The sequence below is a fragment of the Ylistrum balloti genome, unplaced genomic scaffold, assembly GCF_031769215.1.
Source record: "Ylistrum balloti isolate Yb309-2 unplaced genomic scaffold, AGI_CSIRO_Ybal_v1 Utg369868, whole genome shotgun sequence".
Lineage (NCBI taxonomy): Eukaryota > Metazoa > Mollusca > Bivalvia > Pectinida > Pectinidae > Ylistrum > Ylistrum balloti.
In genome coordinates, this window is record NW_026782012.1 from 749,583 (window position 1) to 1,033,901 (window position 284,319).

General features: G+C 35.0%; 5 protein-coding genes across 7 annotated transcripts; 2 read left to right on the plus strand and 3 right to left on the minus strand.

The window, feature by feature from the left end:
• The first annotated feature begins 1,072 nt into the window (after nt 1–1,072).
• LOC132545959 (death-associated protein kinase 3-like) lies at nt 1,073–1,889 on the plus strand. Its single transcript, XM_060209640.1, has 2 exons — nt 1,073–1,356; nt 1,622–1,889. Exons 1-2 carry the CDS (start codon nt 1,073–1,075, stop codon nt 1,887–1,889), a joined length of 552 nt encoding a protein of 183 aa, XP_060065623.1.
• Nucleotides 1,890–4,457: 2,568 nt separating this feature from the next.
• On the minus strand, nt 4,458–6,101 carry LOC132545960 (long-chain-fatty-acid--CoA ligase FadD13-like). Its single transcript, XM_060209642.1, has one exon. The coding sequence runs from the start codon at nt 6,099–6,101 to the stop codon at nt 4,458–4,460; it is 1,644 nt and encodes a 547-aa protein (XP_060065625.1).
• A 16,306-nt stretch (nt 6,102–22,407) lies between these two features.
• LOC132545961 (low-density lipoprotein receptor-related protein 1-like) lies at nt 22,408–193,980 on the minus strand. Its single transcript, XM_060209643.1, has 81 exons — nt 193,884–193,980; nt 118,419–118,526; nt 118,104–118,142; nt 109,559–109,699; nt 108,785–109,024; nt 108,277–108,431; nt 107,961–108,060; nt 107,033–107,195; nt 105,154–105,382; nt 104,374–104,569; nt 103,855–103,986; nt 103,504–103,575; nt 102,983–103,117; nt 102,024–102,130; nt 101,592–101,727; nt 100,743–100,868; nt 99,920–100,060; nt 98,419–98,535; nt 97,798–97,920; nt 96,169–96,357; nt 88,408–88,612; nt 86,976–87,146; nt 86,337–86,484; nt 85,904–86,126; nt 85,081–85,308; nt 83,791–83,983; nt 83,490–83,602; nt 82,493–82,795; nt 81,722–81,835; nt 81,401–81,535; nt 80,493–80,627; nt 80,062–80,194; nt 77,438–77,716; nt 76,184–76,305; nt 75,471–75,593; nt 74,343–74,573; nt 73,875–74,070; nt 73,432–73,636; nt 72,918–73,110; nt 71,972–72,091; nt 71,202–71,330; nt 69,525–69,749; nt 69,240–69,395; nt 68,825–68,941; nt 64,749–64,868; nt 64,368–64,499; nt 63,979–64,098; nt 62,723–62,968; nt 62,306–62,428; nt 61,521–61,649; nt 60,532–60,734; nt 59,222–59,804; nt 58,440–58,614; nt 57,858–57,961; nt 55,991–56,116; nt 55,634–55,753; nt 54,778–55,026; nt 54,160–54,276; nt 53,373–53,378; nt 53,098–53,217; nt 52,517–52,624; nt 51,972–52,088; nt 50,008–50,121; nt 49,520–49,657; nt 48,603–48,728; nt 47,449–47,592; nt 41,996–42,084; nt 40,719–40,940; nt 40,178–40,359; nt 39,786–40,003; nt 39,346–39,549; nt 38,758–38,977; nt 37,915–38,016; nt 32,578–32,753; nt 31,808–31,957; nt 31,208–31,319; nt 30,301–30,426; nt 29,457–29,621; nt 29,087–29,213; nt 28,674–28,676; nt 22,408–22,839 (listed from the first exon to the last, which is right to left on the minus strand). The coding sequence occupies exons 1-81, from the start codon at nt 193,978–193,980 to the stop codon at nt 22,675–22,677; spliced, it is 12,624 nt and encodes a 4,207-aa protein (XP_060065626.1). The 3' UTR covers nt 22,408–22,674.
• A 7,712-nt stretch (nt 193,981–201,692) lies between these two features.
• On the minus strand, nt 201,693–242,381 carry LOC132545962 (thioredoxin domain-containing protein 3 homolog). The gene is made up of 30 exons (XM_060209644.1): nt 242,273–242,381; nt 238,239–238,342; nt 235,385–235,456; nt 235,007–235,123; nt 234,613–234,688; nt 231,960–231,980; nt 230,697–230,762; nt 229,177–229,256; nt 228,924–229,016; nt 228,424–228,578; nt 227,848–227,922; nt 227,361–227,470; nt 226,357–226,501; nt 225,772–225,879; nt 224,560–224,708; nt 223,828–223,972; nt 223,440–223,547; nt 222,945–223,078; nt 216,844–216,867; nt 216,429–216,494; nt 213,948–214,019; nt 212,604–212,675; nt 208,229–208,276; nt 207,364–207,432; nt 205,587–205,679; nt 203,406–203,435; nt 203,002–203,127; nt 202,486–202,572; nt 202,206–202,244; nt 201,693–201,776 (listed from the first exon to the last, which is right to left on the minus strand). Exons 1-30 carry the CDS (start codon nt 242,361–242,363, stop codon nt 201,766–201,768), a joined length of 2,586 nt encoding a protein of 861 aa, XP_060065627.1. The 5' UTR covers nt 242,364–242,381; the 3' UTR covers nt 201,693–201,765.
• Nucleotides 242,382–244,705: 2,324 nt separating this feature from the next.
• Nucleotides 244,706–283,623, plus strand: LOC132545935 (vacuolar protein sorting-associated protein 8 homolog). 3 transcript variants are annotated; one of them, XM_060209613.1, is made up of 44 exons: nt 247,563–247,631; nt 249,275–249,340; nt 250,253–250,392; nt 251,888–251,978; nt 252,709–252,741; nt 253,403–253,457; nt 254,042–254,166; nt 254,705–254,791; nt 254,921–254,988; nt 255,735–255,785; nt 256,423–256,525; nt 256,883–256,939; nt 257,424–257,546; nt 260,198–260,278; nt 260,661–260,744; nt 260,958–261,044; nt 261,571–261,681; nt 261,951–262,088; nt 262,671–262,763; nt 263,389–263,435; nt 263,850–264,072; nt 265,476–265,617; nt 266,084–266,126; nt 266,948–267,020; nt 269,597–269,642; nt 270,093–270,166; nt 270,512–270,546; nt 270,974–271,040; nt 271,417–271,509; nt 272,127–272,266; nt 273,043–273,127; nt 273,680–273,778; nt 274,486–274,625; nt 275,652–275,808; nt 276,035–276,124; nt 276,231–276,291; nt 276,513–276,610; nt 276,884–276,965; nt 277,397–277,479; nt 278,316–278,396; nt 279,789–279,955; nt 280,706–280,898; nt 282,016–282,084; nt 282,292–283,623. In XM_060209613.1, exons 1-44 carry the CDS (start codon nt 247,563–247,565, stop codon nt 282,418–282,420), a joined length of 4,179 nt encoding a protein of 1,392 aa, XP_060065596.1. In that variant the 3' UTR covers nt 282,421–283,623. The 3 variants fall into 3 exon arrangements, with proteins under 3 accessions (XP_060065598.1, XP_060065596.1, XP_060065597.1); XM_060209614.1 differs by lacking the exon at nt 249,275–249,340 and having other exon boundaries at nt 247,569–247,631; XM_060209615.1 differs by lacking the exons at nt 247,563–247,631; nt 249,275–249,340; nt 250,253–250,392; nt 251,888–251,978 and adding an exon at nt 244,706–244,709.
• The last annotated feature ends 696 nt before the right edge of the window (nt 283,624–284,319 follow it).

The following is a 284,319-nucleotide window of genomic DNA, read 5'->3' on the forward strand; positions in this document are numbered from 1 at the left end:
AAAAATATAAGTTATAACAAAGTCAACATCTTGATCAGTACAGTATTAAAAATATATCATTCATAAATCATGAGCACCAAATGTACATTGCCTACGAAACGCAAAATTTTTATCTTCAAAAACTTGAAAAAGTGTCATGGCGGTGGGTGTGAAAATCCTGAAAAAAAGTGTCATATCGGCGGGTGTGCGCGTAGGACGAACAGTCCAATTTTGTGACGTCTAATGAGGTAAAGTGATGTTATATATTAAGACGATCTCGCCACAACGACAAGGATTAAAGCAAAATTGATGTTCTCTTTGTAAGTTTTGTTTGTTTATCAGTGCTGTTAGTTGATAATTCAAACCCAAGCCCCCAGACTAGCTTCTTATCATGGCGCCAACTCGCACGTACAGTGTTCTGTACGCTTACGTCATGTCGAGAATTCCGTAAAATATATTGTTCAAAATCTATCAATAGTTCAACCACACTGTGCTTCGTTTTTGAAATATATAGTAATCGTATTGTTATTAATAAAAATAAACTAATTTTGGATGCTTTTAAAATAGCGATTTGAAAAATCGCGGCATTATTTACGCAGAAAATTGCCGCTAGAGGGCTCTAACTCTTTCCGATATTTCAGCCAATGAGAAAGTCAGGATCGGTAAATTTTGTCTGAAAGGCCGTCGCAATAGGCTATGCGTACTGAGTACGTTTAGCCTAAAAACGGGTGATGTAAAATACACATTCCTTATGAAATTACGACTCTCGTTATTGTTTAAGAAGGGAGATAACGCTTACACATCGGCAACAGATATCTGCGTTACGGACAAATATACTTACTTGTATTACAAGTTCATTGAAATTAACAGAAAAAACCCCTTTGCGCCTCACTTGGATTTCCAAGTGTCTGAAATGGGTTCATTTTACGGAGTATGTATCTGAAGCGAGTATTTGATATGAAAACCCGTCACTGTGAACGTGACCGCGGCCGGGACATAGAACTTTTTTTGGTTAGTGGGAAGATACGGCGGCATTAAAATACAACACCGTGGATACGCGAGAACCGCAGAAGTAATTGCTGAAGCAAGGATAATGGCATTTTTATCGGAAACCAGATTTACACCAAAGTTCTATGGGTTATTGCCAGACCCAACAGATCCCAGAAATCTACTTATTGCCATGGAAATGATTGGATCAGGCATGACTTTGAGAAAAAAGATTGAGGAGAACACACCAACTGAGAGACAGAAGCTATCGATATCATTGCGCCTCAGTATAGGACTTCACACCATTCATGACAAGAACGTTCTGTTGAACGACCAAAAAGACGACAATGTTATTGTTTATTCGTTAAATGGAACAGTGTTCCAGGCAAAGTTAGTATTCAATATTTATAACAGTTCGTTTTAGTCAAAAGAAGTTCACATACTAGCTATCATTGTCTATGTAATACAGAATGATGGTAGAATTTGTTATCAATATTACTAACAACAGACTGAATCATTAAGATATGTACGTGCTACTTATTAAGCAAAGCATCATTTGATTGCAATGCTGCAGATTTAGAGTCCAGTGAGTCACTTTGACAATCCATAGTAATTTCATATACAAATTATTTCGTTCTTATGCTTTATATTACAGATTTATTGACTTCGGGCACGCATCATGTGGATTTGAGAAGCGGTATGGTGGCAATGCCACAACGAACGCCAGATGCACTCACTTAGCTCCTGAAGTCAGAGCAGGAGAACCAACCAAGGCTTCCTCTGATGTTTACAGTCTTGGATTTGTAATGGCTCTGTTTCGGATCGACAAACTAGCTAACATTGTGAGTCAATGCATGGGTCATGAACCTGGTCAGCGACCCTGCTTACCTATTGTCGTGAGGAATCTGATGGATTTGATGTAAATTACTTAAATCCGATCTATTACAACAATGTACATTCTAAATACCGGCTACCTACTTCGATCTGTTTAAACAGGAAGTCATCAAACCACAGAAAATTTCTTTCATTGTGCCAAATATTTTGATTGTTCATTCCAAATGATTGTATTTTAACATACGTTATTCGTTATCGTGTTTATACAACTAGAGGCTGTTCTATTTTTACTTCTGTTTATTTTACATACCAAAGCATTAACATATATATCTATGCAGTTACGGACATTAACAGATGTTAATAGAACTTGGTATGCAACCATAGATCTTTCATGAGTTCGAAAATAGGACCGATTCTGTAGTACTTCACAAAGTTATGGCCGTTTGCAGTTTTATTTCCATGGACCTTGTGAACATGACAACTTGAGTAAATATGATAAGATTTGGACAAAAATCTTGGTATGCAGCCTTATATCAAATAAAAGCTAAAATGAGTTGAACAATGGGATGATTTGATGTAGCTGATACAGAGTTATCGTCCTTTGTAATTTAAGTTCGTTTTAGATTAGACAGGTGGCAGCTTAGGCCTGTTGTAATTGTCAATGAGTAAATATCAGAAGACAGAAATAAATAAACAAATAAATAAATAATCGATAATAAAATGAAATAATAAAAGAAGATGGATCAAAGGATATTTTTTTCAGACGAAACCAATCCTTATCTCATGCACATATCTGTTATAAGAAAAGATTGATCAATAACTGACAATAATTGCTGTATTATACTCTATCTATCTGTACAGTTGAATTAAAAGATGCTATTCAAAAATGCATCTTTTGTACAATATTTGTATTGTACTAATTTTGTTTAAAATCGTATTTTCTTTAGAGGTATATTTAAATAGATTTTTAAAATTATCTAATCTCTAAAAATCCATTGTAAATATCGATCAATATAGTCAAAACACTTAAAAAAAACTCATTTTGACTGTGCTGCATATCAATAACTTGGTATTTTCCTCGAGACCCACTCTTACGTACACGCTTTTCAAGAAATTGCGTTAACAAAATATTAGTGACAAAATCCAAGATGCCCACCAATTTGTTTTTTCAGATCAGTCCCAAAATGGGACACTGCTGGGGACCTAGGGAACTTGCTTATGAAATTTGAAAATGATGTATAGAGTGCTTTTCAAGACATAGCGATAACAAGTTTTTTTTTTTTTAAATTACGGCAGGAAGACGGACGGACGGTTGGACAGACGACAGAAGCAGGACGAAGGCTGATTTGATGACGGTGGGCTGATCAAACAGTCACTCCTCAAAAGAACAGGCATAACGAGATGTTTCGGAAAACTCAGCGTTTTCTGCTTTATCCACGACACCCTCCATATCAGTCTTTGTCAATCCAAGTAAGAAATGTCACTTTCCCATATAAGAGCACGGTAAACAACAACAGAACCAACAGGGATATAAACAAACATCCAACACGCACGACTTTCTATCACATGATTAAAAAGAATAAAGAAAAACGTGCACATATCGCATATTTCTACATTGTTGTTACCGAATATCATCTATAAAACGTATTTCCTAGTTTGGACAAAACGGTAGATAACTCTGCAAAATCGTCCATCAGTGACCACATTATCCGTTATATGACCTAGTGCGAGGGGTTTAGAGGAAGTAAAATCTTGAACAACGACGACGACAACAACAACAACAACAACAACAACAACAACAACAACAAAATCATTCATGATGTAGACAATGATAAAGAAGTGACGAGTAATATATTTTCTATCTAATCTTTATTAAATGTAACAATACACTGTCTCTAGTGTAGTTCCGTCTAACAATATTCTGCATATAAGATAAATACGGGTAAGAAACCCCGATCTATTTTAAGGAATATGCGTAAAATCACTAAGAATGTCATTTGAAAGTTGTTGAAACGTTTCGACATCACGGCATCATTACAGACATGAAATAATCTCAATTATAAAAGGTGTAAAAAAAAAAAAAAAAGAAAAGTGAAATTTCAGTGACTTGACACTTAATTACATATCAGATCCAATGAAAGAGATTGTACAAGTGACATGCTCGTTGAAAGCGTCTTTCAATACAAATTTAGAAGTAGATGAAGTAGAACGAATTAATGAACTACTGTAAGCTGAAGCTATTTCGTCGCTCTAGGAGTCATCAGTTATACTAAGGGCCTTGATTTCGAAACCTAACACGCGACCAAGGAAACATAGCTCCGTAGTTAAATAAGTTCCTGATTTCTATACGTGATTATTTTAGAAAAAACATGAAGTATACGTGTATATTTAAAGTGTGGCATTTAGGTTTCGGCAAATCTCGGGGACTAAAATTTCACCAGCTGTGTCTACTACACGCAGTCTTGAAATTTGTCCAAATTATCTAAACAGTCGGAAATGTTTGGTTGTTTTACTGATGTGTTTACCTTGACGTAGAATTTTTAGTTTTGTTTGCACATCAGTGTCATCTTTGTGTTTTGGTACACCATGTTTCATTCAAGCGTATATTTAACATTGTTAAACTGAATATTAAATATATTTTGAAATACCTGTCAAGATTAAATGAGATTAAGTCTTTCTACTGCTCTTCTTTTTAAAACGATCTTGTCTGTCTTTCCATTTTTAAGTCTCGGAAAAGAGTTAAACCTGAGAAAGTACGAAGGTGTTTTTCCTAATACATGATTTCCGAGGATGACGCGACATTTCTTGTCCAGATCAACATTTGTTGTGTTTACACCATCCTTTAGTATGTAACAGGCGCAAACTTCCTCAAAGAGCCGAGTGTCCGGTACGCCAATAACAACAACCTCTCTTATCTCGGGCAGTGTGGACATCGCTGATTCCACTACGCTGGACAAAACCTTTAAACCCCCTCGCTTAATGACATCGTTTGATTTTCCTTTCAGAAATAACTTGCCTTCCGCGGAGATAATTCCAACATCACCAGTTCGAAACCAGCCCCCGTCAGCAAAAGCTTCTGAGTTCAACTCTGGATCACTTCGGTAGGACTTGAAAATCGACTGAGATCTTATAAGGATGTTTCCCAAATATCCACGATGTAGTGTTTCATCTGTGTCACCGATGACTTTGACCTCGTAACCCGGAAGTAGAGGCCCGACATACCCTTCATCCATTTTCGGAGTAATTTCAATCAACGACGGCGCTCCCATTTCTGTAGAACCGTAGCCCATGAACATTTTCTCTGTACATTTACCGCATATTTCTGTGAGATGACTGCTGATGTGTTGTCCACCCGTAAAAATGGCCTCCAGTTTATATTCTCGTTTGAGAATGGCATCAATGTTTTCCAGAATGTCCAGCAACGCGTAAGGTAGAAGAAAGGCATTTGCACATTGTTCGTCTTTGATGATGTCCCAAATAGTCAGTATGTTCTCCTTCTGCATGCTCATGGCGGTGTCAACAAATACCCGACTGACACCAGTAAGGATATTGAGAAAGACAGAGCCCGCAATCCAAGAGAATGGTCGGTCGTTGTAGCTAGTAGTAACTGGACGGTCATTTGTTATTCTTAAAAGGTAGAGATAGGGAGCATTGACTAATGACAAATGAGTCATTTCGACCATTTTAGGAACTCCGGTTGAACCGGAAGTGACTGATATGAAAGCGCTACTCTCTGGTTGTATTCTCGGAAGTGAGACCATTTCCTCCTCGTCAGCTGAAAGATTGACATCAGCCAATGATGGGAGAGCAGATAGTGTTGATTTTCTTAGTAAAAGAACAGTTGGTTTATCATTCGGAGATTCGTTACTGCCGAAGAACGCTTCCATATCCGACATGTATTTTTCGTCCGAGTCGGGGTCAAGCAACAGAGCGTTGCTTTTTGTTGACTTCAACACTTTTAAAGTTTCAGCGAACGACTCATCTGTTTTGTACAAATTGACAGCAACAGCTCCTGTCAGGATGATAGCGACTTCACCAATAACCCACTCCACAGAGTTCGGACCAATGATGGCCACAGTATCTCCTGGTCGAATGCCTTTAGTTATAAGGTATTTAGCTATGTAGCTAGACCTGTTCCACAGTTCGTCATATGTCAACGTCCTCCGACCACCCCCTACAAACCGCTGAATGATTATTTCTCTTTCAGGATTCTCCTCTCTCCTCTCCCGCAGCATGTCAGCAATTGACTTATACTGGTTTTGAGCAGGATTTGGACAAGACAGATAGCTAAGGTCCGTCATCGTAAGAACTTGGTCACTGTTGGTGTCTCTCTGTAAAATAGTCATTACAAGCACAATTCAGAAAATAAAAATGTAAACGACAGGCCCAGGGGATGTGTGTGTGTGTGTGTGTGTGTGTGTGTGTGTGTGTGTGTGTGTTGTGAGGATGTGTGTGGGTGTGTAAGGGTGTGTGGTGGTGATGTGTGGTGTGAGGATGTCTGTGGGTGTGTGGGGTGTGTGGGGGTGTGAGAATATGTGTGTGGGGGGGGTGGGGGGTGGTGTGAGGATGTGTGTGGGTGTGTGTGTGTGTGTTGTTAGGGGGCCATAACGGTTACAACTCACAAACAGAAATAATCGAAATGAATAAGTCGTGAAGAGAAGAGACATGCTATGTGTATAGTGAGAGTAAAATTTTACTGAACTTTGAATTAATGACAAAATAAATGACTTGATAAAGTATTTCAAACTTTATCCTCTCAAAAGGGAGGGGAAGAGTTGTAAGACGCTTGGGCAAGAAATTTACAACTCTGGACAAGCCCATGTAAACCTTTCCATGCACGGGGAGTATTTAATAAATACCGTTATCGACATTTATAATTAAGATACAATATGGGATGTGTTACTGGATAATGTGACTGTTATCGCTCTATCAATTTTGGAATCAAATTTACAGTATTCTTGAAAACCTTCCGGACTTCTTTTACTTACCTTATCTCTGTCTAGCTGACGTTTTCTGTCCGTCTGTCACTTATGAGGATCGTCTAACGAGTGAGAGGGCTATTTCAGTCTTTGACCTCTATTAGAGAAAACCCTGATACTGCATATAATATTTGTTAAGCTACATTAATTTACAACATCACTAGATACTAAGTTTAAAGCCACATTCTCAGTGGCATTAACATATGCGCCCTCTTCATTATATTTAAATTTCAAATGATAAGGCCAAGTATGGCCCTGCATATTGTATATAGGAAACATGTTTTGAAACATTTGGTTCGGGATAAAGTGTTAGAGACAATTAGACGATCAATTAAGCATTCATTTTTTAAACTATTTACAAATACCACGAGAAGAACGTTGACATGACCTGATATTTTCGTGGGTCTTCCAAATTCATGATTTTTCAAAAAGTAGCTTTTAATTTGACATTTTATGTGATAGATAAATATTGCTCTATAATTCTGTATGTAACAGTAACATTTTTAAAAATGTATTTATGGTCGTATGACTTCGTGAAATTCGAGTGTCTCTAAATTAAAAGAAAATGAATTCCCCACGAACATTAAAGATTTTACAGTACAAATCATACCCCTGTACTGTATGGCTAAAAGCAAAATGTATTTTCTCTTTTGCGGTTTGTTCCCCTTTATATTACGATATGTTTTGGTGATGACTACTGGGCGGTTCGTGAGCATCTGGAACTGTGCATCAATTTCAAACCGCTGTCAGTCTTCGTGAATTGGTATGAAAAGTCGTTATCTATACTAACAGACAAAACAGTGTGCCCTTAGAATCTCTTTAACCGACACAGAACTTTTGTTTTGGCTTAATTTACTGAAATCTAATGGTCAAGTCTGATGTGTTGCTAAGAAATCGTTTGTGATGGACCTTGTCGAATGCTTTTGCAAAATAGAATAAGATAACTTAATTTGGTGTTTGCGTAGTAGAAATTAATTGAGTTTCACCGACCAAATTCCCATGAAGATTTTGTAAGGATAAATTTGTTTGTTGTTTCTGGTATTATTTATAAAAGGTATATTTGTCTTTTGATATGTTTCTCTATTGTATGTTGTTGTGGTTTTAAACAGATCTTCGTTTTATGAGTCCCATTACACATTGTTAATTTTTTCCTGGACAAAAAGTACCCATGCTTAAGAAATCAAACTTCAAACACATGGTAGAGATACGGACCTACTTCGTTTATATTGGATGAAGTATATCATTTTACATGAATATTTGTTAACAATACTGTATTGCCGGAGCGGGTAACTGCTCAACTAAATCAGCATCCAAACTTGTCGCTGTCGTCCATAGTATCGGTAAAAAAAAACCTTCATATGTGGAATTCATAGCATGCGAAGTAAACCACGAAGTTTATGATTTGTTTTGAACTACCATTCACGAATAAATGTCTATTTTATCGATACACTCGTAAATCCTATTCGATTTTATTCTCTTGTTGTATCCACTCCCCTTCCCAATTCAAGAAAAGCAATCGTCGAAAAAAGTAAAGTATGTCTCATCTGACGCCAAGATGAAATGTGAGGTTGGAATCACTAGATTGACAGCGTATATTATTATGTTGAAATGAAGCTTATTGCAGAACCTTTAAGGTAGGCCGCGTACAAGGTATTCACAAATTTAACTTAATAATTCGTCTTTTACTTTTTCAGGAGTCTCTGTGTAAATTATTCTTTTGTTCATAGTTTGCCCTAGTTTTATGAAATTATGATTGTGATGCCATGTTGGTATTTTCTTGATGTGTTTTATAAGTGATTTTTTATAAACAGAAAAAGGTAAGTTCGGGTAACCGCGATTTCGAATTTCAGTTTCTCATTTTGATCGAACAATTACTTATCAATATTCATTACATTTAATATATGCGCAATACAATAATATGTTATTCAGTTGAAAGTACATAGTAGTAACATTTCTACGTTTTAAAAGGACAGCATAAATACGTCACAAGCCAATATATGATTACTAACTAACCGATTGTATAAAGATTATGGTTATCCATAATTTAACTTCATTAATGGATACTCATAATTCCTTTATTTTTATTTCCCAGTTAACATCGATAATGTGACACGTGACATTGTCAGCAATAAATTGTTTTGGGGGTCGTGCGGTGAGTTCATGCCATTTGATAAATAAACCACAAATACGTATTCAGTAACAGGGATTTTACATTGATAAGTCTACAAATATGAATAAGACGGAAACGCTACAATGCAGCAAGTACGTTGAAAGAGATATCTGTCTTCCTATCTGTTGATGGCGGGCTTGAAAATAAAGTAGCAAAACTTTGGTCGCCTTCGCTTATGCGGTTGATACGATTAGATCGGCAAGATTGTGAAAGAAGACACTAATTGCAAAATCTGGACCAGGACTGGATTTCAGAATACATCAACATGACTACCTGTAGAAACTGACGGATTTGTCATGAATGTCATTACTTTTCAGAATTTCTGTATATAAAGAGCACAATCACTCCTATAAATTATATGACATGGCATTGGATTGAAGTGTATTGCTATCGGTTTGCTGTTTTATCTTTGTCATGAAATTCCCAAACTGATGAATAACAGTTCCAGCATGTGGTGCCTGCAGGTGCTTGTATTCCTCAGTGGTTATCTGGACCTTTTCAGTTTGTTTAAGTGAAAGCTGCCTTAGGCAGCTGGCTATATCTTAAAGACGGATCCCCACCATACACAGTGCCGAAAAACGAAGCTCTAAGAGCTTTGATAAAGGGATTGCATGATTCTCGAGGAAAATTTACTGCGCTATTCTTTTTAGAGCTGAAGTTCTGTAGCGCCTATACTGGGTTTTGAGTTTCCTTTCGTCGGCATTTTGCGATTTTAAGATCTTTTTAGTTTTCTGCTGTTTTCATAAAAGAAGCGGAACTGTTGTATAAAGAAATCCCAGTGATGTGATGATTGAGGACGAACGTTTGTCCATTGCATCAAGCGACTGCTTTCTCACAAATCCAGGTTCATATTGTAGCCAATGCGCACCTGCTACATTTATTTCAGGTGTCAGTTGAAGACAAGTTGTAAGGCCTTAGTCCAAGGCAATTATCACATCAACGTAAGGAGTTATATCGCATTTTATTAGCTCACCAGACAAAAGGGCCAAGTGAGCTGTAGGGTTATTGCGCCTTCCGTCGTCCATCGTCCATCTTCCGCATTCTTGTCAACTTTTCAACAACACGCTACTTGTCATGAACGAATGAGAGGAATTTTACCAAATGTGGTCAGAAGCATTCTTATGGAAATTGGAACATGTTTTGTATAAATAGTTATTCAAAATTCTAAGAACGGTACGAAAGTGGTCTGCATCAACTGTTGTGGGGAAGCAGAGAGTGTGGCGGAGCTGGGGAACAGAACTGGGAACACATGTGTCGGAAGGCAAGGTGTTCGCTGTTCATACTGCCAGCAGTGAGAAAGATCAAACACTCAGGAGCGACGGCAGATGGTTCAGAAGGAGGAGAGTAGAAGAGGAGAGACGGGAGCAGAAATCTGTTGAACTGAGTGCAGGGTGCATGGACCAGATGGAACCTCCCAGAGAGAAAGCTTACATGGGCGGAATTGTGGAGGATGGAATCCTTTAGGATCTCATTTATGATAAGATCAGTATATGACACACTTCCATCGCCCGTCAATCTGCACTAGTTGGGAACACGGAGGACCCGAACTGCAGACTATGTTACCAGAGTGGGTCAATGTCCCACATTCTGTCTGGATGCAAGAAAGCACTTCAACAAGGAAGCGTGACAATGTACTGAGTGTATTGGCTGATACCCTGGAGACGGAAAGACGGAAGAAGAGGACAAATAGACCAGCAGCACAATCTGCTATTCGGTTTGTTAGGCAGGGCGAGGTAGAGAAAGAAGGACGAGAAGCAACTCTTCTATCTTGGACAGGGCTCAGTCATGGGAGAAAAAGGTGAACTTGGACAGGAAACTTGTCTTCCTGTATGTCGTGGACACATTTTGACATGAAGAGCAGACCGTATGTCAATATATATGTAGACGAACCCATTTAGTGAATTAAGGGTAGGTTAGGATGTCTGTTTGATGACTGAAAAAAAAATCAAAAATAATTCATAAATGAACCATGCAGTTCGATATTCCTATAATGAAATTATGATAGTCCATCGTAACTATAATACAGACTGGTGTTATAAGTTTTCTCCAATGTTTGTCTGTGTTAATCTAAGTGTATACACGCGAACCCTATTACTAAATGTGAAGGTGGACAAATCGGTTCAAATGTGTGTGTGTGTATGCGTGTTTTTTTTTTTTGACGGGTATGCACGAGTCGCTTTTTGTACAATTCTACAGAAGAAATGACCAATGAAACGCTGTGTTTATAATCGTTAAATTTGACTTGATGCTCTTGTTTGTAAATGATTTTGTTATGAGGTTATGTTGTGTATTGATTGTTGTCGATATCAAGCGCGACATGTTATTTACCGTAGTATTACGGACCACTGGGTGTGTAACCTCTATATACGCTACAACAGATACCTTTATAACCATGACTGCACGAGTCTCCAAGTCTAAGTCTGATAAAATCACTCATCCATGTCTGACCTCGTTATACCTGTGCGATCACGTCCATACGGCTCCACTAGCGCTAAGGGGACGTAACCCATGGTATCCCGTAGAAATGAATGTAATTGCAAATGTACCCTATAACTTCAAAATCTCACTATATTTCAGCTTTTTCGTGAAAACATTGCTACCACATTTGTTATTTTAAACATAAATACCTCTCGACAAGTTAGTTTGATTAGTTGTGTTGAATTGTAAGTGAAACTGTGTACCTTGTATGCAAATGAATGTTTACTCACACAGCCGACTTTATGGGCCGGATATAAGAAATTCACAAAAGGGTGGATGGTGGGCGTTTCTCTACACCTAAAGGAAGTCTTCAAACGTGAACAGAGCCAAGTAAACTACGCCTTCAGCAGTGTCGCCCTTTCTCTCATCAGTGATAAAAAAGGGATTAAACCTTAGAAGTCCAAGAAAGCGACTAAGAAAAATTCCACATTGGACCACTGTCCCTTGTGTTAAACTTCCATCATTTTAGCGTTTTAGAGACAAACAGGGTTCAATATTCTTTCTTTAAGTAAACACTAACATTTCAAACTCTTCAATTAACAGGCCTAGAATCAGTAACGTAACGATAGTATATACTTTGTAAATAACATCCCTGTATCAATAATCCGTATATAAGGTGATAACGAATCATTCTGTATGTAGATATTATAAAAATGTTATTTCATTGTCAAATTTGGTTTCTGTATACTACAGCCTTTCCGTATTTTCCGGTGGACCGCCTCTCTATCTGGGAGTAATAATGATATCGCCCAATATACGCTCTACCCGTCGCATGCATTTTCAGCATGGTTGGGATCCCAGTTTACAGCCCAGTAATTCATTCAGTAATCTCGTTTGTTTCACCAGCCAGTTTGTAGAATATAACTAGTTGTACACGTCACGTCAATCATATTCTAGATATTTAATAATGCTACCTTATCGAGTATTCTGTAATATGATTAAATGGATCAGTCGCTGCAGGCGGCAAAATATGTTGAACAACAAAAAACAACAAATTTACTTGTTTGAATTAAATGACCCTACCCGAAACAGACATTTCATCAAACTGAAGCCACTTTTCTGAAATTGTTTTGATTATCATCAATTGTTTTAGTGAAGATTATGCTCTTGGAAAACATTAAGGCCAACTTCATGGGCCTGCCGTCTCATACGTGTCAGTTTGATAGTTCCTTATAGATCGAGGTAGTTTCAATCACAACATACCCAAGCGTCACCTGTTAAGTTTAGCCAACTAGTTTCGCCTCTGTAAGCGAGGCTTCATCAGGGCCAATTACAGACTTCACATAAACTGCAAATTACATGATGGCAGACAGCATACCATCGCATCATGCGATGTCCTTTAGATGCTTTGCAAAGGAACTTTGATAAAAACATACTTTCAAGCGCTTTGGTGAATCTGTATATATAAGTCAAGAAGACACTTTTCATTTTCATGACAAAAGAGGTTTTTTTCAAGCTGATTGTCAGCCAAGAACTGATAACAGCCTGCACTCTTAACATTCTCTCTTTCTGAAGATGTTTTTGGGTCATAAATCATACTTTTAAAGTTCAAATATCACGCGATGTTCATTAGATGCTTTGCAAAAGCACTTTCAAAAAAAAAAGAAACTTTTCAGTGCTTTGATGAATCTGTATATATAAGCCAAGAAGACACTTTGCATTTTCATGACAAAAGAGTTTGTTTTTCCAGTTTATTGTCATTAAAGAACTGACAACAAACTGCACTTAAAATTTTGTCTTTCTGAAGATTTTATTTCTGTCATAAATCATGTTATTAATGTTCGTACAAAATTGAAACCTAAATCTCCATGGGAATGTGGTCGTATATCGGCTCCTGAGACACCTCAGAAAAAGCCCCGAGGTGTGGTTGCACACAACCCACCAAAAACTTGCATTTCATTCAATGAAGTTTGGTATCACTTTATATCAAGTAGCTCTGGACAGATCTTTCTCGCATTTTTTTCTCTTTGGCCCAAGTTCGATTTTGGGACTGATAAAACAAATGGCTGACAGGCGGATATCTTGGATTTTTACAAAGAAAGAACTGGATAGATATCTTGAAAACGTCATAAGTAGGTTCCTTATGGTTTCTAGTGGCGGCCCTTTTATTTTGAGACTGATGAGAAAAACAATAAGACTGACAAGTAACCATCTTGGATGTAGCTGTTAAAAATTATAATCGCTATTTCTTCACAGGAATAGCCTAAATTTCATATGATTAAGAGCAAAGCCGAAGAAAAGTAGAGAAAAGAAGGGAAAGACCCATCTTTAAAGAACAAATAAAGATCAAACAATGGTGGGTGCCAACATCCCCTTGGGATATGTTGTTCTTTAGATATGATTGGATTTTGCCCAAATTTGGTCTAAAGAACGATTGCCATTAAGAAATCATTTTTGTATAAATGCTTGATCTCAGTCCCCTGGGGTTGGAGAAGCAAGGCCCAATATTGGAAACAGAAAAAAATTATTTTAAATTCTTCTTCTGTTGAAATGATTCACTTTGTCATTTTCAGATTTTATGAATTTCATCAAAAATTTGACAGAAAAACCGAAGAATGAACCACTAGTATGTGTAGCTTTGGCAGAACTTTTGGTTGGAAAGTTGTCACTGAGAAAAAGCTATAAAAAAGGCCATATATCAACAAATAAGAAGGCAGTTGGGGAATGTCAGTGTGGCTGTGATAAAAGTATCAAGTACAGATTTGGGGACACCAGCATCAGTATGTATTTATCTTGTAGAAAACAACGATTTTGAAGCATAAATTCATATTATAGTTGGTTAAACCTTACCAACAAAACAAAAGTTCTTGCTCAGAGTATTTTCACATCACCTGGCCCGATTTAACCAAATGACCTAAGGGCCACGGGTGCTGATGGGTGTTTTGGTTATTGAGAAATCATGGAAAGATTTCAATACATTTAACCAGTGGACCCAGAAAGGGGTCAAGGTCAGTCATTTAAACAAACATGACAGGCCTTCATCCTTGCATACTTGAAGTAACTTCTGGGTCGAGATTTTTAGTATAATGCTTGATCTAGACCCACTCTCAATGTCACAAGGGTCAAACGTTTCTTTTCTGGATGACAAGGCCCCATATAAGAAATAAAAGTAAAGGCTTCAACTCATGCTTATTCTCCTTGTATTTTGTAAATTTAAATCTGGATATTAAATATTCCACATCTTTTGAAGAAAAATGTTTGAAGTCACATCTGTAATATATAATTGAGTGCTGTACAGAAGCCCATCTGCCCTATCTATGTGTCTCTTTTTTCATAGTGTTCTATCTCAAGTTGAAATTTCAGTCCAGTTTTATCTCTGTAATTCAACACTAAAGGGCACAATCCTTATAAATAAATATTGGAGTGAAATAACTGATTGGGGCTTTGTGCCTAGTGTATTGCTTTATAAATACTCAGTATACATATTTTAAAACAGGTCAAGAAACAGTATGGCATAACGACCTTGACATTATTGTAGGAGCAGGTGAAGATCAGATACCAGTGCTGATAGCAGATAAAGAAGAACTCAAGTCTGTTAGTTATCCTCATATCAAACATCAAATGATTGCACAGTCAGTGATTTTTTCATTTTTGCAAAGGAGAATATTTCCTGGATCAAGACCATTTTTAATTCTTCCCAAAGGGATATCACCAGAGGAAGTGATCTTGGTCTTAAATAAAAACTTCTCTGTAAAGAGTAAACATCTTCATGTCATCCTCAAAAGAGGGAAGATGGACAGCTGACAACAGAAGATCTGCATTTTTGCACCATATTATTATTCAATAAAATAACATACTCATATTACAGACAACACAAACTACTCTATAGTCATAAAATGGCTTTATTTGTGTCAAATGACATAATCATGAACATTTTCTTGTGAAAATATTAGATTTACCAAAATCTTACAAAGCATGGAAGTGTGTGGAACTTTGGTTTGGTTACGATGGATGATAATGAAGAGGATGAATTAAATGATGGTGATTTATTTTGATCATTTTTCACACAATATGCATGTGGAACCACAAAAATGTGTGATGTGGACAAAGCAACATATCATGAAAAAACATACAATATATTGAATGGAAACAAGAAATCAAGTGATCTGATTTCAGCAGTAACTGACAGTAAAAGACAATTTGACCATAAATAAGGTATCAAAAAAATTAATTCATGCTTGAAGTTTGTGACCTTTAAAAGTCAAACCAATATAATATTTAAAATATAACTGAAATAAAATATGTGTATTTAGAATCGTTCCATTGAACTCTTGATATGTACAATAGTCATCCCATATATATCTAAACATATACCGGATTAACAGGAATTAAAAACAACTTGTTTAACAATAAACATCTGTTTTGATTTTAATATTGAAATAGTAAATGGAAGATTTTCTGGTGGATAAGATAATTAGTATGTTCTACCTGATGGGTAAAGTCCTCTGATCACCATTATCGAAAAATTCATTATTTTATACTAATTGAAATAATATTGTTTCCATAACAACAGTGGTGTCAATGTTGCTATATGTAATGGTAACCATGGCAACATGGTAGTTGTAATAACAAACAGTGTCACTGTTGTTATGGTAACAATATAAGTGACATTACTATGATCATTATATTGACATTTTTATAACAAGAGTGACGTCACTTCAACACAATGTCAACCTAGTTTCCACAGTGTTATTACTGTTACATAACATTTGGATATTCACATAGTTTTACATCGTAATATCTTTCCGTGAACAACATTACAAGGCCAAATGTGATAATACTGTATTATGTTATCACAAGAAACAAATTTACATCTGTGTTTTTTGTGTGAATAACAATCTACACACTACAACAATATGTATTGTCACATGAAATATCGTTGTACAAAATTTGTTTGATCTTTCTATTTTGGCAATTTACATACTATGTAAGTAGGTATGTATTTTCATAAATTTAACTAAATTGTCAAATGCTGGAAGCAGATGTGTAGAAAATGTTTAGCTGTTTTTTCTTTTTTTTGCCAAATATGACTATAAAACTCATTTTCTAGTGGAGGATCACTGAATTGCCTCTGAAAAAAAACTCATGCCATAATGTCCAGGTGATCAAACATCATTTCAAAAGTCACCGAAGATTACCTTCTACCTAATGCTATTTTGATACGATGGAAGAAGACTTAAATAATAAATTATAGACCAAAATGCAGTTTTATACACAACACTGAACCAAATGTTAAAACTATTTCTGCAAAATAATACTTGTGTTGGGAGTTTTAAAATATTCCTGTTTATGTGTTTCCAGAACAAATACTTGGTCTGATTCCTTGTACACCTGACCTGTAAAGCCAGCCAATTACTGATGTATGAATCTGGCCTATTCTGAAAAAATCCCATCATTATTTAAAAGAAAATTTCACAACAGCGACAATAAATTAAAAAAGGACATCCACCGTTCAAAGAAAAGAAAAGAAAAGACGGTGAAACTATGTTATACTGTCCTCACTTGTACAGACAAATTTTGGCATCGAAAATGATGATAATACGCTCAGGGAGACATACATGATTTTCTCTGTTTGTAGAGATGGAATCCGGTGCTAGCAATTGAAGTTATAAAAAAAGTGCATAGCATTATATTGATGGTTTTACTATCAACTGACAAATGTGGGGTATTATTTCAAAGTTTTAAGGTCAACTGACAAATCAGTGGGCATTATATCAAAGTTTTACTGCAAACTGACAAACGAGGGGCGTTATATATAAGTTTACTGTCTATAAAAATCAGATAAAAACATATGATTATTTCACATGAAATGCAAGTGATGGCATATAAAATTAGACCTTATCAGGGATTTATACATCATAATATACATGCTCATATACTAGAATACATGTTAATATAGAATCATAATTATCTTAAAATAACCTCATACATGGCCATACTTTGTAATGTCAATTTCTCTTTCATTTACACCTGTACATTTACACTAGTATATTTATACCTGAACAAAACATTGCGCTTTTACACCTGTATAAATATACCTGTACACTTTTACCTGTTCATTTACACCTGTACATTTACACTAGTATAATTTCACTTCTATATATACATCTCTCATCTAAAACAAACTATATTTCTTTATTTGACTGAAATAATGACCCCTTCCTTCCTATTTAAATATTTGAAAATTTTGAATTTGATACACAAGGTAAACCATTTTCATATATATATGTAATAATATCTTTTTCCCTCCTACTTCTATAATCTTGCTTAATTTTTTTTCTACCATTATGAAATTACAATAAATTTACATATTTTTAAAAGATTAATTTCAATTTTATGCTGTTATGAATAGAGAATCCTAGACAAAATAGTATTTAATCATTGTCAAACACAATCAATCAAATTATTTTTTTGAAATTCTTTTAAGTCAATTATATAAAGCAGATCAACCAAAGCACCTTGTTCCTTTATAACATACGAGTACATAGGAATTCACGACTAAAATGCATTCACACATTAGAATAACAATTCTTTATCACTAATCATTGTAGGTATCACATTCAAATACAAAACATCTTTTTACAGTTTGATTGGCAAAAATATTGTGACCCCCCCCCCCTCCCTTCCACATCTCCTCCAGTTAATTAAGGTTCTGGTAACAGGTTCCAGAGCCCTAACATATCAATTCATAGGCAGATTGCGACACATATCTCACATCAACATTTCCTAAACTATCCTTCTATTAAGCAATTTATATATGTGAAATGATTTCTATAAACTCAATTTGAAAAAATTAAACAAGCACTGATATTTTCCACTTGTCCTAAATTTTGGTTTTACCCAGTTATTTGTAAATTTCATATACACTGACCTTATTCCCCCATGGCAATACAAGCACAAGTAACACATTAACATAAAATCTTATAATGAACTTTTTACAATATTGAGATTCAATGTTTTTTAATTTTTTGTGAAATTCTGAGATTTTTCCAGTACTTAAACAAACATTTCACATAAAATTTTATTTCAATTTTAGTGTATAAAAAACAACTATAAATTCACTACCTCCTGTTGAATCAATTCACAAAATGCTGTTCAACTGATATTACAATATATATCATTCCTATTAGACAATTATATCAAGGATTCCCCTGTTCTATTATTTGAAACAGGATTTTATGTATCAAGGATTTCCCTGTTCTATTGTTAGAAATAGTGACAACTATATCAAGGATTCCTCTGTTCTATTATTTGAAACAGGATTTTTATGTACAAGGATTTCCCTGTTCTATTGTTAGAAACAGTGACTTATCAAGAATTCCAATATTCTATTTTTAGGAAGTTGACTTTGGATGACCTTGATATTAGGAATTTATTTCACACCTATTGCACATATATATTTAGGATTAAAAAGTATATCACCAAGTGAAATTTATCACACAACTCAATCAATAACTTTGTAAGTAAAACTTGAACCGAAATCATATGTGAAAAAGAATTTGTTAAAAAAATCTAAAGGCGTTCTGGTGTTAAAAGTTTGGAAATAAAAAAGCTATAAATTACTGTTTTTGATGTCCTGATTTTCTTTAATACTTGCACGTATAACTGCATTAATTCTCTCAAAATATCGAGCTATTTCTTTTCAATATTTCAGTATGAATACAAAGAAAATATTAACATGTCCGAAGAATCTTAACTGAAACTCAAAACTGAAGAAACTAGGGTAAAATATGATCAGAAGAAAGATTTTCATGAAGAATTTAAAAATAGTAATACATTGAAACCCAATGAATGTCACATCTGTTAATGTCACTTTCTGGTTAATATCATGTTTTTTTGAAACACCAATTTTTTCCCTATATTTTCTATCTAATCCAACATCTGATAATGTCACTTATTTTCATGTGGTCAACAGTTAATATCAACTCATTTTACCACCTATAAAAAAAAACACAGGTCAATCACAGGTAAGTGAGGTTAGGGAGAATAAGACCAGGGGAACCTCGTTAACCCTACTGAAATATTTATATTGATTGAGTTGTGAGACTGATTTATACATTAATGGTGTACTTTAAAATAGAATAAAAACATATTTCCTTTGCTTTTCAAACAATACATAAAATTACAATGGAATGCCAGCGTTATAAATTGATTATCGTATCATCACAACCTCTTGAATGTATATGTTTATCACAAAGATATGCCGCAATATCTGAACATTTCACACGTATATTTGTCACTTCTCAACACTGTAAGGATAAGTCTCCTGACAGCCACACCTTTTCATACTTCACCAAGCTAATACAAGTACATGTAAAGCCTGACTATTGACAAGCTTTTCAACATTTCAGACTTCAATGAAAACTTCTTGCAGTCTAGCAACTCTTGATCCAGTCTAGCATTTACAGATAGCTGAACTACATTCTTATTTTGATAACAAGCTTTCATTAAGTCCAATTATAATCCAAACTTTAAAGCAAGCTTCAATTCAGTCCAGTCTTTCAAGCAAGCTTCATTTCGGTCCAGCCTTTACAGTGAGAACTTTTTCCACATTATTAAGCTTTTCGCTATAGTCCAGCTTATAAAGCAAGCCTCAATGCAGTCTTAAAGTTACATTGCTACTAGTGTTTCTGTACCTTTTTAAACATATTCAGGCAAACTTTCCTAATATACAGTGTTTGCAGTCTAGAGTTCATCATACAAAGCAAATCTCACTTCTCTGTGGAAAATCTGGCAGTTATAACAGCTACAACCACTACTAAGTCATGTGTGGGAAATGATCGACAGTTTCAGCAATTCCTGGAAATGATTGGCTATTACAACATGCCATCATAAAGTTTGGATTTTACAGCAAGCCTCAATAAAACCTTACCTTTACAAAAAGTCTTGGTAAAGTTTGGATTTTACAGCAAGCCTCATCATAGTCCTGAATGCTGACATTGAGCCTCAAGATAAAGCCAGCCTTATATGTATTCTGAACAAACAAACTATTATCCATCCTAATTAATCCTGTTGTACATTGTAAATAAGATTATCATATAAAGTATTACTGTTATCAACCACGGAAATGTCACCAGAACATGCTAAATTTACTCAATCTCAGCACTTCAACGACAAAATTGTGACAGATTACAAACCAATTTCTTTATATATATAATGGCATACTGTGGAAAATTAAACTGAAAGAAAGTCTTTATAATAAACTAATAGAGACTAAGAAGATTTTTTTCTATTAGAAAAAACATCAGTGTCAATGCTGAAAATTTCACTTCTTCACTCTCACTTGTCTACTATAAATTGCCTTGTGACCTTGTTCAACAGGCAATGATGAATACATAGACATTGGATCAAGATGGCTGGTTCTCCAACAATTTCTATAATTTGTTTACATTCAGAAAATTGCTACAATAAATTCCTGGAATGATTATGAATTGATCAGGTACTAAAACAGATATTAATTCATCACTGAAACCTACAGGGAATCACAGGGCAGTATGGAAAGGAAAATAATTTCTATGTTACAGCACAGGCATACAAAGGGACATCACTCTAACATCTAGAGAGATAAAAATGAAAAAACGGAAATAAGCTTAAGATGAGAAGAACCAAACATTTTTATCATAAAGAATGAAAATCACGCAGAATAATTACATTGCATAATTTTACTTTTAAGGAATGCCCACTTTTTCAATGGTCAGGTAAATAGCTTATCCTTAGATTCATCAACACACCTGTACTCAGTATGATAATCAAAGGTAAATCTTACACAATATCCTGATCTGACATCACCATAAACAGCACTTAGATCTCTACTCAACTTATAAAACAAGGAACAATCTTTTAAAAAACCAAATTAAAAAAATATTATGTATTTCAATCAAGACTTATCCATAAATCCTGTTATCAGACAACAATCACTGAACTGTTAAATATTTTTATTTTCGAGGGGAGGCTATTTTTTGCTGTGATATTTTGAATGATGAAAAAAAATCACCAAAAAATAGAGAATTTTAACATTAATACAAGCATTTGTAGTTGGTTTCTTGACTTCCATTGGAAGTCCCTTTTTCATCAAGTTTTTCTATTAAAACGAAAATGAAACCATGGGATTAAAACCAAACCTTTACGATATTTTCTAAATTTTTTTTTAAAACAAAGAAAAACTGAATTAATGTAAATAAATCTATGGTGAGAGTATGTGAGTATCAGGTGTGTACTTACATTTTAGAAATGAGAATTAAAGGAAGTAAGATAAAAACCAATAGTAGATAGAAGTCAGTGGAGAGATTTTTGTAAACATGTACGTAATTCCACGACACAATGGATTTAACATAAAAACACCATTAAAGAGATAAATGAAAACCTGTACACAACCGCCGATCTATCACATCACAATTAGCGACTTTTCAATTATCTTTTACAAATGGATGTATTACAGCTACAATACATCATACAATTGAAATAACACAATAAGAATATTCTGATATAATAATGATAGCGAAACACATTTAAAAACATTTGGAATAAAAGTGCAGTATGGATTCTTAAATTAAGTGGTTTGGGCTACAAAAATATGTAATCTTTCTGAAGCAACGTGATATAAGGCAGATTATATAGCAGGCTTATCAGCCTGTCTTTGTCTCCTGTAAGACAGCCACTGACCACACAATTGTCTGAAGGGCATCATACAAAAACAAAACGATTTTCTTGGTGTTCAGGTATAAACAACTGCTTTGCTGAAGGCAAAATTATTTAAACTACTCCTCCACAAAGAATGTTAAATCGTCCTTGTTTGTATATGAGGAATCAGTTGTGTCTTTATCCTGTAGACCAGGATGTTGCAGTTTTACAAATTTATACTGCAAACTTTTCACAAGTAGAAAAACCATCCTCTCTGTTATACATTACTGTTATAGCAACTGTTTCACACACTTAAGTACTCACAGAAAACACATTCATCTTCTCAGAATAATTGTCACATTACACATAATAAAACATCTAGAGGACTTTTCTCTTTGAGTTCTTTCCCTTTCAGGGAACTCTTCTCCATAAAGTTCGGTAAGGCCACATAGGCATACATCCATCACCCTGAAGAACACTTGGGTTTGTTCAGCAGACCTTGGTATCTGCTTGGGGTTGAATGGCATATACGTAGCAGTGAACCACATCACAGGAATGTACGTGACATCTTTAAAGCCATCACGAAGGAATGTTAACGTATGTTACACAACAGATGAAATCACATCATTATGCAAATGATATCTTTCCATTTGTTTTGTCTTTTTTCCCATAGAAATGAATATCTCCATTTTCATCATAAGGTTCATTGTTGTCTACATCCCGTGGAAGTAACACTTGTGTGCTGTCACTGGTATACAGGCGATTGTACATCGGGTTTGCAAAGTTTGTCGACTGTGGAAAAAAAGAAAGTACCTTTAGCTAACTTCATGAATAACAAAACTTGTTATAAAGGTCTTTCGATATTTGAATAAATACATTTTCTTATTCACTAAAACAAATGTCATGTACTGTAAAAATATTTCATAGGGGCTCGATTGTTGAAAAAAAAGAAATTTATGGACTTTTGATTCGTGAATAAAAATAGCCACACAAAGCTTATTAAAAATGATTTTAACAGTTTGTGGACATTCAAACAAATTTGTGAATGAAGAATTCCCAGGAAATCAAAGAAAATAAATCCCACACCTCATCACTATGATTTTACTGTATTCTATTTTGCCAAATTAAGCAGAACTGTTTAGATTTTTAAAATTCATCAATTTTATAATTTTGAAAAATTAGAAAAGTCTCAACATATATATATATATATATATATATAAAAAAAAAATTTCTTAGAAAGTTTCATATATTTGCTGTAATTCTTGATCTCTGCAAGTCAATCCAAGTCAATCCAGCAGACTATGAAAATAAAAACTTTAACACAGTTTCATATCTGTTGAAATTACAAAAAAAAAATCTTAGAATTTTATAAACTTTCAAGTTATTTTCTTGAATTTATAAACTTTCAAGTTATTTTCTTATCATGGCTATTTTCATATTCATAATAAAAGTTTTTAGTCTTTCAAAGTTTTCACCCGTTCAAGAATATTTTCTTCAGTGATACTGACTTTGAACTCTTTGGATTTTTTTTGACATTAAAATGTGTTGTTGCTGCTTAATTATAACCACTGTTTCCCTTTTTTTCCCCTGTAAATTTTAATTTTTATGAAAACCCTATTTGTTACAGTTCTTTTGTACTTCTGATACAGAATCCTTTTCATGTTTGAGCCATGCCGACTTGAAACACGTACATTATTATAATTTTTTTTAAATTCTTGAAGACTGTGTTGCCCTTATAAACATTAAGATGAATCAGCAGAAATTCTAAGACAAGATCAGCGTTTTTGAAGACAATATATAACCGCGCATTAAGACCAAGGGGCCATGATATTATTACAGACCTATATGTGTTTCATGTTCCATCTTAGCTAGAAGGCAAGGTTACAGCAATGGTACCCAGTTACTCTATGGAAGTGCATTGAAACAATAAACTTGTCCATCTCTAACTCATAATTATATACAGCTATTTTTATCATCAACTGTGTTACACCAGAAACAAGTATCAATGAATGTCATACACAGCTCTTCCGGTAAGTATATAGGAAGGTATATATTAATTAAAATATTTACAAATTTTACATGTATAAGCAGATTCTGGAAATCATTTACTTCAAAATAAACGTTATTCCATAGATTTGATATGTGATAAATAAAATCATAATATTGAAAAATTTCTTGTGTGAAGACGGAATTTAATCATTTTTTTTATTTCATAATACCGTAAATTTGCGGGTATAGTGCGAAGGTACTTTTTTGGGGTCACATTCAAAAAAAAAAAAGGGTGGGTGGGTGGTTTTCTACAGAAAGATACTGCGATGAAACAGTTGTGGTTTGATCCATTGATAATTAGAAAACCACAATCATTGTGACCCTAACATATTTAATTAGTAAGTATAATAAGTAAATTTTTGACTTAACATGGAAAGCTGTAAACATAGATACTATAGTATTACTATGGAAATTATACAGACATTCTTCACAACAATGTGTGACTGAAAGGCTACGATAGTACTATGCAAATGGTATGGTAATGCTACGGATAAATAGCAAATGTGCACAGATGAAACAGTTGTGGTTTGACAGGAATTGATAATTAGTAAAACACAAGGTAGAACATTTGTGACCCTAACATATTTAATTAGTAAGTATGATCAGTAAATTTTTGACTTAACATGGAAAGCTCTAAACATAGATACTATAGTAGTAGTATGGAAATTATACAGACATTCTTCACAACAATGTGTGACTGAAAGGCTACGATAGTACTATGTAAATGGCATGGTAATGCTACGGATAAATAGCAAATGTGCACAGCTATGTAACTTTGTCTCAATTTTATGGGGTTGGGCTTAACAGAAACAGGAATATACAATAAGATAGTAGTAAAACACATAGGTAGAACATTTGTGGGATCCTCATAGGTAGAACAGTTGTGGGATCCTCAAAGGTAGAACAGTTGTGGGATCCTCATAGGTAGAACAGTTGTAGGATCCTCATAGGTAGAACATTTGTTGGATCCTCATGGGTAGAACAGTTGTAGGATCCTACAATAGGTGTGGCCAATGTAAGTACCTACCCGAGTGGGTAGAACAGTTGTGGGATCCTACAATAGGTGTAGCCAATGTAAGTACCTACCCGAGTGGGTAGAACAGTTGTGGGATCCTACAATAGGTGTGGCCAATGTAAGTACCTACCCGAGTGGGTAGAACAGTTGTGGGATCCTACAATAGGTGTGGCCTATGTAAGTACCTACCCTAGTGGGTAGAACAGTTGTGGGATCCTACAATAGGTGTGGCCTATATAAGTACCTACCTGAGTGGGTAGAACAGTTGTGGGATCCTACAATAGGTGTGGCCAATGTAAGTACCTACCCGAGTGGGTAGAACAGTTGTGGGATCCTACAATAGGTGTGGCCTATATAAGTACCTACCCGAGTGGGTAGAACAGTTGTGGGATCCTACAATAGGTGTGGCCAATAAGTACCTACCCAAGTGGGTAGAACAGTTGTGGGATCCTACAATAGGTGTGGCCTATATAGGCGTCGCCTACCCGAGTGGGTAGAACAGTTGTGGGATCCTACAATAGGTGTGGCCAATGTAAGTACCTACCCGAGTGGGTAGAACAGTTGTGGGATCCTACAATAGGTGTGGCCAATGTAAGTACCTACCCGAGTGGGTAGAACAGTTGTGGGATCCTACAATAGGTGTGGCCAATGTAAGTACCTACCCGAGTGGGTAGAACAGTTGTGGGATCCTACAATAGGTGTGGCCAATGTAAGTACCTACCCAAGTGGGTAGAACAGTTGTGGGATCCTACAATAGGTGTGGCCAATGTAAGTACCTACCCGAGTAGGTAGAACAGTTGTGGGATCCTACAATAGGTGTGGCCAATGTAAGTACCTACCCAAGTGGGTAGAACAGTTGTAGGATCCTACAATAGGTGTGGCCAATGTAAGTACCTACCCAAGTGGGTAGAACAGTTGTGGGATCCTACAATAGGTGTGGCCTATATAAGTACCTACCCAAGTGGGTAGAACAGTTGTGGGATCCTACAATAGGTGTGGCCTATATAAGTACCTACCCAAGTGGGTAGAACAGTTGTGGGATCCTACAATATGTGTGGCCAATGTAAGTACCTACCCAAGTGGGTAGAACAGTTGTGGGATCCTACAATAGGTGTGGCCAATATAAGTACCTACCCAAGTGGGTAGAACAGTTGTAGGATCCTACAATAGGTGTGGCCAATGTAAGTACCTACCCAAGTGGGTAGAACAGAACAGCCTATTGTGGGATCCTACAATAGGTGTGGCCAATGTAAGTACCTACCCGAGTGGGTAGAACAGTTGTGGGATCCTACAATAGGTGTGGCCAATGTAAGTACCTACCCGAGTGGGTAGAACAGTTGTGGGATCCTACAATAGGTGTGGCCAATGTAAGTACCTACCCGAGTGGGTAGAACAGTTGTGGGATCCTACAATAGGTGTGGCCAATGTAAGTACCTACCCAAGTGGGTAGAACAGTTGTGGGATCCTACAATAGGTGTGGCCAATATAAGTACCTACCCAAGTGGGTAGAACAGTTGTAGGATCCTACAATAGGTGTGGCCAATGTAAGTACCTACCCAAGTGGGTAGAACAGTTGTAGGATCCTACAATAGGTGTGGTCAATGTAAGTACCTACCCAAGTGGGTAGAACAGTTGTGGGATCCTACAATAGGTGTGGCCTATATAAGTACCTACCCGAGTGGGTAGAACAGTTGTGGGATCCTACAATAGGTGTGGCCTATATAAGTACCTACCCAAGTGGGTAGAACAGTTGTGGGATCCTACAATAGGTGTGGCCAATGTAAGTACCTACCCTAGTGGGTAGAACAGTTGTGGGATCCTACAATAGGTGTGGCCTATATAAGTACCTACCCAAGTGGGTAGAACAGTTGTGGGATCCTACAATAGGTGTGGCCTATATAAGTACCTACCCAAGTGGGTAGAACAGTTGTGGGATCCTACAATAGGTGTGGCCTATATAAGTACCTACCCAAGTGGGTAGAACAGTTGTGGGATCCTACAATAGGTGTGGCCTATATAAGTACCTACCCAAGTGGGTAGAACAGTTGTGGGATCCTACAATAGGTGTGGCCTATATAAGTACCTACCCAAGTGGGTAGAACAGTTGTGGGATCCTACAATAGGTGTGGCCTATATAAGTACCTACCCAAGTGGGTAGAACAGTTGTGGGATCCTACAATAGGTGTGGCCTATATAAGTACCTACCCAAGTGGGTAGAACAGTTGTGGGATCCTACAATAGGTGTGGCCTATATAAGTACCTACCCAAGTGGGTAGAACAGTTGTGGGATCCTACAATAGGTGTGGCCTATATAAGTACCTACCCAAGTGGGTAGAACAGTTGTAGGATCCTACAATAGGTGTGGCCAATGTAAGTACCTACCCGAGTGGGTAGAACAGTTGTGGGATCCTACAATAGGTGTGGCCTATATAAGTACCTACCCAAGTGGGTGAAATATCAATGTGCAATAACTGTTGTAGATATCCCTATATTTAAACCTAAACAAATGTGTATAACCTGCACTTGTATGTAGTTTCATGTACCTCCATATTCTATAAGCCTTTATGTGTCTGATGGATCAAAGACTTCTATGGAATTTTGTCTGTTTATCATTAAGTAATAAATATATGACAGTAGTTACTAAGTGCACAGTTGAATCTGCAGTCAACATCAAAAGACAGTTTTAGAAAACTATTTTGCAAAAATCATATATAAAATAAAACAAAAAATAACATTTAAACATAATACAAATAAGCATGGCTAAAGAAAAAAAACATTACGATGAATTTGTTTGGTCTTACTCTGATTTGTACAACACATGTAACCATGACAACAGTTATATATATATATATATATATCACAAATGTAACTATAACAACAGCTACACAACACCCATGCTTACCTTTTCCCCTTCCTTTGGTTTCTATTAAGACACATTAAATACAGCAAAATATGTTTAAACTTCTAAATATTTTGTTGGGATTAAAAAAAAAAAAAAATTCTAAAGAAATTTTTCTTTTCAATGACCTTATAATAAATGTATGTCTGATGTTGACTTTCTATACACTTTTGAACTAAATTTATTTAGAATGGAATAATTTGAATCAAAAACTAGCAGGAAACCACTAAAATAATTTCCACATTATCAGTTATTTTCAAGGGGATGATATTTTCACTATTCTACAGTACCTTAATATGACCACAAAAATTTAATTTATGAGATGATGAGACCTGTATATGAGATGTTCTTGTACATCCACAGTGCAAAATTTCCCCTTGTGAAAACATAATTTGACCGTCCATTAGAAATTTACAGAACTTTTGATCCATAAAAGTTATCAGCTATACAATATTTTCTTTTCAGGAGAGTTTTCCCAGACAACACTTCTTATTTTATCATTTCTCGAGAATAAACAAAAGTAGAGTTGGTGGAAGTATATCTAGGTATTTTAACAATTTTGATGTTTTGTTTTGTTTTTCCCAAATAAAAGTGGCAAGCAACAAAAATACTGAGCTAATTTGATTTTAGTTTAAAATAAAATGCATTCTGATCACAAAAGACATGCTAAAATGTCAAAACAGACACATACTAGAAGCAAATTTTGTGTTGCATGATCAAATCAATTGGAATAAAATAAACCAACATTTTGAATATATGCTACTCATTCCCAGACAAAATAAACAAGAATTAAGTGCCTATCATGAAAATAGGTGACAAGATATACCTGGTTGGAAATCTAAAAAAAAAAAAAAAGTTTTTGACTTGATGCCTGACAGCATTTTTAATTGAAGATAACAGACAATTATTCTCATAAACGTTCCTCGATATTTTTCTGTCCAAACTTCTTAAGGTTTTTTCTCTATACAGTCAGACTATTCCTACAACAAAGATCTAAACCCAAAGCTGAAAAATTCAACAAATACAAAGCTAGACAGCAACTCAATAGTAAATAATCTACAGGAATTGCCACTTACATCATCTCCTTCTTCATCATACACCTGCATAGGTGCCATGTCACCTTCCTGAGCCTGCGCCAGGTAGATAGGATTCGCTACCTCTAAGTTAGAATTGCTCACCATCCGTTGATGCTTAAACTGATCTCTGTCAAAGGTACACATGATAGACATCAGTTGTGAATCAACTGGTTGTAATCAGAGCTATTTTTTTTATTAAATTACCTGATTATATAAATGTGCCTGATTTTACTTTTGTGAAAATATCATCAAGAAAGTCATATTATTCAATGACTTGCGGCCATGTTCTTTTGCAGCTTCACAGTTAAATAACACATTTCATCTAATTAATACAGAGGAAGGTATAGTTAACAGATATAAATAATGTTACCTCTTCTTGCGTGCAACAAGAATAATAACAATGATGATGATGATGAGGATGAGGACAGCAGCGATGATTGGGATGATAGTAGATAGCAGGACACTGTCTTCGTGTTGCTGGTGTTGTTTCTCTGCACTTTTCTCACAACGATCGCCATGGAAACCTGGACTACATCTGTAACCATGGCAACAACGATAACAGGTCAAGCTACATGATGTAAGTACAGATGTACTAAATAACATTTTATTTTCATTTAGAATTTAATACCCAATTTTCCTAATCACTTTAATTTTCACTACCTGGTACATAACTTCGAGAACAAGGAGCCACAAAGCATGGCATTATTCCTCACACTTTGTTTCCATGGTAAAAGAGAACCTGTCCAAAATGAAATCTCACCAAATATAAGAGACAGCTCTAAACCACCAGTCTGATATGTATAAAAATGTTTGTAGAGGTTGGTTAAACAGTTATGGAGGTGCATGCCCAGATAAGCTAGTAAAAAAGCAATTTTAAATTTCTGACTAGTATATATTTCCATGGTAACAGAGAAATAGCAATGATAAATCATCAGAAACAACCAAAAACACACAACTTACACGCTAGCTTGATACCAGTGCAATTTTTTTATAGATATAAGTTAAATGGTTTTCAAGCCATAGCATGGAAAATCTCCAGGAACAGACACCTGAACAGTGCCCAATTTATATCCCCTGCAGACCCGTTAACTAGGAAACAATTTACGACCGAGAGAAATTCTCATTAATCACTTTCTGTGACACATGTACAGTATTTAGGTACAGAATTACACCTCAGAACTAGTAACATGCTGATTTACAGATAGAATACTTACAAACAGCTGTTACAGGACGCAACATGGTGGTTGTCAAGTTTACAGTCCTGACATTGGCCACCGTTGGAGCAGTCAGTATCACAGATACTCTCATCACAAAGGTTGCCTTTCCACAGATCCCCACATCTGTCAAAGTCAAATATCATACTCATATTAGCTTAGTAACACAAAGTTATCAGCCTTCATTTAGTAACACAGAATTATCAGCCTCGATTTAGTAACACAGAATTATCAGCCTTCATTTAGTAACACAGAATTATCAGCCTTCATTTAGTAACACAGAATTATCAGCCTCGATTTAGTAACACAGAATTATCAGCCTTCATTTAGTAACACAGAATTATCAGCCTCGATTTAGTAAGACAGAATTATCAGCCTCGATTTAGTAACACAGAATTATCAGCCTCGATTTAGTAACACAGAATTATCAGCCTTCATTTAGTAACACAGAATTATCAGCCTCGATTTAGTAACACAGAATTATCAGCCTTCATTTAGTAACACAGAATTATTATCCTAGATCTAGTAACACAGAATTATTATCCTAGATCTAGTAACACAGAATTATTATCCTAGATCTAGTAACACAGAATTATTATCCTAGATCTAGTAACAGAGAATTATTATCCTAGATCTAGTAACACAGAAGTATTATCCTTGATCTAGTAACACAGAATTATTATCCTAGATCTAGTAACAGAGAATTATTATCCTAGATCTAGTAACACAGAAGTATTATCCTAGATCTAGTAACACAGAATTATTATCCTAGATCTAGTAACACAGAAGTATTATCCTAGATCTAGTAACACAGAAGTATTATCCTAGATCTAGTAACACAGAATTATAACAGTTCTAGTGACTTATTACAGTTATGCAGAAGGCAATTTAAATCAGCTGGACTTACACGCAGATAGCCACGCCATTTTGACAAGATCCCTGTCCTTCCTTACACTGACAAGTCTCACACGTGTCCCCTCCGTACACCCCTGTACAGTTACAGGTAGGCTTTCCCTGATCTGATCAAACACAATGCATACAATGTTAAAATTATATGATCTGTTAAAAAATATGTACAATGTCAAAATTACATGGTCTGTTGAACACAATGCATACAATGTTAAAATTACATGGTCTGTTTAACACAATAGGTTCAATGTCAGAATTACATGGTCTGTTGAACACAATATGTACAATGCCAAAATTACATGGTCTGTTGAACACAATGCATACAATGTTAAAATTACATGGTCTGTTGAACACAACATGTACAATGTCAAAATTACATGGTCTGTTGAACACAATATGTACAATGTCAAAATTACATGGTCTGTTGAACACAATAAGTTCAATGTCAAAATCACAACATTTGATCAAACACAGCAATGCAATTTTAATTTTTATCAACAATTAAGAAAGATATTGTCTTAGATGCTGAGTGATGTAGGGTACATGTCTAAATAAAATTCATGTTTAAGCGAGAAAAACAGACTCTATGATGACTTACCGAGGTAGCAGACACCGTCATTTTGACAATAACCAGAACACGAGTGAGCAGGTTGTTCACAGCGCTGCCCACTCCAGTCAGGAAGACAGGTACAAATGTACTTCACAGAGTTCTTATCATCCACAGCATTTGTATTAGGTTCACATGTGCCTGTGGGTAAAATTGTACGATATAGTACAGTGTTCGTATGAACCAAATTGTTATACATAAACTTTATTTATTTTACAACAATTGCGAAACAAGTTATGTCAACTTATACTAATCACTCTTGTTGGCCTGGATGTAAGCGTGCGAGGGGTCCTATTGTGGGAGGAAATCGGAGTACCCGGGGAAAACTCACGTGGTCGGGCATGTGACCCCTTACCTTTTCACATCCGTTCCGGGAATCGAACCCCGGTCGGCTAGGTGAAAGGCGAGTGCGTTACCACTGCGTCCCCTGACCATCCTTTTGATTGTTTGAGGGGCTCATCAGATATTTTGTACACTACTTGATTTGCTACTGACAGAATGACAAACACTAAGTAATTACCCTGAACAACCTCAACAAAGAGGAGTTATTATTAAAGTAGCTGATAAAGATCAGCAAGTATCATGGCAGTGAAGAACTGAGAGCATGTATAGGTCATCCTAGAAAACATGATGTCCTTCAGACGGCAGACAGAACAATTAACATTAACACATACAAGTACATCCACATACATACACAGAAGTCCTAACTGGTGTGAAGTTATTAGTTTATCAAACACACATGGATGACTTTTCTCCCCTACCTCCATTCTGGCAGTAATCAGCACAGGAGTTGGCTACAGTTTCACACATGTTTCCACTAAATCCCTGACTACATAAACACGACACTTGACCGTCCACAATCTGGCATGTTCCACCATTCTGACAGCTGTCTTCTGTACAGCTTTCACATCTAGGACCTTTGAAGCCATGGCGACACCTGCACACCAAACAAAACAATAACTAAAACAGCAGTCCATAAGTAAGATTTAACAAATTACTTTCCAAGTTATTCTGATGTATTGTTTATCTATGTATTGTTTCAATGTGTCTAGTAATATGCAACACAATTGGTAATAGATATCAAATTGGAACATAGTTACAAGACAAAATTGGTGACAGATATCGAATCGGGACATAGTTACAAGACTTTACTGGTGACAGATATCGAATCGGGACATAGTTACAAGACAAAATTGGTGACAGATATCGAATCGGGACATAGTTACAAGACTAAATTGGCACTAGATATCAAATTGGGACATAGTTACAAGACTAAATTGGCACTAGATATCAAATTGGGACATAGTTACAAGACTAAATTGGTGACAGATATCAAATTGGAACATAGTTATAGGACAAAATTGGTGATAGATATCAAATTGTAACATAATTACAAGACAGAATTGGTAATAGCTATCAAATTGGGACATAGTAACAAGACAAAATTGGTAATAGATATCAAATCGGGACATAGTTACAAGACTAAATTGGCACTAGATATCAAATTGGGACATAGTTACAAGACTAAATTGGCACTAGATATCAAATTGGGACATAGTTACAAGACTAAATTGGCACTAGATATCAAATTGGGACATAGTTACAAGACTAAATTGGCACTAGATATCAAATTGGGACATAGTTACAAGACTAAATTGGCACTAGATATCAAATTGGGACATAGTTACAAGACTAAATTGGCACTAGATATCAAATTGGGACATAGTTACAAGACTAAATTGGCACTAGATATCAAATTGGGACATAGTTACAAGACTAAATTGGCACTAGATATCAAATTGGGACATAGTTACAAGACTAAATTGGCACTAGATATCAAATTGGGACATAGTTACAAGACTAAATTGGCACTAGATATCAAATTGGGACATAGTTACAAGACTAAATTGGCACTAGATATCAAATTGGGACATAGTTACAATACAAATTGGCAAGATATCAAATTGGGAATGTGCTTAAATTGTGTGACAGATATCAAATTGACATAGATACAAGACAAAATTGACACCTTGATATCAAATTGGGACATAGTTAATTAACACTAGATATCTGCAATATCAGTAAATTGGTGACAGATATCAAACTGTGTGACATATTTACAAGAATATATTGAAACAGATATCAAATTTGAAATTTGTATAAAATAATTATTTATTGCACTAGATATCATTTGGGACATTTTTTTTTTTTTTTTTAGTTAAAAAAAGCTCAAATAAAACAGGACAAATAGAGACATAATACAAGACAAAAACACATATAATCAAAATATTGTTATCATGTACAAGAGTTAAATTGGCACTAGATATCAAATTGGAACAAAAATATTAGTATGCAAAGAACGTAAATTTTGACTGATATCAAATTGGTGTCAAAATTAAAACATCAAAGTTTACTTGGAAAGAATAACACTAGATATCTGTTTGGGACAAAATTACAAGCTGATATTTGATCAGATATCAAATTGGGAAAAATTTACATAGATAAATTGGTGAAGATATCAAATTGTAACATAATTACAACAAAATTGAACAGATATCAAATTCACAAGACATAGTTACAAGACAAAAATGGCACTAGATATCAAACTTGGGACATAGTTAATATTATTTAAATGTAAGTAGATATCTTTTTTTCCTACCTTAAAAGATAAATTTTTAAGCAATAAAATTTGTTAAAATTGAAAAATACAGAAATATGTTGTTATTTTCTCTGGTTGTTTGTTTTGAATGCACAAACAAATCATAAAACAGAAATCAAAGTGTGGTTTTAAACCAGACTAAATTGGAAACTAGATATCAAATTGGAAATTAAAAAATTTGAAGATATCAAATTGACATATCAAAGCAATACCAGGGAAGATAGCAAACATGGGAATGTGCTTATAATGTGTGGGAGAAAAGGATGACAGAGATAGGAACTTAAATTCTACACCTTGTTACAGATCTGTAATTAACATATACTGCAATATCAGTAATTCTCGTGGTGGATTTATTTTGTATCATTAACTGTGTGCTATTTACCAAAGAATATATTAAACACCCAAGCATATGTGAAATTTGTATAAAATAATTATTTATTGATATCTATTCACAAATTTATTTTCTATTTTTTTTTTTTTTTTAGTAAAAAAAGCTCAAATAAAACAGGACAAATAGAGCAGAATACCAAGACAACAAACACATATAAACAAAATATTGTTATCTGTAGCAAGAGTTCAGGTAGACGAGTGGAACAAAAATATTAGTATGCAAAGAACGTATTTTGCAACTGATGATGAGACTTGGTGTCAAAATTAAAACATCAAAGTTTACTTGGAAAGAATAACCGGATCTCTGTTTCAGGGAAAAATTATCTAGCTGATATTTGATCAGCTTAAGGTAATTACCGGAGAAAAATTTACATAGGGATTATTTGAATATTTCATGGAATCTGCTAGACTTCAACAATCATAACTTAACAGAATCACAGTAATGTTTCACAAGCTATGTACAGCAAAAATAACTATGTATCTCTGGAAACTCTCTGGACTTAATATTATTTAAATGTAAGTAGATTCTTTTTTTCCTACCTTAAAACATAGAATTTTTAAGCAATAAAATTTGTTAAAATTGAAAAATACAGATATATGTTGTTATTTTCTCTGGTTGTTTGTTTTGAATGCACAAACAAATCATAAAACAGAAATTAAGTGTGGTTTTAAACCAGACTAAGTTTGAAATTCGAGTCATTTACAAAAAAAAAAATGTTGGAAATTAAAAAATTTGAATTATAACTCCCAGGACATATCAAAGCAAGCCACGGAATGGTATGAGACAATGTGAAGTGTCACAACATGCTAGAGGCAAACAAATATGTAAGAATTTGTTCTGCATCACAAAATCTTACATTAAATGACCTCAGCAAGCTGATCAGGTATAGAAACAACTAAATGCATATGATCTTAAAATGGATGTCTGCAACTTTGTATTTTCAAACCTTATTTAGAATAAATATGTACAATTTAGGAAATTGTTGGCACCTGTCAGCTTTGCTTCATAAGGACAATATCTGATATATTTCGTTTATGTATTTATAAATTGACACAACTCGACTTGTTTTAAAAATATACCATATATACATCTACATTATGTTTATGTAAGACAGTCATGTTACAAAATGTCTATGTTAGACATTACATTTATGTAAAATAATTTGATATTATGTTTATGTGAGAAGATAATTAGACATTATGTTTATGTGAGAAGATAATTAGACATTATGTTTATGTGAGAAGATGATTTGACATAACGTTAATGTGAACAGATTTATAGATAATAAAATCATTTTGACAAACCCTCAGATTATCAGGAATAAAAAGCTTCATATCATTCTTCATTCATAACATTTCAAGCAAATTTGCTGCTGCAGAAGTTGTTTTTAAATTTTGAAATTTATGGAAAGTGTTTCAGGGATAAATCTTAAAACATGGACTTCCAAAGTCCCATCCAAAATACATACAAGCATTTTGGATTTCCATTTTGCATGGAGCATTGGCCATTATTTTCACAATAACCATTACAAACAGCAGTGGCACAGCGAGGGCCGGTGAATCCTCCGGTACAGCTGAAATGATAAGAATGCTTGCACATGATGGTGACGATGTAAGCAATCACACCTAAATACAGATTCTCGTGGATTTGATTTTTAAATAAGTTTCTTAACCATGGTTAGCCAAAAATCACTGAAAGTTCTTAAATTTTAAAAAGTGAGATCAAAATAGTCTGTAAAATTAGAAATTTAATAAACATTTTTTTCAAATAAGGTTTGAAAAACTGCTTATTAAATTCCATATTTAAATGCTATAACAATATTTTCTCAATTTCATTTTGCAATTTGTAACCTGTATTTAGCGAAGACAGTTACTGAAAGCAAAGCAAATGGAGGGAGCTTACAACAATGCTACTGATTTAAACAATGGAGTTACGACAGTTAAAATGAAACCATGCAGACAATTCAAGTATGCAACATTAAAGTACCTAGTTAAAGAATTTAAGTTAATGAATTATTGATTATGAAAACTGATGCTTAATGAGTACTGATGTTAACAGGTCAAGGACATGTATGTTCAAAAGTAGAGCACCTTAATACAGTGCATTGTTATCAACAGAAAATTCAAACTTTTTAAGCAAGCTGTGTTCTAGGTGTATAACAATATGTTCTTGTCTGTGACCTTGACTTCTGTGAGGCAAATCATAATTAGTTGCTGTTTCCAGTCTAAACAGTTATTCTTGAAAGTGTTAGGATGGTAAAATATTTCATTAGTTTTGCCCAACTACAAAGTCAAGAACTTGTGACCATGAAGTGCATGTGATTTCTGTAAGGTATTTATGACACCAGTTAAAGAACTGGCCAAATAGTACACTTGTGACCAAGATGAAGCTACTTATGACCTTAGTATGTACCAAGCTACTTATGACCTTAGTATGTACCAAGCTACTTATGACCTTAGTATGTACTTATGACCAAGGAGAAGAAAAGGAATCTGTGATCATGTGAGTACATTTAATCTTTGTGAAAAGTTTGTGACCTTGAATCCTTTTGACCTTGGAGAATCAATGGTGACCTTGGTGAGATATTTGTAATCATAGTGAAGTTGCTTGTGATTTTGGTGATGACCTGGTGACCTAAATTAAGTTACAAATGAACATATAATCTTGTATTTATTGACATTTGTAAAGCATATGTGACCTTGGTAAAGTGCAAGTGACCTTGAGGAAATATTTGTGACCTTGGGGTGTTATTTGTGACCTTCATAAAGTCCTAATGTCATTGTAGAAGTAGTTATGACCTTAATAAAGTACTAGGACATCAGAAAAATATTGCAGGTATGACTTTGGTGTGGTACTTGTGATATTGATAAGGTATCTGTGACTTTGGTGTGGTGCTTGTGACCTTGGGAAAGTATTTGTGACCTTGTTGAAATACTTGCTACTTTACACTGGTGAGGCATTCGTGATAATAGGAGGGTATTTGTGACCTTGATGGAGGTGATATTGTGTGATTTTGATGAGGTATATGTAATTTTGAAAATGACTTACTTGCAGGAAAGTGTGGGAGTTGTGGCTATACATTGACCACCATTCTGACAGTAGTTACTGCCACACTTGTCACAGCGTTCTCCTGCTACTCCAGAAGGGCAGCTACATGTAAATAAATACTCGTTAACAGGTAGCACAGATTATATTCAGGTACATATTTGTATTTACAGGTACTTGACAAATTACATGTACACAGTATCTTTAAATTTATAAATTACAGCATATTTGATCATTTTTCTTCAATACAGATGATGATAACCCTAAGAAGCTAGCTCAACAAGAATTCTTTTTATTGCAGGTAGACTAAGCATATTATAAGAAGACGATGAAAAGTACGACAGGAGTCAAGTCGTATTAATGAAACATTCCATGATTCACCTATCAACTGTTCACTTTGTGTTTTCAAAGTCAGCATCAGGACAGAAAACATTGTTCAACAGTTCAAAGTAAGATTTTTTGTTTTTTTTTAGAAGATGTAACTGAAGCGCCATTGGACTTAAAATATATAAAACTATAACTGTTCACACCTGTATGTACCAGCACTTTCTGTTATGTACCTGCACCTTAATTTTCTGATAATTACCTGCACTTTGATTTACTCTTACATACCTGCACTTTGATTTACTCTTACATACCTGCACTTTGATTTACTATTACATACCTGCACTTTGATTTACTCTTACATACCTGCACTTTGATTTACTCTTACATACCTGCACTTTGATTTACTCTTACGTACCTGCACTTTGATTTACTATTACATACCTGCACTTTGATTTACTCTTACATACCTGCACTTTGATTTACTCTTACATACCTGCACTTTGATTTACTATTACATACCTGCACTTTGATTTTCCATTCGGCTGTAAATGGCAACTACCACCATTTTTACAATATCCCTCCTCACAAGATTTCTTAAAACTACACTTCTCGTCCTCAAACACGGCATCATTGGAACATAAGCACTTGTATTTGGGTGTTTTCTGTTGTGGCATGTTAATACAAAATGCTGCAGGACAAGGCCCATCATGGGTACTGTTAGACTGGCAGTAATTTATAACTGAAATCAACAATGAAACTCTCACTGATTATATCCATCACATAAATATTACATATCTATCATTTAATTAAAGTTCATAGCTTTAATCACTATAGTGGTGCATACTGAAGCTTCCAGGAGGTCTTCAGGTGGAAGGAAACCCGGGTACACAAGGAAATACCCACACAGTTGTGAAGGTGACCCGTACCTTTAAATGTCCGATCACGGAATCAAGGATTACACACATGGAAGGCTAATGTATTACCAATGTATCATCTGACAACCTCTATACGTAACCACGATTCATAAATCCATATAATTTTACTCCTTCAATTACTTATTACGAGATTTTATGCCTGAATAGCATGACAATGAAACTAGTTACTTACTGGAGTTCTTCTGTTTGATTGGCTGGAGGATGATGATGTCACCGATAAATGTCACATTACTCAGTAGAACGGTGCTGTTCATAAATTTTGTACCAAATTTATGGATACGAATGATTTCGTGTGACCGATACAATGTAACATACAGGTAATCTTCAAATACATCCAGCATGTAGGGAGGGTCCTCGATCGCTGTAACAAATAGATCTTAATTATTGTCAGATTCTACAAAACACTTCATCTTTAAAATTGTCAAGCTCCACACAACAAAGATTTCTAAATTACGCTCAAGATCATGTTGTGAGGAAAGAAAACACTCACAATTTATGATCATAACATGGAGATTACAACAATTCATACCCAATATAAACACAGATGAAAATCCTTCTAACACTGCTAGAAATATCTTTTTTCTGTTACAGAATTATTTCTTTCATTACCACTGAATTGCTTGACAACTTGTCGGTCTTCGCCATGGAGACCAATGGTTTCTATGGTATGTTTCTTTGTGTCTGTCCAGTAGAGTCGATGGTTAGCGTGGTCAATGGCCAGGCCGTTCGGCCAAATTATGTCATCTTTAACCAGGTCTTTCCGTCCACTACCATCTAGATTTGATGTTTCAATCTTTGGTGGAAATCCTCTGTCTGCCCAAAACAATTTCCTGCAATAGATTGTAGACTGGTTAAAATCTAACTGACTGACCTAAAAACCTTTTTGTAACATACTTTTGACTTATCTAAGGATATTGATGACCAAACCAAAGTTGTACTGGGTTGATCTGTTTTAATTGAGTTCTGACTAGTTGATGTATTAATATGTTTGGGATATCATTTACCCTGCCTCCGGAGCCACAGCGATAGAGTAAGGCTGATCCAGTCCAGAGTTTACCACAGTGATCTTACGTGCCCCATCATAATCTGTCATTTCCACAGTGCGAGTTCCTGCATCAGTCCAGTAGATTCGTTTTCCCACCCAGTCAACAGCAATACCCTGAGGGTCAGCCACCAGATTCACAAACTAAAAATAAAGGTTATTACAGGGATGAAAATTAAGGACAAGAGTGCTAAAACTGAATAGGTGAACTAGAAACTTTGCACAATGCTAAATTTTAAGAATAGGCAAACATTAGTCAAGAAATAGGTTGAAGTCAGTTTTGCTTTATAGCAGATTCACACGATTTAATGGTTGAAAAAATCATGGTCTCTTGTGACTAAAAATGATTAATACGTAGAAACCCGAACCCCAAGATGAGCATGAAAAAATCAATTGCCAACCAACTGATAAACAGCTGATATGTTGATATTATAGATATAAGCTTGGATCCTTTGTGAAGTTAATCAACATACAATAGCAACAGATCTTATTTAACAGTATACCTGGACTGGTGTTTGGGCCTTCAGATCTATGCTGCGGCGTACACGACCGTTTGTCGGCTTGGTCTTCTTGTTTGGGGTGCTGATTCTAGCCCAGTTAGCATTGATAGCCATTTTCTTGAGTGTTTTATCATGGCTAATGATGAAAGCTGTCCATTGTGTAGAAGATTGCAGTGATGGTTGGGTCATATCCACGTCAATTGACATAATTTTGTCCTTTTCACTCTAATATTTAAAAAATTGAAGGCTAAAGGTCATAGACATAGATCAGATCATAGTTATAAAGATATAATGTTTGTCCTTTTCATTCTAATATTCAAAAGATTGAAGGCTAAAAGTCATATATATAGATCAGATCATAGTTATAAAGATATAATGTTTGTCCTTTTCATTCTAATATTCAAAAGATTGAAGGCTAAAGGTCATATATATAGATCAGATAAAGGTTGAAGGTCAAAGCTATAATGTTTGTCCTTTTCATTCTAATATTCAAAAGATTGAAGGCTAAAAGTCATATATATAGATCAGATCATAGTTATAAAGATATAATGTTTGTCCTTTTCATTCTAATATTCAAAAGATTGAAGGCTAAAAGTCATATATATAGATCAGATCATAGTTATAAAGATATAATGTTTGTCCTTTTCATTCTAATATTCAAAAGATTGAAGGCTAAAAGTCATATATATAGATCAGATCATAGTTATAAAGATATAATGTTTGTCCTTTTCATTCTAATATTCAAAAGATTGAAGGCTAAAGGTCATATATATAGATCAGATGAAGTTTGAAGGTCAATGATGTAATGTTTAACTTCAGAGGTTCAAAACTTAAGTGTAGATGTCAGCTCCAAGCTATCCCTGATATTTTAGGGATTGCAATGAATGGTATTCTCTGCACAATAAACAGTAATCACATCATCTTCAATTTTTAAGGTGGCTTCATGTACCGCAAATGTATCGTAAAAATGTCTATTGGAATGTTAAATAACACATATTATTCCAGCCATTTTCAACATAATGTTGACTGTAATTACTTTATGCTTATGTATCGTATTGATAGCTATGGATTACCTCCCTTTAATTAAAATGAAGGGTTCACACAGGCATCATGATGACAACATATGTTTACACATTTCCTACTTTAGATAAATAAAAACCATTTTGGTGTGACTCAGTAGAATGGTTGTCCTCTCAGTTTGGCTTCTTTTGTTTTTTAAACACTTTGACATAGAAGTACTCCTAGATTTAACATAATTACCGCCCCTTTCATATACTTACCGACAAAAGAGATTGCTGTTGTCCACCATATCCAATGTCAGACTGGATCAGCTGTGTCTCATGGGCAATCAGTAACTGGGGCTTGGGACCTAATACAGAGATGATACAATCAGTAACTGGGGCTTGGGACCTAATACAGAGATGATACAATCAGTAACTGGGGCTTGGGACCTGATATAGGGATGATACAATCAGTAACTGGGGCTTGGGACCTGATACAGAGATGATATAATCAGTAACTGGGGCTGGGGACCTAATACAGAGATGATACAATCAGTAACTGGGGCTTGGGACCTGATATAGGGATGATACAATCAGTAACTGGGGCTTGGGACCTGATACAGAGATAATACAATCAGTAACTGGGGCTTGGGACCTAATACAGAGATGATACAATCAGTTACTGGGGCTGGGGACCTAATACAGAGATAATACAATCAGTAACTGGGGCTTGGGACCTGATACAGAGATGATACAATCAGTAACTGGGGTTTATGACCTGATACAGAGATGATACAATCAGTAACTGGGGCTTGGGACCTGATACAGAGATGATACAATCAGTAACTGGGGCTTGGGACCTGATACAGAGATAATACAATCAGTAACTGGGGCTGGGGACCTGATACAGAGATAATACAATCAGTAACTGGGGCTGGGGACCTGATACAGGGCTGGGGACCTGATACAGAGATGATACAATCAGTAACTGGGGCTTGGGACCTAATACAGAGATGATACAATCAGTAACTGGGGCTGGGGACCTGATACAGAGATGATACAATCAGTAACTGGGGCTTGGGACCTAATACAGAGATGATACAATCAGTAACTGGGGCTTTGGACCTGACATACAGAGATGATACAATCAGTAACTGGGGCTTGGGACCTGACATACAGAGATGATACAATCAGTAACTGGGGCTTGGGACCTGATACAGAGATGATATAATCAGTAACTGGGGCTTGGGACCTGATATAGGGATGATACAATCAGTAACTGGGGCTTGGGACCTGATAGAGAGATGATACAATCAGTAACTGGGGTTTATGACCTGATACAGAGATGATACAATCAGTAACTGGGGTTTGGGACCTAATACAGAGATGATACAATCAGTAACTGGGGCTTTGGACCTGATACAGAGATGATACAATCAGTAACTGGGGCTGGGGACCTGATACAGGGATGATACAATCAGTAACTGGGGCTGGGGACCTGATACAGAGATGATACAATCAGTAACTGGGGTTTATGACCTGATACAGAGATGATACAATCAGTAACTGGGGCTGGGGACCTGATACAGAGATGATACAATCAGTAACTGGGGCTGAGGACCTGATACAGAGATGATACAATCAGTAACTGGGGTTTATGACCTGATACAGAGATGATACAATCAGTAACTGGGGCTTGGGACCTGATACAGAGATAATACAATCAGTAACTGGGGCTGGGGACCTGATACAGAGATGATACAATCAGTAACTGGGGCTGGGGACCTAATACAGAGATAATACAATCAGTAACTGGGGCTGGGGACCTGATACAGAGATGATATAATCAGTAACTGGGGCTTGGGACCTGATACAGAGATAATACAATCAGTAACTGGGGCTTGGGACCTAATACAGAGATGATACAATCAGTAACTGGGGCTGGGGACCTGATACAGAGATGATACAATCAGTAACTGGGGCTTGGGACCTAATACAGAGATGATACAATCAGTAACTGGGGCTTGGGACCTGATACAGAGATGATACAATCAGTAACTGGGGTTTATGACCTGATACAGAGATGATACAATCAGTAACTGGGGTTTATGACCTGATACAGAGATGATACAATCAGTAACTGGGGCTTGGGACCTGATACAGAGATGATACAATCAGTAACTGGGGCTGGGGACCTGATACAGGGATGATACAATCAGTAACTGGGGCTGGGGACCTGATACAGAGATGATACAATCAGTAACTGGGGTTTATGACCTGATACAGAGATAATACAATCAGTAACTGGGGCTTGGGACCTGATACAGAGATGATACAATCAGTAACTGGGACTTGGGACCTGATATAGGGATGATACAATCAGTAACTGGGGCTGGGGACCTGATACAGAGATGATACAATCAGTAACTGGGGCTGGGGACCTGATACAGAGATGATACAATCAGTAACTGGGGTTTATGACCTGATACAGAGATGATACAAACAGTAACTGGGGCTGAGGACCTGATACAGAGATGATACAATCAGTAACTGGGGTTTATGACCTGATACAGAGATGATACAATCAGTAACTGGGGCTGAGGACCTGATACAGAGATGATACAATCAGTAACTGGGGCTGGGGACCTGATACAGAGATGATACAATCAGTAACTGGGGTTTATGACCTGATACAGAGATGATACAATCAGTAACTGGGGTTTATGACCTGATACAGAGATGATACAATCAGTAACTGGGGCTTGGGACCTGATACAGAGATAATACAATCAGTAACTGGGGCTGGGGACCTGATACAGAGATGATATAATCAGTAACTGGGGCTTGGGACCTGATACAGAGATAATACAATCAGTAACTGGGGCTTGGGACCTAATACAGAGATGATACAATCAGTAACTGGGGCTTGGGACCTGATACAGAGATAATACAATCAGTAACTGGGGCTGGGGACCTAATACAGAGATGATACAATCAGTAACTGGGGCTGGGGACCTGATACAGAGATGATACAATCAGTAACTGGGGCTTGGGACCTGATACAGAGATGATACAATCAGTAACTGGGGCTGGGGACCTGATACAGAGATGATACAATCAGTAACTGGGGTTTATGACCTGATACAGAGATGATATAATCAGTAACTGGGGCTTGGGTCCTGATACAGAGATGATACAATCAGTAACTGGGGCTTGGGACCTGATACAGAGATGATACAATCAGTAACTGGGGTTTATGACCTGATACAGAGATGATACAATCAGTAACTGGGGCTGGGGACCTGATACAGAGATGATACAATCAGTAACTGGGGTTTATGACCTGATACAGAGATGATACAATCAGTAACTGGGACTTGGGACCTGATATAGGGATGATACAATCAGTAACTGGGGCTTGGGACCTGATACAGAGATGATATTATCAGTAACTGGGGCTGGGGACCTGATACAGAGATTATACAATCAGTAACTGGGGTTTATGACCTGATACAGAGATGATACAATCAGTAACTGGGACTTGGGACCTGATATAGGGATGATACAATCAGTAACTGGGGCTTGGGACCTGATACAGAGATGATATAATCAGTAACTGGGGCTTGGGACCTGATACAGAGATGATATAATCAGTAACTGGGGCTTGGGACCTGATACAGAGATGATACAATCAGTAACTGGGGCTTGGGACCTGATACAGAGATGATACAATCAGTAACTGGGACTTGGGACCTGATATAGGGATGATACAATCAGTAACTGGGGCTTGGGACCTGATACAGAGATGATATAATCAGTAACTGGGGCTTGGGACCTGATACAGAGATGATATAATCAGTAACTGGGGCTTGGGACCTGATACAGAGATGATATAATCAGTAACTGGGGCTTGGGACCTGATACAGAGATGATACAATCAGTAACTGGGGTTTATGACCTGATACAGAGATGATACAATCAGTAACTGGGACTTGGGACCTGATATAGGGATGATACAATCAGTAACTTGGGCTTGGGACCTGATACAGAGATGATATAATCAGTAACTGGGGCTTGGGACCTGATACAGAGATGATATAATCAGTAACTGGGGCTTGGGACCTGATACAGAGATGATACAATCAGTAACTGGGGCTGGGGACCTGATACAGAGATGATACAATCAGTAACTGGGGCTGGGGACCTGATACAGAGATGATACAATCAGTAACTGGGGTTTATGACCTGATACAGAGATGATACAATCAGTAACTGGGACTTGGGACCTGATATAGGGATGATACAATCAGTAACTGGGGCTTGGGACCTGATACAGAGATGATATAATCAGTAACTGGGGCTGGGGACCTGATACAGAGATGATACAATCAGTAACTGGGGTTTATGACCTGATACAGAGATGATATAATCAGTAACTGGGGCTTATGACCTGATACAGAGATGATACAATCAGTAACTGGGGCTTGGGTCCTGATACAGAGATGATACAATCAGTAACTGGGGCTGGGGACCTGATACAGAGATGATACAATCAGTAACTGGGGTTTATGACCTGATACAGAGATGATACAATCAGTAACTGGGACTTGGGACCTGATATAGGGATGATACAATCAGTAACTGGGGCTTGGGACCTGATACAGAGATGATATAATCAGTAACTGGGGCTTGGGACCTGATACAGAGATGATATAATCAGTAACTGGGGCTTGGGACCTGATATAGGGATGATACAATCAGTAACTGGGACTTGGGACCTGATACAGAGATGATACAATCAGTAACTGGGACTTGGGACCTGATATAGGGATGATACAGATAACAGGACTGTTATCATCTTAATCACACTCCTTTCATTTGTCACTGTGCAAAACCATCCATTGATTTTTAAACTAGATGGCTAGATGGCTGAATCAGTAAAACATCAGACATATAATATTTTCAAGGTTTGAATTCTAAAACTGTATGATTGTTTTAAATATTGTTAATTGATTTGTGTTGAATTCTTTAAAAATGATTTTCATGGTTTTTTTCACTTCAGTCTTGGATTGGATTAAATCTTTAAAAAAACTTACCCAGAAACTAATAAAAACAGAAAAAACCAGAATTTGTGTCATGACTTGCATGTAAATTAAATCCTTTCTTCAGTGTTGCCAACTCATCTGTTTTTGTCAGGTGATCAGCTTCAAATTGATCATATCATCACCAGCTAAGAATCACCTGATATTTCTTTAATTCTAATTAATATTTAAAAAATTCCAAATCAATTTTTGGATTTAATAATGACCAAACCTAACAAAGAAAACCATCTAAATACATAAATCTATAAAACAATAACGCAGAGTTGATCGTTTTACCTAATGACCTTTTGATGTTTTCCAATTTATCCTATATTTGGAGAGCTATAAACATACTGATAACTGATGACAAGAGGCTTGGCAACACTATTTTTAAATGTTTGTTAAACACAAAAATTTTAACTATCAAAAAGAACTCTTTTTTTTTAAATGTTTGTTAAACACAAAAATTTAAACTATCAAAAAGAACTCTTTTTTTAAATGTTTGTTAAACACAAAAATTATAACTATCAAAAAGAACTTTTGAAGTATCAGTATATCCTTTACATGCGAGGGACAAAGGGAAATAACTCTCCTTGTGAGAATCAGGAACAAAAAAAAATATCCTGCAAGTGACAAACCGATTTGACTTACCTTGAGCACGGCACGAGGGACGATGTGATATATTGTCTGTCCACATGGTATATCCATCATCACAGGAACAGTTAGTTGTCGGATTGTTAAGGTCACGTTCACACCGCTGAGAACAGGTACCCCAAAGCTTACACAGATCCACAACTGTAATAGGACAAAATGGAGCTGACTTAAGGATACAGGATGACTTAATAGAAAATTACCTCCATTCTAAGACTTCAAAGAGTGCTTGAATTTTAAAATTTCATTTAACATGTAATGAACAAGAACATTTTATTTAACTTGTACTTGACTTGAAGATTGTATTTAACATTATACTTGACTTGAACATTTTATTTAACTTGTACTTGACTTGAACATTCTATTTAACTTGTACTTAACTTGAACATTCTATCTAACATATACTTGACTTGAACATTTTATTTAACTTGTACTTAACTTGAACATTTTATTTAACATATCCTTGACTTGAACATTTTATCTAACTTGTACTTGACTTGAACATTTTATCTAACTTGTACTTAACTAGAACATTTTATCTAACTTGTACTTGACTTGAACATTCTATTTAACATATCCTTGACTTGAACATTCTATTTAACATATCCTTGACTTGAAGATTCTATTTAACATATACTTGACTTGAACATTCTATTTAACATATACTTGACTTGAACATTCTATTTAACATATACTTGACTTGAACATTCTATTTAACATATACTTGACTTGAACATTCTATTTAACATATACTTGACTTGAACATTTTATCTAACTTGTACTTGACTTGAACATTCTATCTAACATATACTTAGCTAGAACATTCTATCTAACATATCCTTGACTTGAACATTTTATCTAACTTGTACTTGACTTGAACATTTTATCTATCTTGTACTTGACTTGAAGATTCTATTTAACATATACTTGACTTGAAGATTCTATTTAACATATACTTGACTTGAACATTCTATTTAACATATACTTGACTTGAACATTTTATCTAACTTGTACTTGACTTGAACATTTTATTGAACATGTACCTACAATATAATCATCATCAGGAACATGCTATCAGGTTTTTGCTATGAACAGTCAATATTGATATCACAAACATCTGTTTCTTTAATCATAATGGAGACAGTGATACAAACCTTTGCAAGAGAATCCGTCGTCGTTGAGTTTGTATCCCCGCTTACAAGTACACTTGTATCCTACCCCGGTGATATTTTGACAGGTCTGTTGGCAGATGTTACTTCCACATGTTGGCTGGATGTTCTCTGTAAAAAAGAGTTTAACTGGTGAGGTAATTCTCATATCAGAGCATCCTGTTAATGCAATGTGCTAATAAAAATAAAATGTGTATTACCCTGTGTATCCTCTCTATGTAACAGATGATGTACAGTCTTATCTATCAATTATTTTCCTCTTCAACCATTTTCATTACAATTTTGCCTGTTTCATGCAACTGTGTCTTTCTTATTAATGTAGCATTATATCATACAGCTGGTTATTATCATGGGGGGTGGGGGGGGGATGACATTTTTCACTATTATGCAGACATTAACATGATCACGAAAATTCTGTTCATAAAACGACAAGACTTATAAGATGTATGCCTTAAGCAAGCATTTTTCCTCTTTAATATCCCATTAATTTTCTTTTCTCTTAATGTAAAGGTCATTTCAGTTTGCTTTATGTAATGTGCATTCTTCTTAATATGCCTCTTAATGGCATTAACAAATTTAATATGATTATAATGCCAAGTATCTTCACTCATAATGTAATTAGAAATTCATAATTTAGTCTGCTTAATATCATGTGTCTTTCCCCTTAATGTAAGATATCATTTACAGTTTCATCCACTTAATGTCATACAATTTCCTCTTAATATAACATGTCATTAATAATTCAATCTATTTAATGTCATGTGTTTTTCCTTTTAATATCATGTCATTACAATTAATTTTTTCACTAGAGCAGGGAAAAGTTCCAATATCTCTTTCTGATGTCTGAATCCTTGGCAGTATTTACAACACTGGGCAGTTCTGACTTGAGGTGGTCAACATACCTGGCCTACAGAAGTCTGAATCCTCATCAGTATGGTCAAGGCAGTTATACTGACCATCACAAACTTGGTGAATTGGGATACACTTGTCATTCTTTGCACACCTGAAAGTCCTCCCATGACAAAGAGTGTCATAGTAACCTGAAACCAATCACAGGGGGTCTTATATGAATTCCTTTGTAACCATGGCAATCAATCACAAATCATTAAATTAACTCTACTGTAACCAATCACAGGCAGTGTTACATAATCTCCTCTGTTGCAGTGGCAACCAATCATAGATAGTGTTACAAAATCTCGTCTGTCCCAGTACTGACTAATCACAGATAGTGTTACAAAATATCCTCTGTAACATTGGCACACATCATAGGTATGTGCACCATTCAGGGTAGAGAGTCTTTAACAAAAACTTTTAAAGTATTTTTTTTTCTTTATCAATAAATGTTAAAGCAAATCTTTCCAAAATCAAAGATGTGATTTAGTTTACTTACACTTTTCTTCATCAGTATAGTCTCCACATTGGTCAATTCCATCACAGCGTTTGGACACAGACAGACAAATATGATTTTTACATCGGAACCGGCCCAAGGGACACTGGTGGTTTACTGGAAGTTTGAACAACAAAAGTGTAAAAATATCAACGAAACAGTTTACGAACTTTAGAGTAAATATAGAAATATTATTTTTTGTAACAGTTAATGAAAACTAATTACTGAAATGCTCTTTTCATTTTAAATATTTGATTATAATAAAATATACAACTTCATATAAAAACATGTTCATCTATACAATATATCAATATTCATTTAACAATTGTAAATATTCATATTCATAATACTTAAAAATATTTTAGAAATATTTGAACTCAGAAACTATAGGTTTCTTTCTGTAAGCAAAAAACTTCCCCAGAGGCAATATGAATCTATATTAGTGTGTGTGTATTTATCACAGCTGGTACTATCTTAGTGCATGTGTACCTACCACAGCTAGTACTATCTTAGTGCATGTGTACCTACCACAGCTGGTACTACCTTAGTGCATGTGTACCTACCACAACTGGTACTATCTTAGTGCATGTGTACCAACCACAGCTGGTACTACCTTAGTGCATGTGTACCTACCACAGCTGGTACTACCTTAGTGCATGTGTACCTACCACAGCTAGTTCTATCTTAGTGCATGTGTACCTACCACAGCTGGTACTATCTTACTGCATGTGTACCTACCACAACTAGTTCTATCTTAGTGTGTGTGTACTTATCACAGCTGGTACTATCTTAGTGCATGTGTACCTACCACAGCTAGTTCTATCTTAGTGCATGTGTACCTACCACAGCTGGTACTACCTTAGTGCATGTGTACCTACCACAGCTAGTTCTATCTTAGTGTGTGTCTACCTACCACAGCTGGTACTATCTTAGTGTGTGTCTACCCACCACAGCTAGTACTATCATAGTGCATGTGTACCTACCACAGCTAGTACTATCATAGTGCATGTGTACCTACCACAGCTGGTATTATCTTAGTGTGTGTGTACCTACCACAGCTGGTACTATCTTAGTGTGTGTCTACCCACCACAGCTAGTACTATCATAGTGCATGTGTACCTACCACAGCTGGTACTATCATAGTGCATGTGTACCTACCACAGCTAGTTCTATCTTAGTGTGTGTGTACCTACCTCAGCTGGTACTATCTTAGTGTGTGTGTACCTACCACAGCTGGTACTATCTTAGTGTGTGTCTACCCACCACAGCTAGTACTATCATAGTGCATGTGTACCTACCACAGCTGGTACTATCATAGTGCATGTGTACCTACCACAGCTAGTTCTATCTTAGTGTGTGTCTACCTACCACAGCTGGTACTCTCTTAGTGCATGTGTACCTACCACAGCTAGTACTATCATAGTGCATGTGTACCTACCACAGCTAGTACTATCATAGTGCATGTGTCTACCTACCACAGCTAGTACTATTTTAGTGTGTGTGTCTACCTACCACAGCTAGTACTATTTTAGTGCATGTGTACCTACCACAGCTAGTACTATCTTAGTGCATGTGTACCTACCACAGCTAGTACTATCATAGTGCATGTGTACCTACCACAGCTGGTACTATCTTAGTGTGTGTCTACCCACCACAGCTAGTACTATTTTAGTGCATGTGTACCTACCACAGCTAGTACTATCTTAGTGCATGTGTACCTACCACAGCTGGTACTATCTTAGTGTGTGTCTACCTACCACAGCTAGTACTATTTTAGTGCATGTGTACCTACCACAGCTAGTACTATCTTAGTGCATGTGTACCTACCACAGCTAGTACTATCATAGTGCATGTGTACCTACCACAGCTGGTACTATCTTAGTGCATGTGTACCTACCACAGCTGGTACTATCTTAGTGTGTGTGTACCTACCACAGCTGGTACTATCTTAGTGCATGTGTACCTACCACACATTTCAGTCTCCTCATCAGAGTTATCACCACAATCATTATCACCGTCGCATCGCCAAAGGTCAGGTATACATTCTTTGTTTTTACACAAAAATTTATTGTCTTGACAAGAACCTATGGAAATAAACGAAAGCAAGAAGATAGAATTGTGTGGCTTTATCATCCAATAGGGATTAAAGTGGCCTCGAAGTATGGAGAAATCAATTATCATAAGGTTATTTCCTTAAGTATTTTCATACTACAACGTAATGAGATGAACTCCAGTCAAATTTCAATGTTTCCAAGTTCAAGGCAATAGGAAAAAACTACATCGAGACTTCATAATCACTCATGATGGGTTATATTGATGTTTTCATATTCATGACTTGATGACACGAAATTTCTACCTTAACAAACACAACAAATACCGAAACATAAGTTTGAATGAAAAGAGACATTTGTTTTATTTTAACACAAGACATTTTCATTCGTGAAAAAAAAACAACTTAAAATAATAAATCAACGAGAAATTAAAAAGACACGAAAGAATGACGTACCACTACAGTTTCTTTCGTCAGAGCCATCAGGGCAATCAATATCCTCATCGCACATCCACTTTCGGGGAACACAGATCCCAGCACATTTAAACTCCTCGCTGTCACAATCCACACCTGTGGTATTTACAACATGTTTTTATTGATATGTAGTTAATAATAAAGACAGAAACAAGATCAAGTGTTAGCAAATAAGTGGATTACTGAACTTTTAAAGTTTTAAAGTTTAAACTTATTTAGTAACACTTAATCTTGTTGCAATTGACCTTTCCCTGCTTATGTAATACATATATCTGATGATTGCCCTGCATACCTGAAGGTATCCACATTCAGGAGGAGTGCCATGCTGAAGAACAAACCTACCTGAAGACTAACGTTCGCTCTTTATCTTCATATAATAGTTAATAATTTATAAATAAAATTGAGGAATCTTATTTTTTTTATTTGTTTTTATTGAGTTCAACTTGTGAAATTAAAAAGTAACAGGGTAGAAACAATTTACTGCTCATCCAACACAAGATGTTCAAACATCTCTTCATGTTACTTACTAGTTAAAAACACCTGTATGATTACTCTTCATTTTTACGTACCCTCACAACCATCTTCATCACTTCCATCCTCACAATTCACCTCTCCGTTACATTTCCAGCTCTTTGGGATACACTTGTTGTTGTTGCATGTGAACTCCTGTTCTGAACACTGCCGATGAGCTGGGTCAACAAAGGTCAAAGTCAACAGAGGTCAAGGTCAACAAAGGTCAAAGTCAAAAAAAGATATTCATTTTGTTATCTTACATTCAAGTGCCTCTGTACAATTGTTAGGATGATTTTAAAAGATGTTATTTACTTTTGTGTATTTGAAATACAATTTTCTAGAACTGAAATGAAAATATTTCTGTTTGGTCATTGAATTTAGAAATAGGCTTCAGTGAAATGCTCAATATACCGTAGGTATATAATATTTTTGTTTGCTAAGTCTACCAGTCCGTAAACTGACCGGGTCATTTTCAGACAAGATCTTGTATCAGATTGTGGCTGCCTGACAGCAAGCCGTCCATTATCTTGGTACCAATTATAAACAAGAGTGCTGTGGACACAATATACACTGCCACAAAATATAAAGATCAAGAAAAACCGTTAAATCGCCACTTCCAGCACATCCACCCATTGTAGTAGTGACATTGAGCAAGTTTCGTGAAAATCTGATCATTAGTTTAGGAGGAGTTACATTCAGAAGGCTTCACTATGAGCAAGCTACAGATACAATGTTGAAAATGGCATAAATCTTACAAAAATCAAAGAAGCAAAAAATCGCCCCTTCACGCGCATCTACCCATTGTAGTAGTGACATTGAGCAAGTTCGTGAAAATCTGATGATTAGTTTAGGAGGAGTTGCGTTCACAAGAAATGGACAGACAGACGGAGAAGATGACGCCAATATACGACCGCCTCCGGCAGCGTACAAAAAGACGCCTAAATCCTGCGATAAGTCCAGAGGGTCTCATATTACTTCCAACCCAAGTCAGAGGATGGGCTTATCACAGGACAATGAAATAGCATTGGCTTAAGATTTTAAACGAGCAGGCTTAAATCCAGAAATGCGTTTGGTTGTTGGTGGATAAATAAAAAGATGAAAACTCTGCTGATACTTACCACAACCATTTTCATCTGAACCATCTCGACAATCATTGTCGAAATCACATTTCCAACGGGACGGAATACAATGTTTATTATCACATTGGAAGTAGGTGGGCTCACAGGTGGTCTGGGCTACAAAAACAATTAAAACATAAAACTTATAAAACTTATTCATAAAGGTCACACAATTTGGAATCATTTTCCACATACGTAATACTTTTCTGTATATACCCCAATTCTGTGATATTGTCATATATCATAAAGTTTGATTGCAGTCTCTATGACGTAGCATTTTAATCCTTTGTGTTAACATACCCATTTAAGATTTTTAACATTTGTCTTTTACTGTTTGGTTTGTTTAATGTTATTTCCTTTTGGATCGCTGTGTGTTTTACTGTTTGATGGCCCTAATGACCTTTTATGTGTTGACAAGCCGTTAAGAACGTAATAATAATAATAATAACTGATTGTAATCCCTACAGAAATGAAGTCACTGCAGTGATAGCAATAATCCATTTGGATTGGAAGTAACAGGACTGAACAGACGAGGGTAACACTATGCCCCTCCCATAAAATGGTTGGGTAAAAAAACACATCTATTACATCTACCGAGTGTAATCAATGTAAACCTACTGCATTTAGCATTGTCTTCATCAGAACGGTCCTCAGGTCCACAGTCCACATCACCATCACACTGCCAGTCTGACGGGATACAGCGCCCTGTGTCACACTTGATGTATCCTTCCATGCAGGTCATGTTTCGGCAGTCAGCGGGTTCATCCGAGCCATCGCCACAGTCATTGTCTGTGTCACACCTCCACACGTATGGTACACAACGTTTGTTTGCACACTGAAACTGGTTAGCCTCGCAAGAACTGTACGCTGTAAGGGAGATAACTCTCCATTAAATTTAGTTCTAGCAATCATTATAGCATGAAACAAGAAATTCCTTAGGGATATTGGTGCCCACAATTAAATTATCTTAATTGATTCTATGCCAGACTGATCTTTTCTCTACTTTTCCCTTCTCTCCTCTTTTCTTTTAAATCATTTAAAAACAATAGAATCCTACAAAGAAAATAAAAGATCTTTTCAAACAAGAACTTTCTGAGAAATAACAAAAACAATCTTCAACTGTCAAAATAATAGATTGTCACCAATCAGCCATTTTGTTCTTCTAACTAATCAAATGGGCACAACTTGGGACCATCCAGAAACCACACAGCAAGTTTGGAAGATATCCCTCAAGTACTTTTTCAATAAATAGCAATAACAATCATCAATTGTCAAAATCTAATTTCACTGATCAGTCTTAAAATTAAACAATTAGGGACAGAGTTTAAACTTTTCTTAAATTAGCAACTCAAATTATATTACGTGTTAGAAAACACACAAAAGAAATGGTTTATTAAATTACTCTTTCTCACGGAATATCAATATATGCACAATGAACATCAAAAAATTTAATCAACAGAATTAGAAAACTTACTACAGTTATGTTCATCAAGCTTAGACGGGCAATCCTCCACTAGATTACAAAATTTCTTCTGCTCAATGCAAATATCGTCATTTGGACACTTCCTATACCCAGCCAGGCAATGGAATTCATCTGTACAAAAAACAAGGACTTCATTTTAAAAATGGCTTCAATTTTTCTCCCTAAAGTTGAAATTAATTTTTTTATTCATTATTTTACATTGTAACAGATTTAGCGGTATTTAATTTTGATATCAGATTTTCACTTTTCTCACTCTGTACTTCAAGATCAAAATTTTGTCAAGATCTCATTCTGAAAAATGTGCCAATGATTTAATAGATATTGTACTGTCACCTGTAACATACTCACCACAGGCTTGTTCATCAGATCCATCTGAGCATTGTGGCTTGCCGTCACAAATTTCAATAGGTGGGATACAGTCCGATGATGAGTTTTTACACCGAAACAGGCCAAGATGACTACACTGGTAGGGTGCTGTCAATAAAATATTAGATTAATTTATAACACAAAGAAAATCTGAATTATTGTATCTATATCCTGCTATAATTCAGTGAGTAGGTTGAGAGTGAGAGGCACAAAAACATTCTGTGGGTGTGCTTCTGTTGTCACATTCAAATTCCAATATGTGTAATGATTAAATCGGACATTCACAATGAATGTTACACTAACGACATACAGGAAGTGCAATTAGCATAATCATATTGTTGTGTTGCATGATTTCCACTAAAATAATATTACCACTAAAATAAGACCACTATTAAAATAAGATTACTGCTAAAATAAGATAACCACTAAAATCAATTTCCAACAAAATAAGATTGCCACTAAAATTTGATTACCACTAAAATAAGCTCACCACTAAAACAAGATTATCACGAAAATTTGATTACTACTAAAATATGGTTAACACAAAAATAAGATCACAAACAAAATAAGGTCACCACTAAAATAAGGTTACGTCCAAAATGTGTACTTGTACAGCAAATTCCTGACTAGAAAAACTACGAAAAAAATCCTAATAATAAATAACAATAGAAAAAGAAAAATAGAAAATGATAACGATAGATTAAAAATATGAACAATTTACACCGAGACCCTTAAATAAGTACGAAGATTTTCAGAAAGGTAAGTAACTCTTTGCATTATCGATGACACCAGGTAAATAAATCTTGGTCAATATCATGTTCTCAGCTGGAAAAAAGATTTATACTAAAGTAAAACGAACGAAATCACATATTTTTGGCATTTTTGCAAAAACTGAATAAATATGGGTGGGCTTATTAACCGACATACACCTATTGCCGTATCAATATGATATAATAAACAAGCTTCAACTTTGCAAGGTTTCAGGTTGTGGAGAAGATTTTGTCTGTGTTGGTGATTTGCATTTTTCTTGCTTATTGATAGGAGACTGGTGTGTATTACACAATAAACATCTAATTTTATCCTTTCAGTTGTGATTGGTATCTACATATTTCAGTTAACTGAAATATTTTATTTATTACAGAACTCATCTGTTGTGTCATGTTATATAGCCATGTCATAAATAACATAAAATATTGTTTATTTATTTTTAGTTTATTGTTGTTTTACGTCCTATAAACAGCCAGGGTAACTTAACCACATGCCAGATTTGGGTGTTGAAGGAAAGCTGGAAGTCCTGGAGGAAAACCACTGACCCGTGGCCAGTACCTCGTGACCTATCCCATCTAGGCCTCAAACCCGTGACCAAGAGGTAGAAGGCAGGCCTCAAACCCCTGACCCAGAGGTAGAAGGCAGGCCTCAAACCCCTGACCCAGAGGTAGAAGGCAGGTCTCAAACCCGTGACCCAGTGGTACAAGGCAGGCCTCAATACTGTGACCCAGAGATAGAAGGCAAGATGGTGAGACACTTTAACCACTCGGCTTCTGCATACTCTTCTGTAAGACTTATGTGCAATAAAGCTTTTGCGATGACATCACATGATTATATTGGTAGTGAAAAAAGTACCATCTGGATCAAGATAAGTCGGTCTTTTAGGGAAATTATTTAGTTTTCACGTACATTCAGAAATATGGGGTTGTATTGATTAATACAGATGAAGAATCTTACACCCATTCCAAAGTCATATATTAAACTTATCGAATAAGACGGACTATGGAAGAAATTAGAAAGACAGCTTCTGGTGTGTGAGATGTTATTTTTACAAGACTATCACAATACACTTTATACATACGACAAGAGCTAGGTTCATCTGAGCCATCATCACAATCCCATTGACCATCACATTTCCACCAAAACGGAATACACTTGGAGCTGGATTCACACAGAAACTGGGCACTGAAATCATAAACAGAATTTTAGTAAAATGTGACAATTATTATGCATAGTTCAAAGAAAATCTGTCACATGAGGAAAGAGTTTGTCTGTTGAGTTTATAGCTTCGTAAACTGCCAAAGTCATTTAAAAATGGAATCCTTTTATAGTAGCTGGAGACTTAACCTCACTGAACAACATACAGGAAGACCATCGCGCGCCATAAAGAGCAATCAGGGTTAGTGTCTCGCTCAAGAACACAAAGGTGACAACACAGACAAGTCCACTTCTCAGCTCCTTGTGGGTAAGGGACATCAAAGGCTACACATCTAAGATTTTCAACTGTGGCTTTATATATTATCATGGCCCCTAAAGAAGGTCAGTCTGTACCATATCTATATGTGGTATGCAGTGTACCAGGATTTTATCTATTTCCCCAAACTTTATAAAATTTGTGATCCATACCATAGTTAGACATGAAAAGTCTCTGTTACATGAATACCTGGTACAGTTAGCTTTACAGGTGAGTCCATCAGGTAGGAGCTCATGATTCTCCGGACAGGCACAGACGCGTTCCACAATTCGAGATTGGAAAATAGCTGCAGCCTTATCAGTCAGAGGACGGAGTAAACAGAGATGGCTGCAGCCTCCATTGTTTTCACATGGGTTAAAGTTTACTGTAAAATATAACAATGATACTATAAATTCTGAAGATATTGTATATTTTGTAGGTTGATAAAAACAATAAAAGATTAGAAACGATGATATTGATGGAGAAAGTAAGGACTGAAATCATTATCTTTCATTTTGCATATTGATTTAATAAAGCCGCAAATATTGGAACTATTTACAAAACAAATTTTACATTAAGATTTGATGGTAAAGCTGTTTAAGATGCTTAATGTCCAAATGTACCTGTATGAGAGTAGAAGGGAAATCCCCTTCCAACACACAGTATGATAATATATTTTCAGTATTTTCAGATGACCAATTTTTCCTTGTAAACTTTTGACATGGCATGAAGACTCAACTTTACATAAATTCAGTCACTTATTTCATCATTATAAACATCTTATAAATCTTTATGCACGGAAATACATTGTGTCACTCAACAGTAATGCGTTAAATTCAATGTAGTCAGTGACTCAGTTTGAGTGTTATCCTGCAGTCTGAAATGTTTAGCCTTGCTAATACTCATAAACCATGCACATAGTGTTAACTAGACTTCAGTGTATGACTGGAGTAAGACAAATGTATGTGTTTGTATCTTTTTTCTTCACTTACTTTCTACTTGTCTCATCTTATGGTACACTTGAATATCCATTAAGCGATGAACCACTGTGGCAACAGTGGTACGATTTTTCCCGGAGAATTTCTCTGCTCTTTCGATCGAGCCCTTTTCCCAATCGGTCCAGTAAATGTAATTCATAAATGTGGTGAGAGCAAAAGTGTGAGGAAGGTCACGGTGTAAGATCATATGTCTTGCTGTGCCGTCTAAATTTGCCATGGCGATATAGTCCAGGCTAGCATCAGCCCAGAAAATCTTTTCTGTTATGTAATCAATTGTCAATGCATTTGGCCAGGCGAGGTCCTGTGTGATGATTTTTTGTGTAACAGAGCCATCGAGATACGACCGTGAAATGTGTGGCTTCTCTCCCCAGTCTGTGTAGAACATGAAACCTTTGGCAGGAAACACCTCTAGTGCACGAGGCTCTTCAAGACCCTCGTTAATCAATACTTTGCGGTATTTTCCATCAAGTTTTGAAACCTCAATTGTGTCGGTAGTTTTGTCACACCAGTAGAGATTCCCACCAATCCAGTCGACAGCAAGACCATCTGGATTTCTTACAGTGGTATTGTGTAGTACCTACAAAATTCAAATTGTCATAGGTTACCTCCCCTTTAAAAGTTGCTTTAATAGCACCTATTACAAAGAAATACTAGCACTCATCTCTGATATCAGGGAAATCATACAGCTGTATGAAGTATAGTGATTACATATTAGAGGAGTATATATTTTGAGTTACCTCCCATTTCTGGGCAATATTAGTTGAGTTACTGTCCATTTCAGGGCAGAGCTATTTGAATAACCTTCCATTACAGTGTAGAGGTATTAAGAGTTATCTCCCCAACAGGATATTACTAGTAGAGTGACCTCCTGTTTCAGGGTATTACTAATAGAGTTTCCTCCCATTATAGGGTAGTACTCTCTGAATTACCTCCCATTACAGAATAGTACTAGTAGAGTTACCTCCCATTACAGCTCAGTACTAGTAGAGAAACCTCCCATTTTCAGGTAGTACTAGTAGAGTGACCTCTTATTTTCAGGTAGTACTAGTTGGGTTACCTCCCATTACAGTGTAGTACTAGTAGAATGACCTCCCATTACAGCGCAGTACTAGTAGAGTGACCTCCCATTACAGAGTAGTACTAGTAGAGTTACCTCCCATTTCAGAGAAGTACTAGTTGAGTTACCTCCCATTATCGGGTAGTACTAGTAGAGTGACCTCCCATTACAGAGAAGTACTAGTAGGGTTATCTCCCATTATGGGGCATTAGAAGTAACACTTTCTGGATGTTGAGTGCCAACTCACCTCTTTGGTACCATTATTCATTTTCATTCTGTTGATGGAGCTGGCCTTGCTGGTGATGTCTGTCCAGTATATCATTTCTTCTTTATGATTGAATCCAATAGCAACAGCATTGTTTAGGTTTTCTGTTATCTTCTCCTCGATGCCGAAGAATGATATCCTTCTCAAGTAATATCGATTGGCCACGATAAGATAAGGTTGCTCATCTGAATTGTACACAGATACATGTTACAGTGTTTCTATCATCCACATTGTCAGTACTGTCAAATTTCGTTATTTTAAATTCGCCAGGAGTGATAGAAATCTTGGAGTTATCTGAGTGTTCAATATAAGAGAGATAAAATGTTCAGTGAAAAGTCTGGCCAGGATAGACGAATACTTCAAATTAAATGGGGTCTTCAAACTGTACGAGTTTGAAATAACAAGCTTCCCATGTATAAATTTGCTAAAATAGTTTAAATCAGAAGTAGGGAGTAAGCACAACATACACTAGCTTCAAAAATAGGTTGTCTAACTAACACCTGACAAGTCACAAACTAATATTATCTATAATACATAATAACACTGAAGATAATTATGTTTTGTTACAGCATTTGAATAGAGCCAAGGGGTCAAACACAAAGTCAAGGAGTGGACTTATTACAGTGTTTTTAATTTTACTGAACAGCAATATATAATTAGGCTTATTATCAGACATGGGCTTATTACCAGACATGGGATGGTATACAAAGATAACTAAAACTTCTTCATCAAATGTTATTATGTTAATTGTCAAGGCAAAGAGTATATATTAGCTTTACTTGTAGATTGTTTTTTTTTTTTTGACACCGACCCGCCATATATATTTATATATGTGACCTTAATCTAGGAATAAGCCCTATATTTCTATAATGCATTTGGTGAACATGTCACTCTGACCTTATTCCTTAACTAGCTGATAGATAAGCTGACCTTTATTGTAACTACATGACACCAATGTGACCTTGACCTACCTCCATATACTTTACAAGAAATTCGGTCTTCAGCCAGACGGTATCCATCTGCGCATGTGCAGTAGTAAGTTCCTATAGTGTTGTGACAGTAGTGAGAACATGGGTACAGCGTCTCGCACTCATTCACATCTGTAAACATAGCGACCATATTACACAAAACAGAATCAAGCTTGTTACCATTATATATAGAAATGCCTTCAAGCATTCCTAACTAATTGGATTAATATTGAGATATTAATCTTAACTGCCTTGTTATGTTAAGAGCTCATAAATGACTGTCTCAGAGGAATGTCAACCACAAGCATTTCTTGAACTACTGCTACTTTGCAGGAAAATATTGCTGTCATAATTAGTAGGATGGAGCAAAATTGCAGAAAACACATATACCGGTATTTTAAAAAAGATAAATTTAAAGAGAGAAATTTATAATCAATATTGTAACTTTAACTTGTAATAATTACAATTTTTTATTTTAAGTGACTGGTATGCCCCCCATCCCCCTGAATAAGTTTAAAAAGTGAATAGGTTTGCACGAAGTTCTATCTTGATACAATTATGGAACGATATCCCTGGAGGTGCCATTGTGCATCGCCGAGTGGTTAAGGTGTTTCCATCACTAGCCCTCCATCTCTTGAGTTGAGGGTTTTGGCCATTTTGGGCAGTTGCCAAGTACTAGTCACAGGTTGGTGATTTTTCTTCAGGGACTCCACCACCAATCAAACCCTGTACATTGTTAAATGACCCTGGCTGTATCAAGACATAAAGCAACAATCAACAAAACTTACCTTCACATGTCCTGCCATCATTTCTGAGTTTGTAGCCTGGTTCACATGAACACTGATAACCGATCTTGCGATCAGTGCAAATCTGACTGCACATGAACTGGAAAGGTTCACACTCGTTGATATCTGTATCACAAATCAAATCAGACATTCAAATTCTGCTAAGCAATTTTAAGTGTAGGCGTGTAGTTTCTTCAAAAGCAACTGCCAAACTTAACACTTTCTACACTGCCTTAAGTCATACAGAAAGTCAATATCATATAAAACTTGTTTACTTGTCTACTCAGTTTTAGTGAATAATCCAGATTCATTTATCAATCTTCTTTTGTTTTGTTAACTTTATCAATGAGATAAATATTTGTGAGAGTTCCTATGTGCAGAACATGTTATTATATATCTGCATAAAATACGATTACTTACAACAATTTTCCGGTTCATCAGATGCATCACCACAGTTGTCCTTGCCATTGCACACGGAGTCCATATGTATACACTTGGAATTTTTACACTTGAATGAATTTTCAGATCCACAAGGTGGCACCTTGGTACAGTTGGCCTCGTCAGAATGATCAGGGCAGTCAGGGAAACCGTTACAAGTGAGATTTTGGGCAATACATGTTCCGTTCTGTTTACATGCAAACTGATCTTGTTTGCAGGCATGAAACACTGCAAAACAGAAATTTACCATAACACCAAAATATCAATTTCATCTGAAATATTTACCATAACACAAAAATATCAATTTTATCTGAAATATTCACCATAACACAAAAAATATCAATTTTATCTGAAATATTCACCATAACACAAAAAATATCAATTTTATCTGAAATATTCACCATAACACAAAAAATATCAATTTTATCAGAAATATTCACCATAACACAAAAAATATCAATTTTATCAGAAATATTCACCATAACACAAAAAATATCAATTTTATCTGAAATATTTACCATAACACAAAAAATATCAATTTTATCTGAAATATTTACCATAACACAAAAATATCAATTTTATCTGAAATATTTACCATAACACAAAAAATATCAATTTTATCTGAAATATTCACCATAACACAAAAAATATCAATTTTATCTGAAATATTCACCATAACACAAAAAATATCAATTTTATCAGAAATATTCACCATAACACAAAAAATATCAATTTTATCAGAAATATTCACCATAACACAAAAAATATCAATTTTATCTGAAATATTTACCATAACACAAAAAATATCAATTTCATCTGAAATATTTACCATAACACAAAAAATATCAATTTTATCTGAAATATTTACCATAACACAAAAAATATCAATTTTATCTGAAATATTCACCATAACACAAAAAATATCAATTTTATCTGAAATATTTACCATAACACAAAAAATATCAATTTTATCTGAAATATTCACCATAATACGAAAATAACAATTTATCAGATTACAGTGGTTGAGTAAAAACACCAATGAATGCTTTCCAAGATCAAAAAATAAATCATATCAAACTTTCTGTAATTTGTTTTTAATACAAAGCAGAAATTTCTAGGATTACAAAAGAAATGTAGCCATCAATTAATATATATCAAATAAACCTTTAATACTAGTAAATTGGACCGGACTTTCTACTGACAATCCTGAAGATGTTGAAACAGACTACTGAACTTACCACAAGATGAAGGTTCATCACTGTTGTCACCACAGTCATCATCACGATCACACACAAAGATGGTTCGTATACAACGTCGATTTTTACACATGAACTCATCCTTCTTACAGTGTGCAGGGGCTTTAAAAGGAACAAAACTTAAATTTAACAACAGGAATAATGGTTATCTAACAAAACGTTTTGTAAACAGCAAGACTGACTTAAATGGCCATCCATAACCGTTCTCATTAGTTTCTTTAATTCTGAATTGTTTATACATATATACATCGCCAAATTTTACAAATATCAATGATGGAATCAAATCTATTTTAAGAAAAAATAAGACACTTTGAATTCTATGTAGGTTACATAGCATGTCTATTTATCATAGTTTTTTGAAGACTTACGACATCCATTTGAGATACGCTCGTCCTCGCCATAAGGACAGTCAATATCCCCATCACATTTCCACTGTTTGGGTATACAACGACCCGTCCCATCACATAGGTACTCTGACTCCTGGCATGTCCTGTTTGTTGTGACTGTGGGTGTGGATGTATCATAACATAAACTAACCTGATCTTAAATACAGTTTTCTATATCATTAACTTCTCCATTTGTTGATGAAGATTTAAAAGATATTTTTTTTTACATTCAATTTCAAATGGCATCAAAACATCAATCTATAATTAGTCATAACCTTCAAGAAAAATTCAGTTTTCCAAGGATTGACAGTTTTCGAAATAATTTTGGATTTCCTCTTCACGTTAACCAGCTTTAGAAATACTTACGGCACTGACTGCCTTCGTCACTGTGATTAGCACAGTCAGGGTGTCCGTCACATTCCCATGATCTTGGTAGGCACATCTTTGATTCGTTACATTGGAACATGTGACTCTCACATGTGTAATCTGCAATACAACACCAATAAATGATTATTATATGTTTACCGCAGATAACGCCATTTTTGCATGTGTCTGAAATTTCCACAAGCTGAAAACAGCCCAGGTGATATCACACCCCCTAGAGAGTGATATCACCCCCTAGAAAGTGATATCACACCCCCTAAAAAGTGATATCACACCCCTCCTAGAAAGTGATATCACACCCCTCTAGAAAGTGATATCACATCCCTCCTAGAAAGCGATATCACGCCACTAGAAAGTGATATCACACCCCTCTAGAAAGTGATATCAAATCCCTCCTAGAAAGCGATATCACACCCCCCTAGAAAGCGATATCACACCCCCCTAGAAAGTGATATCACACCCCCTAGAAAGCGATATCACGCCCCTAGAAAGTGATATCACACCCCTCCTAGAAAGTGATATCACACCCCTCTAGAAAGTGATATCACACCCCTCCTAGAAAGTGATATCACACCCTCTAGAAAATGATATCACATCCCTAGAATGTGATATCACACCCCTCTAGAAAGTGATATCACACCCCCCTAGAAAGTGATATCACACCCCCTAGAAAGTGATATCACACCCCCTAGAAAGTGATATCACACCCTCTAGAAAGTGATATCACATCCCTAGAATGTGATATCACACCCCTCCTAGAAAGTGATATCACACCCCCTAGAAAGTGATATCACACCCCTCCTAGAAAGTGATATCACACCCCTCTAGAAAGTGATATCACACCCTCTAGAAAGTGATATCACATCCCTATAATGTGATATCACACCCCTCTAGAAAGTGATATCACACCCCCCTAGAAAGTGATATCACACCCCCTAGAAAGTGATATCACACCCCCTAGAAAGTGATATCACACCCCCCTAGAAAGTGATATCACATCCCTAGAATGTGATATCACAACCCTCCTAGAGAGTGATATCACACCCCCTAGAAAGTGATATCACACCCCTCCTAGAAAGTGATATCACACCCCCCTAGAAAGTGATATCACACCCCCCTAGAAAGTGATATCACACCCTCTAGAAAGTGATATCACACACCCTAGAATGTGATATCACACAGCCTAGAAAGTGATTTCACACAGCCTAGAAAGTGATATCACACAGCCTAGAAAGTGATATCACACACCCTAGAATGTGATATCACACAGCCTAGAAAGTGATTTCACACAGCCTAGAAAGTGATTTCACACCTCCCTAGAAAGTGATATCACACAGCCTAGAAAGTGATATCACACACCCTAGAATGTGATATCACACAGCCTAGAAAGTGATTTCACACAGCCTAGAAAGTTATATCACACAGCCTAGAAAGTGATATCACACACCCTAGAATGTGATATCACACAGCCTAAAAAGTGATTTCACACAGCCTAGAAAGTGATATCACACAGCCTAGAAAGTGATATCACACACCCTAGAATGTGATATCACACAGCCTAGAAAGTGATATCACACAGCCTAGAAAGTGATATCACACACCCTAGAATGTGATATCACACAGCCTAGAAAGTGATTTCACACAGCCTAGAAAGTGATTTCACACCTCCTAGAAAGTGATATCACACAGCCTAGAAAGTGATATCACACACCCTAGAATGTGATATCACACAGCCTAGAAAGTGATATCACACCCTCTAGAAAGTGATTTCACACAGCCTAGAAAGTGATATCACACACCCTAGAATGTGATATCACACAGCCTAGAAAGTGATATCACACCCTCTAGAAAGTGATATCACACCCTCTAGAAAGTGATTTCACACAGCCTAGAAAGTGATATCACACCCTCTAGAAAGTGATTTCACACAGCCTAGAAAGTGATATCACACCCCCTAGAAAGTGATATCACACCCCTCCTAGAAAGTGATATCACACCCCTCTAGAAAGTGATATCACACCCTCTAGAAAGTGATATCACATCCCTATAATGTGATATCACACCCCTCTAGAAAGTGATATCACACCCCCCTAGAAAGTGATATCACACCCCCTAGAAAGTGATATCACACCCCCTAGAAAGTGATATCACACCCCCCTAGAAAGTGATATCACATCCCTAGAATGTGATATCACAACCCTCCTAGAGAGTGATATCACACCCCCTAGAAAGTGATATCACACCCCTCCTAGAAAGTGATATCACACCCCCCTAGAAAGTGATATCACACCCCCCTAGAAAGTGATATCACACCCTCTAGAAAGTGATATCACACACCCTAGAATGTGATATCACACAGCCTAGAAAGTGATTTCACACAGCCTAGAAAGTGATATCACACAGCCTAGAAAGTGATATCACACACCCTAGAATGTGATATCACACAGCCTAGAAAGTGATTTCACACCTCCCTAGAAAGTGATATCACACAGCCTAGAAAGTGATATCACACACCCTAGAATGTGATATCACACAGCCTTGAAAGTGATTTCACACAGCCTAGAAAGTGATATCACACAGCCTAGAAAGTGATATCACACACCCTAGAATGTGATATCACACAGCCTAAAAAGTGATTTCACACAGCCTAGAAAGTGATATCACACAGCCTAGAAAGTGATATCACACACCCTAGAATGTGATATCACACAGCCTAGAAAGTGATATCACACAGCCTAGAAAGTGATATCACACACCCTAGAATGTGATATCACACAGCCTAGAAAGTGATTTCACACAGCCTAGAAAGTGATTTCACACCTCCTAGAAAGTGATATCACACAGCCTAGAAAGTGATATCACACACCCTAGAATGTGATATCACACAGCCTAGAAAGTGATATCACACCCTCTAGAAAGTGATTTCACACAGCCTAGAAAGTGATATCACACACCCTAGAATGTGATATCACACAGCCTAGAAAGTGATATCACACCCTCTAGAAAGTGATATCACACCCTCTAGAAAGTGATTTCACACAGCCTAGAAAGTGATATCACACCCTCTAGAAAGTGATTTCACACAGCCTAGAAAGTGATATCACACCCTCTAGAAAGTGATTTCACACCCTCTAGAAAGTGATTTCACACAGCCTAGAAAGTGATATCACACACCCTAGAATGTGATATCACACAGCCTAGAAAGTGATATCACACCCTCTAGAAAGTGATTTCACACAGCCTAGAAAGTGATATCACACACCCTAGAATGTGATATCACACAGCCTAGAAAGTGATATCACACCCTCTAGAAAGTGATATCACACCCTCTAGAAAGTGATTTCACACAGCCTAGAAAGTGATATCACACCCTCTAGAAAGTGATTTCACACAGCCTAGAAAGTGATATCACACCCTCTAGAAAGTGATTTCACACCCTCTAGAAAGTGATTTCACACAGCCTAGAAAGTGATTTCACACCCTCTAGAAAGTGATTTCACACAGCCTAGAAAGTGATATCACACCCCCTAGAAAGCGATATTATGCCCCTAGAAAGTGATATCACACCCCCTAGAAAGTGATATCACACCTCCTAGAAAGCGATATCACGCCCCTAGAAAGTGATATCACACCCCCTAGAAAGTGATATCACACCCTCTAGAAAGTGATATCACACCCTCTAGAAAGTGATTTCACACAGCCTAGAAAGTGATATCACACCCCCTGTAAAATAATTAAGAATCTCGCTCAAATTTGTGGATTTGTTTGTTGTCATTTGCAAACCGTGGTGACTAGGACACAAGATGGCGAGGCGATATTAAAAGAACTTGCAACAACTATTGTTGAGTTGGATGAATTGTGTGTTTTTTTTTTATTTCAAAGAAAAAAAACACGATGAAAAGACTATTTCATCACCATTTTGATATCACACCACGGTATCATATCAAAATAGTCATATAATAATCTCTAAATATTCAATGTAGACATCTCTATTTGATATATAACCAGGGAAATAAAGGTTAAAGTTTACAGGGTACAACACTTAATGCATAACTTACTACATTGTTTTTCATCAGAGTTGTCACCACAATCATTGTCATTGTCACATTCCCATTGGTGAGGTATACAGGCTCCTGACGATAAACATCTAAATCCGTCATCATCACAAACACCATCTGTATTTAAATACAACAATATTAGTCTAGTGTAAAAAAGGCCGATCCAGTCCATAAACATTGATATTCTTACTTATTACACACACCATCTGTATTCAATATAACATCAATTGGTCCAGTGAGACTGGCTAAAAAATGTCTACGAGTCATAATGCCGCTATTCCTGTTATGACCCCATATTCTACACTTAGCCTTGAGTTCTGACCAGAAATTCTACATTGAGAATCAGTTCTGACCACAATTCTACATCAAGATACAGACTTGAAATTAATATAAAAAGGCATCAAAACAATCATACCTTTTGTAGAGTTATCACAATGATTTTCATCATTGCCATCCCAGCAGTCTTTGTTTCCATCACATATCCATGACGACAGGATACACTGGGACGTTGTGTTACAAGATACAACATTCTCCTCATATTGGAACATCTCCAAATTGTTACATGTCATGTCTGAAGCAAAAAAATAAAAATAAATATTTTATTTAACATAATTGTGAATGAAGCAATGTCAGAAGGGGAGATAACTTTACAAACAAGCACACTGTTAAAAAACAACATCAGAGGTTACTAAATACTTACTGCAGCCGACTTCATCGTCCCAATCGGGACAGTCCATGTCGCGATCACAGCGATATTGACGACTGATACAGAGCCCACTCTGGCACTGAAACTGATCAGCATCACACTGACAGTTAGCCTCATCAGACAGATCACTACAGTCAACCACGCCATCACAGAATTTCTCTATGTGTATGCACATAAAGTTTGAGCAGGTAAATAGTCCAGGTGCACATGTTTTATTCACTGAAATCAAAACACAATCATTAATATATTGAAATACTGATCATTTCAGAAATATTTTAAAATATCAAAACAAGTTAACTTTTTGTATTGATCAGGTTTACTGCAGTAGTTTTCCTATACATGTAAACACAAAAAATCATTGTAAATTTCCTGAACTTTGTAATATAACTTTCTTGAACTTTGTTATACAACTTTCCAGAACTTTGTAATACAACTTTCCAGAACTTTGTTATACAACTTTCCAGAACTTTGTAATACAACTTTCTTGAACTTTGTAATACAACTTTCCACAACTTTGTTATACAACTTTCTTGAACTTTGTTATACAACTTTCCAGAACTTTGTTATACAACTTTCCAGAACTTTGTAATACAACTTTCTTGAACTTTGTAATACAACTTTCCAGAACTTTGTTATACAACTTTCCAGAACTTTGTAATACAACTTTCTTGAACTTTGTAATACAACTTTCCAGAACTTTGTTATACAACTTTCCAGAACTTTGTAATACAACTTTCCAGAACTTTGTAATACAACTTTCTTGAACTTTGTAATATAACTTTACAGAATTTGTAATACAACTTTCTTGAACTTTGTTATACAACTTTACAGAACTTTGTAATACAACTTTCCAGAACTTTGTAATACAACTTTCTTGAACTTTGTAATACGACTTTCTTGAACTTTGTAATACAACTTTCTTGAACTTTGTAATACAACTTTCTTGAACTTTGTAATACAACTTTCTTGAACTTTGTAATACAACTTTCTTGAACTTTGTAATACAACTTTCTTGAACTTTGTTGAACTTTGTATACAACTTTCTTGAACTTTGTAATACAACTTTCTTGAACTTTGTAATACAACTTTCTTGAACTTTGTAATACAACTTTCTTGCACTTTGTAATACAACTTTCTTGAACTTTGTAATATGACTTTCCTAAACTCTGTAATACAACTTTCTTGAACTTTGTAATACAACTTTCTTGAACTTTGTAATATGACTTTCCTAAACTCTGTAATACAACTTTCTTGAACTTTGTAGTACAAACTACCAACAGAAACAAATGGTTATACTTTTGCTGCTATCAGCCCCTGTTCAGCCTGGATCATTTTGAGGTGCAGTATCCTTGTAGTAGATGGAGGATACCTCACTGAACAACATACAGAAGATTCAATGCATGTCTTTCAGAACAATAATTGGGAAGTGTCTTACCCATGGACACCATCATGTCAGTACAGACCAGTTTATTTATCAGCTTCCTGAGAAACACGAGGGTGTGTCAGAACACACCAGGTATCTCTACTGACTGAACTATGGAAACCCTCAAGGTTTATAGTATAAAGCCTTTCTGAAGGAATTTAATTTGAAAGATAGTACACCACATTGTTTCCAAAGATTCAACCTTAAACCTATGAATCCACCATTCATGTTTTCATCCTTATACTTACAACACACATCAGGAAGCTCATCACTGGAGTCCAAACAGTCGTTAACCATATTACATCTCTTCTCTATAGATATACATGCCTTCTTATCATGACACATAAAGTCAGTCAGTCCGCATGACGTATTGGCTGCTGCAAGGTCAAAGGTTAACATGTTAATATCATTTCAATGCCAAAGATAAATACACTGCAGCAAGGTCAAAAGTTAACATAGTAATATAATTTCAATGAAAAAGATACCATAGCAAGGTCAAAGGTTAACATAGTAATATCATTTCAATGCCGAAGATAAATACATTGCAGCGAAGTCAAAGGTTAAAATAGTAATATCATTTCAATTCCAAAGATACCATAGCAAGGTCAAAGGTTAACATAGTAATATCATTTCAATGCCGAACATAAATACACTGTAGTAAGATCAAAGGTTAACATGTTATTATCATTTGAATATTCAATACTATGGCAAGGTCAAAGGTTGACCAATCAAACAGTGCAGAGTAATTGTAAACTCCTCAACAAGAGTATGAATTCAACACATATCTATGTCCAGTTTGGATCAATTTACTTAAGAATATAGAATACAGGCCTAGTGTGTCTAAATTGTTTGTTTGTTCTCTGAAGCTCAAGCAGACATAATGCTTATTCTCATGTTCTCTTTCACCATAAGCCAAAGGTTTGCTATATGATACATCCTTAAGGAATTCTTTTGAAAGGAGGTAAATTTTGTCACAGTGATATAGCATAAACCCTTAAAGAAGTTATCAATGACTTACGCCCACAGCGCCTTCCGTCTGGTAACAGGAAGAGGTCCTTTCCACAGATACATTGGGCATGTCCATTGATCACTGTACAGTTATTCTCACAGTCATGGTTATAGCAGCGACTCAAGGTACCTAGAATAAAGTCAGCAAACATAACTATAAAAATGTCATCTCATTCATAATAAAGTTTGAAAGGCTGAGGCATGGGTGTACCTAGACAAAATAGTGGAATCAGATTCATACTTAAGTTTGAAATGGAAGGGGCAGATCATAATGAGGCAAGGGTGCAACGAGACCCAGACAAAATAATGGAATCAGATTCATACTTATGTTTGAAATGGAAGGGGCAGATCATAATGAGGTAAGGGTGCACAGAGACTAGGACAAAAGAGTGGAATCAGATTCATACTTATGTTTGAGATAGAAGGGGCAGATCATTATAAGGCAAGAGTGTACAGAGTCCAGAACAAAATAGTAGAATCAGATTCATACTTATGTTTGAGATAGAAGGGGCAGATCATTATAAGGCAAGAGTGTAGAGACCAGGACAAAATAGTAGAATCAGATTTATATTTCATACTTACGTAATGGTAATTAAGAGATGAGGAAAGAAATGATGGTGGGAATATTTGATTGTCTACACTGATAAGATACCTATAGTGTTCTTGGTAAAAAGAGCTAGAAATACCTGACAGCTGGACAACCATGGGAAATCAGAAAGACTACAATGGAGATGGAAATAGCTACAGTCGAGAGTTAATCATAAAGAATACCATAGGGAGGGAATTAGAAAAGCTATTATTGCAGGATATTTCAAAGAGGAGGAAATCGGAAGGGCATTGTAATAGGTAATTAATGAAGTGCATCGAAAAGGTAAGTGACTTTGAAGGGGGTGAAATGTTGACTTTGGAACTACAGAAAGTAATTTCAGATGAAAGGGGATAAATGCTTGAATTACAGTTATTAGCGTCCTCTGCTACTACAGTGATCCCCATTGGCTGACGTTCAAGATTGCGTTTCATCCAGAACACGCCGCTGCCATCAAACTTGTTTGTTCGCATTACAGCACGACGAATCCAATCTGTCCAGTAGATGTGCTGACCATACACAGCCAGACTGAAAGGGTGTTCAGGCATGGCAGAAACTACAACCTAACAAATGAAAGGTTAAAGTTAGCTTAAATACAGAAAACAAGTCATGAATGATACGCAACCTAAGAAAGGTCAAGGTCAGTCAAAACACAGAACAGACTACAACATTATTAAATGATATACAACATCACATAGGTCAAAATCAGCTAAAGTACAGAAAATAATTCAAAAATGACATAGCCACAATTGTTGATCCTGATAATATGCCTGCGCTCAATAATCACAATAATCTAAACACTTTTCAAACCCGGATGAGAGCAAGTTCACAAGGGCTCAAAACAGCTGTACAATTTACAGTCTATCTTCTCTTTATCAACTGACCTTCCTGTTTTTGCCGTCAAAGTCACATCGCTCAATTTTGTCCAGCCTGGCATCTGACCAATACAGCTGTTCTTCGACATGGTCAATGGTTAGCCCATTAGGTGTCCATATCTCTTCCGTGATAATTGACTCTGGTTTGTAACCATTCAGGAATGAACGTTGGATTCTGGGTTGCTCATCATGCCAATTTGTCCAAAACATACGACTGAAACGGAGTTTAAAAAGTGTTCAAGTGATTATGATTCATGATATTAATCCTTTTGACCTCAGAAAAATGTCTCTGATTCATCGTCATAGTATATTATCTTCAACCTACCATAATTAGACATATCTCAATAATCACCTCTATACTCTAAATTATAGTCTGTTTCATGAAAGTCTCAATAACATGAGACCTTATAAATAATACAGTCTGTTTCAAATAAAGATAATACTGTACATACTCTGAGCAGCTGTCAATGGCAATGGCCCGTGGGTGATCAAACACACCGAGCTGTATAATCTTCTCTACAGTTGTGTTGTGATGGGGCTCGTCTTTGTCCGAGATATGTGCACGACTGATAGAAGAGTTAGTATAACTGGTCCAATACAGGTAATTTTCAAACCCGTCATATGCCAGACCCTCCACAGAACCAACGCCTAAAAACATACAAAAAGTACAAGTAATTCTCCGACCCATCATGTGTCAGACCCTCTACAGAACCAACGCCTACAAACATGCAAAAAGTACTGGTAATTCTCAAACCTGTCATACCCAAACCCTCTACAAAACCAACCCCTACAAACTGACAAACAACAGATCAAGTACAGGTAATTCCCCCAAACCATCATGTGTCAGACCCTCTACAAAACCAACGTCTACAAACAAACTAACATTAGGTCCCATACTTGTCACTACAATGCAGACTTACCCTCAACTACAATATAGAAGTCAGTACTATTGAAGTGCACATATTGAATGTCACCACGCTGGATGTCACTAAAGAAAATTCTCTTTGATTTGTAGTCAGTGGCGATACCAATGACATTGCGGAGGTGATCCGAGTTAGTGATCGTCTTCATAGGTAAGTTTGGATTGTTTTCATCCAGACTGATGCTTACGATGTCTGTGACCTTGGAGAAGAGCAGGAACGAGTCATGACCTTGAAAAATAAACAGGTAATTGATCCACATCATTATGTACCTCATCAAAAATTCTATAGACAATCTAAATTATGATGCAATCAAGTTTAAGTGTGTTACTCAATATTTCCTATCTATTTAGTGATTCTGCGTTGTCCTCTTGTGAGTATTATGTACAGCATACATTTACCAGATAAAACACAAATTAGTGCAACCACAGGATTTGCCATAGAGAACTATCCAAAATTGCAATTAGTCAAACATGTTTATGAAAATTCCATAACAGAGAAGAGGAATGTATCTTTTATAAGTAGGTTTCATTTTTAGAGAGGTCCAAGAACAATGAATTATACTACACTAGGGCCAAAACAAGTAGTGTTTATAGACAGGTAGCCTTTTCACAGAGATTCCAGTACTAAAAATTGTATTATATCAGGACCAACAGATATGACCTTTATAGACAGGTGGTCTTTATACAGAGGTTCTAGAACTATAAATTGTATCATACCAGGACCAACAGATATGACCTTTATAGACAGGTGGTCTTTATACAGAGGTTCTAGAACTATAAATTGTATCATACCAGGACCAACAGATATGACCTTTATAGACAGGTGGTCTTTATACAGAGGTTCAAGAACTATAAACTGTATTACACCAGGACCAACACTAATGGCCTTAATAAACAGGTTGCCATTATATAGAGCTTCCTTTAATATGAATTTATTGTGTAGGAAATGATAATACTATTGTTTTTATTCTTTACACTTTTTATAAAAATGTGGCTCTAAAGGCAGGTATATCTATACCTAAATTATCTTTAATATCAGTATTTAATGACTGGCCTTTATGGACAGGTATTTTTTGTAGAGGTGACCTTTAAGACAGGTTTATATGTATATTATAAGTTAGCTTACCTTCACAGCTCTTTCCATCACTGCCCACCTTTCCGTAGGAACAGTTACAGGACACTACATTGTTACCGATATGGAAACAGAATTCCTGGCAGCCTCCATTGTCTACACGACAAGGGTTGTCACCTGTTACAGAGAAATACAGAAAAGGGTTACACTATCAGAAAACAAGTTTTGTTTTAATTCTGATAAAACTGTCACAATGCACTCTTATCAAACATGTCAATTAAGGCTTTAAAGTTAGTATATTGTGTTTGACCAGCAAAATTAAAGGTTTTCACAGAATAGTGCTCAGTCACCTCACAGACAGGGACAGTATCTAACTCTACTCTGGGACTCATCAACCAATCTACTATGAGGTGTCTAGCCAAGCCATCCACTTCTCCACAACCATTTTGTTATTGTCACACTGTTCATTGCCCAAAGCCATCCCTGTCAACCTTTGACCTTTGACTGACACTGGATGTAGCAAGACTTAAAATATTGAACCCTAAATGGACAGACACATGGAGCCCAAATTAACATACCTGCAAAGATGTTTTGCAGGAGAAAATTATGTAAAACCCTGCTCAATAGAAACTGCCCTGTTTTGCTTATGTTGAAATGACTTGATCAAGTTTCGACCTGAATACACAGCCACTCATTAGTGTCAGTCATTTCAGTCTGTCCATTTACAAATTATTTCTGAGCTGTTTGACATTTGTTGCCATGGTTACCTTGCTGCCGCTGGGTGTGGTAAGCCTTGATATCCTGCATGTCAGGCCCGAGGTTTGTTTTTACTTCCTCCACACCAGATCCATCAGTTTTCTTGGCTCGTTTGATCTTTCCAGAGACATCTCTAAACACCAAAGACAGTTTATATTAGTTTCAAGTGTCAATCTCACAATGAATAATTGAGAAAGGACGAGACATAACCTCAAAATGATCCCGGCTTACAGACACTAGCCATTTTGACTATTAAAAAAACCCTCATCATGGTAGACCAATCTCTTTAGCAAGCAGGAACTCGCAATTTGATCAGTAGAAATGTGTCCCTCTAGCTGGTACACCCATCCCTTTCACTGGCAGAAACTTGGCCCTTTGACCAGTAGAACCATGTCCCTCCAGCTGGTAGACCCATCCCTTTAGCTAGCAGAAACTTGCCCCTTTGACCAGTAGAAACATGTCCTTCTAGCTGGTACACCCATCCCTTTAGCTAGCAGAAACTTGCCCCTTTGACCAGTAGAACCATGTCCCTCAAGCTGGTACACCCATCCCTCTAGCTAGCAGAAACTTGGCCCTTTGACCAGTAGAACCATGTCCCTCCAGCTGGTAGACCCATCCCTTTAGCTAGCAGAAACTTGCCCCTTTGACCAGTAGAAACATGTCCTTCTAGCTGGTACACCCATCCCTTTAGCTAGCAGAAACTTGCCCCTTTGACCAGTAGAACCATGTCCCTCAAGCTGGTACACCCATCCCTCTAGCTAGCAGAAACTTGGCCCTTTGACCAGTAGAACCATGTCCCTCAAGCTGGTACACCCATCCCTCTAGCTAGCAGAAACTTGCCTCTTTGACCAGTAGAACCATGTCCCTCAAGCTGGTACACCCATCCCTCTAGCTAGCAGAAACTTGGCCCTTTGACCAGTAGAACCATGTCCCTCAAGCTGGTACATCAATCCCTCCAGCTAGCAGAAACTTGCCTCTTTGACCACTAGAAACATGTCCTTCTAGCTGGTACATCAATCCCTCCAGCTGAAAGAACTCTGCCTTATAATGTTTTGCCCCTTTAGCCAACCTAGATAACCACTTTGGTTAGCAGAAACTTGCCCCTCTCCATAGTAGAAAATTGCCCCTCTAGCTGAGGTAGAGTCTTGCCCATTTTGCTAGTAAACCCATCCGTAGAAACTCACCTCTCTAACTTTGAAACCTATCACACTTACCAGTAGTAACTCTATATGATAGTCTTAATTGTCTATTTGGCAGAAACTCACCCCTCTAGCCAGTAGACATACTCCTCAAACAAAGTTAAAGCCATGCAGCTGTTCATCTGATCAGGACTTATGAGGATCTTCCTGGTGCGGGTAACAATGTCAATGGACTCCAGCTTATTGAGATTGTTATCACACCAATACAAGGTGTTAGTCTCATAATCAATAGCCAAGCCAAAGGGAGCGGTGATGTTAGTGTCCACAAAAATTTCACGTTTTGTTCCATCTAATCGTGCTTGTTCTATCTTGGGTTGAATTCCAGTATCCGACCAAAACAGAAGCCTGCAAAAAATCATGAAATTCACACACAATAACATGAGGTCCAAAGGTCTTGATGGTCATCTGTGCTGATTTTTTTTTCTTTTTTTTTTTTAACTAGTGACAAGCATAAGATAATGAAAGTACAATAAAAGTAAGAAAACTTATTCAATATTAAGCATATAGATTGAAAACTGGAAAGTATTTCAACTTATTTGACCCCTGAGACCTTGTGGGTGAAGGTCATCCATATGAGCCCTTCATCCCAGAATGCTACTGGCCCACTATAATTATTTAGTGGCTCTTGGTTATTGAGAAGCCATCTCAAATTAGAATATATATGATCCCTGTGACCTTTAAAGTGGGTCAAGGGCATTCATTTGAAAAAAAAGGTAGCCCTTCATCCCAGCATATCCTTTATCAAACACTATTACCCTAGGCATCTTGACTGTTGAGAAAAGTCTTTTAATAAATGTTTCATATAATTGATGCCTGTGACCTTGAAAACTGATCAAGGTCATTCATTTGCATAGATGTTGTAGGTCTTTTTTCCAGCATGTTACTTATCAAATATTATTACCCAGGGCCTCTTGAATACTGAGAAAAAGTTGTTTCAAGAGCTTAACATATCTGACCCCAGTGACCTTGAAAGCAAGTCTAGGTCATTCATTTGAACAAACTTGGTAGTCCTTCATACCAACATGCTACAGGCCTAGTATCAGCAACCTAGGCCTTTTGTTTATTGAGAAGAAGTCAAAAATGTAAATTATTTCAGGTGCACGATGAATGGAACTCACAAAAGGCAACTGTATGAGGCCATCTGAGATTTTGTCTCAGAAGACCTAAACAAGTTAACAGTTTGCAGACATCATATGTGTCATAGAATTCAGAAAGAATAAAACTCAGTCTTTAATTAAACTAAAAAAAGCCAGACTTATAGGCAACATCAGAATGAATTTTTAATGTTTTATAAACCATTTAAGGTATAAGACAGATGGATATATTGACCTACATTACAGGCACTATGAGCCTACATATGTATTAAATCTCTTGGGGGCTCTCACTCTGTTTTACCTGCGTGTTATCACTCTGTTAAAACATACGTTCATTTTTGGCACTTAAATCTTGGGGAATTTTACCCCCAATTCATAATAATAGAATATTCCCAATTTGTTTCAGCTTCTCTCATATCGTTGAGGGTCTAGCTGGTGGTGAATATTCTATTTATAATGCTGTTTTTCTAGGGCCACTTGCAGAGTCTAGTAGCTTCTCTGGTATCGTCCAGGGTCTAGTAACTTCTCTGTAGGGACTCTTAATCTAGCTCCGAAACAGCTCAGAGTCTTGTTTTAAGTTATAATTTTCTAGTAGTTAATAGTGATTATGAATAGAGTGAGTAGCCCCTGTTACGCCAAACCGTAGCTTGTCTATTTTCTTTCGTGTAATAAACATTTAACTGTTCTTGTGCGTTCTTGTTGTATATAAAATGATAATTTAATATTGTTATTAAATTATAGTTTATATACAATAAGTTCTCCTTGCTAGCTGACATAGCAATTTTCAATTAAGATTTTCATTATGTATTAGTGTTAGTGATTTTCCTTGCCCTGCAGGCATTATAATTTTGTTTATTTATGTATGCTGATGAGTTCTGGTTGATGCTAATTAATTGACCAATCAGCGTTCTCGGGGAGGATGCCCTGTTAGGGATCTGAAGGCCTCGCAGCATATAGTTTCTGAGTTTTTGGTGGAGGCATTTGTTTGTGAAATTTGTGCATTCCCACCCACCGTCCCCGGCTACACCATTGGTTTTATTTTATACTCATGTATTTTTTGTTTTAGTTTCATGTGCAACAGTTATAAGATAACCATATTTTTATGTATAATGGGCTACTCACTCTTAGTAACTTAAGGATCTTCTGCATTTATCAGTTTCTTATTAATATTTGTTTTTACCTGCGTGTTATCACTCTGTTAAACATGCGTTCATTTTGGCACTTAATTTTTGAGGAATTTTACCCCCAATTCATAATAATAGTATATTCCCAATTTGTTTCAGCTTCTCTCATATCGTTGAGGGTCTAGCTGGTGGTGAATATTCTATTTATAATGCTGTTTTTCTAGGGCCACTTGCAGAGTCTAGTAGCTTCTCTGGTATCGTCCAGGGTCTAGTAACTTCTTTGTAGGGACTCTTAATCTAGCTCCGAAACAGCTCAGAGTCTTGTTTTAAGTTATAATTTTCTAGTAGTTAATAGTGATTATGAATAGAGTGAGTAGCCCCTGTTACGCCAAACTGTAGCTTGTCTATTTTCTTTAGTGTAATAAACATTTAACTGTTCTTGTGCGTTCTTGTTGTATATAAATACTCTTACCCTGCTTCTGGATGAACAACGATGGTCCGAGGGTTGTTCATGTTTCCATGAATAACGACAAAACGATGGTCAACATTGTTCAATCTGACCACTTCAATTACATCAGAGCCAAAATCTGTCCAGTACACATTGTCTACAAAACACAAACATATAGAATTGTGATGATCATTTAATTTACAGTCAGATAAGCATGGCTAAGTACTCTCTTAAGAACAAATCAATAATGATTAGTTGATTAGAAGTGTGAATATCATATAATTCATGTTTGTTTTGCAACAGGTGTTTTTGTCTGAATAGAATGGTCTGTTCTCTCATTCTTACTTAAAATATTTGCTGAAATGTTATTGATACTTTATAAATTATCTGTGAACGTTTAAATGTTTTGCTATCCAAAAATCCTAAATATGAGATCAAGTTATTGAAAATTTTACCTGAAATCCAGTCCACAGCAATTCCTTGAATACCACGAATCTCCTGGTGGACGAGTGTATCTCGGTCTGTGAGATCTCGTTTGACACGAGACACTGAATTTGATTGGGCATCGACCCAGTAGATATGATCTGTGGCTGAAAAAGTTAAAGTTCGTTAAAGCAAATTATACTATTTATGATATAGGCCACATGGTAATAATTGTAGGTCAAAAAGTTCATAATATAGGCCATATGGTAATTATTGTAGGTCAAAAAGTCAATGTTATAGGCCATATGTTAATTATTGTAGGTCAAAAAGTCAATAATATAGGCCATATGGTAATTATTGTAGGTCAAAAAATTAATAATATAGGTCATATGGTAATTATTGTAGGTCAAAAAGTTAATGTATAGATCATTTGTTAGCTAATTTTATAGGTCATATGATAACCAGTGTACCACATGCACACAATTTATCGGAAGAAAATTTCAATTCCATTAAAATGTGTTTATGAAACACTATGCCCCAATTGCAACAAGTGGAACATTAAAACTGTGCTGTGTAAGGCATGTGCTAATTGAATGCACACTTTGTGAAACAATTATGTTTTCAATGTGGTAATGATTTGACAATTTTATTTCAATGTAAAAATTTTAATTTTCAAATGCAGGTCAAAGTTCATGGTCAAACATTTTGTTACCACCGTAAAGGTCTTGTCACACGGAACACACAAGCCTAATATGAGAACTCTACCTCTTACAGTGCAACAGTTAGGACCAAAATTAAAGTTACAACAGAAACAAGCAGCACAACAGCAACATGTCCCCAATCTTTCAATCTGGGGTCATGAAAATACGGATTTTTTTTTCTCAAGCAGGAAAAGATTAAGTACATCTAGGTACAGAAATGTAACATAGTATAGAGTTACCTGCATTGAAGTCAATGGAACTAGCTTTAGATATTTTTGAGATAAGTGGAAGAGCTTTAGTCACGTTGTTGGTGAGGTTGAAGGATATTCCATGTATCTCACTGTTGGATGAGTACATCAGGAAGGAGTCGATACCTGCAGGAAACCAATATCAATGTAATATATCTATAATTATACCTGGACATGACTTTAACATGAGGATACCTACCCAAATGTTTACATCATAAGAATACATCCAACTTTATGAATAATATAATACTGGTATGATATATCATCATCTTGCTTGAACTATCATTATGTAAGATCAGAGAGGACACCTACTTGTACACTCGGTTCCATTTATGAGGTATCCAGCTGTACATTTACAGACATGGCTTGTTTTTCCTGTTGGAAGACACAGCTGTGCACAGGTGTTATTTGAACATCCGTTGAAACCTGGAGCATGAATATGGATCAAACGATTATTCTCCCAATTTATGATTGCTATTTCCTTCATAAACCATCATCTTCCTGTATTACCTCCCATTGTATTAGAATTATCTACCTTTGTGTCCTTGTTACCTCCCTTGATATCAAAATTACCTCCCTTTATGCCATCATTACATGTACTTTCACACTTGTTATCTCATTGTTACCTCTTTTGTGCTATTGTTAATTTGTTAATTGTCCGTGTTATCTCCCTTTGTATTGTTATCTGTCTTTGTATTATGACTACCTCCCTTTGTATCTAATTACCTCATTTTCTATTATTGAAACCTCCCTTTGGATTTTTGTTACAAACTTTGTATCATTGCAACCACTTTTTTTATTCTTGTTACAAACTTTGTGTCATTGTAACCTTCCTTTGTATTCTTGTTACAAACTTTGTATAATTGTTACCTCCCTTTACATCATTATGGTCTACCTTTGCATTCTCTACCAGCCTTTCCATATTAATCTGATGACAGATCTATGAACATCTATCAATAGCTTAAAGAACAAATTTAAAACATATATTACAAGAAATAGTTTTGAATCAGGAATTTTTATTCTTAATCAGATTAAATTGGTAGGATGTTTCAGGTCTTTGGGACAGTGTATTTTTTATCTTACCTTCAGTGCGACTGCTGTTGTCAAACACCTTCAGTGCAGTGACCCCTTGTGTTTTGTCTCGGAGTTCACGATACGTGATTGTTGATGGTGTTCCCTCTGTTATCTTGAAGGTACCAATTTTACCAGACTTTTGGGCGACATAGAAGGTGTTATCTTTGTGGATGGTAAAGGCTTGAAGCTGGTGCAGCTTTGCATTTGTGAGTGAAATATGATTTTTCCCATCAATGTCGGACATATGCACAATAGTGCCTCCAAGTTCTATCCAGTACAAACGTTTCTGTGCACCTGGGTCTACTTGTAAATCTGGAGAAAACACAATAAAGTAATATAGCTGACCAAACTTTACTTAAAAAACTTTTGTTTAAAAAACAATTCTACTATTGGTTTTGATTTTCCACCTTTAAATATCACCCTTCGAGGCAGTGGTCAGTAAACTTTTCTGTAATGACATTAAAGAGTACATACACAGCTAAATTGGCATTGTGCCTATAAATCAATCAGTAGTAAGGGTTTCACTTTATTGCAGAATATCCTGACAGTCAAATTTCACAACATTTTGGAATGTCTTTAAATTCAGTTTTCACAGTATTTAGAAATGCCTTATAAATTCTGGTTTCATCATATTATAAAATGTCTCTGATTTCTCTGAAATCAGGTATGATCTGATATTATCATGGAATGAGAGTCAATTCATGCAGGTTTTTACTTATATATTTGTACAATATATCATTTTAATTTACATTTTGAAATTCTGTAGATGAAAAATCTAAAATTGAATTGTCAGTAAAGTCTGGTTTTACTGATAACAGCTTAATGTCAAATGTCATTGAAGTCTGGTTTTATTGACTAAAGCTTGTTGTCAAATGTCAGTAGTCAGGTTTCACAGTATAAGAATCAGATTATAAGATATAAGATTTCCAGCACCTCCAGTCCTTTAGATTACAAACATCTTAAAGTGACTTCGAAGACTCAGGGATAAAAAAGTTTAGACACTTACTGACAGACATTGAAAGGTTTGCTATCAGCACCCTACTACTGGTTCCATCCATCTTAGCCTGACAGATAATATGAAAACTTGAGCCAATGGCCTGATCAGCCCAGAACAGCAAACTGAAACAAGACAACACGTGTCACAATCAATGGATACAACACACAATAGTAAACACATCCTTGTTTTACACTTCACAAACCAGGAAGAAGGGAAAAATGGAAAAAAATTAAATTAGGTTTCCTTATATGGGTAATATGTATAAAGTATATGTTTTAATTGAAGTGTAGTATCTGACAACAATGCTCACCCTTCCGTAGGAAGTACGGCAAGAGATCTAGGATTTTTGCCGATGACCTCTAATGGAATTTCTACACGGAAAGCTCCACTGAGTTTTGCCACAGAAATGCTGGCCTTCTGATCTGGTCCCCCAGATGGCAGAGATGAGAAATACATGTTCTTAGATAACCAGTCAATAGCAAATCCTTGCGGGCTGGAAATTCCTGTAGGAAGGAAAAAAGTAATTCAATATTCAGAATACTTTATGATCTAGAAAGTGTGATAGCAGGTGTCTGGAGCTAGATGGATCCAGTCAACATTCAGAACAACTTCCATGTTTATTAAGCAACAAGTCCATGTCTGGTAAAAAGGCCACCCATTACCTATTGCTGTTTAGTGACGTAACAAATTTAGTTTCAATATTAAATAACCAGTCCATCCTGGACAGCCAGTCACAAGGTTACAAGCTAGCTCCTTGCCTTATTACAGTCTAAATATTGTATTATGAACTAGCTCGTTGCCTTATTTTATCCTAAATATTGTATCATAAGCTAGCTCCTTGCCTTATTACAGTCTAAATATTGTATTATGAACTAGCTCCTTGCCTTATTACAGTCTAAATATTGTATTATAAGCTAGCTCCTTGCCTTATTTCAGCCTTAATATTGTATTATAATCTAGCTCCTTGCCTAATTTCAGCCTAAATATTGTATCATAAGCTAGCTCCTTGCCTTATTTCAGTCTAAATATTGTACTATAAGCTAGCTCCTTGCCTTATTTCAGTCTAAAAATTGTACAATGAGCTAGCTCCTTGCCTTATTTCAGCCTAAATATTGTACTATAAGCTAGCTCCTTGCCTAATTTCAGTCTAAATATTGACAAGAGGAAACTACATATGAAATTTGAAAATGATCCCAGGTGTACTTCTCAACAAATAGTAATAACAAACAAGTAGTGACAAATTCCAACATGGCCACCTGATCGGCCATTTTGTTTTCCTGATCAGTTTCAAATTGGACAATGCAAAATAAGAGCAAAGGGGAAACCAACAAATGAAATCTTAAAATGATCCATCCAGTACTTCGAGAGAGAGAGAGTGATAACAAAATTGTATCAGGAAAGACAGACGGACGTAAACAACTGACAAACGGTGATTAGATTAGCCCACCATCTGATGATAATGGAATATAAATCTATTTAGTATTTTTAGCTAAACAGTAAAAAAATCCATCTATTTGAACATAGCTTCAAGATTTACTTTGATAGAACAAAACTTCTATTACAGATAGTTAGCAAATAGATATACCATGGATATACATACCAGAATCAATGATAGTCTCGACCCCTGACCCGTTAATATAGGCACTGTTGATGAGGTTGAGAGAACTATCTGCCCAATATAGTCGTTCAGCCTCCAGGTCGTAGTCTATTGCTGTGGGCTTGTCAACATTTGGAATTGTAATTGTGGGAATCACATTATAGTTAGCATCCTGTAAATCAACTCCTCTGATCTCACTGGTCTTAACAAACAGTAGAAATGTGTGGTCATCTGTAAATAGAGACAAGGTCAGTGTGTACCCCTATCAAGGTGAAGGTGACAGAAACAGTATTAAGTTATAACTGAATGCTAGTAGAGGTTGACAAATCAGTTCATTTGCACTATTGATGAAACATTTTAGGCTTGCCTCGAAAGACTTTGTCAGAGTTGCCAGGCAGCAAAATTTGTAGGTCCATCTTTATTTTATAGACTAAAAAATTGTGTCCAACTGGTCAAACCAATAAAAAAAAGGCCCAGGAATTAGGGCACAGGTTTATCAAGTACACAAACAGTGTCAACTAGAACTGTAATCCTGAGGAGAGGATAACTAACATCCCCTGTCCCAATCCCCCACCCCTAGATGCAAAGTCCTTACAGTTACCATGGCAACCAAAATTTCTATGAAAAAAGGTTGGCAGTACAATACATTTGTTTTTTTACAAGTTTCATTGGGATTGCTTCACTGGTATAGAAGGAGTTCCCAGACACAATATTTGCTGATGTCAGATTGAGACATCCAGACAGACAGGTGGTTTAAGTATATCCCCCCCACCACCCACCCACCCCTTTTCTACTTCATTGCAATTACAAAAGGGAGATAACTTACTTTCACATGTGCGATTGTCAGCAGCAAGTTTGTAAAGATGTGGACACATACAGGCTGCAGTTTGATTGTAGCCGATGAGACATAAGTGAGAACAGTTTCCATTGTTCTCACCACAGGGATTCTTTGCCTTAGGCTGTCTCATAGGATGGTACACCTGGAGGTCAAAAGGCTGTGAAACGGTCTTCTGAATCACTGTCACATCTGACCCGTTGAACTTGTTAGCCTGGAACCAAGAACATCAAATGAAATTTACAATTTTTGGCAAAAATGATAACATTTTTTATTGTATGTCTTTATGAATGTATGTAAAGCAATATGGCCGTCTTGAGGAGCAGGATAGCACAATTTTCCATACATGAATTTTCTCATTCCCCAGAGCACACTTTTAGAGGAAACATACTCAGACGAGAGTACAAGAGAAGGGTAAACTCACGCGGAGCAGGGCACTACTACTCCAATCAGTCCAGTAAACATAATTGCCAAACAATGTCAGAGCAAATGGATGTCGCATCTTCTCGTGTCCTTTCAGGATGAGGCGATGGTCAGAGCCATCGTACTTCACGGTATGAATGGAATCAGACCTGCAATAAATAATACAAACCTTATATTTCCATTGTAAAGCGAAAATCTGATATGTGTTAATTCAATGAGCTTTAAAAATTAAGTATTTCACCTGATTTCCAAACATTTCTTATTTCCAAACTTTGACTAATTTCCTAAAAATATCTGTGATTATGAACCGTTGGTTAGCTACAGGATTTCTGTTCAATTTCTAGCCATTGTCTCACTGACAAACATAAGTGTTCTGATGAAGTAGATTATCATCTTGTTGATGTATCTTCATATTTGCAACAGAAAACCTCTGACTTTGCAATAGTCCTTGAATTGTGAACCCTAACCCCTGACCAGACACTTTTGACCCTATAACCCCTTCTATTTATCTGACCCCACTACGAACACTGTACCTGAATGACCTCTGAAATTACTCTTTTGTATATCTACTGCCCTATATAAATCATCTATCTATTTTTATGTTTCATATGACCTTTCACCTCTGACCTCCCCTCCTTACCTGGCATCTATCCAGTACAGCCTATAGAAATCGTAGTCTATGGTCAAACCGTTCGGCCAACCAGCTCCCATGATTCCCTGCATCCTGAAAATGATCTTCCGATCTTGTCCGCTCATAGAACATGTCTCTATCCTTGGGTTGTCCGAGTCCCAATCTGTCCAGAAGAGGGAGCTGCAAGACAAAGACTTGACTCACTAATCTGGTTTACATAGATTGTACTCCTTCACACTCGTCATACACACATCTCTCCTCATCAACTTGATATCAGTCAGAATTCAAAATCTTGCAGTCTTAAAGACTGAGGGGAAAAAAAGGGTATCTGTGATTGAGGAAAATTTAGTTACCGTATTTATCTTTATAAATGCCCTGGGATCTGAAACACTTAAGAGTAAGGGCACTCATATGATAGTCCAAGACTCATTGACGTTTGAGCTCATGCTAACACTTTTGTTAATGACAAGAGTATCAATGAAACTGATTAATGCTCACCAAAAACAACTTTATTGGACACAAACTTTTAACAACAGGCAATAATTCTGTCATTACAGGGTTTCAGGCGCTGAATTTGGTAAATTGTACATCCTCTTAGTATGTATTCATCAAGTTTCAATTTCCTAGTTTAAATGAACGCAAGTTATGCTAAGGGCATAAAACTTTAACAAAGGGCAAAAACTCTATCTGTAGGGGGTTGCAGGCCCTACATTGGGTGCACTGCACATTATCTTTGTATGATTGATGAATACCCCTTGTTTCATAATGCTAGTTAAATGCATGAAAAGTTATGCTTCGGAGACAAAATGTTAACAAAGGGCAATAAGTCTGTAATTAATGGGTAACAGGCCAAACCACTGGTACACTGCACATTATCTTTGTATTATCAATGTATACACCATGTTTCAATATCCGTTGTTTAAATACAAGTGATTTCAAGTTGTGGAAAAATTTTAACAAAGGGCAATAACTCTGAAATTGAGGAGTTGTACAACCTGAATTTGTACAGTGCATATCACTTAATATGACCGATGCACACACCAAGTACCCTGATCCTTGCTTGAGTGTTGGCTAAGTTTATCTATAGACATGAACGGACAGACAGAAAGACAGACCAATGGGCAAAAAATCAAAGTGCAGTGACTATACGCTCCCCCCAACAGTTTTGGGAAGCATAAAAATTGTGTTCATTTTGAGATTGCTTTGAGGACGATGTATTTTGGAATAACAAGTTTGTATATTCTGAACTTCAAACTACACATTCATGAAGATTGATTCTATCATATAGTAAAAGTTCAGAAAAAAACCTGAAATAACGGAGTAATTCATTAGAATACAGTATTTACCTTAGAAATTTGACTTTTTAAAACCAACAAAAAGGCTGTTATTATATCCATTTTACTAAAACACTCGGCAGAACAGAATTGAGTTGACAACTTACCCTTCTCTAGGGTCCAGTGCTATAGCACGTGGACTGACCATTCCTCCAGCTATGAATGTTGTGCGGTAACTACCGTCCAGTTTGGCTACTTCGATCTGGTCCAGATTACTTTCCACCCAGTAGATATTTTTTCCAATCCAATCAATAGCCAAGCCTTCTGTGGTTGCCAGGCCAACATCGATAATTGGCTCAATGTTTGTAAAACCTAAATGTCAAATGCATCATTTTGTACCATCTAATAAACTGAATCAAAATCTTTTCTTAACTGCTATATGATGACCATGAAAATGAATGAATGAGGATAAAAGCTATGTTATAGACTAATGAAAATAAAGTCAACATTTTCTAGTTACAATTAGTCTGTTAATGAAATGTGGCTGAAATCCAACTTAAAACACAATGTACAATTACATTATATATTTCTAAAAAATGAAATCAGATACGCATCACTGATTTCATACATGTAAATCAGATCTAACCAAACAAGCAAGTTACATATTACAGCAAAAGTGACCAGAGTTATCTGCCCTTTAATCAAACCCTATAAAAATAATGGCTTGATTCGAGATGAGAGAAAATATATTTGTCAAAATATGGCTACATTTTTGTTCATCCATTTTTCAGTTAGTGAACAACATGCAAAGCTCTAGTGTTATGTTACAATGTACGACAGCATTGTTTCCCTGGTAACTTCTCAAAAATTCCAAAAATATAAATTGTATTTAAAGGAATCATATCAAAAATCCATCTTTAATTTACAAAACACAAATTTAAATAAATTGTTATGATTTCACTCTGTCACTCATCAGGTAATACTTTTTTTTTGCCTTTAGCCTTAAATAAAATGAAATAATTTTTTTTTTAAATCTTTGAAGATTCTAGCTTGCAATGTATCTATTTGAAGTTCATAGATTTTAACATTGACACTATTAAATAATAACCAGCATACTTTAAATTTTCAAAACATGAACAATTGTATAATTTCAATAATAATTAAAAAAAAAATAGTTCCTTTCCCAAAAAAGAATGACTAAAATAAACAATACAACACAGGACACCTGTAACCATGGTAACTAAGGAGGTTTTTACCAATCACCCTGTACATAAACCTAGAACACATCGCCATGGAAACACAAACTCAACAGGTTTCTCTGTTACACTGGACAGAGTGTTCTCCCTTTTAACAATAACATCAAATTGAGATTATTCGGATACATATATCACTTTAAATATCCACTTTACCCAAATCAATTATCTTGGAAATATTTGAATTTTGAAATTCATAAAAAAATCTTTTCTAAATTGTAAATATTTTGAATGTATTCAGTTTCAAGAAATGAGAAAAATCAAAACATATTTGTTCATTAACAACAACAACAAATGAAAGAAATAGATAAAGCACTTTATCAAAGAACAATACTTTAAATCTGTCTTCATGAGAAAGAACTATGAAGCATAAGCTGATTGCAGCAAAGAATGGAATGAAAACTTTATCCAGCAGAAAAGAACATTAGTTACACTGTAAGTGTTTCCATGTGATAGTCCAACTTTAACAAAATGCATCAAAAACTGAACACTAAGGATAATAAGATTAGTCAACACAGAAGCTATCTGTAGAGGAAGATTTATTGTGAACAGGTCACTAGCATATCACTGACTGTTCAGTTAAAAAAGAACCTATCTGTAGAGGAAGATTTATTGTGAACAGGTCACTAGCATATCACTGACTGTTCAGTTAAAAAAGAACCTCTCTGTAGAGGAAGATTTATGGTGGACAGGTCACTAGCATATCACTGACTGTTCAGTTAAAAAAGAACCTATCTGTAGAGGAAGATTTATTGTGAACAGGTCACTAGCATATCACTGACTGTTCAGTTAAAAAAGAACCTATCTGTAGAGAAAGATTTGTGAACAGGTCACTAGCATATCACTGACTGTTCAGTTAAAAAAGAACCTATCTGTAGAGAAAGATTTATTGTGAACAGGTCACTAGCATATCACTGACTGTTCAGTTAAAAAAGAACCTATCTGTAGAGAAAGATTTATTGTGAACAGGTCACTAGCATATCACTGACTGTTCAGTTAAAAAAGAACCTATCTGTAGAGAAAGATTTATTGTGAACAGGTCACTAGCATATCACTGACTGTTCAGTTAAAAAAGAACCTATCTGTAGAGAAAGATTTATTGTGAACAGGTCACTAGCATATCACTGACTGTTCAGTTAAAAAAGAACCTATCTGTAGAGGAAGATTTATTGTGAACAGGTCACTAGCATATCACTGACTGTTCAGTTAAAAAAGAACCTATCTGTAGAGAAAGATTTGTGAACAGGTCACTAGCATATCACTGACTGTTCAGTTAAAGAATAACCTATCTGTAGAGGAAGATTTATGGTGGACAGGTCACTAGCATATCAAGGACTGTTTAGTCAACATTCAAAAATCAAATGCTAACCACAAAAGATGAGAAACATATCGCATATCCATTTATATTAGAACAGGCTATTCACTAATTTAAACGATATTTACCAAGAGGCCCGTTTTAATTGGTTATAGATCATGTAAAAGTTCTTATTTGTTTTTATTATGTTATATGAATCCTTAATCAATCCAGTAATACTATAATAATTTGTACCCAAATATAGAAACAAAGGACTATCACTTTTTCAGGTTGATAAATCTTTGTATCCACCTAAAAGCAGGTCAATAACTGTACAATATTTTGCCTTTACCACATTATTTTGACTTTGACTGAAGATTCTATTGACATGTCAGTATTTTCTTGTGCTTTTTGAAAAAAAAAAAAAATATTTTTTTAAGCAGATTAATCAGCAATACCATCCCAGGTTCACTAACTGAATTCCTTACAACAAATTTACTACAATACCTCAGTTTGCATGAGGTATAGCATCAATGTATAAGGCTGTACCCATATCAACAAATTCTGTTCTAAAACCAGTCAAACACTAACAATGGTATAGATAGATATCAATCTACCAATGGTGGTAAAGCAATTTCTGATGACAAGATAATCACAAGTTTCTTTAGAAACCTTAAAAGTTAAAATTCAGATTATTATGTGTTGTTGATAATATACAAGACGTTAACACCATACTGTAATCAAATACGACTCAAATTTGAAATTAATCACAGTAATCAAATATTGAAAACGAAAATTAGAAACAAACAGCCGTTAAGAATGTGAAAATATAGGTCTTAAAATTATGATGATTTTTAGTAGTAGGTCAAGACCTTCCCACAAAAATTTGCAACATAAAACAAAAAGCTGAAGCAGTTGTTTACTTCAACGTGATTATGTCTAATAAGGTGAGGTCACATGATTGTATAAATATAGACCTGACATGACATATTGATCATTGAAACATTTTTCAAAATAAAATATCAAGTAAATAATTTGTCTTAATTTAATATAAAGATCGTCAACACTGCTGAACCTTCATTCTGACCAATGAAATTCATTGTCTGCAGCAAGTTATCCAATCAGAACAGATCTATTTTGTCATGTGAGATCAGTGCTTATGAATTCTGGAGAAGCTAAAATGCTTGAATTCAACACAATTTTTTAATGGTCTACAAAGGAAATGGTAAAAATCAACAATAAACAAAAAGAGTGATTTAAATCATCTGTTCCTGAAACAAAATGAAAAATGAAAATCTGCAAAATGACAAATTTAAAGGATTACTTAAGCTGAGGTTAAAGGTCACCTGAACTATGAGGTCATAGGGTCAAAGGTTAACATTCTCACAAACAGACCAAGGAGATGTAAAGCAATAAATACAGCTAAAAGACAAAGGAAAATGTTATACATAGAAGTCTGCATTCTATATATAGTTTATTCCATTCACAAACCCAGTTTTACTTGCATTAAGTACTAATTTCTAATACAGAGAATCTCAGGTTGAGTACTTTTAGTCTCAATAATTCTGTTCCATACACGAACCCAAACATTCTTGATTTGAGTACTTTTTGTCTCTGTCATTCATGGATTTAGTAAGACAATAAGCTACATAGAAGATATCATACATCTGGATACAAATGAGATGTAGACAGATTTTTTTAGTTCAGTAATACAGACAGGCAAGTCAGATGACTTTTAATAATATGTCCATCTTCTCATTCATAAGAAATTTGAATAATAAATAGGTAATGTATTTCTAGACAAAGGAAATGAGTGATATAATTCTTGACATTTTAGTTTATTCAAATGTCCACATTCATAATTCAATATTCCATGCCAATCCTTCATCTCCGTAGTGATCTCCTAAGTCTACAGGTTAAAACAGTTATCTCCCAAAAGGCCAATTGTCTCCAGAAGAGCACATCACTTTCATGATTTTCTTTTGTCCATATCACTTTAACAGACTCAGAATCTATAAATAGTTATTATTTTGAAGATTTTATTGTGAATCAAAAATGAAAGCTAGCTTATACTTTGTAAACAGCAATTGAGCATGATAGTTTCTGCCCCAAAAAGACATTACAGATTGTTTATCCCTGAACAATAGGCCAGACGGTTAGTCAAAGTGAGCCACCTAATAACAAAGACAAAAAATTAAATTATTTACATTACTTATAAAGGTGAGCAGTAACTATGGCAACAGATCTTGCTGTTAGTAAACACAACATATTTACATGACAGGGATTTTATTATTTATGGTCCATCGCCTATGGCAACAGGAAAATATCTAGTCGTTAGTCAACACTGAACTAAACAACATCGTTTTGCAATGTGATGGACGTGTTTTGGTGTCAAATTAGGACAACCAAGATGAGTGCATTCTGTAACATAAGATGGCAGGGAATTCCTTGTCAGACTATGAAGCAGGAGATCAGTGATGGGCATCATGCTTAAAAAAAAGGCAAGCTTAAACTGTGATAGCCTTACTGTCTCCCGGCGTCATGGGAACAACATCCTCGTCTTCCTCAAATGACGTGGCTTCGTAAAGAATTTACAGCAGTTCTTATAGAGGGTCAAACAAGACAATACTTACCTTTTCAAAATTCTCAAATTTTTTTTTACAAAAGTTTAAAATACTTTATCACATATCATGTCATATTAATTACTTATAATAAAGTTTCATTTATAAGATAAACATTTATCTTAAAGTTTACTATTTTTTTTTCATAGCACATCATTAACTAAATCGGATACATTTTTTTTTTTGTAACAGACATGATATATAGAATGTATGCCTAAGAGAATACCTGTGTAACATTTTTTCAGAAAAAAATATAAGATAAAGATTCAAATGGCAAGACCAGTGAATGTATGACATTTCAGCAACTAGCATAGTAACTTCACTGTATGACTTTCATCAAACAAGCTAAAGTGTGTGTACACTAATTTCTCTGGTCATGCTATACAAACTTAAAAAATAATGACTCTGATTTCAGACTATGAAAAAAAAATGAATGAAAAATAAATCAATAAACAATGGAGATAATCCAATCTTTAAAGGAACTTACAATCACAAGTAAAAATATTGATTCTAATTAGTATGATTCTAGTAAAGACTATAATGATCATGTCTTTCATAGCTTCATATCTAAACGATGAAATCAGATTTGATATCATTCTGATCAAAAGCTTGTGCAGTAGAAATGTTTCCAGCTGTTGTGCATGAAGCATGTGCATTGCATTGCTGAAGGATTCCTACATATAACCTATCTTTAACCACTTCCTCACTAGGTAATATATCTATTACATTGAGAATATATTACAAGTTGAAAATAAAACATTAAGATGTGAAATGCCAGACTGAATTTAACGATTTCTGAATCAGTTAATTTTTATACATAATAATTATACTACTGACATGATTTCTTTATTCAAACTTTCTTTCCATTTAAAGAATACTGATATTTTATTATAATAAGTAAAAAAAGCATTCTGGCAGAATATCATATTATAAAGTCATATTGATTAGGTGTAATTAGCTTAAAGGCTGATGATATCTGTGTGATTGATTTTGTGAGCTTAAGCCAAGTGGGGTAGACATTTATCTAGCAAAATCTACATATACAAGATCTATAATTAGATGTGTGTAGCAAGGATATAGCATGAGTGTGTACGACACTGCCTATTCTTTCATATGTAGGGACTTTATAAGACCAGCACTGAGGAAAACGACACAACTAGGACATTCACTCACTTGTAAATGTCATGTAACATCTTAATCATTAATGGATGATTTCATTTCAGATCTATGATATAATTTGTGATTTAGAATGATGAATATTTTGATATGGTATATTTAAGCAATATTTCTTAAAAGCAATGAATGGATGATGGATGGATGATAATATGATAATTCATTAATATTCAACATTTTCAATGTATGAAATCAACATTTCTATTATTTTGTGTATATATATTTCCGGTTACAAATCATAACACTAAAATCTCCACCACTTAGCAATAGACCTTTCTTTTTAAAAGCTTCTCTCTATTGTTTCTTTGGTCTTAAGAGAAACACAAGATGTCTGAATACTACCTAATTGTAATCTGTCGTTGTGTAATTCTGTTATCTATTTCTGCCTAGAATAATTCAATCAATAACAGCTTTTGTCTCGAGTGCAGTTTTACGACTAATTCAACTAATATCAATATTTTTTTTATTAAGCTATTTTATTGGTAACACATTGTCCCTCAATTTTACAGAACAAAGATTTTACTTCAGCACAAAATCAATTTCACTAATTTATTTTAATGATATTGACTAGTTATCAATCACATTTAAATTCTTTCAATTTATTAATGTGAAATTGATTGCTTACCACAATTCTACTGATTCAATTCAATGAAATTGATTGGCTGTTCATTGCACTTATTTTACTGACACTGATTGGCTGTTCATTGCACTTATTTTACTGACACTGATTGGCTGTTCATTGCACTTATTTAACTGACACTGATTGGCTGTTCATTGCACTTATTTAACTGACACTGATTGGCTGTTCATTGCACTTATTTTACTGACACTGATTGGCTGTTCATTGCACTTATTTAACTGACACTGATTGGCTGTTCATTGCACTTATTTAACTGACACTGATTGGCTGTTCATTGTACTTATTTTACTGACACTGATTGGCTGTTCATTGTACTTATTTTACTGACACTGATTGGCTGTTCATTGCACTTATTTTACTGACTTTGATTGGCTGTTCATTGCACTTATTTTACTGACTTTGATTGGCTGTTCATTGCACTTATTTTACTGACTTTGATTGGCTGTTCACTGCACTTATCGTTTTTTTTTTTTTTGTGTGTGTCAGCGAGTTTTTCTTGCAATCTAATACACATGCATTTTTCAATCAATTTTATTCTAAATAAAAGTTTAAAGAGCATGAACTATATATAGTTTATCTAAACTACTAAAGAGTTTGATTGGCTGAAAACTCCACATGACCCTTTGGATATAGTTATCAATTTCTCTCCATTACTTATAACAATGATCTACTTATACTGTTTCCTAACCAAGATCATTACTACCATCATGTGTAATGGATCAACTCAATCAAACCTCCCTAAACATCACATTTCACAAAAAAAAATCATTCAAATAAAAATCAAATTTTTTCAACATCTATTAAAGCACTTCATGCAAGTCTGAAGATCCATTCTACTAAATACCTCTATTGACATGTCTAACTATTCTGATACGCGCAAAAAAAAAATCCTTTAAGGTCAAAGTTCAAGGTGGTGAATTTTAGTATTATGACCGTACCAAACGTACTGTTTCCCAGCATGGTTCCTCGGAAGATTTTGTCATCTACAACGTCCGTCCAGAAGATGTAGTTCCCCTCGTAATAGAAATCAAGGGCAATGGTGTTTTTGAGTCCGGAGACGAGGGAGGCATAAGTATAGTTTGTCAGCTCAACCTGTCGCATCTGGTACTGGTTAGAGAAGATGATGTAGACAGGCTCTCCACCTGTAATGTCATAAGTAAGTCATACATGAAGAAGTAAACTAGGTCATACTGCCGAAAATATAATCATATAAGGTTGAAAAGGTCATACACAAGGATACATACCAGGTCGTTTATGTAAAAGGTCATACATCAGGTCATATCTGGGGTCATATAAAGGTTATACACAAGGACACAGACTAGGTCATTTATGTAAAAGGTCATACATCAGGTCATATCTGGGGTCATATAAAGGTCATACACAAGAATACAGACTAGGTCATTTATGTAAAAGGTTATGAATCAGGTCATATCTGGGGTCATATAAAGGTCATACACAAGAATACAGACTAGGTCATTTATGTAAAAGGTTATGCATCAGGTCATATCTGGGGTCATATAAAGGTCATTCACAAGGATACAGACTAGGTCATTTATGTAAAAGGTCATACATCAGGTCATATCTGGGGTCATATAAAGGTCATACACAAGGATACATACTAGGTCATTTATGTAAAAGGTTATGCATCAGGTCATATCTGGGGTCATATAAAGGTCATACACAAGGAAACAGACTAAGTCATTTATGTAAAAGGTTATACATCAGGTCATATCTGGGGTCATATAAAGGTCATACGCAAGGATACCTACCAGGTCATTTATGTAAAAGGTCATACATCAGGTCATATCTGGGGTCATATAAAGGTCATACACAAGGATACAGACTAGGTCATTTATGTAAAAGGTTATGCATCAGGTCATATCTGGGGTCATATAAAGGTCATACATAAGGATACATACCAGGTCATTTATGTAAAAGGTTATACATCAGGTCATATCTGGGGTCATATAAAGGTCATACACAAGGAAACAGACTAAGTCATTTATGTAAAAGGTTATGCATCAGGTCATATCTGGGGTCATATAAAGGTCATACACAAGGAAACAGACTAAGTCATTTATGTAAAAGGTTATGCATCAGGTCATATCTGGGGTCATATAAAGGTCATACACAAGGAAACAGACTAAGTCATTTATGTAAAAGGTTATACATCAGGTCATATCTGGGGTCATATACAGGTCATACACAAGGACACAGACTAGGTCATTTATGTAAAAGGTTATACATCAGGTCATATCTGGGGTCATATAAAGGTCATACACAAGGACACAAACTAGGTCATTTATGTAAAAGGTTATACATCAGGTCATATCTGGGGTCATATAATGGTCATACACAAGGACACATGATATATACTTGGTCATTTATGTAAAAGGTTATACATCATAATATTTATAGACATAAATACTTCTAATCTACATTCACAATAGAATTATTCAATTATTTTTAAAGTCATCTTCTTCAAGGTCAAGGTCATATGATATAATTTACAAGGTCATAAAGTGTTACCTAGAAGATATAGCTGACTAACCTGTAGAAGGGCCTACATTACTTACCTGTGGGTTTACACGAATAGCCATCCGACTTGATCTGGTAGCCAGGGAGACAGGAACAATTGTGTTTGTTTAGAGGTATTGGAGTACAGACCTGGCTGCAAACACCCCAGACATCACAGCTTTCTGTTAAAGATATCAAATTGAATCAATTTTGTCCTTCAAATCATTTTCGTACAATTCTGTTATCCTGTAATAAGTCTCAGAGACTAAATTCAAAATCAAAGGACGGGCTTATTAGAGAAAATAAGCCAAAGGCGCCTATACACACAACCCCTGATTCAAATTTAGTTAATGGGCTTATTATAGAACAATGATCTAACCAATTTGTTAGTGATTCCTATAAACATCCATAGATTATGGTGGGCTTATTACCAGACAAGGGGTTATTGCTAGATAACAGTATGTATACTTACTATCAATATTCCAAAAGAGAAAAAGATTTAGATAGTGTCTTCCACACTGTATGAAAATAAACAATAATGATCCAAAGGAGAAAAATTAATTGATGATTCCAGTTAATGTTTTGAAAATTCTGGTTCATTAGAGGTCCATTTTAATATGGTGATTGTCTGACTTCACAACAACAGGTTTCCAAGATTTATTCTGTATAGTAATACATACTACAATTCTCCTCGTCTGAACGATCGGCACAGTCATGTACACCGTTACAGATCTTCTCAAATGGCAGACAAGTCTCATTGTTCTTACACATGAACCGTGGAGCACTACAGGTCTCAGCTACAAAAGAGAAATTTAAATAATTCCAAAATATTTTTAAACCATCAGTTAATATTTGATCCAATCAAATTACTCAAATTACACACAGGGACTTGTGTAACTGCAACAATAAACAGCAAGGACTGGGAATATCGTTATAACAGAAATGAACAGCAGGGACTGGGAATATCGTTATAACAGAAATGAACAGCAGGGACTGGGAATATCGTTATAACAGAAATGAACAGCAGGGACTGGGAATATCGTTATAACAGCAGGGACTGGGAATATCGTTATAACAGCAGGGACTGGGAATATCGTTATAACAGCAGGGACTGGGAATATCGTTATAACAGAAATGAACAGCAGGGACTGGGAATATCGTTATAACAGAAATAAACAGTAGGGACTGGGAATATCGTTATAACAGAAATGAACAGCAGGGACTGGGAATATCGTTATAACAGAAATAAACAGCAGGGACTGGGAATATCGTTATAACAGAAATAAACAGCAGGGACTGGGAATATCGTTATAACAGAAATGAACAGCAGGGACTGGGAATATCGTTATAACAGAAATGAACAGCAGGGACTGGGAATATCGTTATAACAGCAGGGACTGGGAATATCGTTATAACAGCAGGGACTGGGAATATCATTATAACAGAAATGAACAGCAGGGGCTGGGAATATCGTTATAACAGAAATGAACAGCAGGGACTGGGAATATCGTTATAACAGAAATAAACAGTAGGGACTGGGAATATCGTTATAACAGAAATGAACAGCAGGGACTGGGAATATCGTTATAACAGAAAAAAACAGCAGGGACTGGGAATATCGTTATAACAGAAATAAACAGCAGGGACTGGGAATATCGTTATAACAGAAATGAACAGCAGGGACTGGGAATATCGTTATAACAGAAATAAACAGCAGGGACTGGGAATATCGTTATAACAGAAATGAACAGTAGGGACTGGGAATATCGTTATAACAGAAATGAACAGCAGGGACTGGGAATATCGTTATAACAGAAATAAACAGTAGGGACTAGAAATTTCCTCGTTGGGGCTTGAACTAGGGACCCATGGGTTTCTAGCTGGACACTCTCCCGCTTAACCAATGGGAAGTGTCCACTAGTAAAGTGACATAGCCCCAGGATCATGAAGTGATTTTATTCCACTAGTTAAAGTGTCTTTACATTTGACTAGTGTCATGAAATGAGATGTCACATGTGACTGGCTATGCAAAAATTTCTGTTCAAGATTTTTGCTCCTGGACTCCTGGACTTGTACACTCAACTTCTACACAGGAAATGATGACAGCAGTAGGATCATTCCTATGTACATCCTGTCTCAGTGCTACAGTAAATACTTGTTGACTACACCAGGCATACTTACTGCAGTTCTTCTCATCAGATTTATCTTCACAGTCGTACTCATTATCACATCTCCAGCTGGACGGGATACAACGCTTCTCGCCACTGGTTACTCCACAATCAAACTGCTGTAAGGAGTGTTTACACTGGTGGTATGTAGCATCTGCAAAACAACCAGGTATACTTGTTTATACTGTATATCAACAAGATCAAACCTTTCTATCATTAATATATAGTAAAATCTGTCTGTAAAGGCAACTCCAGGAAGCAGATAAACAAGACTTTATATGCAGGTAGGTTTATATACAAAGTCAATTTATATCTTCAGTTAATATTTGTTCTTAAACAAGTGACCTTTACAGACAAATGGCTTTATACAGGGGTATAAATTCTATGAATTGTATTGCAATGGGAACAAGAATAGTGTTTATAGTTTTATAGAAGTGGCCTTTATAGACAGGCATTTGTTATATACATGTGGCCTTTATAGACAAGTATTTGTTTTATAGAAGTGGCCTTTATAAACAGGTGTTTGTTTTATATAAATGCCCTTTATAGACAGGTATTTGTTACATAGACATGACTTTTCTAGACAGTTTTTTAATGAAGAGGTGGCCTTCATTGGCAGGTGTTTGTTATGTAGTGGTTGTCTTAATAGAAATATTTAAGATAAAGTGGCCTTTACTGACAGGTTTAATTGTACCTTCTGATTATGATAAACCAGGAAATATCTAAGTTAGGATGTCCTTTTAGGGTGAACTTACTGTGACAAGAAATTTAGTTAATAGGATTTAATAAAGGGAGATAACTGTTAAAATTTTACAGATATATATATAATAACATACTTGGGCCAATGGAACACTCCACAGTCTCGTCTGTCTTATCTAGACAATCACTCTTGCCATCACATCGACCTGTCCCTGGGATACACTGACCGTTCAAACATCGAAACTGACTGGGTTCGCAAGCCACTGCAAATACAAGTCAAAATCACCTTATATCATTCTCGAGCTCCGTTGTTATCAAAAAAAGTGACTTTGAAGATGACCATTTGAATGCTTAATACTACTTGTGTCCAAATAGCGTTTATAGGCATTTTTCTAGGGAAAACTTCGCTAAATCTAGGTATGAAAATTAACTTTCTATTTCAATATGTCATTTAACTGCATAATAAAAATATGATTATCATGTGATATGGCATCCTTCGTAGAACATAGTCAACATATGAAGCTATTTCTTTCCAATGTTTTAGAATGGGAAATGAGAGGAAAATACCATTTCATATTTCAGGGTTAAGGATAGGATATTTCACCCTTGAGGTCACAAAATATGGAAAAACCCTCAGGTTTTACGACATTCTGTGAGTGACCCTTCGTGTAGAATTTTCCTATCCTACAACCCATGAAAGTGTCTTGTAGAACTGCCATGTGTACTAGTGCAAACTAAGACAATCACAGAATACCAGTCCCACAAAATATCAAGTATTGTATAACCCTTATTATAAGTTTACAAGAAATTCAATCAAGCAAAACTATGACATGATTCCTCCGACAGCAAAATTCCTATTGTGCCACTGTCTGGGCCAACACGAGAGATCAAAATAATTTGGAAAGACATATATCACAATTGTTCTAAAACAAATAAATCTTTAAAAATTCCAGTTTATCAATATCTTTGTAGTGAGCTATGCATACCGCAGTGCATCTCGTCTGACCCATCTGGACAATCAGAGACATTATTACACAACAGATTCATATGCAGACAGGAGCCGTTGGAACAGCGGAACTGATCAAACTCACACGCAGCCGGAACAGCATCAATACATCCAAGCTACAACAAATTCAATTTTGTATCAAAACAATTTATCCTGTCAGATTTTAGTAACAATTTTTTTCTTTATAAAAATCTATATTTCTATTATAGGGCTTTAATAATCGACCAATCAGAATGGTGCTTTTTATTTGCTGCAACTTTTAATTCAAAAGCATTATCTTTTGTCCGGTAGAAACTACATTATTTCGTATAGTTACATGTAATATGTCTGCCTTTTTGTCCCCGATCCTATTTCATATTTAGCAGAGTACATCTGGTATAGATGGGTATACATCTATTACAGTTATGCCTACCTCATCAGAGTTATCATCACACTGTGCATAGCCATCACACTGAAACTCTCGTGGCACACACGTCCCATCTTTACAGCGAAACTCCTCCACAGAGCATGTCCTCTGACCTAAACCATAAGTTGATATCTAAATACATAGCTGTCACATTATTTAATGAATATACTTATGTAGTATATTTTGTATATGAATCATCATTGCTTATGTATGACCTAATTACAATCAGGATTAGATAATGAGGTCACATACCCACAAATTACACCATGATCTCAAAATAGGGACCATAGACATAAAGCAAAATGACTTCAAGACAAGACTGATGTAACAGAGGTTATTTCAATGCCTCTACTAGGAATCGAACCCAGGACCCCTGGCTTACTAGTCTGATGCTCAACCAATCCAGCTAAAGAGAAATTCTCTCTAACCAAGTGGTATATTGCAGCTAATATTTTACCAAGGTTACACTGAGATAAAAAAAAAAGCTTTTTCGCGATATAAATCAAAATGATTGTTCATGCGGTAGAATACCAAAGATATCTATCTCAAGTTTGGATGTATTTTATGAATGATTTTTGAAACATCTCACAAATTTTTCATTAAAGCTCACCAGAGGCACCCTTAAATGTTTTAGAATTAACTGTTTCATCAATCATATTATGAAATGGAAATGGAAATTGATTATAATATTCACTACACAAACGATATTGTATATTTCTGAAACATTGCAGTGAGTATGTTTACAATGTCAAACTAGTCTCGCTTGTAACGTAATCTCTATAAAGGAAAACAAAATATGTAAGAGTACACTTACTCATTTAATCTCTGAATGCAATTTTAATATCACCTTTTATCATAAAACCAAGAATGGTCAGAACAAAATTCCTGGTACAAGACCTGAAACATTCTGGTTTTGGTGATCTTACGGTGTTGTACTCATTTCAGAATCCATTTGATGAACTTACCACAAAACTTTTCATCAGCCATGTCCATTTTTGGGTCTTGTGAATGGCTGCAATCATCATCCCCATCACACCACCATGTCTCAGGAACACAGCTCCCTTTTGGACACCTCATGTAGCCGCTCAAGCATGGTGTGGCTGCAACAACATACATTTAAAATCTGTGTAAATCAATTCAATGAAACTTTTACCAAGAAAATCGAAGCATGTCCAATTGACATGAATGCTCCATTAGCAACTAATGAGAATTTTGTTTATCAACTTTGTTTAGAATGATTTATTTATGACTTGTGAAATAAAATTGATACCTAGTGTCTGTAGAACCTATATTGGTAAAGAATATGAAATTTGTCCTTTTTTTTCAATCAAATTCCCATCGGTTGTACATAAGAACCTATGATATGAGTATTGTCAGATAACAGATGTCATCCGTAAGTCATACCCTTTCTAATGCTTTTTAATATTCTTCAGTCTGAAAATTAATTATTCTATAGCATATACTACATATATTTACATATACTTACAAATATTACATTCAACTGGCCAGCTACACATAACGCCATGACAGTCTGGTTCACTCGGACAGGTTGCATTCACTGTATTATAAACATCAATTTGTAATCAAATACATACATTTCCTGATTTTTTGTAGCTATCAAATTTTTGTCAACATGAAAACCAAATCTTTACCCAGAAATCTTACAATCAATGTTCTCATATACACACAGACCACAATATTTTTTGTCACTCAACCATTTTTCTTGGACAATGATTATGTTTGGTCACATGACTATAATTCTCTGACAATGATTGGTTGTTTTTATCACATGACCATATTTCCTGAACAGAGACTGGTTGTTTTATATGAATCTCACCTATACACCTGTTGTTGTCATCCATGTCATAGCCTGCGGCACACAGGCACTTGGCAGTTGGCGTTGTTCCATTCATGAGTACTACACACAGGTGTTCACAGGTATCAGGTGTACACGGTGAGGGTACAGAATCTACAAAGAAACATTATCATGGAGGTTTGATACCATAAATAATATGTTTAACAAATACAACTTTTACATGCATGCAATAACTACAAATTTTGACACAAAGTTGGTGACAACAACCACAAGACTTGACCTTATGCTTATTAATTTGAACCATCATTTCTTTGATGAAAATTTACTAAATAAACATATGCAAAAAGAACATTGATGCAATAAATTTGTTTTCATGAAATTTTTTCTTGTGAATTTTAAATTTTCAAATTTATTTCTGAAAATGAGAAAAAGATTGGAATAATTAAATTTCAATTCCATATCAATTCCCAATTGGAGTTGTGACAGCTGGCTAACAAATGACATCATGTGAACTACTGTCACTGATAACAGGTTGTTTACCTTGCAAGTCTGGTTGGCGTATACGATGATAGACGTGTACTTGGGTTGGGTTATCAAGGTCACGAGTGAGGAGGTGTGCCCCGAGACTGTAGTTGTACCGATGGATGGCCCACAGTGACTCCGGCAATTGACTAGACATGTAGATTGTGTTTTGTAGGATTGAAATTCCCAAACCTTTAATTACATTCCCATAAGTCTGAAAAGTCAGTAAAACATTTTTATTGTTCAAGAGTATCATGTTAATATATGTGACATAATTTTGATTTAGAACACACCTCTTTATCACTGTGAACCCATACCCCAAGTATAAAGTTCCCAGTGACAATTAGTGTAGAGGAACCTGGACAAAAAAAAACAAGAGGATGGACAGAATGGAGGACGGAAACACAATGCAAAACTAAAATCCCACCTGCTGGTTCCCAGTGGGGGACCTATATTAACCATTAGAATTACAGCTATACCACTTTATTACACTACATGTCGTATGACAATGGGAGCTGAAATTGACACTACTGGATGGATGGTAAAATTATTGATAAAGTTCGTCATGCAATTTCAGTGATAAAACAGACACCACGGAAGGAAGGGGAAGAAGGAAGTAAATAAAATGTATTTAAATAACTTATCTTGTACCTTAAAGTTCCTAATTTCTTTGCTGACAGTTATAACATTAATCCAATGAGGAGTGAGAGAACCATTTAAGCTGATCACAGACCATTAACAGACAACATTAAAAAAGGCGGAGTTCCACTCTGATTAAGCAGTCTAGCATTGACCTACCGTGGGACGCAGGCGACTGAACACTATCCACACATTCTGGCCATCATAGTCCATACGCTTGATAACTTTGAGTTTAGTGTCTGTCCAATAGAGGTGTCGGTTAGGAAAGTCAAGGGTCATATCATGGGGGCGCTCCATGTCTGCCTTGCTGCCTTGATGAATCACTAATGCGTCAGAGCCGTCCATCTGAGCGCGGACGATGAATAACTTGGTCAGGATAAACAGGTACCTGTATAAACACATCGCAGTCACATTATACAGAAGTTTGTCTCTATAAAGTTACAGAAAAGACAATATTAGCCAGGTAGAGTTATTCCCCTTTGAACAGAAATTTTTCTAATCTTAATAAATTTTATGGATTGTTCACTGAGTAACAAATCAAAATTCTTCGACAATTCTTCATGAACTCTCATTATTTCCAGCAATTTGGTTTTGCATTTCTGAGCTGTAAAAGAAAACACTTGTCTAACAGAATGGAATTCCTGAAATCTGAGAACCCATTATTCCCTCAGTTACTCTATAGGGTACAATGTTGACTCCAGAAAAAAAATACAACTTTTAGGCTGTAAATTGGTGCTGTCGACATTACTTGAGATTAATGTTCATTTTGATGAATAAGGACTGAAAAAATTTGATATAAAAACAGTTGATGAAATTTTTATATGCCAAGAATTTCTTTTGACATTACAAACAGGCACAATTTTGATGTATACATAGACAAGAATGAATTGTGAGTACAGGAGGATGGATAGAAATCAGGATAATGTTGCAAATAATTTGCTTAAACAATGTGTATGAAACTGCATATTTGTATAAAGGAAGCAACATGCCTGACGAATCTAAATGAATACTCAATATATGATTATGTTACAGACTGATTCAACCAAAAATTCAGCTATACAGTTTTTTCTTTAAGAACGATTCTGACAAACAAGATTTAAAGTAAAAATGTGGGTCTAAGTTAAATAGATTTTGGCAATTTTTGCTTCTGAGATAATATCTGGAAACATAAGTGTTGACAAATGCTGTGATCATTGGAGGGCACTTGTTTTCCTGAAGTGAGACCCTAATTAACATGTACTTAAAATAGATATCTCCATATATCTGGTATATACTTGTCTACTTGTTTGTTTGCTGGGCAATAAAACAGAAATGACTTCAAGGCAGGGTCTCTTTGCTGCAGCTAGTGGCTAACTCACTTACCACCATGCTGAAGTACCCACCCCATATTACCTAGGAATAATTTGAGAAAACAGTTGGCTTAAAGTATCCTGCCCTAGCATCAAACAGCCTTCAATGGTCCAGACCAAAAAAGCATAGAATGGTCCAGATCAAAACAGCAAAGAATGGTCCAGAGAAAAACAGCTTAGAATGGTCTCAACCAAGAAAGCCTTTGATGGTCCAGACCAAATCAGCCTTGAATGATCTGCACCAAAACAATTTAGAATGGTCTGGACCAAAACAGCCAAGAATAATCAGGACCATGTATGGTCCAGACCAAATCAGCCTTGAATGGTCTGCACCAAAACAGTTTAGAATGGTTTGGACCAAATCAGCCTTGAACGGTCAGGACCAAAACAGCCTAGAATGGTCCTTGATCTGAGCTTCCTGAGAAACGACCCCTAATAGAACTACAGACCTAGGACATTAACAGAAGTAGTAACAGTGTAATACTCTACTGACCGTTAGCTACTGCATCCCCATATGTACATACCGTAGAAAACATGTAGAAAATGTGGGTAAAAGGGACATAGAAGAAATATTGTTTTTCTCAATTTTCATATTTTTGCAGTTTTATTGAAAGCTTGATTCAAAAATGATGTATTGATTCAAATAATATATTAAAACATTTCTTCCAAAGTAGACATTTCCACCTTACCCAGCAGTTGGATCCACACGAATACTGTATATCTCCTGGTCTGGGAGCTCGAGCACCATTCGACAGTTACCCATTGTCTGGTTACAGAGTACGATCCGTTCTTTTAGACGATCTGCCACGTACCAGTTCTCAGTAATCCAGTCAAAAGCAATCTGCACCACATCTGAAACAAATACATTTGTTAGTAGTTAACATGTGTGTCCTAGTTATTTACAATCATCACAACAAAAAACATACTGTATAATCTCATATTATTGAGGAGCTCAAATTTTGTTTTTTTTTTCAAAAAAAAAAAAAAAATTGTAGGTAGTTTATTTAGAGAATATATAGTTCTCACAACATGTATGTCAAATAAAAATTCAAGTCAAAATTTGAAAGTTATGATTCAAAATAAAGCGAAAAAAAAATTTCCTTTGAGTTAAGAGTTGCTATGACAACAAAAATGTTGTGCTTATCAACTGGTACACCTTAAGGTAGATAGATGCTTTAATTGCATTCAATGTCTAGTAACACATTAAAAACTAGTGGCCCATAGGGCCTGTATCACTCACCAGGCTAGGCCCAATGGAGCAGAAAGGAAAACATGGAGCAAATAGATATGTTGTAAGTTGTGTGCTTGGATATTTCAAAATCCTTAACCTTTAATTTTGATGAAGCAATTTCAGTCAAGCAAAGCCAGGTGAGCAAAACAGGCCCTATGAACCTCTCCTTACCTTTTTCTTTCCTTTCTTTGTTTTTCTTTGCTCATGTAAATTTTTTATCATTCCAAAAAAAACTGTTGTTTTCTCATTTTCATGTTTTTCATTATTTTGTTTTTTCTATATTTTGAAAATATAGAATGGTTTTTAAATCAATGAGTTGACTAACAATAACAACAGATCTCACAGCTCTTTCTTGGATTCTACTATATCATAAAACATATACTTACTATCAAAGGCTACATCAGACTTTACGGTCCAAGTTTGGGCTGTGTTGGTAAGATTTAGGCACTCCATCACAGAAACCTTCTGATCCAGTCTGTACGACAACTACAACAAAACATTACAACATTTACAGAGCTTTTCTGGGATATCTTATTGTGCAAAAAAGTTATTCTTCATCACACACAGAGTTCTTAAATATCAATAAGTCAATTCAACACAATAAGTTCCTAAAAATTCACAAAGTTCCTTAAACACAAATATTTTTTTAATGTAAAATTTTTAAAAATCATAATCCCGATAGGAATATTATTTGATTATTACCCAGCATGCAAACTGCTTTCTGTGGTTGAAGTCTAAAGTGGAGATGGCTTGACCTGCAGCTACTACTGGAGGTTTGAGGGACGACCCATTCAGGGCCAGTTGCTGGAATCGCATGAAGTCTGCCACTAGAAGTGTTGGCTCAGAATTGGGAGGTACTAGTGATGAAATGAAAAAAAATAGGAAAAACAATTAAGCTAATTAAGGTATGTAAAACTGCTCTTGAGGAACTGTGCTAAATAATCATTATATTGTTGTACTCGTTATGCTGTAAGTCTTGTGCTGAAATATGACAACCCTAATTGCAGTGTCTATTTTCTGTTTATTCAGTAATCACTGTTGATGAGTGAATTAATCATAGTGCTAATTTGCCGAAAAACAAAAATGATAATAAGATTAAGTTAGAGTACGTTTACATTGACCTCTGAGTTACTGCCGATTTGACCTAGGGCCATCTTCTTTTCCTACCTGACTTTGACACAATATACCCTAAAATAGATGCTATCCGTACCATTGGTAGCGATGCAGTCTCTCCCCTCGAGAAGATCGTATCCCTGTGAGCATCCACAGGAAAAAGAACCATCTTTAGAGCGGCACTGTTGATCACAAAACTGCGGGTAGCTACATGGGTCAATGTTTACACATGTCGTGTCTTTAGGTTGTTTACCGTCTGGACAATAGCACTCTGGACCATGTGGGGTGTTCTGGCAGGCAAACGAACAATTCTTGGTATCACAGTCAGCAATAGTATCTGTAAAATAGAAATTGGACAAATTCTGAAAATGAGCATGTCAAAATCTACTAGCCTCTACTAAAGGATTTATTTTTTTCCGATGATTTTTGCCATTTATCAATATTACTGTAAAATTATTAATTTTTGTGGGAGGTTTATTTTCATTGATATATTGGTTAGTCTTAATCCATAAATTCATATAACCTACAAACTATATTTATCTACGATATCACGAAATAGTAATTTTTTGAAAAACCACGAAATTTATGAGATGATACAGTAGTTTAAATCAAACATGATGTATTTTTCAGGGAAATATAGAGTAAAAAGCACTTTTCTTTATATTACTTTCCGGGAATCTTATCTTTATCACTTTGCTCTGTATTGTGACATTTACATAAATGATCATTTTATCATATTTTGTAAAAAAAAAAAAAAAGCATCTTTATGTTGTGATCCTATGAAAATCTACGAAAAAGTACTGAATATAATTATAATTAATTGAAAGAACAGTATGTAACCACGGTAACATTGACATGGTGTTGGCCGTACCTGAACATCCATCCTCGTCCCCATGTGCTTTACAGTCTCGATTTGTATCACAGAATTTGTATATTGGAATACAGACTTCTTCTGTCGGACATCTTTTAAAATTTGGCAGACAGGGCAGCAGACTTTCTGGAGGTATTTCAGCTGTAAACATCAAACATTGAGACTTAATGGTATAAACCTCTAAGTTACCCTGGTAACATAAAATACCATGTAAACACTAAGATACAAAAGGGTTAAATACCCTAGTAACACAGATACCTGTTTAATGTAGAGATAACCCAGAGTCATTGAGACAATGTAGCTCAGACAACCTGGTGACAATTAAATACCCTAGTAACATAGATACCTGTTTAATGTAGAGATAACCCAGGGTCACTGAGACATTGTAGCTCAGACACACTGGTGACAATTAAATAGCCAAGAAACAATATACTTAGACACCTCTGTAACAATCTAGTAACATTTGATACCTCTGTAATACTCAAATACCCTAGTAACATTTGATACCTCTGTAATACTGAGATACCCTAGTAACATTTGATACCTCTGTAATACTCAAATACCCTAGTAACATTTGATACCTCTGTAATACTGAGATACCCTAGTAACATTTGATACCTCTGTAATACTGAAATACCCTAGTAATATTTGATACCTCTGTAATACTCAAATACCCTAGTAACATTTGATACCTCTGTAATACTCGGATACCCTAGTAACATTTGATACCCCTGTAATACTCAAATACCCTAGTAACATTTGATACCTCTGTAATACTCAAAACACTCTAGTAACATTTGATGTCTCTGTAATACTGAGATACCCTAGTAACACCAGATACCCTAGTAACATCTGATACCTCTGTAATACAGAGATACCCTAGTAATACTCAGAAACCCTAGTAACATTTGATAAACTCTGTAATACTCCAATACCTAGTAACATTTTATATCTCTGTAATACTCAGATAACAGTAACAGTGAGAATTTCACCAGAGAAACACATATCTTAAATTAGTTTCTATAAAGTGAAGTCAAATTTAAGTTGGTCAGGAAGCCAACAAATGCTGAACAAGTACAAAGATTTAGTAAAGATGGACAGAATTCTAGCTTTTAATTATAACCTGAGATAAATCTGACTCCTCAAAGTATAGAGAGTCTCATTGATTTTCTAATGTATACAAGGACTCTAAAATAGACCTCATTAAGGCTTCAGTGTTCTTTAGAGGAAGATTTAACCATACATCACATAGAGTTTCAATTAGAGATTTTTACCTTAGTTTTACTGAATAGTTTCACATTGTATGTAAACATTTCAATCTGAATACGCGTGAGGAGATAATGGACCTGTAGGTATGGATAAGAGTTCACTGTACTACAAGAACAATACTTGCAGGTGCACTCTGTGCCATCAGAACGAGAGTCTAGCTCCATGTATTTATGAGATATTACCTAATAGCCAAGATAACACTATATTATTGATATACACAGGAGATAAGGGTTGATAGGAATAACATTTAAGAAGCTGACAGGTGGACAAATTGAAAGTTAGATATAATAGGCAAATTGTTGTGTACATGGAAAGTGTCTGACACAAGATAATCAGGTGCCTGAAATTTAGGGTGTAACATTGATGAAGATTGTGTCTCTAAAAGTAAAAAGATTTGTCAGCTTAACACGAAACAATACCAAAACATAGGTATAAACCAATAATCTCCTTCCCTCATTGTTGTACAATGTATCAAGTATTGTCAGCTTAACTATTTAACTGTTTAACAATAAATTTTCCTATATATATAATATTAAAATATAAACCAACAATATTCCATTTTTCTAAACTAAACAAACTCCTGACATTTGGTAACAAGTACAGTGTTGTTGCCACTGGACTTATTAGAAAGATCAAAATGGAAAGGTACACAAAGTCATTAAAATATGTAGGTACAAAAAGTCATTAATATATGTAGGTACAATAAGTCATTAATATATGTAGGTACAAAAAGTCATTAATACATGTAGGTACAAAAAGTCATTAATATATGTAGGTACAATAAGTCATTAATATATGTAGGTACAATAAGTCATTAATATATGTAGGTACAATAAGTCATTAATATATGTAGGTACAAAAAGTCATTAAAATATGTAGGTACAATAAGTCATTAATATATGTAGGTACAAAAAGTCATTAATATATGTAGGTACAATAAATCATTAATATATGTATCCACCTTTTCTTACCATGTCTGTCTTGGACAGAGTGTCCCACTTATCTTACCATGTCTGTCTTGGACAGAGTGTCCCACTTATCTTACCATGTCTGTCTTGGACAGAGTGTCCCACTTATCTTACTATGCCTGTTCTGTACAGAGTGTTCCACTTATCTTACCATGTCTGTCTTGGACAGAGTGTCCCACTTATCGTACCATGTCTGTCTTGGACATAATGTCCCACTTATCCTACCATGTTTGTCTTGGACAGAGTGTCCCACTTATCTTACTATGCCTGTTCTTGACAGAGTGTCCCACTTATCTTACTATGCCTGTTCTGGACAGAGTGTCCCACTTATCTTACCATGTCTGTCTTGGACAGAGTGTCCCACTTATCTTACCGTGTCAGTCTTGGACAGAGTGTCCCACTTTTCCTACCATGTCTGTCTTGGACAGAGTGTCCCACTTATCGTACCATGTCTGTCTTGGACAGAGTGTCCCACTTTTCCTACCATGTCTGTCTTGGACAGAGTGTCCCACTTATCGTACCATGTCTGTCTTGGACAGAATGTCCCACTTATCCTACCATGTTTGTCTTGGACAGAGTGTCCCACTTATCCTACCATGTCTGTCTTGGACAGAATGTCCCACTTATCCTACCATGTTTGTCTTGGACAGAGTGTCCCACTTTTCCTACCATGTCTGTCTTGGACAGAGTGTCCCACTTATCGTACCATGTCTGTCTTGGACAGAATGTCCCACTTATCCTACCATGTTTGTCTTGGACAGAGTGTCCCACTTATCCTACCATGTCTGTCTTGGACAGAATGTCCCACTTATCTTACCATGTCAGTCTTGGACAGAGTGTCCCACTTATCTTACTATGCCTGTTCTGGACAGAGTGTCCCACTTATCTTACCATGTCTGTCTTGGACAGAGTGTCCCACTTATCTTACCATGTCAGTCTTGGACAGAGTGTCCCACTTATCTTACCGTGTCAGTCTTGGACAGAGTGTCCCACTTTTCCTACCATGTCTGTCTTGGACAGAGTGTCCCACTTATCGTACCATGTCTGTCTTGGACAGAGTGTCCCACTTTTCCTACCATGTTTGTCTTGGACAGAGTGTCCCACTTATCTTACTATGCCTGTTCTGGACAGAGTGTCCCACTTATCTTACCATGTCTGTCTTGGACAGAGTGTCCCACTTATCTTACCATGTCAGTCTTGGACAGAGTGTCCCACTTTTCCTACCATGTCTGTCTTGGACAGAGTGTCCCACTTATCTTACCATGTCAGTCTTGGACAGAGTGTCCCACTTATCTTACCATGTCTGTCTTGGACAGAGTGTCCCACTTATCTTACTATGCCTGTTCTGGACAGAGTGTCCCACTTATCTTACTATGCCTGTTCTGTACAGAGTGTCCCACTTATCTTACTATGCCTGTTCTGGACAGAGTGTCCCACTTATCTTACTATGCCTGTTCTGGACAGAGTGTCCCACTTATCTTACTATGCCTGTTCTGGACAGAGTGTCCCACTTATCTTACTATGCCTGTTCTAGACAGATTGTCCCACTTATCTTACCATGTCAATCTTGGACAGAGCGTCCCAATTATCTTACAATGTCTGTCTTGGACAGAGTGTCCCACTTATCTTACCATGTCAGTCTTGGACAGAGTGTCCCACTTATCTTACTATGCCTGTTCTGGACAGAGTGTCCCACTTATCTTACTATGCCTGTTCTTGACAGAGTGTCCCACTTATCTTACTATGCCTGTCTTGGACAGAGTGTCCCACTTATCTTACCATGTCTGTCTTGGACAGAGTGTCCCACTTATCTTACCATGTCTGTCTTGGACAGAGTGTCCCACTTATCTTACTATGCCTATCCTGGACACCTGATTAGTCACATAGCTTGACACTTATTTACATAATGTATTGTTACTTTTGTGTATTACAGACTGGTGTAGAGGATCTTATATGATCATGTACTGGTAATAAACTTAACTGCATTAAAGGCATCCCATCAACCATATCAGGTTATTTCCACTCAATAGAAATTTAGGGGATTCTATATAAAAATGGATTATATTACAATCATGATAAACAGTTACTAGTTAATTGTTTTGGGTCTGATTAACAAGCTAACATAATTTAAAAGTTTAATTGTTATAATATTTTTTCAAATCAACCTGAAAAAAAAAAAGATGAAAATACCCACAACCATAATGTGTTTTCGTCTTGTGACAGTGATAATGTAAATATCATGTATTATCAGGTGCATGGTGAACCTTTTGTAAAAATGATAAGGAATTTCACAGGAGACAATGACGGACAGACATACAACACTGTGAGGATGTCGTCCTTTAATAGCGGACATTCCAGAAAAACAAGGTGAAGGTCACAAATCCATTTTTTCAAGGTCGTAAATTCATATTTTCAAGTCATAAATTCATTGTGACACAGAAATTAACTAAGCATGTCTAAAGAGTATTCACAATCATGCTAAAGAACTACCCACTGTTCCATGCAAAAAAAATGTCAGGGAAAAATTCAACAGTAATCATATATATGTGGAATATAAAGAAAAGTTACCAGTGAGTAATTAGTTATAAAAATACATCAGATTTTTTCAAAAGAGTACATGTTTTTAAGGTTTTGATTCATATAGTTTTTTATATAAAAAAAGTCCAATTTGACTCATTTCAATTCATTTAAATTTTATCATTGGTAATACTTGTATCCACACAATTATAAAACATCCCAATATATTTGAGAATATTTCATATCGTGTAGTGTTTTTCTGTTGAATCATGCAGATTAAAAGACGCAGAACAAAACAAGCATGCAACTAATTTCTATCCATTACTGCATGCCCCAGGGGGAGAAGCTGTAAGTCCCAGGGGCCAGGGAACCCTTGGCCAAGGAATGTACTTACAAAACCATCCGTTTGTTATGTCATAGTTGTGAGGGTCAAGGTCATTTAGGCGAGGGTGAAATTCATCGTAAGGACCTAGGATTAACACGTACAAGCAAAAGCAAAGCACACAAAGATTAATAAAAAGATGAGACGAGTATGTAAGGAGAATACATCAAGGTTTAAATTATAATATATTGTTAAAGAATATTTCTGTTAGCTGTAAAATAATACTAGGGATACAGATAGGAGAGAAGGCTGCACTTACAATATATTGTTATGAATATTTCTATTAGCTGTTAAATAATACTAGAGATAGAGATAGGAGAATACATCAAGATTCATGTTATAATATATTGTTATATAATATTTCTATTAGTTGGAAATAAGTCAACAGGGTTCATATTTAGGTAGGATATATATAATTATAAAACAGTTATATCTTTTTTAAATAACAGGGAGATATAAATGGAGACATAAAACCATTAGATAATGATATATTATATCTTATAATAAGAAGTTTCACAAGTAAATGAGATAAAAAATGAACTCTAATTCTTCACCGAAGGACAACAGGTCTGTGGGAGAGCTTATTTTAACATCCTCTATTACAACCTTAAGCCTTTATCTGTAAATACAAATTATTACCAAAATTCTTGAAATTTTAGACGGGAGTCCACAAAGCTGATAAAATCAACATAATCAAATAATGTTTTGTTAAAAAAAATTAAAACCTAATCCACACCTTTGATAAGAGCACACTATGCCTCCATGATGGAAGCTATCCTACTTCTGTCTAATGCTTGTATTTGGTGCATGTACATCATAACTGAGATTAGATTGAATTAACTGACAGAATTTGTACATCAATAATTCAGTTATCTCTTGAATCACTCCATATTTTGTATCTCCCTTTAAGTGATTTCATTTTCCAGTTTACAAGGAAGTCTTTCATTCCGAATCTTTTATTCTATTCTACAATAATATGATTTGTGACATATGAAATGCAAATCTTACAGAAAAGCATCTGAATCACTTGACAGAGCCTCTTCCACTAAAACATTCTACAAGTCTAATGACTTTTATTTGATTTCAATATACTCCAAGAAAACCACTTAAACAAATTGCCTGCAGTTCTCAGCTATTTATTTTAGGATGTTTCCTAATTTTTGTCCAATAGAAAACCTGATTTACGGAGTAAAATCTTCAGCATGCTTTAACATATAACAACAAGTTCCCTTACAAGATAAAAAATTGAAAATTATGAATATCAGCATTGAACTACATTTAAATGGCATTCATGGGCATTATGAATGCCAATTTGATAAAGTCAAATTCAAAATGAATCCTTAAAGCATTGAATTTAACCTTATCCTGTTGGCAATCATGTGTCAATGAATGCCAACTGAAAGCATTTCAATGCTAACATTACCTGTCTAAACTGAATCTCTATCCACAATGTATTTGGTATTAAATTAAATTCCGACATTTCTAATCTTAACTGATCATGTTTTGTTAACCAATAATACTCTTTCGAGACCCTGTATAATCAAAACTTTTTCTTATTTTCTATTTAATTTTAACCTTGCTGAATAACAATCCAAACCCTTTCTTATCATATAACCATCCGACCCTTTCCTTACATTTCTATATTCAAACCCTGCCTTATCATATAATGATCCACATCTTTCCTTATATTCCTAATGTCCAAACATTGCATTAATCAGGCAAATGCTGTTAAATCCATAGATTAAATTTTCACATCCTTACTGAAATATTTAAAATAGATAAGATATATTTTCTAAGGGAAAGTATTATAATGTCAACATCTTAATTTTTGATTTTCATATTTTATTTCTTTATTTCATTCCATCCTTGAAAAACATGAAGAAAAATACGACAATAACAGACTTTACAGAATCTAATGACTTCCTTGCCTGTTTACACATCCAGTAAAAATCACTGGGAAGGTTAATAGAATCTATTTGTTTAAGTTTGTGTTTGTATATCAATAAAATCACATCCGCTGGTCTTATGTTGCTGAGGGCAAGCATTCATTGTGACCAATACTTTTGGAAAAATCACCCAAACGAGAGTAACAGAAAAAGGAAAATCCTGCACACACAAGCACTTCATATTCTGATAATGTACGTGCTTTAAGCTTCGTAAAACAATTCTATTAAATCTATGTGAAATCTAACCAACCAAGACTACATATGACTATTCTAAAATTTCCAAGTCCCAAAACAACAAAATATCATAAAAAGAGTCCAAAACCTGTTTTGTGTTTTAAGAACATTTGTAAGAGAGAATGTCAGGTACCAATTTGGTTTTGATTTTAATCATCACCAATTTTATAAAATCCAGCCAAAAATTCATTTTTTTATTCAAAACTAGTTTTTAAACAAATTTAAATTAAGAAAATAAAACCAACTTTACTTAAGTGTTTCACAAAGAAATCTGAAGAAAATTCATTAAAAAAAAGATTAAGATATACAAGAGGCCTAGAGGGCATGTATCGCTCACCTGGATCTTTATGGCCAACAGTACTATATCTGTGCATATGTTCCACGTTTAACACATTTGACCCCTGTGACCTTGAAGATTGGTCAAGGTCATTTCTTTTAGCAAACTTTGTATGACACCATAAGAGGAACATAATAGCCTAAGATAATGATTCTAGGACTTCTGGTATTTGGGGAGAAGTCGTTTAAAGGTTTTATAACATTTGACCTCTGTGATCTTGAATATGGGTCAAGGTCATTTCTTTTCGCAAACTTTGTAGGGATTTATCAAAGGAACCTTCCAGCCATACATAATGATTCTAGGCCTCCCAGTATTTTGGAAGATGTCGCTTAAAGTTTTTAGCACATTTGACCTGTGTGACCTTGAATATCGATCAAGGTCATTTCTTTTTGCAAAATTTGTTTGGCTTCATCAAAGAAACCTTCCAGCCAAATATGATAACTCTACGCCTTTTGGTACTTCAGAAGTTGTTCAAATGAAAAGTTGATGGACACAGGACCGACGGACAACGGACGGACGACGCACTATGGCATAAGTTTGCTTGGCCCTTTGGGCCAGGTGAGCTAAACAAAAAAACACTTCCATCAGTAGTTATACCTATGGTACTGGTCATAAATATTTTATAACTATCTCAGGACTAACCATTGATTACATTGGTAATAAGTTAATCAAATTAGTTAATTATCTAACAAGGAGACCACTTGTGACATCAGGCACTGTCTGATGTACATGTGTGAGGCATGGATAAGTTAAGTGCCTTACATTTCCAAAAAACGCTCTAAAAAACGACAAAGTTATTCAAGAAGATGATAACATGCGTATACATGCAGAGATCAAAAGAAACCCGTCTGATAAGGGTTTGACGTCTACTGATGTAAGTTTCGGTACTTACCCCCAGATGTGGTAAATCTTTTGGTCATTGTGGATTTCTCTGAAACAGATTTAATTGTATATTTATTGTAACGTTTAGTAAGAACTTAAAATAACAATTCAGAATGAGATTTAAGTATGCTATGTTTTGTTTAATTGTTTGTTTGTTGGACAAACTTATGGTCCCATTAACATCCAGGATCATTTTCAGACATACAGAGATATTTACATACCAGAATTGATAGATACCCAGTACACCCTGCTTGCATCAAGCTGTGGCAAATTGTACATTCAAAAATGAATTTGAACACAAAACTGACAAAATGGTACAACATACCACATCGGGCTTCATCCGATCCATCCGAACAATCCTCTGAGCCATCACAACGCCAGTTCCGCTGAATACATTCACCATTCGTACACGCAAATTCATATGTTTTACACCCTGCAATTAAAGAAGGTATCATCGAATGAAGAATGGAATTGTGAAGTTCTTGAGTCACCAAGAACCAGGATTAAGGTATATGGTATCATCTGTTCCAAATTCAGTACTTGACAAGGGAGACAACCATGAATGTTAAAACAGCGAGAAAATTGAAAGGAACAATGTGGAATGAAAACAAGAGATCTCAGAGGGATTATGGCTCCACCATTGTTTGGCCTTTATTTTTCGTTCTTTCAAAAGTTGGATTTTTCTCTTCTTTCCTACTTTTCCTTTGCTATTATTTTAATTTGTTTTAAAATTGAAAATTTGTCTAAGAAAAATTAGTGAAAACTTTTAACTTTAATTATGATTGTCAAATTTAAGATGGCTGTCTGTCAGACTTTTCATCTTTCTGATCAGTCCCTAAATCAAAAGGGCACAATTAATGACCACGAAAAGTCCTACATATAAATTTCAGAAAGGTCCATACAGTGATCCTTAACATTTAGCAATCACAAATTTTACTTGTCAAATTCTAAGATGGCCACCCATCAGCCATTTTGTTTTCCTAATTATTCAAAAACCAGAGGTACATTTGTTCTTTAAAAGTTCCTTTATCCATTTTTTTTCTATTGTTTCCTCCATTCTTGGAAATTATGTATGGAATGATCTAATTTCTAATAGCATCCAGTAATGACAAGAAATATTGATAACAAACTTTCAATGCCAAATTCAAGATGGCCGCATGTAAGCCATTTTCTCCTGATCAGTCAAAAATCAAAAGGGCAGCTCAGGGATTAAGAGGCCAATATGTTACATCTGAGAAAGATCCATCCAGTACTTCTAAAGAAATAGAATAACAGGTTACAGACAAACCCAGGGCCTGACAACCAACTTAGGGAGATTTGAGTAAGATGGCGGGCTTAAAGACTAAACAAATATAGTTCAAACACAATATGAAAGGTATTCAGGAAGAAATTCAATAAGAATTTTATCTTTTCCATCAACAGGATGGATATAAGCCCATTGTCTGTGTAAAATTTGATTGTTAACACTTCAAAATACTGCCGCCAAATAGCAATTAAGCTATAGACACCACCACTACAGTCAGTGAGGGTTAAACTGGATGTAAGGTTCTATACACATCAAACAAATACCCTGCCCTTTTTGATAATCCTCAACACATATGTAATCATATCTATATACCTGCTACATGCAATTTTAAAATCCCTGACATCTGTCATATTAGAATCTACCATTTTGAAATCCTGCTGAGGAACTGTAATCCATACACTTACATATCAAATGTCTTGTTCTATGGTGCAAACATTTTCTTATATTGTTTTAAAAAGTTTGTAATTACATACTTAAAATTGTGGAAAACTGTCAAGACAACGCAAGACTTTTTCAAATTATAATGGCTTGCTTTATCTTTATTCACTTTCCCTTTTCAAACTATTCCACAATGTAAATTTTTCTGTTTTCTTTCTTTACACTTCTTCAGACAAAACCATCCCAACAGGATTAGAAAACAGCACTGTTAAGGAGGTCTTAAGTCTGAGTACTTGTCTGTGATAAAACAAAATGAAACAAGTATCACCATGACTATACTGCCATGTTGTAAATTTATCACCTTATTTACTCCACAAACATCAACATACACACCTTTTAATACTCAGCTACTTTTAAGTTAATCAAAAGTTAAAATCTTATGAATTCGTGTATCCAACGTTTTCTTTATTTTTAAAGCTCCACTGTACATATCATTTGACAAATTTACGAGATTCAGAAATTTTTTTGGGAAACTTCCCTTTGAAGGTATGCAAAGATAAGATTAAAGCGCACAAAGTAGTATCTATTAAGAAACAATTTGTGGAGATATCAAAACAAATAAGAAAAAGATCTGAAGTGTCCCACTAAAAATACAAAGCAATGTTATAGGAAGTTCAGAAGGCAATCATGATAAAAAAAACAAAACATGACCAATTCCATATTCTCAAATGTACAGGTGAAGTCAGTGCAATTGCAGTTAAAGTACAACGTCGCACATACAGCATGCTCTTCGTGACATCATATCACAGGTGGAATGCAGGTGTGTAGTCATATGAGGGCTTGCTGCGTAGTCTGAATAGTGTTTACATGTTTACAGTAAATACCGACCTCTCATCGAAATGTCTAAGAGATTTTCCAACTTCACTTTGGCAAAGATCATAAACAGAGTCAAGTTTACAAAAATTGAGGGTTAATAGCTTTAACATCAGCACCAGTGCAACTTATTGTCTTGTGTATTTCTCAGACATGTTAACTTTACAGTATCAATACAAATTGAATATATTTTCCATTAAAACATTAAAATCAAACTTTCAAAATAATGAAATTTTTCTAATTGAAAGAATTCATTTCATTTCAATAAATTTAACCAAGTCATAACTAGAACCAGTGTAGCTTTTGTGTTTTCACTGTACCCATCCCCTTACATACCAAACCATAACAACAACCAGTGTAACTTTTGTGTTTTCACTGTACCCATCCCCTTACATACCAAACCATAACAACAACCAGTGTAACTTTTGTGTTTTCACTGTACCCATCCCCTTACATACCAAACCATAACAACAACCAGTGTAACTTTTGTGTTTTCACTGTACCCATCCCCTTACATACCAAACCATAACAACAACCAGTGTAACTTTTGTGTTTTCACTGTACCCATCCCCTTACATACCAAATTATAACAACCGGTGGAGCTTTTGTGTTTTCACTGTACCCATCCCCTTACATACCAAACCATAACAACAACCAGTGTAGCTTTTATGTTTTCACTGTACCCATCCTCTTACATACCAAACCATAACAACCAGTGTAGCTTTTGTGTTTTCACTGTACCCATCCCCTTACATACCAAACCATAACAACAACCAGTGTAACTTTTGTGTTTTCACTGTACCCATCCCCTTACATACCAAACCATAACAACAACCAGTGTAACTTTTGTGTTTTCACTGTACCCATCCCCTTACATACCAAACCATAACTACTACCAGTGTAGCTTTTGTGTTTTCACTGTACCCATCCCCTTACATACCAAACCATAACTACTACCAGTGCAGCTTTTGTGTTTTCACTGTACCCATCCCCTTACATACCAAACCATAACAACAACCAGTGTAACTTTTGTGTTTTCACTGTACCCATCCCCTTACATACCAAACCATAACAACAACCAGTGTAACTTTTGTGTTTTCACTGTACCCATCCCCTTACATACCAAACCATAACAACAACCAGTGCAGCTTTTGTGTTTTCACTGTACCCAACCCCTTATAAATTATTCTACAATACATCATAAAATACAAAACTGTTGTATGGCTGAAACAATTAAAAAATGTTCACGTTGTCTTCCAAAGTGTTCACAGAAATAAATGTCTACCTATCCATTCCTAGTAAGACTATTTTTATCAGTAAGTATAAGCTTTTAGTATAAATTGTGGATGTGAGTTATTTATGTATCAACATATTAAAGAATGAGTTCATTACTTTTCTGATCATTGTTACCAGAAACAGTCAATTGAAAAACAGCTAGAAAGGCAATTGATAAAGTATACATGTACACATGTACTATATACAGACAGATATTCCCCCTCCTCTGGTTAATCTTGGAGATAGGAAGTTTGTACTTCACAATAGTCAGAGGGTCTGGTTCCCTCCTATTGTATAACATAGTACAATACAGTACATAAATATATCCTCTTCTGGTTAACCTTGTGATAGGAAGGTCATCTGTAACATGGTACCCTAAAGTAGACAGATATCTCCTTTTCTGGTTAACCTTGAAATAGGAAGGTCGTCTCTACGTCAGCCTAGTTAGAGGGCTTGGTCCCTTCCTATTGTGTAACATGGTACCCTACAGTACATAAATATCTCCTCTTCTGGTTAACCTTGAAATAGGAAGGTCGTCTCTACGTCAACCTAGTTAGAGGGCTTGGTCCCTTCCTATTGTGTAACATGGTACCCTACAGTACATAAATATCTCCTCTTCTGGTTAACCTTGAAATTGGAAGGTCTTCTGTACTTCAAAGTTTTTTTCATTTTCTGATCATGGGAGAAACCAGAAAAACAATGCAGATATATTAATATAACATTCTTGGTGTGGCACTGATGAAAATACAAACTGCTTGACCTTCATCACATAATCAATAATTTCACAATCAATAATATCACATATTCAATAATGACATGTAAGAAAGAAGAATTTCATAATAATTTTGAATTTTAATTTGATAATAAAAACGAACTCTTAATGTTAAGATATAAAGAGTTTCTTTTTTAATTTATTTTTAAGGCAGTTGATAAATGGACTTCCAGTGCCATATAGTGGTAATGTGCACCTGGGTCATTTTACCCTAATTGTTTTGGATGCCATGTGATGGGTCTCCTGTATGTTGTTCAGTAATGTTGTAACTAGCTACTACATGAGGATTCCTCAAAATTTTCTAACCGTTTGTATAATGGACTAAAAACAAAACCTATTCATTTTTCTATCGCATCATGGTTTAACATTTTCACAACTGAAAATAAAAGACAGAAAATAGGAGAAAAATAGAAAACAAGGGATAATATCAAGATCCAAGATCTGAAGTGTCGAAGAGGGAACTTGTCAATATCCACTCTGGTGTCTCTTCAATATCCCCCTTGTAGAATATATCCTCTGAGGTCTCATCAATAACCCCTGATAGATATGATAGAAAAAACATCCCCCCTCCCCCCATTCTACAAAAAAAAAAAAAAGAGAATTGTCGCCTCTTACAACATACATTGCGATACTGTTGGCACATTCTTTCTTTGTTGCCTACATGAATCTCACAGGATTCTGCAATAAATATTTAAGAGGAGACCATTTTTCCGAGCAGAACAAAACATCAACAGTACATGAATATCTATAAGATTGAATAAATCTTAGTAATCTTTTTTAATGTCTTTAGTGTATAAAAAAACACAATCTATTGCTTCATGTATCACCTGAAAACACAATACGCAATGATATAGTCTGGTTCTGGGAAATGTTTGTAAAGCCTCTGACCTGTCAAAGTGTGGGAACAAGCTCTGCTCTGATAACAAACAACCCTGATGAGAGGTTGTAACATAGACAAGACCACAGAAGAGATTGGTGGCTATATAAAGAATGCTGTATCTGATAACTTCATTGAAAAGTTCTGAGATAACCTTTCTGCAGCATTCCCACATCAACAAGTCACAGAAGATAGACCTGTGAGTTTTATAACATGACATACTGCAGCAGAAAAAATGCTGATTAAAAAATCAGGGGAATCCAATGAAGGCGGCATGTTAATTACAGTCATAGAGGTCCAAAGGACGAAAATATCTGTGAAAATATAACAGCAATATATAGGTAAATCAAGTAGCATCTGCAACTCTTTATGACAGAGTTATTGCCCTTTACCCTGATGAACAGAAACTGTGATTTGACAGGGTGATCTCCCATGTCACCTTTTCTGAAAGTTAATCAAACTCTAAACTTTTTAGCAATTTTCTGTACATGTTGTAGTGTTACATTATGTTACATCATTACATTGTATTACATTGTGTTACATTATTTTACAATGTTGCATTATGATACATTATGTTACAGCCTTACATTATGATACATTATGTTACAGCCTTACATTATGATACATTATGTTACAGCCTTACATTATGTTACAGCCTTACATTATGTTACATTATGTTACAGCCTTCCATTATGTTACATTATGTTACAGCCTTACATTATGTTACAGGTCTGTGCTGACATTATCCTAATTGCAGTGGGTGGCATAAAATGTGCCTCCTGCATGTTGTTCAGCGAGGTAGCCACCGGTTACTACAAGGGAGCCATCAATGCACCCAAGAAAAAACAAACATCATAATCTCTCACAAATCAAAGTTGGTGACTGGTATAATCTATATGGAACACAGAATTCATGGCTGATGAATAAGTTATCAAGGAAACAAGAGTAGTTATATAACTATTAAGAAATGGCAATTATCAAAAATTTTTCTATTCATGTTTGGGCAAAAATTTGGAGATTTGCTTCAGAACAGGAGTTGAAAACTTAAACATCTGATCAATGAAGACTACACTAGACTGCACCGAAAGATAGCGACCACTTAGCCTTTCAGCCATAGTAGGTAATGAGAGATTTGTCAGCCTAGAAGGACAATTTCTCTTGTACCTACAATGTACTGTTTCAGACCTCAGACAGTGCCAGTGTCACAGCAATGCTCTGAACTCATTGTTACTAATCAGCAAGAAAACAATACATGACTCATAGTCTTGTTTTTAAAATTGATTTTTTTCCCCCCTCGTTGTCTTGCTAATTTGAAGCACAGACAGATTTCACTTTAAAAATTGATCCCAAAAAATGTTACAAAAAACAATAAGGAAATCCCATGTCGTTATTCCAGTGAGTTATGGAGACAAATTGGTGGATGTCCGCATCTCAAATCCAAACCCTATTTAGAGAAAGAAATTGGTCTTGGGTGTCTCTGTTACAACAAACGCTAGAGTACACATCAAAACAAGAAGGAATTAGTCCCAAAATGTGGATACACTATACCACCAAAATCATGCTTTATTTTATCTAATGAAAATGCTATGATAAAGCAAAAAGGAATATTTCAACGCCCCCCACCTCTCCCCCACAAAAAAATAAGAATTTCCTATCTTTTTTATGTACATCAAAGTTATTACTATATTGAGAATAAGAGGTGGGCTAATTACAAGATAATAACATTCTTATTTTATCTAACAGGTAAAGGAACTTCAATTTATCTAATTTTGTGTTTCAGATTTCTTTACTATTTATAAACTATATGAATTATATTCACTTTCAAACTACTAATTGAATATACTTAAGAACCAGATATGACATAATACTCCAGATATGACATAATTCTCCAGATATGACATAATACTCCAGATATGACATAATTCTCCAGATATCATGTACAGCGATTGACCTGAGTGGACCCGTGAATTGAACCATTAAAATAAACAAAACCTTGTCCAAATAGACAAATATGGTTCAAAGTACTGTCAGTATAAATTGAAATCTTCCATCCATGAACTGTATGTATAGATTCTATCATATCTAGGCATTGAGAAAATCTTTGAAATTTGAGTCGATCTGATCTCTTTCGGTCCATTCATCAGCCAGTGCATAGCATCAAACTGTCATCCTATATTTATCATTTTAACCAAGTTTGAAATGTTCGAAACAGAAAATAAACAAATTATGCTCAAAAATTCAATTTTCTTCTTTAAACTGTAGTGCACTTAACCCTCTCCCCAAGGGACTCTGGGGCCATGAAATTTACAGATTTGATAAAGCACCTTTAAACCTAATTTCCATCCATGATTCTATCATACTTGGACATTGAAAAGAAATTTTTGAAATTTCAATCCATTCGTCTCAGCTGACTTAACATCTAAACACATTGTCATCTCATGCTACTCTTTATGTGCGAAAGTTTACCAAAGATAATCAACTGTTATAAAAATACACCTATCAGCACTGATAATGTAATCAAATCACTAAGACAAACCTGTCTATATCAGCCACTCAAGGGCACAAAGGAAAGTGGCATTTATGTCAAGGTTTGATTACATTGCATCCATACCCAAACCTAGTGGCCTTAGTAGAGAGGTATTTTTATATACAGGTGGCCTTAAGAGGCAGGTATTTTTACATACACATGGTCATAATAGACAGGTATTTTTAAATATACAAATGGTCTTAATAGACAGGTATTTTGATATATACAGGGTCTTAATAGACAAGTAATTTGTTTTATACACACATGGCCTTAATAGACAGGTATTTTGATATACACATGGCCTTAATAAACAGGTTTTTTTACACTTGGCTTTAATAGACAGGTATTTTATATGCACATGGCCTTAATAGGCAGGTATTTTTCTATATAAACATGGCCATTATATACAAGTATTTATATATACTTATGCCCTTAACAGGTTTTTGGTTATATAAGGATGTTTTCTAAGGCAGGTTTAACAGTATGTATCACCAATCTGAAGCTCTTGGTACATGTGTCTAAATTTCATTTGGATTTTTCCTTGAATGATATGCAGTCTGATAGGGATAGGAAATGGAGACAAAGAAGAACCGAGTCCTTACAAAGACTGACAAGGTCAGAACGTCTAGAGTACAGATCAATAAAGCTTTGTTGGGGGAAATGAATGGATGGATTCCTTGACTGTTACTAAGGAAGCATCAGCTATCATGATTAGGTTCATTCTCCTTCCAAAATCAGGAGACATTTCTGATACGGCAGATGTCCTTAAAATATTGTAACAATAACTGATGTAACACACTTAAATCTATACTTAAATTTACCATATATTCTTCCTGGCATTGTGCTGGTAAATATTACATAGTGATATTTATCATTAAGGTTGTAGTAAAAAATAAAATGACTTTTTCATTAATTCATAATTTGTACTGAAAAGCATTTTTTCTTAAATCTCCATCTCACCAGTTCAGAAATGATCACTCTGTATACACCTTTCGTGTCAATTTCACATCTCTGACACATCAGAACATGATCACCAAAACTCTTTGAATGATCCTTTCATACAGGTCAATCCCACAATGCCAATAGACCAGATCACAATCACCTAAACTCTTCGAATGACCCTTTCATACAGGTCAATCCCACAATGCCAATAAACCAGATCACAATCACCTAAACTCTTTGAATGACCCTTTCATACAGGTCAATCCCACAATGCCTATAAACCAGATCACAATCACCTAAACTCTTCGAATGACCCTTTCATACAGGTCAATCCTACAATGCCAATAAACCAGATCACAATCACCTAAACTCTTCGAATATCCTCAACATACAGGGTATTATTAAACTGTCACACTCCCATGTTATATTACCATCCAAACTCTTGTCGTACTCCTATCTATGAGGTGTACTCTTACAATTCTTACAATCTAGCTCGTAATCATTCAAGCTTTTGTAATTCTCCAACCACACTGTTCGACACTCTCACACCCCTAACATTCCATATCATAATCATCCAAACTCTTGTAATGCTCATACCAAATAGTTTATTCTCACACCTCCAACACACCATTTTACATCATCAAAACTCTTGTAATGCTCATACACATAATGTCATAATCATCCAAACTCTTAACTGGTATGTTCATTAAACCACATAGTTCACTCTCACATCAACACACCACATCATAATCACTCTAATGCTTGTATTACTCCTACTGTACAGGTCATTTGTACCTATTTCGTGATACAGAAATTGCCTTTGGGAGCCTTTCTCACAGAAACAAGATCTATATATGTATATATATGTGCTAAATATGATAGAATTTCCTTGGGGCCATTACAAACACTGACAAGACTTTGATGTGGACAGGAAATCAATGACTAAGATTTATAAGACATGAAGTTTGATTATAATTGTCAGAGTTACTGAGGCACAAGAAGTCTGTGTTGACAAGGAAATTAATACCTTTCACACGTTGTATGATATTTTGTGTCACTTAAACAGTATCATCAATACCCATTCATCTATCACCTGGTAACAGACCTTAAAAATCAAGGGGGACAGGGAGTTTCAAAGGTTTGTCAATGAAAAAAAAACATCATAAATTCCATTGTAAATAACAATTTTATCAGTTTAAATGTTCTATGTTTAAACATGATATGACAAAATTAGATCCAAATGGTGATTTTGAATTTTTTTCAATTACTGAACAAAGTCAGGAAATCTCAAGTGATTCTAACAATTTTCACAATTTGAGCAGGTCAATCCAATGGCCAATATCAGGTTGACCTGACAAAGGTGAAAATTGTTTTATTGGTAGCCAGTTAATTACTAAATATTCATCTAGGGTCATTAACAAATATTGTGTAGAGATGGACTCAGTTCTGTAATATGTAACTTTCAAATCTCTATAAATTATAAACTTCCTTTGAAATAAATATCAGATTCTACAGAAATAAGGAATATTGTCTGGAAATCTGAAAACGATAAAAGGACCCAGGTGACTTTTCTGGCGTCTTTACTCTGGATTGGCATCAAATATTCCAAAATGTCTTCCAGGATTTCTAATCAAATTTGGTACATCTTGTGTTGTTGAAAAGATCTGAAAATTGTGTTATCTTTAATTTCAAGGTTTACAGGTATTTTTTTTGTGTATAAGATTGGGACTTAGTTCCTATTCAATATTTATTACAGTGGGAGAATGGTAATTCTTGTCTGTATTTTATGTCTGCGATGGAACTGATTAGCACCGGTAGTCTAGTTTGATAGACAATTTAACTGTTACAGTCATAACCTTCTTAAAGGTTTCTTCCCAGGGGAGTCATCACTAAGTGTACTAGCCTTTAACAGCTTCTGTTCCTGAAACGCAATCTTATGTGACATTAAGAAATATGCCATTAAGAAATAACTAAAGTTTGGAAAGACTTTCTAAGGCTTATAGAAGCATTTTGGAAGCATTTTCTGAAAAAAAAAGATCTTCCAGAAAAAAATTAAAAGATCTCAAGGATAAAATTTCAATTTTCAGATAAAATTCTCAGAAATGAATTTACATTCTATCACAATTTTTTGCATGTAGAAAGATTTACACTGAGATCCTTATGATTAACAAACTCAATACTTCAGCCATAGATATAAACCATGTTGTATATTACTATTAAGTTCGTCGCAAAGACAACAAACCAATCCTTGTATGGAATCCAAATTAATGTCTTTGCTTTCCTGAGCTGTAACAGGATGAAATATGGTAGATTTGGAAAAAAATATTGAAACCTTGTTGTAGTGGTTTTTTCAGCAGCATCCAGAAATTTTTTTACCATTATGTACCATTGATTTTGATATACCTGATCATACCTGTCAATATACCCAGATAGGTACACCAAATGACCATTGTATGCAGCAGATTTTGACCCATAGTGACCATTCAATGGGAGTACTATTTGGTGGCTATAAGTCTTCAGCAGTAAACATGTAGTAATGGCAGTGTCCACTTCATATCATCCAACACTGTCATCACTGTATGTAAATTACCTATTTCAGCTGTTACAAGGAATGGTAAAGTGGTGTTGGGATTCAACAGTAAACATCCAAGGTATGTAGTTTGAGGCTCCATACACTGATGATGGAAACTAGTGGTTTCACAGGAAGCTAAGACACAGGACTGCCTGATGTGACTGTGTCCTAAGACAAGACACATTAACCCGATTGCTGTACATGACAAGTGATAAGCCTTCCATATGTTGTTCAGTGAGGTAGTTACCGGCTACTACAATGAAAACCCTCTTCAAAATGATCCAGGCTGTTGATGGGGAGGATGGATGGATGGATGGATGGATGGATGGATGGATGGATGGATGGAAGGATGGATGGATGGATGGATGGATGGATGGATGGAGGGAGGGAGGGAGGGAGGGAGGGAGGAAGGAAGGAAGGAAGGAAGGAAAGAAGGAAGGAAGGAAGGGATCCTTTACACTGAAATACACCATAACTATTGCAATCAATATCTGACTGCCAATGGGGCGAACCTCAAGCATCCAAATCTGAATTCAAACAAATACATTTCCTTGATTATATTTGTTATGAGACATTTTTGTGTCAGATATCATATCAATTTTGACTGTAGGGGAATATTTTATCCTGGGAAAGCTGTAATAATACCATTATAACTGAGTGTAATAATGGTTCATGTGTACTTGTTATAGATTGTGATTACCATGAGTTACGTAGGCATCCCTACATCAACTGTTAACCCTCAGTCCATCAGATACAACAACATATCATTAGAGCTGAAATTCACAAACGTTGTACCTTGAATTTTCGATACAATCAGATTTTATGAGCAATATGCCTGAAGAATAAAAACAAAATACAGTTTTATTTATAAATCAATTTTCAATTGAACGCTTTGTATAGTGTATTTCATTTCCGTACAGCTCTATAAAAAGATTGGTAAAGATCATCTAAGTGGGATTTCTAGATATTTTCATGATAACAGACCAACAACTACAAACACTTAGAGTGGAAGATGTATTTAATGATCTGCCATTTGTACTGAATGGCCGGAACTGAAGTGATTCCTAAGACAGGACTGGGTGTTTAAGAAAGGTGGCTGCTTAAGAAAGGTGGGGTCCTTAAGACACGAGGCTACAGAATAATGGAGCTGTTTTATATTAATCTAAGCGTTGGAAAACTTCTGTGTTGTTTCTCTCAAAACTTTTTAATCCCATCAAAATAATGATTGAGTATATGTAATGTAAATGTACTTAAGCTAGCACAATCAAATTTTAGGGATTTTTTTTTTTTTTTTTTGTTGGGGTGTAAGTTGACATGAAAAGTGCAGAAAGAGAATAACTGCCAAAATATTTTAAGCTACATTAATGTAAAAAGATTTACTTACAGACATAAAACCGGAACTGTTTGTTTTATATCTTTATACCACATAATCTGTATTAATAAATATTTTAATTTCCAAGCTCTTGAGAACATAAAATTAAATCACTTTAATGACTCCAAACTCTCTGTGGATACATTTCTTACCAAAAAGTTAATAAAACCAATTTAGAAGGAAAATTCAATATAGTATATCCTTTATACTTAGTGTTTTTTGGTTAACAAGAAGACATATTGCTTTTAACACAACGGTTATCATACCAGGTAAGTCATTATTGCTATATACATACAGAGGACCCTAACACCTGTCGATCCGCTGTTTGAGCGTCTAGTTACCTACATCACAATATTCTCTAAACCAGTGTTACATGATCTCTAACCTTACTCTTGACCTTGACAGGAAGACTGACATTCATCATTGTTATCAGGGTATATCTCATGGATGACATGGCATAAAGATCAAACACAAACAGACAAGTTTTCATGAGTCAGAATGTTACAGTCACGAGATCAGATCTCTCACTCAAGGTAAAAATCAGATCTCTTACTTCAGGTAAAGATCAGAACTCTCACTCCAGGTAAAGGTCAGATCTCTCACTCCAAGTAAAAATCAGATCTCTCATTCCAGGTAAAGATCAGAACTCTCACTCCAGGTAAAGGTCAGTTCTCTCACTCCAGATAAAAATCAGATCTTTCACTCCAGGTAAAGGTCAGATCTCTCACTCCAGGTAAAGGTCAGTTCTCTCACTCCAGGTAAATGTCAGATCTCTCACTCCAGGTAAAAATCAGATCTCTCACTCCAGGTAAAGGTCAGATCTCTCACTCCAGGTAAAGGTCAGTTCTCTCACTCCAGGTAAAGGTCAGATCTCTCACTCCAGGTAAAAATCAGATCTCTCACTCCAGGTAAATGTCTGATCTCTCATTCCGGGTAAAGACCAGATCTCTCACTCCAGGTAAAGGTCAGATCTCTCATTCCAGGTAAAGATCAGAACTCTCACTCCAGGTAAAGGTCAGATCGCTCACTCCAGGTAAAGATCAGATCACTCACTCCAGGTAAAGGTCAGAACTCTCACTCCAGGTAAAGATCAGAACTCTCACTCCATGTAAACATCAGATCTCTCACTCCAGGTAAACATCAGATCTCTCACTCCAGGTTAATGTCAGATCGCTCACTCCAGGTAAAGGTCAGATCTCTCACTCCAGGTAAAGATCAGAACTCTCACTCCATGTAAACATCAGATCTCTCACTCCAGGTAAACATCAGATCTCTCACTCCAGGTTAATGTCAGATCGCTCACTCCAGGTAAAGGTCAGATCTCTCACTCCATGTAAACATCAGATCTCTCACTCCAGGTAAAGATCAGATCTCTCACTCCAGGTAAAGGTCAGATCTCTCACTCCAGGTAAAGATCAGATCTCTCACTCCAGGTAAAGGTCAGAACTCTCACTCCAGGTAAACATCAGATCTTCTAATCAACTCTACCACTCCAATTAAATCCAATCAAATCTACCACTCCAATTAAATCCAATCAAATCTACCACTCCAATTAAATCCAATCAAATCTACCACTCCAATTAAATCCAATCAAATCTACCACTCCAATTAAATCCAATCAAATCTACCACTCCAATTAAATCCAATCAAATCTACCACTCCAATTAAATCCAATCAAATCTACCACTCCAATTAAATCCAACCAACTCTACCACTCCAATTAAATCCAACCAACTCTACCACTCCAATTAAATCCAACCAACTCTACCACTACAATCTATCCTGCTACCAAATATATTAATTTTAATTTCTGGTTATAAGGTACAATGAATGTGAAACATACAAAAGTGTTTTAGCAGGTTCTATCTAGGATTCTAGTGCCCTGGAGTAAGGTATTCCTCCATATATCTGGGCGAGGTAACGTCTCCATTCTTGACCAGCATTAACCATTGGGTTTGTGTAATGAGGCAGTATTTGAAACCAACACTTATATATAAACCTGTCTCCTGTTTTTTTCACACTATAGGACTTGATTGACATTTTGGGTATTTACAGGTTGGACAAATTTGTTGTGTCTGATGCAAAGAAACCGGCTGTCACAACTTCATGTGAGTTTATGCGTGTCACTTTATGCAGGCAAATTAGTTCACCACAAATATGTACGGTTACAATTTGGCTGTTTCCCTCCTTTAATCTGATTTCATATCAATATTATGTACAGTAAATATGTATGGTTCAAAACAGGATTATTTCTCATACATTTAGTTTACACAATAACACCTTTCTCTTCAGAAAACTGAGTAATAATACAAATCCACTCTCTGTTTTTATCATGATTTATTTTTAACTTTTCTACTGAAGCAAAAAAAATATTGCTTTTTGCCATCAATTCTGCATATCAAAAATATTCAATTTCTCTGAAACACTGCTAAAAGTTACCACACAGAAAAGCGGAACCTACATTTGAAACTTGAGCAAGATGTTTTGTTCTTCTCATAGAAAAGTGAAAACTATTTTTTATCATCAGATTCCAAGGTAGCCTCCTGTAAACCATTTTGTCTTGTAAACAGTCCCTGATGCCCTGAAAAAGAGCCACTAAGCTCTGGACAAGGTGAAACTGACTATAAGGATTCACCTAGTAAACGTTTCAGTGTAAAGGACCTAATTGGGGTCTGATATGCCTTATCCACAACAGAAAACACACACCTGTGAAGAAACTTGAAGCATCATTGCCGGAGATGGAACCAAATATCACGATGACCTCACAGTGACCACTAAAACAATCAACAGGAAATAAAAAGAGCTGACCTTCACAGACAGATAGCTATAAACCAGTTAACATGAGTGCATCAGGACCTTCAGACAGTACTTCACTATCTGACTGGAGTGGTTTATCTCAATGAGTTTGATACAGGAGGTCAAGTACACATCCAGGTAGTGATTCACCTAATACACCATCAATACAAGGACTCCCTGTTACTGACAAATCTCAGCAAAAATAATAGTTCAAAAAAAACTTAAAGGTCAATCAAAAAAAAAAAAATTTCTTTAATTTTCTGAATGAAATTTAAATTTTTTTTCTAAAATTTAGTATAACAGATAATTTGTTAATTTTTAAGTTTATATATCTACCCTGTTTTGCTTGATCTGAAATACCAAAAGCTGCCACAATTTTCTTCATTGCTTCACATGAGCTGTGATATGTTCAGACACTATAAACAAATCAAAGTGTAACACCATGTCCTGACAGGTCAATTAAACCAGAGTGATCTCTTCTATAAGAGAATATAATTTTACAATTCAATAATATCAAAGGTTTTGTGGTTTTGTGTGTGTATATGTGTGAGCATTTTCAGGCTTTCATGCAATACATTTGAAGACAAATATTACCAAACATTTTTTATGAAATTTTTGGCATATATGTACAATCTTTCTTCCCTTGGTTTATCAGCTAGGTCATTCTGAGGTGAGGTCTCATTATAGTATCTGGTGGCTAAGTCATTAAACACCATATGGGAGGCCCATTGCATGCCATTAAAATAAGTTAAGTGTCATAAACAAGGACAGAATCATGACAACACAAGCTGGATTGTTTCCCTGCTTAATGAGAAACACAAAATGCCATGTAACAAGTAAGTGACCATCCTTCTCTGATCTTCATCTGTGGCTTGAGGTCAACACTCTACGAAGTGGAGGCAACTGTTGGCTGGTCAGTAGAATTTCAAAACCACAGAATCATTTTATATAATTTTCATTCGTCATCTGTTTTGAAATTAATATATCAGTGATTTTTAATTTTTTATTCTTTGTATTTTTCCATTTTTCTTCATAACTTCATAACAGAGATTAATCACAGCTATGATTGATTCACACACACGCACACACGCGCGCACGCACACACACACACACGCACACACACACTGTTTTTACACATTCTTCAATCACACACCCTTTTATTTAACATTTTCATATTTTGATGTGGACATTTCTTTTTGTTTTAACATTTAAATCCTTAACTATCACCAGAAATTATCATTCTAAAGTTCAGTTTTGAGATTATAAGACATGGAAGTTTCCCAGAAACACAAATATGACTCATCTATTTCCTTAGCAACACCAAAGGTCATACTGGTGGTATTTACCTAAAAGTCTGAAGGAAACAAAAACTGACAAAGGATGTCAAAAGTATGAACTCTTTTGAAAAGGAAACAACAAATATACTAGACACATTAAGTGAGTGAGTCACTTCAATAAAACCATGACAGATTCTTTTTTCACTCTCTGTGGAGCTTGCAACTTTCCTGCCTCCGAAACCATGACAATATACATTAGCAGGCAAGAAGATGATGGACGTTTGTGCCAGCTAACCAATATAATAGGCTGACACATTTCTGAAATGGAAACCACAGGAAGGTGACAAGAAAATGCCAATAATCAATTTCAAAAGAATGAGCAGGTTTCCACAACTGGAAGTCAATGCCTTCATGATCACATGAAATACCTTAATTCTGGAAAAAATAACAAGATAGGGATCTTGACTGGCACATTCATGAATGTAGATAAAGTTCTGATCCTCCAAATGTTGATATAGTTGATGGGGACAATCCCTATCCACAGTTTCTCAAACTGATATTTCACATGTTTTGTCACATGTCGCTTCGGTAGTTAAAGGCCAAGATGCATTTTAGATCTCGATAACACAAAACAAACAGTACTAAACAATCACAAGTAAACAATTTCTGGCTTCAAGTTGAGACTTTCTGTCTGATCATTTGGCTGTGTCTTTGTCCTTCACCTTCGACCTTTTTAACACATTGATTGATCTGTACTTTTTAATTTCTTGTTTCCATGTGTGTGTGACAGTCACTTTAAATGTAGAGCCGCTTATTTCAGTGATTGACCTTCACTTTCAATCCTCTTGATTCAGTGATTGACCTTCACTTTCAATCCTCTTGTTTCAGTGATTGACCTTCACTTTCAATCCTTTTGATTCAGTGATTGACCTTCACTTTCAATCCTCTTGATTCAGTGATTGACCTTCCCCTTCAATCCTCTTGATTCAGTGATTGACCTTCACCTTCAACCCTCTTGATTCAGTGATTGACCTTCCCCTTCAATCCTCTTGATTCAGTGATTGACCTTCACCTTCAACCCTCTTGATTCAGTGTTTGACCTTCATCTTCAACCCTCTTGATTCAGTGATTGACCTTCACATTCAATCCTGTTGATTCAACCTTCAACCCTCTTGATTCAGTGATTGACCTTCACCTTCAACCCTCTTGATTCAGTGTTTGACCTTCCCCTTCAATCCTCTTGATTCAGTGTTTGACCTTCACCGTATAATTCTTTTGACTAGGTGAGTGATTATCACCTTTAAGCCTCTTTCTTCAAAGATTGACCTTCATCTTCAAAGATTATCATGAATGACATTCACTTTAAAGTCTCTTATTTCAGTGATGTACTTAATCTTAAAAGCCATCTCCACTCATTAACTGACCTTCATCTTAAAGTCTCTTAACGTCTTCACTGACCTTCATCTTAAAGTCTTTTAACGTCTTAACTGACCTTCATCTTAAAGTATTTGATTTATTAACTGACCTTCATCTTAACGTCTCTTGACATCTTAACTGACCTTCATCTTAAAGTCTCTTGATATCTTAACTGACCTTCATCTTAAAGTCTCTTGACATCTTAACTGACCTTCATCTTAAAGTATCTTGATATCTTAACTGACCTTCATCTTAAAGTATCTTGATATCTTAACTGACCTTCATCTTAAAGTCTCTTGATATCTTAACTGACCTTCATCTTAAAGTATCTTGACATCTCAACTGACCTTCTTCTGAAAGTCTGGATTTATTACGTCTTGTCTTTATAGCCTCTTGCCTCACTTAAGTTATTTATTTTAGTATTTGACCTTGACCTTCAAATCCTTTGCTTTCATGTTTGACCAATACTTTAGATCAACACAAATTTTAAAACACGGTACGGTCATCCTATTTACAACTAGTGTCCTTATCTAGCACCAAATTTAAACCCTAAACATAGAGAATGATTTAGTTTACACACAGTCCAGTCATCAGAGGTAACCACACTGATGACTGGCCACAACAATCTGGTTTATATCAATAGAGCCAGGAGCTACAAAGATAAAAAAAAACACTTCACTTCATACATCATTATTACATCTCCTTATATGTCAATATTTCTGTATACATATATAAAATGTATATCATTACACACATCAATTTTATGTATATAGATAAAAATATATACCCATTTTATGGCATTAAAACGAAAGAGTTTCGAACCTAATCTCTAAATATAGCTGAAGGCAATATAGTAAAGCCAATCAGATGAAATTTAACAAGTAAATGTGGTTACATTTAATTCTTCATAAACAGATCATCACTTCAACGAAAGTCAATGATAGTTTCTACAATAGCTACAAGGCTTAAATTATGTATCATGGACATAGAAATATCCTTTGAAGCCTAGATCTGATCATTTCACCTTGAGCTGTTCCAATAAAATAGGCTTTTTATTCTTTTACTCTGTAAATGGTATGTTTACAGCAGAAAAACTGACTCCAATATCTATATAATTGCTGAATCAAAGAAGGAATTTACTAATAGTCACAAAATGCAGCATTTAAGGATTTATCATCCCTTGAGAAAACTTTCCTTATGACAGCATTGAAGTCTCCCTGAAGGGAAACTTGAATATTAAGTTAGGAAATTTAAAGGTTTAGCAATTTACTGGACAGATACAGAAAGATAAGGATATACCGCAGATTTCGTGATGCAGGCATTTCCTATTGTGTGTTTTGACATTTTTGGTCATTTAGTCTGGAGTCTGTGACAGTGACTGGGTCAGACATTTTCAATTTTGTCAAAATATGTTTGAGGAAGTCTGTGCATGGTACAGACAGACACTTAGATACAAAACACTAAAGATACATATAAATCAATATATGACATAACCGAAATTGTCCACCATCTAAAATTTGGTCAACTTCTAAGAGTATTTATAAAATATTAAAACGAAATAAAAAGGTGACATGAACTGAAAACAAATGACTATTTCCTCTATTTTCCAGTTGTGTAAGTGTATCCAGTGTGTGTGTATATATATAGGTCAGAATGCAGTCAGGCTAGACTGTCCCCCAGCATAAACACAGAGATCCAATTCTGATTAGGGCAATTGTTTCTGTATAAATATTACTCTTATTGTGTTAATCATGACACCTAATGGTTGTCTGTGGTATTTTAAAAAGTACACATAGACATAAACATCATTATCCAACCACAGCTGCCCTAACCCAAGCATTATCATATACATCACCATCCTACCACAGTCATACTAACATTATCATATACATCACCATCCTACCACAGTCATACTAACACTGTCATATACATCACCATCCTACCACAGTCATACTAACACTATCATATACATCACCATCCTACCACAGTCATACTAACCCAAGCATTATCATATACATCACCATCCTACCACAGTCATACTAACATTATCATATACATCACCATCCTACCACAGTCATACTAACACTATCATATACATCACCATCCTACCACAGTCATACTAACATTATCATATACATCACCATCCTACCACAGTCATACTAACACATTATCATGTACATCACCATCCTACCACAGTCATACTAACATTATCATATACATCACCATCCTACCACAGTCATACTAACACTGTCATATACATCACCATCCTACCACAGTCATACTAACCCAAGCATTATCATGTACATCACCATCCTACCACAGTCATACTAACATTATCATATACATCACCATCCTACCACAGTCATACTAACCCAAGCATTACTATGTACATCACCATCCTACCACAGTCATACTAACACTGTCATGTACATCACCATCCTACCACAGTCATACTAACACTATCATGTACATCACCATCCTACCACAGTCATACTAACCCAAGCATCATTATGTACATCACCATCCTACCACAGTCATACTAACACTGTCATGTACATCACCATCCTACCACAGTCATACTAACCCAAGCATTACTATGTACATCACCATCCTACCACAGTCATACTAACCCAAGCATTACTATGTACATCACCATCCTACCACAGTCACACTAACATTATCGTGTGGTAGGTTTAGCATTTAGCCCAACCACAACTATTTTAACAAACTCATCACTCAGTAGGGACATAAATAAACAATTTAAAATGTGTGTGATGGCATTAAAATGGTTACCCCCTCCCCGAACGGCTGTGAACCCCTACTTCCTCCTCGACGTGCCTCCCTCCCATACTCCCTAGTCAACTCTCCTGACACTTCCTGACTCTATATAATCCTTCCCTATTAACAATCACCAGCTGCAGCTGCTATCTCCCACTACATAAAACACTTCTCTTTCATGTTTTGAGAAATTCATACCTTTCCCAAAGTTGACTTTTTTTCTGACAGCTTTTTTTACTTAAGTATATTTTTACTTTGTCATTTCTTGATTTCAAAGGTAACATTCTATTTTTTTTTACGATAATGTTTAAGACGTTTCTTTCCTTGACTCCCTTATCCTTTTAACCTGTCACATCCCTGGACACATAAGCCCAGTATTATCTCCTGATAACAGTTAATGTGAAAATGCCATCACACTTCCAGCATCGGTTACACTTTTGATTTCTACTAGTTTCATGGTCTGTAGACACGCCTTGTGACCAATTCAAAGCTTTGTTCACTTAAGGAGGTATCCTAGTTAGATTTTCTGTACAAATGAGTTTCACAGTAAGAAAACAAATCAGTTACAAATACAAAGTTAATTTTTCATGTTTGTATTAAGCATTTATCCAGTTAAGTTTTAAGAATATTTTTTTTTGTTTATATGCTCTGAAGAGATCTGTGAATTTTGTAAATAAATTATCTGAGGGTTTTCTATACATAATTATAGGGATAGTTTGTTTTCAATTCAAAAATATGAAGGTTTCCTTGCAGTTTCATGATAATGAATGTTATCATATTAGTTATATAAGTAGTAATTACAAGGATACTATGTAAGGCAGTAAATATCCTAAGGCAACATAACTTTAATCCAAATCTGAGTTCAAAGTGAAAGTTAGAAAATATCCTGAGGGGAGATAACTCTTATCCAAATCCCAGTTTGAAAATTAATTTTGTTTTCATTCAATAATTCTGCAAATCTAAAAAATATGAAAGTTTTCTTGTAGTTTCAAAATAATGTATGTTACACGACAAAGCTTAGGGTTCCAATGATAACTTTCCAAAGCATCACATTTTTAAGACAGCAGAATATCGTAATTTTTTGTGTTTTTCTCCTTGAATCCCAAACAAACCAGATGAGATCACCTTCCTGACATATTATCTCGTTTCCATCTAAATCCTTATTGATTTCCTAAACCAAAATTTGTCTTCTCATCCACTTCACACAAGTCCTAGACATTTCATATATATTCTAATATACATGTTCATGATGACAACACTAAAATATGCACTGCAAATTCTTTTCCTAGATAGAGTCGAACGTGTGTCCCGTCCCATGAGGAAATCATTATGTTAAACTCTATTTCCCCAAAAGTAAACTCGTCATTAATGCTTTTATGTCCATATTCTACAGGATTTTATCAAAATATAACGTCATGATTGAAAACTTCAGCTTGACACTGATTAAGCTGACTAAACTTTGACAAGACTCCTTGAAAATAATATCATCTCCCTAAAGTCGTCATGAAATCTCTCACAATTAGCCTTGAAAAATAGCTTTTCTCCTGAACCACTTGGCTCCCATTAATAGATCAATGTCTTTTCTTTGTCAGAAGCCTTACAGAATTAATGAAACTTCTCTCTTCCATTATATAACTGACGGAACAAATATGATGTTCATTGTACAAGACACATTTTAAGAAATCCTACAAATTATTCTGATGATGAACATCAACAGATATGTAAATAGTGTTCAATTTAAGGTCACTTACATAAGTCAAGTATCCTTTCATAAAAAGCTACGACTATGACACATTAAGTTTCCGTACAAATATTGGTTTCCATTTGGTGAAATCTTTAGTAAGATCTTGAGATTGAATTCATATATATTAAGAAAACCCTATACATGTTTCTGTTTTATATGAGATTCATAAAGTGAATTTAAGAGCTTTTAATTTGAGTGAGTCCTTGGCAAGCTACAATGAAAAATTTGTGAAGGGTTTTTATACATCACATATCATATGGAAATAAGATCCTTTTTATTACATGATCAATTATTTTGTTTAATATTGGAGAAAAGGTTCATATCCAAGTCAAAGATAAAGTCATTTAAGCTCTTTATCTACTGTCTCCATGGTGACAATGTAATCTCCAAACATAAGACTTCGTTATTTTTTTTTTATCAAATCCTGACATCACAATAAGTTTTATCATTACATAGACAATTCATACACAAAAATATCTGTGGGTATATATAAACAGCAACTGTGTAATAAAATATGATACAATAGAAATGAAAATTCTGTTTTTGAAAAATAGAGATCTCTAGCTTAGTTTCTCTAACAAAAATCACAGGAATGAGTTAAGGTGGTATGGTACCTTTATCTAATTATGGTATGTAACCCCAACACAAAGCACATGCTGTTTATATATATCATACTAGTTATATAAGTAGTAATTACAAGGATATTTGTAAGGCAGTAAAAAGTGAAAGTTAGAAAATATCCTAAGGGGAGATAACTCTTATCCAAATCCGCATTTGAAAATTAATTTAGAAAACATCTTAAGGGGAGATAACCCTTTTCTAAATCTATGCTAAAAGTATAAGGTAGAAAATATCCTGAGAGGAGATAACTCTCATAAAAATCCCTGTCAAAAAATGCAAAAGGAATATGAGGGGAGATAACCTCCATCCAAATACAGGTATAATGTAAAAGGTATGCTTTAATATCCTGAAGGGATATAATTCCAATGCAAAGTAAAAAAAAAAAAAAAAGAGTAAGTTGCAGTATAAATGAAGTCCTAGACTTAATATATAATTCCAAGCTTAATCATGAATGCATTAACAAATGAATGCCTGCTTTATATAGAAGTACTTTTACTCCCTGTATTCTTGGAATATGTTCAAAATTAGCAACTACTTTATCCTATACATCATTCTTGATATTGGGATATCTATTGAGATTGATAGAACTCTTTCTGATACAAAATTAATTCTCTTTTTTGCATTTTCATTATCAGACTAAATTTTAGAATAAAAGACTGGGGAATTCCAATTTATTTCCAATAAAAAATCCACTGATCAAATTCCTTTCCATTTCGTCTTGATGCTATTTTTTTTTAATAAGGAACAGGGTGTTTAATTCATCAACAGCACTTCACCAAGAGCTGATTTGAAGAATCTGCTGTCTACAAAGGCTGAAGTGATGTATCTAGATACCCAGGGAATTAAAGGGTAAACGCTGTATAACCCATCTAATGGTGCCAGTGTTCTATAGAGTAGCGGTTCGCCCAGATTTTGAAAAAAAAAAACGGTGCTGATATGAAATGACTAATTACTTCATCTTCAATCTTTATTCACAGAAGTTTTTTACACCGTGCAATGTGGTAACTCCATAATGACTATTACTGCCACTAAAATATACAAAATATGTAAAAAAAAAAACCTGGTTTTGACTACTGTTCCTGAGAACACTTGTCATACTAATTTGAGTATAATCAGAAATAACTGTTATCCCATAAATAAGACCACCAGGTAAATGTAAAAACTGTTACAAAATACTTCACCAGGAACGTAACATCAGGTGTCTGAACCCGAAGAATGATTCTACTTTAGGAAAATTAATTTATATCTAAAGTCTCCTATGTATCAACTATTCCCTAAATTCTGAAATATTAGACACAATATATAAAAAAAAAACAAAACACCTTAAGCTTTTTTTCTGAAAGCGTTAAAAGATGGTTTATAATTTCGACAGCATTCGTTTCACCATTAACTCAGACAATAAACAGGAATGACTTCTGAATACCTGTTAGTTGTTGTATTGACCTAATTCTTATGAACCATGTATTATAGTGACCTAATTTTATTGAAAGTGGCACCATTACAATACTGACCTAAATATTAAACATTTTAGTGACCTAACTATTATACTGACCTAATTACTAAAGTGACCAAATAATTAGAGTAACCTAATTAGTAAGCACTACAATGACCTAATTATTATATTGACCTAATCACTAAAATGACCCAATTATTAAAGTAACTAATTAGTAAGCACTACAATGACCTAATTATCATATTGACCTAATTAATACAGTCTATAAAATAAAATTACTCTCAAACCCAAATGTATGCAGGCATTAAGAGAGTAAAACCTACCACCAAACTTGATGTTGAATAAAACGAAATCTGATTCATACAGAGACTTGAAAAGAATTTGTCAGAGACACACATTATTGTCAAATTTCTCAGATCTAGAAAGCAACACAATAGCCATACTATGCCTGACTTGTCTGTTGGGTTCTATAACATAGGTAGTTACAGATGATCGTTTTTGCTATAACAGACATACAAGGATACAGTAAGACACTTGATTAACTTGTTAAATGTGAGTACTTTGACATCTTGTCTACTCTGACTTCTGGATATTCTTGCATCCTGTCAAAGACAACCATCTCATATTCTGATCTACTGTTTTATCTGTCCCATAATATTATGTCCAATACAACCTTCAGTTCCTGGTGTCCTAGGTGATTTGATGTCATTCATGTGCCAAATTTGACAGATATCTGTCTGTCTTACAATTTCCTTCCTCTCCCCTCCCCAACCTCATCTCAACCCATGCATCCCCAGAGGAGACAGGTACTCATCCAGTCCATACAGCAGGGATAATTTGAAGATCTTGAGGATATCAAAGACACTGTGGGTATCTGGTCCATACAACCATAACACCAAGTAGGCACCAACACTTACCTGAAAAGACAAAAATATATGATCTATACATACAGGTTCACAGAAGTGATGGTCACAATTGCCACATTTAAGAATAAGTAAAGAGAAGTCCTTCATATGAATGAACATCCATTAATGAATGAAAAACCACACTCTCTGCCCAGAAAAATACATCATCCCTGACATTTAATCTCTGTCCCTGACAGATACATTGTCCTGACATTTACTCTCTGTCCCTGACAGATACATTGTCCTGACATTTACTCTCTGTCCCTGACAGATACATTGTCCTGACATTTACTCTCTGACAGATACATTGTCCTGACATTTACTCTCTGACAGACACATTGTCCTGACATTTACTCTCTGACAGATACATTGTCCTGACATTTACTCTCTGTCCCTGACAGACACATTGTCCTGACATTTACTCTCTGACAGATACATTGTCCTGACATTTACTCTCTGTCCCTGACAGATACATTGTCCTGACATTTACTCTCCGTCCCTGACAGATACATTGTCCTGACATTTACTCTCTGTCCCTGACAGATACATTGTCCTGACATTTACTCTCAGTCCCTGACAGACACATTGTCCTGACATTTACTCTCTGTCTCTGACAGACACATTGTCCTGACATTTACTCTCTGTCCCTGACAGATACATTGTCCTGACATTTACTCTCTGTCTCTGACAGATACATTGTCCTGACATTTACTCTCTGTCCCTGACAGATACATTGTCCTGACATTTACTCTCTGTCCCTGACAGACACATTTCCCTGACATTTACTCTCTGTCCCTGACAGACACATTGTCCTGACATTTACTCTCTGTCCCTGACAGATACATTGTCCTGACATTTACTCTCTGACAGACACATTGTCCTGACATTTACTCTCTGTCTCTGGCAGATACATTGTCCTGATATTTACTCTCTGTCCCTGACAGATACATTGCCCTGACATTTACTCTCTATCCCTGACAGATACATTGTCCTGACATTTACTCTCTGACAGATACATTGTCCTGACATTTACTCTCTGTCCCTGACAGATACATTGTCCTGACATTTACTCTCTGTCTCTGACAGATACATTGCCCTGACATTTACTCTCTGTCCCTGACAGATACATTGTCCTGACATTTACTCTCTGCCCTGACAGATACATTGCCCTGACATTTACTCTCTGTCCCTGACAGATACATTGTCCTGACATTTACTCTCTGTCCCTGACAGATACATTGTCCTGACATTTACTCTCTGTCCCTGACAGACACATTTCCCTGACATTTACTCTCTGTCCCTGACAGATACATTGTCCTGACATTTACTCTCTGTCCCTGACAGATACATTGTCCTGACATTTACTCTCTGACAGATACATTGTCCTGACATTTACTCTCTGTCCCTGACAGATACATTGTCCTGACATTTACTCTCTGTCCCTGACAGACACATTGTCCTGACATTTACTCTCTGTCTCTGGCAGATACATTGTCCTGATATTTACTCTGTCCCTGACAGATACATTGCCCTGACATTTACTCTCTGTCCCTGACAGACACATTGTCCTGACATTTACTCTCTGTCCCTGACAGATACATTGTCCTGACATTTACTCTCTGTCCCTGACAGACACATTGTCCTGACATTTACTCTCTGACAGATACATTGCCCTGACATTTACTCTCCGTCCCCAGACAGAATTTATTGCTTGTTTGTTTGTTTTTGATATGATTTTAACAACAACCTACCATATGATATACCAGGTTTTGCTGTCATAGTTCTAATTTTATTAGAAACTGAAATCATCAAACTCGCCCAAAACATTGATATGCATTACTGAAGCAAATTCTACGCCAGATCATGTATCAAGAGAAAGGTACCAGGTATAGGAATGGTCCCTCTCCCACACTCTTTACTATGGCAAGCAAATCATATTTAACTTAAACACTAATGCAAGATATGATTAAGTACACAGAATTTAAGTTACAGCAGATATGATATTGACATTATACTTATATTTTACTTATATATTTGTTTATAGTCACATCAAATATATTCTGGAATGTCCAGCTGTCCACTTTGATTGATGGTCATCAATACGTGGTCAATTGTCAATGATGCTTCTGGCTACTTCATCTCACTGAACATCTGGTCAAATTACAGGCAATTAATTATTCTGATAGTTATCAGCAGGCCAGTTACACATCGCCATAGCGATATCAAAGTCAATCAGATGTTTGAATGATGGAACAATGTTGTCTAGATGTTTGCAAGATAAAATTTGATATGATCCCTCTTTCGCGGTATGAAGAAAGGGAAACAGCACTTAAAAGCACCAAGTTTTACAATAGACAAATCAACCTTATCTTAAATATTGTAATTGCCTTTAATTTTCCAAAGTAAATTTAAACTACATAACTATACAAAAAGTTGAGGATTTATGTATGAAATTTTAAAGACAAATATTAGAGCAATGCAAGAACAATATTTTGAATACTAATTTAGAAATCATTTCATTATTATTTATCAGCAGTAGCATAATAACTAAAGAGACCAGTTCCTTTTTCTACTCGTCAACTTGAATAAAAGTTTACCTAACGTACCTCTTCCTTATATCCTTCCCACCCATTCCTAAATGATTGACAGAGCATTTAAATCAATTATGATTATGAGCAATCAGCTTGAGACCCTTGTAACCATGTTGTTGGGGTAGTAATTCTATTGTCCATGGTCATTGTACAATTTGACAACCCACAGAGGGACGCCACTTTAATTTTCCTGCTCTCATGTATTCATACTACACAGATGAAATTTTTCAATGAAGCGTTGTTTGACCCGTATTATGGTGATGAAATGGAACATTGGTTGCCGTGTGATTGTTCAGGATTCGATGGAGCATAAGATTCCCTTATAATGAACCTTCGTCTGTTCCGCTGGCTTTGTCAACATTGGGCTGTAAATTATCTAGTTTTCTCTGTGGTCCAATACCAAAATCTCTAATACCGTTCTATAAAAAAATTAATCTCGCTGTCCATGCTCATCATTGTTACCAACTGCTAAAAGTTAGCTCCAACATGTACGACTAATAAAAGGAGATGTGAATAACGTTCACATAGTCACGAAACATGAATAATACACAAAAATACTGCAACGGATGGACAGCTTCATTACAATTCTTAATCACTATTTCAGATTCTGCAGATTTTGCTGGAAATACTTGTTCTGAATTTTTTTTTCTTTTCTTCTCAGGATTTGTATCAAAGTTTGTTTTGGTTAACTAATGTCTCACTGGTAAATTTAGCAACCAAATAAGAGAAAACAATTAGTGTACTGGTGCATATAAACAAAGATTTGTTTGCAAAAATTGAAATATGAGTTCATGTTTCTGGAGAAAAAATTCAATTAAGCTTGATTTAATTTAAAGAATTTATAATTTTTTCTGGACTTTATTCACAAAACCGAAGTTGTAATGTGAAACTGGGTATAAGGTAATCTGATTAATAAAATTGTTACAAAAGGTCAAAATGTCGTAATATATCTTACAATTCCATAAATAACTCTGACCTATATTCAATCTAATATACACCCTATACAGAAATTAGCCCAACCTTCCAAAGTCACAGGGGTTATATAAACATATGGATAAGGGGACTGTTTATGGCCCCAATTAAAAATGATAAGTGTGAATTAATAATGAAAAGGACATATACACATATAATTATTAGGTTAAATGTGGTAGGGTGTAAATCGCAATGTCATTGACAAAATCAGTCATCGAGATATAAATCAGGTCCTTGTAAAAAGTCTGGTCAACTTGAACAATTTCAAAAATCAACTGATACAGTGTCTTGACATCAAAAAACATCTCTGAATTTGATACTCAATGTTGCTGTAGATAATTGAAGAATATTAATCATTTTGCTGTAGATCTTTATTTTTATTCTTATTTTTGATGTTGTAAGTAGTACACAGTGTAAATTCTGTATTTAAGAGCGACATAGTAACGGATGTGTTTTATAGTTCCTCTTCCTGTTAGGCTGACTTGTTCAGCTGAATCAAAGTCTGTTCAAGGCTTCGTTTTCAGAATGAAATATTGGGATAGAGAGCAGAGGAGGGGGGGGGGGGGGGGGGGGGGGGGGGGGGGGGCTGTTTCAAACAGAATAGAATAATTTAGATTTTAATCAGATTAAATTATATGGTCAGAGAAGAACCTGATACTAATTTTGTCGTGTTTCTGTAGACATAATTCACCTTATAGTGAAATAATAAGTAGTGTGACACTTAATCACAATATTACGACTCTGACATATATATGTCACTACAATCATCAATCTTTCATTATAGAGTCTCACACGGATTTTGAGAACCAGTGGCCGCAATCTATATCATTTATTATAGGGACTCACACGAAAATTTGAGACTTGATGGCCACAACATATATCTCTTGTTATAGGGACTCACACGGATTTTGAGAACCGGTGGCCACAATCTATATCATTATATCTATTGGGACTGATCACATTTTGGAAAACTATTCTGCAATGGCCTGAAAAAATCCTACAAAGACTACACTATATTGTACTGAAATGTTCATTACACACCCATGTTTTTCACACCACCTAGAAAACATTTGAATTTTCAAGCTTAAAGGTAACATATCTAAGCTGTTATATTTTATATAGCTTGTTTTTTTAGAAACCAAGAGCTATGCGGTATTCATGGTTAGTACACTTAAGGCACAAAATATAATTCATAATCATATTTATAACACACCAGAGCGGCAGTTTGGCAGAGATTCAGGTGTAACCAGGTGAAGCACAATTTTCAATAAACTCACATATGGTATTGCGCAAAAAACAGAGGTACATGAATGAAATATTTCGTCCTAACCACAGCTTGCTCTATCACTATTCGAGTCTGACAGTCAGACACTGTCAACCACTTATTTTACAGGTCTACTTGGATTAAAGCCAAATGTAAACAACATTCTTGATTTAAAATTTTGTAATACAACAACAAGAGATCTCACAAAGCAATGTTTATTTGTATATATTGGCAGCTGTTGGAACTACAAACATTTCTGGAAGGGTACTAACATTTTTTTCATGATAAAGTTTACAACCCTTCACCTCCTATTTAGTAATGTCTGGAACACTTTTAACCAGAAAACTTTTCCTTAATATATCAGTTATCAATATGAAACAAAAATCCATTGTCATTATCCTGGTTTTCTGTGACCTTAACGAGTCCTATCTAGAAAAGGCTGACTTCCTCCACTATATTTTGAAGGCATTTGGATTGATGCATTCTGTTCTGGGCTATTTGATAACAAAAAGACGATAAATATTTCCACATAATTAATCATCACTCCAAGGACATCAAGTCCCCCACTTACCATTCATCCACCTACCCCTCCCTTCCCCACCTTCTATCCTTTACTTCCTCTTTCAGTACTACTAGTTACTTCAATAACAGAAGAGTTAAGGGTTGACAGCATCATGGTTATATGTGCGACCTGGAGCTGTTTGAATTCTTCTGGTGTGTTTCTACTCAAAGTGAAGGTCACAGACAACTTTGAAGGTTAAATTCTCCTCCAATTACTGAAGAGTTCACACCTATCTGAAACGGATTTACGCAGTGGCTCGATTTTCAATACAGAAGTACAAGATTAATTGCGGGTTGCTCTCAGTCAATTACGACGACTACATCACAATCATTTCTTATTTCGAATACAAATAACTTTAAACTATTCTCAAAGGGCCAATTACTCAGGATTAAGATTAATTACGGAGAAATAAAATCAATACGCAGCCTACTGAATCATGCCAACAATGTCTGCTGTTGGCCTAGAAATGTTAGACCTCATGGTGGTTATATTACAACAGATCTGTGATATAAACATCGAAGTGCTGGAATTTTATTTTAATTTATCAACTGAATTCATCAAACAGATCCTATAGCATGTACTTATTATATGTTAAAGTAGCCTAGTTCTGTCAAACAGCTTCATCAACATTATCAGCCTTCACATCATTTCTTAGAAGTTTGTTTTTTGAAAACAAACTGAAAAGACAACTTTTTGACATTTAATTAGAGCTGCTATGATTGAAGGATTCTATATTTCAATCTTCAAAAGTAATCCAAGATTATCATCACAACACTCAGACCAAAATCTGAGCTTCACTTTACTTAACATCAAATCTATTTTAGAAATGCACTTTCCAATACAGCACTTTAAAAACAGGAAGTAAAACATTTTTGTAGACCTGATCAGGATGTTATCAGCCGAGTGTCTGAGAAGCTTGTAAGCCAATGCTTTTTATGAACTGCTGAAGACAAAAAACCCAAAGTTCCCCGATGGATATAGTTAATTACCATTGTCTTTCATCTTGATAATAAAATGTAAATATGAAAGATAAAACTGTTAAGCATCAGCAACAGACCTGAATCTCCACATAACGATAGTTGTACATTTTGAGCTTTTCTGATGTAACTTAAATTGATACAACCACTCAGCTATTCAAATTTGATCACAAACCTTCATAAACCATCACTGAATTATATCTGATCATCAACAACCTGACTATTCAAAATCATATTTGCTATGGTCTATAGTTAGCTTCATGTCAAACATGACAGAGTGAATCATTTGAAGTCTTTGTATCAATAAGCTCCTGCCATAAAGGACATGCACTCTTAAACCATGCTTGGTTATGAGGCAACTGTAGGGCTATTTTTTGATACTTTGGGTACGGGGCCAAAACCTTTGAATTTGATGACAACAACTAAAAAAAAATTTTGTTTTAAATGCGGGCCTTCAATAGCTAAGTGGTTCAGGAATCTGACCATCCTCTCGGTTGCAAGTTTGAGGCCTATGTGGGACATGCAGTGTAGCAATATGCTGGCTACAGGTCAGCGGTTTTTCTACAGGAACTCCGGCTTTCCTCCACCACTCTAATATGACATGTCCTCAAATGACCTTTGATATTAACAGGACGTAAATTAAATATAAACCAAACAAATTTTAAACTGTAAGCATCCTCACCATTTTGTGACAAATTCGTCGAATTCCATTATTTTTAGATATTTGAAATAGGAAAAATATTATGCTTTTTTATCAATTGAGAAAGGGGCCAATATCTGACCTTAACTCCAGCAGAAAAGAAAGCATGGACAAGATTCTCTTTTGGTGCTATATTTAAAGATACATAATATTGAAGGAATGATACAGATATAACAAGACCAATTATCATAATAGTCCTAATAGGTTATAATACACATGTAATATTTAGTAAATAACAAGACAATCAAGTGATAAGTACAAAGATATAAAAACAATACTGTCCACACAGAATTTCTCTCTTCCTGCATTACTTCAGAATTCCACTTGAAGAGGGAGAAAGGTCTTTACACAAGGTCATGTGATTTTTGTAATTTGATGGGATTTTTTTTTCATATTTAATATTTTTTATTCCTTCCCAAGTAGTTTATTTTCATTCTCTCAGCTTCAATATATATATTATCTTAATTATTCATACTGGTATATACTTCAATCCAGATTCTTATGGCAATTGTTGTTACATTAAAAAATGTACAATGTATCTTCAAATACAATCTGACAAAATATTTTAAATAATATTTAATACCCACATTATCTGACAGAATATTGTAAATAATATCAAACAATCTTATCCTTTCCATCTACACGACATTATCTGACAAAATGACCCCATTTCAGCTTGTTTGTAACACAAAAACTTTATTTTGTGAACATGCTGTGTAGTTTCTAAAGGACCCCACACTAACCCTTTTACGCTTTAATATGTAAAAACATCTCAGGTATTTTTCAATTAACATATGATCATGCAACCCTACTCCATCTCTACAGGTACGGTGTCAGGGTGTCTTTCTTAGATATTAAATATGATCATTATCAACATATTCTACTTGTTAAGATACAGGTATTTATGCCTTTACCTGATACATGTATTCTATTGTCATGGTGACCTTGGGTTAGTCCTGTATCCAATATTTCCTCATTATTGACAGGCAATGCTGACCCGTGATAAACTCAGGTATTTAATAACTTCATCAGGTAAAGGAGTTATTCCTAATCCAAACGTTTTTATGTGAAAGAATTTTGCAAACCAAGCAAATATCATTTTTTAATTAAACAATATTCTTAATTTGCTATTTTTTCCAAGAGTAGTATAGATCCACAGCTTCAGGTTGAAACTTTAATTCTGCACATCACATATAATTTTTAAAACATTTCAGAACATTTGATATCAGCATGAAGAAGCTTCTAGATTTCATTTTGAGAACTGAAAAAGTCCAGAAATTAAGAAAATTTTGTCAAAGTGTCAGAGCAGATCAGCTGTCTATTATTAGTTTCATCACAGATACCTACATAAGAGGCTCTATACTGTATTTAGTATATATATACAAACATAAGATACTATTGCAGGGAACTGTACATACTTCAACGATTGATGATGAACAATTAAGAAAAGCCTTACTTAAAGGTAATTTTTATTCAGAAAATATTTATTTCCCGCAGTCCTTACAATGTCCTTAGGAATTTATTCTAAATACTTAGGACTAATCAAGGTACTTTAAATACTAGTGCACTCAGACATAAAAACATGACTCAAGACTTTCCCTGTATAGAATTCATCTCCGAGTCTCATCATTTAAGTGTGCTTCGTTTCACCGACAGTAACATGTACTTGTTAAAGCTTATTGACACAAGGACACTCCTCAAATCAGATTTCTCCCTTCTAGTGGCCTACAAAAGCTGTCAATAGGCTACAGCTGATTGTATCACTGTCTCTTTTATGATATTTAAGAAAGCACGACAACAGATCTCCCTAACCTAGCTGTGCAACATAAAAAAAATCACTCTACCCTAGTCCTGTGTGACATTACAACTCATTCCCCTACACTAGCTGTGTGACAACTCATCCCCCTATACTAGCTGTGTGGCATTACAACTCATCCCCCTATACTAGCTGTGTGACACTACAACTCATCCCCCTATACTAGCTGTGTGACAACTCATCCCCCTATACTAGCTGTGTGACAACTCATCCCCCTATACTAGCTGTGTGACAACTCATCCCCCTATACTAGCTGTGTGACACTACAACTCATCCCCCTATACTAGCTGTGTGACACTACAACTCATCCCCCTATACTAGCTGTGTGACACTACAACTCATCCCCCTATACTAGCTGTGTGACACTACAACTCATCCCCCTATACTAGCTGTGTGACAACTCATCCCCCTATACTAGCTGTGTGACAACTCATCCCCCTATACTAGCTGTGTGACACTACAACTCATCCTCCTATACTAGCTGTGTGACACTACAACTCATCCCCCTATACTAGCTGTGTGACACTACAACTCATCCCCCTATACTAGCTGTGTGACACTACAACTCATCCCCCTATACTAGCTGTGTGACACTACAACTCATCCCCCTATACTAGCTGTGTGACACTACAACTCATCCCCCTATACTAGCTGTGTGACACTACAACTCATCCCCCTATACTAGCTGTGTGACACTACAACTCATCCCCCTATACTAGCTGTGTGACACTACAACTCATCCCCCTATACTAGCTGTGTGGCATTACAACTCATCCCCCTATACTAGCTGTGTGGCATTACAACTCATCCCCCTATACTAGCTGTGTGGCATTACAACTCATCCTCCTACCCTCTTAGCTGATATGATAAACCCTACTGTAGAATTATATCATGCGTCTAAAATGCTATAGGAAATTTAATGCTCACATGACTTATGTTTAAAGGTTGAAGTGGTAAACTATTAAATGCATACACTGCAGCTGTTACACTCAATAGAAATATGCATCAGCAGGACCCTTCCAATTTGACAGCTATTCTCTCTCATCATAACAACACTTTCATTTCTCCATACCATATATATCATTGAGTACACCCAGGGAGCCAACATATAGTTCTCACTGGTAGTAAGTAGACTTATTGCAGGAAAACGTTTTTATCTTTGGTTTGTAATTCTATTGAACAGCTATACATATGGTTTGGCTTATTACCAGACCTGGCCTTATTGCTGGATAAATACGGTAACAATATGGAGAGCTTAAGTTCTGTCAACAGTCTAAACCAGGACAAATAAGTATACTGCACATGCTATCTACATATATTTAAATCTGCAGTTGAGGATTGTGTGTCAGATCATTTTCAGTGGTGTAAATGTAAGATGGAGTGCAGGACTATGCTTTAATATAAGTGTTTTCATATTTCTCTGATTAATAATCCCTATTCCCAGAATCAGAATCCTGCTGAAATCCTGTGTCCCTCTGATTCTCAAAATACAGATGTCTCATTCTATAATCAGGTCTGTTCCTAGAATTTATGTTTCCCCTCTTGTAATCTCAGGTCTCATCAAAGGATGTATTAGTCTTAATTCTGGAGTCTGGTCCCTTCTTGGAATTTAGCCATGTCCTTACACATAACCTGATATCTCTTCCCAAAGAATGATGCCCTATGATTTATCTATATTTTAAAATTTTGAGGATATTTAAAAAAAAAAAAAAAAAAAGCAAACAGGACATTTGCTATATATAGCATGTTGAATTTCCTGATACGGATGTGCCTTATTGAACAATGATTAATCATTGCTTTCCAGAATCTGGTTTCTTCTTGGAAACTGCATGGTCCCTTTCTGTGATAAAATTGTCTCCTCCATAAACCTGGTCCCTTTCTGTGATGAAGATGTCTCCTCCATGAACGTAGTCCCTTTCTGTGATGAAGATGTCTCCTCCATGAACGTAGTCCCTTTCTGTGATGAAGATGTCTCCTCCATGAACCTGGTTACTTTTTGGAATACAACTGACCTCTTTCAAAATCCAGTTGCCACGCCTTGATTAATCCCCAAAACAGCTCAGTCACCTCACAAAATTTTCACTGTCATACCATGTGATGTAAGAATGGTGATTCATGCAGCAAAGGAGATAAAAATATTTTGAAATCTGGTGCACACTGACACATTCATCAAGTGACACGATCCTGATGACATTCTAGAAACACGCATCTGTGTAACATTCTTTCTGATCACCGATTATTACTACCAGTCATAGTTTGGTACCAACCTGAAACGTTGTTTCTAGATTCTTATTAACTCAAGTGTTACCTATATAGACCTGTACACTGCACTCAGTGAACTCACACTGATATCAACAAGCTTGTCAAGATTCTGCTCTATCATAAAGAAGAAAAGAAAATCAAACATTACGTGCATAATTTCATACTTAAGTAAAAGGGATTGTCGTAAGGTTACCAAGGTTACGGAACACAGCAGAAAAACAAGATAATGTATCGTGCTTGAATAAGTATGGAGTGAAAATGTATAAAAACCAGTTGATTTGATACAATTATGACCGGATCTTTTGTTGATACCTATGATTATTTTTAACTTTCGCTCACTGTCATCGCTATCTAATACTTTCACGTTATTCTGTCTGATATATATAGCTCCTTTCACTTCAGTTTAGGACAAAATATCTTTACTGTAAAATACTTCGCCTCATGAAGTAAAGAGAAATGTAAATGTCACTTTTAGGTGTTATCTACAGTAACACAATCAGGCCAATACATAATCATCCTATTAACTTATCACGATATAGCTTAAGGCTATATGCTACCTTATAACTACCAGTCTCTAAAGTGATCGTTCCTCAAAACACGATGCAACAAAATATTCATATTCGTGAGTGGCAGACTATAACGATATCACATAAAGAAGGAAATGATTACTGATTCACAGTAGCTGACTTACACCAACTTACAAAGAATACCACCTACCACCTATTCAAAAGTGACATTACTGACAAAGGGAGATAATCTTGGCATGTACATATTCTAACTACAAAATAAACACTGCTAGAGACTGATGTAAACAACATACCTGGCTTCTTCTATACAATATCAGTGGTTTTTATTTATCAAACCAGACAGTGACACATATATGACAATCACATGCGTTATAGCTAGGTATGAACACCCTATCATGAATCTATAGGTTTGAATTATCAGAGATATACCTGTCCATGTAATACACAGAGTTCGTTCAGCAAGTACAAATCAGATACAATTAATCATGAAAACTAATTTAACACACCTGAGAATACAGAGGACTCTTAAAACAGGAACAGGAAGAATTAAAGTTTCCAAAAATACATAACTTTAAAACTTAGATACAGCTCTATTGATCTCATGCAAATACATAGAGGAATGATATATGTTGTCAAATAATCTTCATCTACTGCAAACTCTACAGACTACAAATATGTTGACAACAATTTGCTGATGTTAGCAACCCCAATTACACAGAAGAAGGATACAAAATGTCATAGAAAATCCAACGCAATATGACCCTTATCAAATAACAAGTCTTATTCACACTGAAACCAGACAGAGGAAGCTTGTCAAAAGATCTCCACTCTGGACAGGTAAACAAAACGAACTCACTAAACACAACCAGGTGGTGTAATTCAATACTATAATAACATAAAAGTTAGAGACTATGATATTCCATTTTCAGTTACTACGACTACCATAACATCCAGTAAGCCGGGACAAAGCCTGCTAAAATGTATGTCCAGTACTTTTGGTGAAAGACTATCACTACAAAGAGATTTGATCTGGTCAATATTTGCTGTCAAAAGGGGCTTGAGATGGTACTTGTCGGGTGTAATCCATGATTGACTCATTGCTCTGTCTACCTTTGTTGCTTGGGTTACGATAATGAGACAGGTAAAACCATCATGCGGTCATTGACATCACTGACCAACAGTACCAACACAAAGACATGATTATTGTACTGTATAGTACACAATTCCTGTCACCCATGTCAGTGGTCACTTGACCTTCAATCTTTATTTGACAAAAGCTTTTATCTTGACCAAACAAACTGGACTGATTTGTAGATATTGTAAATATATTGTCAGACCTCCATGCTGGGTGTCTGATCCATCAAATGAAATATCAGCTGAAAATCCTAGGCTTAGTCACTATGAGTCTGTGGTATTATATGTGGATATCTCTCTATCCAGCTCAATACTTTGGACCTGTGTGGAAATTTTTTTTAAGTAAAATGAAATTTAATTTTCAGAGAGAGATCCAGCTATTAACTTGATGCTACATGATTAAATTCATCCTCAAAAAACTGCAGGGTCTGTGTTAACTAAACTTGTATAACAGAATAAGAGTATAATGACTGAATAAAGGTGTCCAAATGTTTTCTAACATCACCCAATAGAACCTTCCATCGTATCAGCCTGTTGAAAATTTTACTGTATTTATCCTGTAATAAGCCCAGGAATAAGGATGTCCAAATGATTTCTAACATCACCCAATAGAACCTTCCATCGTATCAGCCTGTTGAAAATTTTACTGTATTTATACGGTAATAAGCCCAGGAATAAAGGTGTCCAAATGTTTTCAAACATCACCCAATAGAACCTTCCATCGTATCAGCCTGTTGAAAATTTTACTGTATTTATCCAGTAATAAGCCCAGGAATAAGGATGTTCTAATGATTTCTAACATCACCCAATAGAACCTTCCATCGTATCAGCCTGTTGAAAATTTTACTGTATTTATCCTGTAATAAGCCCAGGAATAAGGATGTTCTAATGATTTCTAACATCACCCAATAGAACCTTCCATTGCATCAGCCTGTTGAAAATTTTTCTGTATTTATACGGTAATAAGCCCAGGAATAAGGATGTTCAAATGATTTCTAACATCACCCAACAGAACCGTTCATCTGTATTCATTCGATGATAAGCCTATATCTGGTAATAAGCCCACCAATAGTTATTGCTGTCCAGCAATAAGCCCATACTCAAATTTTAGTCAGAATTAATATGTTTTTACTTCCTGGGCATATTGTAGGAGAGATATTGTTAAATATAACAAAAGTATCAAAATCCGACAACAAGATAGAGGATATACACCAAGAGACCCTGAAAAAAGATACTTTACTGACACACAATGATGAGCGAGCTTGGTATTGCAACATTCAAAATAAGAATAGACCCATTTCTGTCTGAATTAGATAACAATAGATCTAGATGGCACCCTTTAATCTATTAGGTAGATAATACCAACCAGGCTCATTTATTTCAGATGACAACAAGAATTAGCTCTCCAAATTTAAACGTATGTATATTCCCTCATATATCATCCACTAAAGCTGTCTTATCATCCTTCAGCAAGTGAGGGAACAAACATACAACTAAAACCCTAAGTAAGAAAGTGTCGCCTTCTTACAAAACAAGAAATAAGCATTGAGTGGTAGTTTTATGGGACAGCAATAGGTAGGGGTGGGTTGATGAGGTATGGGCTTATCGAAGGATGAATACGGTAAATATTGACAGAATCAGGAACCTGTCAGACCTATGATCAGATATATATACCTGCCCACAATATCAGCACCATGTTTCTAATTATACATAGTTCTTAGTCTAATTGGTAATATAATCTTTGCCCAGACCCTGGTCAGTATGGCTAGAAACAGTAATGGGTTATAATCTTAATTAGCTGGACACTAACTGACCGATAGAAGGAAGTACCTGGTGGTCAGTGACATCCTTCTAAATTGCATGTGACCAGTTGTTGAAGAGATACTTCATTTGATAAGGCTGATGACAAGTAATTTGACCAAAGTTGGACAGTAGGAATCCCACAAATGGTCCACATAGTGACCACATAGTCATTACTTGCTATTAAGTTGGGCGTTTAGTGAAATTGGAGATGTTAGAATCTGCTTAAGGATTTCCAGTTGGCTACTTAAGACACTCACTGACTGACAGATTGAGAACAGAGGTAGAAGGAAGCTCCTGGTAGGAAATATAGAAGCAGGTCTCTTACAATGATGACGAAACTGTTAACATAAAATGGAAACTCCCTGTAGACTCATTAACAAAATGTTAAGATCACAGTAAGAAAAGTTTACATGTCAGCCAAACTTTACACCTTTTTATACAGACACAATGGCAGGAATCATGTGTTTCTATACGTCTATATACTCTTACCGAATAAAAAGACCTGTGTAAAACAGACACCCTGACAGAAAAAAGACCTGTGTAAAACAGACATCCTGACAGAAAAAATACCTTCGAAAACACCCTGATTGAAAAAATACCTGTGTAAAACAGACACCCTGACTGGAAAAATACCTGTGTAAAACAGACACCCTGACAGAAAAGAGACCTGTGTAAAACAGACACCCTGACAGAAAAAAGACCTGTGTAAAACAGATGCCCTGGCAGGGCAGAAAAAAGACATGTGTAAAACAGACACCCTGGCAGGGCAGAAAATAGACATGTGTAAAACAGACACTCTGGCAGGGCAGAAAAAAGACATGTGAAAAACAGACACCCTGGCAGGGCAGAAAAAAGACCTGTGTAAAACAGATGCCCTGGCAGGGCAGAAAAAAGACATGTGTAAAACAGACACCCTGGCAGATAAAAAACAGTTAATATCCATATGCATAATGATACTTTGACAGAATAAAAGTTTCTAGAAGTTTTAACAGAAATAAAACCTTAACATAAGACATGAATGCCCTGTTACTTTACTAAATGAATTTCAAATGACCATCTTAATCAGACAGGTGTAAAACATGATGACTCTTTGGGATAAATATGATCCAAATCTGTAGAGATTTTCAGGATGAGACATAAAAGGATAGACAAACACTATATGCCACCCCCCCCCCCCAATCCCCAACCCCTAACCCCTAAACCCCTCAATACGACAGGAGCATAAAAACACCTTCATAAATTGAACATGTCTTTGGATACAGCTTAGCATAAATAACACTATCATCTGTGCGGATTGGCTGCAACCATCTTTAGAATTAAACTCTTGAAAGAATATGAGGTTAATACCTTTATTTAGAAGAAACAGGGATGAACAAAACAAGTAGAGTGATAATAATACGTACCACTTCAGGGTACCCATATCTAAGATCCTAAGAATGAAATGAAATCCATGTCCATAATCAAATGTTTAAATTACTCTCACCTGTAATATCATTTCACCTGAGGTCAGTCACATTAAACCTGACACCTCGCTGATGATAATCTGTCATTTCTACCAGAAACCGGAGGTGACCAGGGAAACTTCTCACTATTATACACATTATACAAGTTAGGACAAAGACAATCACTTCTGTTTGGGCTATATTTCTACCTTACAAGTTTATTAACCCCAGCTACTATGATTGATGGACAGGACAAACCTGCGTTTATCTTTGCCATATTGAAGCTCCAGATCCACAGCTGCTCGAAGGCAAAAAGTTTTTGTTTGGGCAAAAATTCAAAGAAACTATATATTGTATAGCTGGCAACTTTTCACAGGTCGGAACTTTTTTCGATTTTCTTTCATAGCGATTGATTTATATTTGAACAAATAAGAAATTTGCAGTCTAGGAAAAGACACCTGATACACAGGTGTCTCATTATTTTACAAATGAAATTTTTGCTACCCTGTTTATGTACTTCGAAATTGCACAAATATCATTCCCACAAAAATAACTTGCTGTTCGGAAGAAAGCGTTCAGCTGATTCTCGATTTTGATCGAGAATTGATTACTTTCTGTTTTGTGAGCAACTGTTGACTATAAAACTGAATTATCACTCATAAAGGACATTATAAGGGACATCATAAGGAACATTGATCATGAAAGAATTTAAAGCAATATTAAAGTCTTAGAAATAGGAATCTTGACAGCATGAAAACATTTTTATTTTCGAAGTAACAAGGAAGTTATAAATGACAAGAATACCTGGATTATATATATAACAGACATAGAAGAGACAGCCTGGATGGTACATCTGGGTTTTGAAGTAAACAAATGGATGACACTGTCAGCACAGAAAAAAGGACAGCAGAACCCAGGAGGGAAAAGCATGCCCTGTCGAGATTTCTGTTTTCACGAAAGGTCATGAACTGAATATAATCAATTATTATAATAAGTTGCTCTCAACTGATAATGAGTTTTGTTTTTCCAGCCAATTCCAAACACTAATATCAAGTAATGGAATAACAAATTATTATTTATACCATTTAAACATCAACATATTAAATATTTTCTTGTTTCTATACCGTTTATGATTCTATATATACTTCCTTTAATTTTCAATAACTACTCTTAATAATTTTACTTAAAGCTAAAAACTGAAAATACCCAATTAAACACTGTTCTTAATTTGACCAAGACTTTGGAATCTACATTAAATATCTTTTTTTTTGTTAATTACACCATGTATACAGATTTCAACAGTAAACCACCCCTCTGGTCCTGTTAATTACACCATATATACAGATTTCAACAGTAAACCACCCCTCTGGTCCTGTTAATTACACCATGTATATAGATTTCAACAGTAAACCACCCCTCTGGTCCTGTTAATTACACTATGTATACAGATTTCAACAGTAAACCACCTCTCTGGTCCTGTTAATTACACCATATATACAGATTTCAACAGTAAACCACCCCTCTGGTCCTGTTAATTACACCATATATACAGATTTCAACAGTAAACCACCCCTCTGGTCCTGTTAATTACACCATATATACAGATTTCAACAGTAAACCACCCCTCTGGTCCTGTTAATTACACCATATATACAGATTTCAACAGTAAACCACCCCTCTGGTCCGGTTAATTACACCATGTATACAGATTTCAACAGTAAACCACCCCTCTGGTCCTGTTAATTACACCATGTATACAGATTTCAACAGTAAACCACCTGGTCCAGTTAATTACATATATATACAGATTTCAACAGTAAACCACCCCTCTGGTCCTGTTAATTACACCATGTATACAGATTTCAACAGTAAACCACCCCTCTGGTCCAGTTAATTACACTATGTATACAGATTTCAACAGTAAACCACCCCTCTGGTCCAGTTAATTACACCATGTATACAGATTTCAACAGTAAACCACCCCTCTGGTCCAGTTAATTACACTATGTATACAGATTTCAACAGTAAACCACCCCTCTGGTCCTGTTAATTACACCATGTATACAGATTTCAACAGTAAACCACCCCTCTGGTCCAGTTAATTACACCATGTATACAGATTTCAACACCACCCCTCTGGTCCTGTTAATTACACCATGTATATAGATTTCAACAGTAAACCACCCCTTTGGTCCTGTTAATTACACCATGTATACAGATTTCAACAGTAAACCTTCCCTCTGGTCCTGTTAATTACACCATGTATACAGATTTCAACAGTAAACCACCCCTCTGGTCCTGTTAATTACACCATGTATACAGATTTCAACAGTAAACCACCCCTCTGGTCCAGTTAATTACACCATGTATACAGATTTCAACAGTAAACCACCCCTCTGGTCCTGTTAATTACACTATGTATACAGATTTCAACAGTAAACCACCCCTCTGGTCCTGTTAATTACACCATGTATACAGATTTCAACAGTAAACCACCCCTCTGGTCCTGTTAATTACACCATATATACAGATTTCAACAGTAAACCACCCCTCTGGTCCAGTTAATTACACCATGTATACAGATTTCAACAGTAAACCTTCCCTCTGATCCAGTTAATTACACTATGTATACAGATTTCAACAGTAAACCACCCCTCTGGTCCTGTTAATTACACCATGTATACAGATTTCAACAGTAAACCACCCCTCTGGTCCTGTTAATTACACCATGTATACAGATTTCAACAGTAAACCACCCCTCTGGTCCTGTTAATTACACCATGTATACAGATTTCAACAGTAAACCACCCCTCTGGTCCTGTTAATTACACCATGTATACAGATTTCAACAGTAAACCTTCCCTCTGGTCCTGTTAATTACACCATGTATACAGATTTCAACAGTAAACCACCCCTCTGGTCCTGTTAATTACACCATATATACAGATTTCAACAGTAAACCACCCCTCTGGTCCTGTTAATTACACCATGTATACAGATTTCAACAGTAAACCACCCCTCTGGTCCCCTAGACAAATACAGCCATGTTTCGGATGATAACGCTTATAACCTGTATAAAAGTAGAGCTGACATTAGTCTAGAGGTATGAGGTATAGATATCACCATGAGTATTCCCTACAGAGGGTGACATGTGACACCCAGTCATGTGATATGTCACAGTAATATAAATGTGTGTAACTCAACCCATTATCTTGTTTAAAAAAGATAAAAAAAGAACAATTTAATGAAAAACATTATGTATGTGGTGTGTATATGATTGAAATGATAATTTTTTAATCGGTTAATCTTTATCTTTGTCTGAATCTTCTCAAAGTTAATTGCAAGATGTATGAGCTATCTTCAATTTCAAAAGAACAACAGGACCTCCATGAAAAATATAATTGATATAAAGAGAACTGACATTCTGCAACATCAACAACCTACAGAACTTCACCATGGAGTCTATCAACACGCCCATAGACATCAATATCTACCATGGAGTCTATCAACACACCCATAGACATCAACATCTACCATGGAGTCTATCACACACCCACAGACATCAACATCTACCATGGAGTCTATCAACACACCCATAGACATCAACATCTACCATGGAGTCAATCAACACCCCCATAGACATCAACATCTACCATGGAGTCTATCACACACCCATAGACATCAACATCTACCATGGAGTCAATCAACACCCCCATAGACATCAACATCTACCATGGAGTCTATCACACACCCATAGACATCAACATTTACCATGGAGTCTATCAACACACCCATAGACATCAACATCTACCGTGGAGTCTATCAACACCCCCATAGACATCAACATCTACCGTGGAGTCTATCAACACCCCCATAGACATCAACATTTACCATGGAGTCTATCAACACACCCATAGACATCAACATCTACCGTGGAGTCTATCAACACCCCCATAGACATCATGTCAACACGCCCATAGACATCAACATCTACCATGGAGTCTATAAACACACCCATAGACATCAACATCTACCATGTAATCTATCAACACACCCATAGACATCAACATCTACCATGGAGTCTATCAACACATCCATAGACATCAATATCTAACGTGGAGTCTATCAACACACCCATAGACATCAACATCTACCATGGAGTCTATCAACACACCCATAGACATCAACATCTAATTGATACAATTGCAGTTTAAGAAACTTAAACAGCCAATTTATAATCTTGAGAAATTTCATCTTCCACTACCTTGAACCTCTAAAGGATTTGACCATCTATGTACAATTTAACCGTGTCAGGGACACCTGCGTGCACAACACTGCATTTTAATTTTTGATGCACTCCAACATATCAGTTTTATATTTCAATTAACTTTGATGTTTATGCATCTGCAAGTAGACATTGTATCAAATAGAGCATTACACGCTTCTAAAGCATGTCAAATATGGTATTCATACACTAAACACATCAGTAAAACATTGAAATTTCCTTTAAAAAACCATTAAAACATTACACCATACTTCAAACACAAGATGGTTCTAAAAACATTATAATTCGCACTGTAAACATATCACTTGAATTTCAGTGTCGGATCATTAAGTCAGAGTTGTGTCTATGTAGGACACACGTTACACCCCTGAGGGACACCTCTATATCTACCTGACATGCAACGATTATCCTGTTTCAGATGTGAGTACACATAGTGGTGTACTGAGGTAACCTTCAGTCGTCACCAGTACCAATCCCCTCATATTTACACGGCAGCTGACTTGTCCTGGCTGTATATTTTCCAGGGAAAAAGCAATTTCCATGGAAAACTATCCTTTTATTTTCCATGGAAATAAATGGACAAAATAAATTCCATGAACAATGTTTATAGACTAGCCATGGACTTCATGAACAATGTTCATGCTCATTTTAAAGGTCACCTGTACCAATCACCTCATACTTATACAACAGTTTACTTGTAAAAGTGTATGCGTATTGTTAAGCCCACCTTTTATGATGTTGACAAACATTTTTTAAATTGTATAACACTGACTTAATTCCAGGTTTACTTCACCCAATTTTAACAGATTTTTATTCAACCTCCTTGTATCAAAACTTGTGTTTATTACAATTGTTCAGTTATAGTTTTTTTTTTTTTAATTTGAATTTTTAAGAATTCTTCACGAATTATGAGATTTCACACAAACTTGTCCCACTTTATAGCAAAATCAATATATGAAGTATTGTAATGTCTGAAATGATACAAGATTTGCATAGGTTTGGAGAGTTGAACAATAAATCTAACACATAACCTGATCAATTATCATTAAATGATCCAGGTTTGATGACATGGACGTTCCATCATCAACATTAACTCATCATAAACAGTCGAAAGAATACAAAACCACAATCTACCACACAACTGCTAATATAATTTCACACAATGTATCTATGCATGCTAATGAAACATTGAAATGACCATGATTACTACCATTCAATCAATGTCACAGGAAGTCACTATTGTTAAGCATCATTTACACAGGAAATGAATTTTGTAACACAAATTTATTACAGTATTTACCATGTGGGAGAATACTAGGACCTTCCTTTAGACTGGCTTAGACTGCAGGGATTCTAATTATCGCTACAAATGGATTTGTCGGGGTCTAAATCTTCAGGAAGTTAGATAAAAAAGATCTATGGGAAAAAGGCACCTATATAACATTGTTTCAGCACTCCACTGTAGTGATAGCACAGCATCGAATACAGTCCTGTGTTTCTATACCAGGGAGCAGTCAAATCATTAACATTCATAACTTATTTAATGTGTCATGTTCAAGATATTTGGCAAAATGTCCTTTAATGAAGAGTCAGAAATTGCAATAAAAATGTTTGACAATTTTTGCTAAATCTTTGCATCAATATGAAATTACTTGTCTTTCAAACAAATCTATTAGGAATTGCTAACAATTTTTTTTTTATTTTGCTCTTACAAAAGAAATGTATATAAAAATCCATATGAATATTTCTAAGGTAACAAGGCTTTGACGTTCCAGAGATAACTTATAAGATTCTGGACCACTGACGTCTTGTCATTACCCGGCAAAAAGATACATTAGAAAATGACATGAAAATAATTAAAGATCAAAGAAAATTTAATGCATTTAAGGCACCCATGTTCAAGACTTTATTATTAATATGAAATTGCAAATGCAATATTAGACAAAATTTTATTTCGAACTGTGAACCATTTCCGTAATAAAAATGGCATCAAAGCCTGCACAACGAGCAGCAAATTAAAATCAATTCTACTGGTACAGTATGCAAGTGACAACGATTTCGGAAGTATCAAATTGAATCACAGGATGCTATATTCTTAGGTCTCAATGAATACAGCTGTGGCATGTTTAATTGTACAATAAAGTCGACTTCTAGCTTTACAAAGAGGGGATTGGTAGAGTGGCAGATTTGCAGCTCTGTAGGTCATGAGTTTGATCACCAATGGAGACACACTTTCTTGAACCAGCAAGGTAGTTGTGATGTTCAGAAACATTTCATATATTTGAAAGGGGGGAGTGGCAGGTTATAATTGTACATGGAAGTATATAAAGTCAAATTCTCACTTCTTGCTACAGTGAATTCCCTTTTCAGACAGCCCTTTTGGTAAGAATTCAAAAGAGTGAAAGGGTTAAAATGAAGATTACATGATGAAAATATGACAATGTTGAGGTTATACTGATATTTCTTTCTCATGATTGCATGACTTGAAAATATTTTAAATCATGTCTGTTTTGGGGAAAATTTTTCCTAATTTGAGTAAATTTCCAAGTGTTATCAATACATTTTCTAGATAGGGAATTTGTTTTTACTCAGAGGGGAAAACATACCTCTATTGAAATTTTCTGGTAGTAAAATTAATCTGAATTAATTCTGGATTTGTGAGCTAACTTTTTTATATTTTTAACTATACTTAGTATCATCCCATTGTTGTGAACTGCAATCTGTTTGATTTTGATGAGCTATATTTCAAATTGTCTGCTCATATCTAAAGAACAACAAAGGATTGAATCTTGCTCAAAACAACCTCAAGAAATTTTTGCAGCTGTACCATATATTTGTGTAAAAAAAATCACAATCTACTAATGATATAATAGAAAATTGCAGAGATTAGAGTTCAAGAGATAACCTTATATTTTGGGTATTTCTTTCCAGTAAAATTATACCTCCACAAGTATTATAAGTGTAACGTAATGGAAATGTACTCGAAAAATGCCATGTCTCCACATCAACCAACAAGGACAACAGAGTTAGAGAAAGGTCGATCAGAAGAGACAGAAATTGACATCATGATGAGACAGTACACACAACGTAAACATCTCAAGTGAAAATAATATGTTCTGACACACCATTAAATTTCATTTTGGGAAACTATGTCATACCTTAAACCAAATCCACATGGAATAGAATCCTGTATCTCCGTGTTTTCAGCATATAAACTGCTGAAGAAAATATATTGTTCTGATTTCCCTATTGACTGTGATAAAACAAGTTATCAATTTAGACTTCTCAACATTGAGAGCAAACACCTGTAAAAATGACAATAGATGTTGTGCTAGAATTTCACTAGAATTATTTGTATCAGTTGGCTTAAAACTAAATGTATCAAAATTGACTTCATATCAGTTGCTGCACTTTAAGGGGCTGGTACATATCCCCTCCAGATTTTCACATTTTCACATTTTCTTTTCATCAGTTTTGATTTAATTTCTTCATTTACTTCCTAGATTTTAAAATTTGGGCCCTATAATGACAACACTCATGAGTCCTCAAGGACAAAATTGAGGCCCTATAAAGACAACACTCATGAGTCCTCAAGGACAAAATTGAGACCCTATAAAGACAACACTCAGGAGTCCTCAGGGACAAAATTGAGGCCCTATAAAGACAACACTCAGGAGTCCTCAGGGACAAAATTTAGGCCCTATAATGACAACACTCCTCGAAGGACAAAATTTAGACCCTATAATGACAACACTCATGAGTCCTCGAAGGACAAAATTTAGGCCCTATAAAGACAATACTGACAATTTCTAGGACAAATTCAGGCCCTATAATGACAACATTCATGAGTCCCCAAAAGACAATATATAGGCCCTATAATGACAACACTAGCGAGTTCTAGAAGCACAAAATAGCTGAATGCTGAAGTAAAATTCATTATTTGACTCTGTTGTATCCAATTCAGAATTTGTATTGAAAGGTGCTATTCAATTGTGTGTCTTTTGTACAATCTTCAGTCTACCTAAAGTATGAATTTACGCGATCAGAAGAAATTCTATGAAAGCAATCTAGATGGACAACTCCCCAGCTTTGTTATGAGAACAATATACTGTATATATCAGCAGAAATTGACAAGGAGGGAACTCTCCATCTCATCAATACTGAGGTATCATGCTGGGAATTTTTCTCCAGCGGAGTCCTCAACCTATCATTACAACTAGTCACCTGACAACTACCCTCACCACTGACACCCAATTGTCGAAATGCGGAACAATATGGCAGATGTAGAGTACATGATGGCTGTAGGCAGTTTACAAGAAATCTCAGATACCGTAATCACCCTGTAATCACACCCAGATGGACTGGAGATGGGATTGCAATTATAGTGCATGGGTGGGCTTATTATCAAGCATTCGCTCATTGCTGGACAAATACATTACTCTCAGAATTTTCCCTGACACTCAATAACTACATTGGACCCTTAAAGTTTAAGACTCTACATCATCATGATGAGCCCCTGAATTCTTATTTACATTCATAAAATTTGAGGGTCCTTGAGGGAAAACCCTGACTTTTAAACCAGAAGAATGATGCAATAAGTTCAAAGGACATGAGGATGGACTTATTGACTTCTGAAGAATGAAACACCTCTTTTATCCAGAAAATGTGAAGTGTTAAAAGAGCTTCTGACATAAAGTTGTGAAAGTACTAAAAGACAGCAGATCAGCAGCCAATAAATTCTATACAGAATTTAAAAATTTCACAGAGGAAGGGTTTCAGGACACTGCACAGGCACATTGTCTTCTAATTCAATAAAGACAATTCTTTTATTTCTCGAAAAGTAGACATGTTACTCAACAGTGCCAACAAAAGAAAAAAAAATGTGATATTGCTCTAAAGGGATTTCAAATTGACCTTGTCAAGATCCACTCCTGTCAGCCTCAAAAGGCTCGCAAGAAATCTTGGTTGTTTAGCAAAAATCCTGTAAAAGAAATGTTTACCAAAATCAATATGGACTACACAGAATTGATGGATGAGGAATTCTGCTTCTGAATTCTGTAATCCTGTATCTCTAGTGCCATTCTCTCAGGTTATATGTAACTAATTCCATCCTTATTCTATATTGCTAATTCTATTCTCTCTGATTCTATATATATTTAATTCTATACTATTCTATATTTCTAGTTCTTTTCTCTCTGGTTCTATATATATATATCTTATTATATCCCTATTCTATAATCCTTGTTCCATTCTCTCTGGTTCTATATATGTCTTATTCTATAACTATTCTATAATCCATGTTCCATTCTCTCTGGTTCTATGTAAATTTAATTCTATCCCTATTCTGTAATTCTAGTTCGATTCTCTCTGGCTATATAGATTTCATTCTATAACTATTCTATATTTCTAGTTCTATGCCTGGTTTTAATTTGTTGACCTAAGAAACATCATATACACTGAGAATGATTGATAAAAACCAGTTATAGACTTATAACTGAAATTGTTAAAATACAAGGGGAGGTAATTCAGAATATATTTTCAAAAATGTCTAGTGCCTAGGTTTTCAACATTTATTTTTTTCCAGATAATGATAATCCGACAATTATTCTTCATCAAAAATTTGTGTCTAGCAAGTTTTGTGGTAGTGAATTTTCCTTAAACTTGATTGGTAGAACAAAGTCTCAAACAACAGGGATGGAAGGTTTGATCCCTGGTAAAGGCTGTCACTACATTACTTGTTATATTGGATTTGTTGTATATGTCACACTGATTGTAAGCCATATTGTTAAGGTTGGTACGTTGTCAAACCTATTCTGTAGATTGTGAATCCAGTTATGAACTTACCTGTTATCACAATACAGTGCTGTACAATGTGTGTGATAATAGAATAGCAATTATCACACACTACACAATGAATGAAGGAATGACAGTAGTTTCATTCATACTCGCATGAACAATACATTGTACGTTCATTCATTCATGAATTCCTGATAACAGTGTATGTTTATAATGTCAGGTCATTGGACAACCTCAAGCACATAGCCCGAGCCTTGTGTCTGGTAGTGGTATGTATTAAAGGTAATATCTTATTTAATTTAATTTATGGAGGTCACAGGTATTAGTTAATGCGAGACTCTGTCGCCACTTATAGTAGACAATGGGTCATCTAGACACCAGGTAATGTTACATTTTAATTACAGGTGATAAGTTAAGGTCACATCTGACACTTAAATTACACTCATGACAACTTCTTCGATAGACACAATGAACCTTGGCCTCAACTTGATTTACATATAATAACAATCTCTTGTACAATACAATAGCATATCTAAATTGCTTCAGACATAAGTCTTATATACACAAGGTATGTGGAATGTCATAATTCTAAAATTTAGATATGACAAATACTTTCAACTCTTTTACCCTACAACAATAAAAAGTTTCTGAAAACATATATAATAGATTCCTTCATCTCCGTATATAAATTACATGCTCACTTAAGCATGTACACCAGAAGATTGCTAACCACAGTAACCAAGTATTAAAAGTTAGGAATGGTAGTCCTATGTATGACAAATTGTTGTGAAATGAACAAAAAAATCTTGTCTGCAATTTTGTTTAAATTATCAAACCAATATCAGATTGTCTTGTTGTCATACAAGCCATGACATGGACACACGGGATATTTTTAATGATCTTTCTCATGAAAAGCAAAGTGTAATACAAAGCAAAGCGTATTACAACAGGAGGCTATACAAAGAAATTGATTCAGTCGAGCTATGAAGTCATACCCAACATCTAGGACTTCAAACTTAAGGCTTGATTGTATGCAATTAAATTGTACAATCACCAGAGGATTGTTAATTCTTTGGAAAACATTTAAAACAGGATCAAATTACAGGCAGATCACGTCAACAGTATATATACAAGTCTTTTTCATTTCCATGCCGTTTTACTAAAAGCTACAATCGTTCCTCCGAAATTTACATCTGATATTTCAGAATTCAAGAAATATCTTGAAAGACATGATATACACATGTAAATTGTAGGGTTTTGGTTTTTTATTACATTTTTAATTAGATTGTGGAAATGTTTCTAGGAAATGTAATACATGGGGTGAATTTATGTCGTCTTTCTATGTAATCCTGAAAACTTCCATTCGATCGTAATTTCTCATCATGCACTGGCTGCCGGGTCATAATGTTATTTGATGGCTAAGTATCGTAAAACACTGCGCTTCTGCAGTTGTGTCTCTTCTTATGCTTTTAAATGGTAAAGTTTCATGCTGACAGAGCAGAAAACCAAAAATCTTATTTACCTCTGGGTGTCATTTTCACTTACATTTATTAAGGATGTATGCTACCTTACAGAACCGGCATGTCATGAACCACAACTCTAACTTTAAACTTATAGGTGTCTTTTAGTTAAAGATGTATGTTACCCTTATGTGTAATGAACCACATTTCTCACTAACTTGTACAGTTGTTACAGAGTTAAGCTAGTGAACATATCATTATAGTGCAGCCGAAAAAGTTGTCAGTGCTAGTATGCTTTACACTGTCGTTTCTCTGATGAAGGTGATCCTGTCGTCATCGAAACATCACACACAAATCTTCCACTGGTTGTGTTATAAGAATTTTTATTCTATTGATGCATGAAGTCGAGATTGAGTTAAGGGTGTATGCAACATCACACAATTAATGACCTTGAATCAGAGATGTTACTGACCTCATTTATCATTATATATAGATTTAAGGATTATATATAGGCAAATCACTCAATGGATCAACATAGAGCTCTTGCTACCTTATATAAATTAATAATACGAATCCTTAATCAATGGTAGTCAACATAGAGTTAAGGAGGTATGCTACCTTATATAAATTAATAATATGAATCCTTAATCAATGGTAGTCAACATAGAGTTAAGGAGGTATGCTACCTTATATAAATTAATAATACGAATCCTTAATCAATGGTAGCTACCTTATATAAATTAATAGAGAATCTTAATCAATGGTAGTCAACATAAGGAGGTATGCTACCTTATATAAATTAATAATATGAATCCTTAATCAATGGTAGTCAACATAGAGTTAAGGAGGTATGCTACCTTATATAAATTAATAATACGAATCCTTAATCAATGGTAGTCAACATAGAGTTAAGGAGGTATGCTACCTTATATAAATTAATAATACAAATCCTACCACAATATTCATTAACTGATGGTAGTCAATATAGTATAAAAAATCTTAAATTGTGTTACAAATTAAAGACATCTTTCATTTTTTAATTCTATTTCAGTGACAGACTCCATCTTTGTATCCTTTTTAGGGCTGTCTGGCAGTTGATGGGAGCTTTAAACTTGATCGAACAGACTGAGAAATAAGAACATTTCCTTTAACATCTGAGAAACAGCAATGCTATTAGAGTACCGAGTGGTAACACAAATCGAAGACACTGATAATAAAATGTTTTCAAACAATTTGTTAAGTTCAAGGCTATACAATATGGAGCTGAATGGAATTCATTTCCTTCTCATTTCACTTTAACAATGGCTCGCCTCCCCCTGACGTAGAGGGTCGTCAGTTTCTTGGTAGCATTATCAACCCTACAATGGGCATGAAAACAACTCCAACAAAACTCCCATTAAAAGCAGACTGTATAAATTGTTCATTTTTAACCTCCCTTCAGTAGTTTTTGTTTGTGTTGCTTTAGTAAGAAAAGAGTGTAACACACTCATACAAGGCCAATCATGTTTACGAATGGAAGATATAACAGATGTTTACATGTGACCAATGCCACAGAATAAATCATTTATCACCTACCATGGAACAACTGTCTTAAACCTTTTACATGTAAATAATAACTAGTTTTATGTGTTTGATATACGACTTTTACAAAGTAAACTGTCAAGATCTTATGCCAAAATCAAAACATGTCAAATATATGTATATTCTCGATTTTTAGAATTTTACCAAGGAAGCAGGTTTTATCCATTGTCATTCAAAAACTACTGTAAAATTGTGTAAATTTGTAGAACTCAATTTTTGCAGTTTTTTTGGAAAAAAAGGTCCATTTGGTGGATACTTGACTTGAATGATATCGCAATAAATCTACTTAAACTTCTTTTGATAATTTGCAGACATTTATGAATTCGTGGCATAACAGTACTCACGAAATCAATGAAATATCAAATACCTTCCCTGACCCCCTAACCCCTCCCCCCCACCCCCCCCCACCCCCAACCCCGACCCCCAACCCCAACCTTCCCCTGTGTGTAATTTTATACCCTCTGACCCTTGTCTAAGTGATTTTAACCCTATGTTTCCTGCTCTTCCCTTCCCTCACACACTGGGCAACACCTATCACCTAATATACTGCATGTAATCATGCAACTCAACAACATTACAATTATAATACAAAAACAACTTTTTATTATCCTTGAGTGAGAAAGCTAGGATCACCACCAAACTGATGCAGTCACTGTAGTTAGAAAGGACTTCATACAACTTACCAGGAATTTTCTAAATCAAACTTTTTATAATCATCGGAACTTTGACAAATCAGGCTCCCACTGATATGGAATATATATATAAGGATATTTTGACATTTGATCATCCACTAGAAGGCTTCGCGGCTGTAACATAGTATGTAAAACCTGTTAAAAAAGTAACATTTATAAATGACATTAGCAAGGGTTCCACCATATATTACATTCCTAATTCTATTAAAGCATTTTTGTGAGGAAAATGTATACAAATACATAAGTACACTGCGACACATTATACAGAATTTAGTACTCCATATAAAAGTCAAAGCATCCTTTGGAACAGTATCACATGTGATGAAGTTGAAAGGGTTCTGTAATGGTTTTAATGTAGACCGAGGGATATCACACGTGTCGAACTGTCACAAAACTCGGATGATGTTTCTCCTCTTAAACAGAGCTAACTTCGCTCACCATTTTACCTATTGAAGCATTGTTGCAGAGGAAACAAAGAGTGTTAAAGCGAAGACAATTTTTTCCAAACAATTAGAGAATAAAAAGCAAAATCCTTATCTCAAGAATTTACTCAGAATCCTGAAACATATTACTGACAACATGTTCTCTGTTTTGTACATGTACTTAAAACCTCTTTCGTGTTTTAAAATGTGCTATAATTGAAATCAGCATTTGACATTATACAGCAGTAGAGGGCTTCATATCAGTAAAAGTTTTCACCTTTAGTATTTCATAAAATGTGTACCATTCTTGTTTATAAAATCAGAGCTTGACATCAATGTATTTTAATCGCTCTTCAAAAATAAATTTCAATATTTTAAGTACATACCATTAAAACAGTTCAATAGTGTTAGGTTTGAAATATGAAAATATTTTGAGACTTTCACGATACCACGATGTGTTAATAATATTTCAAGTTTTCAAGCAAACCATTTGAAAATTAAAAGCCATTGGTAGTTCATAAAAAATCTATTGAAAGTTCAATTTGATAAAGAATTTAAAGCTCTATGTATTTTTAACATCGCAAATAATTCTTCAGTTGCAAGTTAGATTGATCAAGATTTAAAATGACACACAAACATGAAGGTTGAAATATAAATATTCAATTTTATATACCGGTATGTTTATATGTACAAGTTGTCAGTAAATTTGTAGCTTTTGTTAAAGTTATGTAAATTTTTTTTAGAAAAAATTGAAAATATTTTCAAACACTTAAAGCCACATGTAAGCTATAGCTAACACCTCTCTCATGATCCTACAGTACTACTGACAATCACTAAATAATTATAAAACTCTGACAACACAGACAAATATGGCCTGACCAACTCCTATTAGAGTCACAGTCAACATGGAAACAATACAGCGATCCCATCTCTACAGGACAATTTCTACCTGTTCAGGTAGATTATTGTACCTGTATTGAGGTGAAAGACAAACTCGTCATACTGCCTTCTCTTGGCAGAAGGAACAAAGAGATATTTATGTTTAACCATGCTTTTAACCTCAGAATTTTGTCACACAAACCATGGTGGTCTAATCTATTCTAATAGTCCACTTCTGATCCGTAAACGCCCACATGGAAAGGATTTGGACCTTTCATCGATTCATGGACATCACATGATCAATGATGGCTACTTTTAATGGTCGCACAACATTCAATATCATTCTCTAGTTTGACTTGAGAAAAACGACCGAGCTCCACAGAATTGCAACCATTCAATTATCTTATATCTAAGGCCATGCTCTGAATCTAATTCCTAAAAGGCTGAACAATTCAAATACGTAGTGACATTAGGTGCAAAACATCTGTAGTCAGACCATACATAACAAATTGGGGTTAATACAATTTGTAATACATGAACCCTGAAATTTCTTTTGAAATCTTAAAACAAAACTTACGTATGTTAAGTTTGTATTCAAAATGTCACCTCCATCTATATACAAGCATATCAATTTATTCAATTACTGCAAAGATTTAAAAAAAAAAAAATGAACTTTATTTGAAAATTTGTGACTTAGCATTTTGATATATTTGTACTAACAACTTGATATAATCAGATGTATTTTAACAAGTTGCTGACAAGCAGTGCTTGTTCTATCACATTTTTACAGCGCAATCATAGCACACCCAAAATTCCACACATAAACACTACAATGTGTTTCATATCCAGTTCATATATAGAATTAGCAACGCAACAACTGTTGCAGACTATATCACATCCACACTGATCGAAATCACTTACAAGCTTATCTACAATTCTTTAATACTGATCTTTCTCACATAGGTGTTTGTTTATCCATGTCTATTTTTATTGAGGGATAATCATTTCCTAATTTTCAAACTCTATCCAAAACTCAATTCAAAAATATTTGTTTGTACGATATTTAATTTGCATGAAATACTTTAAGTTTAAACAAAGTCAATAAAACGTGTTCTGCATTTGGTTCACCATCAATGGTGTAAATCATCAAAAGTTGAAACAAAAAACAAAACAAAAAACAAAACTTGTGAAAGATTTTTGAGCATCTGTAGTTATGATCTATCATCATACTTTGAAGTTGCCATGACAATTGATCAAGAGCCTGAGAGATGGTCCTGGTTAAACAAGTGTTTGATAGTAGGCCAGAGTCCCTGTACTATTTCTTTGTGCAGGAAATTCTTTATCAGATATCTATCTGACACAGACCAAGGGCCCCTTCACAGTGACCTTCCTCAGGTACCTCTCAATTCCTAGGCCGCACACCTGTACAGTCTACACTGTCCTATCTAGATCTTTTATGCCAATCTTAGTCACTTAGGTGTTTATCTTGACTGACAGCTACATGCAGTATTGTAAGTCATGTTCCTTGTGTCTGACATCTAACAAAGAGCAATAGGTTGTAATACAAACATGTTCAGTACTTCAATATAAGTCTGTATGATAATAAGCTTCCTTATACATCCATGTTATAAGATAACAGGGAGGGGTCGGTAACAGGTCATCCACGACACAAGTGCGAGCCTGCATCACAACCCAACCCATCACTATATATTCTGACTCAATGTCATGTTAATTTTCTTTCTTTCTAGTTTTTCTATTCTTTCCTTCCAAAAGACACCTCTGGACATAGTCTAGATCACAGCCCAACCCCTCACTATATATTCTGTGCGAATCAATTTTCTTTCCTTTTTTTTTTCTTCTGAAAAATTGATTCAGAGCATATGTTATGAAATAAGCACTCTGCAGATAATCATCAAAAAAAATTCAAAATAACACAGAATTCACAACATCTGAAGATGACATTATATAGTACTGGGCAGTCATATACTGTAAATGTACACATTTTAGTGGTAAGATCATTTCAGAGCTTTGTATTATATTGTATTATACTGAAAATTTTGCAATCAAATATGATTACAATAATTGAAGTCTCTGTATGTCCTTTATATAGCAACCATTGCACAAGCAGAGATTCTTTATTGCTTACAACTTGTTTACAACAAATTGTTTACAACTGATATTGTCCTAAAATTTTATTGCGTCAAAATACAGACATGTTTACAGCACAATCTGGACATCATACAGATTGCTACGCTGTCATAGTTTATATTCAAATGGTCTTTCTATCTAGAATATAAGACTAATAAAGGATACTGTAACAAATATTTGTCATCTGCTGCTGTCTCCTTGCATATAAAATTAATGTCTTTCACTACGGCTACTTGGTGCCTCCAGGTTTAAGGAAAATTGCAAATGGTCTGCATGTGATTAGCTGACAAAATTAGACTTCAAAATACATCTGTTATGTTTATGCAAAAATGAATAACAACTTAATTTTCTTGAATTAATTGAGCTGTTTTGAAATGTCAATTATTTCCATATAAACAAAACCCAGTAAACTTTTACAAGTAGACTGTTATAGATGTGATCAATGACATCATTGGATTTGTATCTGAAATGGAATCCCTTTTCCAACCCTTAAACAGTAGGTCTATGCTATTTCATCTCACCAACAAGCCTATGAAGTGAAGCTTTGTAGCGGGGTCTATAGTTGGTGAGAAATGACCTTTTATGTAACATTTCTGACAGATGACATTCTCAGACAAACTTAATATGACTGCCACATGCAGGTAACTCAATAAAAGCCATGCTGCACAGCAAGCCTTCAAGTCAAACCTGACCTAATAATTGCCATAGTTTACTGGGAATATGGTAATTAGTGACCTAATTTTCACCCCGATATTCTGTCTTGACTTAATTAGTGATGAAGACCAAGCATATTAAGCATTAAGTAGGACAGAGGAGGGAGGTTCTGTATGAAATCCCAGGATCACACTACATTGTCACTAGACTGTAACACATCTGACTGAACACTCCAGTAGTTGACTGACCAAGTCTATCTCCTGTGATATATAGCTGATCATTAGCAGAGGTTTGTGGAATCCAACGATAACCCTTAATCTGTAGTGTGTTGGCTGACCAAACATTTCTTAAAGTTATTAGACATCAGTAATGTAAACTTGCAAAATACCTCGAAAATGGGTTTACCAGATTTTATAAACTGAGCTGATCAGATATTTCTTGTCAATGAACTTACAACCTTTCTAGACCAAGTTCACACAATATTTTATAAAGCAAGTTGACTTGAATGCAGTTCAATTGATATCTATCGAGTGAACTCACTTGATATATTTGTTGAGTGAGTTCTCCTTCAGATATCGATCAAGTGATATGAGCATATATTTCTCGTCAATAATTTCACCAGACACCTACTATCTGAGCTGTCCAGATATTTCTCAAGTGAGTTCACCAGATATCTACTAATTGAGTCAACCTGGTATTTCCTAAGTAGGCAGGCTGATCTGTCTGTATGACCAGATATTTTGTGAGAGCAGGCCTGACATATATCTGTATGACCAGATATTTTGTGTGAGCAGGCCTGACATATATCTGTATGACCAGATATTTTGTGTGAGTATGCCTGACATATATCTGTAGCAGATAGGCCTGACATATATCTGTATGACCAGATATTTTGTGTGAGTATGCCTGACATATATCTGTATGACCAGATATTTTGTGTGAGTATGCCTGACATATATCTGTATGACCAGATATTTTGTGTGAGTATGCCTGACATATATCTGTATGACCAGATATTTTGTGTGAGTATGCCTGACATATATCTGTATGACCAGATATTTTGTGTGAGTATGCCTGACATATATCTGTATGACCAGATATTTTGTGTGAGTATGCCTGACATATATCTGTATGACCAGATATTTTGTGTGAGTATGCCTGACATATATCTGTATGACCAGATATTTTGTGTGAGTATGCCTGACATATATCTGTATGACCAGATATTTTGTGCGAGTATGCCTGACATATATCTGTATGACCAGATATTTTGTTTAATATCTTTTTATCTATTGTCCAATTTATTAAATGTTTGTTGATAATTAACATAATTTTATTGTCAACTTAAAACAGGATCATTAACAATCCATTAAACTTCTCCATGATGATCCATGTTCCATAAACACTGAAGTTACTTATAGTTACAATAAGAAAATGTGACAAAGAGGACAGTGTAATTGTTAGATGGAGGAAATCATACAGATCAAATCATTTTCCTTCATCATTCTTACACCAGCAAGCACATGTCTTTTCCTGTAGGTAGCCACAAAATAAATACACAAGTCTCTAGGATGTCACATGACTGTCACCATAGTGAAAAACTTACCATCCAAGCTAAACAAGAGTTTTTGCTTATTTTTTTACAAAGATGAGTTTTCTGATGAATAGAATCTTACACTTGTGCTTATGTTATATGTGATTTATCAAACTCTATACATAATCTAATATCTAATGAGCCTTTATGAGCAAATTATTGAACTTGTGATACAGATCGACACTCATGGATCAATCCTCCACATCTGCATGGTCTTCCATTTCTTATTCTCAGACCTGTCTTTATAGATGGTGTACGTGTAGTAAATTATTGAATTGCTACAGAAATAAACACATGTTGAAGATTATATTCCTAAATCATTGTCATCTTTAGTGTGAGAAAAACTGATAAAATACCAATTCTTAGCTGTTATAATGAAACCAAAGACAGATTGTTAATAGATTTAATCAAAGAAAAATCCTGAAAACACAAGTTGTATATTAACCTCAATTTTCTTGCTGTGCAATCAGTGCAATATAGCACTATAAAATTGTCAGCTAAATTTGAAGAATGAATGTCTTTTCAGAATTTTTGCTTTGGACAGTGTTTTCAAGAAATTATATTACGAACTGTGCCCATCATAAATTTCTTTTTCTTTCTGGTTTGTTTTAACAGCTTTAATTTCCAAAACACATCACAAAGACCTGGCCAAGTCTTTTTATTTCACTTTCAGACATATTGCCATGATGTACATGTCTTGTCATAAATAATAAGAAATTTATAGACCATAAACCAACCAAAATTGCTAATTAAAGACAGGACAGAAACTTCTACAGCAGCTGGGTACTTGATCAGTCTTTTCTTTAACGTAACCAACAGGGACAGATTTCCATCAATCAATTTCCCTATTGTGAATTTTTCATTTCTAGGCAGCGCCATTCTGAATCCTCAGTGGATTTATTTATATGTTGCATTTGATTCAATATTCAAGGCTTTAATTTATAGTTCCAATATCACGCTTTTCGCACCAGATGCCTCAACTGACAAACTAACTACACAGGGTTTAAAGAAAGAGGGTTGATGAAAGATTATAAGAAAGTTTAAATCTCCATATAATGATCTCATAGAGAAATATTCTATTTCCTTGTGTGATGTTACAAAGTTTGGTAGTAAAGTGTCTCCATTGTTATTTACCTTGATCTCTTTGTGCACCTGGCATTACACTTAATCAATATGACAGAAGAAGCTTACCCTTTCAGAACACCTGGTCCTTATTCAACGTAATTGTATTTTTTCAGAAGTCTCCTTATAAATCTTTCTTTTTTAATTATTTAGCCCTAGTTTCATTAAAATTCTGTCAAAATTAAGATTCTGTTGGCATGTTGATATTTTCTTTGTTATTTTCACAGACAATGGTGGTCTCATAATATTATGATAAAGGCATGCATGGGCATACTGCTTCATGCATAATTACCATATGTGCATCTTTTAGGCAAATATGAAAAAAAATAAATTTACATTTTTTCGTATCTTCTATGTAAATGAAAAAGCTGTAATTTTACTGTTATAAATGTCACTTTTCTTCTTAACAGTCACATGTAACTTTCGTCATTATTTACTGTCTTGCGATCCCTTACAAGCCATTTCAGTTTAAGACATGTCTAAGACATTTAATCAAAGTTGTCAAGAAAGACATCCCAATGGTGACATAATTACAATATTCAAAGAACGAGATGACAAATCGCAACCATTCATAAAGAATTAAAGTAAAACTGCAGACACATGCAAAATTTCCTTCGTTATATAATAGAGCTAGAACAGAAAGACTGTGCACACATGCCATACAAACAAGGATTCTGGATAAAGCCAGTGCAAGACTTGAATAATGACGCCAGTAAAGTAACTTCATCATTTGAGTATGACAAATAAATCACGGAGGTGGCCTAGTCAAACAAAGAAATACTTTTTTTCTTCCAGTGTGTGTTATCACCAAGCAAAAAATAAAAAAAAACCATGACAAAAATTATCCAGCTCTCTGTAACAGACAAAATTCTAAATTTGTTCAACATGAACATACCCAGAGTGTAAGAACTGAACATCTACTATCACTTAGAAAGGATACCAATTAAAATTTTACTACAGAAAGATATATATATCATGACATTTTGTAGGGAAAGAAATTTTCAAACTCTGAGTACATAACATCAAAGTATAGTATATTACCTATAACTTGCTGTAATTATAATTTTTTTTCAATATTCTACAAAATTTTACTGTTTACATGACCAAACATTGAAATTGTTAGTTATTTATATCTGCCTGCATAACTTAAGACACTTTAAATTTGTACACATCAGTGAAGTTTTTACAGGCTCTATATAGGTATTAGATCAAAGGAAATTTTCAAAATATGCGTTGTCATTTAATAAATAGAAACACAAAGTACAATATGACCACTAGGGTATAAGACATGGCTTAAGATTCAGAAACGTAAGGTCTCTCTTTTAACAAATTTTCATTTCCTTACCCTATAAAATATCATAAATTCAAAATTATGCAAATCTTTTAAAATCTTTTCAAGGTTATCTTTTAACACAGTTGGTGATAATCACATATTTCTGATCAACATTTCGTGTTTCAAATACATAAACATTTACATTATAAAATTTTTATATACAGGTACATGATACAACAGATTTAGAATATACACTTCATTCATTCATGAGTTTACAGGCTGGACATCTGTCCTATTACTATCTTGAATGAAATATTTTGTTACATTCCTATATGGTTCTGGCTGTTTAGAGTTAAACATTCCAGACTGGTGATGTCCCTCTCCACAGGTACAAAAAAAATCCAGGTAATATGATGCTGAGGAGGAGTGTAAGGTATACATACCATACACCTAGAGATAACGAAGGCGCTACAGGTATGCTGCAGGTACATGTACATGTAGACCACAGTTACTTGGTGTACAAAGCTTGCTATCCAAGCCAGATATCTGCATTATAGACCTTAACATTCTGTATATTCATCAGATTTCTATTAAGATGTGCAGATCTCGTTATTAACATTTGAAAAAAAAATGGAGGACAAAAACGACTATTTCTACATAATGAGAAAGTAAGAGACGAAATGAATCACTTGTAAATTAGCTGAAAAATAATAGACTCCTTTTAATTAATATACACAGCACCTTAATTCCTTGACTGCAGGTGACCTGTCCATCTTAGGTCAGCAAGTGACAGGTATATATGCCCTACTGATGTACAGGAACAGGTATGACAGGTAAATACCCTATGGATGTTGATATACATGCGTGTTACTTTTATATCTACATTATATATACTGTAATATACACAATCTTTGTATGGTGTGTATAGGTATAATGCTTGGCTAGGAGTATACACAGAACAGTATAAATGGAATATCTGAACATTAGCTTTATGTATTCAATCAGAAGGTGTGTTGAGACCAACTTTGATCTTCTGACAGGTAGATATGTAGGATAACATCAAAACCGATCGAATTCCATCTGTAAAGTGACTTTGAACTGCAGATAGGCAAAAACATACTTATGCAATTTTCACCTTTAACTGACTGTATAAAGTTAATTATATTGTTTTTTCACCTTATACTGACTTTGCACTGGACAGGTAAATCGGTACCTATATGCAGTTTTCACCTGTAACTGACTGTAAAAAGTTACTTTTTCATCTTTATAATGACTTTGCTCGGGACAGGTAGAATACTACAAATCTGATAAAAAACAGTACATGACATTATAACATTAAGCAATCTGCGTGCACAAGAATCAAGATGTACAGGTATTATAGAACAAATCAAAGTTCCAGGTAAAACAAAACATTCATGGTCAGATTGCAGAAACGTACCGTTAGAATTACATCAGTGTAGAAAAGAACTTTAAAAACAAGAATATTGATGGTATTGATTTTCAAAAAAAAAAATACACCTGGGCATTTCTCAAATTCATAGACACCACAGTATGCATATATACATATAAATTTCAAATCTTGTATAAATGACTACTTTTTGCTCATCTGTTCATTACATATATAACAAGCAGATTTTGGATGCATGTAAGTATTTGTGACCCATTTGCATATTAATTAAAAGGAGCTACGTGAGTACTGTATTTATCCTGAAAAAGACCCAGGGAGCCAAAATTTCAACTATGGCTCACAGTTACAGGAGTTGCTCATTATTATGTAATTACAGGACAATGATAAAAAAATTCAATGGTAATGGAAAGTAATAGATATGTATGGGCTTATTACCTGGCGTGGCTTATTGTTGAATAAGTATTGAATAAGCATTACTGTAACTGATCTCCTAACTTACAGTAGACACTTAACTGTATCAGCAATTTTAATATATCTTGTATCTACCTGACGCCATTAACTTTTTTTTCTGAATATTGTAAACTATAGTTTAAGTGAAAAGACTTGTACCCATATGGTAACCTCATATCTTTCCTTTATTTAGCTCCAGAAGCTATTTCGATAAAAAGTTATCACTGTTTAACACTCACCCTTAATTTTATATGGTATAAAAGTCAAGACAATGAACTCGCACTAGTCTGTAACTCTATTGAAGTTTACGGGTGGACTTACCACAAGACATAACCTCACTATCAGATAAATCTGGTGGTATGTTTCTTACTTTACAAGCATATTTTGTTTTATTTTTTATTCCTGCACGGCGGATCATTTTAATCCCAACCTACCTGTACCTGTCAAGATGTTTCAGACAGATTAAATGTCAAACAGATTAGGACATTTTGTATTCAATTTAATTCTTAAGTTAAACAAATTTGTAAAAGCTTTTATTTAAGAATGTGTATCACTTTTTATTTTGAGTGCCATACATAATATTGCTGATTGAACTTAGTGCCCTACCTTTTGGAAGCATTAGGCAATAGAGTGTACCTGGATGTATACACATGTTCAACAGCAGGCCCAGGAGGACTAAATATTCCCGGTTATAGGTAGTTCATGGTTTGTGTTACATATGAGTTCAGGGTTTTATCCTAAAATTGACCTGTTATATAAAGGTTGTCACTAAGCCAGATGTGTTAGGATTGGTAGCGAAGAGTATCAATCAATCAGGAAAGGACAAAGAGACAGTAGTGGGAGGGGGAGATAACTGAGGGGAAGAGATTGGGGGGGAGGGAGAAGGAGTCCAGGGAGGGGGGAGGCGGAAATGAATGTGGATACATGGGGAAATAGAATGTGGTAAGGGTAAGGACAGGAAATATGATGAGTTAGATAAGGATAACTTGGGATTTAGTGGGAAAGAAAAAGAGATCTTGGGGTAGGAAGGGGAAGAAAAATGTAGAAGTGGACAGGTGGTGGAAAAACAGGGGGCAGAGGAAAGAAGGGATAATTATGGAATGGGCCCCAACAGTTGGAATAGAGTTGCTGATTATGGAAAGGAGAAGAGACCTTTTCTCAGCTCAATTAAGCTAGTCATGACCACAATCTTATCTATGGCTTAGTATAACACCGCCCATACCTACATTTTGGTAAAGAAATCTTTATTGATGTATCTGAGGATTTTCAAATAATTTTACACATTATTTATGCATGAGAACAGATTATATTATTACTGTTGTAAAATCCACATTGACTTTTCTGTATCTAAACCTGAACAATAAATCTGACTGTATAAATAAAATGACAACAGGTGTGAATAAGCTGTTATCAGGTAAATAATAATTCAACACGTTAATATACATGTGACACACACAGGTATAATAGTAGTTATCTCAACAGGTATAACAGTCGTTATCTCAACAGGTATAACAGTCGTTAGCTTGACAGTTATAACAGTCGTTATCTCGACAGGTATAACAGTTGTCATCTCGACAGGTATAACAGTCGTCATCTCAACAGGTATAACAGTCGTTATCTCGACAGGTATCACAGTCGTCATCTCGACAGGTATAACAGTCGTCATCTCAACAGGTATAACAGTCGTTATCTCAACAGGTATAACAGTCGTCATCTCGACAGGTATAACAGTCGTCATCTCAACAGGTATAACAGTCGTTATCTCGACAGGTATCACAGTCGTCATCTCGACAGGTATAACAGTCGTCATCTCGACAGGTATAACAGTCGTCATCTCAACAGGTATAACAGTCGTTATCTCAACAGGTATAACAGTCGTCATCTCAACAGGTATAACAGTCGTCATCTCAACAGGTATAATAGTCGTTATCTCAACAGGTATAACAGTCGTTATCTCAACAGGTATAACAGTCGTTATCTCAACAGGTACATACAGTCAACATCCCAACAGGTACATACAGTCAACATCCCAACAGGTACATACAGTCAACATCCCAACAGGTACATACAGTCAACATCCCAACAGATACATACAGTCAACATCCCAACAGGTACATACAGTCAACATCCCAACAGGTACATACAGTCAACATCCCAACAGTCAACATCCCAACAGGTACATACAGTCAACACCCCTACAGGTACATACAGTCGACATCCCAACAGGTACATACAGTCAACATCCCAACAGGTACATACAGTCAACATCCCAACAGGTACATACAGTCAACATCCCAACAGTCAACATCCCAACAGGTACATACAGTCAACATCCCAACAGGTACATACAGTCAACATCCCAACAGTCAACATCCCAACAGATACATACAGTCAACATCCCAACAGGTACATACAGTCAACATCCCAACAGGTACATACAGTCAACATCCCAACAGTCAACATCCCAACAGATACATACAGTCAACATCCCAACAGGTACATACAGTCAACATCCCAACAGGTACATACAGTCAACATCCCAACAGGTACATACAGTCAACATCCCAACCAACAGTCAACATCCCAACAGGTACATACAGTCAACATCCCAACAGGTACATACAGTCAACATCCCAACAGGTACATACAGTCAACATCCCAACAGGGACATACAGTCAACATCCCAAGAGGTACATAAAGTCAACATCCCAACAGGTACATACAGTCAACATCCCAACAGGTACATACAGTCAACATCCCAACAGGTACATACAGTCAACATCCCAACAGTCAACATCCCAACAGGTACATACAGTCAACATCCCAACAGGTACATACAGTCAACATCCCAACAGGTACATACAGTCAACACCCCAACAGGTACATACAGTCAACATCCCAACAGGTACATACAGTCAACATCCCAACAGGTACATACAGTCAACATCACAACAGGTACATACAGTCAACATCCCAACAGGTACATACAGTCAACATCCCAACAGTCAACATCCCAGGTACATACAGTCAACATCCCAACAGGTACATACAGTCAACATACATACAGTCAACATCCCAACAGGTACATACAGTCAACATCCCAACAGGTACATACAGTCAACATCCCAACAGGTACATACAGTCAACATCCCAACAGGTACATACAGTCAACATCCCAACAGGTACATACAGTCAACATCCCAACAGGTACATACAGTCAACATCCCAACAGGGACATACAGTCAACATCCCAATAGGTACATACAGTCAACATCATAAGTACACAGAGGCATATTTAGTTATCATTTTTTTATATCTATTTATAAATATCTTTTAACACAAAATTATCTGAAGATTCTTGTAATGGACAGATGTAGGTAAGCAACAGACAATTGTATGATTTGTTTGTTTATATACATGATGAATGGCCATGTTGGGTTTTTTTTTTCAATCTATAGAAATCATAGGATGAGCACAAGCTGTACTGTTGTAAATTGAAATTTATTGACGTATTCTCCTAAATGATTTTTCATATGCTACCTGACGAATCTCCTCCCTACACATGAGGAAAAACGTTTTATCAGACAATTTGTCAGAAAGAACTCATTTAATTGCAAATTGTTGGTTTGCTATCCTTAAGGCTATTATCTGTATCAAAAAGGATTAAAATTTTCTCCAGTGAAAATTTGTTCGCAGTGACAGATAATACTAAAAACATGTACATAATGTTGTGCTGTATATGAAATTCTACAATTGAATTAAATCTGAATAAATTAGCAAAAAACAGGATAATTCTGTCACAACATTGCCTCCAGCTACAAGTCAGATTCTACACATCACCAAAGCAGAATTGTTTTGTTTTTGTTATAGTCAAACTTATGTGAAGTCTGTGTATTATCAAAGGTTGTTAAGAATAACAGTTTCAAAGACAGATTTTTAATTATGTTTTAAAATCTGTGATTATTTCAATTTTTGATAAAATACGGTAACTTTTTCCTGATCAATTTTGTAAAATATGATAGTTGTAAATGATATCATGGCTTATACATTGTGGTAAAGCAGGTGGCAGAGTGGAATACTTTTGTCAGATCCCCAGTGCAGTGTTACGTAAGAACAGCAGGATCAATCATTATATCCTACAAATTTCCTCTACAGCATAACTTTTCTCTTAATTAAATTTAGAGCCATACATCGATGCACAAAATGATGCATAGCATGCACACCGTATTTTAACAAGTTTTCAAAAGAGCGTTTGTCTATATCAACCTCTAAAATTCTCATTTATTATTAAAAGATGTGCCAAATCATGAACGAATGATTCATTATTGATCAGGACAATGAACTCGACTATATGATTAGATGTAAAATAACACTATAATCCATTATAACAGATAACACTAAACTCGTTCTACTTCCAGGTAAGGTTATACTTATTCCACATCCAAATAACACTTTAGCTTATTATACAACAAAATAACACTAAACGAGTTCTACTTCCTGGTAACATTAAACTTATTCTACTTCCAAATAACACTTTACTCTACTACCAAATAACACTACTTTTAAGCTTATTCTAGTATCAAATATCATTGCAACTTTTCTACCAAATAACATGGAACTTATTCTACCGCCAAATAGTATTAAACTTATTCTACCACCAAATAACATAAAACTTATTCTATCACCAAATAACACTAAAATTATTCTACTACCAAATAACACTACTTTTAAGCTTATTCTAGTATCAAATATCATTGCAACTTTTCTACCATATAACATGGAACTTATTCTACCGCCAAATAGTATTAAACTTATTCTACCACCAAATAACATAAAACTTATTCTATCACCAAATAACACTAAAATTATTCTACCACCAAATAACACTAAAATTATTCTACTACCAAATAACACTACTTTTAAGCTTATTCTAGTATCAAATATCATTGCAACTTTTCTACCAAATAACATGGAACTTATTCTACCGCCAAATAGTATTAAACTTATTCTACCACCAAATAACATAAAACTTATTCTATCACCAAATAACACTAAACTTATTCTAACACCAAATAACACTACAGCTCATTCTACCACCAAATAACACTAAACTTATTCTACCACCAAATAACACTAAACATATTCTACCAGCAAATAACACTACCATTTATTCTACCACCAAATAACACTAAACTTATTCTACCACCAAATAACACTACAGCTGATTCTACCACAAAATAACACTAAACTTATTCTAACACCAAATAACACTACAGCTCATTCTACCACCAAATAACATAAACTTATTCTACCACCAAATAACACTAAACTTATTCTACCACCAAATAACACTACAGTTTATTCTACCACCAAATAACATTAAACTTATTCTACCATCGAATAACATTAAACATATTCTACCAGCAAATAACACTACGGTTTATTCTATCACCAAATAACACTAAAATTATTCTACCACCAAATAACACTAAACTTATTCTACCACCAAATAACACTACAGCTTATTCTACCACCAAATAATACTAAACTTATTCTACCACCAAATAACACTAAACTTATTCTACCACCAAATAACATTAAACTTATTCTATAGCTGAATAACACTACAGCTTATTCTAAGCTCATGTATGGTTTAACTTCCAATAACACAAGGAAAAACAACTTTAAAGATATCTTTTGTTGAAAGTGAAAGTAAAAGTAGGTTTAGCAGGTCCTTGTCCATACTGAAGGTATATATTGTGTTATATATACAGTGTATGTCATTATTGAATGGGATGTGACCATCCCGATTACTTCATTAATTACCCTGATGTCCTGGTTCCATACATCAACCACCACACAGATCAATAAGTACTACAATAGTCTACAGGCTTCTATCTGTGACCATCATTTTGATGTCAATCCTAGTATTATCAGAAAAGACAACCTAGATAATGTCAATATTTACACCTAAACAAACAACAGGAGCACATTGTGTAATCGATCTATAAGTGATGAAAAGGTAAAGCTAAGTATCTTGTTACCAGCTGACCATACACGTAACATGCCAAATCTATATTCAGTACAAGTTGAACCAAGAAACTGGTTATACACATAACATAATAGGTAGGCCATTATTATTGACAAAATAGTATTACAGGTATTTTCAACATCACAGGTATGAGACGAAGCAACAGTATTACAGGTATTTTCAACATCACAGGTATGAGACGAAGCAACAGTATTACAGGTATTTTCAACATCACAGGTATGAGATGAAGCAACAGTATTACAGGTATTTTTAACATCACAGGTATGAGAATAACCAACAAAATAGTATTACAGGTACAGAATTATTTTTCCATAAACGACAGAAAAATTTACGCCTTCCTCACAGGGAAAGAGGAGACCCTGGGGCCATGAAATTCACGTTTATGGTATGGCAACTTAAGACGCTTCTGTCATTGAAGAGCATTTCATTCTACCATATCTAGGTGTTGGGAAGAAGATTTTTAAAATTTGAGATAATTTGACAATTTTGGCTCTGTAATAGTCACTATTTTGGTTCATCTTAGGCAAGCGAATCTCTCTGCAAAATTTCATTGAATTCGGTTTAGGGGTTTTTGAGAAGAAGTTGAAAATGTTAAAAGTTTACAAACGCACAACACCAGACAAAGGTGATCGCAATATATAAGTCATCATGAGACTTTGTCTCAGGTGACCTAAAAACAGGAGATAAACAACAATAGAGAACTGGAGTTAATATTTTTTTTTTCTTTTAAACAATTATCACTTAATAAGCATATACATAATCAGGTCAGAACTTCCTTAAGGTCGATTGACCATCTGTCACAAGATCTGAGCACGTTCCTATTTGACCAAGTATAATGGTACATTTTATAGTCTTGTGAACTTTAGGGGCTTTCTGTTTTCCTTCCTTTCACTTTATTACACCTACCTATGATATATGGTTTACATTGAATGGTCAGTGTTGTTATGAAATGTTAAATGAATTTCAAACACATGCGAATTAAACAGTATGCTGAAGTACTCCTAAATATTAATTACATTTCACCGGAGATGATAAGATTTTTAATCCTTTTGCCAGCTCCAATTTTACATCAAGAGTGTACTTGTTTAATATACGTCAATATAAAATAAAATTATGTTTAAACCAGAAATGAGCACAACATCAGGGCCTCCTAAACTTAGATACCCTTATCGTTGTCATACCTATTTGCATAGCACCCTAGAACAAAAAATGTATAACTCCTGAATTTGTCAGTGTAATTGTGTCCAAAGAAGAAGACTGTCTTAGCAGCAACAGTAAGATTCAAATTTATTCAAACAAATAATTGACCGTAACCTTCATTAATTAGGCATGTGGTTTTGTTTGTGCTCTCAAGTGTTCTACAATTTATATTGATTGAGAGTAAACAGCGAACAGCTAAAGCCTAGTTTACTAGGTATTGTACAACTCGACGCCAACACGAATGAGTACACAAGGTCCACACAACATGTGTCTCAAAATGATACCAGCATACTGTTTACAAAATTTAGCTTCAAACTGAGAGTTGCAAGCCAGTTAAATTTCCTTTCTGTGTTGTAAACATAGAATATCAACTAAAAAATTTTTGCTTCAAATTGAATTCCATACCATCTTAATGGTTTCATTTCATTTCTGTGAGAACGTTGACTTATTAAATAACGTTAAAATTTTCGGAACCTATTGTATAATTTTAGGCATAAAAAATCTCATCGATCAATGTTTTTTATTTTAAAGTGCACATATAGATCTATAGGAATGCTTAGGCCAAACAAAAAATTGTATGTTTCCTGTTACAAGCTTCCAAAATTGATAATAAGTATAGGTGCAATGCAGGCAAACAATTTTATCTCATTTGATTATAATTATGACTTGACCACTGCTTTCTTCAGTATATGAACAATAATACAAAGTTTAGAGTAAGGCACAAAAAATAGGGGCTGTATTTTGGGTATTACGCAGGACACAGACAATATTTTTTGTAATGCCTTTTTTCAATAGGATTATTACAAAGGTATATAAACCGTAAACTAAAAAGAGGCCGTGACATAATGTTCTCAATATTCATCTAGCAATTTTTAGACTCAACTTTATAGCTCAATTCATTCATTATTTGATAATCTTTTATTTAAGACTAAATATCAAAGACATTCCAACAACAAGAAAAGCATTAAATTTGGTGTTTCAACAGTTTGTCTCCAAAAGTCTGTCTCACAAAATTTGTCTCACCATCTAGAAATATGTTTTTTCAAGGCTTAAATTTTGAACATGTTCAACGTCTTTGGTTAATCTAGAATTAAGGGAATACTACCTTTAGTGGAAAAAGGGGAGTTTTGGGCTATCAGGAGAAATTGAGAAATTTCTGACAGCTTTTCTGGTCAGAATTCAAAAGAGGGATTGTGTTAAAATGTTTTTACATACGAGTACATGAATATTACATGAAGAAAATATGACAATGCTGGGGTTAGACTGATTTTATTTTCATGACTGCATGATTCGAAATTATGTTAAGTAAATTAATACTAATTAGCTCTGTTTTAGGGAACATTTTCACAATATTTCTGGTAAATTTCCCATGCTTTCAGTAAATTTTCTTGAAAATAAGTTTGTTTATATTAAGGGGAAAACATATCGCTTGGGGATTCTGTCCTCTTTTATTACTGTAGGATTTGTCTAATTTAATCCCTGAATGTGACTATGTCCATAGATGTTCAAAACTAATTGGCATCGACCAAAAAGTAAATGTGCAATAAAATGAACCTTTACAATGAAACAAACTATTGTAAACCATTTGAAATATCTGTGCTAATATACACTGGTTATGAAACCTTTCAAGCTGTTTCATGATGGGTATTTAAATCATAAAAGGAGTGTATAGTACAAGTGTGGAAAGTCACACACTCCAAATGCTAATAAATATGAAAGCTAGTAATTAAAACGGCCTGAATGCTATATTTCTACAAAATTTTAAAAACGTTTCATAACCCATATTTCATAACAATATCTATATGTGTATATATATAGAGCTGCCTTGTTTAATTGACAGAATAATTGAAAAAAAAACAATCAACTATTTAGGTATTATTCAAATTATGTCAACCTATATCAACCAAAACAAATTGATTTTTAAATAACATTATCATACAACGATGAGTTTACGATAAAGACATTCTTTTATGAAGATAATTTCTTGGGAGGGGTCCCAGTTTATCGTGGTTTGTACACACCACTAGGTCACACTCTACAGGTGTGTGAAGGTAGGACATTGTGGGCAAACTTATTACAATCAGTCCAAAATACTTCAGAACAAGGCCACTGCCTAAAATATTCTTATTAAACCAAAACTCTGGAACAAATATGTTATAAACGATCCCTAAAACTTTGCTGTCATGTGACTAGGTCTGTCCGCCATTTTATCTGGTATATAGGTGCAAGACAGGTGTATACACTAAAATGACAGGTGTGCAAATCCTAAATCTACCACACATCTTCTTAAAGCCCACGAAAAGCCGACTTAACGGAAATACCGTTACATATTGATTGCCTCCTAATTGGATATATTACGTCACTTAGCACCCGATTGTACAGGTGTAAACAGACCCCCTCCCCTGTCGGGAGTTATAACACACCTGTACGACGACTTTCGTAAGGACGAAATATTCGTACTCGTCTCAAACTTTGTTTACAACAATCTGACTGATTAGATTTTAACACACATGTTTATCATGGTCGTAATATATAGGGATTAACTTAAACGGGGATAAATAGACATGCAAATATCTATAAATTAGGTTCAAAGTCACTCAACCAAGAGCGAAATCGAAAATTAGTTTGAGAGGGGTCATTCTGGGGGCACCTGCGGGAGTATCTCGCACGTTTGACAAATGACCTTTCTCGCTGTCATGGGGTTTCTACGAAACAGCAAGTTTACATAATCAAGAGAAAGTGAAAATAATATGGTATGCAATATTTGTGACACACATCGCCGTGAAATGCCGATACTAGTTATCACACCGTCCCTGGGCGAGCCCTGTTTTAACTCTTACCTTGAGCTGAGGGTGACAATGCTAGCAGACAGAACACCGCTAGGAATAACAACAATTTGGAGCCGATCGGCCTGTTTCCACGGATCATCCTCCGCATCTTTGGCGGAATAGGTCCTCCAAACGTAAACAATATATCACCACAACTCAGTACATTCAATAACACTGCCGTAAGAACATATTTGTTTAAAATCCAACAGAAGCCATGTGCATGTCCGACGTGTTCCGCGGTTCACTTAGAAATACGGGAAATCTCTCGCTCAGTCAATGAAAACAGGAGAATTATCGTGACGTCACACTGGAGGCCTAAATATAGCACACAGTAGATTCTCATGTTCAGCAATCTAGGGTAGCCCCCCTTGAAACGGAACGACAAGGTTTCAAATCGTGAAATGATTTAATGTTATGTAAAATGTGTAATAAGTAACAGAGCAAACAAGCGATCAATGCTGAATTAAGCTGGGAAGATAAATGCACAAGACATACTTAGACAAGTTATTTTTAGAAATAGTTATATAACATATCTAAACCGCTAAATCTACATGGATTTTAATTCTTAATTCACACCAGGAAAGGAATATAATAGTCTCATAGTTCAAAGGAACCTCTTTACACGTTAGAATAATCACAGGTAAAGCTACATGACGTTTTTCTAATGAACAGACACATCACTGTGGACTTTAAGGCTTAACCAGAGACTCAAAGTCGTTTTTTTCAATTCACGTTGACAATAAACTATAGAGTGCGCTCTGAATGAAATTATCGGTATAATTTATTTGTAATTCTAAGTGACCCACTGGAAGATTTGCCAGACGAATATCTTGCAAAGAGACCAACTATCGATAGTAGGAAAATATTTCATTATTCTTGTTATTTAATTACTTTTATGTCAATATCTCTTCTAGGGTTCGAACCCGAGACCTCTGCATGAATATTTTTTATTCTTAAATCAATCATACAAATATATTACGAGATGTGTGGAAGGAAAAGTTAGTATATTTTTAATTGGATAACTCTCTTTGAATTGTATTATTTGGAGCCGCAATTTCTCACTGCCAAACTGACATTTAAAACACATTCTTTTGAAGTATTTACATTTTCAGGAATTTAAGGTCTCAATACTTTCATTTGTGAAAAGTTCATTTTTTACTGTGACGATTTGTTGTCTGCAACATAATACTTGAGACAGAAGGAATCGTGTTTGTTCATTTTGTACTTGTTCTGACCCTGGTCAATATATTGCTAAGACTATATAGAAAGCTTGTTGATTGTATGTTTTGCATTATTTATGCACAAAGGAGTTACAGCGATGCTTGTGAGATCCAGGCGCCAATGTAACACAGATCATAATATACTTCAATGTTTCCTGGTAAAATCGAGCCCGCCACATCTGTACAAGCTAGCCTTACACCCAAAAGAAGTTTTCTCTAACAAAGTATTATACTGTGTACCAGGGTTGCATTTACACTGCAAAAACTTTTTGGACAATGGCAACAAATCTCCTGGAGTAAGACCAATAATTGGAACAACCGAATAAGGTAACAGCATTTAAGAGCATTGTGACTTCACAATACAGTTGGACCTGTGGCATTTATAGACTCATAATTACGTTGGCTGTCTCGTATTGAGTGATGACGGGATGTTGAAGCTGTTTTGAAGATTTACTGAGATAATAAATGTCAAGGTTTCTTCACGATCAACAGAATATCGATATCCGTTACATAAATCTAGATTAGCTTTAAGTCTTTTCTGAAAGTGCATGCTCCCGAAAACAAGTTAGAAAATCGAAGGTCAGCGTCATCGCAATTATAGAGAGTTGCTACACAGTGCTTTCTCCTTAGTGCTCAATCCGGGAAATCCATGAATTCTTTCTAAATTTGATATTGATGTCATTATTACAATAAATAGAAAAAGATAACTTCAGCACAATATAATTGGTTCTCTCAATATATCAAGTTTCGTGTAGTTTTCATATCTATGGCAAAAAGAGATTTTTATATAAATATATACATGTAACACAATTTAGTTGATAATTTTCAGTGATTACAATCTGGCACCTTTATCAGTCAAGTGTGACAAACAACACATGACATAATCAAATCTATCCTTATCGTAAATAATGTCCGAAATTACTATCGAAACATTTCAAAATAAAAACCAAATCAGGTCCACTTCAATGGTTTATCAGTGATGTTAACGATGTAGAGAACGACAGTCGAAAAACAACTCGGCTCATTGCTCGTTATACTGTGTTTCTTCTTTATGAAACAAATAATGCAGATCACTTAACAACCCCTCGATTTAATGCTGAAAGCACAATATATTGTTTACTTAAGTACCCGCGAAAAAGTCTATAAACACGGAATATAGTTCATTTAATTTCATTCCACACAAAATAATTAACCCTCGTAAAGTAACACAAAATGCAGTTCACTTAACTTACTCTCGGTAAAGTTTATTTAACACAAAATGCAGTTCACTTAACTAACCCTCGATAAAATTCACCCAACACAAAATGCACTTCACCTAATTAACCCTCGATAAAGTTCACTCAATACAAAATGCTGTTCACTTAACTAACCCTCGATAAAGTTTACTTAACACAAGATGCAGTTCACTTAACTAACCCTCGATAAAGTTTACTTAACACAAGATGCAATTCACCTAATTAACCCTCGATAAAGTTCACTCAACACAAAATGCAGTTCACTTAACTAACCCTCGATAAAGTTTACTTAACACAAAATGCACTTCACCTAATTAACCCTCGATAAAGTTCACTCAATACAAAATGCTGTTCACTTAACTAACCCTCGATAAAGTTTACTTAACACAAGATGCAATTCACCTAATTAACCCACGATAAAGTTCACTCAACACAAAATGCAGTTCACTTAATCAACTCTCGATAGAGATAACCAAACATTTACAATACGTAGTTCGTTTACTCACTCATGATGAAGTTGACGTAACTAAACACCAGTTACATTTCGGTAACATCCTAATTATATTTATCGATTTGGTTACGTTTGAGAATTTTCGACATAGTAATAGATGTTGCATTATTATTATTTTATAGAATCAGATCTAATAGATATTATTTCAAAACTTTATAAAAAGATGTTGCTATGACGTCAGAATATAAAGCCATTGTTTTACAGTGACGTCATAGTTATATCTAGCAGTTTTTGTGATCTGTACAATACATGCAATACTTTAACAAGTAAAAAAAATCTAACGTATGATAGTGTAAGACTCTAGATCAGTGTTTCATGTGTCACAAGAATCAGGCATTTTCAAATATTGTGTTTAAGAAAAATAATATTTTTGGGATGCATCTCTCGAAGCCACGCAGAAGAGACGTATGCAGAGTACAAATGGTTCCTGGAAAGGTCCCAATGACAGTTCACGTCACCTGGGTTGGAGTAAACTTACTGTTGATACAAGCTTCTAGGCCAGTTTACTTTGGACTGTAATGATGTATGGGTTAGGTAGGACAAATACAGACTTGGCAGAAGACACAAAGCGTAGACAAAATACCATTTGGCGATCGGAAGGGAGACCAGATCGCCATCTTAACGGAGATAAGTCTGGTAATTAGAATCACCGGATACTGAGTGTTCATTATAAAATATATTTCTGTAGTTTTCAGATAAGCGTGACGTACTCTTAAACGATTATCTATTTATTTTCACAGTTCGTTACAGATCAGTTACCGATCGAAGTATATCGAGTTCGTGAGCTAATAATTATCATATTTTGTTATCCTTATATTCAGTATTTGATTACACTATCTTCGTATTTAAATTTTATTTATTTTTTTTAGTTTCAGAGTAAATTAAAGAGCGAAGTAGTAAATCTAATGCACAAATACCGAATACAAACGTATGGCGGGTCATATAATATATAAACTATTCAAAAAGAGGCCAGTGTTTGATATATACATTCATATCATCCATGGACAAAGACAAAATGATTAATATAAAGCTCATGGTCAGTAACGAGCGATTAACTTAAGAGTTTATATTAATATATAGCTATGTTTAAATTGTGTGTTAAATGCACACTCAAAGAAAAATATAAATGTTGCTGGTATTTTTTAAAATATCTATAGTCATTTCTTTACTGTGTGTAATGTTGGCTTCATTTAAGAAAAAATAGCTCATGTTGTTTTTATTGTATTTCTGAACCAAATACACGTCACGCATCACTATCAGAAAATACTTAGTAGAATAGCGAAATATGATATTGTGGTTCGTTAAATATGTTTGAAATGTTGTTTAGAAAGAGGACAGATATATCGACTCATCGTATTTTCTGTGAATAATTTTAAAGAGAAATGAGAGGAGGGAGGAATGGGTGTTTGCTCAGCTGGTAGAGCATCAGACTTCGCGAACAGGTGCAATATAAAGTCAATATATGTAGTAACACGCGTGTGTATATATATAATATGTACGTCACGATAACGCTATTACACAATTATATCTAAGTATGCACATCACATTATGCAGAAGCACATTTTCATTTTTAATAAATTGAAATGTCTGTTTTGGCAATCGTTGTAGAATTTTTTAAATTTCATTTTATACAAATTTATGTGTTAACTCTAAACTAGATCTCAAGAGTTATGTCCCTTAGTTGTATAAGCCAATGTTGACTGTAATTAGAATACGAGGATTTCGTGTGGTCATTTAGTACGTTGGTATGTAGTCTTGTTATTTGATGTTGATTACAATACTTGTAACACTGCAGTAATGGAAACAATGCTCATCTTCATCTGACAAAAGAACCGTGACAAAAAAACAAAAAAAAAAAAAACAACGCAACAACTGCATGATGTGGTTCATATATGGAATCAAGAATATGTAGCATATTTTAGCTCCGAAATACAGAAAAAAAATGTCAAAATCCAGATATTTTGTACACTTACACACTGTGTCTACAAATTAAAAAAGACACGGTGACCTTTTGGGTCATTTCGTTCCTCAGTTTCATGGTTATTCTTTTGTTTCTTCCTTAATTATTGGATTGTTTCCAAGTATTCCCTTTTATCTCTATGACGTCATTTGCTAATATTGTGTTTAATGGTACTATTAATCTGGTCACGCCTATTGATAAGAGTAATATCACGCCAAGCTCCTTGAATTACAGATACGTCCATGTGCATTTTTCTGTGTTGACCGACGTGTTCATAGTTCCTTCATATTTTTTTGACAAACACGAGGCTCGCTGAGTGTTTTGCAATTCAATAATCTTTCCCTGAAGGTTGAGATTAATTGTTCAGCGGCCATTCCATGATTACCTTCGTTGAGGTCAATTAAGACAGAGACGTATATATCACAATGTGATATATACGTCTCTGATTAAGATGAACACATACGAATTTTGTACTTTTGAAACTATTTGAACAAACTTACCACAATAACATTAATTCGAATGATGATCATAGCTGTGCCGAAATGTTGCTGATATACCGTGAACCCGGACATCTTCGTTCTCATAAAAATCATTCGGTCTTCCGGATGGTTAGGTTTACAGACTGTCGAGCATTTGGAAGCTCGGATGAGATGTCAGATCTGTGTACCTGTTTGTAACGTCATCAACTCCTATGGGACTTTGAATGCAATTAATAGTATTTTCTTGCCATCATCAATCATAATCACAGACAATTTTACATCAGATCTATGTAATTCGCCTTGACATTGTGTTCTGGTATCAATGGATATCCAGCTTGATGGTTTGTTCTGCTAGTAGGTAGTCCTTTCTGAGGTAAAATGTTGTATTGTGAGTTAATATCTGGCGTTCATATCGAGCACTATGGATTCAGTTTTGAAACGTTTACTTCGATCAGTGAGCATGGCTGCGAGTGTTTATATCCTCTAGTGTCCAGCTAGTAACATACTTCTGTATGATGTTAAAGTGTCTGGTTTACGACATGAATATCCTGTGGTGTTTTCAAGTCGATGCTGATAAAATCTAAGGCAATTCGGTATTAGATTTCAGCAACTGTTGAAGACTACAGGAACGTTTTTGGCCGTTAATGTGACTGGTGGATTCTATATTGGAGGGTTTTATGTAATAGATTTCAGTAACTGATGAAAATTACAGGAAAGTTTGTGTTCGTTAGTGTGATTGGTGAATTCTATATTGGAGGGATTTCTGTAATAGTTTTCAGTAATGGATTTGTGACAAATTGCCTAAATTCTCGAAGAAGCAGAGGACGCTTATTCTTCCGAAACACCGTCGTCTTATTCTCCCTGAATTTTTTCTTGCATCAATAACTACAAACACATAATAAATTTTGAGTCAGCACTGATTTCGAACGTGGATAATCTTATTGTATCGTTTTAGTAGGGCGTTTTTATTCCTTACGCCAGCTGTCAAATGATGATGGTATATAATGATAGCCGTTTGATAATGCCATCGCATTCTAGTAACAAGACACAACACCCGATCAAACTACCAGCTTTTATCTCCAACAAATCAAACTTAGACGAGAATTTATCAGCCTCGCCTTGCTGTTTTGATAAGCTTGTCTTATGTTATAAGAAATCACGATCTGTTTTTATTTGGATGACTTGGATTCTGACAGAGTAACCTAATCATTGTTGGCAAGTTGTTTATTACCTACGTATTCTGCTGAATAGGAATTGGGAATTCATGATTTCTTTTATTTAGCAAAAAATTACATGTATTCCTGGCAGACTGAGAGAACTGCATCATGCACTAAGGCTGGAGTCATCTACGGTCGCCTAGGTAGGTCGTTAGAATTTTACCTGCTGTCCCCATTGCATCGTAAAAGCGTCTGCAATATTTGTCTTTTCCTTTCTCCCTTACTGTCTCACATGGTGAAATGGTAATTTTGGACTTTCTGGGCGTTAACCGGAGTGAGGAAGGTTTGGGGTTCTGTCCCCAGACCAAGACAAACCAAAGTCTATAGGATTTGTAGGTGAAACTCTCCGCTTGAGCGGAAGTTGAAATAGGCTAATGGAAAGGACCAGTTCGACTGTTGTCAGTATTTAATGTAACAGTAGGGTGCCACGATACTATCATTGTGTGAGGACATTTCAGAGTTATGACACTATAAAATACAGGTCATTGGACCAGGATCCATGGACACTGTTGTCATAAAACCTTGGTTGTTTGGATGACATTGGATACCAGAACATCTGCTTTCATTTCAATGTCAGTGCAAGGACTCGGGGCAAGACATTTTACCTCAATTAGACTTAAGATTGTTTTATGATTCCAGGGTCTGAACAATTAGTGTACGAAAAACAAAACAAGTCAGCACAGATCTAGGGGCTTGATCAGTGAAAACATAACAATACTTTTAACGCATGTTCAAATTTTATTTTAATAAATAAAAAAAAAATCACCAATATTTTATTATAATATGTAACAAGTATAAATGAGGGACAGCCAGCTTACTGGTGGAATGTAAACTTAGATAATGCAGATGGGTAGTATATATTTCATATGTGCATACATAGTGTAAACAGATAAAATTTGGACGGAAATCGCTGGCAATTAAATTCAATAAGCATATTTTAAAATAGTTGACACATGATATTCGAAGGCACACACTCAAGTGCAGCTTATCACAGATATGTGTTTTTCAAATCCTGACCACCAGTATCATCTATGTATATCACATGATCATGATGTCATTTCCTTTTCCAATGATGTCACTTCCTCTTCCCATGATGCCATTGGAATGGAGATAAAGTTTGAGACCACAGGATAGGAACTTAACAGTGTTATCATCACAAAATATTTTGACAATGACTACAAATCCAGATGAAATCCATGGTGGAAGTTTTTGATTGTAATGAATCATCTTTTGGTCCAATTCTTTCTTTAGATCACAATTTGACATCCTTATTTATGCTGCACCTGTGAAATAATATCAAATTACTGATAGTATGTGTTTTTTTTATAATATATTCAAGTCTTCATCAAATCATGATGAAAGTAACAGTGCTAAGAAGGATCATGAAAATATAAAGGAAATTTCCAGTATTTTAACTCAAATTGCTACTTTTGGAATTACTTTATGGTTGTGACACAATTGAAATGAATTTAGCAAACTGAATGCTTTCAAACTAATGCTCTTCATCTATAGCCATATTGTAACGGATTTTGTCAAAGACGATATTAAAAATTAGCTTTGAAGGCAAGTGACAAGTTTGAGATATACATTACTATATGGGTCATCCTATTTGAATTATAATCGTATAAATCACATCTGGATCTGTTCATCTATCAAATGTTATCTATGACCGTATTTGTCCATTTAAACAGTTTGTTATTGCAGATTATTACCTTCTTCAGCTTTGGTCTCTTCTTTCTTCTCCTCTTCACCTAAAGGATAGAAAATTCAAAAGGTCAAAACATCAAGAACATGTGAAAGTGTGGAACTTATCTACATCACAATGAGACAAAAGTTTTGAGATTTTTCTTGAGTGAAACTGTAAGCATTCTAAAGTTGGAGCTTTTGAAAGTAGGTGTAAATTGTGGTGGGGAATTGTGAGACTCCCACTGACAGTAGAGACAGTTAGCAGGTATGTGAGATTTCTAGAACATGTCTGTGACCTGTTTTTACCTTCTGTCTTGGCTTCTTCTGGTGCTGCTTCTTCTGTCTTTGCTGGTTCTTCAGACTGCTGTTCTGGTTCCTCTGTTTTTGTCGCCTCTGAATTGTAAATATTGGTAGATACAATAACTGTAACTGTCTCAAGTCCATTTACCTTAGTTGTCTTATTACCTCCATCATCTATCTTCTATAACTAAACCCTTTCACTGCGCCCCACGTTAACATTCATCCTATGCCTTATCAACCTTTACATCTTCCCAGTAAACCTTTACCTTCACCTCTTGTCAACTTTACTCCTTCCCAATGCAAACCGCATCTGTTCCCTTTTCAACATTCACTCCACTATCAACATTCACCTGTCCCCCTGTAAATCTTCAACCCACCCGCTTTTAACATTCCCCCTGTAAACCTTCAGACCTCCTCCCAACCCCCTTCCTGTCAACATACACTCACCCCTCCCTCTGTCAAACTTCATCCCTTCCGATGTCAATCTTTACCCCACCCCGAGTGCCTTGAGTGAGTACCTACCTTCTGGCTTTGCTTCCTCTTCAGAGGGTTTGGGAGCTTCCTCTTCCTGTTTTACCTCTTCTTCCTTCTTTTCTTCTTCTTTAGGAGCTTCCTCTGTCTTTTCTTCCTCTTTAGGAGCCTCTTCCTCTGTAAATCCAAGAAAAAATATGTAAAAATGTTTGTAAATAAACAAGTTTTATAGCATCTTTGATTCAGATACAGGTAACAACACAAGAAGATATTAATATCTGAAATTAGGTCAAAGTCATTAATTTGAACAAATTTGATAGCTCTGTTGTCAAATGTTATTATCTAGGCCTCTTGGTTTAAGTTTGACCAGACAGCTGACAGATATAGCTCACTTGTTTTGTTTATATTTTGGCAGGGACAATATAAATATACCCATTACATATTTTTGCACTCACCTGTTTTTGCCTCCTCAGGTTTAGCTTCTTCTGTTCAAAAAATTGTAAAATATGAAATTACAATATGGTGTTGTATTTTATTTTCAGTTTTCACATCCAACATATCTAGTTCTATTTGTATTTGACTTTCCCAAACACATGTTTACACAGAGGTTGGATCTGAGGAAATGTCAGCTTACTTAGTGTGATTCCTTTAACATTTATTCTCAAATAACTTAACACAACTGACATTCAGAAATGCAAGTAAAAAAAGAGAAAGTGGGAAAGGATAATTTAGTGCAGAATTCCTCAAAAACCTGTGGTAAAAGTTAACTAAAAAATTAAGTGAAAATACGCAAATATAACTTCACTGATAACAATGATGGAGTTGCGAAAATTAACTCTTGAAGCAAAATGTATTAGTGAAAATCAGCAGATAATATTAGTGAAAACCATAGTCAGTGAAAAAAACTGTTTGTAATTTAACAAGAAATAAATTAGATTTCAACTTAGTCGAAAGAGTTTACAGCACAGACCAAATCATATCGATTATCATGCTGGTGATCATTATTGATCAGTGATGGTCTACAAGTATGGAGGGAATTATTGTTTGAGTGGCACTGTGGCAAGTGTGTTTTAAAAAATGTCCTCTTATGATTTTGAAGATTTGATTTCACTTCACTTTTAAGCAAAGAAAATTCCAAGCAGCCAAGAAAGAACTAATTTAGTAGAAAGAATAACTTTGTCAAATACTTGTAATATTTTTTAATTTAAAGTAGACAAGCTCTCATATGAAATGTACATACAGTTACTGAGAGAATTAATATCCAATCATTGCATAGAAAAAATGTAAATAGGTCAAATAGTTACAAAAGTCATTTAGCTACAATTAGGTCATAGGTCAAATGTTTCTTTGTTACATGGTATTACCCTGGTGAAAAGGACACAGTATTACCAAGGTCACAAGGACACAGTATTAATCAGTTCCAAGGTCACAGTATTACCCAGATCCAAGGACACAGTATTACCAAGGTCACAAGGACATAGTATTACCAAGGTAACAAGGACACAGTATTACCTAGGTCAGAAGGACACTATTACCCAGGTCTAATGACAAAGTTTTACCAAAGTCACAAGGTCACAGTATTATCCAGGTCACAAGGTCAGTCTTACCAAAGTCACAAGGTCACAGTAATACCAAAGTCACAAGGTCACAGTATTACCCAGGTCACAAGGACACAGTATTACTAAGGTCACAGGGTCACAGTATTACCCAGGTCACAAGGACACAATATTACCAAAGTCACAAGGTCACAGTATTACCAAAGTCACAAGAACACAGTATTACCCAGACCACAATCACGAAAAGCTGAAGTGTAGAGAAGTTGTGGTAATATGGGTATGTAGGTCAAATGTCACATTTAAAGGTCATACAGTCAATCTAACCTTGCACAGACACACAAGTTATGGTAGAAGTCAAATGAATTAGTATAGAAGTTAAAGAAAAACTTGTGAGTTATATAATGTGATTGTAACCTTCAGTTTTAGCTGGCTCCTCAGGGGCAGTCTCTTCCTCTGTTAGGGTTAATCAGATTAAAAAAGGTAACACATTGTAGGATTCATCAGGTCAAAATGTTACAGAAATTTCAGAAGTTTCTTCAATGAAAATCCCTAGTAGGATATTTATCAGGAAGGATTTTCAAAGATTTCTTTATTGAATATTTTTATTAATAAAGGTTCACCAGTAGTAAAATTTCTTCAAATAATTGATTTTTAATTAGGAAAGATTTTCATTTTAAATTGATCAAGGATTCTGCATGTAATATTAAAAATGGCTTTTCCAAAGATTCTTCGTGTGGTATTTTTTATTAAGCTAGTGAAATATTCTTTTCATTACAAATAGAAGAAATAATGCTTTCTTGTGAAAATCTAAGGATTCCTCAGGGAACGTTCAATAAACAGTAGAGTTACAGGCATACTGGTATTTCATAGGTTCAGCAGTGATGGAAAGGGGGTGGGGGTGGGTGGGGGGTTGGGGAGGGGGAAGGATGGGTAGGGGGTACCAGGATGGACATGATCAATCAGAACAAATCAGTCACAAATTTCATATTGATTCAATCTCTGGTTTCTTGTTCTGTTTTACCGATAAAACTTGGTGAGATAAAAATCCCAAATTTATTTCCTGCAGGCTGAAGTACTTACGTTTAGGAGCTTCCTCCTCTGTTGGTTTAGCTTCTTCTGATGGCTTTTGTTCCTCCTGTGGTTTCTCTTCCTCTGTTTGGGCTGTCTCAGCCTCTGTAACATCAGTGTATTCAACACATTATTTAAACTGCCTTTTGTCATGAAAAATTCTGGAAATTTCAGGACTGAAATACCTAGTTTATAATGACAACAAAAAAAATGAATTACAGACAGGACAAACTTTCCAATCACATGAAAAGGTCAGAAACTTACTGGTCCACCTCCAACTGTCAGGAATTTTAACTGACAATTATAATTTACATCAGAGATATGAAAATCAAAATTTCCTTGCAATAAAATGGCAGTTTGTAAACTTGAACTATGGGCTTAATATATTTATATAGCCCAGATATCAGTGATCCTTGTTAAAAATGATTACAAGTGGAGTTAAGAGACACTTGTCTGTAAAGATGAAGACTTTTCCAGGTAGAGAGTGACCTAAGTCAATAAAGATAGGGGCAGATTGATCCCTGCCTATAAAGACCATCTGAGGAGCAGATTAATGCCTGTCTTTTAAGACCACCATTAGGGTTAGATTAATCCATGTAGTCAAAGATTGCCTGAGGAGTAGATTGATCCCTGTCTAAAAAGACCATTTGAGGGGCAACCTAGACACTATTCTATAAAGAAAACAAGGTTACATTGATCCCTGTTAACAAAGACCGTAGGGATAGATTAATCACCATCTTCACCATCTTGAAAGACAGTCTGAGGGGTACATTAATTCATGTCTAAAAAAACCATCTGAGGACAGAGTGATACCTGTTTAATAAAATTACATGAGGGATATGTAGATCCCTGTCATTTGATAGAGGACTGGACCCTGTCTATAAAGATCATATGGAAGTAGATTTATCCTGTCTATAAAGACCAAATAAAGGGTATATTGATCCCTGTCTATAAAGACTATATGAAATTAGACTGATCCTTGTCTATAAAGACCATTTGAATGTAGACTGATCCCTGTCTATAAAGACCACATGATGGATGTATTGATCCATGTCTATAAAGACCACCTGAATGTAGACTGATCCCTGTCTATAAAGACCACATGGTGGGTATATTGATCCCTGTATATAAAGACCACATGGTGGGTAAATTGATCCCTGTATATAAAGAACACATGGTGGGTATATTGATCCCTGTCTAATAGGCTCTCTGTGGTTTGATAAAGACTACCTGATGGTAGATTGATACCTGTGTAGAAAGACTAACTTAGATTAGACCCCTGTCTATAAAGACCACCTGTCTGTAGATAGTAATGGAGGGATTTGATTGACCACAACAAAAAGACTGTCAAATACATTAAGTGAGTGTGGTCATAACAGACATGTCAATATTTATTTTATTTGTTATCAATGAAATCATTCAGTATTAATGCAAATGTTAGTGACCTTATTAACAGGTGACCTATCTAGGCAAGTGTTCTACAAGAAAGGAGTTTTATATAGATAAGTAGAGAGGTTGCATACATTTTTTTTCTACAGTGAAAATATTAAATTGAATTTAAAATGATGAAGCCATACATAAATAAAAGTAAAAGTGTTGAAAATTACAGTCAGTTTCAAGAGCAGTATACAATACGAAGTTCTCAGAATACTTCAACAATCGGGATTTAGTAGTGACAGGTATGTCAGCTTGGAAAGTTAGTGCAGGAGAAACACTACACAGAATGTCACCACAGAGGAAAGTTACTAGTTACTATACAGAAAAGTCACTACACATAGTGCCAAATAACCTTTGAGTCTATGACGTTCCTCTGGAGCAGCGTCCTCAGATTCTGCACTTTTCTTTGATACAGCAGTGTCTGTGAGGTTAGTAAATAGTATGGAAAAATGACTTTTTTACATCACACAGGCAAAAATCAGATTTCCAAAATGGCAGATAACTTTACCAAAATAAAAGTTTCAAAATCTTTTTTTGTGTTTGTTTGAGACTTACACCAAACAATTCATATGTTTATATACCTAACCCGATTATAAAAAACCTGATTCCTGATCATAGTGTAAAGTAACGATAATATGTATAATTATCCTGATGAATAGGATTACATGCCACAAACTCTGGTGAATTTGGGGATACATGTCACAACCCAATGGTGAATAGGATTACAGGCCACATCGCTGGTGAATTTGGGATTACAGGCTACAACCCCTTTTGAATAGGATTACAGGTCATAACCCCTGGTATATCTGGAACACGGGCCACAATCCTGGTGAATTCAGAACACTGGCCACAACCCATAGTGAAAAGGGTTAAAGGCCACAATCCTGGTGAATTAGGATTACAGGCCACAACCCCTAGTGAATAGGATTACAACCCAAACCCCTGGTAACTGTAGTAAATTGGATTACAGGGTCACTGCCACTGGTAACCATGGTAAACTGGATGACAGGGTCACAATCTCTGGAAACTAAGGTAACGTGGACTATGAAAACTGAATCTTCTTATTTGTGGGTTTGGTAACTGTGATTGTTTGACTTGGGTCAAGCAAAAAGGCAGAAAATGTTGAAAGTGTTTGATCAATAATATTGCCATGTTGATAACCTCATTTTAGTTGTTTTAGAAAAACAGACGATGTCACAGAGGCAATAAGTATTTACCTCCTTCTTGTGTTTCAGCCTGTTCTTCTTGTGGTGCTTCTAGATCTCCTACAACAATAGAACATAGTCAACATTACACACCAACACTGAAACAAACACATACAAGATCTGGATTCATTCATTTGAATTTACAGATTTGAAAGGTATGGTGATCTGAGAGAGAAATCACTTTACAGGTGAAATGCATTATTGAAAATGTCCAAAATGGCTGACAATCTCATGTTAACTTAAATGATAAGTAATTATAATATGGAATATTTAATATTTCATTTTCATAAAATATTTTCAAAATTTCTGTTGACTTTTTTTATATAAAAATTTGAAAAGATTTTTCAATTAAAATTGCTAAAATTATCGATTATGATAGATGTTGTGCTGAAAGAAACAACTGAAAAGTAAGCATTCCTGGATCTTTCGTTAGAAAGTGCAAAACATACACACAGGTGTTAGTGATTTTTTTCAGCATAATGCTGAATAAAGAAATATCATACACAGAAAAAAAAGGATCTGAAATTAATGTGCAAAAATACATCTTTCCTGTTTGTACAAAATGCTGTAAAAAAAGATACAAGACTTTTGATTCACAATACACTAATATGATTACCTATTAAAATACCAAATTATGATTGAGAAAAAAGGGTACATGTATACAAAATTTGATGTGACAATTCGATGGTCAGTTTAACAAAAGATGAGTGCTTACAGATATCAATCCTATAGGGACAAATAACAGGCATATTGGGTGTTAATATCAATATTTGAGTATCTTTCCAGATTATGACTCCTATGTGTTTTATTAACCTAACACATAAACACAGCATGAAATTGTGGAATTCCCAAAATAAAATTTGTACTTTTCATCATTCAACCAACTTAAAATGAACAGATTTATCAAACATATTAATACACACTAAGGGTTTGCTTTAGAGATGAAGCAGCGTTTTTTCACAGTCAACTGGCATAGCAAACTGTTTAAGGAATGTTTTCACGAATATCCAGTACGAGGAGAAATGATGATGGAATTCTTAGAGAGTCAATTGCTCTGATCAGATAGATACAACCACTTGACGGCAATCCTACAGAGATAAAAAAGTGGAGGTGCATAGAACAGAGTCTGACACTGACAATTTACTGACAGGGAATCAATGAATACAATGACAGAAATTGGTCAAGGCCATTACAGTTAAAATGACCGCAGGATAAGGAAGACTGACCACATTGGCTGAATGAGTGAATGGACAGTCGTCTTGAAGCCAGCTCCAGACCATAATCGAAACTTGAATGAAAGAAATAAATAGATCGGAACTTGTAAGAAAGTAATCAAAGAAACGGCATTAAAGCTGAGAGGTGACCTTACAGTGACCTACTTAGTGACTCCAACATTGATCAGCAGGATAAAACACTGACCTGATGTATTGACAAGACAATATTTAATCTATCAAACGGCTTCTTGTTATTTGCATGTACTGAAACCATTTTATTATATAGGAAGAAATCTCTATCGCATAACTATAGATAACTTGATTTGAAGGCATGTATATCAATGAAATATATATATTTTTTTTACACTTTTGTGACTAAATAAGCTGTGGAAAAAGTATGATAAACCTACATGATTAACGGAATGCTAGAGATTGAAATGCTCCAACATAAAGAAGATAGAATTGGTGAAGTTTTGATACACCTACCATGGTAAAATATTCTATGAGGGAATACTTCTCAGACAAAATAAGCTGATATAAGACGATGAGTGACCAGAATAAGTTGTACCCAGTAATAAGCTTGGAGGGTTTACAATGAAATGGAAATTTCCTCAAATGAATGTGATGAGAGGCTATGCCATGAGGGGGAAATTTCCCAACTGAACATGATGAGAGGGTATGCCATGAGGTGGAAATTAACCTCAACTGAAAATGCTTAGAGGGTATGCCATGAGGGGGAAATTTCCCTAAATGAATATGCTGAGAGGGTATACCATATGGGGGAATTTCCCCAATTGAATGGGTTGGGAGGGTATATATTTCCTGATCGAAATGAGGCTGGAATAAGCTGTTTAAATAAACCATAATGATAAAGACAAGTTTTTAATACAAAATTTACATATGCATAAATAAAAGTATGCTGTGAGGTAGATATTTCCCACACTGAAAGTTATGAAGGTTTTGGTGCAATGCCAGGGATACATTCATGCTTGAAAAGCTGGAGAGTTTTTGATGCAACAACAGGGCTACACTGTAAGTAATAAACAATACATAGGATACAACATGTAACATCTGTATAATATACATAACAGTGATTGTATACCTTCTTCCTGTTTACAAGATTCCTCTATTTGTTTATCATCTGGAAAATCAACACAATTGTTTACTTTGTTTACAGGAGCTAGAGAACACTTGTACTATCATTATACTAAGGATATGGAGAACACATGTACTGTAAGCACTGGAGAACACCTGTACTATATGTGACATGACTTTTGGTGAATTCAGTGACGACAAGAAAGTTTAATAGATTAAAACTCATTTTGTTTTAGTGAAACAAACATGATCAAGTCCCATTTTCCTTAGGTACAAAAATGTACAACTTACAGGAACAACACTTTATTCATCAACTTAAGTAAAAAAAGAATTCAAGGGGAAAAAAATCAACCATCAACAGTATATGAACACATTTTGATAAGACTTAATGGGAAAAAAAATTCACAGAAAGAAAAGCTGCTGACAGCCAGAAAGTCAGTTAATTACTTGTGAATTTCCTGTTTGTTCCTTTTCAAGTTTACTTTTTTAGTTTATAAACCTGGAACTAATGGACACACATATACAGGGCAGAAGACAAACCAAATACAAATGTATTGTCTCATTTAGGAACCTCTACCTCTCACCTCTACGTTGTATTTAATGTAACTGATCGAAGAATTTAATTTACATGAAATGATAAACATTTAATCAAAAGAACCATAAATACCAAATAGAAATTATAGTACTTTGCCTGTTTAGTAGGTAACCAAAGCTCGCACACAAGGTTTAAATACATGATCAAAACCGGGATTTACATCATATGGAAGAATATGTTTATTACAAGTGTCATTTCTATAATTTTTTTTATTATAGATAAACAGTGGCATTTTTCAATCATCCATAACAGTTTTTTACCACACTTGATTGACATTGATATTTGATTTTATAACAGAATTCTAAGCATACAAAATTTATGACATTTTTAAGTCAACTCAGAGTAAAAAATACAGTCATACACAAAGAATATAATACAAAAAGTATTGTGACATTGGAAGTAGAGACAATATCATGAAATAAAGGAAAAGTAGATGAAATTTCCACTTCAGGTTGAGAACATGCAGCTGACCCAATATAAATCAAAAGTATGACTTGGTGGTTACATAAAATTTCACGTCCTTCAGTAAATGCAAAATTAACAAAAATCACTTGAAAACCTAGATTTTATATTTCTTCTCCAATATCCAGTAAGAGAGACTATTATCTAAAGATATACCTACAGCTGATACTTTTTGTCATTGATTTGGTTAGAGTTTAATATCACCAAGACAACCACGAAAACACTTTTAGAGCGCTTTTAGAATTACCATAGTGTGGAAAATATATTTTCCAACTAATGTCAAGATTAAAAATAATGCCAATCAAGTAGAAAGGAATGACAAAAACAAATAATCCAATTTTGTCAACTTTCACAAGATTGAAAAAAAAATAATGATATTTCATTGGTTAAAGAGTATATCACCAAGACTACAGGTATAATGGCATGAAAAAAATAATGAGAGTTCCTTGGTTAGAGAGTATATCGTCATGACTACAGGTATACATATGGTTGTCACCAGACATGAAAGCATTAATGAGAGTTCCTTGGTTAGAGAGTTTATCACCATGTCTACAAGATACATATACCACCAGACAAGAAAGCATTAATGAGAGTTCCTTGGTTAGAGAGTATATCACCATGACTAAAGGATACATATGCCACCAGATAGGAAAATTCCTTGGTTAGAGATCATATCACCATGACTACAAGTATATATGTGGTTGTCACCAGACATTAAAGCATTAATGAGAGTTCCTTGGTTAGAGAGTATATCACCATGTATACCGGTATATATACATAAAAAATGCCACCAGATATGAAAACGTTGATGAGAGTTTCTTGGTTAGAGAGTATATCACCATGACTACAGGATATATATGTCACCATTGGAAAATTCCTCAGTTAGAGAGTATAGCACCATGTCTGCAGGTATTTACACATATAAAATGCCACCAGATATGAAAGCATTAATGAGATTTCCTTTGTTAGAGAGTATGTCACTATGACAACCAAGCTAATGGCATAAAATGTGACCTCTGACCTTGTTTCTCTTGTTCTGTTGTCTGATCTCCACCCTCTGTACTTTCCTCTTTCTTTTCCTCTCCTTCCCCTTCTGATAGGTGATAATGAGGATGATAATAACATGATGTTTACATTACACAAAATCGAAGACCAACATCTAGTTTCATCATAAACACTCAGACATCCAACAAAGAAAACTGGTTCCTTTTAACTACGGAAACATCAAATGGTGATTTTTATAAAACACGTTTATAGTCTTATACAATGATTTTGTGCTTAATCTCATATTAATCACTGTAATTGTTATTGTTATATTAATCTGTTAATATAATGTAATAACACTAAAAACCTAACTCCTACTTGATGGTAACCAGCTACTTTTACACATCATCCTTACTACAGATAGAAGAACCAAGCTCATGAATTAAATATGACACAAATACCCATGTTAATGTTTGATTAAATGCTGTAGTTAACAAACATGTTCATATCATTTGTGTAAAAGTTTTGCCCAAGCAGAAAAGAGAGAAAAAATGAACTGCCACTTCCAGAATATGTCAGCACGTACTTATATATATTTTTTCTATTTACATTCTTTGATGTGTAAAAATATTGCAAAAGATATTTACAACAATCTGAAGGTCAAATTTAACGTGAAACAAGCAAAGAGTCAAGGAAACATTTGAAGAAAAGAAAAGTGGGTTTAACTAAGTCAACTGAACGTTATCTTTTTATGAACTATTCCTGCTAGCAATAAAAGCTATTAAGACTTGTTTTAATCACTAAATACTTGATTGAATGGGTTTTTCTTCTCTTACCCAGAAAAGACAAGGTAAATTATAGCAATGATGTGATTCTAAAATTCTCTTTATCACTATAGGGTATAAATATTGGTTTTTATATTACCATTCAAAGAGGTCAAGAGTTCAGGTGATGTTAAAAATAATTCTCTATGAAAACATGAATAACTGTGAATGTTACCAAATTGAACAGAATGAATGTTTTATGATTATATAGAATACACCACCATTTCCATAAGGAAAAACTCTTAACTGCCACCAGAAAGGAAATCATAGTATTATTTGGTTAGAGAGTATCATTCACCATGATACAAGTAATATCCCAAAAAAAGGGCATATTACAATTCCTTGGTTAGAGAGTATGTATCGCCATGACAACATGTCATTTCATATGGAGAAGCATTGATGACACTTTCTTAATTAGAGAGTATATCATCATAAGTTTTAAAGTTAGCCTTGAATGTTAATAAATGAAAAGCATTAATGACAGTTCCTTGGTTAGAGAAAAGATCACCATGACAACCAAGCTAATGGCCCATCTAGTACAATATGTGACCCCTGACCTTGTTCCTGCCCTTGCTGTTGTGTTGTCTGTTCTCCACCCTCTGTACTTTCCTCTTTCTTTTCTTCTCCTTCTGATAGGTGATGAGGATGGCAATGAAATGAGGTCGACATTGAACAATGTAATACTGATTTTTACTTTCAGTTGTTTCACATGTAACTGAAGACAATGACTACCAACAATCTCATAACTAGCGAAAATCATTTTTAACAACAAAAACTCTTAATAAAATGGTTTCCATTTTTTTCTTAAACTATGATGTTGTGAATACATATAAAGCAATAGATAATGTTACATTGGATAGTAAAATATTATTATTATTTTATTTTATGTTAAAAATCTCATTTTTGTTCTACCACTGTATTCATCCTGAAATAAGCCCATTGGACCAACACATTATCTGTGACTCAAAGTAGTGGGTGGGCTTATTACAGGACAATAGCATTAATTGTTATCATTTTAACTGAAATTGCAAGGATTTGGGTGGGCTTGTTACCAGGAAACTGCTTATTGATTGATAGAGTATGCACCAATTGTGGAAGATCAATACCACTAATTAGAGGCAGAAAATTTGCATAATTTAAATTTTGATCAAGTATAAAACTTCTTAAAAGAACTTATTCCAGATTTTATAAAACAGCCTTAGCTATATTTATAATACAGAATAGCAGACACCTAATTCCTGGGAATAAGTAATTATATATAACATTTGTCTATAAAGAGACAGCTTATGTAGGTAAAATTTTTTTTTAAGATTTGCTAAGGAGACAATATGTACATTTGACAGTAAAGATCCATTATATAAAGGTCAAAAGAATTAGGTTATCCATTCAGAGAAACCCAGACTGAATTAGGTTATCCATTCAGAGAACCCCAGACTGAATTAGGTTATCCATTCAGAGAACCCCAGACTGAATTAGGTTATCCATGCAGAGAAACACAGGAAAGTCTGTAAGTGGTGATGATTTGGAAGAAATATGCCATTTAAAAATTATTACATGAAAAACACCAGATACAAAGCAACATGATGTTTAGATGTCAGAAGTAAAACACACCAGATACAAAGTGACATGATGTTTAGATATCAGAAGTAAAAACACACCAGATACAAAGCAACATGATGTTTAGATATCAGAAGTAAAAACACACAAGATACAAAGCAACATGATGTTTATAAGATGTCAAAAGTAAAAACACACAAGATACAAAGCAACATGATGTTTAGATGTCAGAAGTAAAAACACACCAGATACAAAGCAACATGATGTTTAGATATCAGAAGTAAAAACACACCAGATACAAAGCAACATGATGTTTAGATGTCAGAAGTAAAAACACACCAGATACAAAGTGACATGATGTTTAGATATCAGAAGTAAAAACACACCAGATACAAAGTGACATGATGTTTAGATATCAGAAGTAAAAACACACCAGATACAAAGCAACATGATGTTTAGATGTCAGAAGTAAAAACACACCAGATACAAAGCAACATGATGTTTAGATGTCAGAAGTAAAAACACACCAGATACAAAGCAACATGATGTTTAGAAGATGTCAGAAGTAAAAAAACACCAGATACAAAGCAACATGATGTTTAGATGTCAGAAGTAAAAACACACCAGATACAAAGCAACATGATGTTTAGATATCAGAAGTAAAAACACACCAGATACAAAGCAACATGATGTTTAGATGTCAGAAGTAAAAACACACAAGATACAAAGCAACATGATGTTTAGATGTCAGAAGTAAAAACACACAAGATACAAAGCAACATGATGTTTAGAAGATGTCAAAAGTAAAAACACACCAGATACAAAGCAACATGATGTTTAGATGTCAGAAGTAAAAACACACCAGATACAAAGCAACATGATGTTTATACAAAGCAACATGATGTACAAAGCAACATGATGTTTAGATGTCAGAAGTAAAAACACACCAGATACAAAGCAACATGATGTTTATAAGATGTCAGAAGTAAAAACACACCAGATACAAAGCAACATGATGTTTAGATGTCAGAAGTAAAAACACACCAGATACAAAGTGACATGATGTTTATAAGATGTCAGAAGTAAAAACACACCAGATACAAAGTGACATGATATTTAGATGTCAGAAGTAAAAACACACCAGATACAAAGCAACATGATGTTTAGATGTCAGAAGTAAAAACAATGATGTTTAGAAAGTGCCAAAAATAAGACATATTACAGATGAAATAATGATGAAAAAAGCATCGATAGGATTTTTAAGACACAAATATAAGTTTTAAAGAGTAAAGTTTCTGCAAAGATCAAGGAAAACAGATAGTCAAAGTAAATCGAAGTACACACTAAAAAAGCAGACATGTTTGAATGTTAAGGCAAATGCTTAACAGCAATGCATTAAATTTTTATATTTAAGAAACACCCACAACCAAATATGTAAGGAAATGTCAGAGAGTAAGAATATCTCAATAAAATGATGAAACCTTTTTGTTCTCCTCCTTCTGTTGTTTGCTGTGTTTGCTCTCCGGGTGCTTCTTCTGTCTTTCCATCTGACCGAGGACATAATTGTTACAATACAGTCTACAGTTTTCCCTCGCTTAATCAGTTTATTTCAAATCACACTTGAACTAATGTGTGTACTAACATTGTTCAGTCAACAGTACCAAGGAAAAAGTAAAAAAATCTTTCTAAATAAACTTATCTAACATGTTAAGGAAATAAAATTTTTGCAGACTGATGCAATATCATGTCTGATGATAACTTAAACTCATTTAAAAAATCTCCAAAAATGGTTCCTATATTATAAAGATAGATATATTTCACTACAATGTATATACATGTGGTGAGTTATGTATAATCTATTCTCTATCTACAGAATTTAATCTCTAATTAACTCACCTTGTTCTTGCATTTCTTCTTCGTCTATCAATACCAACAGGAAATAGAAATAATTAAGAATTGAATTAATGTATTCTATTTCCTATATAAGGTTTTTATATAAGATCTATTTTTAATAGGAAAATCATTATGATAAAAAAATCCTGAATCCGCCATTTAAAAATAGCAAATTCAATGACCTCCTACATTTAATTATATTTTCAATTATTTTTTTCCTAGAAAAGAGAAGCTGAATGACACACCTCAGATTAGGACAGATAATCTGCTTATAACATAAAGATGCACACAATAGAATCTTAGAAGTAATTTTACAATTACAAAAGTTTTTTAAAATTACCATCTAATGAATGAAAATGTATTTGTCACCAAAATGAAACCAATATAATTATGTACAAGATGCAGATAATGTAAATCAGTATAACTGATAAAAATAAACTCAATTTATCAACACCACAAATAATCAAATATTATCAATTACTACAAGAATATACAGTTTGTACTATAAGCAAGGAGGATGGCAGCCAGGCCAAATGATCACAATATTTATAGATGACAGGACATCTGAATTTCAGTTATATAACTGGCAGCATATACAAATGATGTAAAAGTGACACACATATCTATATATGTTTCGTAGATGAGGTTATATTGATAGCACATACAGATCTCATGAAAGCAACACTGAACAGGAGAGATTTCTTTCTCAGATGAGGAGACTACAAGCAATTAAATATGCAGACAAAATATTGTGACAATTTAAAACATTTTCTTTTGAAAAATCTTTCTACTGACAATCAAACTCTTTGAAACAAAAGAAGAAAGCGATCTTCCAATACATCAATATATTAAGACAATTAAAACTATTATAAGCAGGAGGGTAAAGCAGTTCCAAGATACTTAAATCAATTACAGGAATGTGGAGAAAATACAGCGTACAAGGGGACATCACTCTAATACAATATACTGACTTCAAAGTGAAGCCTTACTGAACATTTTAGTTTTTATAAACAAATTTCTTTTCACAGTTTCACAACTTTCTACCAGAATATCTTCATTAGGTCTTAAAGGTTTTACACAGAATTTCAGCTGATTAGCTGGCATCTCTATTATACATTATTTTAAATGATCATTACCAGCCAAAATCTCCACAAATCACAACTTTAGTTGATCATTATCAGTTACTATCTCCACAAAATTATATATCATTTAACCATGCAAGGGAGATGACTCCAATAAAATGTTATCATTCCCTATGCGGATTATCACACAAGCTGTGAAACACACATAAGCATTGCAATATATATTGTATCTAATAGAACTGATAAAAAAAGGGAAAATTAATCAACTTTTTACACCAACAGTATTACACCAATAGTATTGTCCAACAGAGATACAACTTTAAGACAACACTTCTGATTGGTCAAATAACTAATGTCTCACCTCAGAACAAAACAATGAGAGAGCAAATGAGAGATATCTGATGAAGAAGATGGTATGAAGGACAAAACAAAATTAGTGACTGCAAAATCAAGGGACAAAACAACAGTGACAAAAACAGATCAAGTTAGTGATTGTAGGACGAACACAAAACACACACGGTACCTTCTGCTGCTTCAGGACTCTGCTGACAAGACTGACCTTGAGAACGTGACTGTTATGGTTTCGATGAAATACATGTTTGGATCTACTTATTGGCAACACAGTTGTCCAATTACTGAGTTTTAATGTCGATTTTTAAAAAAAATGTGTCAGAGATTAACTCAATTTCATTGTAGGTAATTTAAGTGTTGATATCAGATCAGAATGTTTGATAAAGTTACAGAACACAAATATATCTTAACCTTTAAAAGCTACTTATCAGAGAGATGTTATTTTAGAAAAATAAGGAAAAATGAATATTAAATAAAATTGGTTATGAAATCATCAAGCTTGTACTCAGGGGCCATAGTTTAGATCATCCATCTGGAATTCTTGGTTTCTGTAAATGACTCCCTCAATATTATAAAATATTTCATTTTCAGAATAACTCCCTAAACCACCTTGACAGCTGACTCCCTTGGTACTCATAACCTCTATTATTGCCTCCATTCCCTCTTGTTTCTGGACTATATTCTGACCCATGACCTTTTCACGTCTTTGATCTGACAGCTTAGATCATTGTATTCAATTGGCATCTGTGATCCTCTTGTTAAAGTTAAAGTATCTTTTACACTACTTTGTATATATGTAGTCAGACTTAACGCTTTCCCCTGTCCTTCCTGTCCTTTTCAGTCACCTGTATATCTTTAGTTACAGTCTATCTCTGTAGGATATCTTTTAATCCTCTGTACTCCCTAATTCCTTTCTTCTCCCTGTCTAACTTGGTCTCACTAGTTATTTAAACCTCCTCCTTGCTTGACTTCTCATCCTCTCAAGTTACCTTGACCTCCCAAGCTACTTTGACCCCTTGTTACTTTGAATTCCTTTGTTACTTTGACCACCATTAACTTCACCTCTTCAGTGACTTTGTTATTTTGACAACCCCGGCTAACTTGATCCAAGTTACTGTGACCTCAATGGATGAATTGCCCTATTAAGTTATCTTGACCTCTATTGTTGCGTTGACTCCTTGCTACTTTTATTTCACTGACCTTCCTTGTTACTGTGACCTCCCTTCTAAATATGACTCCCCCTTGTTACTATGACCTCCCTTTTCAATGTGACCTCCCTTGTTACTATGACCTCCCTTGTTACTGTGACTTCCCTAGTTACTGTGACCTCCATTGTTACATTGAGCTTCCTTGTTACTGTGACCTTCCTTGTTACTGTGACCTCCCTTGTTACTGTAACCTCCCTTGTTACTGTGACCTCCCTTGTTACTATGGCCTTCCTTGTTACTGTGACCTCCCTTGTTACTATGACCTCCCTTGTTACTGTGACCTCCCTTGTTAATATGACCTTCCTTGTTACTGTGACCTTCCTTGTTACTGTGACCTCTGTTGTTACTGTGACATCCCTTGTTACTATGACCATCCTTGTATTGATCTCCTTGGCAAACTTGACCTCCCTTGTTACTATGACCTTCCTTGCTACTATGACCTACCTTGTTACTGTGACCTCCCTTGTTACATTGACCTTCCTTGTTACTGTGACCTTCCTTGTTACTATGACCTCCCTTGTTACTGTGACCTTCCTTGTTACTGTTACCTTCCTTGTTACTTTGTTCTCCCTTATTACATTGACCTCTGTTGTTACTGTGACATCCCTTGTTACTATGACCACCCTTGTATTGATCTCCTTTGCTAACTTGACCTCCCTTGTTAATATGACCTTCCTTGTTACTGTGACCTTCCTTGTTACTATGACCTCCCTTGTTACTATGACCTCCCTTGTCATTTGGATATCCCTGGTTGCATTGACTTTCTTCTCAATTTCTAGGTAAGTGACCTTGACATGACTTGATGACTATGTACACCTGAGTACATTAGGCCCTATATGACCTCCTGTATCCCTATGATACCTTTGTGGTCCCTTTTGAACTCCTTCTTTACCTGCCACCATGTGATATTCTACTATGTAGCTATACATGCAGGATTGGTAATAATAAACACATGCAGTCATGCATAATATTGTGTGTATCAGATAACCATGCTCTTATATAGTTTTTTCATACAACCAAGTGAACAATGTATGCATGTGATACAAAAGATTTTAGAGTATTCAGTTTGAATTTATAATGAAGATCAACAGATTGTGTTATTCAATAACTGTTTAACAGGGCCAAATGGATCATAACAAACAACCCTCAGTATCTTACATTTGACCACTGACCAGTGAACATAACCAATTTTGGTATAAAATGAACAATGGGTGATCAGTCTGTGTGGAACTGATGGAGATGTTGGAAACAAAACAGAAATAATAGATAGACAGTGAATATGGAACAGTTCATAATATCCCTTAGAATGCAACCTCTATAGACACAGTTATGTCCCTTAGAATGCAACCTTCTATAGACACAGTTATGTCCCTTAGAATGCAACCTTCTATAGACACAGTTATGTCCCTTAGATTACAATCTTCTATAGACACAGTTATGTCCCTTAGATTACAACCTTCTACAGACACAGTTATGTCCCTTAGAATACAACCTTCTATCGACACAGTTATAAACCTTAGAATACAACCTTCTATAGACACAGTTATGTCCCTTAGAATACAACCTTCTATAGAAACAGTTATGTCCCTTAGAATACAACCTTCTATAGACACAGTTATGAACCTTAGAATACAACCTCTATAGGCATAATTATGTCCCTTAGACTACAGCCTTTTATAGACACAGATATGTCCTTTAGTCAAACAACAACCTGCTATAAACACAGTCATGTCCTTTAGTCAAACATCAACCTACTATAAAAACAGTTATGTCCTTTAGTCAAACAACAACCTTCTATAAGCACAGTCATGTCCTTTAGTCAAACAACAACCTTCTATAAACACAGTAATGTCCTTTAGTCAAACAACAACCTTCTATAAACACAGTTATGTCCTTTAGTCAAACAACCTACTATAAACACAGTCATGTCCTTTAGTCAAACATCAACCTTTTATAAACACAGTCATGTCCTTTAGTCAAACAACAACCTGCTATAAACACAGTCATGTCCTTTAGTCAAACATCAACCTTCTATAAACACAGTCATGTCCTTTAGTCAAACAACAACTTTCTATAAACACAGTCATGTCCTTTAGTCAAACAACAACCTTCTATAAACACAGTCATGTCCTTTAGTCAAACAACAACCTGCTATAAACACAGTCATGTCCTTTAGTCAGAAAACAACCTTCTATAAACACAGTCATGTCCTTTAGTCAAACAACAACCTTTTATAAACACAGTCATGTCCTTTAGTCAAACAACAACCTGCTATAAACACAGTCATGTCCTTTAGTCAAACAACAACTTTCTATAAACACAGTCATGTCCTTTAGTCAAACAACAACCTTCTATAAACACAGTCATGTCCTTTAGTCAAACAACAACCTTCTATAAACACAGTTATGTCCTTTAGTCAAACAACAACCTTCTATAAACACAGTTATGTCCTTTAGTCAAACAACAACAACAAACTGCTATAGACACAGTTATTTCCCTTAGTTAGATAATGATCTACTGTAGACATGGTTATGTTGCTTAGTCTTACTGGTTAACAACATACTCTCGATAAAACATTGAATCAACCATTTTTTCATTGGCTTCAACCTACATTTACCTGATTGTAGCTTCCTTCAACACACCAACACAACAGCAATAGATCCAGATTTCCCTCCTGACCTCACACAGTAAGAAAATCATACCCACAGGTAGTACCAAACATTAGTGTCCTTTTATGTCTTGGTGGAGACATGACACCAGTCTAACTACTCAAGCTGTGCATGGTTATATTATTATAGAAAGTGACCAAGGTCTTTGCTGACCATCATATCTCGGTGGAGACACGACATCAGCTTAACTACATGTATACAAGCTGTGCATGGTTATGTGTATGTATATAAAGTGACAAGGGGTGTGGGGTAAAATATAAGCAGCCTTACAAGGATCTTAAAGCATTACCATATACCCAGCGTTCACTCATCTAACTAATTTAATAACTCAATGAATACAAGGGAGATAATCTAGTGCTACACAAAAGGAAGAGATAACTGATATTTTCTTGTGCCTCATTCTTATATACTCTGAAAGTTCTAGTTCAAAATATTTATAATTATAAACATGCAGTTAATGAGATAATCAAGAATGTGTTATTTGTTTATTTAAAATTCAGTATATCAATCTGTTCTATGTTTATTAAATCTTTTAAATATACTTTTGTAAGATTACAAGATCTCGTTTTTAATTTTTAAATGAATATTACAGTATCATTGTTCAGATGGGTGAGGAATACTATCTACAGAATTCTGCAAGCCTCTCAAGATAAAAAAAATGTAAAACTCTGTACTAAATCAAACATGGGTATCTATAAAATGCAAAGTTGGGGGATTCAAAACAGGAAGGTAAAGATCAAAGTCAGCCAAAGTTCAAGGTCATGCCTGATGCAAAGTCAAAGAGCAGATGGTACCTGTGATGAGAAACCCCTCAGGTGTAAACTTCAAATCACCGAATATCTTCTGTATATGTTCCTTGGCTCGGTCAGTATTTGAGCTACCATGTACAGCATTCTTCAGTATATCTCCACCATACAAGGCACGTAACCTAGGAATAAACAAAATTTCATGTTTCATAGGTTTATATATTTATCACTTAATACCACAGAAAGAAAGGTAGAAGCCTCCTGTTGAAATAAGACCATATAAGTTTGGTAATGGTCAGTAGGTATAAATCATCAAAAATTTTTTCTCTGGTTCATTAACCAAATAATTTACAAATATGAAAAATCTTGTGCATTGTCAAAACAGATTGTCAATGGTGAACAATTTACCACAGCATTTTTGTAATAGTAAGTGTTTCACAATTGGTTTTTTTTTAAAATACCCAGTTAATATCTTCCACCTGCCGTCTTTTGGAAATCTTTTGAGAACCATTAATTTAATGAAGCTGGCAGAAAAGTACTTACGATTCTGGACTCTCCTCTTTTGCCTTCTCTGGATCGGTAGGACCGATCAGTGACCGCCAGCCATCTACAGCATCTTCTCTTGAAAGCACCATAAACATTGTTGGACCACTAAAAGGAAATCAAACTTATTATAGAGCAAGTTAGTGAGAATTTTTTTTTTCTATACTATATATCACTGACATTAATTATCTTATTATCAATTATTGAACCAAATAATCAAATTTTCATGCATGCTATCAAAACACATTATACACAGGGAGGTACAAGATTTTGTTTGAGATCCAGATTCAGGGGTAAATATTTCCAGCGAACTCATCTACTGAAAAATAAGTTTTTTTTTCTGATATATCAATTATAAAATGCTTTAAGGAGAAAAATGTTAACTGACCTTGACATATGTTCCACAAGGTCATTATAATAATCTTTGTCTTTGTGATCTGAATAAAATTCTTCAGCAATTTCTTTGGATAACGTCGTCTCTTTTCTTGCAGCAATTTTAAATCCGGCTTCGTGTACTTTTTCAATAATTTCATCTGAAAAAATAAATGTTTTCAATGTATTGTAATTACATACTATTCTCATCGCAGAATATGTAAAAACGATATTGCTTCGCTAATATTCTGCCAAAAATTGATAGATTATTGTCAAAAAAATAATTTTATTCAACAAAAATCATTATAGTTTTTTTCTTTTACAAATACTGCAATGATTATCTCAAATACATGTAATAACAACAATTTGAGAAACATCCATGAGAGCGATACATCAGAATTGATTACAGTATCTGCTCATCGAAACTGTAAACACTAAATGAATGTCTTTACGATAACTTTTTCACATAAATAAGTTAAATAAAAATACGAAAAATATATCTTTATCTGCAATCTTCACTTAAGAATGGTAACCTTAATGTGTTTCCTGACCTTGAAAAATGTTTAAGAGTTAATAAAAATTATGGTCATTCAGTAGAAACCTGATATAAAATTTAATAAAATTATCATCGGATCATTGAAGGTAAAAAATATTTCTTATATATCGATTGTTCTCTTCCCTGGAAGTTCTAGTGCAGTATTGCTATAAAATGAAAATTATCTCGATAATTAATTGATGACTTGTGTACCTTTAGTTCCTAAGGCGTCCGGCTTGATGACTGCCATTGTTTGTTGTACTGGGAAGAAATACTCGAGTTCTTTTTGAGCTGAAGATTCTGAATCGGAACCATGGAACTGGTTTACCATTACATCCTCAACAGCAAATTTGGCTCTTAAACTGAAACACACACACAAAGACAAACTTACAAACATCAGAAAATTTATCAATAAAAAGGGATAAGTATCATGACCCATGTACATCAGACACGCTACCTTAGAGAAAAACATCATTGTTACAGTAAAACTCATATAAAAACAAGACCTGGCCCCACTTGTATAAAACATCTCAACTTGAGATTTCCTCATGCCCAGATTTTCCTCAGCTAATATCTCCTTGAAAATATCTTGTATGAAAATTCCTCAAGGAATTTCAGGACATCCTAGCCGATGCCTTCCTCCTGTTCCTTGAGAAAATTTTATACAAGCCGTTTTTGAGGAGATACCAGCTGAGGAAAATCTCAACTTGAAGAAATCTCAAGTTGAGATGTATTATACAAGTGAGGCCTGATTAGATACAAAATGCTTATTCAAACAGAATATTCTACTTCAAACCAGATGCAACAAGGCATTTGATTGGTTGATTAAATAATTTGCATGAAATCATTTCAATAAAATATTTTCTTGCATATGAGGACTACATAGACTACATACATGTATGTCTTTGTCCATGACATTAATAACCTTGACTTAATGTGATTTTAACACACTGTGAAATTTTAAACCACATTTAATGACTTTAATGATGTCCCAAACAATTCCAGGACTATAAAAGGTTAATATTATACCACCTCAATTTCAGTGTTATCATTATATCACTTCTCCTTACATCCAGGGAGAAATGATGGCAGTGACTCCGGCAGTGGGTTATGTTCGGTATTGTTGTGATACAAGCCGCCAGACAAAGTGTGGCATATCTCCAATTTTAATGAGATATATGCATTGATTCAGTGTGTTATGTTCCCTGTAATAGTGAGTTGTCTCCCCTGTTTTAGCAAAATATACATTTACATGACTGTGAGCTATGTACAGTGTGAAAAAGTAAGACGTGACCTTGTTCCTTGACAATTATGTCCCAGGATATAAGGAGTTACACCCCTTGTAAAAGTGAGTTGTGTCCCCTGTAATAGTGAGTTGTGTCCCTTCTCACAGTGAGTTATGTATTTAAATGCAGTATTCCTTACCTATCTGGTGCCTCTTCCTTGGCTTTTTCCAGTTCTTTGGGTCCCAACATACTTCTCCAGCCCTCAACAGCATCCTCTCGTGCCAGACCAAGTGCCAACAATGGACCGCTGTAACAGTTAATAAAAATAACTACACATTGAACAGATTCACTTCATCCAGAATTGATAAAAAAGAAATTGCTCTACTGTTAGAAATACATCAAACAAACCGGTAAAGGTCTATAAGACGTGAAGACCCCTGCTGTCATGCATAAAAATATCAATTTTCCATCAACTGCAGAAGTTGTAAAATGTGAGCTTTGAATTGTACACAGCATGACCTGACTGGATGGGAACTGATGGGATGAGAATTGATGGGATAGGACAGACAAATGTAGCACTAAATGCCCACACCCCATAAAATGGCAGACGCAATCAAACAACATTCACTTTTCTTATGCTGAATGGTATTTAGGTGATCTGAATTTTAAGTAACCAACTTTACACAGAATTCTTTTGAATACTTTGTGATCGCAACACCAGTGGAAAAGCATTTCAGTACAAAGTTCAAAGTACGAATGTATCAGCAACTGCGGTTAAGCTGACCTTGACATGCGTGTCGTGAGTTCATCAAAGTACTCCTGACCCTGGTGTTCTTTATAAAAGTCTTCAGCCATCTCTTTCGTCAGTGACATTTCCTTCTGTAGAGCAATCTTGAATCCGGCATCACTAATCATCTGTATTACCTCATCTGTAAGGCAGAAAAATATGTTAGAATCATGTCAAAACACAGCACAGTCAAGGTCATCGAAACAGAACTGGGTCAAAAATATGTCTGGATAATGTCAAAACACAGTATAGTCAAGGTCATCGAAACAGAACTGGGTCAAAAATATGTGAGGATAATGTCAAAACACAGCACAGTCAAGGTCATCGAAACAAAACTGGGTCAAAAATATGTGAGGATAATGTCAAAACACAGCACAGTCAAGGTCATCGAAACAGAACTGGGTCAAAAATATGTGAGGATAATGTCAAAACACAGCACAGTCAAGGTCATCGAAACAAAACTGGGTCAAGGTGATACACATATTTGCATGCATCCAGATGAAGAATATAAGTACTAAACATTAACTAAGTGACACAGTGTATATCCTGGTTTATACCAACTGAATTACGTAGATATAAAGAATCTGAAATAAGTTTTTATTGCAAATAAGATTTTATGAAATGATTCTTAGAAATTTACATTTTTCCGAGCCTTGCAGGATAAAAATTAAAACTTTGAGACAAAGTTTGTAAAATCTCCTATAAAATGAAAATAATTGTATGGCATGTCCTATCACGTAACTCAAAAAAAGTTACATTTTGACCAATTTTTAAGTAGAATTGTTGAGGATAAAATCAAACAAGAGACAGTTATTTCATTTCTTCGTGTTGTAAGGTCACTTTACACTCTATGTCATCACAATTAATTTCTGACTGGCACAGCAAATGAAAACTGCTCAAGGGTTTTTGACACAAGTCATTTGTGCAAAAAGTGAATTCACTATATCGGATGAAGTGATATAGTTAAATATTTCATTACTGATGACAATCTGAGTCGTTACCTTTGTGTAGTCTGAAGGCGTCTGGCCTGATAAGAGCCAATGTTCTCTGTAGTTTGGGTTTTCCCTCAGCTGCTGGTATGGCATAATCAGGGAAAAAGAAGGCCAGCTCCCTGTGGGTAGAAAATGACATTATTTTACAATCTTTTCAAAAACTTTAATAAATTATTACAATGTAAACATCATTCTTTTACAGTAAGAACTGAAACTTAACACAGAAGATATCTTAATTCGACATTACAAAACTAACTACCTCTTGTTCTTTATCTTGTCTAATCAACTATTTTAACCTTCTTTTTTCACCAGATATCTCTTACGTTATTAACAGTTTTTGTAATTTTCAATACACTGAAGCATGTTTATGACAGAGAAACTTTCTCTTTATTTCTTTAATTCATTTACCAACTCAATACGTTTACAGGAATGCCTTGAAGCTTTTTTTAGTAAATCTATTTATCAATATTTTACTATAGTGATGAAAAAGCTTTACCTCATAGCTTGGTCCTCAGAACTGCTACCGTGTAAGGCATTCATATATGTTTCCTGACCATGTTTTGCCCTCAAGCTGTGAAAACAATACAAAATTTTGAATATTTGAATTCCCAGTTCACTGCAAAGATCTCTTTTTTATCTTTGTGCTATGATCAGTATGCAGCAATTTTAATTAGTTTAAAATTCTAAATGAAGCACCTTTTTAACACTAGACACAAATTTCTGATATTTTCATATCCATAGAAAACAGCAATACTTCATTTGCAACTTATTAACTTCTACTAAACACAGATATTTTACGACAGTTACTGAATACATCATGCAACATGTACATATGTGTTATAATTCCAATGTGCCTGAAGAATTTCAATAAACAGTGCATTTTCAACCTAATTCATTATTTTTTTAATATAAATCTTATTTATGCTGAATGTCATGTTTTGCACAAAAACAACAGCATTAACCTATGGGTATACTATTGTACGTAAACGCTAGTAGTTTGCTATATGTAAGCGAGCAAAAACATGTATCCATACAGTAATAATATGACATGCTTCGTCACATTTCACTCTACCTTTCTGGTTTATTTTCCTTTGCCTCTTCTACTGATGTAGGTCCTATCAGATCTCTGAATTCGTTTATAATGTTTTCACCGGTTCGTCCCTTTGTGAGTACCAGTATGTGAGATGGGCCGCTTGTCATGATTGTGATCAGATCATTGAAGAATTCCTGGAAGGGGAGATAATAGATGTTATTCTAAAAATATCCTGATTTTTGTAGAGTTTCTAATAGAGACAGATGATACTGATGTAGTTGTCATTTATAATGATAATCTATACTTCTATCAGTTTATGGTTAACACAGAATATATAGGTAATTAGAAGACTATTGTAATTTCTAGGAACTGACATCCAATCATGAATAATATTTCATCTGTCAGAACTCCTCTTACATTTCTAGGAACTGAGAGACATTCTTTGAATAATTTACATTTCTGAGAACTGAAAGTCAACATTGCCTAATCTTACATTCTAACTAACTTACAGCTACTCAGAACTAAGGAAGATTCATTACCTCGTCCTGGAGATGAGTGTAGATGTTCTTAGCTTCGTCCTCTGTCATCAATCGTTCTTCCTGTTTCAGGATCTCAATACCATGGGCCTTGATCTATGGAAAAGATAATGAACATTATAACTATGGAAATTAACTAAACTATCAAACATTGAAATTTAGTTACAAACTTTGGAAGTATTTTATAGGTTTGTCTCATCAAATTGTTGACAAAATTACCAGGTTTATATAATTTTACAGGGTTAGGTACACTTACATCCTCAATAATCTCATCCACTTTACCAGCCTTTACAGCGTCTGGTTTGATGACGGCAACTGTGACCTCTTTCTTTGTCTCTGTTGAAAAATAAAAGTTCAAAGTTCAAAGTTAAAATAAATATATACTCTATATGCATTGCACCAGCAAAACTTCTTGAGAGTGGAAAAAAAGCACAAGGGTGATTATTTTGAACAGTGTTGTCATATTATCCGATAAATTACCTATTCTTTGACTGATGGACAGTTCTAAGTTTTCAAATCAATCAAATGATTTTAGTAAAACTTTTAAAGTGATGTTTGGCTGCTACATAATAAAACATCATGCTTGGAGAAAAACTAAATGCATGTAAAGTTCAGCATCTCTAAGAATAACAACACAAAATTAAACGCTAGAATTTTATCTTTCCATATTCATCGTGACATCTATGATAAGAACAAAACAGTTATGGAAATGATTTGATTTACAAAATGACAGCAATGTGTGAACAAACTGTATATATTCTAGCGTAAAAGTGAAATGATATTTTGGATACTGAACAAGTGAAAAAGATAAAAAATTAAATTATAAACAAAGAAAGCATGCATGTGTTGAAGTATACAATTAAAGATATTGTAAGGAGTGCTTATGGACAGTACACAGTATAGTCTTTATCTTATATCTGTATACTTGTGCTGACCAAGTACGTGACTTGACTGAAGTGCTGAACAGAATTTAGATTGCAAATAGGCTAAAAGTAATTTCTCAAGCCAATCATCAAATGTTGTTCCTCAAGACATTATTCATTTGACAGCAGAAATATCCACTGCCAAATTATAGTACGATCATTAGACTATGGTAGCAGTGTACTGACATAGATTACAGGATTTTACGAAGGAAATAATTATTTTCTGGAATAGACTATAGCATGCATGGCATTCATAATAACAAGGTATTTATATAGTATAAAATCAATCATCTTTCACTCCATTCTTGAGTAGAACTGTTTTGAATATGAATTATACCATAATTTTTTTTGTTTTTTTTTTTTAAATGTTATTTGTTAGACAAAAACTATCAACTGTTTAAAATATTAATTATGTACATATATATAAAAAACAATCATAATATACCAATATTGTAAATAAACAAGACTATTGTCAATGTTGATTAACTTTGGTATTATAGATATTGTTGATTACTCTGACAAACAAACACTTTACAGCAACTCAAAAAAACCTTTTCACCATGTAAAACATGACATGCCTAATAATTAATACATATAATTATGATTAATTCACAAATTTCTATAAATAGAATTTTATCTTTGTAACTATAGTGATAAATAAGTAAACAATATGGTAGAATACATGAGTTAAAGTTCATCAATAAATTACTGTTGTGATTTGAAGCTTCTGACTACAGGGTTTACTACCAGAGTAAGTTAGACAGGCATGTTACTGATGAGGGAGACAGATGACAACATCAACACATTACAGAGAATTACTTCTACAGTTACAGGTATAAAACCATTATTCAACCTTGTGAGCGGTCATTTTCATCCCCATAATTGATGATTTCACCCTTAAATTTCATTTGTTTTCCGCCTGAAATAAAATGGTGCAAAAGTTGGAATGTTACACAGGATCAACACTGTAGATGAAAATTACAGGGTACACAGATTTAAAATACTGAGGTCTTTAGTTATTGGGTAGAAAGTTGGGGTTAAAATTAACACAGTTGAAAATTTCAAAATGTCAGGAATTATAGCAGTTAAAAATTTTGCAGTTTAAAGTTTGAAAATCAAAAAAGTTATGCAAACACTTTTCCACAATCCCATATTAGTAAATAACTAAGTTTAAACTCTGTTTGTAATAAAGACAATGCATTTGAAAGCAATTTGATGTCTTTGTTAATATTTATAGCAAATGGTTAAATTCCAAACTGAAAAACAAAAATATTGGAGATAAATCTTATTTTTTTCAATAATTGAAGATAAGTGAGTACATGTAGGTGCTTAATGTATTCTAACCACATTTGTCTGTTCCAAAAAATACTGAATATGAAACTAAATATTTATAAAAACTTTGAATGCAGTGTAAACTTTAGAGGAACTTTTATAAGATATATGTATGACATAAAGTCTGTTTTTAAGCTGTTTTCAGAAACTTTCCTTGGTAAATTGACTTTGCAATCACCAGAAAGGAAGTTAAATTTTTCAAACATGTAGTGATTTTTTCACTACATGATGTGGTAGTATTAAGCAACTTGTACACCAGTATTATCTTTTGTAAACAGAAAATGTCCATGTAATCTATATATTTAACTGTATCAGTACTGATTTCTGAAGTCTTAAAAAATTCTGAGTCAATGAGTATTGTAACGTAAACTGACTCTTTGTATAAGTCTTCATTTGAATCGTTTTTAATAACAGATTTTTTGTGAATAGAAATTACCTTGTGGTTGATATGTCAGGCAAGATGTACAAAATTGCTGAATGAAATTGAAGTTTTCTTATTCTGCTAAAGTTTCTAAACATTGAAGATAAAATTGTAGATGCCAAAACTGAACTTACAAAAAAAAAAAAAAAAAAATTCTTTAAAATATTCTTTTAAATGACATAAAAACCCTTCAGTCATCATTAAATTTTAAATGGACATTTTCTGATTAAATACAATACATCACTCTATAAAGATCACATCAAACTTTATAAAAACAATTCATATTTTTTTGTTTCTTCGCGATGATTACACATAATCAAGCATGCTGCCACAACGGTGGCCAACTGTGCCGTTACAAACTACCTTTCTTACTGGCTGGCCGACCTAGATGACACAATAAAATATCTACATCTTATCTATTAGTCTAATACTACAAAACTAATACACAGTAACACATTGCAGTCCTGGACATGTATAAGTGTAGCTCATTTTACCAATGATAAACCCTAAGTTGGAATTAGTCATTACAGATGACGGATCATAAATAACAAGCTTTATGTGCAATCAAGGAATTATCACAAACAAAGAAATTTTGAAAGAGAAAATATTTGACTTCCTGGATTCATGAAGAGATTGAAATGGAAATTTTTAACTAAAAACTTTTATTTTAAAAATCAAAGTAACATCATTCTTTTACAAAAAGGATCTTGTTTTTGACAGAAATACTTGATGAAATGTGCTTCAGTTTAAACCATGTTAAAGTTTTGTTTCAGCTATAGGAACCTCCTTAGAATTTATCATTAGTAAACTAAGGTAGATCTAGGTTAGTGACAGAGGCTGTACAGTGAATGAAAAATAATCAGAAAAGTTATCAGATGTGGAAATAAAACAAAAACAGAAAATGCACAGTTATCTGTAATGAAAACATCTGATAATTGTTTTATTTTGGAGAATGACAAAATATCATTTCCATTGATGGAATGCACGATAAATCTGAGGAAAATCACGGTATCTGACCTGATAAGTGCTATCAGTTCCCATTAGTTCCCCCCCCCCTCCCCCCATCCATCCCCCCCCCCCCCATCCATCCCCCCCTCCCCCATCCATCCCCCCTTCTCAAAGGAGTAAATTCTGAAAGCTTGTGAAAAGGCTGCTTACTTTAGAAAATTACTTAAATACTTTTCCTTTTATCTGTTTGCCCAGAAATTATCCTATTCAGCAATGTTCTCTTTCCCAACCATTACTACGGTAAAGCTGGTTATTTTTGTGGGAATGACATTTCATTACTTTACGGGACATCAACATGATCAGATTATATAAATAGATTATATTATAGTTCAAATGATAAAACACATTTAAATTTCGCCAGAGATATAAACAGCATCTAAACAAGACTGTCATATCAGTTCTGCTTCCAATGTTTTCAAGGATATATCAACAAGTACTGTTGTTTGAAATGGATTAAAATGGTATGTGATACAGATTTTTGTTATATTGTACAGACCATTTGTGTTACAAGTATAAATCCCATTGGATCATACTGATGTTTGATAGATAACTTTAGCTATAACAGATTTGAAACTTGACATCAGGAGAAATATTTGTGAAAATTAAATATTCAATTCATCGCATCAAATTCATACTCCTATATATCAAATATACATATCATGAAATTTTTCAATTCAAAAAATTTAATTTTATCATTTTAAATGAAATTGGCGATAAATTTAGACTCATGAAAATTAACTGGTTATATGATATACACTCAAATGGAAACTTTTGGCAGTAAATATTTTCATAGAATGAACCACTTTTGTGTTTTAAGAGCAAATACAGTGATAACAAGTTAAATACATCTTTAAACCAACAATTACAGTTTCTGGGGGACAATCATAACAAATCTAATTCTCATCAAAAAATATGGAAACTTTGGACAAATACAGAGAAACTTCCTACATATTTCAACCCACTTTTCCCCCATAATAAGGACACAACTACCTGCTTACATTTCAATAATTCAATTGAGTTGATATTTAACAATCATATAGGACCACCCTCCTAATCCATCCACATTTGTATAATAACACTCTTTTTAATACAGTTTCAAACACAATTGATGTTAAAATAAAGAAGACAAAATATTAAGGAAACAGTTTTCTAAGCATAATTCAAATGCAATGTTACACAGTGTATCATTGAAATAGGACAAAGAAATTTTGTATTGACAAAAGATGTTTATGATAAACACATACAATATATATAAAGGTCAGATGTCAAAGATAAATCTAAAAACTACTCAATGTCTATAATGAAATAACAACAATAGGGAGTAAGAGTGGTACGGGGGTAGGGTAAGGTGATATGGCGGTATGGGGGTAGGGTAAGGTGGTATGGGGGTAGGGGTAAGGTGGTATGGAGGAAGGGGTAAGATGGTATGGGGGTAGGGGTAAGGTTGTATGGAGGAAGGGGTAAGGTAGTATGGGGTAGGGATAAGGTAGTATGGAGGAAGGGTTAAGGTGGTATTGAGGTAGGGGTAAGCTAGTATGGGGTAGGGGTAAGGTAGTATGGGGGTAGTGTTAAGGTGGTATGAGAGTAACAGTAAGGTGGCATGGGAATAGTGGTAAGGTGGTATGAGAGTAACGGTAAGGAGGCCTAGGAATAGTGGTAAAGTGGTATGAGAGTAACAGGAAGGTGGCATGGGAATAGGGGTAAGGTGATATGGGGGTAGGGGTAAGGTGGCATGGGGGTAGGGGTAAGGTGATATTGGTGTAGGGACAAGGTGATATGGGGGTAGGGACAAGGTGATATTGGGGTAGGGGTAAGGTGGTATGGGGGTAGGGACAAGGTGATATTGGGTAGGGACAAGGTGGTATATGGGCTGGGGTAAGGTGGTATGGGGGTAGGGGTAAGGTGATATGGAGATAGAGATAATGCGGGAATTTGAAGATAAGGAGGTAAAAAAGTCGGGAGGTACAGGGACAAAGATATTATGTTACTGCACTATACAGTTACTGACCATCCTCTGCTTCCTCTTCATCCTCATCCATTTCATTATCCATGTTATCCACCATAGAAATGTATGGGTCCTTGATCTAACATGAAATCAAACATCAGTACTAGTCTTGATCTTTCACTTCACTTCTTGTTTTAAAGGTATCTAAATTTTCTGATTAAGATATTAAAAATTTGGATCTTGACCTATAACCCTATGATCTTGACCTTTGGTCTGGTGACTTATTGCTTGATTTTGCCAGTTTTACTTTGCATCTCATGTCATAAAGTGTTTATCAGAGGATCTGACCAGGTGACCTTGACCTTTGATAAATGGAAATGCTTTGATTTAATAGAGAATTTATGGAAAGATTTCAGAACAGAGTAAAGTGGTAATAAGTTTCTTGTTGGTAACCTACCTCTTTCCTTTCTCCTGAGCCATCAATAACCTTGTGCTCGTGTTGTAACTGTTCTGTGACTGTTCTCATTACCTGTGGAGAGTTAGCTCCCCTGACTACAGCCACCAACACTCCTCCCTGTGTGTCATAAATAATACATTAGGCATGTACTTATTTTGAAATAAATATTTTTTTAAATATTTGCTATGATGGTACAAATTTTGACATGTATGACATAAAACTTGATGAATGAAAATAAACAGGTAATGGACAAAACACAAGCTTGTCATTGATTACAGCACTTTCAGCAGCTTATCTTATAAAGTTGTAACAGTTCACTGAAATAATTTAAGTATTTTGAAATTAAAAATAATAACTGAAATTTCAATGCAACCTTACCGCATAGAACAGGAAACATGGCTCACAGCGCCCTCTGTATTTCTCCAGTGCATCAATCGTGTCTGCTTTAGCCTATTTTACAGTGATGTATATATAAATATATTATTTTAAGTAATTTATGGTGATAGAAATGTATTTGATTTAATTTTCCAGGTACAGTCTTTTTTTTTGTATCAGAAATTGTACAAAATCATTAATGTTTCAAATAGAATTTATACATATATATGATTTCAGCATTTCCTTTTAATCTATTAATTCATTTTAACATGTACATGTCTTCAGTTTGAATGTTTATCAAATTACATTTCCAATCAATCATTTTTATGAAAGGACGATGACTTCACTTAGATGATACTGAATATATTTTTCTGTGATTTATTCAATTTATTTTATTACATAGATAAGTAAAGAACAATATCTGTAAAAGAAATCATTTGGACAAGTAATTGTACTGAATGGTAAACAACAAAACAGACATGCAGAAAACAAAACACACGTGCAGAAAACAAGACAAACATGCACATGCAAAAAGACAAAAAAATCTTGTAAAGTACTTCCCTGCATTTTTATTTTTTTTTTCAAAAACAAGATACAAGAAATCACTAAAAATATTGTTTTAAAGAATTTTTTTTTTTTTTTGATTATTTGTTATCAATGAAATTGACAAAACTGTTTTTAATTACTTCATAAATTTGACAGAGTAAGCGAAAAGGCCTATCAAGCTTTAACACACCTTAGTGTTTAGGGCACAAACACTACCAGAACAACAGCACAATTTTGATAACAAAGTCTCAGCCAATCAGATGCCAGCAGTGCCATTTTTAAAAATTTTGAATCAGCGAGAAAATGAGGTTTGACTGATTGACTTTCTTGCAGAACACTGAGTCAGGAATCAATGTCTGAGGGCAGTTCTGTCCTCCGAAATGTTCAACACTGTTATTTACATTAATTAAAATATTACATTGCTGTGAGTAAATGGTAAAGGATTTATTCAATCATAACTGAAATAGAAATACCTGTTAGCTGGCTGACAATTTGATTGACTTTCCAACTTTATTTCACCTAGAACATATTTAGCTTTATATTTTCAATCAGAATGCATTTGACAATTTTTTTGTCTTCATTGTCAGATCCTTTAGAAATAAAAAACAAAGTATATAGACGACAGTACTGAGCTTAGGTTTTCGTTTAATATTCACGGGAGTACAGAATGTACTAGTACTGTTACAAAAACTTAAGACCTTGTAGAATCAAGAAAAAACATCTGTTGTATATGCTAGCCAAAAAAACACTGTTGAAATTTCCCGTTTCTTGAAAAGCAAAAGTTGGCCTGTTGGTTACTGTGGAGAAGTTGCAAAATTTGTGACCTTTGACCCAACAGGTAGGACTTTAATTTGACCCATTTTGTATTATAATACAGTGCACCAAAGATTATCTACAAAAGATGTTATTGCATGAATACTGCATTATCAACAATTTTTGAGATTTGGCCATTTTAAGATTTTGACCTATGACATCACAGCAGCCATATATAATACTTTACTGACAGTGATAATCTCTTCTACCGCTTAAAGTTTATGACAAACCAAAATACAGAAGAATTAGATTAAGAAACATTGAAGCAACAATAGGTTATTTCACCCCAAAAATTCATTAAAGAATGAAATATGACATCATCAGGTCACGATGTAGGAAGTGTGCATCGTTTTAGGCTAAAATGCTGCTGAAAAAAGACATCATGAAAGAAAGATTAAAACAGGGTGATATACTTCTGGTGCATGAACAAGACAATAGTGAAAGTACAAAAGGCAAAATTTGTCAACTAGACAATTGTGGTACACTACAATAGGTAGCAATGGTCAGCTATACAATAGTGATACACTACAATAGGTGGCATTGGTCAACTATACAATAGTGATACACTACAATAGGTGGCACTGGTCACTATACAATAGTGATACACTACAATAGGTGGCACTGGTCACTATACAATAGTGATACACTACAATAGGTGGCATTGGTCACTATACAATAGTGATACACTACAATAGGTGGCATTGGTCACTATACAATAGTGATACACTACATTAGGTGATGCTGGTCAACAAGATACTAGGTGATAATGTTTCTAGACTAAGATGAATGTATTCAATGAAAGTTGCTATTTACATTTTGTTTAAATTTTTTTTTTTTTGTTCAATTTTAGTTAAGGGGGTATGGTGCCAAAATTTGACAGTTATTCAGAAAGTTTGGTAATTTATTTATTTTGGGCTTGCAGAGCTTGAAGAGTCATTGTCTCAGTTCCTCTCCATAACATATTGAGAAACAATGTCCTAGTACTACTGCAACAACAACAAAAAAAATCTGAACATTTACTAGTAAATTGTGCAAGTTCTAGATAAAAGGTTGGATAATATAACTGTGTATCAGGTTTGTTCCTTTCAGATTCCAGCTTCTTGCAAAAATCTAGACATAGGGTATTGATTTTAAATTGTGAGGAAATGATAAATAAACCCAAATTTTATAAATGTTTAACTAAGAGCACTCTTCTTTTTGAGAATTGGTCTGGACATGATAAATATTTTTTTCGTTCTTTCACTAAATGTTCAAGAAAAGAGAAAGATGAGCGCGAATTCAAGCAATAATCAAAAATGACATTCCAAGTAAGTAAAAAATACTAAGAACCATGAAGTAGAGAGAGCTTAGCAGAAGTAGGAGTTGTTAAAATGACACTAGTAATACCTAGGATTATAGAACATAGACCTATCCTCTAAGCACCACAGAGTTAGGCTCTAGCTGGACGGTTATATATAGAGATTTTACAATTATCCTGGGTAGACAGACTAAAACTTACGATTGCAAAATGTAGTAAGTCATCGCCAAGTTCATTTTTTAATCGTTTTAAGTTAGCAACAAGCCCAGTGCATGGCCCGCACCACTCCTGGTAAACATCTACCACTGGAATCAAGGTCAAATTATGTAAACACGTTAGAAGCAAAATTCAAACCATTTCAAACATTTTCATGAATATGAAGATATGAAAACAAAATGTATATTTTCTGACATTTTACATTGCAGATAGGTTGAAAATATACTGCAATGATGTATATTTTGTAAAATAAGTTTAAAAGAATTTACACTTTTACAAAAATGATTAATTTAAATGGAATTTAATGCATAAATTAAAAAAAAAAATATCAGAACTTAGCATTTTGTTTTCATTCTCAAACATGACTGATAAGTGCATTAAAGGGTTTTGAGTACAACCAATACAATCACGTCATTGTTACGCACCAAAAGCTCAACCAAACTGCGAAACAACTCCGTGTTAGGACTTACGGTAGCAAATTTGAGAAGTGGATCACCCAAATCATTTTTAATTTTTTTGAAGACTCCAATCATTCCTACGCATGGCCCACACCATTCCTGGTAAACGTCTATAACTGGTAACAAAACACTAGCAGGCTATTACACACGATAAACAGGACTGTCCAACGGACATTACACTCGATATCCACAATATCCGAAGGCCTTTATAAATGATAAACAGTACAGCTCAGTACTTCTCTAATCCTTTTACTAATCTTTTAAATTGTGTTGCCATGTTTAAGATTCATAAGATGATAATATTTCTTTATCACAATATTTTACTTGATTTAGTTCAATTGATAAAACATAATTCTTGAAAATGACCCTATACATTGGTCAGCAGGGCTTCTATGTCACCGTGTTATACAGGTCTCTTTTACCTGAAAATATTTATAAAACATTGAATAAAAAATTGTTACAAAACTCTGATGTAGTTTCAATTTTCATTTACGATTTTTCTTTATCATAAAGTGACATACAAATATACATGTATATAATACAATATCTGTGTGCTGCATCCAGAATAAGACTTCGTACAGATATACAAAGAAAACAACTAGCTGACAATGATCAGTGACATGCTGGGGTGAATACTACATTCAGGTGATGTTTGAAATCATTTTAAGAGCCTTAACTACACATAATTAATATTTTTTTGTTTGTAGACTCCACCAATGAACAAGTTCCTTCATTCAGCTTGTTCCATATATTGTATTTTACCTATAATAATTTTTCTGTACCTTTTATAAATGTTCAGTAAGGTTTTTTGTCTTTCTTTCTGATTTCCACAAAACTAGAGATCAGAAAACAAAAGTTCAGGAGATGCAGAAATAATATATTGAAAAATAACTCTTTTTTTTTAATTCAGATTTTTTCATACAATAGGTTTTTGTATTGAAAGATGTCTTTATCAATTAAGAAGCTTTATCATTTTTAGGGATTTAGGACATGTCTAGAACACATTATTTATTGAATAGAACATTACAAATTAATTGCAGTCAAAAATAGACAGGAAATCAGTAAGGCAATATAAAATTACAGTACACTATGTAATCATTTTTAAAACTTGAATTCTGAACGTTTCTGGTGAATACACTAGCTTGTAATGACAAAATATATCATTCAGTGACCAATGTGTTCATTACAAAATACAATTAATTACCACTTACCTAAAACTCACGTCAGATAAAATCTAGCATATAAATTAGCAAACTTAATGTCAGTTTAAAATGTATTGATACAATTGATTTTAAAAACATGAAGATTATTTCATTCAGAAAAGATTCAGGTTAAAATGTGTAAAATAATTGTATGTAGCGATATTTTTTTATAGTTTTAAACAGCAGTTTCTCCTACAAATAACAATAACTTCATCATGTGCATTTAATAATTTTCCTGCAATATGCAAAAATGGTAGAATTATCATTTATTACAAAACAAATATTTTCTTTTTTTTTTACACAGATTTATACACCACAAAATTAAACAGTTTAAGTGGGTTATAAATCACAGTGGTAATACACTGAACAAAAATTCTTTTCAGTGTATCTATAATTCTCTATGGACATGATAACTGACCTTGTATAATTATGACTGGCAATCTCTATAATAAGTATGGTATATATGAGTCATAGGATATTAGCAAACATACACACCTTGCATTCCACCACCAAATAAATAATCTTTTTACCTGACGTATCAGCAAAGATGTATTTATTACCGTGACAACCAGGTAGGTGCAGCAGGTAGCCAATCGCAACGACAGATCAGGGGATATTTGGAGTGGGGGGGGATAGGACATGGGGAGATAACTCTATAATATCCTGGATAGATCTGACAGAATGGATTACAGCATAGGTGTCTCTGTGCACATCTTTTTTTTTTTACATGGGAATCGTCAATAGCCTCTGAAATTATCTGTAACCCAAGGCCCTTAGCTGTAAACTAGATGTGTCATTATGACATCAACGTCCCCACCAGCAACCAATTGGAAGCATGGAGACGTTCTAGTGTTAAGTGAGCTTTTGAAATAAACTTTTCAGAATCAAATGTGAAGTATAATGACAAAAAATCATTTATAACTCACTTAGTAGAAACAATACAACTACACTATCAAATTTTAAGGTTCAACACCCCCCCATCTGGCACTGAGAAAATAAATATTAACTGATAATTTTGAACTTTTAAAAAGTCTAAGAGTAAAAACTCCAACAAGAATAAGTCGACTTATTCTCAAAGCTCTACACCAAAAATTTCAGTTCATTATTTCCATCCATCCAGACGTAAACAAAAAAGGAACCAAATTAAGACAGAATGATGGCAACAGGCAATGATATAGTTTGGCACATTTCATGGCACAAAAGTGTAACATACCTTAACTACTAATGTACCTGTCAACTCATGTGATTATCAGTACAACTGACCAGTATATATATCATTTAATCACTTGGATACGAGACACCCATGGTGTACGTCAGTCCATCTAGACAGAGTTATTCTCAGTAACAGTTCCCATGTCTAATTTTAGTTTAGTTTTACTACATGTACATGAGAAGTCACCTAATGATGATGTGTTTCGAAGCTAAGAAATCTTCTTAAAAAATCCACACAATAGATTTTAATGAAAATAAAAAAAGATTATGGATCAGCTCAGAGCCCATTCCTAAAGAATTTGGTTTCAATGCAAAATGAAATATATAGACCCTCTATCCTATAGAGTACTGTATGTGAGTAACTGTCCCATATAGACCCTCTATCCTACAGAGTACTGTATGTGAGTAACTGTCCCATATAGACCCTCTATCTTACAGAGTACTGTATGTGAGTAATTGTACCATATAGACCCTCTATCCTACAGAGTACTGTATGTGAGTAACTGTCCCATATAGACCCTCTATCTTACAGAGTACTGTATGTGAGTAATTGTACCATATAGACCCTCTATCCTACAGAGTACTGTATGTGAGTAACTGTCCCATATAGACCCTCTATCCTACAGAGTACTGTATGTGAGTAACTGTCCTATATAGACCATCTATCTTACAGTGTACTGTATGTGAGTAACTGTCCCGTATAATCCCTCTATCCTACAAAGTACTGTATGTGAGTAACTGTCCCATATAGACCCTCTATCCTATAGAGCACTGTATGTGAGTAACTGTACCATATAGACCCTCTATCTTACAGAGTACTGTATGTGAGTAACTGTCCTATATAGACCCTCTATCCTACAGAGTACTGTATGTGAGTAACTGTCCCATATAGACCCTCTATCCTACAGAGTACTGTGAGTAACTGTCCGCTATAGACTCTCTATCCTACAGAGTAGTGTGAGTAACTGTCCCATATAGACGCTCTATCCTACAGAGTACCGTGAGTAACTGTCCCCTATAGACTCTCTATCCTACAGAGTAGTGTGAGTAACTGTCTCATATAGACCCTCTATCCTACAGAGTACTGTATGTGAGTAACTGTCCCATATAGACCCTCTATCCTACAGAGTACTGTGAGTAACTGTACCATATAGTCCCTCCTTGGACATGATATCCTCCCACTCCTCTTGTGTTTCTATCTCCTGCTGTAGTTGGATTTCCTGCTTTCGACGCGCCATGTTGCTGGCCTTTTTCTTGTCAGCCTGTCAAAATACAACATATCTTATTAAAGCTGTGTTCCTATTTCCCCAAGTCATTTATTATTATGGTTTTCTAAATTGACACTTTTTTTTTAATTAGATTGAACAGCTCCAGAAACATGAAATTGAACACTTCTGGTCCGAGCCCAATACCCTTGCCTGATTTCATCTGTCAAAGCTCAAACCATGACAAAGATGTCCCCAGCACCTTACTTGTATTGACATGCTTATTTGATTATTTACTAGGTTTTGAGCAGTGATTTCCTCAATGAATAATATGCAGGAGGCCCACCAAATGGGTAAAATATCTTGCATTGGGCAAGGACACAACAATGTCAGCACCAAATTGAACTTCACACCTCAGATCTTCTCTTGAAGTTGTAAAGTTTTATATTCTACTAACTGAGCTAATATGACACCATTTTTGTAAAAATCTGTTCATACTTACCTGGGAATGTTTTAAAGAGAAAACATTATTGAGTCTGTATGGTTAGTTAGCAAGTTTAATTCTTTATCTAACATCAGTACATTTTTTTTTCAAACAGTAGAAGAGGCCTTTAGGGTCGTATCGCTCACCTGAATGTTTTAGCAATTATTTTCACAAAATTTTTGTTCAATAGAAGGTAGAGATTAACTTCCCCTATGCAAATTATAAGTCCTTGCCCCCATCTTCCAAGAAGGGGTCAGACCTCTGTTTTCAGAATACAACTCTTCATACATAGAATGCTCCACACCGAATCTCTAGCCAAAAAACTCTCGCTCAACAGAACGAGATTTTCAATGATTGTCTTCTTTTTCCATATTAGGCTATTGGAGCCAGACCTTCCACTTATAAAAAAAAAACTGGGTCCTCTTCATGCAAGGACATGCTGCTTATCAAATTTGATACTTTAATAGCAACTTAGCAAGAATAATACATGATTCTCTTATTGGAAACTTAACCCTCAGTCAGGTGGGGGCTTAACAATTTCTTTTTAAATATATCTTCCAAGGATGGGCTTGACAAAATCTGGAGACTAACAGAAGAAAGAATATAGATTTAAATCTATGTCTCTTACTCTCAGCTCTCAAGGAACCAAGCAAACTATTTATCCATCTTTACAAAGTAAATGGCCCCTCTTCTCCCAAGGATGCTTCTGACTGAATTTGGTCAGAATCTTCTCAATCATCCATGTCCAGTAACAACTTTTAGAAAAAAGTTGACAATGAACAAAGTGTAATGACATAAACTCATTGGTTTCAAAACAAGGTAAGATAAAACATTGAAAAAAAAACATATATATCAAGTTATAGAAACATTTTAACACACAATTACTAATTAGAAATCATAACAACGAATATCTATACATACATTTACATTAAAAATGCAATTAGGAATTTTAACTGAACACAAACTTATTCTTTACAATTAATTTCCTATTTCAAGTTGAAATAATAATATATTTAAATTTACCTTAATTATTTAAAATTTTCAATTTCAGGATGATTATTACTCATGACACAAAACTACATTGTATACAATTAAGAACATTATTTTTTGTAAACAAATATTAGTGAATCTAAAAATAGTTGCCAACCTCTGAAACTGCCATTGGGGGTTATGACCTCCCAATCAGGATCATGACCTCTCAATGGGGTCATAACCTTTGAAGTGAAAATTCTGTATGGGAAATGACAATATTACTATTCTTGACAAAATAAATGTAATATTTACCAGTTGTATCTGACAAACAAAAATGACCAAAGGATTGATTTTGTTTAAATCACATAAGGGAGTATACTAGTAAATGAACAAGAATTACAAAATATATACCTATTTATGGTCATTTTACCATATATTATATAAAATGAAATTAAATATGAAAGGAAAGATTATATTAGTGATCCTATCACAAGGAAATTTATGCTTAACATGGATGACTTCTAGTCATTGATGGCTCTCTGGTGATAAGCAGATGTAACATATCTTTTTACAATGGAACATATGTCTGAAATTATTTTTACAAAGTTTCATTTCCTTTCTCTGTGTAAACACATTGACGCAAATTATTACTTTCTGAACAAGTACTTGATTAAATGTTCAGGTTTTTTGCCTTGTATTGATAGGCTGTGTTATCAACTATCTTGTTCTACAAAGTAAAATTCTGAAAAACTTGAATCTGGGTAACTTAGGGTCAAAGACTAGAACTGAAGGAAAAACCTTACATAACTAGAGGATCATTCAACTTTATAACCTTAGTCATAAAGTACAGTAAAATTAAGGTTGTAACACTGGTCAGTTGGCAACTATCAGAGAAGTTTAATGTGTTTTCTAAATCTGCAGCAAAATTTGATCTTTCCTGTAGACTGATGAATAAATTAAACTACAACAACCTTTAATTAAAACAAGTGAATCACAAATTTTCATTCAAGATTAAAACTGGTGACTGACAAAGAAAATAGAAAATTACTTGATGTAAAACAAACCAGCTGATTGTAACAAAATCCCTCTAACAGTGCAAAGCATTGTGCAAACTGGAATAAAATATTTGGAAAATATTCAGATCATATCACTCACTTCTATTTCTTATAAAAAAAAAAAGAACTACATAACTTCAAAACCTTAAACAAATGGTGAAAAGAAATCAAAAGAAATCTGAATTTTTGGATAACAAAAATCTGTTAGTAAAATAAACATGTAACGATACAATGGTATCAAATTTGAAAATAAAACTTTGAAGACATTGAAGAACCAATCAATAAATTTATAAAGCTGATCTTAAAACAGTTCATAAAGAAAGTTTGTAAAGAGAGATGCATATTGTATTATGACTGTATTTATAAAGTAAATTTACATAAAATGATTTCAAATATATTTCATTTCCTTGTTTTGGAGGAAATAAAGAATATCACTTCAGATTCTGTGATCTTGGATTTCAAATCAGATAAAATCACTGGTGTAAACTTAAGCTAGTAGATACCAAATGTGAAAGTTTTTAATGCTACATTAATCACAGTCTACTCCTAGGTAATATATTTATTGACCATTCTTTCATTTTCTTCAAAGTTAATTTGATAAAAACTAAAAAAAGTAAATATGAAAATTTGAAATTTAAATCAAATAAGATAAACAAAAAGATATTACCATGGTAACAGAATACAAGATGTGACTATACACAGCAGCTGATTGGTGTATTGGTCACCAATCTAAAGTAAAAAAAGTCACAGGAAATGTAATACACTGTACTCTGTCAATCTATCTGTCAATATAAGGACCAGTATTGTTAGGCCAACATCATAAAGTAAAAAAATCTCACAGCATATGTAAAGTTATACATTTTACTTGCCAATTATTCAATAACTGATATAATATGTTATGCATCTTTTTTTTGAAGTTTTGTTGGTTAAGAGCATGTTTCTTCATATTTTTGGGGGTTTTTTTGTCACATATGTATGTTCAACTTAGTTCTTCAACCTAGATTAAGGCATATAAACTCTACCATGAATTTCTTTATATGTTTTGCAAGATCAGTCAGAAAATCACCTGAAACAAAGTAAATGGTGGTAATAGACTGGGCATCATCAATTAGGCCCTGAATAATTTTGTTATCTAGCACATTAATGTTTTATATATTCAAAAATGTTGTTTAATTTGCCTTCAAATTACTCTGTAATTATAATAGACACTAAACATTGAATTGAAAACTTTTTGCCTCTTTGTGACCAGGTAAAGTACCAGTCAATTAAATTTGTCCAACACAAGTCAAAAAGCAAAATATTAACCTCCTTGTAAGAAAATTAGGAACATATTTACTTAAAGAACTTGTGGGTTGAACTCACAGCAAACAAATATAGTGTGAGAAACAGATGAAACAATGTTTGAAATAAATAAATTTGCATTTTTTTATGCATAAAAAACATAGCAAATCATAATAAATATTTGACCACACAACTGAAGGAAACATACATCTCCACACCAAATTATCAGTGCTGGATTTACCACTGACTCAATGTCAGTACAGTCTTGGTGAGGTGTTTGAGGTTTACTCATGGCTAATAACATGTATCATAAAAGTAAATCATTTCAAGAAATGTTATTAATATGATGTATCTAACGTCAGATGAAAGTATGGAACCAATGGCCCCTTTTAGTAGGTGGTGGGTTCCTCACTGAACAACATACAGGAGTCCCATCACGTCATCGAGAGCAATTTCAGTGTCATGCCTGAGACACAACCACATTAAATCAGATTGGTCTGGTTCTCAGCGTCCTGAGAAACTCGGACAACCATTGGTAAGGAATGTTGAACCACACATCTCAGATCTTTACCTGAGAATACGTAGGCTCATGTTTTACCAACTGGCTATAATAGTTCCCAAGCATGACCTGATGTCATTCAAATGACCAATAACTTAATTCACACATTCCATGTATTAAGAATTTAAAACCTGAATAAACTGCAGTATTACACCATTCCAAATTGGTGTATCCTTGCAATGATAAGGTCACACATGTATGACACACTAGCAAAGTAGTCAAAATTCAGTTTTATTGCCTGTCTTTCAAAAAATGACCAATGCGATATATCTGATATTATCAAGCATTCACACAAAGTTTTAAAACGAAATTATGTCTACATTGGTTGATACGCAATTTACAGTAGGAATGTTGCCTGTTGATACTTTCAAAACTTCATGTTTTCATGTTATGATTTCATCGTTTCAGGCTTCAGCATGTGTGTTGCTTTCGCAAGCAAATACACAAATGTTTCTTAAAAACAGATTCTAAAAATTATGACTAGAAATAGGAATTGTATACGGGTTAAACACTTCAACTTTTAAACATACATGGATAATGCAAAATAAATAAATACCTTCTAAAGGATAAGAACACAGACCGTATGAACGCGCACTGCTGTGACTGTTTATGGTTGCTGGGTGAGAGTAACGGGGGACTTCCGGTGAATTTTGATTGGTCGAATTCATTTTTTAATACAAATTACTAACTATATAGAAACGAAACATGTTCAAATAAATATATTCACATGTTAATAATATGAAAATATCACATGGATTTTTATTAACAGCACGCAGTTTTGTGTTTTAAACTTAGGATATTCAAGCTTATACTACCAAATGAAATAATTTTATGAAATAGTGCTATATTTCGTTTCGTTTTAATATAATTAATTGACAGTGATGGCTGAAGCAGTAGAGGGAGGGGAGGCTGGAGTTTCGTCGGCTAAATTGCCTGATTTCGACCTCCAGGTAAATCATTTAACAATTTATGGATTGTAGATCGAGTGTATGGTTGATATTCTATTTGTGTGTGGTCCTTTACGCTTCCAGTGTGAAATGTTGCACGGAGTTGAGAAGTTTGCAAATACTGTTGGTGTTGTAATTTATTTTACATGCTATTTTTACCAAATGTCATCAGTATATATTCAAACAGTGGTTGATTTGACAAGCCCATTAAAATCAGTCATGCATGTCAGAATAATATACTAGATAATATTGTATCAGGTCAGCTGTGACATGGTTATATTTTGCGTATGTCATCGATGTCACTGGGGCTGAACTGTTGACATGACTGTCATGAGACTGAAGTTGATATTTTCACCACTAAAATTGTTGCAGTTGCTGTTGAAAAGGAACCCTATCTCTGTGTTTATTGTCACTGATTTGGTGATTATCAATTTCTATAGATATCCTCATAATGAAAAGAACCCATTGAGTGCAGTCAACTAAAGTTAAAGAAACACTTGAGTAACTGTTTGTCATGTCGTTGTTTTCCCTAAATTCTTTAATATGAATTGTAAGACCGTGTAGAGCAAGGGTTGTACTATCACATATCTTATTGTTGTAAACAAATAGACTGATTCTTATGTGAGACTATTTGTGGATAGAGCTTTTCCTTCCTTATACACTGTATCTATTGTTTTCCTAATTAGTGTGTAATGTTTCTTTTTTCTTAGTTTATCTTTTGGTCAATCTCTGCAGGTTTGCCAGTTAAGATTATAATCATGTGACCTAAAGATAAAAGAAAGTTCCTTGAATATTGTATTTATTGTGTTCCTAACTAGTTCATGGGGTTTGGTTCTTCCTGTTTTATCCTTTTGGACAATCTCTGTTTGCCGAGTAAGATACTAATCACATAGTCTTGTTGTTCAGCCAGGCTGTTGTTGTCTGCACACATGTTGAAGCGTCTTGGTTAGTGGGAATATTTGTTGCTATGTTTTTCGTGTTGCTGATTTAGTTGCACAAGTCATTTATTCCCCGGAAATAAGCCAACTCCTTGACTTATTAGAGTAAGCAGTAATCTATATATCGCTGGATAAGTAATTATAGCAAGAGATGTGTTGATCTGGTGATGTTAGAACCTACAGACAAATAAATCCTAGTAAGGGATGTGTTGATCTGGTGCTGTTAAAACCAACAGACAAATAGATCATAGCAAGAGATGTGTTGATCTGGTGATGTTAGAACCTGCAGACAAATAAATCATAGTAAGAGATGTGTTGATCTGGTGATGTTAGAACCTACAGACAAATAAATCATAGTAAGAGATGTGTTGATCTGGTACTGTAAAAACCAACAGGCAAATAGATTATAGCTAGAGATGTGTTGATCTGGTGCTGTAAAAACCAACAGACAAATAGATTATAGCAAGAGATGTGTTGATCTGGTGCTGTATAAACCAACAGACAAATAGATTATAGCAAGAGATGTGTTGATCTGGTGCTGTAAGAACCTACAGACAAATAGATTATAGCAAGAGATGTGTTGATCTGGTGCTGTAAGAACCTACAGACAAAGTACTTAATGTACATCTTTACCTTCAATACTTGCTTCAAAGTTTATCATGGCATGTTTGTTTTGTTTGTGCTTCAGATTTATTTGTTACTTTTCAGTTGGATGATGATGAGTTTGACTTGCCTTCAGTTGAAAATCCTACACTTGAAAGTATCTTAAATGAGGTAAATAATTTGTATCATGCTAACACTTGGTGTCTGCAGCCATAACCTCACGCTTCCATTCCCATCTTATAGAAACTTTCTATCACATATCTGGCATGGCCTGTTCATTCCTAAGGTTCATATCATAGATATGATAACACAGGTGCAACAGTTCAATAAGTATGGTATCTTAAAAATAGTCATCCAGAAATTTTCGTGAAAGAATATGATGTCAAAGCCCGAAATCTCACAGGGAAATAAATTTTAATTTTCTCTTACATTCTGTTTGATAAATGTTTTCTGATGAACAGAATCTTGTGCTTAATGTGTCAGTTTAATTTTATCTTTATTGAGCTCCTTACATATTTGGTGAACCAACCACGTAAAGGCTGATTAAGAATAGATTAATAAATTCCATAAACACTCACCTGAAATCATTAGCAATATTTGGGACAGATATATATTTGGGTCCTGGAAAATGAGGACCCAAAGTAATGGAACTCATTAAAATTTTGTAAATGGTGTTCTTGACTCCCCTGAAAAATATTAAAGAAATTTCAGCTCATGTAAGATCCTCTCTGTAGGAAGTACATTAAGTTAAGTATATGGAGCTTCAGCAATGTTTTTTGAAATGTAGGTAATAATTTGGTAAAATTATAACCTTATCATATAAGACATGTATATAATTTTTCTATGTCAACAATTTTTATTTGAACCCAGAATTTGTGTCAGATTATATGTTTTGATGAATATGGGTTAGGATTTTTATTAAAAGCAATTAAAATGGATATATGATCAGACTTAATTTCCAAAGCTGTTGCTTTTTCTTTCTGTATTTTTTTTCTACTTATCATATGTATAGCAATGTATATAAGATGTATCAGGAAAGTGGACACTTCTGATCAGCACATGATTTGTTGTTTGTATTATCAGCCAGATGACCAAGAGTCCATGTTGGACGAGGATGAGGTGTCTATGCCTTCATCTCTCCAGCTGTTTCGAGAGTCCGGAGATACCTCATCCCTGTCAAGTCAGGACAGTATGCTATCTGATAGACCCAGGAAACGGGAAAAGTAAGTTCATTCTGTACACCAGATTATAAAAGGTCAAAGGTGATAGGGTAAAGTTAACAGACCTGGGTTAGGTTTCATAGTTTGAAATGGCTCCTTTTATATTTGCAAACTGCCAGTCTATTATTTCAAAAATAGATTTTTCATATCTATTCTTTTTAATCTTGCAAGACTTTGAACTTGATTTCACAAAACACTTTTTATACAAAGAGGAGAATGGAGGAGATCATTTTCAATGGTTGTCGTATCAGGATTTCCAATATATTGTGCTATCTGTTCACTCTACCCTATCACCTTTGACCTTGTGACCTTGTATTATATTTTCATATGAGCTCATTTGGTTCTTATAATTTTGTTGAAAATGAAGTATGGGAAATGAATACAAATTTAGGTATACATAAAATTCAGTATATGTTAAAAAAGAAAACAAGTTTAAATTAGATTGTGGTCTATAATTAATGTCAACACATTTAAGTGTATCACTCACACACTACATGCAGTCATATTCTAAACTTAATTTCCAAGCTTAACACCTATAGAAATAGTTGACAAACATTTAGACTAATGTATACGCTATGCAGCGGACCCATGGGTGCTGTGCCTCATCCTTTCTATTTTTATTTAGACTTATGTTTCAAAGTAATAATACTTACCTTTCTGATCAAAGGATTTATTTCTAGCACTACATTTTACTCTAGAAAGCCTGACTTGGACACTACATGGAAAAACTCCATATGTTTCTCTTACTCTACATGTAAACTATTGTAAGGCCAAGAGAGTAAAGAAAGAGAGAAAAAGGGCCAACCATTTGTGTCAAGTTTGTTCTTCTGAGGAGCTATTGAGTTACTTCGCCTTATAGAGCCTAAGCGCAGCAAATCTTCACAATCTTGCACAATTCACGCTAAAACTTGAAACACTTCAGATTACCTGATTAAGTTACAAAACAAACCAGTTAAACAAAACAATGGTGGGCTATCATTTGAAAACAAGGATGATGTTGAGATGTCAAGTGGCTGAAAAAAATGTTTCTCTTGTGATACTTTATAAAAAACACAAAAACAAGTGAAAATACATATACATGCAGACAAATCAAAACACAATTACAAAGTAAAAAAGGGCAAAAGACAGACAAATGAATTGAAAAGTTGTCAAGGTTGAAAATTAGAATAAATGTGAACATGTTATCAGGATATTTTGGAAGGTTTTCTTCAAGTTGGTAATGTCAATAGAATAGAAGTTCTTTATAACACAACCTTCTACTGATCCTCAGCTGATAATGTTATAAGAACTTCTGTTCTAATGTTATAAGGACGTTTAGACAAATTCAGACAAGCCTGTCTAATCTGACCCCAGGGTTGTTCCATTTTCTTCATAATCTCCATTTCAAACCTGAGTAGTCTGTTTTAGATTTCAGAAGACATTGTGTTACATATATATCACTGAACATATTCTTCAGTTCCAATGAGCAATGATTATGAATGAATTTTGATTATTTCAGAAAAAGAAAGGGAATTCATTATTCCATACATGGGTCTGTGCTGAAGCCAAGCAAACTGAAGAGTATTTCTGCCCAGTTGTTATCTGCAGCAGTAAGTGTTGTGTACAGTAATACATCATTATGATAGTTTACAATCCTTCATATCCTCAAGATCAGATGATTAAAGTCTGCATTGGAGATATTTCAATGTTCTGCTAAGTTGGTATGTGTGGATTCTGAGCGGTGTACAAAGCCCTCTTTAATATAAACAAATCAAAAAGAAGATTAAAAAGTCTTGGAGCCAGGTTTCCAACCAGTGTATTCTGCCTTCTTCTAGAGCTGGTTGGTGACATGGTTCAGCCACAGGTAAGCTGTCATTAGGACACAGTTTACATGGTGTAGATATAGTAAGGAGTGACAGTGAAGATATCTCGGACAGAAACATGTCAGCTCTAGAAGAAAGTCTTACTGCTTGAAATCCTGTACTTAGATTACTACAATGTTCTGATTATCAACCTTATTTATATCCAAGATGCAGGGAAGAGGGTTTACTGTTGTCACTATGTTGTAGTTCTCATCTGTGTATTCCTCTAAAAAATCAAACAAACAAAAGCAAAACTCTTAAGTATAATTGGTTATCTTTCAAGGTTAAAGGGCATTTGGTAAGTTTTGAAATAAATTAAACTTGTATTTACAAAAAACATGAAAATGTCTATCTGTTTCAATTTTTTTAGTCCCTTCTTCAATCTTTAATGGTTATATTTATTATGTAAAAGTAGAGACAAATGAACTTGAATTTTTTTACAACCTATTCTGATTATGTAAACATTTGTTGATTTCAGGATCGTGTAGATGCAGGGATGCCAACAGCAATGGTAAGTTACAAAAAATATGTGTAAATGTATTTATATTATGCGACCATCAAAAGATCACGTCTTTGTTTTCTGTGTACTATTTGTGACGTCAACTTTTAACAACATGTGTCGTTACTAGGCAGAGGTACTATGTAAGTCCTGTATTTTGAATTGTTCACTGTTCTGAGGGCAGCCTACTTAGTATGCAGGAACATGTCAACATTAAAGCCTGGTGAAGAACTTCCTTGGATGTTGTCTGGTCATCTATACTTATTGTTTATACAGTACTATTACCGGAATTATGTATTCTTTAGGAATACATCCTAGGAAGATTACTGAAAATTAACCAAACTGTCCACATAGATGATGGATTTCATTTTCTTTGTAAAAATATGAAAAACTGTTCTGGGTAAAAATGATTTGCAGTTTAATTCAGACTCCTAATTGACAAATTAAATTTGGATGCATGATGCAAGCAAACTCTCTACTTGGGAAAAACACAACTTAAAAGAATATTTTGTGAATAACATAAAGAGGAAAGGATTTAAAATATGACAAGATTCAATGACATCTGATTGGTCATTAAAAATAATCACTGTATATAACAGCCAATGAAAAGTGGCATTTCAAAGGTGAACAATACATCATTTGGTAGGCTATCTGTGTTCTGTTGCTGTTACAGGCGGTGTCTTCCCTGATAGCTGTAGGAACCTCACATGGACTAGTACTCATATTTGGTAGGTTTTTGTTGTTAACAAGTTTCTGTTAAATGATGAATGTACGATTACTTGGCTCTGAAATAATGATGGATATGCATGAAAAAGAAACAATTTTATTTTATTTACTGAAAAAAAATCTTTTATTTTATGAAGTGTTGATAGAAAGACGCCATGAAGTTTTGTGATTACTGTTATTTGCAAAGATGATAGAAACTTAGTTCATTTTACAACAATTATGAAACAAGCTATATCAGATTACAATAATTACATTTGTTTGTCTGGATTGGCCTGCATTGTTTCTTTGTATTGTAGGAAACTGTAGTATCTTATAAGTAGCTCTAGCTATAAGGAAAATTAAATTAAACAAGAGTATTCATTAAATTTAAAGATGGCTACTGTACTGTTCACATTTAGATCACACTTGGTCCCTTATTTCAATGAAAATTTTTTGCATAAGGAATGAAGTCTTACAGGAACTACTTTTGGATAATAAAAATGTCACACACTATAGAAAAGATCCTAATGTAAAACTCCTGCTAAAAATGGTGATAGAGATATTTTGAGTTATCTCCCCTATGGTGAAAATCTTTTGTTTATGATAGACCCCAAACAAGTTCTTAAGTGGTGTCTGGGCAGCACGGCGGTTGGCTCACAATATGGATCTGTCTCTGCCATCAGTTTTAACAGGGATTGTACACGTCTTCTCAGCGGCTTCGCCAAGGGACAGGTATGTCATTTATATTTCATCCTAACCTGTGTACCCCAGGACTCTACCTGAGTTTCCTGGTTTAATCTTGGCCTTGTGCTGGCTTGAAATTTATCTGGTTTGATTTTGTATCAAGTATTCCTGGCTAATAAAACTTTTAAATAATGAAAATGTAGGTCAGAGTGGAATTTTATTTCAATTTATTCTTGGGAACTGTTGTAGAACTAAGGTGTTGTACACAAAGTACAGGACAAAATATAAATGAATTCAAAATACTCCTGGATTTTCATTCTGAAATAAGACCCAATGCAAATAAAGTATAGAAAAATCCAATTTGGATGGTTCACACAGATATATACAACAGGTTTTGGTAGGCTCAGAAAAATAACCTTTTAGATGGAAACAAGGCAATGTAATAAGCAGTAACTTTCTATGACAGGGGTGTTGGTATTGTGGAAATAACATTTTTGAGGGGAGAGAGGGATACAGGAATTTCTTTTGACATTATTGAGATTATAAAGAAACTGATTATTTCAATACTTGTATTTATATATTACAGATTACAATGTGGGACCTTACAAATGGTAAACTTTTACGAACAATAACAGATGCTCATCCCCCTGGGACAGCAGTCCTACACATCAAGGTAAGAATATTATGTATAAGTGTGTTTTACAGACAATAACAGACGTTATCCTCCTAGGACAACAAGATGAGATATATTTACAAAGATAGGTCCTTGTTTAAGATATGTTTACCATTTCTCTTTCATCAGTTCACCGACAGTCTAGTCCTTGCTATATGTAGTGACAGTGGAGGCTCTGTGTTTGAACTGGAATTCAAGTGAGTAAAGACAACTACACTACTATACCTCTAGTTCTATGGTTGGTAATAAGTCTGCCAACTTCTGTACCAGTTTTTATAGAATTGCCAACAAATGTTATATCTTACCCCCGTAATAAGCCCATCACCACATTGAGACAGGTTATCTGTGTTGCATACCCCCAACCACCAACCCCTCCCTCTCAGGGCTTATATCAGGATAAATATATGGTATCTTCTTTTCATACTCATTTCTACAAAATCAGAAATAAAATGATTAATGTCATGTCTTTAATTAATGTTGAAATAGTCATCCCAGCATATTAAAGGATTTATTTGAATTTTTATTCTTTTTTGCCCATAAGATATCTTAGCTAGCAGCTCTTAATTTACATGTCTCAGAACAGAATTTAATGGAATAGAGATGTGGAAATCATGTGACCTGGTCATACCAAGGCCATGTGACCACAGGGTGTCAGCACTCTATCAGATCTCTATCAAGGCTTAAGCTGATGAAATATTTAATTTCAAACTCAAATTTAGGTTCAATAATACATGTATTAAGTAAGACATCTATATTTAATACCTAGATTGGAACTTTTTTAGTAATTAATAAAATTTTGTTTCATAATTTTTAAATCTAGATGATAATGAAAAACAAGTCCAGGATTAGAAATAATGAAATTATTTTATAAGTGATGTCATTAAGCGAAAAGGAAAAAGTTTTTGTTATCGGAATGGTTATTGTGACCTGACTGGTGTTTCAGACGTTTGATTGGTGTACGGACATGTGAGTCTAAGTGTCTCTTCTCTGGAAGGTAAGTAATGACTGACAGTTGTTTAGTTAAATAAGTCAATCTCTTAAACATATAAGAAAAATTAACATGTTTAATAGTTATATATATCAACTCTTGATAACTTTTATTAAAGTCTTTAAGCAATTGTTAAATATGTATTTCTTGATATCTATTCAGAATTGATTCATGATTTAATGAAATGTTGGACAGGAAGAAATGTATATTGGTGATGAGAAGATATTGGCTGGTTGGTTACAGGTTTCCTGTCTCTTTGACTTGTCCTATATTTAGCCATTGTCTCTCAGATAAATATCAGTGTTCTTGCAACACGAGAAGGCGAACTGCACCCTCCTCGTGGGATGGAGTTATCTGTCATGGTGTCTGAAATATTTGCTTGTTCTGGAAGACAGCTCCTGATAATGAGAAGATATTGTGTAGACTTTGTATTGTTAATGAAGTCAGTGCTGCAATGGGATAATGGAATGATCAGAAATCATACAAAAATTGCTTAGTGTATTATATCACCAGTTTATGGCCCTAATGACCTTTAATGTGTTGACCGACCGTTCAGACTGTACTAATAATAATAATGAGAATAGTTCATAACAGTGTGGGTATTTGAGGTGGACATGGCTCCAAATTTTTGTATTTTTTACAGCCGAGGAGAAGTATGCACCATTGAACCACTCCACATGAATCTGACTATTAAAGACCACCCCATGCAGGATGTTATGGTTATAGCCATGGCAACCATGTCAAAGGTCAGTATCTAATGACAAAGAATTGCAGTGATGAAGGTCAAATGTCAATTGTCTGTAGAAAGTCATTATTAGATGATGATGGTGCTACCATGGTTACAGTATACATGATATCTATTCCTGTTTTTTAAGTAAATGTTGCTCAGTTATATCCTTTTAAACAAGTTTGACTGGTAGTAACAGAGTCTATCCTGTTGTAAAAGATTCCTAAATGTGAAGATTAATTAAGTCTTTCGTGGCATTTCTTAGATTGACAAGATTTCATTGTAGCTTGCCAAAGAAAGGTTTGTTTTCAACGTTTGAAATAATGAAGTTTTAATATGAAATTGACTAAGATGTCTCTCAAATTGATTGTTGTAGGTTCTACTCGTTACAATACGACCACAGCTGAAAGTCTTCTTTACCCACCCGTTAAAGGTAGATACAAGTGTTGTTTACTTGGATTGAATTGAGACTTGTCCTTACTGATCAGCATAATGCAGAAATAAAGGGGAAACAGAAATTGTCAATATTCAATATTCATGCTAGGGAATATATCCTAGACGTTGAATTGAATAACAACAAATTAAAATCAAGTTATATCTTATGTTTCTTAAATCAAGTATCTTTCCATAGAAGAAAGCATTACAGAATTTATGGGAAATTTCCTTTAACTAAGGTTTAAATTTTGTATTAAGCAATGCTTTCTTACAGCCAAACTAAAGAAGTTTTCTAGGTAATTATAAGCTTGAAGGCCAGTCCTTTTGTCAGTGTTTACGTCATTGATGGTGTAAGATCTGTTTCATCTGTAACCAGTACAGTATTTAATCTATGATATTACAATTTCTGTACAGGGTTATCTAACTTACTTGCCTGGCAATATTAGTTCGAACGTTTGGATGATTGTATAATTTCTGTACAGGGTGATCCAGCTACTCTGCCCATTCTTGCCTGGCAGTTTGTCATCATACAGGTGTCTGAAAGCGACCGAGTCATTGATCCTGTTCTAGCTTTTGCCCGTGACTCCACCATACACTTCTACCAGGTAAGTTATTCCACCATAGAAATCTACCAGGTAAGGTATCCACCATACACTTCTACCAGGTAAGGTATTCCACCATACACTTCTACCAGGTAAGGTATTCCACCATACACTTCTACCAGGTAAGGTATTCCACCATACACTTCTACCAGGTAAGGTATTCCACCATACACTTCTACCAGGTAAGGTATTCCACCATTCACTTCTACCAGGTAAGGTATTCCACCATACACTTCTACCAGGTAAGGTATCCACCATACACTTCTACCAGGTAAGGTATTCCACCATTCACTTCTACCAGGTAAGGTATCCACCATACACTTCTACCAGGTAAGGTATTCCACCATACACTTCTACCAGGTAAGGTATTCCACCATACACTTCTACCAGGTAAGGTATTCCACCATACACTTCTACCAGGTAAGGTATTCCACCATACACTTCTACCAGGTAAGGTATTCCACCATACACTTCTACCAGGTAAGGTATTCCACCATACACTTCTACCAGGTAAGGTATTCCACCATACACTTCTACCAGGTAAGGTATTCCACCATACACTTCTACCAGGTAAGGTATTCCACCATACACTTCTACCAGGTAAGGTATTCCACCATACACTTCTACCAGGTAAGGTATTCCACCATACACTTCTACCAGGTAAGGTATTCCACCATACACTTCTACCAGGTAAGGTATTCCACCATACCTATACCAGGTAAGGTATTCCACCATACACTTCTACCAGGTAAGGTATTCCACCATACCTCTACCAGGTAAGGTATTCCACCATACACTTCTACCAGGTAAGGTATTCCACCATACACTTCTACCAGGTAAGGTATTCCACCATACACTTCTACCAGGTAAGGTATTCCACCATACACTTCTACCAGGTAAGGTATTCCACCATACACTTCTACCAGGTAAGGTATTCCACCATACACTTCTACCAGGTAAGGTATTCCACCATACACTTCTACCTACCATACACTTCTACCAGGTAAGGTATTCCACCATACACTTCTACCAGGTAAGGTATTCCACCATACACTTCTACCAGGTAAAGTATTCCACCATACACTTCTACCAATTTAGGTATTCCACCATACACTTCTACCAGGTAAGGTATTCCACCATACCTCTACCAGGTAAGGTATTCCACCATACACTTCTACCAGGTAAGGTATTCCACCATACACTTCTACCAGGTAAGGTATTCCACCATACACTTCTACCAGGTAAGGTATTCCACCATACACTTCTACCAGGTAAGGTATTCCACCATACACTTCTACCAGGTAAGGTATTCCACCATACCTCTACCAGGTAAGGTATTCCACCATACACTTCTACCAGGTAAGGTATTCCACCATACACTTCTACCAGGTAAGGTATTCCACCATACACTTCTACCAGGTAAGGTTCTACCAGGTAAGGTATTCCACCATACACTTCTACCAGGTAAGGTATTCCACCATACACTTCTACCAGGCAAGGTATTCCACCATACACTTCTACCAGGTAAGGTATTCCACCATACACTTCTACCAGGCAAGGTATTCCACCATACACTTCTACCAGGTAAGGTATTCCACCATACACTTCTACCAGGTAAGGTATTCCACCATACACTTCTACCAGGTAAGGTATTCCACCATACACTTCTACCAGGTAAGGTATTCCACCATACACTTCTACCAGGTAAGGTATTCCACCATTCACTTCTACCAGGTAAGGTATTCCACCATACCTCTACCAGGTAAGGTATTCCACCATACACTTCTACCAGGTAAGGTATTCCACCATACACTTCTACCAGGTAAGGTATTCCACCATACACTTCTACCAGGTAAGGTATTCCACCATACACTTCTACCAGGTAAGGTATTCCACCATACACATCTACCAGGTAAGGTATTCCACCATACACTTCTACCAGGTAAGGTATTCCACCATACACTTCTACCAGGTAAGGTATTCCACCATACACTTCTACCAGGTAAGGTATTCCACCATACACTTCTACCAGGTAAGGTATTCCACCATACACTTCTACCAGGTAAGGTATTCCACCATACACTTCTACCAGGTAAGGTATTCCACCATACACTTCTACCAGGTAAGGTATTCCACCATACACTTCTACCAGGTAAGGTATTCCACCATACACTTCTACCAGGTAAGGTATTCCACCATACCTCTACCAGGTAAGGTATTCCACCATACCTCTACCAGGTAAGGTATTCCACCATACACTTCTACCAGGTAAGGTATTCCACCATACCTCTACCAGGTAAGGTATTCCACCATACACTTCTACCAGGTAAGATATTCCACCATACACTTCTACCAGGTAAGGTATCCACCATACCTCTACCAGGTAAGGTGTTCCACCATACCTCTACAAGGTAAGGTATCCACCATACACTTCTACCAGGTAAGGTATTCCACCATACCTCTACCAGGTAAGGTATTCCACCATACCTCTACCAGGTAAGGTATTCCACCATACCTCTACCAGGTAAGGTATTCCACCATACATCTCTGAAAAATACAAAACAATCCATGAAGTGTTCAGCTTTGATATCAGATTGTACACTCAGTTTTTTTATTGATTGATAGCGAACAACATTTTCTTGTTTTTTATCCAGGTGATATGTAACAATGGGCAGGATATCCGCTGTTCTGGGCTACAGAAGATTACAGTGCAGTATAAAATACTGGGCATATATGTAAGTGATACAGAATTTAATTAAATTAATTATAAATAATGTATACTGTGTTGGGGGTAGATAAATTTGATACAGGTACACATGTGTTTTAGTAAAATGAATCTCATACAGGTATCTTCAAATAGAATTAATTATAGACAGGTATGTAATGTCTTGAGTAAAATTAACAATAATCAGTTATATAGTGAACTTGAAGTAAGAATTACGTACAAAGTTTACATTGTGTAGGATAAAATAATTAAAATACAGGCTTACAGTATCACGGGAAATAAATTACATAGAAGTAGACACGCTTTGAGGACAAAGAATATTTCAAGATACATATCTTATCATTAAGTAACTTAACTAGACTGATTTATCAAAAACATATTTATTTCTACAGTGGCTGAACACAAGAACACTTGTTGTCATGGATACTACAGAAAAAATGCATGTGATTGACGTGAGGTCAGAAGAAGAGATTGAGGTTAGTGTGATACCATCAGTTTCAATTCATCCTGAATGGTTGAAGGGATAGGGAAAATGTACACTTGGTTGAAATGACGAAAAATAATGAGATAAATTCAAGTTGTTAATGTTTGTTGATAATTAATGTACCTTATAAATGACACTTTGAAGGAGTCCGGATGCTTTCCTTGATTTGTCAATCAAAGTTTTTTTTCTTTTTTTTTTTTGTCAGGTGCTGGACGTATCCGAGGTACAGATGGTGTACAATACCAGCTTCTTTAAGTCCCTAGCAACTGGTGGAAATGTTAGCCAGGCTTTGGTAGGTAGCTTCACAAGATTTCTGTAAATCAGAAATTAACTTCTGGATTGTTTAACATGCCAAATACTATAAATGTTGTCTTTTTTATTCTTTTGTTCAAATTTTCATTGTTTACCAAAAACTTACAACTAAAAGGAAGTAATCGTTTTTCCTCGCAGCCATGAAATTGACTTCAAATTTGATTTTCAAGGTATTCCCATCCTTTGATCTTTGATAATAGCCAAAAAGCAACCTTTACAATGGCATGAGATTATGGGAGTTTATGCTGTCGTGTCGTTCTTGCTGTTTGCCAACAACAAAATGACACCACAACCAAATTGTATCCTATTTATGTGACACAATGGCCTGTGCAGATAGGCGGAAACTTCTGCTTGGCAAACAACAGGAATTCTTGCCAATCAACAACTAAGACAACTAAATGAAATAGAATAAATCTTTGTCAATTTAATGAGTTATTATGCAGGATTTTGAGAGTCTTGGAAAATCCTGATTAATGCATATCACTGAACAGAAAACTCTATTGTAGGCTTTTGCGGGTGAGCGAGCCTGTTACCAGACATTGGTCAGCCATGGTGGTCAGTTGTTTTTACTTGGAACCAAGACTGTCCATGTGTATGCTCTACGAAACTGGAGAGATGTAAGTTTCCAATCTTTCTTTGTAATATAATAGCCAGTCACTTATAAAGGATCCAGTTAATTTTGTAAATCATACAAGACTACACCACAAAAATGTTTTATAAAAATGTTTTGATTTCAAGGAATCAAATAATAAATTGCCTGATTAGTTTCCCTGGATACAAGTTAAATGATCAGTTTGGTATTTTATGTTGATTTAACAGAACTTTTGAGTCACTCCTGGTTTATTATATGTAGATCTTATATTGTATGTGTTATGACTGTTGACAGAGAATAGATGTATTGGTGAAACAGAACCGATACCAAGATGCCCTGGTCCTTGCCTTGTCCTTCTACGAGGGAAAAGCTAAAGGTGTCGTCGGACTGGTGGGATCTCATCGCAAAAAACAGGAAATGGTGTCTCATCTCGTAAGTATATCAATTCATTTTTGACATGTTCAAATGTACACCTTGATCTTGTGCTCGTAACTTGTACAAGGGCAGGATTAAGGTGTCTGGTGGGTCTAGTGTGATCTCATGACAACAAACTGGAAATGATGTCTCACTTTGTAGGTACATTTATACAATCTAAATTAGGGTAAGGTCATTTGTGTTGTTGGTATGATAGAATTACATTGTTGGAAACAAGCAATTATTGTTCACTTGTAGATATATATATATATATATATATGTACATGTAAGTAGGTCAAGTAACTTCTGTAAGGGCAAGGTCAGATGTGTGGTCGGTAGGTGAAATCCAAAAAGATATGTTACCTGAATGTTTAGGAGTGTATATGAAGAACAAACTTGTGCAAGCCCTGAGTTTCAGCTTTGAAAAGAAAAATCCAGAAAGAAAACCAAATGTTATGCCATAACTTTTCATGATTTCGTCTATGATAGGGTTTCAAATTTTAATGAGATCCTTGAATAGTAATTAATATTAGTGTTAAGTCTTCATTCCTGATTGGTTGTCCCAAACATGTATCCATGACTTTTTTTCTATGGTAACAGATGCTGGACTTGCTTTTTGAGTTTGTTGATCTCTCCATGACCATTCTGTGTCCAGACCAGGGCAAGATTGAGGAATTGGAGGAGCACTATCAGGTAAGATATGATAGGTCAGAATGGTGTATAGGGGCAAACAAGAAATTATACAGAAATAATTGATCTGATTTAACAATTTATATTTGATAAATCTTTATTTCAGCTGTAATAGATATGTGATCCTTACCTTATGGTTTACTACACAATAATACTATATCATTATTTTAATACATTTCATCTTCATTTTAATGTAAGGAAATATTGGGGTAAAATAACTACAATCTGTTTATCACATTTACTGTTATTTATCCAAGTAATGTTGCCTGGGGATATAGAGGTGAGATGTGGCCGTCAGAGACAATCTCAGGATCATACTTCAACAACATTCAAAATAACAAAACAACAACAATGTTTGGATGTCCTGGTCAAATTTTTATTTTTGAAATTTACAATGTTACCATGGAAACACATTTTAAAATCTTTCCTATCTTTTTTATCTGTTTATTTATTTATTTTGTTTTTTACTGTAGATTGTAATGTTTAATTCCTTGTGAATGTAGTTACAATATGTCTGATATAATCTCATCTTTGTTATCAAGCTAAAAGTGATGTTGTGTCCTAATATTACCAGTCCTGTTATCAAGTATATACAGTGTAAGTAGAATTGAATTTATTTTCTTTATAGGGAATCGTTCCTGTTTGTGTGGACTACTGCTTACACCTTGACAGAACGTAAGTTTAATTTCCATTTCATCGTTCATTTTATTTATATCATCCTCTTAAGTATCAGTAGTAATATTTATTGATTGAAATTCTTTATCATCATATGATGAAGTTCTTGAGACCACTTGTAGGTCCTCCGATGACCACCCTAAATATTGGTTGGAGAGTAAAATTGATATCTGTTCTCTATGTTGGATCACTTGGAAATTTTCTCTTTTCTTTCTTCAGAGAAAAAATGAAAAATTTCTCTACTGTAGGTTACTACTGTTTCATATAAAAATTTATTTTTTGTAAATTCATGTTAAGTATAATTGTGAATAAAGTATTAATGATATAAAACTGATACAGGCAGATCAGTCTATATCATTTAGTGTATATGATGTATGAGGATTCTGGAATAACCCTTGAACTCTGTGTTGACAGTGACATCCTGTTTGGGCGGATATTTGAGAGGTTTTCTGCAGACACAATAGCCCATGGTGTTTTCCTCGAGTGTTTGGAGCCTTATATCCTTGCCGACAAGCTCACTTCTATCCCACCCACTGTGATGAAAGATTTTGTTGATAACTATGAGGGCAAGGGTATGCTGGAAAATGTGGAGGCTTGCATTGTCCACCTGGAAATCACTAGTCTCGATATACATCAGGTATGTGCAGTTCTGTATTAAGGGGAGGTAACTTGGTATAAAAACTAGATAAATATTTCTTATATTACCACTAGTTTACATTGAAGCAAAGGAAATTTCAAACCTCACTTTGTTTGTAGTAGGGATGACTTGGTTGATAAATAATGCTGTGAGTCTGTGTTGTGGACATGGACTATATTCTATTATTCTGTTGTAGATGGTGAGTCTGTGTTGGGGGCATGGACTATATTCTATTATTCTGTTGTAGGTGGTGAGTCTGTGTTGGGGACATGGACTATATTCTATTATTCTGTTGTAGGTGGTGAGTCTGTGTTGGGGACATGGACTGTATTCAATTATCCTGTTGTAGGTGGTGAGTGTGTTGGGGACATGGACTGTATTCTATTGTAGGTGGTGAGTCTGTGTTGGGGACATGGACTATATTCTATTGTAGGTGGTGAGTCTGTGTTGTGGACATGGACTATATTCTGTTATTCTGTTGTAGGTGTAGAGTCTGTGTTGTGGACATGGACTATATTCTATTATTCTGTTGTAGGTGGTGAGTCTGTGTTGGGGACATGGACTGTATTCTATTATTCTGTTGTAGGTGGTGAGTCTGTGTTGGGGACATGGACTATATTCTATTATTCTGTTGTAGGTGGTGAGTCTGTGTTGGGGACATGGACTATATTCTGTTGTAGGTGGTGAGTCTGTGTTGGGGACATGGACTATATTCTATTATTCTGTTGTAGGTGGTGAGTCTGTGTTGGGGACATGGACTGTATTCTATTATTCTGTTGTATGGGAGTCTGTGTTATATTCTATTATTCTGTTGTAGTCTGTGTTGGTGACTATAGTTATTCTGTGTAGGTGTAGAGTCTGTGTTGTGGACATGGACTATATTCTATTATTCTGTTGCAGTCTGTGTTGGACTATAGTCTGTGTTTGGACTATTCTTTTATTCTGTTGTAGGTGGTGAGTCTGTGTTGGGGGCATGGACTATATTCTATTATTCTGTTGTAGGTGGTGAGTCTGTGTTGGGGGCATGGACTATATTCTATTATTCTGTTGTAGGTGGTGAGTCTGTGTTGGGGACATGGACTGTATTCTATTATTCTGTTGTAGGTGGTGAGTCTGTGTTGGGGACATGGACTGTATTCTATTATTCTGTTGTAGGTGGTGAGTCTGTGTTGGGGACATGGACTGTATTCTATTATTCTGTTGTAGGTGGTGAGTCTGTGTTGGGGACATGGACTGTATTCTATTATTCTGTTGTAGGTCTGTGTTGGGGACATGGACTGTATTCTATTATTCTGTTGTAGGTGGTGAGTCTGTGTTGGGGACATGGACTGTATTCTATTATTCTGTTGTAGGTGGTGAGTCTGTGTTGGGGACATGGACTGTATTCTATTATTCTGTTGTAGGTGGTGAGTCTGTGTTGGGGACATGGACTATATGATGCTATTATCTATGTTTACAATAGAGGTATGAATGATTACACCACCCCATTAGAAGATCTTCTGTCCACACTCCGGGCAGCTGTGGACACTGGCAAACAGTTGTCTGGTAAGTATAACTCTTCGTCCTTATAGCTTAAAATCAGGGGACTATTGATATCAGCACACAGCTTTCTCATAACGTCCTTAAAGTCAGCTTTACTCATTCTTTCAATGTATATTTCTTACTCTGTATTTCATTGTTATCAGCATTTGTGATGTATATAAGGTGTTTAAAAGGGATGTTATTCTCATTTATAAAACTCTGTCAGTGCTATAAAAGTCTATATTATTGTAAGTGATGGGAAGCAGAAGATGAGGGTTCTGTCAGTGCTATAAAAGTCTATATTATTGTAAGTGATGGGAAGCAGAAGATGAGGGTTCTGTCAGGTATGAGTTTAGTTGCTGGCTTACAGTTCTAGTTCAAACTGGGATGTGCCTGCAAAAAGTGAGATTTCAAGTTCTTTATCAACTCTGGTGAACTGATGTTTCCAATAGGATAGGTGTGATTGAATGATTTATTTTGTTTTTTACAGACAATCAGATAAGACTAGGAAACAAACTACTGGTATACATTAGGTAAGTATAAAATTGTTTTTGATACCTGTTAATAGGTATCACGTAAGGAGAGGGTGTAGTTAGGTCAATGTTCTGGTTCTTATGTTTGTCCATACTGAAAAAAAGGATTCAAGATGTCTCAGTGAATTCTTCAATAAATTTATTTCTGATTTATAGCACAGTCACTTGACTCAAATTCTATACCTGATTTGATTGTGGTGACTGTTGGACAAAGTTAAAAGGTCAGAGGTTACACTTCATTGCTTTTGAACCTTGTATACTGTAAAGTCAGATATTTTTGGGGGCTCAAATTTTGTGGTTTTCCAAAACAAACATTTACAATGGCATTTGATTTGATGGATGGACCTCGACCACAAAATTAAATTGTATTATAATCCATGTCAACTTTCATCTGTTTAACATTTCTTGGACATTTAAATGACACTGTAGTGGATTTAGAGTACCCATGAAATCAACAAAATAACGGTTATCAATCAGCACTTTTATATCCATTTCTACACAACATAAGAAGGTTAAGGTTTACATACTATTTATTATTTAAAACACTACATAACAAGATTTGTCATAAAGAAATACATTTGGCTCTTCTTTGGGGCTACTTACCATGTGTATACCTTATAAAAAACATTCCCATATCACCTTAACTTCCTAGTAATTTTACCTGATCCGATACTTAAATGAGAACATGTTATTATCCGAATGAACATGTAAAAATAAGTTATTATCGGAATAGGGAAAAATAATCTGGATGATAGACCTTGTTCGATCCAAAATTAGATTTTGAAAGTTTTGAATACTATTTCATATTTGTTGTTCTGTAGTTGCTGTTTGGCTGGCCGAGCCTATCCTCTTGGAGACATAGCTGAGAACTTGGTGACAGATGTTAAAGAAAGTGTAAGGATTTATTCTGCCATTGTTTTATCCTTATTGATGTTCTAAAGAAAATATTCCTCAGGGAAAAAAGGAACTGCCTTTCATCCTCAGTTTACATCTGATAAAAATATTGTTCTAATTATTTAAAAGATCTCATTGTATAAAATCATTTAAGTTATTTGATTTAAATAATGGATATTTCAATAAAATATCTACCCCACCTCAGGACTCCAGGTTTTGTTTAGGACTATTCCAGTAAAACATCTACCCCACCTCAGGACTCCAGGTTTTGTTTAGGACTATTCCAGTAAAACATCTACCCCACACCAGGACTCCAGGTTTTGTTTAGGACTATTCCAGTAAAACATCTACCCCACCCCAGGACTCCAGGTTTTGTTTAGGGCTATTCCAGTAAAACATTTATCCCATCCCAGGACTCCAGGTTATGTTTAGGGCTATTCCAGTAAAACATTTATCCCATCCCAGGACTCCAGGTTTTGTTTAGGGCTATTCCAGTAAAACATTTATCCCATCCCAGGACTCCAGGTTATGTTTAGGGCTATTCCAGTAAAACATCTACCCAACCCCAGGAATCCAGGTTTTGTTTAGGGCTATTCCAGTAAAACATTTATCCCATCCCAGGACTCCAGGTTATGTTTAGGGCTATTCCAGTAAAACATTTATCCCATCCCAGGACTCCAGGTTATGTTGAGGGCTATTCCAGTAAAACATTTATCCCATCCCAGGACTCCAGGTTTTGTTTAGGGCTATTCCAGTAAAACATCTATCCTACCCCAGGACTCTAGGTTTTGTTGAAGGCTATTCCCGTAAAACATCTATCCCTCACCAGGACTCCATGTTAAGTTAAGAGCTAATCCGGTAAAACATCTATCCACCCAGGACTCCAGGTTTTGTTGAGGGCTATTCCAGTAAAACATCTATCCCCAAGGATTCCAGGTTTTGTTTAGGAATATTCCAGTAAAACATCCATTCCACCCCAGGACTCTAGGTTTTGTTTAGGGCTATTCCAGTCAAACATTTATCCCACATCAGGACTCCAGGTTTTGTTGAGGGCTATTCCAGTAAAACATTTATCCCATCCCAGGACTCCAGGTTTTGTTTAGGGCTATTCCAGTAAAACATCTACCCCACACCAGGACTCCAGGTTTTGTTGAGGGCTATTCCTGTAAAACATCTACCCTACCCTAGGACTCCAGGTTTTGTTGAGGGCTATTCCAGTAAAACATTTATCCCATCCCAGGACTCCAGGTTTTGTTTAGGGCTATTCCAGTAAAACATCTACCCCACATCAGGACTCCAGGTTTTGTTGAGGGCTATTCCTGTAAAACATCTACCCTACCCTAGGACTCCAGGTTTTGTTGAGGGCTATTCCTGTAAAACATCTACCCTACCCCAGGACTCCTGGTTTTGTTGAGGGCTATTCCTGTAAAACATCTACTCAACCCCAGGACTCCAGGTTTTGTTTAGGACTATTCCAGTAAAACATCTACCCTACCCCAGGACTCTTTTAAGTTTTGTTTATGGGTACTCTTGTAAAACATCTGTCCCCCCAGGACTCCAGGTTTTGTTGAGGACTATTCTGGTTAAACATCTACCCTACCCCAGGACTCCAGGTTTTGTTGAGGGCTATTCCAGTAAAACATCTACCCTACCCCAGGACTCCAGGTTTTGTTTAGGGCTATTCCTGTAAAACATCTACCCTACCCCAGGACTCCAGGTTTTGTTGAGGGCTATTCCTGTAAAACATCTACTCTACCCCAGGACTCCAGGTTTTGTTTAGGGCTATTCCTGTAAAACATCTACCCTACCCCAGGACTCCAGGTTTTGTTGAGGACTATTCCAGTAAAACATCTACCCTACCCCAGGACTCCAGGTTTTGTTGAGGACTATTCCAGTAAAACATCTACCCTACCCCAGGACTCCAGGTTTTGTTGAGTGGTATCACCTGTAGAATTTAACCGATAATTTGCTCAGAAGCAATAGCCAGAAAATCTAACCATAAAAACAAGTGATTTATTTCAGGATCCATGGTCAATGAGATGTTTTACTGAAATAGGCCTTAAGTAAAGTACGTTTATGATATAAGGTAAAGATGTATTTAGGATCCATGGTCAATGAGATGTTTTACTGAAATAGGCCTTAAGTAAAGTATGTTTATGATATAAGGTAAAGATGTATTTAGGATCCTTGGTCAAGGAGATGTTTTACTGAAATAGGCCTTAAGTAAAGTATGTTTATGATATAAGGTAAAGATGTATTTAGGATCCTTGGTCAATGAGATGTTTTACTGAAATAGGCCTTAAGTAAAGTATGTTTATGATATAAGGTAAAGATGTATTTAGGATCCTTGGTCAAGGAGATGTTTTACTGAAATAGGCCTTAAGTAAAGTATGTTTATGATATAAGGTAAAGATGTATTTAGGATCCTTGGTCAAGGAGATGTTTTACTGAAATAGGCCTAAAGTAAAGTATGTTTATGATATAAGGTAAATATGTATTTAGTAGTAAACATAATGATAATCTGAAGACGTAATTACTGTATCATTATTTATTTATAGATTTGTTTTATTTTGTAGGTTTATCAATGTGTCACATGTTTACACACAAAGCAGTTCTCAAAAGGTATGTCGTAGATGCTTTAAACAGAATATCTACTTCCAAAACTTAAGTACCTAGCAAAAAATATATCTTTCATGGATGTTATCGGTCACCTGTGCTGAGAATTGTACAGTTAGCACACAAGTGATTAGAACTTTTCAATACAAAGTCAGAAATAGATGTGGTATGTTGAATTAAGTACAGCTGTTTTGACCCTGAAAGACTTGTCAGTAATGCTAAGGGTCTGAATTGTTGAAACCTCGAAGGCAACGGTGGAAAATGAAAATATATCTAAATAAAAGTCCAAAATCTGTTGTGATCAGATTTACCCACACGAAGTTAAGTGTTACTTGTACTAAGTTGAATATTACTTGTAATAAGTTGAGTTGTACCTGTACTGAGATGAAGGTTACTTATGATAAGTGTTGCTTGTTTTAAGTTGAGAATTACATATGTGTTTCTCTCTTCCTCCAGATGAGCCTGCCTATCCTCACCTGAGGACACTGTTACAGTTTGACACCAGGGAATTTCTCAATGTTCTAGCACTGGTAATTATTCAATTATTTTATTTCTGTTTTTTTTTTTTTTATTTGGAATTTTTATTACTTGTATTCTTTCATGACATTTCAAAGTTGATGTTTAATCTGAAAACTGTAACGGTTTTGGAAAAACTAAAAAGGAATTGCTACTAATATTATTAAAGTGTTATTTTGTTATCAATGAAGGTTTTTTCAGACTTATTTTAATGTATAAAAGATGTACAATAAAATTATATGTTAATAAGTAAAATTCCATTAAGTTATGGGTAGGCCCATTTGAACATTAGTGTGATATAAACTAAGGATTAATTGGAAAAAGTAATTAATTTGCCAAATAATCTGTTGTTTTTGCAGGCCTTTGAAGAATCTGAATTCAATAGTAATGAAGGGTAAGTGCATTATTTTTTTAAACAATATTCCAGATATTAAATAAAAGTATGAATTTATGGTTATTTTTTTTGGGAAACAAACAAAATTGTTGCAAAACTGAACAAGGTCAACTTAAATTCTAATAAGCAAAGTATAAGGTGGTTCAATTTTTCAAAGTTGTAAGCAGTTATCTTCTAGGTCATGTGTTAGCCTTCTGTTCTGGCTTTGACATACTTTGGTCCCCCTTACATAAGTGTCTTTAAACAGTGTGTTGCAAACATTTGAGAGAATTTATGGTAATCCATGACTATCATTGACTGACTCAGGTTGGTTAAATTTGTCTGATGAGAGTGTTTGTCATCAAAATATCTTAAGATATGAAGAAAATGTGATGTTAAACACCTACTGCTTCAGAATGTTACAGGTATTGATTGTTGTGTTATATAGGGTACAGAAGAGGCAGAGAATGGTAGATGTCCTGTTACAGGTCATGGTGGAGAGTGTTGGCTTCACGGTAAATAATCTGATCCATTTTTGTTTCAACAGATGACAGATTAAGTTGAATGATTTTAACCTTATTTAAGGAATAATGTTTCACACTGTTGTGCAAAGATGTTATATAATTGTGAATCATTTCCCTTGAAATAGGTTATGTTGAATCTAAATATAAATAATTCTCTATTTCTTGTTTGTGAGTGAAATTGTAAACAGTTACCTCACCTTGGCCTCGCCTATTATTTTTAAATAATTCATTTTAGTGAGTTTGTTTTTTTTTTCATTAACTTGAGGGTAAATTTATCTACAAATGTACATCACTTTAAGTTGAAGGAAGTTAGTGAACAAAATATTTCATATATTTCCCTTTTATTATAAGTTATCTCCCCTCACAGCCCACACAGGTTGGAATCCTGTTCACCTTCCTCGCGAGACAGATGGCACGCCATGAGAACACAATTGTTGTCAACCGTGTGCTGTTTGATCAGGTTTGTATCTCGTGTTATTGTAATGATATTAGTTAACCACTAAAGACAATTACGATATACAGCTCAAACTATAATAACAACTTGTCTTTTATGAAAACCAGTCTATAGCAACATTGTCTCCAGTGAAAACCAATTCTTAACAACCGTTTTCAGCAACAGGCTGTCTGTACTGACTACCTATCTAAAACAGACACTCGTCTTAAATTCTAATACCTGTTCACAACATTCACTTGTTGTTAGGGACTACCAACCTGTTTTTAGTGTCTGGCTGTCGTTAGTTACCACCTTTCTATAACAGACACCTGTTCACTACATTCACTTGTCATAGGGTCTACTAAACTGCTTTTAGTGTCTGGCTGTCGTTAGTGACCACCTGTCTATAATAAACACTTGATATTTGAATACCTTTTCACTACAACCACTTAATATCTTCGTTGTTGTCTTGTTTGTAACACTTTCTGTCTTCTATAACAATTTTTTGACGACTACTTTAAAAGTGTCGTTTTCATAATTTTCTATTTTTACTAGCTTTTTATGAGATTTATTCATCATTACCTGTAATGATCATCTGTAGACTGTGTAACCTATCTGTATTGTTTGATCTATTAAAACCACAGGTGTTAGAGTTCCTGTCCAACCCATCTGATGAATCTCGTCACGAAGAGAGACAGCAGGCACTGATGGAGCTGTTGCATGCTGGGGGACTGCAGCAGATTGACGAGGAACGACTTCTATATCTGGCAGAAAATGCCAAATTGTGAGTCAACAGACAAGAAATTTTGTTCTTTATTTTAATTTGAAATGAAATAATAGTACAGGAGCTATATATACATGTAGGGGGTGTGATAGGTCAGTCGGTTTGAGCATTGACCTACTTTACCACATGTGAAGATCTGTGGTACATAGTTTAACACTCCCTACCCGTAGTAGTTTATGTTTCTCTGGTAACTGTGGCTGTAGACCAGTCTATGCTGCCATGGTTGTGTCCTTCGACAAAGCACTTTTCCCTAGACGCACTTGATTATATGTGATGTGCCTCTCATATGTTGTTCAGTGAGTTAGTCACTAGTTGCCACTAGGAGACCCTTAATAGTGATCCTGGCTTTTTATGGAGCAAGATACACTAAAGAGAACAAAATGTACACTTTCATACATACGTATCAACATGTTTATTTAATGAAAATAGGAAAGGAATGTCCCTAGAAATAATTCTCGTCAATGATACAATAAAAAATAAACTTACTTCTTTTACCTTCCAGTCAATTGGTGAATAAGTGAAAGTGAAACTTCATTTTAAGAGGGATCATTCTTTAACCTAATGCGGCTCTTCCCCTTTGGCTCTTATTGTGTGTACTGCATAATATATTACATTTTGATCATTAATCAAGATTAGATTGTTGAGCTTCATTGTCTCTAGGATTTCTTGTCAGATTTAAGATTAAGATAGTTACTCGCCTTAGTGAACTTGTTTAGTGAACTGCTATACATAGAATGCATTTTGTTACAAACTCACTTTACATTTCCTTGTTACAGTTATCGAGTTTGTGAGCTTCTGTATGAAAAGCAACACAAGTACGGCAAAATCCTGTCCTGTTACCTAAGGGATTATTCTAGAAAGGTAGGTTATCAAAAGGGTAAGTCTAGAAAGGGAGGATACCTGAATGGTAAGTCTAGAAAGGTAGGTTGTCTGAAGGGTAAGTCTAGAAAGGTAGGTTGTCTGAAGGGTTATTTTAGAAAGGTAGGATGTCTGAAGAGTAATTTTAGAAAAGAATATGTCTGAAGTGTAAGTCTAAAAAGGTAAGATATCTGGATGTTAATCACAGATTGATATGCCTAATTGAACATTACAAAGGTGCAACACCCAACTTCACAGCCATTAATTACAACATACTGTTTAAGGGTCCTCAAGATTTGTGTGATGTACATCAAAGAATCAAACTATTCTCCTTGTCTTATCCACATGGTGTTGCACATAGAACTTTTAATTTACCCATGAAATGTTCCATGTTTTTGTAATTGTAAAGAAATATGATTATTATGGAATTTTCAAATCCAAGAAAGTCTATAAGTCAGCAGATATAGTCATCAAGCTGTGTTCATTTTGTTTCACTGTACTCCACTTTAGTTTAACCAATATGGAAACTTATGTATTTATCCATTTTATTTACAGTATCATTCATTCAGTTACATCAACAGCATAGTGAATAGTGAAAGATTCACGGAACTGGAGAAGGAAGATGTCCGACAGGAGGCCATGGCTAATTTACAGGTAAGTACAGGTAGATATGGCTCATCTACAGGTAAGTACAGGTAGACATGGCTCTTCCACAGGTAAGTACAGGTTGACATGGCCTGTCTACAGGTTAAGTACAGGTGGACTTGACTCATCTACAGGTTAAGTACATATAGACATGGCTCATCTACAAGTAAGTACAGGTAGATGTGGCTAATTTACAGGTAAAGTACAGGTAGACATGGCTTGTCTACAGGTAAGTACAGATAGACATGGCTCATCTACAGGTTAAGTACAGGTAGACATGGCTTGTCTACAGGTAAAGTACAGGTAGACATGGCTCTTCCACCGGTAAGTACAGGTAGACATGGCCTGTCTACAGGTAAGTACAGGTAGACATGGTTCATCTACAGGTAAGTACAGGTGGACATGTGTCATCTACAGTTGAGTTCAGGTAGATATGCCTTATCTACAGACGAGTTCAAAAAGACATAGCTGGTATGCAGGTAAATGCAGGTAGATTTGACTCCTCTATAGGTGAGTAATGTATAGGTAACTATGACTTGTCTATGGGTAAGTCATGTGTACATTAACTTTTTCAAGGAGTTTTAGCTTATAAGAATTTCAGTTCTATTCCATCCTGTATATTGATGATTGTTTCTAAACATCATGTTAGATAATCTCAGTGACTTGGGCTCTCTTGGCAGGATATCTGAATGACTATGTCTTTATTTTGTTGTTAGGAGTTAGTGGCTATCGACTGTAAACAGGCAGCACAAATTGTGATCACAGCATTGTCCAGCAACCTGTCAGCTGTGGTGAAGGAACTAAGCAACAATCCAGCTGTTCTGTTCGAGTTTCTACAAGGTGTCATGTCCTACAGGTATGTATGAGATAAAAGTGTATTAGCTGTGGTGAAAAAATTGTATAAGTCTACATGAATATCAACAGGGCCAACGGTATGTAATTGTAGATAAAACTGTGTTACAAATCTGAGTGTACTGTTCAGATTGTTATAAAAACAGGAGGAAAAGTACTTAAGTTACTTAAAAAATAAACTTGGCTTTTGTTCAATAAGATTTTTTGTAAATTGTATGAATTTGCAATTGATATCTTTGAAGGCACTTTAAGGGTCCGAGGCTGGACTGCAGAGTGTTTGACACATGCAGTTTGAGGGGTTCAGCAGTACCCGTCCAAAACTAAGTTGCTGAATATCATTAGTTTTTATAATTTTTGGCATAAAAAGTAGGGTCAGTGCACTCACATATTTCCCAGGAGCATTGTGCTATAAAGTATGAGTGAAATGGATGGTATTTCAATTTTAGTTAATTGGTTTATGCTTGACAGGACCATCCGAAACTCTGAATTTTGACTTTTACATGAATCAGGTTCAACATTCGGCACAAGTGCATTCATGTATAGTGGGAAAAATCCAGACCACCTGAATCATTTCAACAGGGTTATGCTAATGCAGCCTTACTCTATAATATAAACTGTGTTTTAGAGTTATCTCCCTTAAGGAAAAACTGAGGCCTGTTTGTTGACAAAACTTTTTCGTTGACATGTAACACTTTAGTCTTGTAAAAGTAAGACAGACCTTTAAATCTTTGATAAAACTTGTCAGCAGGCTGAATAGTAGGCCTGTCTTTACTTCATAAATGAACAAACCTAGTCTGGCTGGTCAAACTGACTAATGAAAACTGGCCTGTGATTTGTTCTGATTAAGTTGTCTTCTACAGGGTGTTTTACTCATTTATCTCCCTTTAATATAAGTGCTGTTTTGCGTAGGGTACATTAGACTTACCTCCTGTTAGGTTTTTGTGTTTTGAGAAGAACTCTTTTGTGATTATATAGTAATATGTTTTACATAATGGAGCATATGTCCTTAAGTATGGGTTACTATTTACAGGGATTCCATGGGCAGTGCTATCCACCAGGAAAGACAGGTCGTAGTAGAGCCTCATATATTTGAGTTGTACATTGACCTAATGGCAAAGCATCGCCCCAATGATGTGTATAGTTACATCAAACTCAACGAAGGCTACAGACTGGAACAGACACTAGAGGTAATACCAGCTGATTCATGCAAAAATCATTCAGAATATGTATATTTAAATTATACTGGAGTTGTGAATAGATTGTTGGCAAGTTAGAATAGCAAAGAATAATAAAAAATAAAAGTTTTAAATCAAAATCTTTAACTAACGTTTAATATAACAATGATTACAAATAGTTCAACTTTATTGCATATAAACCGGTTCTTTTAAGTTAATGCAAATTTATTTTATACAGATATGTAGAAAGCACAAGCTATCAAATGCCACAGCTTACCTGTTGGAGAAGGCCGGAGACATTCAAGGAGCTTTTGGCATCATGTTAGAGGTAGGTAGGAGATAAATGTTGTGTTTCACTCACTTTGTCTTGTTACTCTAGAAATTTTGTATAGTTGTTATCAGATGATTATAGAATTCCTATCCTTTACTTGTAGAATCTACAGGCCAAGCTGAAGAATGTGACTGATGTATTACTTGGAGCCACAGTTCAAAAGGGTAAGTTCTGAAAAGACAAAGGAAACCTACATTTTGAAATTAACCAATATTCTAATCAAATGCCAAACAATCATTTTTATTATTTTTCATCGTTTTGTATTGATATTAAATTTCTCAAAAGTTCTTATTTTAAGTATGAAAAATGAATTCAATGTAATGATAAAAAATGAGATTAAAATGTATTTTTAAGTGTTGTAAAAATATTGTTGTCATTACAACAGATGCTAAAGTGTTATTCTCTGAGGTGCAGCTTGAAGTGGTGGTTATTGTTCAGCTCTGTCAGAGGAATTCTGGAAAAATGGATGAGGGACAAAGGGAGGTAAGCACAATATTTGATAAAAGATAGATAAATAGATAGATATTCAATGGTTTTTGAATCAGTTGAAGTACCAAAAATATATTGGAATTCACAAGGCATTTTTTTTTGCTTTGTGAGATGTTCTCAGGTAAGTTTGAATTGAGAAAAATCTTCAACAAGTTTGAATATCAGCATTCTTTAAAGTCAAGGTCACCTTGGCAAACAGATGATAATTTCATCATTATCAGTGTTAGTTAATTTTAAGAATTAAGTGCAGCTTATTATGTTTTGCAGTTACTATGGTTTCCACTCTTAGAAACCATGATGTCTCCCCAGAGAAAATTGAAAGATGTGGAAGAAAAAGAACTACTTGAAGGTATAATTACACATGGATATAAATATTTGAAAAGTTAAAAATCAGAAACTTACCATTACTGTTACTACTGTGCCAGCTCAAATAAAAGTTTAAAGTCATGTTTTCCTTAATTTCACATAAAAAATAATTTTTTAATCAAATTTTTGTGCAGAAAAACACGTTTCAGCTGTGTGTTACCAATTGCTGCTAACTGTCTCCATAATTTTCATATTGAAATCTTGTTTTGTACATGCCTTCAATGAAAATATACTTCAACATATATGTATAGAGTGAGGTCTGGTGCAGTCAGTCAGATTTGTATCTGTGTTTTAGAATTTAGGCATTTTAGTGAGTCAAAGTAAAGATGATGAGGCAGATACTTTGTTATAGGTAAAGGATTCTATAACAGGATTTATGATATCAAATCTTTAAAATAATTTTTTATTTTTTAGAGTTTAAAGAGCCTACACAACATGTTTTAACAAGTATGAGTGAATATATACAGCTACCAGCAATCTTACAGAAAATAATGCAGGTAAGTATTAAGTACTACAGACAATTTTATCATCACATAAGATAAAGAAATGAGCATTAATTTGTAACGTCACATTTGATTGGCCAATAAAGCAGTGTAATAAACTATCAAAGAAAAGAGACCATTGTGAATGTGATTGAGTTAGAAAGGTTGACTTCAATTTCTTTAATGTTATGTCTCTATAACATACAAAGATAATTTAAGTTAGTCCTTCATTAATCAACTTACTGGAAAATTGTGTACAAAAATAAATTCACAAATGTAATCACCAAGAATTAACACATAATTAATTAACATAGATATAGTACAGTATAACATAGTCTGCTTCACTTTTTACTGCAAACTTGATTTGATGTGGAAATTTAAAAGTTAGTCACAACAAAAGAATGTTGGTTTTTTATATCCTGCATCTGATTTTTGTCCTTGTTGTTTCTTTATATGAAAAGTTGATTTTACCAACATCAAAGAGAAAATTTTATCTTTTGACAGCATAGGAACATCTTGTCAGGATTGAATTAATCAAAATCTGTACATGAACAATTAATATTTAAAAGTAAGGGATTCCAACGATGAGATTCTTTCGATGAAAGTTTTTACTGTTAAGGCTGTGTCATTGTTTCGTGAATTTAAATGTACCATTTCTGCTTTTAAGTAATAAGACTCCTATTAGACATTTACAGTATCGTTGTTGTTATATCACTTTGGAATATTTTACAAGGTTCTTGAGTCACAAGAATTTCCTGAAATTTCTCCATGCCCTTGGCATTTATTGAATAAAACCATACAAGATGGTTTTGGGGGGAAAATGTTTTTTATTTATAAATGACATTTTTCAGGATCCTGCCTACAGCACTGGCAAATTTGGTGAGGTCAAAGATTTGATATTGGGCATGCTGGAAAAGTATAACTATGAAAAGGTAGGCCACTGTTCAACCTTACTCTAGTGATTTTTGTAAAGGTAGAGATATATAAGTAGAATGCAGACAACACAAGTTTATTTTCCTAATTTTATTTTAATGTTCTACTCTGAAGTTTATCTATACTGAAAATGAATTCTGTCTTCAGAAGTAGTTCAATAGAATATATACAATATTTAGCCTTACAATGAGTCATGGAGGGTATATTTCTCATCCTAATGTCAAAAAAACTCCATGCACATGATTACAAATATCAGTTCTTGTACGAGTTTGACTTCCATCCAGCCTTATGTGGTGAAATACTAGGTCACTGTTACTAAAAATAGAAATCAACAGAAACTTTGTCATTGTTTTAAAGGCTCCATTGCTTCTCTGATTAGTACTATACTTCACACATGTGCTCAGAAAGATAGCTTTTTTTTACAAATTTTGACCTTCGGTGGTTGAAAAACTAGGTCAACTTTACTATAGATAGAAATTGGCTGAAATTTGGATGTAACCAATCTACAGGCTGCAGTTTGACTACCAGGAGATTTCATTTGTGACATTAATAAAACACCAAATACCTTGTCATCCATAAAAACACTTACCAGCAGCATATCAAAGTCACCTATCCATCTGGTTGTTTATTAGACCAGAGACATTTATGTCATCTAATCTGGCACCATTTTCAAGTATTACACAGACCACTCTGTCATTTATGCATTATTTAAATAAAAGATGCACAATTCTACTCATAGTAATGGTAACCTACATTTGCACAACAGAAGGTACAAATGTGAACACATACAAGAGATTGTGTTTATGAACATGTGTAGGTTTCTATTAACTCTTACCATGTGGTACAAATTTGAGTCGCAAGGGTATTTTTGTTGTGTGGGATGGCTTGTTATATAATATCTTCTTAAAATTAAAGTTTTATTTCTAATTATGTAGTGGAATAACTTTGCTAAATGTCTCTAATACTGAGTTTGTATTGAAACATGTGTGTTTCATACAATTCTTTGTTGATGTAAACTGAAGAGGTACAAGACATACTAACTAGATTTGATGTGGGAATTGCATTTTGATAAAATTACTCACCATGTTTATTCATTTATAAGCCCACTCATTGCTGTTCAATAGAATATCAAATGTTTTGTCCTTGTCGTACATTATCCTCATTGTTAATAATGTGGTAACAAGTGTTGGTTAAAAATTGTTGTGAAATTTGAAGGGTTTTCACAAATATCTTTCAAAAAAAAAAAAAAAAAAAGTTTAGCAGGTGGATAAAAATCGTTCCCAATGATTCCTGTCACTTACGATTCACTACATGAAGATCTGCTTGTTATATTTCGGTAAGATTTTCCATGGCTGTCAAATTACCATTGAGATTTTCTCTCTTTTTTTCAGACATTAAGAAAAACTTGCAAGAATTTATTAAATCACGACATCCATGTTCACCTACGAAGTCTGACCAATGTAGCAGCCAAGGGATTTGTGACAAAGGGAGATAACTGCAATTTATGTAACAAACCTTTTGTGTCGCAGTCTGATGTTGATAGCATTATTGTATTCAGGTATGTGGCTGACGACTGGTATCACTATTTCTTCAACTTAATGAGATACTTATGTTCCCCTAATTGGTGCCCAGTTATGCTTATTTTCTCCTCTGGCGACGGCAGAGTGGGGATGGTGTTCTGTTAGTACGTATATATGTATGTTTGTTCACTTTTTGTCATCACTCTAGCACCTTCATCTCTTAACGGATCTTAATCAAACTTCACATATTGGACAAGTTTTATGATACCTTGAATAAGTTCATGTTTCAGTATGCCAGGGTCAACATAAAGGTCGCCATTACTATTTATGTAAAATCTTAGATGCAACACAACTTCATTATAAAAGGAAACAATGGGAATTTGTATAATTTCCAATGCATTGTTTAATTTTAGAACAGATCATAAACCAATATAGTTATAAGCAGCTTTCTTGAAATTTGAGGGCTGACATTTGTCACTGCTGTTTCTGAGTTGTTGTTCCTAATTGCCCCTAGCTTGGCATGTTTTATTTTGGGAATTATCTAGAAAAAAAAAATGACTGAAAGTTGGCTATTTAGGCTGAGAGAGTTAATGTTTATTGACACTATTTCGTAGAATTTAAGATGGAATCTTGATTTAATGATATATGCTGGTTCCTCATAGATCCTCGTTAAATATATGGCAATTCAATATTAAATCTAATTGTCCGTAGCTGGGAAGTTTATCTAGGAATGTCACTTTTGTTCATAATGTCTTTTCTAAAGCTGCTTGATAATGATTGTATTATAGGTGTGGCCACAGTTACCACCTTGGATGCCTGAGGTCTGTGGGCTCGGTCCACTTGCTGGAGGGCGAGGAAATGTGGGCATGTTATCTGTGTAGTCATACGAAACGAGGTCATGTTCACAGTAGTCGTTTCCATCGCTCACTTTCCAACACTGCACAATCTGGACATCATATACACAAGGACAAGCCAAAGGAGGTAGGTCATCTAAAGGACACAGAAAAAATATTTGAATCTCAATGGCACTGAATGATATAATCATCGCAAGGTCACGGAATTATATAATCATTGCAAGGTCACGGAATTATATAATCATTGCAAGGTCACGGAATTACATAATCATCTCAAGATCACATGATTACGCCATCATCTGAAGGTCACAGATTTACAACAACATTTAAAGCTTATTAGATTATGCTATCATCTGAAGGTCACAGAAAAACACCTTAATCTCAAGGGCACAGAATTATATAATCACAGAAAAACACCTTAATCTCAAGGGCACGGAATTACATAATCATATCAAGATTACATGATTACGCCATCATCTGAAGGTCACAGAAAAACACCTTAATCTCAAGGGCACGGAATTACATAATCATATCAAGATTAAGATTACATGAAGGCCACAGATTACAAGGGCGGATTACATGATTACGCCATCATCACAGAAAAACACCTTAATCAAGGGCACGGAATTACATAATCATATCAAGATTACATGATTACGCCATCATCTGAAGGTCACAGAAAAACACCTTAATCTCAAGGGCACGGAATTACATAATCATATCAAGATTACATGATTACGCCATCATCTGAAGGTCACAGAAAAACACCTTAATCTCAAGGAATTACATAATCATATCGGAATTACGCCATCATAATCACAGAAAAACATCAAGATCATATCAAGATTACATATATAAGGTCACAGAAAAACACCTTAATCTCAAGGGCACGGAATTACATAATCATATCAAGATTACATGATTACGCCATCTTCTGAAGGTCACAGATTTACAACAACATTTAAAGCTTATTAGATTATGCCATCAATTGCATCATCCCAGGATTACAAAATTAAATCACAATATCAAATTTATAGAATTACATCAAATATCAGACAAAATTATAAGCCTCTTCATCGAATTTTAGCAGATCTGTAATCTGAAGGGTAACGTTCGAGATGTCACTCTTTCAAGTTCTGATTTGAATAGCTTAGCCATGATTAGAAGTTCAAAGCAGAAGGTATATTATGAGAGGTAAGGAAAGTAAGGTGGTTACCTAACTTAACTGACCTTTGACCTTTCAGATGTCCTTGGATCCTCAACATCTACAAGCTATTGATTATGTTCGCCGATCTATGAGAACCCCATCAAGGGTAGGTAACTCTGAATTATTTTTCACTATTTCCACTTTTGATGGTTTTTGATGTGTTAGAGACTTTATCTCATAAAGATGCAGGCCAGTTGAATTTTATCATTTTAAAGATGATAACATTTTTGGGAATAATCTTTTCATGTTTATCATTTAGGAAAATCATTATACAGATAGCAACTTTAATAACATTAACTTTGATGCTTTACAGATTGCCATTTTGAATGAGCTGTCAAAACCTGACCAGTCATCACGGACCAGCAGAGCAGGGTCTACTATATTTAATGAGGAGAATTTCCGACTCAAGTTAGCACCACCACCTGCGATGGAAGTCTCCTGACATCTTGTTGAAGAATAGTTTTACAATGTTACATTTCATGACATTAAACACATTGGTGCATCATCGTTATACCAGTGTCACACGAACACATTAGTGATGTAAACATGTGACAGAACTGTGGGATATGTGCAGTACAGGATTGTAATAGTGTTAATCACATACCCAAGTACACTTTTAGCTGGCTACACATCATAGGGAACATTCTCCACCTGATCATCTGACCCTGGCTGTTGAGAGGACATTAACAAAAAAACAAGGTCAAAATTTAGTTTTTGAATCATGAAAATAATGATATTTGCAAAATGGGAGTGATGTTAATATCGACCATCGTATGTATTTTATACAACAAATTAAGTCCAAGATCAAATGTGTAAAGTGCTTGTAAATTTTTGATTTGACGAAAGTTTTCTTGGGATATTTGGCTATAACACATCCAGAATGAAAAATTTTGTACTGCCGAGATGTGATGAATGTTTACAATATGTGTCTATAGATATATCTGAGATAGATGAATGTTTACAATATGTGTCTATAGATATGTCTGAGATATTTATTTATTGTCACTGACTGAATCATTGACAGAAGAATGTGGGAAAGAGACAGTTTTCCATTGTTAGAAATGTCATGTTTGTCATGAGATAGAATCATGTACTTTTATCGTCCTTGATAATCCAGGGGTTATGATCACTTTCACTCTTCACCCCCCTGGAACATGTCGTGGCAAAATTGAAAGCACAAGTGAAGTAGTTTGATTGGTTCCAGGAGAAAAACATTGTCCTAATTACAGTCTGATATGCTCCATTACTATATATGGTTATGCAATATTTGTACATCAAAGGATCAAACTAGTCTCTTGCTCTTATCCACATGGTAATATACAGGGAACCTTCCAATTTTCTGTGAGATGTTCCAGGGGTGAGATGTTCCTGGGTCAAGATGTTCCTGGGGTGAGATGTTCCAGGGGTTAGATGTTCCTGGGTCGAGATGTTCCAGGGGTGTGAGATGTTCCAGGGGTGTGAGATGTTCCAGGGGTGAGATGTTCCTGGGTCGAGATGTTCCAGGGGTGTGAGATGTTCCAGGGTACGAGATGTTTCAGGGGTGCGAGATGTTCCAGGGGTGCGGAGAGTGAAAGTTATCAAACCCGTAGAGGATGGTACTGTGATAATGAAGTTTTATGGATATAATACAATCATGTTAAAAATCTTTTAAGTGTTGATTTTATTTTTACTGTTGGTTCTTTAACAATACTTCTAAAAAACACAGGTTTCCTTTACAGAATAAGATTTCTAAACATCTTCATGATGGTTTTTTGTCAACATATCAGCTTGAAGGGCAAGTTAGCTGAAGATGTGTCACAGCCTTTAGTGTCAAGTTATCCTTTCAACTTCTCAATAACAATAATGAACAGGGTGAAGATATTTGGCCTGTTACATGTAGGGATAATGGGCTACCAAGTTGGTTCAAAAGTATGACCTTGACCTACCATCAAGGTCACAGGGGCCACTTTTTGAGCAACATCCATGTCAAACTTCACTATCATAAGTAAAGAAAGTCTTTTGTCTTAATAAGATATATAACTAGCGCACAAAGGGGGATAAATGAAACAGGAGAAAAACTCTTCTTATGCTTTTCAGTTCCCATGATAATGAATTTAAAAAGTCAAAATTCCGTCATTTTTAATTCACAATAAATTTCAAGACTAAATATGCACAAAAAGTGAAATTCAATAAAAAGATATGAGAATGGATGTAGTTTCCTAATTAATACATTAAAACTATGACTAGATTTCTCTCTGATTAGGAGTTACAATGATCAGTGATTAACTATCTGATAAAATATGTGGTGCCATTAAAATCTAGGAAAGACTGATGGAGCTAGAAATGCCCACAGAACACTGTA

Bases quoted from the DNA above. Each gene is read 5' to 3' on its own strand.
- LOC132545959 (XM_060209640.1), top strand. From the start codon at position 1,073: ATGGCATTTTTATCGGAAACCAGATTTACACCAAAGTTCTATGGGTTA. The intron at 1,357-1,621 runs GTTAGTATTCAA...TTTATATTACAG, and splicing joins GGAACAGTGTTCCAGGCAAA to ATTTATTGACTTCGGGCACG.
- LOC132545960 (XM_060209642.1), bottom strand. From the start codon at position 6,101: ATGACGGACCTTAGCTATCTGTCTTGTCCAAATCCTGCTCAAAACCAG.
- LOC132545961 (XM_060209643.1), bottom strand. From the start codon at position 193,980: ATGCGGAGGATGATCCGTGGAAACAGGCCGATCGGCTCCAAATTGTTG. The intron at 73,637-73,874 runs GTATGTACAGTA...ACTCCGTTTCAG, and splicing joins GCCATTGACAGCTGCTCAGA to TCGTATGTTTTGGACAAATT. The intron at 29,622-30,300 runs GTAAGTATTCTA...CCATGGTTACAG, and splicing joins GCGTCCTGTAACAGCTGTTT to ATGTAGTCCAGGTTTCCATG.
- LOC132545962 (XM_060209644.1), bottom strand. From the start codon at position 242,363: ATGGCGCGTCGAAAGCAGGAAATCCAACTACAGCAGGAGATAGAAACA. The intron at 227,923-228,423 runs GTAGAGTGAAAT...TTGTTTTCACAG, and splicing joins AAGGAAAATAAACCAGAAAG to CTTGAGGGCAAAACATGGTC. The intron at 226,502-227,360 runs GTAACGACTCAG...TCTGCCTTACAG, and splicing joins CGCCTTCAGACTACACAAAG to ATGAGGTAATACAGATGATT.
- LOC132545935 (XM_060209613.1), top strand. From the start codon at position 247,563: ATGGCTGAAGCAGTAGAGGGAGGGGAGGCTGGAGTTTCGTCGGCTAAA. The intron at 263,436-263,849 runs GTAAGTTTAATT...CTGTGTTGACAG, and splicing joins TGCTTACACCTTGACAGAAC to TGACATCCTGTTTGGGCGGA. The intron at 276,966-277,396 runs GTATAATTACAC...TTTATTTTTTAG, and splicing joins AGAAAAAGAACTACTTGAAG to AGTTTAAAGAGCCTACACAA.